At 44.3% G+C, this 247,050-nt stretch overlaps 3 protein-coding genes across 12 annotated transcripts; 2 read left to right on the top strand and 1 right to left on the bottom strand.

Annotated features, from left to right (window-relative positions):
• Positions 1–16,646: 16,646 nt before the first annotated feature.
• Positions 16,647–81,791, top strand: MTMR2 (myotubularin related protein 2). 6 transcript variants are annotated; one of them, XM_075081704.1, is made up of 16 exons: positions 16,674–16,882; positions 20,202–20,330; positions 37,942–38,047; positions 54,976–55,051; positions 58,234–58,328; positions 58,507–58,617; positions 60,653–60,754; positions 61,448–61,531; positions 69,008–69,157; positions 69,964–70,152; positions 72,482–72,667; positions 73,522–73,728; positions 75,289–75,381; positions 76,995–77,108; positions 78,628–78,804; positions 79,755–81,791. In XM_075081704.1, the coding sequence occupies exons 4-16, from the start codon at positions 55,006–55,008 to the stop codon at positions 79,914–79,916; spliced, it is 1,716 nt and encodes a 571-aa protein (XP_074937805.1). In that variant the 5' UTR covers positions 16,674–16,882; positions 20,202–20,330; positions 37,942–38,047; positions 54,976–55,005; the 3' UTR covers positions 79,917–81,791. The 6 variants fall into 6 exon arrangements, with proteins under 6 accessions (XP_074937815.1, XP_074937805.1, XP_074937767.1 ...); XM_075081714.1 differs by lacking the exon at positions 20,202–20,330 and having other exon boundaries at positions 16,647–16,882; positions 76,995–77,129; XM_075081666.1 differs by lacking the exon at positions 20,202–20,330 and having other exon boundaries at positions 16,688–16,882.
• Positions 81,792–82,825: 1,034 nt separating this feature from the next.
• Positions 82,826–105,290, bottom strand: CEP57 (centrosomal protein 57). Its single transcript, XM_075081726.1, has 11 exons — positions 105,057–105,290; positions 98,900–99,056; positions 95,585–95,764; positions 95,146–95,267; positions 94,216–94,332; positions 88,511–88,588; positions 87,597–87,701; positions 87,358–87,438; positions 86,757–87,001; positions 85,925–86,069; positions 82,826–84,082 (listed from the first exon to the last, which is right to left on the bottom strand). Exons 1-11 carry the CDS (start codon positions 105,087–105,089, stop codon positions 83,846–83,848), a joined length of 1,500 nt encoding a protein of 499 aa, XP_074937827.1. The 5' UTR covers positions 105,090–105,290; the 3' UTR covers positions 82,826–83,845.
• Positions 105,291–105,788: 498 nt separating this feature from the next.
• Positions 105,789–119,630, top strand: FAM76B (family with sequence similarity 76 member B). 5 transcript variants are annotated; one of them, XM_075081617.1, is made up of 10 exons: positions 105,789–106,053; positions 106,274–106,338; positions 106,639–106,693; positions 108,198–108,353; positions 109,265–109,464; positions 112,261–112,308; positions 112,503–112,583; positions 113,253–113,388; positions 116,300–116,401; positions 117,065–119,630. In XM_075081617.1, exons 1-10 carry the CDS (start codon positions 105,949–105,951, stop codon positions 117,152–117,154), a joined length of 1,038 nt encoding a protein of 345 aa, XP_074937718.1. In that variant the 5' UTR covers positions 105,789–105,948; the 3' UTR covers positions 117,155–119,630. The 5 variants fall into 5 exon arrangements, with proteins under 5 accessions (XP_074937718.1, XP_074937683.1, XP_074937691.1 ...); XM_075081582.1 differs by having other exon boundaries at positions 105,832–106,053; positions 113,256–113,388; XM_075081590.1 differs by lacking the exon at positions 112,261–112,308 and having other exon boundaries at positions 105,832–106,053.
• The last annotated feature ends 127,420 nt before the right edge of the window (positions 119,631–247,050 follow it).

Here is a 247,050-nt window from a genome sequence, read left to right as displayed (position 1 = left end):
GCAAGCAAGAGTGTGCAATAAAGAAAAATCTCCCAATGGCCACCAACACCGCAACACGGTGCAGCTGTGCATTTGGATGGCAGATTAGCTCCAGAAATGCTACTTTATATTAAACTATCTAAGCTTCTATCAGAGAATGCTTACACCAGGCTTTTACAGCCTTTGATAAAAGGCAAGATTTTCAAAAAGGAGCCCAAAGTCTGGCTCCCATGACCACACTGATCAAAACAGTGATGACTGGCCCTCAGATTTAGCCCCACAGTAGCTTGCAGAATAGGGACATCTTGGTAATATGAGGGACTCCAGGAAGGAACAAGCAATGCAAATGACCAGAAATCTAGGAAATATATAGAAAAGAGCTAAGGTTGTTCAGCCTAAAGAAGAAGTTTGAATAGCAATAGGACAGAGTCTTTGAATGGATAAATCATTGCTGCCAGGGGAAAAGATTATATATTTCCATATTGATTTGTACAGGCCAAGAAATCACAGGTTCAGAATAGATGCCAGGGGGAAGTTTTTAACAGGAAGGTTAATATGAGAATGGACTGTCTGAGGAGGGAATGGGGTCTGAAGGTCCTCGGGACCTTGTTAGGCACCTGTCAGAAATTATACTGGTATGGTTTATCTGCCTTTAGGCAGTGGATAGACTAAATATATTCATGGGTCCTCACGGAAAGACAGAAGAATTATAGAAAACAAGCAGAAAGTGTTCATGTTGAGGAAGAAAAGGAAAAAAAATTGGTAAAGAGTTTTGCCGGGCTTAAATCAATGAACACTCACTAATTCATATGAACATCACCCACCCCCACCCACCCATCTTGTAATGCAGCTACTTGAATCGTTCTCTGCACCCACACAATAAAAACACAGCAGGAGGCTTGAGAGTTGAGTTTGTCCCAACTGGCCTGCCTGCCCCTCAAGTCTTTTTCCTGGGGGATGAAGTTAAGGAAATCTTCCATCTGAGCCCCCTTTCCTGAAGAAGTAGGTTTTGATTTTATGCTGGCTCTTTTGTGTAAAAGTTACCAAGGCAGGCTGGCTAATCGCTAGAATGATCAGAAGGTCCCAGAAATACCCAAACCCAGCCCGGAGCATGTCTAAGTTGATGTCTTTGTTCACCTCACAATACCAAACAGGAGTAGCTTGTGTGAGGATTAGATATCTGCAATTCAATCCAGATGATTGCTTTATTGTGGAAAAACATCCCTCTCTGTACCACCCAGACAGACAGCCACCACGGGATGAAGTATCGCAGGCTCCTGTTCTGCCCCAGTGGAAGCTGCAGGCTCTGAAGGCAGAGTTAGAAGATGACATGCAGCTGCTACAGGAGACGGGCTTAAAAGCGTGTGAACACCATGTGCTTGTAAGGATATTTAAAGGATTAGAGGAGAATTAAATGTTTGTCTGTCTTTGTTGTTCAGCACAGCTTTAAAGCTGGAAGATGATACTGAAGAAGATATTTCCCTTTTTAAATACCGGAAGGGCACTCCTAAAACAATAGCTGGAAAATGCAGGCATGACCTAAAAGCCTTATACACAAAGATGCTGGATGATTCTTATCAGATGGGTGAAGAACATGGTATTCTGCAGTATAAAAAGGTGATATGAAGTTCCCAGTTTAAAACACTAGTGAATAACTCCCAGCATGGACAAAAAAGCCAGCTCAAAACTCCTCTCTGGGAAACAGAAGGCAGCATCCTGGCTGGTGGTTTCAATTTATCCTGCTCCGCTGGGTTGTGGGTTAATTGGCCAGCAGCAGAGCGACACTTCCCCTGGCCTCTCCCAGGAGCAGTTCTCTTGGGGAGGATGGGGTGGGCAGCCGGGGGTGGTCACCAGTTCTGCTGCTGCTGTGAAATCTGCCTCGTGCCTAGGATCAGAGCTGTTAAGTTCCCAAACAAGGAACTTTCTCCCTAACGTTTTAGGAAAAAGCAAATCTGAGACAGAAACACTGCTGGTGAGATTCTCAGGTCAGCGGGTGTTTTCTGGGGGGGAAGCTTAGTTATGGATTTAAGTAAATTCAGTGCCTTAGCTTGCAAGGGGAGGAATGGAGAGTCTCTAAAGGAAAAGAGACATCTTTCTCAGAGAGGTTATGACATTAAATCAGATTTTTACTGAACTGAGAAACGTGCAGCTCCGGGAATAGGGTTAAAGTGGCCTTAAGATACCTTGGCATGTTCTTCATCCCAAACTATTCTGCATAGGTGACTTTGGGGATATTGGCACACACCCCACAGCGACTGCCCTCTGGACATCAGAGCATTGCCTGGGGCAACCGCTCTGTGCTGTGGCTGCGCTCTTGCTCAGGGCCTTTCTGTCTCCAGCATCATCTTCTCAAAATACCAGGTTCAGTCCTGAAAGCATCCTTAGAAGGCAGACCGATGGCTTCCTTCGGCATGAGGGAACATCTCTTCTAGCTGCATTTGGGGCTTTTACGGATTCTTCTTCACTGCTCTTCTTCTTTTATTCATTATAGAAGAGGCAGAGCAAAGGTGAAAACCTTGCTCATTATATCTTTCCCCTCTCCTGCTCTACCCTATCTTTCTGGAAGATGTTAGAATCATAGAATCATAGAATAATTAAAGTTGGAAAGGACCTCTAGGATCATCAAGTCCAACCGTCAACCCAACACTACCATGTCTCCTAAACCATGCCCTGAAGTGCCACATCTACACATCTTTTTAACACCTCCAGGGATGGTGACTCCACCATCTCTCTGGGCAGCCTGTTCCAATGCCTGACCGCTCCTTCAGTAAAGAAATTTTGCCTAATATCCAATCTAAACCTCCCCTGATGCAGCTTGAAGCTGTTTCCTCTCATTCTATCGCTAGTGACCTGGGAGAAGAGACCAACACTCACTTCACTACAACCTCCTTTCAGGTAGTTGTAGAGAGCGATAAGGTCTCCCCATCAGCCTCCTCTTCTCCAGGCTAAACACTCCCAGGTCCCTCAGCCACTTCTCATAAGACCTGCTCTCCAGACCCTTCATCATCTTCATTGCCCTTCTCTGGACACGCTCCAGCACCTCAATGTCCTTCTTGTTCTGAGGGCCCCAAAAGTGAACACAGTACTCGAGGTGCGGCCTCACCAGTGCCGAGCACAGGGGCACAATCACTTCCCTGCTCCTGCTGGCCACACTATTCCTGAAACAAGCCAGGATGCTGTTGGCCTTCTTGGCCACCTGGTCACACTGCTGGCTCATGTTCAGCTGCCTGTCAGCCAGCACCCCCAGGGTCCTTCTCTGCCAGGCAGCTCTCCAGCCACTCTTCCCCAAGCCTGTATCATTGCATGGGGTTGTTGTGACCAAAGTGCAGGACCCAGCACTTGGCCTTGTTAAATCTCATACAACTGGCTTCGGCCCATCGATCCAGCCTGTCCAGGTCCCTCTGCAGAGCCTTCCTACCCTCAAGCAGATCGACACTCCTGCCCAACTTGGTGTTGTCTGCAAACTTACTGAGGGTGCACTCGATCCCCTCATCCAGATCATTGACAAAGGTATTAAACATGACTGGCCCCAACACTGAGCCCTGGGGAACCCTGCTCATGACCTGCTGCCAACTGGATTTAGCTCTGTTCACCACAACTCTCTGGGCTCGGCCATCCAGCCAGTTTTTTACCCAGCGAAGAGCACACCCATCCAAGCCATGAGCCACCAGCTTCTCTAGGAGGATACTGTGGGAGACAGTGTCAAAGGCTTTGCTAAAGTCCAGGCAGACATCATCCACAGCCTTTCCCTCATCTACTACGTGGGTCACCCTGTCATAGGAGGGGATCAGGTTGGTCGGGCAGGACCTGCCTTTCATGAAGCCATGCTGGCTGGGCCTGATCCCCTGGTTGTCCTGCACTTGCCTAGTGAGCTCACTCAAGATGAACCACTCCATAACCTTCCCCGGTACCAAGGTCAAGCTTACAGGCCTGTAGTTCCCAGATCCTCTTTCTGGCCCTTCTTGTAGATGGGGGTCACATCGGCAAGCCTCCAGTCATCTGGGACCTCCCCTGTTAACCAGGACTGCTGATAAATGATGGAGAGTGCCTTGGTGAGCTCCTCCGCCAGCTCCCTCAGTACCCTTGGGTGGATCCCATCTGGCCCCAGAGACTTGTGAGTGTCCACATGAAGCAGCAGGTTGTAAACTGCTTCCTCCTGGGTTATGGGGGGTTTATTCTGTGATCCATCCCTGCCTTCCAGCTCAGGGGGCTGAATACTCTCTGGATAACTGGTCTGATGGTTAAAGACTGAGGCAAAGGGGCATTTAGTAACTCAGTGTTTTCCTCATCCTCAGCTGCAATGTTCCCCTCCACGTCCAATAGAGGATGGAGATTCTCTTTTTGTTGTGGATGTATTTGTAAAAACATTTTTTGTTATCCCTTACAGCAGTGGCCAGGTTGAGTTCTAGCTGGGCTTTTGCTTGCCTAATTTTCTCCCTGCAAGACCTAACGAGGTCTCTGTACTCTTCTTTTGTTACCTGCCCCTTCTTCCAAAAGCAGTACATTCATGTTATCACTGAAACAGTTAATTTGGACTAGCAGACATTGATATAATCCTTAGAGAATAAAGGAAAATTCTTTGTAACAGCAAATACTCATTCTGAGCAAACACAGGCCTGATTTCCTAAGCCGCCCATCACCTAATGGAGCTGCAATACTTGTGACTTCATAGGCCCCACAGTGAACAAAACAACTTTGTTCATCTTCACTGTTACCATAGTATAAATTTGAAATGCATTCAGATTTGTGTTAGGTTTAATCAGAGTGAGAATGTGCTCTACAGAATATTATCCAACCATTTTTGCAATGGGCACTGGGCTAGCAGATACTCAGGTTATTGAACAACATATACAGCCAAAGGCCTTAAATCTTGTTTATGAAGAAATGCTGAAGCAGAACAAGGACGTTTCTCTCCTTTCCTTCTTTTCCTTTCTAAAAGTGAATTACTATCTCTTACTGGGGATGGTGGTCCTTCCTACAGTTACTTAACCCTTGCCTTTACAAAGGGATCTTGTGACCCTTCTCTGGCAAGGCATCACACCTCCACTTTTTGGAAGCAGGAATTTGTACTCAGCACAGGGAATGCCTCAGGGTAAAGAAATATCTTTGCCCTGGGAAATTCCACTTTGCTTTGGTTGAGACATTTAATGTTAAACCTCTGTTATTTCACTTCTCAGTTTCCTTAGGCTGGAAAGCATGTTGGCAATGCTCCAGCACAACTGAGGGAGCTGAGGCACATGCTGATGGTTCAAGCCAGGGCTCATTCTGAATTCCTGCTGGCTTCAGGCACTGCCAACCCCACAAGCACCTCTGCTCTCTGCAGTTGCTTTTGTAGCAGAGCTGGCCAAAGCAAACGTGTCACAGCCAAAGCATCAGCCTCCAACCTGTCTCCACTCATGAACCACCCGAGCTCGTCTATCAGCATGCTGAGGATGGGCTGAACCTATTGGCAGAGCAGCGGCAGACATTGCCTGGAGTCACTGCTGAGCTGCCAGAGCAGCTGCAGCTAGGAGACGGTGGAGGACTGTGCTCCATGTCACAGCCCCGTCACACCACTCTGGGGGCCCCATGATGGACAGAGGGGAGCTATCCCCGGGCAGGAAAAAACGAAAAAATGTTGCCTTAGGCTTCTTTCTTCTCCCTCCACAGTAGTGCCAACAGATCTGTCACTAGAACTTACTTCTTATTCCTCCCCTTCCTTGTCAGGGGCCAAAATTTTCCAGCTGAGAAATAAGGGCCATCATTTTCCTTTATAAACTCGCAACAATAGCCTACGTCTCTCTCAATCTCTCAAACAAATTGCAGGGGCGTGAGGCCCTTGCCTTTCAAGGGCAGGAAAGAGACTACTGGATTGTACTCCTCCTCCTTATCTTTTGAGCCAAACACGAGACAGGCATCGTTTTCAAACATCCCAGGCCCAAACCACACAGACATGCACAGAGGAATGAGGGTATCAGGACCATCAAAGTCTCAGAGTTACAGTACTGAAGGCTCAGGGATCACCCACTGCAGATGACAGTAAGGTAACTTATTACACCTGCACAGGATAATTAATGCTTAATTTTAGCCTTCACAAATGGCAGGAGTTTGTACATCAGCCCCAGATCAGAGCCTTGCTGTGCAGGGTAGAAGCAGTTGACATCCAAATGCTGGAATATGGGCAGAAATGACATCTTTGTTGTTGCTTGTGAAACCGGAATTCAGCCACACTTATGTGCAGGCATTAAACTGATTTTTAATTGCACAGTGCGATTATGCTTTTTTCCCTGAAACTTCACTGCATCCAGCACAGAGGTAGGATGTCTGAGCGCGATCCATTCAGGTTATAGGGGGAAATTTAAACAAGGCATTTCCAAACATTTGGTACACATGACATTGCAGCCTAAATATTTCTTTCATGCATTAAATTAATGAATACAACATAGATTTGACTACAAAATGAGATAGGCACAAGCTGGCTGCTACTTCCGTGATCGAAAACTAGCTTCAAGAAGCGGGAGGTGGTGTTCATGTCTACAAGAATGTCCTGGTTTTGGCTGGGATAGTTAATTTTCTTCATACTAGCTGGTATAGAGCTGTGTTTTGGATTTGGTATGAGAATAATGTTGATAACACACTGATGTTTCAGTGTGATGTAGTTGCTAAGTAGTGCTTACACTAGTCAAGGACTTTTCCAGCTTCCCATGCTCTGCCGGGTGCACAAGAAACTGGGAGGGGAGGGGGCACAGCCAGGACAGCTGATCCAAACCAGCCAAAGGGACATCCCATACCACACAGACTAGGGTTGTTTCCATACCAGGCTGGGGTTGTTTAGTGTGGAGAAGAGGCTGTTGGGGAGACCTTATCGCTCTCTACAACTACCTGAAAGGAGGTTGTAGTGAAGTGAGTGTTGGTCTCTTCTCCCAGGTCACTAGCGATAGAATGAGAGGAAACAGCTTCAAGCTGCATCAGGGGAGGTTTAGATTGGATATTAGGCAAAATTTCTTTACTGAAAGAGTGGTCAGGCATTGGAAGAGGCTGCCCAGAGAGGTGGTGGAGTCACCATCCCTGGAGGTGTTAAAAAGATGTGTAGATGTGGCACTTCAGGGCATGGTTTAGGAGACATGGTAGTGTTGGGTTGACGGTTGGACTTGATGATCCTAGAGGTCCTTTCCAACTTTAATTATTCTATGATTCTATGATATGACGTCATGCCCAGTATATAAACTGGGGGGAGTTGGCCGGGAGGCAGTGATCACTGCTCGGGGACTGGCTGGGCATCAGTCTGAGAGTGGTGAGCAGCTGCATGACTTGTTTTCCCTGGGTTTTGTTTCTCTCTCTCTCCTCGTTTTCCTTTTCATCACAATTTTATTTATTATTATTATTATTAAATTATTAAACTGTTTTTATCTCAACCCATGAGTTTTCTTACTTTTGCTCTTCAGATTCTCTCCCCCATTCCACCGGGCAGGGGGACGGTGAGCGAGAGGCTGTGTGGGACTTAGTTACTGACTACGGCTAAACCACAACGGGTAACAGTAACCAGTCCTTTCAGTTCATGCCAAAATTTTAGAGTCTGAGACCACTTGTAGGACACTCACACTCCTGCAATTGTGCACTTCCCTGACCAGCCACTTACTACCACCTTCTTGGGAGAAGTTCACTCTCCCCTTTCCAGCTGTCTGGTACTCCTGGAAGCATTCACCAACGTACCCATATTGGGTGGGGAATGGCCTTGGAGGCAATAAGAAACAAGTCCCTGGGTAGGTCCACACTGCTAAATAAAAAGTGGTCAGGGAGAGATGCTGGCTGTGAAGCCAGGTGGTGCAAATTGGCTTCTGCTCACACTAGAACCAGTTCCTTCCAGAGCAGTCTGGCCACATCCATGCTATACTATGCCTGGTTCTCCTCTGGCCCCAATAAGGCTCTAAGGTGTCATTTTTACTTTGGAGGCTATTTCAAATCAGCATGTCTGCTACAAAAGGAGATCCACCAGGCAGGTATTTTCCTGGCATGAAAGGACGAGTGTGCCTTGCCATCTGGAGGTGCCGCAGGAGAGCACAGGGCTGTTTCAGAAGGCACAGCTTGTGGTCACTGTGCCAGAGGCTGCATAGGGTGCCAGGAGCCCCACCTGGCGCAGTCCCATCCCACACCACCTTTTGAGAGGCATTACTGGGGCAAGCTCCATCTTGAAGATTGTTTACCCAGTGGTAAATCTGAAAAGGCAATGTGAGTGCCTTGAAGGCAGCAGATCGAAGCAGCCTCCCCACCCCAGACGGTAAGCTAACAATTAAGTAGTGCGATTAATCAAGGCTTCAGCACTTAAATTTGCTCCTTGTGCCTCTTCTTTGGCATTATTGACAACCCTGTGATCTGCCATCTCCAAACCATTGGAACTGGCAGTAAGCTTCATTGTACCCGGGGGCTTAACATGTCTTCAGAAGCTTCCTGAACGTTTTCCACAGCTCATCCACTGAAGATAGGTAACTTACACAGAGAAGATAATCAAACACCTTTTCATGGTTTAACCCCAGCCAGCACTAAGCCCCGCACTCCTGCTCATTCATGCCCCCCTGGTGGGATGGGAGAGAAAACTGTAAGGGTAAAGTGAGAAAACTTGTGGGTTGAGATAACGACAGTTTAACAGATAAAGCAAAAGCCACACAAGCAAGCAAAGCAAAAGATGGAATTCATTGACTACTTCCCATGGGCAGGCAGGTGTTCAGCCGTCTCCAGGAAAGCAGGGCTCCATCATGTGTAACAGTTACTTGGGAAGACAAACGCCATCACTCCAAATGTCCCCCCTTCCTTCTTCTTCCTCCAGCTTTATATGCTAAGCATGACGTCATATGTTGTGGAATATCTCTTTGGTCAGTTGGGGTCAGCTGTCCTGTCTGCGTCCCCTCCCAACACCTTGTGCACCCCCAGCCTACACTTTGGTGGGGTGGGGTGAGAGGCAGAAAAGGCCTTGACTCTGTGTAAGCCCTGCTCAGCAGTAACTAAAACATCCCTGTGTTATCAACACTGTTCCCAGCACAAATCCAAAACACAGCCCCATACTAGCTCCTATGAAGAAAGCTAACTCTATCCCAGCCAAAACCAGCGCACACCTCTCAAATACTTAGTTTTTATGGCACTCACTGTAAAGCCTGCAACTCTCAGCCCATCCATCACTAGAGCTGAACACCCTATTGCTTCTAAAAGAAAGTCAGCCAACTGAGTCAGCCAGCCCCTACAAATCAATGGGCCCTGACAACATCCACCCGAGGGTGTTGAGAGAGCTGGCTGACATCATCACAAGGCCACTCTCCATAATCTTCGAGAAGTCATGGAGAATGGGGGATGTCCCAGAGGACTGGAGGAAGGCAAATGTTACCCCTGTCTACAAGAAGGCCCCGAGGGAAGATCCAGGTAACTATAGGCCCATCAGCCTTACTTCAGTCCCTGGGAAAGTTATGGAACAAATCCTCCTGGGGGCCATCACAAGTCAAATGAAGCATGTGACTGGGAAAAGCCAACATGGCTTCACTAAGGGCAGATCGTGCTTGACAAACCTGGTGGCCTTCTATGACAAAGTGACTTGCCTGGTTGACATGGGGCGGGTGGTGGGCATTGTGTACCTCGACTTCTCCAAGGCCTTTGATACGGTCCCACACAGCCTCCTCCTGGAGAAATTAATGCATTATGGCCCAGACAAGTGGTCTGTGCAGCGGGTGGGGAACTGGCTGCCAGGCCGCACCCAAAGGGTGGTGGTAAATAGCTCTTTCTCAAAGTGGCAACCTGTCACTAGTGGAGTCCCCCAGGGATCGATATCGGGCCCAATGTTATTCAACATCTTTATAAGTGATCTGGATACCGGCATCAAGTGTAGCCTGATGAAGGCTGCTGATGACACCAAGTTGAGTGGGGAAGTAGACACTCCAGAAGGGAGAGCTGCTCTGCAGGGAGATCTGGATATGCTGGAAGAGTGGGCCAGCAAGTACCTTATGAAGTTCAACAAGGACAAGTGTAAGGTCATGCACCTGGGAAAACATAATCCAGGAGTGCAGCACAGGCTGGGATCCACCTGGCTGGAGAGCAGCTCTGTGGAAAGGGACCTGGGGGTGCTGGTGGACAGGAAGCTCAACGTGAGCGAACAGTGTGCTGCTGCGGCCAAGAAGGCCAACAGGATGCTGGGTTGCATCAAAAAGGGCATCGCCAGCAGAGAGAAAGAAGTCATCATCCCACTCTACTCAGGGCTTGTCAGGCCACACCTGGAGTACTGTGTACAGTTCTGGTCCCCTCTATACAAAAAGGATGTGGACAGGCTGGAAGGGGTCCACAGAAGGGCCACCAAAATGATCAGAGGACTAGGAAGCTGCCATATGAGGATAGGCTGGGAGAACTGGGTTTGTTCAGCCTTGAGAAAAGGAGGCTCAGAGGGGATCTCATCACCATGTACCAGTCCTTAAGGGGTAGTTACAAAGAAGATGGAGGCTCCCTTTTTACACGGAGTCACATGGAAAGGACAAGGGGGAATGGACACAAGTTGCTGTTGGGGAGATTCCGATTGGACACCAGAGGGAAATTTTTCACAGTGAGGACAGTCACCTGTTGGAATAATCTCCCCAGGGAAGTGGTTGACTCGGCCATATTGGACACCTTCAAGACCTGGCTGGACAGGGTGCCGGGCCATCTTGTCTAGACTGTGCTCTTCCCGGAAAGGTTGGACTAGATGGTCCCTGAGGTCCCTTCCAGCCTGTGATTCTGTGTGATTCTGTGAACTGTATAAACCTTCTGTATGGAAATTTGAGCCATCGGCGTAAATAAAAGGGAAAACAAGTGGAATTAATTCATACTGTATTTTATATTCTAGATGTGTCCTTCTCAGTTTTTAGTATCATCTCCAGATCTTACCATCACCATTTTATTGTGTTTTATTAGCACACTACCACAAATGCACATCTTCTTAATAGGAAAAGAAGCATAAATTAGATAAAGTATTCTTAAACATTTCCCTAATTGTAGCTGTTAAATACACCAGCTGTAGATTAAGATCTCACTTTGAGAAGTCTATGCACACTTACACAATACAGACAGATAAAGACAATACTATTCCTGACAATTTAGACATAAAAGTACCTGTATTTAAAATTACTGTTTGCTTGAAAATTGGTGTGTACATCAGGATTGTAAAATAAGGATTTGAGATCCAAGGGGTACAGAGACTCTTACCCTGCATATGAACACCTATCCCTGGTTGATCTTAACAAGACAAGCACTTAACAAGTGCTGGGATCTCAGAAAAATCCCCCTCCTAATGGCTAGCGATATCAAAACCAATTCTTGTCCCAGTGTCCTTCCTTCCAGCCTGATCACCCTATAGTTCTGGAAATACATTTATTTCCAGCAGTGGTGGTTTAACAAGCACCAGAACTTTCAAATTTAACTCCTGTGAGTAATTCTTACTTCATGTTTGCCAGATTGGAGACCATTACACAGATGGCAAGGAGCTGCCGAAGTGTTGCAGTCCAAACCTGCAGACAGCCAGACAGCTACTGTGACGTATTTAGTCCTTCAGGAGGAAAGATACTATACTACTTTATTTGAAGTGACACTAAAAATTGATTTTCTAAATCTACAATATGTTTTGCAGCATGTAATGGAAGTCCTGCCCCTAGAGCCATAGGAATGGAACACACAGCAGGAGAGGCAGCCACGCACTCTCCAGAACAGGGTGCCTGCACCTTCAGGCTTCACTGCCTGCTATAGCACTAATGTACTTACTTTGTCAGCCTTGGACTGCATGGGTATCGTTGCTTAGCTATAAGCAAGTGCATGCTACAGCACACTGCAATAAATCAGTATCTGCAGAGCCCATTAAAAATTAAAAGCATAAGGCAATTAAAAGCCAGGTGAAACGCCTGACTCCAGGCAGTGGTCTGCACACACTGAGCACACACTGGGATGGATCCTGACATACTCAGTAGCCTGTCTGATATTTAATGCCCCACTTTTCTGTGAGCAGCCATGAGCTGGTGGTTGGAATGAGGACAAGGAAGCACTACAGAGAGGCAGAGCAGCAAGCAGAATAAATCTTCTGTCCATCAGAAGTGCTCTGTAAACAGGTAGCAAGCTATAGCATGCATGATCAGGTCCAGGTTGAGTCCAGAGCTCCACATCTGTAATACCCTGCCCCAACATGTGCATGACTGTATAAAAAAAAGCAATCAAGTGACAAAAAAGAAAAAGCGTCAGAGGCCCAACTGGCCATTAGCTTCTGCTTCTATCAGACACGTGGGGGTGTGAGGCAAAAGCACGATGTCACGGTGCCATCACAGCAAGTAAAGAACCACATCATGGGTGAGCTAAGGTGACCACTCTGATCAGGTGAACCTCAAGTACAGTAATCTTGGAGACACTGTGACAATTTAAATGTAGCTGTAAGTCCCTCTCCTGGTTTTTACTAATTTCCAGCTTCGACAGCAAAGGCATCATGCATCAGCAGGACTGAATCCATGCGTGTGCCCCATGACCATCTTGTAACAGATGTTCCTGCAACCACAAGCAGCTCTAGCTCCAAATCACAGCCACAGCACGTTGTTCTTCATCAGCCTCTCTGCGTGTGCCAAAGCTCTCGCTGTTTCTGACCTCATACTTTATCAGCTGATGTAGCTTGACAAAAGGAACACATGCCACCACCTCCAGTGTGATTTGATGATCATACATCATAGTGGGATCTCACCAGTGACAATCCACCCTTCCCAAGGCACTGAGAATCTTTTATCGGCTGCCCACTGCCCTTAAGCTGTACATCAAGGAGACAAGAAAATGTAATAAATCTGACAACCATTTTAGTGAATCAAAGGGAGAGATGAGGGTGTCTCTGGCTGTGTGGTTTTCAGAACAATTATGGGACTGAGTCATGCTGCAAATTTGTTGGACTTTCTGATGTGGACTACTAGAGAGGAAGGCACAGTGTGGGAAGCTGCCATTGCCATGAATTATTTAATGCATTGGCTAGCAGGGCATAGGCAGGGATACAGGAACGTATGAGTATAGTGGGGAAAATATGGAAGATCCACAGAAGTCCAGCAAGGAGAGCTAGTTGTAGGATGCATATGATTTTAATGTTGAGGCTGGAGTGAAGGGGCAAGATGACCATTTTCAGAAGGGATTAGGGCTCTTGCTCCCTTGTTATCTATAGGCCTTTCAAACAACTGTGTTGGGTGCATAAAGGGGAGTGGGGGGAGGGAGGGGAATGGCTGATGAGCTGTACCCTGTAAGGGCAGGTTATGGCAAAGACTGCATCAGGGGAGCATGGTTTCTTAGACAGAAACATCTGAGCGCATGGTCCTGCTTCACGGTCCACCCTTTGACCACTGTAGAAACATGATTCCTCCTCTGCTCAGACATCTGATGCTCCAGGTACATTTAAGCAAGGAATCACAGACCACGACCAAACACCCCCACAAAATGCCTGTGAGCAGGTTGTGCCAGGATGCCTGGGACATGTGACTGTCCCTAGCTCTGGGGAGCACTGCACTCACAATGTGAGACATGACAGGCCTGTCTTTGGCTGTGCAGCAGCAAAGCCAGGGAGTTCCAGCAATGGGAACATATGGATTTGGAACATCCGGCACATTCATCTCTCATATACCAGACATATGGACTACACATACACACAGAGCTAGGATGCCCATTACTCACCAGATGCGTAGTTTAAATACAATGGACACAAACCCTCTCTCCCTTTCACACAGAGTGAGGCAGAAGTTTTACTTCCCCTCAGTTAATCATGTTTTACATGGTACATAAAATTATCCTTTTTGTGCTGTATTTGCCACAGCTTTGACAACCTCTAAACACCCGAGAAAGCCAGACTATGTATCTTACACTTCTTATGTGCTATAAACAAAAGTTATAACCACATAAAATTTCAGAAAGTATTGGGGAATGTCTGCCTGCTTGTCCTTTACTTGAAAATAATCATTCAAACCTTTGATTCAAGAAACTTCCTTGCCGTTCCCTCTTTCAGGATATCATTTACCTCAGCTGTATCAGCCACGCAGCATTAAAGATGAACACAGATACCTTTATTACTTATCCATGACGTTAATTTTCTTTTACTGCCTCCTGTGTTAAAATCACAAAAAGGCAGAACATTCCCTCATTAAAAAAGCCAATTTATGATACTTGTAAGATAATGGGAAGGGATGTGGCAAGCAAAAGTAGGTTAACAGACTGAACTATGCTTATTTTGCATCAGTTATAAAACAGTTTTGTGAATTGTCCTTAATTGGTTTTGGTTATGTCAGGGCCTTTATTTAATTCTCCATCACTTCTAAGAGCCCTGAGGTAACTCACTTCACAGAGAGAAAATTCTGACTGACTTTGAAAATGTGGTATTGTTGAGCAAAAAGACTCAGTGAGCAGACTGTTAGTTTCTTTAAGCAGCAGGAGAGATCCAGGAGGTGATTAGCTTTGTTCTCATTTACAAAGCACTAGTGGGAATTTCTAAAGGGTTTCACAGGCCCTGGGGATAAGGCCAAGAACAAAACAGGGCAGTGAAAAGCAAATAGAGCTCTTCATCAATAAACTACTCAGAGATGCCACATCAATAGCAAATTAGGAAGAAAGGAAGGCATTCTAATACTTTCACACAGCAAAGGAGGTTTATATATTGCTTTTATTCCTACCTGACTTCTTTTAAACAATTGCACCGGTATCAAACTAGCTTTAGGAGAGGGAACAGAGGCAATCCCAACTCACCACAAGGCCATTAGTCTGATAAGATTTGAAAGGGAGACATGCACTGCTCGGTGCTAGTTCTTCAATGCTGACCTCTCCCAAGGGTTACCACTCTCAGGAGCTCGGTCCTCGGAAAGGCTAGGAAAAGAGCACACCAGTGGGAGAAGGCTACAAGGCACTGCGTGACTGCTACCCAAAGATGGAAAATACTGCTGCTGCAGCACCCCCTGCCCGCTTCTCTCCGAGAGGATGCAGTGTGCTCGCCCACACAGAGGTGGGGATGGAAAGCTAAAGAGAAGCATGATGGGGGGGAAACAGTATCTCATTAGTATTTCGATTTCCATTAATAAACGGTACTTCTGAAAGGCTTCTTGCCAGTAACTATAGATAAAAAAAATTTTTTTACTTTCTACATTTAAAAATACTTTACAGCTGGAACAAAATCAGTACAGGTTTACCAATCTTTTCGTTTTAATAATGTTGAAGCATTTTGTTTGGATTTTAACACTGCAATAAAACACTAGCAATTAGCTTTTTTTTTTTTAAGAAAAAAACCCTCTCACTTTTCACCAGAAAACAGAGTTTTCACTTTAGAAAAGCTCCACAAACTTAATTTTCTAGGCTGAACCCCCCTAAGAAAAACTCATTTGCCAATTTTTTGTTCAGAAGATGAAAGTAAAAAATACCGAAAAAAAACCTGCTTCAACAAAGCTGTATTTTCAAGTTTAAACCAGCTTCAAAACCATCCCACACTAAACTTGCTCAACAGCAGCTGATAGACACTAAAGGAAAACCTGGCGGAGGCAATTTCATCAGGCAGTCTCAGGCGGGGCTATTGCAACCCTGCTTCAGCATCCTTCTCATGTTCACGGGCTTCTGCATGATATAAACTGCTCTAGAGTTACACTCCGATGACAGGAGCAAAATGGGAAACAACAGAAAGAGATACATCAACTAATTTACTCTTTGGAGCACAAAGAAGGGTGATTTTAGTAACAATTTTACAGCGTATCAGATGTTTAGAAGAATACCATGTTTATGCTGTTTTGAGGTAGTGTTTCAAATGGGGATGTCCATTTGGACTGATGCTCCTGACATCAGGTGCTCTCTTTACCAACAAGCAGGCCTCACTGGAAACCCAGCCTACTAACATGTCGCCAACGTTTCAGCTGCTTTGCCTCGTGGGATTTTTGCCAAAACAGCTGTGCAATTGGAAGACACTTTTGTACTGGGTATGGGAGGCTTAAGATGCAATTCTGCAGTCTTAATAAGCAATGCCAAGAGCTTTTCTCTCGCTCACTGAATTGTTCCAAAGAACTGAACGTACCCTGCCTTTTCCTGCAGAACATTCAATACCGAGCTGTGACTGCAAAGCTTCCCCGGCACAAAATCATCACGTACGCACACGAGCTGCCCGTCAGATAGCTTCTCTCCCTCTGGGCACAGAGGGCCCGTGCCAGCACCCCACAGATTCACGTGATTTTGACCTGCCATGTTCCACAGCTCCTGCCCCATCCAGTTGTGGGATAAACTCAAAGCAGATCTGCTTGAATTTGCTTGAGATTGCAAACTTGAACAGATACAGGCAATTAAAGATTTCAGGAGCATAACTGTCTTCTGTCACGGGTACACAACCCAGCACAAGATGGGGTCTCAGCAGAGCCTCTAGCAGGCTAGCCTAACACAAATAAGACGACTTCAAGGGGGATCCTTGCGACAGACCGTTTCCTTGCTCTTAGGAACGACCACCGTGACCCGGGGAAGGAATCCGGGAGCTGCCGCCTTCCCTTGTTCTTCATGAGGCCGAGAGATCCTGGACAAACACCTCCCCCCGCCGGCGGGCTCCCCCCGCGTCTCGCCCCAGAAGGGTGAGGAGCCCAGCAACACACGCCGCCGCGCCCCTCTCCCCGCTGCCGGGGCTGAGGGGAGGGAGCCCAGGGCGGCACCGCCGCTGCCGCCCTCCCGCCGCCCCGCCTCAGCCCGCCCTCCCCGCACGGCACGCCGGGCCAACATGGCCGCTTCCCGCCCCGCCGGGCGCCAGCCGCTCGGCTGACAGAGAGACGGCCGCCCGGCCGCCAGTCCGTCCCGGGGCCGCCACGCCGCCCGGCATGGAGGAGAGCTCCAGCTGCGAGAGCCTCGGCGCCGGGCGGGCGGCGGCGGCGGCGCGGCCGCCCAGCGGCGACTCCCTCTCCAGGTAACGGCCTCCGTGCCATCGCCCCCCGCCGCCGCCGCCCTCCGGGGGCCGGGCCGGGCTGCCGCTGTGCCGCGGGGTCGGCGGTTTGAGGGGCCCCCCGTCAGTCAGGAGCCTTGGCGGGGCGTGGGTTGGGAGGAAGGGGCCGAAGAGGGGTCGGCAAGGAAAAGGAAACGGAGGGGATGGAGCTGGTGCCGTTTTTTCCCTCCGTGGGCAGGAGGCTCTGGCGTCTCCCCGTCGGCGGGGTGTCCCGCCCTTGGGGTGTCCCTGCGGGGTGGCAGCGTGTGCTGGCGTGCGTGGGCACCGCTCTGCTGCAGCCAAGCCGGTTTCTTTGACAGGAGTTTAGTCAGAGCAGGAGGTGCCACCCCCACCAGCCTTTTGATAAAAGCTCTCTAAATAATCTAAGCTGTGCTCCCTGCCTTTGGTACGTGCAGTGAATGGGTTTAAGAAATCAATAGTACAGGTGAGCTCTTGCTGGAAGGGCAGGGAGGACACCGGGGGCATTGGTCGCCTGCCTGGATGCTGCTCTTCCCAAGCTAGGCCTTATCCTCTGCCTTTTCAGTAGTGAATGTCCTGGGCTGTGTTGAGTGTGGTTTTGTCCCTATGGCTTTTTCTGAGAGCTTGACTTCATGTTCTGAATTATTTTTAATGCCATGTAGGTAATTTCTGAAAGGGGGCTTTCCTGTTTTTCCCACCCTCTGTAGGCTGTTGGTGAAGCCTGAATTTTGTGACTCGAAAGCGTGTCTCACTTGGGATGCGAGTTTGACACAGGAGATTGTGGTAGGGTAGCAAGGGGGGATGTTGGCTGATGGACAGGGTGGTGGCACGTGAGGCCTGGGTTTCACGGTGGGGCATGGGAGGCAGGGTGATCTCTTGAATGTTGTTATGTCCTGTTATGGTTGCCCTTTCTGTGCCCAGGTCGTAGGACCACAGGGCAGCTCAGGCTGAAGGGATCTCGGCATCCTTCAGTCCAGGCTCCTGCTCACAGCAGGGACAGCTCTGAGATCAGATCAGGCTACTCATGGCTTTTACCCAGTCTGGTCTTGAAAACCTACAAAGATGGAGACTGCACAACCTTTCTGCGTAGCCCATGTCCACATAGTCACTGGAGCTGCTTTTCAGGTCCCCTGAAGCAGTCTCTACTCCAGGCTCCCCCAGCCACTCCTCACAGGCCCACCATCCTGGTGGTGCTTCCCTGAAATCCCTCTAGGTCATCAGTGCCTTTTCCACACTGGGGGGTGAAAAATTGGATGCAATATTCCAGAAGCACTCTAATGAGTGCTGAGTAGAGGGGGATGCTTCCCCAGATCTCCTGGCTCTGCCTCTGTTCTTACAGCCCAGGGTGCTTGTGGCCTCTTTGCTGCTAGTGTCTCTGTACTGCCATTCTTGTTTTCCCCCAGCAGGACCCCCAAGGCTTTTCCCGCAGAGCTGCTCCCCAGACAGGCAGTGCCCAGTTCGCACTCAGGTTTCTCCCTCCTTGAGTCCTTCATACTGTCTCATCCTCATTTAACACTGCTTCATCAAATTGTTCTGCTCTCTGCTCTCTGTTTTGGTTTCCTTATGCAGCTTACCTGTACCCTGCTAGATGCCTATAGGCCTCTTTCCACCTTACCTCACTCACTCAATATACTCTTCTATTTCCCTCTGCATCATCTCGGGCAACTTGGACCCATCTGGAGGTCAGTCACTGTAAGAGACAGAGGCCTATGGACACAAAAGAGAGTTTAACTCAGAAGAGCCAATAACTACAAGCAAACTCCTGTTCAGCCACTCGGCAGCATGCCCTGCACAGATGGAACCCTTGGGACATTGAGATGATAAATCTGTGTCTGTTGAGCATGTGCAAGGCTGTGTCCTCCAAGCCCTGAAAAGGCCCAGACTTGAACAGATTTCTTGGGATATAAAAAAGGTTATCCAAAAGCTTTCAGAGCTTCAAGTCTCTGCTCCAACATCTAGAACTCGTAGAATAAAGCTAGCCAATTTTTTTTCATGTATTCCAAACAAAATATATTTTTCTCTAGCTGGGTGTTGGAAATAGATAAATGTGTTTTATCTACAGTAATTTATTTTAAAAAGCCCTCATCTTGAGATGGTGTATGTTGTGAAACTTTTTAGTTAAAATGGTTAAGATTAGGGCAAAATTTTAAGAAAGTAAAGTAAGGTTCTTGTAATAAGAAATGCCTGGGGATCTTCAGAATGTTTATCACCAGCTTCCCCTGCAAATCTAGTGATACTTATGCACAAATAAATAATTTGCCTATGAATTCAACTGTATATCCATTTTCAGGTTTTTTTTATTGAAGCTGCACTGCATTCTGATTTTATGCATCAGAACAGTCCCTCTGAAGCTAATGGGACTATTTGTATGCATTGAAACATACTTTCATCTCTGTGATTGCTGTCTAATAGCTAGACCAACTTTGAATTGTTAACCTATGGCTATAGAGATGTGAGATTTTCACGAAGTGATTTTGTTTAAAAAAAATTAGCTTTGGGGATGATGTGAGGAGCACAATGAATCACGAGGGTACTGTCATCAGTTTTTATAATCTGTTTTATTTAAAAGGGACAACAAAAAATGAGTAGAAGGTTACTCATCCTGGATTCACAGTTACCTAGCGATGTGAAGCCTTACTGAGTTGTAGTCGACTGCTTTGTTTTATCCAAGATTTAGAAGATTTGGAAAGGTGGTAGTATCAAATATATACAGCAGTGCATTATTTGGGTTCTCTCAGCTCCAGCTCAGAAGTTAAGCGCTGTATTTCTAGAGATATTTAAGATCTAACTTGTCAAGAAGACATGCTTGATGGAGTTTACTTTATATATAATGTTGCTCACGTAAATAAGTGCCTTAAAGAGCATATATACATTTATTTGTCTTCTAATAATGCACATGAGATATGGCAATAATGGCATTCAACAGCGAAAGTTGCTTTGATGTTTTAATGGACCCTAGTAATGTGCAGTACTTGTGGTCCCTGAGTAAAATATGGCAATAACTGAACAAATGCTTCCTACTTTCTGTCCCACCTAGAAAAACATTTGAAAAACTCTTTACGAGACTCACGGTATAGCTGTTTGTACAGGGTAAAAAATCCCCAGCTCAATGTAGAAATACTGAGTTAGCTTCAGCTGAGCAGGTCACAGCTAATTAGCTCAGCTGCCCTCATAGTTGTGCTGATACAGCCCTTCTGCTTTGCAAGTCTAAGCTGTCTCACCCAGTGCTAGATTTGGGTGGCACAGCGCTGGGTTCTGCAGCTCTCTGTGCTTTCCAAAGGTCAATATTTAGGATGGACTTTCCCCTTGCATCCTGTTCTTGCAGAAGACAGGTGACCATGAGCCAACTACTCATAAAGAGCTGCGGTGGTATTTAACTAGCAGCTTGCAAGGAGCGCTTGTGTGTCTGCAGTATCAGGCGAGGAACAACCTGTGGGACGGAAAAAGGAGTGAGGTAAAACACTGATTCTAATGTTTGATGAACTATAGTATGGCTATGTTACGGATTGCTTTTATGTCTATAAAATGGCCTGGGGATCCTGGGTGAGTGAGTGATAAACACATTTCAGCTGTGCTATTTAATCAGACTTCTTCAAAGACCACTCTTAAAATGGATTTGTAGGTAGAGTTGTGGGTGGGTTTTTTGTTTTTTAAATTTGAAGTTGCACGTGGACCCTCTGGCCTTTGGAACTCAAAGTAATGGCCAACAAAATTCTACTGCAGTCTTTCCTTTTGTGAAAGGAAAGTCAGATAGAGCCATGTATGACTTCAGCAGAACACATGACTTTAGGAAAAAGGTGATGTCAAACTTCAGGTATTTACTTTTCATTAAAAGTGATTAGGCATTTTGTTCACACAGTTTGTGTGATTATGTGCTGTAGTTTCTGAATGAACTTTTATCTCTTGGTGTTCCTCTGAAATGTTATCTGAAAAAGCATATTACAGTCCAGACTGAACAACAGTCCAAAAAGGTATCTGAGAGGCTTTCTGTTAGATCTGCTGAAGGTAAATTTGTTTTGCTTGTGCAAAAGTGTGGAGGTGATTGTACTGTAAAGAATCTGCTGTAGGAGATTTCAGTGATATCTCTTTCACTCATTTCATACTGAGGTTGAAATAAGGCAGTGGGCAGATGTTTCCTGCCAGCACAACTGTAGCAATATTTGATGTTACCACTTATTGGTTGCTTGTTACCACCTTTCTGCTGGTGGTTATCATCCACAGACACAGTGGATCCTATGCATTGCACTTTTACTAAAGCATATGAGAATAATCTTCCTCCTTGTCTTTAAGTTTGCAGGGATAACTCTGAAAACATAAGCTCTGTGTAAATCAGTGCAGCAAGGTCTGTTGAAGCAATAGCTCCATGAGGTATGAACTCCCCCCTTCATCTCAAATAAGGTCCTGTCAATACCTGGTCTGATTTAAGGCTATGTTGAAGGAATTCTTTCCACACGGGTGAGAGTGATGCTGGAAGGAGTTGGGTCTGTACGCTGTTGGCTGAGGAGGGCTCGCTAGCACCACATTGCTACCAGATGTAGCTTTGCTGATTGAGTTGTTTTGTGATGAGTCATTGAAGTTAGAGTTTGAAAGGGAAGATTTTTGCCAGTTCTGGTGTTCAGTGAAATGCAAGTAGCTGTCATCTTCCTCATGGGCTTTGAGAGCACTTCTTGCATTTGATTTCTTATATGTGTGGGGCAGGGTTTCTCAAGAGTTGTTACCATTAAAGACAAGTACATTGCTGGCTGAGTGTTGATAATGAACTGGGTTTTGCATCTGCAAAACTTAACACTGTGTCTAGAACCAATTAGCAACTCCAGACGGGCTCATTATCACAAATTTTCATATGTGAGTGATAATTTGTAACACTTATTTGCAACTGAAGTCCATTCTAAGATGTTTTTTTCATGTACTGTATATTGTGAAGATAAAGAGCGGTTGTGACTGCATATATATTTGCAAAGTGAGGAGAATCTTTTATTAGTCTGAGGATTTGGGGCAGAAAATAATGAAAATAACATTCAGTCTAAAAGACTGTAGAGCTTTTAATTTACACAGTGCACTCACGAAGAGAAACCATTACCTCTGAAGAACCTGGGAGTTGTTTTTAGTAGCAGTCTCTGGCATGCATGTTTCTGTTCTTGCATTCAGCAGAAACCATTCCTACTTCTCTTGGAGTGAGACCTTCAGTCTTAGAAGTTTTCCTCTGTCAGGCACACGCACATCTCTTTGTCCAGCCTGTGACCATTCAATAACAGTGTATGTGTTTGTTTTTTAAGTATATTTTCCATTTGAGAATATAAAATGCAATTGACACTCACCTGTTTCTTGTATTGTAATTGATGTTATATTGCTGTTCAAAGGTGTCAGAGGAATTTGGGGTACCATGGTTCTAGCTGCTATAAAGGTACAGAAGGTGGTGATTTCTGCATTGAAGAGCCAGGGGCCAACTATTTAAATGTGTCTAAGCCAGGACTACATTATTTTTGCTAATGCCTGGCGGGTAATTTTACTAAGCTCTTGGATATGTAGTCAAGCACCGAGACTCCTTGCTGAGAGATTGGGCAAAAAGCGAGAAAGTGCAAGGATGAGATGAAAAACTGCTGTGGAGAGATGAGGCAAGATGTGACAGCTGGGGAGGAGCAAAGCTAGGCTCAGAACATGACTCTCTTGGGTCCTGTCAAGCACTGCTTTTTCTGAGGAGAGATGGTAATGTTACGTTGACTAACAGACTATTTGCTAGACAGTTCTGGGTTGTACACATAGTTCCTAACTACAAGCTATTTACAACAGAGGCGTAATTACAGAACCTGAATGTTAAGATTGGGGATGACCTAATGATGTCAAATTACACACTTCCTGTCTGTTTCCTGATTGTGCTCCTGCTATGACTTCAGTATAGGTTAACACCTGTCTCAGACGTGTTTTGTTATCTATTTCTGATGTTTTATCGTCTCCCTTCCTTTGCTAATTCTTTTGCAGCTCATGTACAAAGGCAAGAACTGCATTTGGAAAGGTCGTAACACCTCTTCAATGGCTCAGCAGAATCAATAGTCCACCATGTCTTTTTCATGAATCTTTTCCTGATGACCTGCTTTACTGTTACTGGTTTTTTCAGTGCTGAGGGTATCAGGTAGTGTAAAGAGAGACCTGATCCATACACTGTAGGGCTTTTGTTACCAGAAAGTTTGGCTGAGGAAGAAACCAGCAAGCATACGTTAGAAATGCATCAGAAACCTTCCAGAGGTCACTCTGATAAGGTGTTATATACAAGGTGTAGTTGTAAAACAGCACATGAAAAAAGTGGTCTTATTTGTCCACGGGAAGCCCATTCCACTATGAAGAAGAGGGTGGTAGGAAGGTAATGAAGTGCTTGGTTTGTAGAGGTGTTTGGGATAACCCAGGGAAGTCAGAATACAGAAGAGACATTATCACAGTAATTAAGCCTGTCTTCATTTTTAACTAAAAAACATCTGGTTCTTTTATAGCCTGAGAAACTGGGAGCTAATTGAAGAAAAAAATCAGTGAAAGGCAACAACAAAAAATCAATGGAACTTTTCAAGTATTTGTTTTTATTTTTCCTACCATGTGTAGTTTCTTTTGCCAGACAATGTTCTCACTCAGTAATTTTCCAGTGATTTCAAGGTAGCTCTTTTCCTTGCTTCTCTCTTGCCTCTCTGCTCCACAAATTCTTTTTTATTGCTTTTTAAACCCTGATATATTTGATGATGAGAAAGTGTTAGCAGTTTTCTAGTCCATCACCTCTTCCAGGTGATGTTCTAGTTATTTTGTTACCTCTTACAAATGCTCCCACTTTACAGATCTGGCTGTTCTATAGTCTTCTGTCCATGGCTCCAGAGTCATTAATGTTAGGTCACCCAGTGGTTCAAATTTGATCTGGATCAGATGTAGGTATGTGATCATATCTCTGCTGAACTAGTTAGGAAAACATGAGTTTGTTGGGTTTTTTTGTCTTTGTTCTGGGAAGATGGGCAACACCTGCATAGAATAAAGCAACGTTTTTATCTGGATTTATTTACTGTGATCTAAAGAGACTACATGCCTGTACAAAGTGTTATACTCAAAATCTTGTTCATGGGCAAAAAAGCAGCACATCTTTATATAACAATGGATTTATTGTTAGCATAACTGAAATTTTGAAAGTCTCATCATTATTAGTCCAGATGCAATTATTGCAGGAAAAGAATAATAATGCAGTTAAAACCGTAATACATACAGTTTTTAGTTTTTACCCTTCTTCATGGTGTTATGCTCACCCCTCCCCTGCTCCCCTGGGTCCCAAGATTGCTGGTTTTATTCTGGTGGTGGTGGGTGTTACAGCGAGTTATCAGCATCTGGAGGCCTTTGCTGGGAGAAGTATGAGGTTCATGTTGATGGTTTCTTCCTCCCTTACTCTAGGATCCACCTGGGATCATTTTAGTGTGTTTGGTAAAACTACTTTACACCTATCTCTATCTTCGTTGGTCTGCAATTCCACATTACATCTGCTTTTTGCTATATACGGTTGCTTTTATGGGTACTAGATACTATTTCTTTGTTCTCTTTGTTACCTCTAAAACCAGTTTTGTCTAGCTCCAGGTCTGCATTTCTTTAACTGACCATTGGTGAGTTGTTTATAGCCATTGTTTCCAGTGCCAAACTTGTGCCCCATCTCCTCTATGCCACATCCTGTGTCTCTACTTATCCAGGGTCCTGCTATCATACCAGGCTGTTATATTTCTCTACACAAAGTCAGTACATTAGTGGTAAATACCTCATTCTATATAGAATAACTGCTTGTTACTGCTATCTGTGCAAAACTGTGGTTGTACCACACACAAACAAAAAGAAAAGAAAGTAGATATAGACACCTGGCCATTTACAGAAATTGCGATCACAACTAAACCAAGTAAACCAAAGCTGCTGGCAGGCCAAGAAGAGTTCAGGCAAAGCAAGGGTAGCAAACCTCGGTCCTGAGGCCTTGAAAATTCACTGCAAAGCTTATGGCCTATGAAGAGCAATGGCAGTACTGAATGACAGGGCTAAAGGTTAACCCAACTATATTTTTCAGAACAAAATTTAACTGGTGGAGTGAGTATACATCTGGTCATTGCTTCGTATTTTGTGAGCAAAGTGGTTTTTTTTTTTCTTTCCCTCCCCTGGCACAAAAAGCACTAATACCCAAATCACTGAGCTCATGAACCACAGCCTCATTCATACCTCCTGCCTTTAGCGAAAATAAAGCATTTGTGCTATTTTTATTGCTGCATTAATAAATCCTGTTGTTGATTTCAGTTAACATCATGCTATAAGATGGTGGTCTCAAAGAGAAAAATTGCACTAATAGGTTGTAGGACTGCCCTCATCAACTGTTTCAGCTAAATCTGCCCCTGAAAGAGCTGGAGCCTGTGTACGAGATGGTGACATATGGAAGATTATAGGGGCTGTCTGGCTGCTGTGGAGAGCAGATGCTGAAGGTACGGGCAGGTCGCTGAAACCTGCGGAGCCAGAGATGAGCTGCTGAAGGACGACTGTCAACATCAGTCATCAGAGTAGAGGTTGGTTTAACCAATGGATGGGATACCTTTAACAAATCAAAACTGATCAGCGTCTCATTTGTAAGTAGAACACTTTCGATAAAGACACGAAAAATGTAGGATCTTCTGCTTGCGTTTTACCCAAGCTGACTTTTCAAGTAGGCTGTTCCTGAAAATTCAGGCTGTGCCCCCCATCTATGAATGGATATCCCACTTCTCCACTGAAAGTGTGTCCCCACACCTCATGAGAACAGTGCGTTTTCCTCAAATGCAAGGAAGCATGCTACCAGAATGGTCATTAAACGCCAGGGTGTGAGAAGAAGAATGTGGTGGGACTGTTTGTGGATGTGCTCAGGGCTTGCTCCAGCAGAGCGGTCTTGGCCCTTCACTTGTTACCATCTGCTGGGTACAGCTTCTGCTGACCACTGCTGCCTCCAGCACCACAGAGGGACATCTTTCATCTTACTTTGCTAAAACATATTCTGATTCTAGATTCCACCTTCTTCCACTTTCTGCTTCCATCTTGCATAAAGAAAAATACAGGCACCCTGGATGAGATTTGTCTCATCTCACTGGGCTTAACCCAGAAACTTAGCAGAGATCTTTGTTTCTTTTTGTAGACAACAGGGAAGAGTGAGTCATCTCAGTTTCTCCCTGGTGATTGTAAGGAGAGTCTACAATGAGTAATTCAGATGTGACCACCTACACAGAACTCTGTCCCCATCGTTATGGTAAGGGAAAGAAGTGCATTGAGTTTGGGTGGTTCTCTGCTCCAAAAAAGGAAGGAGCTATTTCTTAACTCATGTAATTCCCCTTACATATTAACTAAATCTGTTCACAAGTAAGGAGAGAGCAGAGATTTGTAGTCTGGTTTCCTAAGCCCCATTTCTTCTTGTATGTGGGTATATCTGTCTAGTTTGTCCACTGAGAGTTTTTGTAACATTTGGACAGCTTTAACTATGTTTGACAGAGGAGTGAAAGTAATAACTTATGACAAGTTTTGCATTTAAACAAAGCTGGAGATGGGAAGGGAGACCATGTCAGTTTTTCCATTACAGAAAAAGCTTATTCCTTTTTCAACATAAGGGAATACCTAGATGAGAAAGAAGTAACGAATATGTGCAGATTCTCTTGGACAAGGCTTCTCTCAAGTTGGAAGAATACATTCCCTCATTTTTGCATTTCCTTCTTTCCCTGTGCATTCTCTGGTGTCTGCAAAAGGCTGTTCAGTTGAAAACAAAAAGCAAATACGAACTTCTCTGCCAAAAAACACTGATCTTCTGGAAACCAGGGCAGGATCTAGTTCAGATTGCCGTATCTCAATGTGAAGTAGGTATCTAAAATTTCCCTACCTTCAGGAGAGTCAATACGCTCCACAAATAATTCAGCTGAACAAAGATAAGCATCTACTCTGAGAGCGCTGAATTGTTGTCTAGACTCCATTGCCTGGGTTTCCGTTGACTAAGTGGGAGCGTAGGCACCTGTGGTATCTACCATCGGGAACTGAACCATCTAGACCTTGGTGATCCTACTTCTCTTTGAGTTACTTTGGTTTTTGCATACGCTGATTTCTGCTTGAGGAAGCAGAATTGGCAGGAGGCAGTGGCTGTGGGTGATCTGAGAAATTTATCCCTCATTTTGGATGCATGAGAACTGATGTCCAGAAAATCTTGAGATGAGCTTGCAAACTTTCTGTGCCTTATTTTGTTGTAAGGTGGAAGAATTTGGAAGACCTTTGTTTTCAAAATGGACCCTACAACTGGCCAGTGGGGTGAATGAGTGTGCAGAGCTCTTAAGCAAATCTGGGCCATATAGGCTGCTGAGCACTTTGAAAACTGGGCTTTGTCTTTAGAGAACAAACGGGATAAGTTTGTGAGGAAACCTGGTCCCAGGTATGAGTGTTGAACCTGTGGACTTTGATGGAGTGCAGTCTTCAAAGATGCTGGGCTCTCTGGAAGTTGTGACAAGATACAGGTGCTTAACGTTTCTGAAAACATCCTGTATTGTTTTAGCTTGAATTTCTGGAAATAAAGCCCCCAGGTTTTTGAACACTTGACTGACTTTAGCTTTGAGGCTCTGCTAGGGACCAGTTTCATGCAGGGGCTGGGCTGCCAACAGAATATAGTTGTTCCCAGTCCTCTTTTTGAGCCAAGATTGGCAGAGCACGCAGCTGCATAGTGTCTGTGAAAGCTTATCAAGGTGTTACCCCACGTCAGTTTTGCTAGGTGATACAAGACTCTGCAGATTGGCTATATTTATATATTCTTTCCTCCTTCTTTTGATTTTTCCCAGGATGGAACACGTAATGTCATTGATGAGTAAATTGCTGGTGTTTTTAATTCCTGTGGCTGTTCGGTTTATTGAGGTGAGGGGGTTGTGTGGTGTGTGTTTGAAAGAAAATCAGAACATTTAACAATACGTGTTGCATTCTAACTAAGGTGTTTTTTGAATAGGCGAATAGGTAGGAATCTAAAGAAAAAATTGAGACAGCACATGAACAGTGGGAAGTATACATATATTTGGTTGAACTATACATGACTGGTTCTTAGTATGTAACTAGAAATTAAGGCACTGCCAGAACACAAATAGTAAAAGAGAAGTTATATCTGTCTTTTTATTCAGTTCTCCTTTCTGTCCTAAGGTGAGTACTTACTAATGTAGGTATTATTTCTGTTTCTTGTGGGACTGTCTGAATTTGCATAAAAATCCTGATAATTCTTACTTGCATGTTTTTCCCTGGCTTAATATATTTTAAAGGAAGGGGTGCAAGTTTATATGGTAAATATAAGTATTGGTAAACTGCAAGAGTAGTTTTGAGATGTATGTAGGATTTCTATCATGACTTTTGTCTGCGTTCAAAGTATTTGTGGAGACAGATGTTGCCAGCGCTCTTTTTCCTGTGGGGTGCAGTGGAAAATCTGAGGTTGCTCTGATGTAGGAAATAGCAGCACCACCCAGTTCTCTTCTCTGCCACGAAATGTCCTGAGCCCTGGAATCAGCTTCTTCCGCAGGCAGGGCTGAGAGACACGGGTGGTCTTGTAGCACCAGGATTTGGATTCTTGAGTTGCCTTTTTGCTAGAGGCAGTCATGCTGCATGGAGAGCCCTGTGGCTGTGGTGTGCCCGGGTTGCTGCCTGGGCTGCTTGGGGGAGAAAGCTGCAGGTCAGGACATGTGTCAGATCACTTGCCAGATGTCCCGTAAATCAGTGATATCCCATACCGCTTTCTCTCTGCCACTGTGCAGCACTACTTCAACCATCTGAAGCCTCAGGTGCTGGAACTTCTCTCCCTCAGCTGTGTTTTTTTTTGCCCTGGAAATACTGCTTTCTCTGTGGGGGTGGTGGGATCTTCTAGTTCAGTCCTGCCCTCCACAGCATCTTATGTTTGAAAACAAGGGCTCTAGGTCCTGAACAACCCCAAATGATCCTAAAAAGCATAACAATAACCTGATGTTTAGGAAGGCTCAGAGATGAGCAGGTGGGAGCACTGTTCTAGCAGGCAACCTTGCTTGTGTTGGTGGTAAGTGGGGTTGTGTGTTGAACCCCTCTTCACCTTACAGTCTTTATTTTCAATGCTGAGGGCCTGTCCTGGAAATAGGAAACCCCAAAGCTTTGGAGCACAGACCCAGATGTGCACACCATCTCCACGAAGTCTGTCAAACCTTTCTCTCAAGCACTGGGGAGAGCTAGAATGACTGGGCTGCCTTTCCATCGTGTCTCACCTGGAGGAGGTGTGTTACTTGCCTTGCCCACCACTCACTACCCGAATTCCTAATGTTGCAAGCGAGGCTGCTTGTGCTAGTGGTGGATTTTGCAAGCCAAACATTTTAATTGGGAACTGGAATCAGACCAAGGTACTAGACTATCAACCTGCTTTCAGGAGGTAGTAACTAATTTTGGACTCTGTAGATATGGACTGAAATTTAGTTGGTGAAACAGAGGTAAAATGTCAGTTCCCTGCAGAAGTCTAACAATGTCTGGAAAATTTTTTTCTTCTTCTTCTGTTTTCTTTTTTGTAGCTGAGCACCATCCCATACCAGCCTGGAGCTTATTAGAAACCTAACTCCCCTTTTGTTCCTCTCATGATACAGATAATTTTGTAGTTATCTTCCATGTGCTGATCAGAGGATATCAGTTCAGGTGCTGATAGCTGCTGCTTTTCCTGTTTTTTACCTTCTGGATTGTTTGACTCATGAAAGCATGATACTGTGGGCTGCTCGCTGTTATTAATTATGTGCTGCATATTGGTTTGTCTTTGGGTGTTGGCCTTCTATTCTCGGAATCTTGCAAATATTTTAAACAATCAGCCTATTGTTTAGCAAGTGCTCTACACACACTGTAGGCCTTTTGTGAACTTCTGTTTAAAAAAAATAATAAAAGAATGACTAATGGAGCACGAACGGTGCTTGTGACACTGTAGTCCATTGTGTAACTATTGAGAGCAAAATTTGCATTCCTAGAAAAGCTTGTTCACGGTCAAAATATAGGACATTCTCTTTATGGCTCATGGGAAAACATGTACTATATATTCAGCTCAGGATGCTACTTAGAAGGATCAACTTTTAAAAAATGACATTTTCCTCCCTTGGAACATTGAAGTTGGACTGAGACCCGGCTTTGCTTGGCAACAGAAGTGAATCTTTTTCATCCAGGCAAGTGGCGTGGGGGGCTATTTTAGGTCTGTCACACACATGCACAATGATTTGTTTGCTGAAATGGCTTCTTTTTAAGATGTTAAGCTCAGACATTGCCGGCCCCTTTGACTGGAGAGGGTACATTATTATCTTATATAACTGTCTGCCTGCTCTGAATGCCAGAGGAAGCCTGGCAGTTGGTGCTTTTCTTCCCTTCAAAAGCATATCTGTTTGTGGCTTCCCCTTTCCCTGAGATTGTTACAGGTCAAGCAGAAGTTAAAGCGGGATCTTTAAATGTTTAGAAAAATTGTGAGTTCCAGGTACCTCTGAAATGTAGCGATTGTCCTGCGTGTGCCTAAAAAGAGGATAGTGGGTGTTTGGAGGAAGTAAGGATGCATCTTATGTATGCTATAGGTGGCTTCCTTTGGTACTTGTCTAGGTAGAATAAGCCTGTTTTGAATTTCTATTTTGCTGTGAAGAATTAAGATTGAGTCACTGCTCACTGGAGATACTGCTCCTTTGTCTGTCCATGTAAGCTCGTTGGGAGAGGGGTTGCCTGTTGTTATGGGCATGCGCAGTGTGGGGTACTGTGGGATTCCTGCCCTGGGAGAGATGGAGTTAAGACGCTAAAACTTGATTTACAGCAGCAGAGCCTGTTACAGCCAGGTGACGGAGTGGAAGCCAGTGCAGAGTGCCCGGCTCCTCGGCTCCTGCTGTGAGGCCCCAGTTCGGTCAGATGCCAGCCATGCTTTCAAGTGCTTGTCCGAAGAGGGGCATACGAGGGACTTCTGAGTACACTTAAGTGTATATATATACACAGATAAGGACTATGGGGACCACTTAGCCTTAGCACAGATCCACAGAGAGCTGCTGTAAATGGCAGAGCCTGATGTGGGCAGCAGCAGGATTTCCCGGGCCAGTTCAGCCACCGCTAGCTAGGACAAGGTCATATTCATGGGGAACAAGCACAGGTTTGTCTCCCTCTGCTCTGATGTGACTCAGAAGGGTTTTCTGTATTTCGTTTTCCTTCCCTGAAAGAAACAGGAGTGTTGAAAGTATTGAGGAGGGAGGGTTGTCGGCTTAAATTTGAGGAGTGTGCGGGGAGTGCTCAATACCTCTGCGTCGTTATACTTTTAAGAGAAGTGCCCAAGTGCTGCAGGTGCTCCTATTCATGTCCTGGCTGTAACTTTGAACCAATTGGATCCTGCTCTCTTGGTAGCTGAAGCTTCCAAATTAAATTGTATTTGCCACTAGTCGTCATTAATTTGCAGTTTTCACCGTGATTAAGTTTTAGGAATGTACATAATGAGAAACTTAAAAAAAAAAACAGGAAGAGGGGAAATAGAAATTTGCCCTCTGCAGTGTTTTTCTCATTTATGACCTCAGCATCTGAAACTGTATTGCTCAGTGGTGCATTTTATCACCTGTTTTCCGTGTTAGTTCAGTGACTATTGAAACAACATTCAGTTTGATGCAGAAAAAATGGTGTAAGCAGCTCATGCCAATTAGTGTCTGACTAACTGGCACACCTTTGCAAGCAATGAAGCGGCTACTTGTTGTACTGGCAGGGAAGGAATATTCATAACGAAGGTGCGGGAGAGGTGACTTTATCATCACTGACTGTATTTCAGTTGTGTTATATTTAGGAGTGAGCCAGGTTAGTATTTTAAGACATAGGTACATAAAAATAGGTGTCCTCGAACCCTATGCATATGCTGTAAATAAAAATGGCATATTTTCCAGAGGTGTGTTTCCCTCCTGTCCCGTCAATTTTTGCAGAGCTCTGGGTGTTAAACTCAGACGTAGGTCCCCACTCATGGGTTTAGGAGGGGAACTTTAGGAATCGGAACTTGATTTTTTTTTTTTTCTTTCTGTTGTCTCTGGGTTTTGGTGGGGTTTATTTTGTTTGAGAGTTTGGTTTTTTTGATTTTTTTCTTTTTTTTTTTTGAGCCAGTATCTTATTCTGAGTCAAGACAAAGGTCTCTTCCTTAGTTTTCAAAGTCTGAACAAGTGTCTTCAAAAATTAACAGTAATTTCTCACAGAGGTGCTACCCATGGTATCACGGAACAGTTTAGGTTGGAAGGGACCTTCAAAGGTCATCTAGTCCAACCACCCTGCCATGTGCAGGGACACCTTCCACTAGACCAGGTTGCTCAAAGCCCCATCTAACCTGGCCTTGAAAACTTCCAGAGATGTGGCATCCACAGCTTCTCTGGGCAATCTGTTCCAGTGCCTTACCACCCTCATTGTACCCAGTCCCTTTCTGCATAGGATTGTTTCTTATCTTTGGGAAGGTGTATATGTATAGATTTGTTATGTCCATGCTGAACAGAAGTATAGTAGAAGGATTATATGTATGTATTTTTTTAATGTCCTTGCTGAACAGAAAGAGACATGCCTCTGAGAGCTTGCTCGGAAGGAACCGTTCTCAGCAATTACGAGCTGGGATGGTTTAGCCAGGTCACCCCTTATATTAATGTCATGACCTTTGTCTCAAGTTTTATGTGATGCATGAAATTGGTTGTCGTGACTTTCTTCTTGGGTCACACCGCCTAAGAGGAAAGGTTGTATAGCGTGGTCATCCGTAGGCCTGATGTTTATAGAAAGCTCTTCGTAGCGGTCTCCTCCTAGGAGTTTTTCTTTCCTCTGGAGGGTGGAGACAGGGAAGTAAAATATCCTGGGTTTGGAGTACAAAGAATGTTGTATTAAATTCCCTACAACAGGGGTAAGGATACAGGGAGGAGAACTCAGTCCTGCATAAATGGTGCATTTGCCTGCATTAGGTCACAGTTTGATTCTGGCACTTGCCTTGCATCTTTGTGGTTATCTTCTACCTGACCCGAGTTCACTGGCACGTTCAGACCCTCATGAGGTCTAATCGCCCTCTTCAGAAGCTGTACTTGTGCTTTCTTCTTCAGGGGAAAACTGTTGCTTCTCTGCACTAGGAAGGCAACAGTTTTATAGTCAAACTCATTTTATAATATATCAAATTTTTCTATAATCTTTCTATAATATTTCTTGGCAAAACAAATGGCAACTACAAGTTTTTATTTCTTTTCCTTGGCTTTCTTATACATCACATTCTTTATATTGCGAGGGTCTTTGCATCTGATTGCCTCGATGACTCTGGCAGATGACATTTAATAATACTTTCTGAAGCGGCTTAAATATCACTGCTTTCCCCAAAAATATTTCCCCAGCACCTTCATAGTTTAACAGAATAAGTTTGCGTGCCTCAGACACTTCTGTTTGCAGCTTCTTTACATCTTTGTTGACAGTTTAAGCTAAGCACGCTGGCATACCTTCAATTCTGCTACGGATGCAGTAATAACTTTCAATTGCCTGAACAAGAATCACTGGAGGGCATCTGTCTGAGTCTGAATTATGTTTGAAAGCCATCTGGCATGTTGTGGGATAGCCCTAATAATAACAATGAACACTTTATCAGGAGTTGAGTCATTGTGCTTGGTTTCCATTGTTAATTCTCTTACTAGTTGCATATAAGTAGCCCACATAGCCAAGGGGTTAGTACTGCGTGCAGATACTGTAGAAGACCATAGTGCCGACAGCTCTCATTTGGATTCATTTACTATTCAAGATCTGGTCATACGAAATACATTTAAATAATAAAAATAATTACTAAGATGAAAGACACACATTAGTGTTAATTGCATCCTAAACCTGTTTCCCACTTCTGCATGGGGAGGGAGGAAGGAGGAGGAGTAAACAGAGATGGCAGTCACAGAAGTAAGGTGCTTTCCCTGGAGATCCTTTTGAACTGTTGTGGGGGTCTCTTTTGGCACTTAACACAGACATCCATCAGCAAGAGCGGTGCGGACCTGCCTGGGCCGGAAGCATGGGAGGAGAAATGCTCCAGGATGTCCTTGGTCTTTCACAGGTTCCTCACGGGAACGTCTGCATTTGCTTTCTTTCCTGTAGGAAGAGCTCAAAGTATTTTTTGAACCTGAGTATATCTTGTTTTCTAGAACCTTAATGAGATTCAGAGATAATATCATTATTTTGCACATTTATTAAGTTGTACTGAACCAGATCTTCAGCTAGCAGTGATTGGCACAGCTCCAGTGATTTTCAACCCTTGCTGAAATCTGGCCAAACCTTACCTGTGTTCTCAAGTGTTTGTCAGGTGACCCAGAACCCAGCAGTTATGTCCAACCATCATGCCTTTGCCATCACTCGGGGTTGCTCTGTGTTTTCATACTGGTGGAACAGAGATATTGGGGGTATGCCCCTGTGAGAACAGAGCATCCTCAATGGGGTCCTCAGCATTTTGTGCTGCTACCAGAAGTACCCCATCATGCTGCCAGAAGTATTGTACGAGACATCTTTAGTTTTACATTTGCAAAAGCTGGGATAATGTGCAGAAGCCATGACAGAAGCAGGAGTGTATGATTCGCCCAAGATGATGCAGAAGGTCTGGTGGCAAAGCATGGAGGGAGCTCTGCTCTCTTTGCTCTGAGTTTGCGTATCGGCCCCAGGACGCTGTCCCTCTTTTCCCCACCCAAAGGCATATGACACTGCATGATTTGAGGATCTTTCCTTTTGCAATGGCAGCAGAGGAGAGCTCGAGATTGACTAAACCACTGAAGCTAATAAACTTCTCATGTGCATGCAGGGACACCAGTTTAATTAGTCTGCAAAGCGGCAGAGCTGGAGCCACGCAACTGCCTGACGATGATAAGAGGAGGGAGCCACAAACCAGCGGCGTTTCGGTTGTCTGCTCCTTCGTTCCATCTGAGCTCCCTATAAATGATGGATGAGGAGAACAGAGGCAGCGAGCCAAACATATGCAACCTATGCACGCTGTGCAGAGCCGCATAATCCAAGTGGTATTGTTGTATGGGCAGGCGGTGCTTCCCAAAAGCTTGCGCTGCTGTTGCTAGGGAGGCTTCACCGGTGGTTTCTGTGGGAGCAGAGGGACGCTGGTGCGGGGAGCTTTTGAAAATCCACTTCTAAAGTGTAAATGCTTTCCTTCATTAAAACCCACTTGAAGCCAAGCATGATCAACAAACAGAAAACACTTTCGCAGCTCAGATGTGCTGTGGATTATGGTTCTCTTTTTTTTTTTTCTCTCCCTTAGTTTGCCCCTCAGCCTGACGAGTGAAATTAATTAACAATTTCATAAAAATCTCTGTCAACAATGATTAGATAATCTCTGCTTCTGTATTAGGTAGACACTGACAATGTATGAGGGCAGACAGGTTGTGTAAGCAGAAAAACTGGTGAAATTTTGATCCTTTTGTTAGCACTCTCCCTCCCTGGGAGCTGTGAAGGGCAGATTAGACAGACAGGTCTTGGGAGTTGTTTGCACGTAGCTTGTCCTAACTTGGGGGCAGAGAGACTAGCACACTCTACTGAACCTTTCCAGCTCCCTTTTATGTGACCAAAGGATGTGAATTTCTTGACGCAAATGCTTTTATTAATAGGTTACTGTGCTCAGTGGTTTAGTGATGATTGCTCAGTGAGTAAGCTGTCCTGCGTGGTGCACACGGGCCGGGTTACCTGCTGGTGTGCCCCTTGCTTATTTATTTACACCCATGCTAAATGACTTGTAAACTCAGCAGAGTTGCTGACCTCTAAAGTGCATTTAAATACACAAAATTCTGGGCCCTGAAAGGGGAGGGAGCTAGAAAGCATGGCTTCTGGAGGCTTACTCTGAGCCTCTGGCTCCCCCAGCTGGAGCCGGTGCGGGAGAAGGCACAGCGGGGACCCAGGGACAGGAGTCTGAGTTTTTACCCAGTGATAAAGGCATCTACAGTATCTGTTTGCTCTTCGTTGGTAACTTTAGTTACTGCCTCCTTTACAGGTTGCTGTGCAGTAAACTGGTGCTGCTTGTGGAATGATTAAATTAGGTGTGATTCTTTTTTTAAACGCGCTTTTAAAAATCAAATTAATTAAATGGTTGTAGACACAAGGGGGAATGCTTGGAAGATGAAGGCTGACCATGCAGAAACCAGGCTGAAAGGAGTTTCAAGGGAACACATCCAGGGGTCTGAGCTTGTTTAAGTAATGTAAAAATGTGGTTTAGTGCTAAGCCTTATTTAGCATGCCTGCAGGCTGCTCTGTGTGGAAGTGCTCTCAGCCTTCCTCATCATCTCCAGATACAGATTCCCTCCCTCTCTGTGCGCTGCATCTGATGATTTATACAGCCATGTAATGAATCCAGTCAGCTCTATTATCCAACAGAAGACTCTCTTCATGTTTATTAATAGTTTACTGCTCTGGCAGATCAGCAAATTGAACTATGCGTCCCATGATGCTTGTCCAGCACAACGGAGATGGCAGTGGTGTGCAGCCCAGGTTGAAGAGAGGAGGAAGAGAGAAGAATGTTAGCAGCCTGTTCAGCAGCAACGTACACTTTATATCAATTTTGTTGTAATATGAAACTGTGCACAAATTCAGCGTATGTGTGAGGCCTTTTGATCCATCAGAACAGGAGGCTTTGCAGCTTCAGTTCTTGTTATTTTAGCGTACGATTATTGTCTGCCTGGGTTGGAGACTGGGGCTGTTGCAGTGCGAGCAGCATTGTGTGCACAAGTGCCGCTGTCCATCCAAAGTGATGTGAGTTTACCCAGCAACACCGCAAGAGTTGAGCAAGTTGGTTCAACAGCTGATCACTCAGCTTTCCGTGTACAACACATGCATTTGGTGGAATTGTGCTATTCAATTGGCACACTGGTATCATTTATTTTAAATAATTTTTTACTGTTCTCAAAGGTTCCATTTCTAAGTTTCTACTTCATAGGATGAAAGAGTTGCCAATACTTTCTAATCCTTGGAGAGAAAGGACTGACTCCCAGCAAGAGCCCAGTGTTGCTGTAGTCCTTCATGTTTTTAACACTGCATGTGCAATACTTTGCCAAACTCCAAAGAATAGAAATAAAAATGGAACATTTTGGCCTTTTGGTGGCTGTTAACCAGCAGCAAAATAATTTTCAGACAATTAACAGATCTCCAGGCCCTTTGGAAGCTCAGATATAGCTGTTTCTAGGTTGTCGTGTCTAATTAACACAAGTAGTAGCGGTAATACTCCTGCTGCTGTTCTGCTTCAGCCAAGGCTAGGCTTGCAAGCCTGATAGCTGATCATTAAGAGTGTCTTTACACCCAGGTGAAACCTTTCTGGGATCAGTAAGAGTGTGGGAGTTGGTGCAGGTAGCGTTCGCTGCTGTACTGTGGCTTCATGTTATACCATGGAGGAACTTTCAGTCATCTGGTGTTTTAAGAGCATTAGTATCAAATGCTAATTTTAAGCAATTATGGTTGTAGGAGAGGGCGCAGCATAAAAATGGTATAAAATAAGCTTATTTTAATTGCTTACAGCTGTACTAGAAAAACTGTATAGAAAAAGAAAATAACTGTTTTCCTTTGCTATTTAGCAAATCGCACTTTGTATCACCAGAAAGGTATGCTGAGAGAGTCTTTCTAATTCTCCTGAGGGTCATACTTATACCTGAAGGAGGAAAGTTATGTGTGATGGAAAGAGTTTTTATTCTGAGTTTCTTCCACTGTTGTAAAGCTGCGGTTGGAGTTGTGCTGGCGTGCGTTCAGGAGTCTGTCTGTTTTCATCCCCTTGCAGCACACTAATATCTCCCATCTGAAAGCCTGAAATGGAGGCCATTAGTTTCTGTGATTTAGGATTTGATCAAGTGTGTGATCATGATAACATTGGCTTGGTCTGAGCTTGGTGTGCGCTTTGGTAATCCGTGGCAACAGCAAGTAAAACAGGTTCTCTTAAACGGCTGCAGAGGGCTGAATAACTGAGAATGGGAAGGATGGAAATAGTGAAAAATGCCCAATATGACTAAACGAGTGGCTGTACTTGTCAGCTTTTGAGCATTCCTGAGCATGGTTTTGATACACTGTGGTGTTTCTCTTTATAGCGCTTCCACTTCTCACTCGGACCATTCTCCTCACACCAAATCTGCTTCTGCTATATCATCTGACTCGGTCTCCACCTCAGCAGACAACTTTTCTCCAGATTTAAGGGTATGTATGTTTTGCCTTAAAAAAAGAAGGACATTTCTTGCTCTTGTGAGGTTGGATATGGTAAAATGATATCAGCTTTCAGGTTAATGCCAAATTTTGTGTAACCAAAGCATGAAAGGACCCAGAGTCAAACAGGTGAAATTGAAGTTTAATCTCTACCATATTATTTCCTTTTTTATAAAGTTGTTTAATCTTCAAAAAGCTGACTCTGCAACCCACAATTGGAGATGAATTTTCAAAGGAACTCCATTTGCTTTTAAGTACTTTAAGTAAGTGAAATCCTCAACCTGCTAGTTGTATATCCTTTTTTTCCTGGTGTGTGTATATATATGAGATGTTCTCTCTTGAGAACTCCTGCTTGTTTGTAAACACTGAGTCCTTGGAAGTATCTTCTTTCAAAGAAAGATTGTAATCTCCAAGCTGATAAAAACAATCTACTGTTACAATAAATTGCTCTGAAATAAAAAGGTCCAAACAAGGCTCTTTTGAGTCTGTTATTAGATTACCTAATTATAAATTCAAAGGTCTAGTTCAGTGTTGAAAGGTATCTGTATGTTCCTCTAATGAAACCAAGGGGTTTGCTGATATACCTTTGCTTTAAAAACATCCCTGTGTATAAAACTGTTGGCATTGGTACATTCTAGTAACAAATTCTAGCGTTTCTCAGCTGTGATTGAGCATCTTTGTAAAATCTAAACACAGTAAAAGTGCATAAAAACCTCTAAATGCAAAACTAATTCCTTTGACAACCGTGATAATTTTTTTTGTCATGAGTGTTGTCTCAGTAATCTATAAATAGTAACAGAAAGTCCACCTGTTCATAAGTGGCCAGAACATGAATGTTTCTTTCTAAAGGCAGATTATTAGCCAATATTAAGCTCAGATTTGAAAATGAATCATTAGTTTAGTTTATGTATAATATAATGATAGTTTACATGTTTTACCTATGGACACAAAAAAAATCTTCAGAACGCGTTTAGGTAAAGTATGTAATAGGCCTAAAGTTTCTCCCCTGTGAAGCTGGTGTGTTAAGCTAATCCACCATACAGAAAACACAGTTTTTAGGCTGAGGCCATGATTCATTGATATGATTAGACATAAGATTGCAAATACTGCTACAACTGTAGCTGTGTGTATATGACAAAAAATTAATTTTACACAAACATTTTATTTCCTTATTTAATTTTCTTACCGAAGTTTCCATGAGTCAGTTTCTTTTTCCAGTTCTGAGGCACAACTCAACTGCCTTTTTACAATTTTTCAATACTTGAGAATTACAACTAGAGAATGAAGCAACATTTCTTTTCTAGAATCAAGGTTTTCTTTCCTTCGCAGTGGTTAAGTTGGCTCAACATGTTTTCCTTGTAATCCTGATTGCATCTAGTGACTCTTTCCCTCCCTTTGTCACCCTCTCTGTGTGAATTGTAAGCTGTCTGGACGGGGGTTCCTGCTTTCATGGATTTGTCTAGTTCCCCATCCATCAGGGCCTCTGTACCTCAATCAAAAATAATGTCCATAGAGTAATGTTCACTCAGCTGCATGATTTTTCAGGCAGAAGATGCATATGTGTTGTTTACTGGAGGCCATTAGAAGTCCGTACATCCTTGCTGTGCCACAGTTCCTATAATTTGCAGAGTGATTTCTTCACAGCCTGCCCTCTTCCTCTTTTATTTTTTAAATTTTTTTTTTATTTCTAAGCAAACTAAAGTTCTGCCATATTTGGAAGAAATGCTGCTTCCCTTTCATTTAGAATAGTGTTTATGCAGAGATGGTAAATCAGAGAATTACTTATTTAGAATAAAGGTACTGCAGGCCAAGCATGAGCACATGCCTCTGCTAGCAAAATGCTTCTTGCTCTTAACCTGCATCAGCTCTGTGGGGCCTGAATTCAGCATAGGCCTGCTGTGCTTCACCTAAAGTTGCTCTTACAGAGGTGGTGTGAGTGGCTGCACTGCAGCTGTGTGTAGGCATAAAGTTGGTTCTTGCCTTTACACTTGAGTAACTGCTTGTCAATGGTAAGCAGACCTAGAGAAAATACGTTCCCATGGTCCTACTTCTGTTAGGGTCCAGGTTGGCAGTTTCCACTAGTCCAGGTTGGCTTTAGCTCTCCCAGAGGAATTAATGAATTAACCATTTACCTCTCCATTCCTGGGAGCGTTTGATGCTGGAGAGCAAACCTGGGAGGTGGGATGGAGATCTGTCCTCTACCTGTGGGCAGCCTGTTGCCAAAGCAACTGCAGTCCCACAGCCTGTCCTCAAATCAGTCACTATCAGTGCTAGTGTGTTCCTGTTTGCTCCCCAGGCTTGCTCTTGGACCCTAGTTCTAGCTCCTAAATGGGAAATTTATTATGAGGGGTGATCAGCTAACACAGATTTTTTTTCAGGTCTTGAGTCAAGAACAGACATCCTCTCTCTAGGTTTATCATTCTTTGTCCAATTTTCTCTGAATCATGAGAATCACAGAATGGCAGGGGTTGAAAGGGACCTCTGGAGATCATCTTGTCCAACCCCCCCTGCTTGAGCAGGGACACCCAGAGCAGGGGGCACAGGAACACATCCAGGTGGGGTTTGAATGTCTCCGGTAAAGGAGACCCACAACCCCTCTGGGCAGCCTGTGCCACTGCTCTGGCACCCTCACAAGAAAGGAGCTTTTTCTCATATTGAGGTGGAACTTCCTGTGTTCCAACTTGTGCCCATTGCCCTGGCCCTGTCGCTGGGCACCACTGAAGAGTCTGGCCCCATCCTCTTGACACCCACCCTTTAGATACTTATAAACATTGATCAGATCCCCCCTCAGTCTTCTCTTCTCCAGGCTGAATAAACCCAGGTGCCTCAGCCTTTCCTCAGAAGGGAGATGCTCCAGTCCCCTGATCATCTTGGTAGCTCTCCGCTGGACTTGCTCAAGCAGTTCCACATCCTTCTTGAACTGGGGGGCCCAAAACTGGATACAGCACTCCAGATGTGGTCTTACTAGGGCAGAGTAGAGGTGGAGGGTAACCCCTCTTGATGTTCTGGCCACACTCCTTTTAATGCACCCCAGGACACTGTTGGCCTTCTTGGCCACAAGGGCCCAGTGCTGGCTCAGGGTCAGCCTGCTGCCCACCAGCACTCCCAGGTCCTTCTCAACAGAGCCGCTTTCCAGTAGTTCAGCCCCCAGCCTGTACTGGTGCCTGGGGTTGTTCCTCCCCAGGTGCAGGACCTTGCACTTGCTCTTGTTGAGTTTCATGAGGTTCCTCTTGGCCCAGCTCTCCAGCCTGTCCAGGTCTCGCTGCATGGCAGCACAGCCTTCTGATTAACATCCTGGTCACGTGGCAGTTCTGCAAGTTTTTAAGTCAGTCCTGTGAGATATTTTTCAAGGTCCTGGTGGTTCTTACACACCTTCTTTCATCTTTCTGAGATGTGGCCTTGCCTTTGATATTGCACATAGAGTCATACCATTAACTGGTACAGTGGCATGAGAGTATTCTCTCTTCTAGCCCTTTCCTTACATGTCTGAGTGTCTTGCATAGCTTTGATTGGCATGAGACAGCACAAACTTCCAAGTCTTAGCAGGTACTGAGATTTGAGCTAAGCACCTTATTTCTTCTGAGGACAAAAAGAAGTCCCACATCGTTCCTGGAAAAAAACGTAAGAGAATAAGCCCTGAAGTGGGAACTAGTGCATTTTGTGATACCTCTGGGGAATGGGAGACAAGTGCCTGGGCTACATGGTGTTCTGACAGGAAGGTGTTGCATCAGTTAGCTTTAAGAGGCCAAAAATAAGCTTTTCAAGATTTTGAAGTAGATCTGCCCATTATGGGATTACGCTCTTGATGTGTATTTAGATTTTCCTTCCTAGAATGAATTGCTACGTGGATCCGTCATCACTCCTACCTCTACTTGGTCTCTGCCTCTGCGTGTGCTTCAGTTCAAATTTAGGAATTAAGTTTCTGTAATGACGGAAAAACACTTTGTGATAGCTACAATTAGCACTCTCTTTTTCTGTGGGGAATTTTTAGAAGAATAGTAGGCGTCCATCGGGAGGAGGGAACCAGGGGAAGGACCCACATAATTTCTTGCAGTCTCTGCCTGCAGTTTTCTTTTTGAGTGCAATTAACACTCTGTGTGTGTGCGCGTGCATGTGTGTAATGAGCTAAATGAGACAACCACTGGGGATTCCTACTGAATAAGTGAGCAGTGTTTTTCCTAAATCTTTCTCAAAAGTATTTAATAATAACCTTTACAAGTTTTTTTTTAAATGTATATTGAGCATTTCAATATCTGGAAGTAAGATTAAATTGCTTTTCCACTACAACTTATAGAATTTTCACTTCATAAACTAAATAACTTTTGGCTGCTTCAGTTAGCTTTGTAGGGAAAAAAGGAAGGAAAAAAAAACCCCAAACGCCAACAAAAAAATGCCAAAGCACTGTTAGGTTCTCCCCTCCACCCCCTTCGTGATCTCAAATTTGCAGCTGTTTAGAATTGATTTAGGGAATGCACTTTTTGAAGGAATTTTTAGCAAATACACTGCCATATGCTTTAACACAAGTATTAGATCAGGCAAGAACAGAATTGAATAGAAGTAGCTGGAAGTGAAAATGAGCTGGAAATTCACAGATACTTTGCAATTTGGGATGAGATTTTAAAAACACCTTAGAGCCAGCATTGCCAAAGGGATTGAGGTGCATAAATGTGTCTTTCAGATCTGGGAACTTGGTGGTTAAAGTACAGTGAGGCACTTGCTTCTAAGTCCTGTAGGTGGTATTTTCTCCTGTGCCTACGGGCAGATACATCTGTGCAGTTTATAGTACTTCTCTTAAGTCATCTTGCTAATGCTCTAGCTTTTATCAGTGGGGACATTCATTTTGAGTTAGCTGTTATTTATAGGGTAACGCCTGAAGTTTACTATGTTTAAAGCTTTGGAGTCGCTGTCATAAAAGGGTTGAATCCCTTCCATCTGCAGTTGGGGAGCAGTGGATGTGGCCAGCAGAGCCTGCTGCCACTTCCCTTAAGAACAGTACCTTTGCCTGAAAATTTGTTAAGGTCCATTGTGTTTGGTTTTGGATTGTATACAGCGAAAACCTGAACTAGAGGATGGAAACTCACATGTTGGCTTTCTTATTTCTTCTTGCTTCTAGTCCATTCTGTGGACAGAGGAAACCAGTACAGCAGACCCATACGTCACCTGCTTAGTTGTGCAGCTTCAGGAAAAGTGATTCAAGTCTTTGTTCCTGGCATTGCTGCTTGTGACCACTAAACCATTCCCCCCTTTGCAGGCAACAGTAAGATCCACAATTCCTGATATTCCTCTGAGATCTAGCAAAATATTGTACAAGCATGTGTCCCATCCTCCATGATTGTTTGCTCCCTCCATAATAATTTTCTCCTTTAATACACGAGGAATCGGTGAATTTACAATGGGTTTATAAATAAGATGCAAGCATGTTATTGTAGCATGCCCAGGACTTGAAGGTTGGGAAAAGAAAGAACCAGTTGCTTGCATAACCTTAATTTGTTATCCATTGTGTGTATGGTTGGAGACTGTAGGCAAGCCCATGTGGCTTATTTTGTGAGATACATAACTCATGCATGACAAAAGGTATATGAAGGATCCTTCTCCTTCCAAGACAGTAAATGGATGCTATCACTGTCTCCTTAGGTTTTCTGGATGAAATCTGTTTGAGCAAGTCTGCATTCAAGCGAGCCAACCACAATTCCTTTATACTTGATGGAAAGAAATAGGTCATTTATGATCTGGTTTATCTTTGCTTTAAGGAAATGCCCACACTAGGTGAGAATGTCATGTAGCTGAGCTAGAGAAGTCCTTGCTGCAGGATGTTGTGAACATTATTTGAGGGGCAGGAACTGATTTCTCTGAGTTGATTCCATCCAGCTTTAGCTGTGCTCCAGCAAAGGTGTAGTTTTGTCTCATTTGAAAACCTACTGTGTTTCTCTTCTGACTATGAAGAGAGTGCAGGGTAATTTCTCCAGCTGCAGACCTCTAAAATGGAGGTAAATCCTGTCCCTCAGGTAATGTTGAGCAGGATTAACTGAAATGCCAGTCACTGACTTTGCCACCTTTTGTGTTACTTCAGTCTAGCTTTAGTCCAAAGTGGCTTAAGCTAGTTCTGTGTAGAACATGTATATTGATAGTACAAAAACATATTGAGGAAAGATGTGATTTCCCCCCTCCCTTTTGCTGTAAATCACTAAAACTAGCCTCAGTGAGCTTTTCCATTGCTATCTCCCTGCCAGCGCAGGAAGTGTGTCAGGCTTTGGTTATGTGTAACACATGTTCAACAAGAGCTGGATTTAGAGAGCGGCACAACTTTTTAAACGTTAAGCACTCATTTAAGCAATGCCTTTTACTTTTGCTTTTAAGGGATTTTTGGTTAGTGAGCGATGGTAGCTTGGAAGCACTAAATAATGAAAAAGCCTTTGCCTAAGCACCTTCAGGGTAGTAGAAGACTCTCTGCCCTGCCAATCAGCTCCATCCTTGCTTAGTGATGTATGGGGATAAGAATTCCTGTATCGAACTGGCCCTTGACTCTTCGCATGGGACTGCCTGTAAGAAGATTAGTTAATAGCAAATGCAAAGATGTCTTCTGAGATGTGAGCTTTCGTTCCCAGTGCACTGGACTGTGGCTACTATTAAATTACCGACCATATTGCACAAGCCTCCAGATGGTGAAGATAATTGACCTGTGGTCACAAAAGACTTGGCTAGATGTGAACTGGTGATACAGCAGTGAAATTAAATAAACAGTTCATCTTTTTACTGTCGCTGTGTGAAGACTTGACCGTATGTGTCATCACTTTGGGCTCAGTCATATTCTCACACGGAGGTGCACCTCACATTTTTGTGGGTCTACAGGAGTAGAAGCTGTGCAGGCAGCAGTAGTCCTTGATCTGTGCATAGCGTTTCCAGAGGTCCCTTTGCACATAGGGCTGAAATCAAGACCAAATCTAAGAATGGATGATTCTTTATGTTATCAAAAGTATCAAGTAGAGAGACTTAGAGAGCAGCAGAGAAGTAGTAGGAAAATCTTATGGGGGAAAATGTTTTCAGTATCTTGAAATTCTGATTTTGGCCATGCGAATTGTGTGTGTGTGTCTGTGGGAAACCGTTTTCCTTTCTTCTTTGGAGCATTAAGCTGTCGATGAACAAAGTCACAAAGGACTGGTTCTGGAGAATGAATGATGCTCTTGTCCATAAGCGTGGTCATTCCAGGACAGCCCCATGAGTAACTGGAATTTAGCCCTTGCTGTTGCCATGTTTTTCTAGGACTCCAGTTTCCAGGACTGTAAATGCTGTATATTTTGTGAGAACTACAATCTTTTTAAACTGTCCTGAGAGATGGAAAGTCTCGTTCTGTCCCTGCATCTCTCCCCAGCGCACCTCCCCCTTTCAAGGAAACAAAAACACAGAGTAGCCAACCTCTGGGTTGCAAAATATTGATTTCATGCAAATTAGATGGGGGAAAAGCCAGATGCAGTCAGTTTTCTGTCTCCTTTACAAGGAAATAATACTCCCTAAGCACTCATCTAGTTACAAGAGAGCAAAGACAGCAAGCGTTGCTAATTTTTCTTATATAAAGGTACCTAAATGTTTGAATATGAAGTAATGCACAGTGAAGGAAATCTCTGGAAGCGTTTATGATTGCCATCTATTAGGAATGGAAAACTAAGGAGAAGAAACAAATGGCCTTCAGATGTTCTCAAAAATATTTTCAGCTCTTCCTAATCGACTGCCGTATTTCTCCTAGCTACAAAGTGCAAGAATTCTCCTTCTGCTGAGTAAAACTGGGTAAGAGGTGCCTTCTCCCCATAGTTTTTGTAGATTGAAGCACAAATCAGGCAGGAATGAACAAGCATGGTATTTAAAAGGAGCACATGGATTTGTGACTGCATGCAGTACCTGCCAAGATTTGATTTTCTGTGGATGTTTTTGCACTGAATGAAACATCTTTGTTCCCCTCTGTAGGATTGTTTACTCATTGTAATTACTTGTATCTTGAATCCTTACCTTACATACCACTAAACTCCGAAGTGAAATTCTTGGTAACAGAGATGCTTTTCTGTGACTTATTTTAGCTGGTAGAATTTATAATTCTCTCTTTGGACAAAGTGTTCTTCTGTTACTTAAGACTGATGATATGAACTTCACTGAACTAGTTTAATGCTCTCCTTGAAAATTTTAATCTGTTTTCCCTTATAAGTTGTTTGCTAAACAAATATGGTAAAAATAAAGAAAGGGTAGAGTCAGGCTAACATGCTGGACAAAGTTTTTGAGCGGCCAGTGGAAAATAGAGCCGTTGTCATTCGAGACATATGTGGAATCCTTGGCACTGAAGAAGGTTCTGTATTAAAAAACGCTGGACTTGTCTGAATAGATAATATCTGCAACCTTCTGTGCCAGGGAGCGTTGCTGTGTTGAGTCAATGACGACTTTCTGTTGGAGCCTAATGAGAGAATTGTCTTGAGGCACCAAGCCATGCAAACTTGAAGAGACAAGCCAGCTGTGGTTGAACGAGTGGCCCTCAACATTGTGTTCCTTTGAGCTTCTGAGCCTTACCTTGTACTGTGCAACAAGGGCCCAGGAGATTGACCAGCCCAGAGAGGCTGTTCTTTGTCACCGAACAGTTGGATCTGAGTGGAGAATTACATCGTGGAAAAAAGGCAGAAAATCCCAGGGAAACACTACATGGTGGCTACTTCCACCTCCAGAGGAGTCTCTTTTACTTCTTTTTAAAATATACTAATCTTCAGCTGCTTTGTAAAGATTTTCAAGACAGTGGTAAGTATGCAAGTCATTTCTCAAGCCTTCTCAGAATGTATACACTAGCTAGAGATCACAGTTTGTTATTTGTTGGGGTGGTTTTTTCAGTTATGTCAGTGGTTTTTCTGAGACTAGGAAAGCAGAGTTAAAAGGCACTTGCAGTGTACGTTGTATGTGAATATTTTCTTTAGAGTAGTGTAATAGATGATCTGTTGTCAGAACACTTTACTGATAACTTAAATGCTTCTTGTGTTATTTTTTAACCAAGCTAGGAAGCCTTTTTTGGCTGAGTGCTCTTTAGGAGCAAATGGGCTTGATCGGGTCTTTGGATGGTATATCTGATTCTCTGTGTACTATCCTGAAATGATCCATGTGTCCATGGTGTTTTGTCTTCCCCCTTTGAATTTCTAATATCCCAAAAGAATAAGCATTTCTCTGCAAGTAATATCTTGCTGGTCTGAATGTTTCTAACAGTTTTTCAGCCCATCTGGTCATAATCTTCAGAAAAGTCCCTGTGCCTCAGTCATGCAGAGATACTGGTGTTCTTTCCCATAGTCATTCTGCTCTGGTATTCTTAATGATTCAAAAATAATTAACAAAGTCCATTTACTTGCTCAATTTATATTTTTATTACATTTCCAGTAGGATACATAGCACATAAAGCTTCTCAAAGTACACTTGAAATAGCCATAAATGGCAGCTGAAAATCTCTCCAAAGTAGTACGGTGTTTGCAGTCTACAGGAGGATTTGTCAAGCAAGCACGACTACTGTTTTGTGGTCCTTCTAATTGAGCATTGAGAGGACAGAAGCATCTACACAGCAAAATGCTGGATAAAATGTGCCCTTTTTCCTGTTGTGAGAAATGTTTCATTTAGAAAAAAACCCAATGCACCTATGAAAAGTTATCCTAAATAAGCATACGGGTCTTGATACTGCACATATTTGTGTCAGTTCTGCAGCTTCTGTCAGTGTCAGCTGGACAGAATTAGACCCCTATGGATTTTCTGTTTTATTTCAGAGGTTTTTACACCGTCATTGGCGTAATGCTAAATCTTGATACATCTGCCATAGTGGCACTGTCCTTTGTTGATTGACTTTATGGCAACAGCCATGAAAGAAGAAAGGGATGGAGTGGTGGGGCAGTTCAAGGGAAGGAATAGGTGAACATGGTCTGAGAGTGCCAAAAGGCATTTGAAAGGAGAGGGCATTGGTTACATAAGTGTATATGTTTTGCTCTTGATTTACAAAGAAAATAAATACAAAAAATCAAGTATGTAAAAATAATCCTATGGCTAAGCCTTTGCAGAAAGACTGACTGCCCTCATGTGGCTCTCTGTGACAGCAGAAAGGAGCCAGCTCTGACCCAAGGAGTCATACCTGTTTTAATGAAGTTCATGCAGTGTTTGGATCTGGCCTGGCTCATCTGATGCCCCTCTGCACAAAGTTTGGACCTCTCTGCAAAGCACAGGTTGTGACTACTCAGTTGTATTGGGGTGTGTAGGAGATGAGGCACTGCTGCACTGGATGCGGTGAAGCACCAGAGATGGGATTCATCCTGCCAGATCTGCATTGGAGTTACTTACCCTAGTTCTCAGCCTTCAGTGGGAAGAAAGGCACTTATCCTAAAGGTGAATCTCCTAGTTCTCCTGCTTTCCACTGAGTGAACAGAGTGCTGAGGGTGACTAGCTCCGATTTGGATCTACCATTTTAGATGAAATGGATATTCCTGCACTTTACTGACTACCCTGCCTGCACAGTGGCAAGAGTGCTGATTCAGGAGGGCATTTAATCTTGTGCCAGTCCTTGAGAGAAAGACATTTTAAAAAAAAAAAAAAGGGTGGCAGGGAGAGGAAAGTTTAGGTGTGTTAACTGCAAGGAGAATATTCCCTGGTAATCCATTAAAATGTGAAGTATCAGACAAATATTTTCCGGTAGGAGATAAAACCTTTCACTTGGCTGTTGAGTTTCAAATCCATACTTCACCCATAATTTGAAAAGCTCTGCATGTTTTTAAAATCCCCTAATTCTTTGTGTATATTCTTGCACACACGCGTGTACAACACACACATGTACATCCCACCTATTGCTGCTGACCAGTGCATGCTCATGAGGTAGATGTGCGAAACCTGTGAGTTCAGGGGCAGCAGATGCAAAGTGAATTTGTGTGTGTGTAATGTTTGTCTGTACAGACAGGTTATAGACATTTATGTTAAGGGAACAGTTAAGAGACAGGCTTCCTGCTGTAGGAAACACAGAATAGGACTGTGTAGCAGGACCAAAAGCAGCTGCGAGCTTGGAGAGCTTGCCTTTTCAATAGATGGGGAAGATGTGGGTTTGTGGAAAGGAATAACGCGAGCAAGGTGGTTGCGGTGTCAGGCTAGACATGTCGCATCAGCGCTGTGGCTTTATCCATGCCAAATTTCTTCAAATGTGCAAGGTGATTTGGAGTGCTGTCCTGGGTTTGGCTGGGATAGAGTTAATTTTCTTCCTAGTAGCTGGTGTGGTGCTGTGTTTTGGATTTAGTGTGAGAATAAAGCTGATAACACACCGATGTTTTAGTTGTTGCTAAGTAGTGCTTACATTAGTAAGCTTTTCAGCTCCCCATGCTCTGCCAGGGGCACAAGAAGCTGGGAGGGGACACAGCCGAGACAACTGATCCAAACTGGACAAAGGGATATTCCATGCTGTGTGGTGTCATGCTCAGTATATAAACTGGGGGGAGCTGACGGGGGCCGGGGGCGGGGGGGGCGGCAGCAGTCACTGCTTGGGGACTGGCTCGTCGGTCGGCGGGTGGTGAGCAATTGCATCATGCAGCACTTCCTTTTGTATATTATTATTATTATTATTATTACTATTTTATTTTATTCCAATTATTACACTGTTCTTAACCCATGAGTTTTCTTACTTCTACTCTTCTGATTCTGCCCCCCATCCCACCGGGGGGGGAGTGAGCGAGCAGCTGGGTGGTGCTTGGTTACTGGCTGGGGTTAAACTACAAGTGTGTAGGAGGTTACCAAGGAGAGCTTACTTTGGGGGGCGGGGGGAATCACAAAAAGGGTAGACTTTAATTTTGTCTAAACCAAAAAAAGATTCTTTTTGTTCATTCTGATTGTGATTCAGGATAGATGAATCTGTGTAGACTTGGGAAAACTGTTGCACAGCAATTTGATAAAGCAAACCTATAGGTCTCCTCTTAAGTTGCATGAAGAAAAAAAAAAAAAAAAAAAGCCCTAACTTTTGTCTGTGGGTTTCAGACTTCAGATATTCAGGAGAAAGGAAATAGCTGGAAAATGGCTGGGAGGGACCTCCGGTGCTCTCTTCATACATCTTTGTTATCTGGAGGCTTGTGCTGCAGATGTCAGTGTCCAAGGACAAAGTTACGGTCCCTGGTCAGTCCAGCTGCTCTCCCTTGAGAGAGGGAGAGCCCTGGGTTTGCACCCCTTGAGTTGCTCGTGTAGTCATGCCCCAAGCCAGTCCTGGCAAAATAATCCAGGTTATGGAAGAACAACCATTAAAAAAGCCATTGAGCTAACCCAGGCTTCCTGACTGAACTAGATACGGGAACAATTATGACACCCGCAGATTGGGTAGGAGGCATCAATCCTGGCTCAGCCTCAGCCAGCGCAGGACGTGTGTTGTCATCCTGGCTGTGCAGCTCTGCTGGCAGGCAAACGCCTCTCAGGTGTTACAGGAGGAAATCATATCAGTTGTTTGGTTCACAGACAAAAGAAAACCCTTAATATAGTTTCATGAACCCTCTCAAGTCCCTCTGGAGCAGTGTTCAGTGATGCGCAGATCTCTGAGACCCTGTAGTTAGAGTTACGGCGCAATGCATCTCTATCACCCTGAGCTGGCTGTAGCCACTTGGGATGGGCTGTGTGCATGAGTCGTGCAGGGACATCAGTCAGAAGAGGGATTTTTGGAGCAGCATGGTGGCTGCTGTGTTGGGAGGCAGTGTGAACGTGTGGTTGGAGAGGCTTGGAAGAACTGCAGTATCCTGAACTGCAGTATGAAGAGGTAAGGGATGAGGCAGGGAGCAGTCTTACCTTTTTAGCAGGATCTAAACCTCTTTCCCTGACCCCAGGCATGCAAGCAACGGAGGCGATCACTTTGCTGAGATCTGGAGGTTGTGTCAACAATACAGTGCTGGGGTTTTCCTGCCTTAGGTGCTATGAGAGAGCTCTGCACCTTCAGACATGGGTAGGTGGGTTGGAGCTAACACAAGGTGGAATCCTGGAGTAAGAGAAGCAGGTGTTAAATCTAGCAAGTGTGGGTTTGTTCTGCCAAGTTGCTGCTTGAGCAGAGAACAAAGGTAGGTGGTGGTGTGAAGTCCTCACACCCGCTCTGAGCTGAGGCAGGGCTTGTTTTTAGGTGCTAAGGTACTCCCATGCCCAGCATCCCAGAGAGCTCTCTTATCTAGAGGGAGAACTGATGGGTGGAATGGGTAGATTATGTTACTCAGTAAAAGAAGACAGAGATAAAGGTTATTCTGGTGTGTAACTAAGCTCTTTAATTCCTCTGGAGACTCAGTTACCAAGCATAACATTTTTGCGGGGAAAAGATAACAAAAACCTTGTTTGGCTTAGAGGCAAGGCAGAGTAGTCTACCGATTTTTGGTGGTTGTATTTGTTTATTACAGAAACCATCTTAGCAATGTTTGTGCCATATGACCAGTGTGTGGCTCTACATCAATGTGGTCTTATTCCTAAGTAATGCTGATTCTGCCCAGCTCTGGCTGCGACCTTCATTGCAGATCTCAAAGCTCTCTTTGTTTTTGCTCCCACTGAACACTTTAAAAACCTGAGGCAAACAGAGACACTTCAGGTACAGATGTTTATGGTACCTGCCTCAATAGCGTTAACACGTGAGTAGCCAGCTGTCACTCTCTTGCAGCCGTGCTGCCACAGTCGTGTCCCTGGCTCCCCTGCCTGCTTCCTTGCTTCACTGGAGCTCTTAATTTTGTTTTGCAAGATTTGCAGAGGGCTAAAACTGGGCCCATGTGTGTTATTTTTAGTGTTGAAAATAGGCTAATGAACAAAAAAAGATTTTTCTGACAGTTTAATGAACTATTTTTGGATTTGTGGGGGAGGGGAGGATGGCAGGAAGATGGAGGGGCTGTTCATGTTATCTCCTTAGTCATATAAGGGGCAGAAGGTCCATCTACGATGTTAGCATCCTCCCAGAGCTCCACATGCATTGTGCCATCCCATTCTTCCCCCAATCTCTTTCCAAAACTCCCCTTTCCTTATCCACACGCTTTTCCTCCTTCCTGCCACCCCGTCCTTTAGCACTGCCCCAGATGTCTCCTCCTGTGCCTGCTACCTGCATTATCAGCTGCACACAGATTGTATTTCCCCAAATCAATTTTATGGAGCCATTGATGGAGGTGGATTTCAGGAAAACGCCTACTGTTCATTTCTCAGGTTCTGCCAGGATGGGTTTCAAGTGTTCATGTTCCAACTAGGAGGCTCATTCACGGTGCAAAGACCAGCACACCAGAGAAGTGTTTGTCCTGGGCTTCCTGACCATGTCTGTCTCAGCCTCTTGGGAAGGGTGGCTGTTACCAGGGCTGTTACCCAGTATCAACGCTTGCACTGACTTTGAAGTCATCATGAAGGCAGATGAAGTGTGGAGATGAGGTCAGCTGTGGGATGGTGAAAATGACAGATTAGTCTGCAGTGGGGAGAGGCCATTGGGGCAGAAGCTGTTGACCTTGAAGTGTTGTGCTTCCAGGAGGCCATCCATCCGCTGCCCTGTGTTGAAGTGAGCACAGGTTTGGATCGCTAATCCTTTCCTCTGACCCATGGGACTCCACATCTCGGAGAGTGCGAGTGAGCAGATGGATTTTATTACACTTAGAAGAGCCAGTTTTTAAACTGAAAAAGCTTTCAACCTTTGTCTTTAGCAGAATGGTGTTGGTGTGGAGGTCTTTGTCTTTCATACTGCTCTTCTCTCCTCTTCCCCACCTGCAGTACAGTGTTTAAAGCCTACCTGAGCACTCCCCACCTAGTGATCATGGCAGCTATTTGTGATGCCAAATACTTTCTATGTATGTTACCTCATATTTATTTTGGCTTAAGATACAGCCTAGTCCTCCAAATGTTTGCAGCTGGACATGTTCCCACTGGCATCTGCAGAAGAGCAGCAAGTCCAGCTGTTGACCAAAGTGATCCTAGCAGCAGCTGTTGCCCGTTTGGGGTACAGACCTTCTCAAAGAAGTTGTGCTCGTGTCCTGAATTCAGAGTGTATTTTCAGTAATGTCCTTCCAAGATAAAAGGCCACAAAGACGGCCACCACTTAAGGACTAATTATCCTCGGTCTCATTTGGAGTAATCCAGATGTTATCCTCCTAATTTCAAGGCTGTTACTCAAATGCAAAAATCTACACACAGGAGTTGAGAGTGGGTTTACATCACATCACAGGCTTTTGTCAGGGAGGCCGTGATTCAGGACTTTGATGGGATATGTGATCTTCGGCCAACACAGCTGTGCTGACAAGAAGGCCTTAGTATAGGCTTCTGCTAGCTATACCAGCAAAACGTTGCTTTTGCTGGTATTGCTGACATGGGGGAGGAGAAGCTTTCCTGCAAGTTCAGTGCTGCTAGTGTGAGCTCTGTCAATGGTGATCTCCCTTTATCCATCCTGTAGACCCCAGTCCGGCTGCTCTGGTAAGAGCTGGCCTAAGTGGGTGTGGTTGTGAGGTTCCTGTTAGGAAGCTGGCACTGTGCTTGCTTTTATTATTTTTTTTAAGTCTCTTGAATGCATTTTTAAAAATATACATCTTGTTCTCAATAAGGCTTTGATCTTGTTAATCTTTTCACCTATACATCGGTCTGTTGTGTGAAAATGCTGGAACATGGTTTTATTGTGACATGGGATTTCTTTGGGTTTTGTTTTCATTTTTATGCATAGTTTAGAGAATTTTTTTCTTCCCTGAGGCTCTCGCTCTGGCTTGATGCTACATGAAAGTTGACCACAGATGTGTCAGGTTCTAGAGTGCCACTTTAGACCATACCTTTGAATTTTCTTCGCAGGGATTTCCTGATACCAAATGTAAACAACTCTGTCCTCACATTAAGATAAAGAAAGCATTTTGGGCGAGTCTACACATTCAGTTGCAAGCAAACTTGAGCTCTCCCTGCCTGTCTCCACCAGGTGGGATGCTGCCACCTTTAAACCCAAAGCCTTGTGGTCACTACAGTGTGAGGCAGAGTACATCTGTGTTATTAGGTTGAGCAACTGGTGTGCTGCTGCGGTTGTGGTCATTTGGCCAGTTTGAGGCATGGGCAGTATGATTAAATCCATCTGCATTTGGCTACATAGACTTAGCCTTAATTTTGGTCACTTACATATGCTCTTCTCCCCTAGTTCTTACCAGAGGTTTAGACCTCAGGTTATGCTTAAATAGTTACAGCTGTGCTTTCCTAAAATGTCCATCTGCTTGTTATAGCAGCTGTTCTTGTGAAAACCCTTGTGTAAATGCAATCATATCTGTGAAAATTAATGTCCCATGGTGTAACTTTAACCCAAGGGAAAGTGGAGGAAGGGTCATTTGGCAGCCAAAAAATAAAATAAATAAATCAAAACTGTACCTCCTGTACATGCCTATCAACATATAACCTTTGTAACAAGTCACTGCTGCTGAGCCACATTGGGATCTTTGCAGTTGTCAGACCCTCACTGAAGACAGTGGTGTGACAAGGTGTCGTTTTTAACTTTCCTCAGTGTAAACTAGAAATTGTTCTACTTGATAGCATCATGGTAAGTGTTGATCACATCAACTGGGAAAGGAAGTGATCACTTTGGTTCTGTATGTAATGGTGAGTTTGACTTGTGATGATGAGCTGGGGAGGAGAAGGTTGGAGCATGAAAGGCAGCCACCTGGGAAGTGTGCTGCCAAAGCACGCAGCCTGCTTTGCACAACCTCTCCATCACAGACATCCTTGCTTTAAACAAGACTGCACGGCCCAGTGGTATGCTCGAGGACTGCACTAAGGTCTCTCACATGCTTTGTGTTGACCTTTCAGAGGCCGAAAAACTAGGTGGTACCTCAGGATCTTTGAATATTTGTTGTCCTTGATATTGTTGACATGTTGCAGGTAAGTGTAAACTTTTTGGTTTATGAAAACATAATGAATACCTTTTTCTACCTCCATCTTTCACCTAGGTCCTGAGGGAGACTAATAAATTGGCTGAAATGGAAGAGCCACCTTTGCTACCAGGAGAAACCATTAAAGACATGGGTATGTGAAGAGGAAATTCCCTGTTGTTTGCTGACTAAATAGAATATCCATAGAGCAAAATATCTTCATGGTGATTGACCAACAACAACAAATTGCTGGTGCTTTGAGAACCATGATCAGGTTGTTTCATTAATTGAGTTATTGCGTAGCACATGAGCCAAAGTAACTATATGTCTCCTCTTAGCATGTTGCAAATACAAGGCAATTCAATGTATCTTCGCACGAGTGATGAGGTAAGTTGTAGGGTTTGTAGTTGCTGCCTCCTGAGAGGACATGGAGTGGCTGTTTCAAGTTGTGCTTGCCACAGGCTAACTTCTTAGGTTACCCCTTACTACTAAGGTTGACAGAGTGACACAGCACAATTGTGTGTTGAATGTCTGTCACAGACTGCAGGAAAGGATACAGTGCTGTTGCAGAGAACTTGGGGGTTTTTCCTGTTTTTTCATCCAGACATTCTGACATACATCAGGTTTTCTGATGCACTCCAATCTGAAAGGTTGAGTAATCCTCTTGATTAATTTTCTGTGCAAAAATTTTGCATTCACTAGTTTGACATCTTGCCTTCGTAAGAATAAAAAGCCCCAAACCAAAACTGAAAATACCTCACCAAAAACCCCTACCCACCACCACCACCAAAAACAAGAACAAGCAAAAAACAAAAAAACCAAACCACACCAAAAATACCTCAATGCTCAATCCTTTTGTCTTCCCCTTTCCTAAGGACTCTGAACTCGTACTCCAGCCATGCACTGCAGACTGGCATCTAACTCGCTGCTCAGGTGCAGTTAGCTCTGACAGCAAGACTATGTTTTGAAGGGTTCCTGGGGAATGGTTTAAGAGATCAGAGTTACCAGCGTTCTGTCTGTTGGCAAATGATATGATGAGCCACGTAAGTCTGTAAGACCAGGTGGCTTTTGGAGTAGACCAGACAGCAGCTGCCTGGTCCAGCAAGAAGTTAAAGGTAGCAAAAAGGAAGTGTTTATTATTCATCAGCAATAATTATTTCCTGTTAAAAGTGTCAAGAAAGGCAAATGTAATTCTCTTTGGACTTTACAGGGAAGGTAAGACAAGTTATTTCAGCCAACCCAAGAATCTAGGGTAAGATTGGCCCTGTAAAAGAAGGAATTCCATAAGCAAGGGAATTAGTAAATCCTGGTTTCCAATGTCTTCCTCCCATATGGATTCTCTTACATCTACCAAAGACTGAGCTTATTAGACTTCCCCTTGGTAGCAGCACTAGCACTACCTCTCTGTTATACCTGGCATCTATTCTCACAAACAGTGAAGCATTTTAATGCCTTGGAGATCCCTATTTTTCACATAAAGGCTGCTGAAATCATACAGCCATGGTAGGGTTAAGGTCAGGCAAGTCATGTGTGTGGGTACATGCGTATATGTGCAGTGTAATCAAGTAAAATTGTTACTTCAGGAAACCAAGCTAATAAAATGCAAATGTGAAAGGTGATGTGGCTTACAGGCTGGCAAGGCCAGTGTTTGAGATCATGCCTAGAATTCCTTACCTGGAAAACATTCTTCTAGCACCTTTCCTTTTTACTGAGAGATCCTGTTCCTTTTCAGATGTAAATGCACACTTCTCTAATTAGTTGATTTTGGTTTTTTTAACATTTTGAATAACGGAACTCTAGGGGAAAAAACAGGCAGGCTGCCCTCGCTCTTATTATGCTTCATGAGTCTGCTTTCAAACCTCTGTCAAACTAGGTTTTGAAAAGAAGTGATTAATAATCAGCCAGTAATGAAACACTTGGTTTAATTAGAACTGGGTGGAAGCATTTTGTGTTTAACTGTCCTTTGACCAAATGCATGTAAATTAAAATAAATAAACGAAATTGCTAGTGTGTGTACATATATTTTATTTTATTTTTAACCAAAAATTCTGAGCTATCTATTTTGCTCTGAATTAGTCACTCCTGATATTTCAAGGATCCTTCTCCATATCCAGATCTTGAGAGTCAGTGAGGGCTATGCAGAAGCAGAGCTGATGTGAGGATGGTTTAGTTATATTAGTTGTCAGTGCCCTGGAGTAAGGCAGTCTCTATTCCTCCTTCCCTCCAGGCTAAATCTCATGGGATGAAGGTAGAAGAAATTCAGGTCCCCATGCTGGCACCCCAGTACCCTCATGCCTCTTGTGCGTGGTGGCTGTCACCTGGATGGGAGGCGAGCTGTCCTGACTTCACACAGCCCTTGCAAAATGGATCCCTTAGGGTTTGGAGGCTTGAGGTTAAGATGGTCCAGGGAATTCTTTCATGGATCTGGCAGCTCTGGTCAGTGGGTCTCCTTCTGAAAGGACCTCTGTGTATTTGAGGGGTGTCATTACTAGTTGGTGAGAGCGTGAACCACTGCCTTGGCACAGCCAGCCAACTGCTTCAGTGGCAGAAGATGTGATGGGTCACTGCTGGGCAGTGGGGAGTGGGGAGAGAATGACTTTAATGTTGGCATTTTTAATTGATGTAAAACAGAAGAGCAGTTAGGGGAGGTGTTTGCTGTGGAAAACCAGCAGCATCTCTTGCCTTTTTCTGGAACAAGTGAGAAACGTTTGAGGCCTTTCAAGAAGGGGACTGTTTTGAGTCACCATCACTCAGGTTCAAAAATAATTGAATTGTTGCTGACTTCAGACTTAAGATCACTACCAGCTAGGTGCTATAGAGATTTGTGGCTGCTGGAGATTCCTGTAGCTCCACTGGGTTTTAGCATGAGGGCCTTCATCCCAGGGCTGACTCTACATGCAAGGATGAGCAGAAGAACCCAAGCATCCTAAAAGCCACATGTAGAACTGCTGTCAGCTTTAAATGTATGCATCCAGGCAGGAACTGACTCTTCTTTTTGTGCATGCTGTTCTCAGCTACTGGCAATGCATTGCTCAGTAAGAGTAAACAGTCTGCAGTTGAATACTGGCTTTTTTACAGGGGTAGTATTTCTGTGCAAAGGTAGGAGGATCCTAGGTGATGATATTTGCCTGGAATTCGGTTTATACCTAAACTCTTGCCTTCTCCACAGAACTGAAACTTACGTATTGGCTCTAGACTAGAAGCCCAGATTAAGCTTGTTTTCATTTTGTGATCTGAAAAGTAGAGCCCTCAAGTATTGTTGCTGTCATAATTTTACTCCCATAAATTAACCATGAACTTAACAACTTTTTTTTTCCTTTTTTTTTTTTTTTTAAGCTAAGGATGTTACTTACATCTGCCCCTTCACTGGAGCAATCAGAGGAACCCTTACTGTTACCAATTATAGACTATATTTTAAAAGCATGGAACGGGTAAGCTTTTGAAACCATCTGCTTTTGTTGACTATTCAATCTTCAGACCTAGGTGTTCTTTGAGAGTAATTCTATGTGAATCATAGCTATATGTTTGGGAATGTAAGCATAAGGGAGCAGTCACTGGGGACTTTTTCCCCCTCCCCTTTTTAAACTCACAAATTTCAACTGTCTACAGGACCCTCCTTTTGTCCTAGATGCATCTTTAGGTGTAATCAACAGAGTGGAGAAAATTGGAGGTGCTTCCAGTCGTGGTGAGAATTCGTATGGGCTGGAGATTGTATGCAAGGTAAACTTTTATCTGTGTTTAACAACAATAGGGGAAGGGGAATATACATTTTAAAAGGTTTTCTCTGTAGTATTGTAGGAAGTTCTACAAAACATTTCAGTCAGTATGACTTCACACACTTCAAAAAACATCTGATTTTAAAAGTAATTTTCAGGATTCTCCAGCTCCACTTATATGAGACAAGACCCAGACCTTTATTCAGGCTTTGTTCTAGGTAATGTCTTTTCTCATAGTGGGAAGCCTAAGCCTGCATCCCACTAATGCAGTTCTCAGGGTTGCTCACCAGGCTATCCCAGGAAGACTCCAGTCATTGTGGAGTACAGGATGCCTTTCACTCACTTGCATTTCAAGAGCAAGAAAGGGGCACGTTTCCCCCTAAATCATTAGCTTACATCTACCTGCTGCTGTGCTTTGTGGTAGGGGACTGGCAAGTAGCCTTCAGTCGTCCTCGAGGCTGTTCTTTCATTTCTTTCAAGCCAGTAGATATTACATATGTGCCTCTCAAGAGCCCTTGGAATAGTTGGAAATGCAAACTTCACTGAAAATTAACAATTCATCTCCTAGTGTCTAAGTACTGTAGACCCACAGTGTAGATAAAGCCACCATCTCCAGTCCTAAATTCATACCTCCATTGTTCACCAGGGCACAGCCCCTCTGCTTCCCTTGCTGTCAATGTAGGAGGAGCTAGATTCTCAACCTCATGGGTCTCAGGCTGCTTTTTTCAGAGCCCCCTCAAGGCTGAAAGGATGCCACTTTCTGGATAAGGGCAGATGGGAGGAATGAAAATGAGCCCCGACAGCTCTGGTCACTGCTGTGATTTTGAGGCACCAGGAAGCTAAGCAGACTCACGAGCTGTGGGCGTGCTGAGTCAAGAGCAGTTGATGTAATCATCCAGCTGCTCCCATGTCCTATTGCAGTCATGATCCTCCCTGGCTAACGTTGAGGTGCTTGTGCTGGCAGGCCACTCTGTTCCCTGTTTTGATCTGGATTCCTAGTTCTCAGCCATTTTGCCTATATGCAAATTTGCACACATGGTCAGGTTTGGAGTGAACTGCATCATTTCCTTGGGTGGGAAACATAGGCACAAACTATATGGTAGGTATTTTGGCCCTATATAGCTTGGCCCAGGATATGCAGAGCAGTTTAGTGCTGTATCAGGTACAGATACAGCTGATGCATTCTGAAATGTTCTCTGTCTGAGACCAACTCCCTAATCTCTGTCTTGTGAGATAGTTAAGTCTTTAGCGGTTTATCTCATTCTCTGACTTGCTGTACTATCTTCATATGCTTGAACTTGATAGCTCATTTCCTGTTGGTGGCTTTTAAACTGTTTACTACAGGTGTTTGAGTTGTAGGCTTGGCTGGAAAATCTTTTATCTTAGAGATGCTTTATTTAGTTTCTGAACTTGATTTTGTAGATGAGTATAGAAAAGAGGTCTTGGGTTACCACTCCATGGAAAGTGTGCTGCTGTGCAAAGTGGAGGAGTTGAAACTTTCTGAAAAACTAGAAAACTATTCTCTAGTGCTCTCAGAGATGGAAGCTTTAAAGGGATATGGCATTAGTTGCTTTGCACCAAACTGGCGGGGCTTGGGCACCCTATGTGCAGTAGCTCTACGGAGGTACTTTGTGAGGCAGTCCCTGCCAGTCTTCTGGCACAGCCCAGCCTCAGAGCCTGGTAAGAGCTAGGAGGTCTGTCTCTCAAAGTCCTGCCGGTCAGGGATAGCTTGGTCCCTGAGCGGAGCTCTCCTCTAGACTTTCAGCAGGTAGAAAGCTTCATGGAGAAGCAAGATGCCACTGATCAGGCATGCCTGTGCACTCCCTCTGCTCTCTGCAGGTGTGGCAGGGTTTGGAGGCTGCAGACGACCACTGAACCAAGCCTGGAGTTGCAGTACAACGATGTTCAAAGTATGGTACTAAATCAGTACTAGAAAGAGCATTGTGATGTGACCCTGTTTTGAATGCTGGCTTTTGGTGTTTCTTTGGATGTTGAAGTGGTTCAGAAATCTGCAATTTGATTTCCCTCTTTTTTCCTAGGATATTCGAAACTTGAGATTTGCTCATAAGCCTGAAGGGAGAACTAGACGATCCATATTTGAGAACCTAATGAAATATGCTTTCCCGGTTTCAAATAATCTGGTAAGTATTTTCTTTTCAGTTGTTACCAAAAGACACAGTGTGGCATTAAGCTTTTTTTGTTTAGTCCCATCTACCTGGATATTCACATGGGGTACATTTTATTGAAGGAAGAGAAATGCTGTTCTTTTAAATATGTCTTAGAATTAATTCTGCAGGAATTTAGATTTTGCAAAAACAGGACAAGTCTACTACTGTGGGGCTGGATTCCTTCATGCATGGAAAATAAGTTATTGATACTCACATCCTCATAAAAGAGGGAAAATATTCAAAGCACAGTGACATTCATCAGAGGTTTAGAGCAAATGGTGACTGTGCGGCTCCCAGTTCTGGACTGCAGTTGGTTCATCTGTTCTGTTGTGTTATGACACTGCAATTTTGCTTCAAATACAGGTTGAAAAGATCTAGTTCTTAATATGTAAAAGCATTCTTGCCCAGGTAGTCTATTCTTCCTCTTTAATAATAAACTCCTTTTGTCCATGAAGTACTAGGTAATAGACAAGCATGGTCAGGGATATAGAGGAAAGTGCGTTTTTGTACTAATTACCCGCTACAGTGAGCATGTTGATCTTTTTCACAAAGCCCTGAAAGAAAAGTTGTGCAGTGGGGGGAAAAAAAGGTCCAGTCATGAGTTGTTATTTGAGATATCAGACATCCTGGAACTGGGCTCTTAATCGTAAATTTTCTTTCTTTCAGCCACTTTTTGCATTTGAATACAAAGAGGTTTTTCCAGAAAATGGATGGAAGGTGTATGACCCCACGTGGGAGTACAGAAGACAGGTGGGTACTGTGCCATGTCCTTCCTCATCCGCTTTACTCTTCAGAAGCGAGGCTCTGTGCAGTAACGTTATTACAGGTTTTATGGAGTGGAGAATGATCCTGCTGACAAATGTCGTGTGGGCTGGGTTAGGACATTGTTCTCCACACTGCAGTGATTGATGACAGCAGTACAGCTTTAGAGATAGTTGCATCCACTGATGGAGATTACACAGGCTGCAGAAAGCTGACTTTAGGCTGTGGTGGAAAAAACTATTGCTCTGGCTTAGTCATCAGCCACTGCTGGCGATGCAGAACGAAGACGCGTTTTGCAGGTGCAGACATCCCATTGTTGAGTTTCACACCTCAGCTCTTGCTTGTATCAGTTTTAATTCTTTCCTGTTTTCTGTAAGATATCTCAGAGAGGAACTTAGAAGGAAAATAAATTACATGTAGAATGCCTTCTTTTTCTTGAGGAATCAGCGTAGGGATCAGCCTAGAGAGTGTTGTGGTTAACCTTAGCTTGGAACAGACAATTGCAGTGTGTCCAGAGTAGACTGGTCAAAGCTGTTAATGATCATGAAGTGGTAGGCTGTCAATTAGGAATACTGCGATAAAAACTTGAGTGGTCCTCCCTGGGGCAAAAGATGTGAGAATTTTGTTTTTTACAATGAAATCACTCTTGTCATAAAATCCTCAAGTTAAGGAGACAGCCCAATTTGGTGACAGTTTTGCCCTGGACACAGTAAACTTTTGTCTCATCCGGATCTGCCAGGATAAAACCAATTTTCCTTTGTAAAATTAGGCAATTTACAGCCCTGTAATTTAAGGATTTATTTGGGTCTTTCCCATAAAGCAAACCAAAACAAGACATCTGCCCTAGCCTAATTGTTCGTCCGATTCCTAACATCCAAAACCTAAGGAAGGGATTCATTTTCCTGGCTTTAGTCTTCTAAAAGCTGGGCATGCCTTCTAAATTGGTTATCTAGGCCTGTCATTAACAGATGGGGAGAGAGAGCTTCACTGTTGGGGGTGATTTGTTCCCTCCTAAAATAGCTGCCTAAGATGGATCGCTGGCTTCTGGGCTGCTAATTGAAAGCAAGATGTATCTTACCTCTGCTGTCTTCACTGCAAAAAAGTGTATGTTTTGCAATGAGATACCACAATCTAAAATCCTAGTAGAAACAAACTCCGGTCATTTGTAATCAATGACACACATAGTATCTAAGGTCGACTTTGACTAATAAGACCAGATAATGCAGTGATTATTGCTTTGTTTAGAATTTGCCTCTTAGTAGTTATTTTAAGGAAAGATCTGTTTATAAAGAAGGATGTGCAGCCCAAGCTCTGCGGCAAAGATGCTTCTTTACAGGACTGAGAACTTTGGAGTAAAGACTAAAGAATTCCTGTGCTATCAAAATAATCTCCATTGAAAAGCACAGCATTCAGTTAGCCAAGCTTCAGTTAAAACAGATGAAGTACAAAAGACATTCTTGCAATACCTGCAAAGAAGGAAGGGTGGCTCTTGAGAATTTCAGGGTAAATAATTCAAATTTCTTAATCCTGGCTTATCTGTTTTTAGAATACAGGCTTTTCTATCCATATTAGTTTTTATATTGTGATTGGCTGTACCTTAAATTTGGCAGGAGCTTGGTTACATATACTTACATATTGGATACATATATTTATATGCATGTGATTTGCAGCTCTCTGTGGCCTTTCTGTAAAGAAAATGGGACTCTAGGCTGTGATGTCTTTGTTTCCGATCTCACGAGGTAGCACTGTTGTGTGCAAAGCATGCCATGATTGAGACATTGCTGCAGCAGGTACTTCTTTCATTATGACCTGCTTTTGTATCATTTTTGAGTGGACAGGAAAAACTTAGCCTGACTGCTAATGTCAAGAAACCGAGCTGATGTCCGTGTGCTGAAGCCCTCAGTCATTTGCTTACATTGGTAACTGCAAAAATGAATGCAAACCAGGAATTTTTGCAGCCACGACCTATCTGAAATTTACCCATGATGGGTCACAGCCATTCCCATTCCAGATCACGCAATCCATCTGTTCTGGTAGCTTATCTCCAAAAGTGACCAATACCAGCTGCTGAAGAAGATGCAGACTGCACTGCAGTAGACATTTATGTTCTGATCTGGCCAGGAAGAGAATTTCATCCCTTTTGTTAGAGTTGATTTAGGTCCTGCAGTGTGAAGCTTTATGTCCTCTCCAAAACTTTTAGGTATTTCAGTCTGTTTATTTAATTTCAGCATTTATAACTATGGATGTTCAATTTATCTGTGTGAATGTCTTAGTCTTTTTTCTTAATCCAACCAGGTTCTGTTAAAGCAATAACAAATACTACAGTAAATCAGGATTATGTCCTGAAATGGCAGCAGGGATTCATTAACAGTGAAACAAAACTGGCATCATCAAATGAGATAATGGGATTACTTGCCTCTGACTGTATGAATTGTGATCAGAAATAGAAAAACAGGACATACGCACTATCTGCAGGACCTTTTGGAATTGGTTTAAAAACTATTAGAGAGGAGCTGGCCTAGGGCATAAGCAGCCCAGCAGTACAGCCAGGCATTAACTTGGTATATCTTAGGCCAGGTTAGTCATTTCCATGTGGGAGCAGGGACAGAGAGAGAGGGGAACAGCGCGAAAGCAGAAGCCAGCTACCAAGCATCCAGAAAAGACTTTCAGATTAGGATCCATGGTAGGATCTATGTCTACACTGGTAGACGTGGCAAGTTTGCATGTGGTATGATTAATTTATTTTATTTTTTTTCAGATTAATATAAGTATGTTGATATGATAGAGATTGTAGTAATTAGGAAAGATATTTGGTAAACCCCTACCTTCTCTGTTAGCATTCTTGGGAAAGAAGGAAATATGTAACTTATTAAAAATCTGTGATTGTGTAAAACTATGGGGAGTAATAAGCAACCTGCAGAGAACAAAAGGAACTCAGAGAGGTTTGGGATTTAGATGGTAAATGGAATCACATGTGGCAAATGAAATTTAAAACTGAAATTGCTCCCTGATTTTTATTACACGGGGGCTGGCAGAGTATAAAACAGAATTGCAAAGTGAATAAGACTCAGTTGAAACCAAAAAGCCTTGAGATCCCTTTGGAGTAACTTAAAGCTTTCATTTTCCTTAACAAGGTGGGGAGCATTTGGAAAATATTACAAGGTGTTGTGAAGCTGGAAATGTGTGATGTTTCCCTACAGAAGTCATGCTCATCTAATTCTGTCCTCTGGGCTGTGTACCAGGGTGCCACAGTATAGGGCTGTGGTTGCTGCTTTCAGAGAAATCATACAGAACTTAATAATTCAGAAGAGGAGCTGACCTGTTTGGAAGGTACAAGAAGTGCCCAGCATTACTATACAACCAAAGTGGGAAAGGTAGAGCATGAGAACAGCATCCTACAGAGGATTGGTAGGTGTAATTTAGGGGAGCAAAATGAGGCTTGAACTTGTTAGATGTCCCATGGTTTAACTGAGGTCCAGCTTATACTAGGTATGCATCTACTGTAAAACGGATCACAGCTCTCTTGTGCCAAGTGGGCACAACCTGGGCTGAGTACTTGGCAGAGGGACCAGCTTGGCTGGGGCAGCTGTACGCTGTGTTGGTGTAAGGATGCGCCTCAACTAATGTGCTCAGTCACTTTGTATCTTGTGGCTCAAACCAAGTTTGAGAGAGGCACTGCTGGTGTACCTCAGGACCCTCCCTGCCTTGCCCACTGTAGCTCAGGATGTACCTGTGTGGCTAAGCTCGGAATCAGTCTACTGGATCCCATAGAGAGATGTGACTGTGTGTAATTCCAGCAAGGAAATTATTTTTTTTCCTGTCAGTGAAAGATCCTCAAGTGCTTAAGCTTAAACGTGTGCTTTGCAAGGTGGTGGTTTCAGTGTCATGCTAGTGTGCATTCAACAGTTTTTCCCTGCAAACAGAGAAACTCCATCTTCTACAATGTGCATAGGTCAAGTGATAACTGGGCACAGGTCACTGAAGTAAGGCACGAATGAATATCTAGAGGGAAAGCAGGTCTGGTTTGTGTGTGGAGATGACACAAAGGCTGCATCTCTGTGGTTAGATGATAGTGTAGTAAGGAGCGTTCCCAAGCACTGGGGTGCCTTCATCACAAGTTCCAGGCAAAGCTTCAGTCCAAGCTGTTACTGTCCCTCTTTTGAGTATGTTTGAGTATCTTTAGCCATGCACAAAGACATTCTGCCAGCAGGGTATGTGCAGGTTGAAAGTATAAAGCAGTTATTTACTGGCTAACACACAAAACAGATAGCAAGGACTTAACGAGCTACTAGGCTGAGCATTAGCACTCATCACCTCAGAGGAGGTATCTGAAGAGACTTTCCTGGCCAGGCAGGCACTAGCGAGAGGAGAAGGATCAGCACCTGCACCTCCCTCAGTTGTGTTGTTGTTGCCATCTGGCACCAGTAATGCCAACACCACTGCACAGATGAACCAGCTGTTGGCCCTCACCCAGTGACGGCCTACTAGACTCGCAGTTTTTCTTTTTGCATTTTTTACCATTTTGTGATGTTGTTTTCCCTTGAAACTTTGAGCTCCCAGCGATCCCCATCTCAACAATTCTCTTCCCCTATCTGCAGTTTTACATTTCTTGCCTCTCTATGGATTTTCACGCAGCTCTTTCACATTGCTTTGCAGTGTCCTTGGCGCTCTGAGCTGCAGTTTGCAGCTTGGCCGTGTCAGAGCTGGGACCTGAAGAGACAGTTGAGCCCTTGTAGAGCAGAGAAGAAGGAGGGCTGCAAGGCCAGCTTGCCTGCTACCAGACCTGGGCACAGTTCAGAGGTTGGCACAAGCCAAGGATGACCAGTTCAGACAAACTGCCGTGTTTTAAGGATAAATGAGTTTAATAGTATGGATGCGAGGCATACTGTGCCAGCTGACCTCAGTGAGAACGGTCACGGGCATGTTTAATTTATGACTATAGATGCGGCCATATTGCCTTCCTCACTTTTCCCTCTGGCAGCAACCAACCACGTGAGTTCCCCTGAAATCAGGGTCTACTAGTGCTGTTAGTTTACCAGGAGAAGACAGACCTTGTGCACCAGTCAGGGCAGCATGCTCTGGTCACTAATGTGGACACCCAGCAGCCACGTTCCATGGCAGCTTCTGGACCATCGCACACGCTGTTAGCAAGGCATGCCTGGGTTCCTCCTGCAGGTGCACAGGCAGGCGGCTCCCAGAGCTGGTCCTGAGCCTGCAGAGGCTTCTTCAGTTACATCTGTAACAGCTTGGGTTGCTTTGATAGCAGGCTTTTGGGTGCTTACAACTTCCCAGGAAGCAGTGAAATGCATCTTATATGAGGAAATACCAATGTGCTTTATATCATGTTTAGCTTTTTCTATTGATTCCAGCTGGGGAAAGTGCAAATCCAAAGGAGCATGAATAAATGCCCAAGCTACACTGCATCATGGCAAACGTCCTGGGAAGATGCAAATTCAGCTCCTCTTCTAGCCTACTTTGCTTATTTCTCCTTGCTTTGAGTCCTTAGAGAAAGTCATGATCTGAATCCAAAGCCCTCTTTGGGTATGTGATTCAAGGTTCCTGTTTCAGGGGAAAGCAGACATTCCTTCTGATTCAAAGGATATTTGAATGCTGATATGCAACATCTTTTCTTTCTTTGAGGGATTGTCATGGGTTTTCCTGGTCTTGGCTATTGCAAAGGAAAGATTTCATTGATATTTGTCAGGATGGCAGCTGAAAGAGCTTTGGAGGTGTCAGTTCTGGATCAAGCAGCATGTGCTGAAGCTGTTCTGCCCAGCACTGTGCAGAGGGTGATTTACAGTGCCAGTGACTGTTCCATCCTCTCAGTGAACACTGGTAGGGTTGCAGGGTAGAACAAAAAGGAGCTTTTCTTCCATGTAACTGCTTGTCAAGTCCTATTTTCCTGGCCAAGAGTGTGCTGACAGCATAATTTTAATTCAGATTTGGGGGAGGTGAAATCTCCAAGCGTGGCTGGTGGATCCATTGCAGTGCAGTCGCATACTTAACAGGACAGGACTGAGAACGATTTAGTCATTTGCCATTAGTTCGCTTCCAGATAGTAACCAGTTTGATAACAGCTGATGGACAGCTAAGAGCAAGAGTTTTGCTATTCCCTGGTTGACAGCAGAGCTGGTGGACCCAGGAGCTCTTATCCGTGCTGTGTACAGCAGGTAGGCCTCTGAGCATGTTTTACCCACAAGTAAGCTTGGACTGTGTACACACTGTCTGAAGCCTGTTTCTGCCACTTCGTCTTCAGGCAGTGCCAAAAATAGCTTTTCTCTGGGGTTTTGGGGTACTCATGATCCTGGCAGCTTTGCTGATTCCTTGTAGTAACATTTTCTTCCCAGGGAGGGCCCCAGGATCAGGGGTGGTTCACAAGCAGGGTGTGACCAGCATTAGACAGAAGGTCCATCCTCTCCTCATGTTTCTAACCATGACCTGATTTGACAGCACAACTCACCGATCTGACAGGGAACTGGCTGCAGTCTGTATGGGTCAACCATGATTACCGCAGCTCGTCTGACTTGTGTTAGATTTGTCATTTATTTCCTGTGGGAGCCACAACAGTGGTAATCAGTGTCCCACCACCCTTCTTAGAATGAAGTACTGTTTATTAGAACAAAAGTAGGTATTGTTTTAAGAGCTGATGTTTCTCTAAATCAGACCCTCTGCTTAACAGTTTGGCCATGTTCACTGTAGTAGATCTGTCTTCCCCACAGAGATGCTTTGCGTCGATGCTCATCCCTGCTGCAGCATTCATCTGTTTAAATTTCTCCTTGCAGTCATGCAGTAGCAACAACACCATTTTGACCTGTTACTCCCAGCATCAGCCAAACTAAGTCTGCAGATTGTCAGGATCTGTCCCCATTGTGCTTTGAGTGTTACCTGGAGGTTATCATCAGGGAAGCTGTCAAGTTGCTTCCCCATCAGGGCATGCTGAGCTCAGTGATGTGTGTGCAATTCCCTGCTCTCCCAACCCAAGTCAGAGTAGTACAACCAGAGAGCTTAGTCTGAGAGGAACATGGGAGTTGCACATCACTGTCCAGATCACAGTGGAGTAGTAACTCCATTTTCTATCCCAGTTCCCACCCCACCATGTTTGAGCTAAGTGCTGAGAGAGGAGTGAGGACTGTCAGTCTCCCATTCTGTCCCGCTCCAGGCTCTCCTTTAAGCACCATGATGAGACCAGGAGGTGGGTTAAAGATGGTCTCAGGGAGATCACCTGTGTTGCCACAGTTCCTTTGCCATAGATGAGCCTGCAGTCTCCTAGTTTTCCTGTTCTTCAGTGATCTGCCTCTCTGGGAAGAGGCGTGAAATGCAAGTTACCAACATAATACAGTCCCAGGCTCCAGCCCTTAATGTTGTTCATTAACAAAAGCTGCCTTGAATTTCAGGTCTGGGGATTTGACTGTGCTGAGGTCTCAGAGCAACTAATTTGCTAACCTGCTGTTGTTTCCTCTCTAGGGAATTCCCAATGAAAGCTGGAGGTTGACCAAGATTAATGAGCGCTATGAGCTGTGTGATACATACCCTGCCATTCTAGCTGTGCCCGTAAACATTCCTGATGAAGAATTAAAGAGAGTAGCATCTTTCAGATCAAGAGGACGTATACCAGTGAGTGTGACAAAGGAAGCCACTTTGATGTGGTGTTGTTACATACCTTTGGGCCATAAATAATACCAAGATCAAGCTGAGTGGATTCCAGGGAGCAAATAAATGGTCAATGGATAATAAAAGTGACAGCATGTTTGAGGGGTTAGAAAGTAACATTATCTGCTGGAACTACTGTTGGGAAAGCGAGTAGACTAAACCAAAATGAGAAGATAACTTAGCACAACCCAGACTGAATCTCAGTTCCATTCCTGGGAAATGCAAAGCAGTCCTATCTGGTTGTTTACAATTGTCTGGCCTACTCCGACTTTCAGACTAGAGGAATACTTAGTGATACTCTTGATGAAAATGCTGATTAAATGTAATGAAGACAAACATAATTATGATGATTATTTCAGCAGCAACTGAAAATGTACTTTTTTACTTCTCAAGATTATAGAAAGTTAAATCTGTTCCTAAAGTGCTTTTTTACATTGTGTAATGTAGAGTAAGACATAGCCCAATGACTGCAGAGCAAGAAAGTGTTTTTGTGACTCATACAAACAGAGAGAAAATAGTCTGCATCATATTTAAAAGTCAGACTTAAACCTATTCAGTCACCTCTTGTTTGTTCAAACTCTGGGAATGGCACCAGAATGAATGAGTAAGGACAGAAGAGTTCTTTCTTTGAATCGTGATTTAATAGAATCCAGCCTTCTGGAACCAGCTAATAAATGGCAGGATCCCAGAGCAAGCCATTACAGGAAAAACACTTCAGTGGTTTAATGAATCCCATTTTTCCTTCATTTCTTTCTCTTTTTTTTCCAAAGGTGTTGTCATGGATTCACCCAGAAAGTCAAGCAACAATCACTCGCTGTAGCCAGCCAATGGTGGGAATGAGTGGCAAGCGAAGCAAGGAAGATGAAAAGTACCTTCAAGCCATCATGGATTCTAATGCTCAGTCCCATAAAATCTTCATATTTGATGCAAGGCCTAGTGTGAATGCTGTAGCCAATAAGGTCAGGTGCTTTTTCCTCTGTCTAAAGCTGGAAATGTAATAACTTAGAGCACGTTTCCTTCCACCATTTCAAATTATTCCTGAGGATCCCAAAGGGTTTTCCACTGTGAAGGGAATCATATGCAATGATCTGATTCTCTAGACAGACTTTTACACCTGCGCTGATATCTGTAAGATATCAGTGTGACTACAAAGGTCCATTTGGATTAATCTACAATGGAAAATGAGATTGGAAGTGGGGGGGGGGAATCAAAGTAATACTGAGGTCAACGTCTAGCATCCTGGATCTTGTGCATCTCCATTTTTCACTTCGCATGGCTGAAAGACTGCTTCCTCTAACACCATCAGAACTCTGTCCATGTTAACCCTCATGGGAGCAGAGGATACTCAGCACTGCTGAAAATCAGGCATTATGATCTTTAATTTCAAAATATAATCTGGGGATCTTTAATGTCTAGGAACGTTCTTCCTGCTGTTACAGAATCCTAGAATGGTTTGGGTTGGAAAGGACCTTTAGAGGTCATCTAGTCCAACCCCCCTGCTGTGGGTGGGGACATCTTTAACTAGACCAGGCTGCCCAGAGCCCTGTCCAACCTGACCTTGAATGTTTGTAGGGATGGGGAATCTACCGCTTCTCTGGGCAACCTGTGCCAGTGTTTCACCGCCCTCATCATTAAAAAAAAAGTCTTCCTTATATATAGTTTAAATCTACCTTCTTTTAGTTTAAAACCATTAACCCTTGTATTGCAACAGGCCCTGCTATAAAAGTCTTTCTTACAAGCCCCCTTTAAGTACTGAAAGGCCTCAGTAAGGTCTCCCTGGAACCTTCTCTTCACTGGACTGAACATCCCCAACTCTCTCAGCCTGTCCTTGCAGGAGAGGTGCTCCAGCCCTTGGATCATTTTTGTGGCCTCCTCTGGACCTGCTCCAACAGCTCCACATCCTTCTTGTGCTGAGGGCTCCAGAGCTGGATGCAGCACTGCAAGTGTGGTCTCACCAGAGTGGAGTAGAGGGGCAGAATCACCTCCCTCGACCTGCTGGCCATGCTTTTGATGCAGCCCAGGATACGGTTGGCCTTCTGGGCTGCAAGCACAGACTGTTCGCTCATGTCCAGCTTTTTGTTCACCAGTGCCCAAGTCCTTCTCTGCGGGGCTGCTCTCAATCCCGTCATCCCCCAGCCTGTATTGATACTGGGGGTTTCCCCGACCCATGTGCAGGACCCTGCACTTGGCCTTGTTGAACGTCATGAGGTTCTCACAGGCCCACCTCTCCAGCTTGTCTGGGTCTCTCTGGATGACCTCCCGCCCGTCTGGCTTGTCAACTGCACCACTCAGGTTGGTGTCACCTGCAAACTTGCTGAGGGTGCACTAGATCCCACTATGTCATTGATGAAGATATACAGTACTGGTCCTAGTACGGGCCCCTGACAGACACCACTTGTCACTGGTCTCCATCTGGACATTGAGCCGTTGACTGCTACCCTCTGGATGCGACCATCCATCCAATTCCTCATCCACCAAACACTCCACCCATCAAATCCATCTCTCTCCAGTTTAAGGAGAAGGGTGCTGTGGGGGACCTTGTCAAAGGCCTTACAGATTTCCAGATAGAGGGCATTGTAGCCCTTCCCTTGTCCACTGATGCAGTCACTCCATTCCAGAAGGCCACTAGGCTGGTCAGGCAGGGCTTGCCCTTGGTGAAGCCATGCTGGCTGTCTTGGATCACCTCCCTGTCCTCCATGTGCCTTAGCATAGCTTCTAGGAGATTCTGTTCCATGATCTTCCTGGGAACAGAGGTGAGGCTGACAGGATGGTAGTTCCCAGAATCCTCCTTTCTACCCTTTTTAAAATTATGCCTCATGCCATCACTCTTAGGCCCTGTTTTAACGGTAGAACTACCATTTTTTGTTGTACTAAAGCTGTTTTTTTTCTTTAAATCTGCCTTTGCCACTACTTAGAGAAGGCAATTAGTGTGTGGGATATATCCCTTTATAATAGTATGGTAAATTTGTAAATGACAGAATAGTGAATCTAATGAGTTAGCAGCTTGAATGGGGATAAATGATAATTACAGAGAAAGAGAAGTCTTGTAATGTGATATTCTTTGGTAAAAATTATAGCATTCATTACCTATTGCAGAAAAGAGACACAAAGTGTGTGCGTGTACAGGTTTGCTCCCAACTGTAAGATAAATCCAATGTTTTCTACCTGCTTTAGATAGCACAATCACTGCGGTATTTTGTCAGCTGATATTTGCTTAGGACAAAAGATGGGGATGAAGTATAAAATCTGTTTTTGCTTAATGATTTGTATGTGGATTTTGTTCTTCAGGCTAAAGGAGGGGGCTATGAGAGCGAGGATGCCTATCAGAATGCAGAATTAGTGTTCCTGGATATTCACAATATTCATGTTATGAGAGAATCACTGAGAAAACTGAAAGAAATAGTGTATCCCAATATCGAGGAGACTCACTGGCTGTCTAATTTAGAGTCAACTCACTGGCTAGAGCACATCAAGGTATGCATGTCTGCGTCCACTGGATGTGGCTGAGTAACCACAAGTGCATAGCAGTCTGTTCACTGCAAGGTGTATCCAGAGCTAACTCCGGTGCCAGATTTTCAATTAATGAGAAATTGAAACACTTAAAATTTGTTTTCCATTTATAAACAACTAGACCCACAGTTTCATGGAATGGGGAGTTTTGAGGAGATGGGAAGAGGGACAAGAGAGGGGCCGAAATACTGGAAGATGGAGTTTTGGAAGTGAAGTGTGGGCCCAGGTACCCTGTAACTGTTCCAGAGTTTCCAAGCTCTTGACTCAGGGATCCTTGACGTCCTGGCGTTACTGCCTGGTCCAGACAGGGAGTTGGGACTTCATGCCCTGTCAGGCTTTCAGGAATCCCAGTGGAGTCAGAATGAGTGGGGCAAAATGCTTCAGCTTCTACAGATGTTGGTTGTCAAATTAAGCTCTTTCTCGCCTAGAAACGGCCAGCTTACATTGTCGACCTGCTAATGCAGACAGGCAAATCTGCTTCTGGGGTGGTTGCAAGGCGATGGCCATTTCGTGTTCATGTTCAGACACAGAATGCTCTTGCATTTTAAATCCTGACCTGTCCAAGACCTGAGCTTAATGCAAGGGCTCTTCTAGAGCTGCACCTACGCTGTAGTTTAGATGTGTTGTCATCTTGCAGGAACAAAAAATGCGTTCACCAATTTGCTGTTCTAGTTATGAAGTAGTTGGAACTGATGTGCCACTCTCCTTGAGGCAGACAGAGCCCTTGGTTTGTCCTGTGTTGTCAGTAGCCATTTTTCATTTATAGTTTCTGTGCCAAAGACGTTTTATAACTTTTTTTTTTTTTCCCCTTGTCCTAGCTCATTCTTGCTGGAGCGCTTCGGATTGCTGACAAGGTGGAGTCAGGGAAGACATCTGTGGTTGTACACTGCAGTGATGGCTGGGACCGGACAGCCCAGCTCACCTCTCTTTCTCTGCTCATGTTAGATGGCTACTACCGAACTATCAGGGGCTTCGAAGTGCTAGTGGAGAAGGAGTGGCTGAGCTTCGGCCACAGATTTCAGCTGGTGAGTCACTAGCCCTTGGAAGGCACTGAACAGAAAGTTATTGTCCACCTTGAAGGATTTCAAAGGAGTTTAGCCTTTCCTGTGAGAAGTCTCCCAGCTGAAATCGCAAAAGAAAGGTGAATGCTACTGCTATTGTTTTCTGCCTATAATTCCAGTCATCTCTTAACCTCCTTGGAGAAAGCGTTGGTTAGATAGGAGGAACCAGGTGGTATTAAATCTCTCGGGTGCCTGACTGGTATGTCATATTCCCATGCTCAGGCTTAAACTAGCAGTGTGCTTTGGATTCAGGATAGGCATTTCTGCTGGGAATTAGCAGAGACCACAGGGGTATTTTTTGTCTTTCTTACCAGCTCAGTCTATTTTCTGAGACTGCTTGGACACCATCATCTAACAAATGCCTTGGTGCTGAACAGATGGAGGAATTTGGTTATGGCCTTGATCTCACATTTTCTTCAGGCACATCTTCTTTTTGGGGAGGCTTTTAATTGCTTAGGTAAAAGATCAGTTTGAGACTGGACCAAGAGACAGCTTGTGGACCTGTGACACAGCAGTTTGTTACAGTTTGCACTGATGGGAATCAAGAGAGCCTTTCAGTAATATCCTTTCTGTCTCTGTTCCTATTGTGTTTTGCTTGTTTGCTTGTTGGTCTCTTGTGGTCACTGAATTTTGACACCGGCCACAACAAGGTCTGTTCACAGCACGTGTGATGGTGGGTCATGTACTCAAATGCTCTGACAAAAGTGGGGAAACTGAGGCACTAAGCAACTGAGGTTCTGCTGCAGCAAAACTGTTACCTGGTGTTCAGACTATGAGTGTTTTAGCTTCCCTGTCTATACAAAGAAGATAATGATATTGATTTCCTTTGTTGAGGGGAGAACAGTATTACAGAAGAGGAAGTGATGTCTGTTATGTGCATGTTCTTATGCTGTCTTTGTACGGCACTTAGGGCTCCTGGGTAATGTGTAACCGGTAATGTACTATACTAGTTATATGGAATCAGGCCTTGTATGTCTTATCCAAGGCCACACAGCACGGTCAGGGTTGGAGGCCTACTTCTGGGGGTGCTTTCATCACTGCCCCTCTTGAGGTGGCAGGAGATGGGCTGGATCAGTGTTTGTACAGGACTTGGAAGCTGCGAGGTGTTGTGTGACGGTTATTGCCACATGCCGTGCCTGTAGGTAGTGTTTAGATCTAGCACACCGTACTGCTGAAGTAGCCAGGACGACAGCTGGAACTGAAGCAAAAAACATTCTCATTTTTTTTCCTTCTGAACTTTAGCTATTAACTGAAATCAGTGCCAGCATAGCATCTGGAGCCTCTACTCAAACAACTCTTGTTTTAATTTAGCATTAAAATATCCCTGTAAAGAAATTTCACTTCAAAGACGAAGGGAGTAGCTGTGCTTTACTCCTTTTCCCACTGATATGGACAAAGCAAAATCAGGACTCATTTGAAGCTTCTTAAAGCAGTTGGTAAAGGCTTGGGTGACTGAGAGAAGACCCCAGCAGTTTCCCCATGGAGCCCCATGTGACTCATCTTATACGTCCTGCTCTATTTCAGAGAGTTGGCCATGGAGATAAGAATCACGCAGACGCAGACCGCTCTCCTGTCTTCCTCCAGTTCATCGACTGTGTCTGGCAAATGACAAGACAGGTAAATAGTTGGGTGGCACACGTGTCCACAAAGCCACTGTACCAAGACGTGGTGCAGTGTCTGGCCACAGGAGTAATTGCCAAGCTGACCTGCACAGGCTGTCCTTCCTGGGCTTCTTTTCTTTTCTTGACTCTGGCAACAGGTTTCTTGGGAGTCTGTATAGCAAAGAGCCTTTATGCACAAGTGCACAGGAAGGCCACGACGCTGGCTTGCATCAGATCAGATAGTCAGTGGGTGCTGCTTACAAATGTGCTGCTATAATAAATGTGAGCTTGTGAGAAGCAGCTTGCCTCACCCTGAGGTAGGGGACAGCTGCCTCACGTTTATCATGGGCAGGAGCAGACACCCCGGCCATCCTCACTGGCCCGCTGTGCCTTCAGAAGCATAAGTGACCTGAGGTGCTAACGTAAGGCTCTAGCGTGATGGGTGCATGCAGATCCCTGTTGGCTCTGCTCAAGCTGATACAATAACCAAACCTGCAGGGAAGACTTGCATTTGCTCCATTTTAACTTCTGAAGGCAAACATACTGCTCCTGATTCATACTTGAGGTACAGTCAGGAGCTGAGATCCTTGCTTCAGACCAAGCATGGCAGAGGCACAGTTCAGGAGAGACACACTGTGGCTGAGAGACCTTTTCCCCCAGGTATGTAGGACCTGAAATATTTTTTCATGTCTGCTGCGACCTTTGTGCTGCATTTTAAGCAAATGTCAGCCATGGTCAGGCAGTTCTTTGAAAAAATTAGGCTCATCATGGACAAAAACAGGTGAAATGGGAAAGGATGCCACTGCATAGGAAGCTGTACCATATCCAAGCAGAGAAAGAGGGAGGCATTACCATCATCAAAAGTCACTTGCATCGTGCTGTCCTTGCATTGCCCCTAGAAGCAGGCATCCTGACCTGCTGGTGAGGTCCAGGTGTTGCAACCAGAGCAGCCTGGGAAGGGAAGGGTGGTTAGTGAGGGAGGAAGGCCTCCTGCTCTCCTCTCCATTGCTCCAGCATGTCTTTGCAGTTCACTGCATGTATTGTTACTGACCCTTTGTGGAACTTCAGTTCTCCCTGTCTTGGGTCTGATTGTTTCTGCATGGAACACCAACAGCAAACACAGCCCCTGCCCAGACCCCTGTTCCTCCCGCTGACCTGTGTTGCACGATGCCTCCCTGCTGTTCGCTCTGGGAACTGCTCTGTTGCACACACAGGTTATTTCCATTTGGCCCTGGGAGATTTCCATTTCTTTTTATGCATTATTTCATATATGCTTCAGCCTTTTATTCACAGTCTCATTTCGTAGTCTGTCATTAGGGGCAGGCACAGCAGAGCAAGCTTCAACTTGAAGCGGCACTGAGTGTGTCTAAACACAGCAGTCAAACCCTTCAGACCTCTGGCTTTTGCTCAAAATTCCTCTCTGCACATGTAAAGCAGGTTTCTAAGAGAGAAGCTATTGCTCCTGGAAGGAGCAAATATGATCCTGAATATTCTGCCAGGCAAAGAAGAGAGACAAATCCTGGTTTAGAAATAAGGAAGAGCGGCCAAACTCCTTACCAGCACCACAAAGTGGGAGAAAGTTTATTTGTGATTCCTGTTCTAAAACCTAATTTTCTGGTCTGTCTGAAGTTCCCTACAGCATTTGAGTTCAATGAGTACTTCCTGATAACCATCCTGGATCACCTGTATAGCTGTTTGTTTGGGACCTTCCTGTGCAGCAGTGAGCAGCAGAGAGTGAAGGAGGTAAAACAGCTTCTCTCCAAGGTGAAGGCATGGTACGGTGGTTGCTTTAGGTGGCCAGACAGCGCTAAAGGAGTTGTTTTACCACTCAAAGATAGCAGTAGATGCAGGTCTGGGTAATGCCAAGCCCTTCTCTTAACAGCTGGGTCACGGGGTATTTTCCTTTTTGTGCAAACTGCTGTCTGTTGGTGACTTGCATGTCAGAGCAATACCATTTCCCTCTGGACAGTCCCACGGCTGTCAGCATGGCTTTCAGCTGCTCACTGGTGGCTGAGCAGCTCCTGGTGTCTCCTGAGTAGTTGGAAATGCAATTTTTCTTTGAACTCCAGTTTAATTTAACCTCCTCTGTGGAAACTGGCACCGTTTTGCCCTCCCTTTTCCTTGCAATGGTCTCATGAGGTTGATGTTAACTACCAAGTCTGTATTGCCATTCTGCACACTACAGCAAGTAACCGGTCTCAATATGCATTCTTGCTGCGCTTGCATTTTTCTGGGAGAGGACAGAGCTGCTAGGATGAGGAAGGACATGCCTCTAGGTCCTGCCACCAGCCAGCTCTGCCCTGCAGCCCAGCCAAGGTTTGTTTGCTAGGGGAGGAGCGTAAAGATGTGTACACTCAGACCATTCACACCCTATCCTATTCACACCCAGTCTGGGACCAGAAGGAAAAGCAGTGACGCTCATTCCGTCCCACCTACCAAAAGATGAAGCGCTTTGGCACCAAAAGGTTGCAGCCTAACATCAGAGACGTATGTTGAGGACAGTGCTGTCTGAGCCTGATGTGATTATATTTAACAGCACATCAGTTAACAAATAAAAATAGTAATAAAAAAGTAAATTTCTGTAATGCAGAAGTGATAGCATTGTACTGTAGTGAAATCAATGACCCTGTTTCTCCAGACTCCACAGTGATCGAATAATTTTAATTTCCAGAGAAGAAAACCTGTGTGCTGTTTGTATGTGGGTTTGGGGGTTGGTTTTTTTGTGGGTTTTGGTTTTTTTGTTGTTGTTGTTGTTTGTTTTGGGTTTTTTTTGTTTGTTTAAGGCCTCAGTTTAGCAAAGTACTTAATCTGGAAAGCACTTCAACACTGCTTTCACTGGGACTATTCACAGGCCTGATGATTCCACTAGATCAGGGCCTAAGTCAAATGTTTATTTTTTATTTTTAATATATGTGTGCAATTAAATACTCCAGGAGCACTTTAAAGAGGTGAAGTTTAACTAAAGCTTTGAGGGTTCACCTGCCACCGTCCCCTTGCTGTGCCGATGGCGATTCCTGGTCTGTGTTGGCAGCTGGGTGGCTAAGGGAATGTTTCCGTGCCAGGGTGCATGTGCGCCTGCCTGTATCCGTGTGCCCTGATTACAACAGCCACATCAAAAGAACGAGGTTTTGTTTTCAAGCTACAAAAAGGCAACCAGCTCTGTATTAGTGAGGGGCTGTGTATATGCTGCTATATATACTTTGTATATAAATGCTGGGATTCGTATGAGAAATAAAGCCGCCTCCCCCCGCTTCCCTTACAGAGCCTTCCAAAAAAGACCGTGTCGCTTTGGTCTTACATCAACAGCCAACTGGAAGACTTCACTAACCCCTTGTACGTGAGCTACAACAACCACGTCCTGTATCCCGTGGCCAGCATGCGCCACCTCGAGCTGTGGGTCGGCTACTACATCCGCTGGAACCCCAGGATGAAACCACAGGTATGTCTCTTCCAAGGGTCCTGCTTTTATTTCCCTCTCTGCTGGAACTAATACGGTCATTTTGGAGCTCAAGACCTTTGAAGCACAAGAATTGATGTACAAACTTATGCCGCCACTGCTTAAATCTAAAAAGAAATGCCTAAATTCAAATGCAAGTAAGTGAAAAAGCAACATCTACTGCAGGAGCTCAAGATACTCATCGGTTTGGAAAATTTCTCACTTAGAATATGAGGAAAATCATCTGTTCTCTCTTCTTTACAGAAGAGCCTAAAACTCCAAAATTTCTTTGGATGTAGGATTCTAGATCTGAGCTTTGGGGCTATATTTAGATTTGCTGCTTGCTTTGGCTGTCCAGGGCACAGGGGTCTGACTGCAACCGTTACACTCCTGAGCTGTGGCAGCAGGGAAACTGGCGTGCCCAGGGCAGGCACCTGAGAGAAGGAGCCTCAACACGGCCCTAAGGGGTGGAATCGCTTTTTAATAGGAAAGGGCATGTTCCTGGATTGCCTCAACGTCCAACCGCAGTGAACAGAGCTCTGCAAATCTGGTGCATTAGATACAGGAGCCTAACAAATGCTTTCCTGACTGTTTAACAGTCAGAACTATGTGAAAATATTTGGATAAATCTGTGTTGCTTTTTTCCCCCAAAGCCCTGAAATTATATCCAGGCCAGTGTCCCCCAGAAACATGAGAGATTAGAGTTTTGTAGTGGTCATCTTTCAAAATAAACACTAAGTTTTGTTTAGCCACTATTGCACCATGCGTGTTGGGTAAAATGAGTATCCTAAAGCCAGAGCGACTACTCACCCCTGGGCTGGAGACAGTGCTGTTGCCCACGTGCCACCCCTCCTTCCCTTGTGGCTGTGTGCCGGGTCAGCGGCAGCGTTTTGTGGTTCAGGCTTCCACTTCCGTGCTTACTTGCCAGCCCTCAGCTGTGCATTTTCTTGCAGGAACCCGTCCACAATCGCTACAAGGAGCTTCTTGCCAAGCGGGCTGAGCTGCAGAAGAAAGTGGAGGAACTGCAGAGAGAAATCACCAACCGTTCCACCTCATCCTCAGAGAGAGCTGGCTCTCCCGCGCAGTCTGTCGCTCCCGTACAGACAGTTGTATAATACAAACTTTTTTTGCCGAGTACCTTCCCAGGACCACAGGGGCAGCTTTTCTGAAACCTCCTGGATTTCCAGCATGGTGTCTGGGAGATGCCAACCTATTTATTATTTCTCTCCAGGGTAATTTATTAGTACTGTAGCACTAGAGGAAGCTTAAGCTAAAACAAACAAACAAGGCCCCCTATGCAATTAACCTTCTCAGTGGCTAAGATAATACAAGCTAATTGCACTTGCCACCTAAAACAAACCTAGAGCTCGCTCTTTGTTCACTTATGTGCTAGAAATCACTTGGCTTTAAAGAGAGACTGTGTACTAGAAGTACCGTGGAGGAAAAACATCTACTCAGAAGTTTGAACAAAATCTCACCTTTGCTAAAAGGCAATACTGACTCTGTGTTGGAGCCTAGAACACAGCTGTGGAGCCAGGAGACCCTCCGCTCTGTCTGCATAGCAGTGTTAATGAGAGCCGTTGCCAGCGTACTGAGACAAGCAGTGATAGCACCTGAAACACATCCCTGGTCTTGCTTTTCCCTTCACTTTGATCTAGATCATGGGAAGCCATGTAATGATGCCTTATTTAAAGAAAGGGCAGCTTCTACCAGTAAAACACAGTGGTAGAGGAGTGACCTACATGACCGAACTTTGTAGGACAAAGTTTACTTCCACCTCTGCAACTTGGGAGTCTTGCTCATGGTTTACATTGGGTGTGCCAGGATGCAACTTCAGCACCTTTACTTCTGAGGGGGGAAGCAGAGCATGGCTCCCCGGGGCTTTCTGCAGCTCCTCTGTCCTCCAGTGCCTCGTACTCATCAGGGGAAAGGTAGTGGAATGCCAGGGGGCACGTGTGAACTGCTGGGATCAGTCATTTCATTTTGCTTGGGTAAACGTAATTAGTGACTTCAGTGCTTCTGTGCAGGATCATAGTGGCATACTTAAGGTATTTCAGTTTTCTGTTAACTAATGGAAGTAACTGACTATCAACCAAAGAAGCCTTTCTGCCTGCGTTGCAACTGCCACTTAATCACAGTAGACTAAACAGCTTAGCCCGTTTCTGAGCCCTATGTTTAGGTCTTTCTCCTCATAGCATACTTCAAGAATTAAGTTTAGTCAGGTGACATTAAGTCCACATTCAATTGTAAAACCACAAAATTTTACCAGAGAAGTGGAGACAAAAACCACAGTTGGTGGCCAAGACTGCCCCATTGCTCTTCCAAACAGGTAAGGATGGGGCTGTAGAAGATAGGGCTTACGGTGAAGGAAGTTGTCTGTGGGAGGAGCTTTACTCCAGGCTGCTTCTCTTCTCCGTGCTAAGGAAGAGGGGCACTGCTTGCCCTGGGGTTCTGTGTTGCTCTTTTATGACAGGACCCCATACTGTGGTCACTTGTTCAATGTATCCACCCGCATGCTTCTTCACTCCACCTCGCTTCCACCGTAGAGCAGTATTTCTGAGAGGGTACAAGAGTGGGCCAATTTACGCGTAAGAAACTGCCTTTCAAAAGCCACATTCCTTCTGAGGCAGTAACAATCATTTCCCCCCCGCAGCCTCCATCTCTGCTCTGCTGCAGTCAGTGTCTCAGTAATTACACAGGAATCCACAGCCACCTTTGGACTGAGAGTAACAGGCCCTACGGCATCACAGCATTTGTTACAGGGTGGCCTGAGACATTATGGCTCAGTAGTGCGAAGAATCCGTGCAAAATACCCTCTGAAGGACCTGGATTTGCTTTAAGGTTAAAGGGCAAATCTGCTCTTACACAGTGATTGTATGTAAGATGGTTCATAGCATTATTCTCTTAGCAAGTTGACTATGTGTGTATATTTTGTTTCTTGAAGGCTGTTTGGTTTCCTTAACACTAATAAAAATTCATAAATGGGTAAAGTTCCTGTGCTCTTATTTTCAACTATGTGGTTCTCCAAAGGACTTGCAGGACATGCACGCATTAAAATAGCACAGGAAATTCAGCATGTCAAATCCAAATCACTCTCATTCTTCTGCAGCTGGTCTTGCAAGATGCCACTGTTCAAACTCTGAAATTCAGAATGACAGGAAAACAAAATTCATCTTTGGACAAGTTTCTCTTAATCTATTCAGACCAGTATGAATACAGATGCAGTGCTTAGCTGCCCGATATTACAAAAATACTCTCACAATTAAAATCAAACAATTTCTGCACTTCAGAGTGTGCTAGCACAGTAACTTCTGTGTAAGAGGATTCACATTTTCCTATGTAAGTCATGCTAAGCCCAAATTCACTGGGATGATATGGGATTAACTCAATGCCTGCTCCTTGATGCTCTCACTTCTAATAGGCTTAATTCCAACTTGGGCACCTCATTCCTACAGGATGCAGTGCATATGGAGCCCAAAACACTCCTAAGTCCCCCATCGGTAAGGAGCTGCATCTCCAGCTCATCCAAGACAGCCTGCAGCAATACTGAAGTTGACCCATCTCAGAGCAAGCTGATCCCCAGAGGTCCTTCCCAAGAGAAGTTACTGAGTGTAGCTTCAGCTACTGATCGTTAGGCACCTCTGGGATGAACTGTGCTCTGCGTGGTCACTCCAGTGACCTGGAGCCCATGTCTCCAACACAAAGAAAGTTAAGGGGGATGGCTCCAGGCCTGCTTAACAGCTTCTGCCTTCTCCCCACACAGCTAAAATCTGCTGTGCCTCAGATGCAAGGAGGGTGGATCACCTACAGATAATTAAAACGCAAATCCCTTCTCCCTGTGTTGACCCTACAGTTCCCCGCCCGCTCAGCCACAGGCAAGGGCGCACCACTCTGAGCCTTGCCGTGCCTGCAGCTTGCAAGGGGCTCGCAGTCACACCCTGAGCGGGGAGACAGAGAGCAGCCTGGAGGGGGCACAGTGCTGCAAACACTGAGCTCAGTTAGAGGAAGTGCAGCTTTCCCACAATTCCATCAACAGGCAAGCTGGCTTTATTATTTTCAACTGTATAATCAGGTAATCTGGGCCTTCTATACATTCCATTAATAGGAAATTCTTTACATTATTAACATAATAAATAACATTTCCTCAGCTGTGCAAGTCAGTGCAAAATGAATTGCACCACTACCGAAGTGGATAGCTCATCAAAGCACGTATTTCAAGTTAAAAGCAAGTTGCCAGGACTGAATGGCATGATTGAGGCACTTGCAGTTTAAAACACTTGTGGTTTATCTCACTCCCTTACCACCCAAAGCTGTGGGCAAGGAGGCAGGATATCCTATATCCCTATCCTATAGCTTTTCCATACAGTAGGATTTCTTCAACCTTGAAAAGCATTCAATCACTGATCAAGCAAAATAATTCAGAAAAGTTACTTTGCTCCTTTTGCGTACTCAAACATCCACTGCCGTTAATGCTGACTAACGCAATGCAGCAGCGCAAGAAGTAGGAAAGCTTTTGGAGGAGAGCCCCACAGAACACCTTGAACAGGTTTCCCCGTTCTCCCTTAGACGCTCTCAGAGTTTGAGTAGTCGCGGCTGCAGGCAGAACAGAACTGACAGACGCCCTTAAGACTCAGGGTCACAGCATCATTTTCAACAAGCTGCATCCTGAGACGCCTCCCAAGGCACAGTTCAACAACAGCATGAAATCACACTGGCATTTCACGCAAGCCAACCCGCAAAACCATGTGGTGCTTGGTGTGCTGAAAGAAAATGGAGGGACTGCTGGAACCAAACATGGAAGGGGCTGGTGGAGACCTACGTTCGGATGCAGTGGCTGGGTACCTTAAAAACGGAATGTGTTTTAAACTAGACCATAATATACACAATCAATCCAACCCAGGGACAGAGAATTCAGGGCCCATACTTCAAAAGTGCACTTTGCATACAGTAGTCTCTTTCACACAGCAAGAAATGCAGCTATTTTATGTCCAGAATGTGAGGGATTTTGACCAGGATGGTACCAAGAACATTTCCTGCAGAACAGTCAGTAGTCCCAGCTGATGTCATCTTTCTGTAGCGAAGTCTGTATGGTCTGCATGTCTCTCAACAACTGAAGATTTTTCCGACTCTTCTCTCCAGGTTTCACTTTGATGGGACCAGCGTTCTTTCCTTTCGTGGTTACTGTAGTTGTTACTTTCACCTCACTAACAGGGAACTTGCTGTCTCTTATTTGTTTAGCAGAAGTCTTTTTGGACTTGCATTCTCTCTTAAGTCTCTCTAGCTGAAAAAGAAACCCAAAGAAAAACAAACTGAAGCAAGGTCACTGCTTCATGTTGTGCAATTCTTCCAGACAGCTCAATATCCCACTGCTTACCTCACCCAGCTAAGCAAATGGATGCTCCCAAGTCACCCTGAATAATATTTTGTTTTCCTTATACAGCATTGCTATATTCACATCTTTAGAACAGTGTGCAGCTTGTAGTCTGAACTACTAGGTTATCTCTTTAAAAACGGAGAAGTTGATTATGGGGGAATGTCTCCATCATGAACATGACAGAAAAAGTTATAAATGACAGAAAGTTGATTTGTCGCTGTCACCATCCAGAGATTAAAGAAAACCCTAAAGAGAGAAGTTTTCCCATACACATACCGTCAGAGGCAGCTTTAAAAAGAATATCGAAACTCTGCTGAGGTGAAGAGCTGGTATCCACACATCGCACTGTAAATCAGAGCCTGTAAGGCTCGGTACTCAGCAGCAAGGACTGAGCTGGCAGAAGCTGCAGTGGGAACTGGGCAGCCTAAGGTGCAGACACATCCACCGCTCTCCAACTGCAAAACAGCTGGCTTCCACGCTCCCCTCACTTCAGGTAGTGGCTCCCTCCTCCTCGCTTATAGCGCGCAGCAAGTGCCCTGAATGCTGACTCCTAAAGCTTTTGTCAACAGCTGGTCGTAAGCCTCAGTGTGTGCAGAGTCATTACTACTGGGAACTACTACACAGCTGTTTCTCTGCAACAGTTCCTCTGAAGATCATAGGAGATCAAAGGTAAGTAATGGTTCTGTTTGAAAGCATTTCACATGTCCATTTTGGATGTCAGCAGCAGTGTTCTCAGAACACATTTTGCGGATGAGGATGAACCTTCTTGGTTCACGTGAACTGAACCAGATTAAACACAGGGTTAAGCTCTTTGGAAGGATTTCACTGAAATGAATGAAGATTAAAGAAAATAGGGAATCGACAGATTTTATAGCTTTGAATGAACAGGCCACACTATTCAAAACATTTTGAAAGTTGTTTTAAACTGAAACAGATATTTCAGGTTTTATATAATGCAAATTAAAACATAAATAGGCCATTTACTCCAAGCAAAGGCGAACTGTTAAAGATTCAGCTCAACAGTGAAAGCCCCTGGGAATGTAGGTGTCTAAATACAGTTTAGGTTACTGGAAGTTCAACGTGAAGAGCAGCATTTCTTGAGGACTTTCCTCCACTACCTGTGTGCAGCTGGTTGTCACCGGGGACCTCATGCAAAGTGGTCACTCTGGTTCAGCACAGCTGTTTGACCCATGCCAGGAGTGGCTGTGACTGATAAGAAGACAGGTTTATCTCCTGACACAGCAGATACCTGACAAGAAATACCTCCCAGACAGACCACTGGAGGCCCAGGAAGCAGAGTCACACCTTTCAGCCCTATATGCTGTTTCTCAGCTTGTGTGTTGCCCAACCGGCTTATGCTGTGTTTACAGAATGCAACAACTGTGGGATCTGCTATTGTACAGTAGACTATCTTCTCCCTGTTTTGGGGATAAGAGGAGTGTAAAACGCAGTGCAAGAACAGATGCGAAAGCTCTGCCCAGGACAGGATGAGGAGTGGGCACAAGGGTTACATGGTAAGACAGAAAGGATATTCCTGCAGAAATACCAGAATAGAAAGATGGAGGCTTGCAGACTAACTTTGGGACATCAGAGCTAAAGCTAGGCACTACTGCTCTAAGATAGTTATTTCTGCTTTATTCAATTACTGATAAGTTAAGATAGAATGCAAAAAAACCCCCCCAAACCAACAAAACTCACTTAAGATAGCAACTCCACAGAAGCGTGAACATAGTTAAAAAGTAACTTCACCTGCAACCGATGCCTCCGGACTTTGCTGATCTGGTCTGCCTTTGCTTCCATCTTTCCCACCAGTGCCTCAAGTTCCCTCTCCAGATCTTCCCTCACTGCAATGGTTGGGGCTTCCTGGACAAGCTTTGACAGCTGCTGATGATCACTAGCACAGAATTCAGACAGAACAAAGCTCGCATCAGATTCCCTTGGCTTCTGGTGCTTGCACACCCAGTTCAGAAGTAACACTTCTGGGAAACCGTAGCGTCAGCAGACAGACATGTTCAACATGCCATAACGAACCCGTAAGAACAGCGTTGCTGGTTAGCAGCATTATTATCGTAGCACATCCTGGTGGCAGGCTGCTGAAACGGCAAGTCTCAATAACATAAGTAGCTTCACACAGTCAAAATGACCAAATAACCTCCTGAGGGCATGACCTCAGCACTCACTCAGTTACTATTTCGTGTATTTCTATCTACTGCAGTTATGCAGTAAGATAACAATTTACGTTCTGTTAACCAGGACAAGTGAGACAGCTAGTAAAGCTGCCCTTTAATGGCGCATCTGTCCATTGCATCAGCGGCTGTTACCGCACTGCTCCCTAACCCCACACACATTTGACACTGCTGCATATAAAACCAGGTATGCAGCCCAGATTGCTTATCAGAATTTATTTTTAACGGCAAAAATAAATTACAGCCTCCAGAGCCAGTAGAGCAGAGAGATTATATGCCAGAGACTTCCCAAAACTAAATCCTTTCTCAGGAAAAACCTTCCAACTTTAAAGCAAAAGGCAAAAATACAAAGCATCTACATTCACGGTCTGCAACAGAGAATATGCCCAACTCACAAACTCATCTGCCCAAATTCATCTTGTAAAGTCAGCAGCACTTCTGAGAGCTCTTCCTGGGATGAAGAAGATTCCTTTGGCAGAGATGACTTTCTGCTTTTGCTGGCAGGATGACCGGTGCCAATGGGTTTTGCTAGTGGAGTATCATTTACCACACGACTGTTACACAAAGCTTTCGTATGTTGTTTCATCAGGTGTAGGACATGTTGCACGTTGGCGCCAACTGAATGACTGGGACTGGTAGACTGGAAAAAGTAAAAGAAGCTGCTTTGAAGTGGCATTGTCAGCAACCTACTTGGTAATAATGGAGAACATTTAAAAACCAATAACATTTCTGAGTCACTGCCAAGAATGTACTTTCTGTTTGAATGAATATGCACTAACAAGAGCAGCTTGGCCAGCAGCACAGAGAGGACTCATTTTCTGGGAATGCCACTTCAGCAAGTTACCAATATTCAACAAGCCTTCTGACGGCAAACTGGAAGAAAACAGTCAAAGAAAATGAAATGATCTGACCACTGGGTGTCAGGAGCGCACCAAGCCAAAGCCACTTAAGGAGGTGCAGCTACGGAGCATTAAGCTTTAGAGTTAAGCAGCTCACCTTCCCAGCTACAAAGGGTACATCGCCCAGACACAGTCTGTAATGGGGCTGCGTAGTGAGATGGCTTGTAAGAGAGCATTTCTGGAAGGAAAGAAGAGATAAATGTTTTTAAAGATGACGCTACAACAAACCCATTTTCCCTTTGCTTTGTAATCAAAGAGGCAGCCTACCTTTCCAACTGCATGTACCCACCCTTATTTCACTCCTCAGTAATTGCCCTTCTCTTCCCACCATGTTACCTTCTCTGGCTGCTTAGTTTTTTTCCTGGGTTTTCTTGCTTTTGGAGAGAGCAATGGGGATGCTGCTTGAATCAGTAGTCTGTTGGTTTCCAGGCCTGTCTGGAGCTTTAATTGAGGGAATAAGGGAAATTACTGGAATTGTTTTAACAATCAGAGACAGAGTAAGCTGAGAATTGCAAAACAAGAGTTTTTAAACTACAGGCTCTCTGAAAGCAAGGGCTTCAAGTGTTTAGGATGCTTCTGCGGTCCAAAGTAAATTTAAACATTAAATAAGAATACCTCCTCTGGTAGCACTGCTCATCACTAATCTTAATAAGCTAGAGAGTCAATCTTACTGCATCACTCCCATGCAGGCAAGTGCCAAAACATCAGCTATACTTTACACTTAACAAAATGTTAGGGAAGCCACCCAACCCTGCTCAGTTGATCCTCTGGCATATAGTTAAGAGACAACTATTCACCTCCTTTTGCAATGCCTGTTGTTACAATTATGAACAAGGGAGCATGCCTGTTGGCCTTGATCTATTTAGAGAGAGATCCTCACACATCCCCAACTATGAATTTGGCTGAATTTCTACTCCTCTTTTCCAACTACCCTCTTTAATTGAGGAAATCAAGCTTCAGTGCACAGGTGCTGTTAGGAAAAGGTTTCCAAAAAGCTCAGAGACTTAAGAATATTTGGCACCTCAGACGGGGGGGGGAACCAAACCACAAAAAACAATCCCGAAACAAAAAACCACCCAACAAAACCAAACAAAAACACGAACAGAAAAAAAGCAAACCTAAAAACCTAAACAAATGTTTTCATTATTCTGTATGTGGGAGGCACTTGCAACAAGTTTAGCTGAAAAGTTGATAAAAGGAAGAGCTAATTACAGTGCATAACAGTATAACAGAAATTTCCTGTTGGTTACCTCGGCTGCTTTTTCCTGAACAAGCTTCCTTGCGTGTTCTTCCTCCTGAAGCTTCTGTTCCAGCTCCTTCATTTTTTTCTAGTCAAAGTTGAATAAAAATAATAGCATTACTGATGAAACTATCATTTTCTTCCTGAAGCCTACAATACTAAGAGCCTGAGCAAAAGTATAGCAGTTCAGCTTATGACTTAAAGCTAAGTGAAGACTTCAGCGTTAGAATGATTGCTGATGTTTTGTCTGTACAGCCAGTATACAGCAGTCAAGTGCTTATGCTTAAAACTTAATCGATTTTTCTATTTTTACTTCCACAACTGTTATCTGAATTTAACTCCCTCCTACAGGGAGGGTAATACACAAGGCTGTCTTTCTCTTCCGCTGTAAAAAAAAACAGAAAGAAGGTTGTTTTGTGGATGTTATCCTGAAAGACTCTGTACTACAAAAGGACTAACAAAGATATACCATGTATCATTTATAAGGTAAGAGAAGACTTGCTTTATTTAGACCACTAATGGTAGTTTTGCTAAACTCTAAGAGAGGAGTTTTTGAAAATCTAGCCACCTTCTTAATAAAGAAGAAGGAGGCAAGTTTGTGTGATGCCTCTGAGATTTGTTTAGGAAGAAGTGATGTGATTTCATCTTTTAATTGTTAAAAACACGTAAGAACTCCTTTGAAAGCCCATTTCAAAGAAAAGAGTTAAAGTGAAAAGCACACATTTCTTTATAAACCCTCCAATGAGATGAAAACATCGTTGAAGCAGGATACACTTACTTAAAATCCCAATGTGAAAGTTATTTGGTAGCTTTCTGCTTTTATACAGCAGAGCGAAAAAAACAATCCAGAGCTCCAGGACACAAAACAGCTTCCCTTCTCTTCCCCCACAGACTGATTATTCACAGAGCCACTAGTCAAACTTAAGGCAGAAAAGCATACATTTTAAAGTAACAGCTATATTTGGGCACTTCTGTTTCTTTATAAACCCACGACACTGAGGTAGAAAGTATTTCAATACTGCTTTACTTAAGCATTAAGTGCAAGATTAATGTAACCAGCTGTTATACAAAGGTGTTAAACGGCAAAACCCTGGATAAACATTGAGGACAAAGGCACTATGTAAAAGGAACCAGCTTTTTCTGTTGAATAAAAGAATCCTTTTGACTGTTTATTTTTCTTCATTCAAGTCAGGTATATTCCAGGTAACTTAAGATAATCTTCTGTCCTTTACAGCATGTGGCACAATTCTTGATTTCTACATGGTCAGTCTCACAAAGATTTTTGTCTACCCTGTTAAGTCAGAATTTTTAATATGAAAATACTGAAGCATATCTTCTGTTTGAACTGAAGACTGACATGAAGCTGGGCCAATGCTTTTATACTGAGTATGCACTCAGCCAGCTGCTCAGCTGCAGTGTGCAGCTCAAACTGCAGAACAGGAGTGTATCATCTTACTGTATCATCAGTGATAGATCCTGTTGGAAATTATCTGTCCAAGTTACATTCCCAAAAGAAACTCTTTTTCTTCCCTATAGAAAAACTATTACACAGATTACTGGTCCATCACTGAGAGGGAGGGGACAGAGGGCCAGCTAACAGCCAACACAGATGCTCCCCAGGTACGCTGCCTGCCATGTTAAGGTAGCATGGCACAGGAAGTGCGCCGCAGGTCAGCACTGGGCTGCCTAAAACACTCTGCTCAGTCACCAGTAGCCACTGCAAAAAGTTTCAATGAAAATATAGAAATAAAATATTTATATTTTTTGCCTGTTTTCTAAGGGAAATTAAGATTCATGCAATCACCTCACTCAGAATCACAGAATCATAGAATAGTTTGGGTTGGAAAGGACCTTTAGAGATCATCTAGTCCAACGCCCCTGCAGTGAGCAGGGACATCTTCCACTAGACCAGGCTGCCGAGAGACCCGTCCAACCTGACCTTGAATGTTTCCAGGGATGGGGCACCTACCACCCTCTGGGCAACCTGTGCCAGTGCTTCCCCACACTCATTGCATTTCTTCTTTACATCTATTCTGAATCTACCATCATTTATTTTAAAACCATTAACCCTTGTCCTATTACAACAGGCCCTGATATAAAAGTCTGTCGCCACCTTTCTTACAAGCTCCCTTTCAGTACTGGAAGGCCTCAATTAAGTCTCCCTGCAGCCTTCTCTTCTCCAGACTGAACATCCCCGCTCTTTCAGCCTGTCCTTGCAGGAGAGGTGCTCCAGCCCACGGATCATTTTTGTGGCCTCCTCTGGCCCCACTCCAACAGCTCCATGACTTTCCTGTACTGAGAGCTTCTGTCATGGTTTTAGCTGGGATAGAGTTGATTTTCTTCACTGCAGCTGGCATAGTGCTGTGCTTTGGACTTAGCATGAAAACATTGATAACACACTGATGTTTTGGTTGTTGCTGGGTAGTGCTTGTACTAGTCAAGGACTTTTCCAGCTCCCCATGCTCTGCCAGGTGCACAAGAAGCCGGGAAGGGAGGGGGCACAGCTAAGAGAGTGGATTCAAACTGACCAAAGGGATATTCCATATCATGTAATGTCATCCCCACTACGTTAACTGGGAGGAGGTGGCCAGGGGAGGAGGGAAACAATTGCGCTCCGGATTGCAGCGTCAGTCGGCAGGTGGTGAGTGGTTGTATCACTGGCGTTTGCTTTTTTCTTTTTCCATTATATTATAATTATTATTATCATAATATTATTATAATTATTTTATTGTAATTATTAAACTGTGCTTATCTCAAGCCACAAGTTCTTTTGCTCTTCTGATTCTCTCCCCCATCCCACAGGGGTGGGGGGAGTGAGCAAGCGGCTGCATGGTGTTTAGTTGCCGACTGAGGCTGGACCACGACAGCTCTAGAGCTAGATACAGCACTGCAGTGGGGTCTCACCAGAGCAGAGCAGAGGGGCAGAATCACCTCCCTTGACCTGCTGGCCATGCTTCTTTTGATGCAGCCCAGGATAGGATTGGCTCATGTCCAGCTTTTTGTTCACCAGTACCCCCAAGTCCTTCTCGGCAGGGCTGCTCTCAATCCCATCATCCCTCAACCTGTGTTCGTATTGGGGGTTGGCCCAACCCAGGCACAGGATCTTGCACTTGGCCTTGCTGAACCTCATGAGGTTCACATGGGCCCACTTCCTGAGCTTGTCCAGGTGCCTCTGGATAGAATCCGATCCCTCAAACAACTTTAACCAATGAAGACAGAAAGGTATGAAACCGTAAAGATACAGAACACCTAAATTTCATAAAAACTGGCTCTGGGATAAACATTCAAATTAGTTCCACCAGAGAGGAAATGTCTCCAGTGTGAAGACAGCTTTTATCCCTGTGCTTCACTACTTTGCAAATTAGCACCTGCTTGACAGCTAAGCAGTGAGCATGTACCCAGCTGAAACAGGGCAGGTGTTGTTTCTCAGCACCTGGCAATTAAAGGATAAAGGAAAAAACTAGAGGTGTAGGTAGCATACAGCCACAACCAAATTAAAGGATTCGTTACTTCTTTTGTTCACATAACTGTTGGGTTTTATTACATCTCATTAAGAAAAGATCAATTACTACCAACTACAGTTCTTCAAAACATGTCATCTGCACATACATTCACATCTGGCCATACTCCAGACCAAAGCCCAAACTGTGCTTTTAGGGAACGACCCCATCCTGTAACTCCATCCTCAGACATAAACACATTCAGACCCTCTCAGCCAGCTATCCAGAGACTGCACTGTAGGGTCAGAGTTGCAATAAACATACACCAGAAAATGCTTTAGCGGCAAGTACTCTAGTTAGGAGCCCTTCACATGACTAAGAGTCTCAGCATTTCCTGTTCACAGGCAATATTAACATTGGCAAATTGCTTGAATACTTATAGTGCCAGGTAGTGGCTCTGCAGAGATTAAATGCTCTCAGTAAGACCCACACACAACTTGTGCTCTGAAATCAGAGGCAGTTACATCATTGCTCACTCATGAGTGGTCACCTCACCACTTCACATCCATTTCAGCACACCATGTATAGAAATAGCCTTTCTTATGTATTTCTTGCTTCAAATAAAACTTGCAAATGCCCCTGTGGTCTTGCCACAACTAAAGCAGAGGTTGAAGAGGCAAGAGATGCAACTGTTTTGAGCACAGTGTGCAGTCACCTTTTCAGGATTCTAAGGTAACACTTAGCACATGGATGCTCATGTAGAAACACAGACTGCAAGCATGGAGGCAGATAGACCTATCAATCTGAAAACAACTAATGACCTTGAGTCAGCGTTAAATCCAGATTTCTCTCAGTTCCTAGAATGGATTCAAAATTGTGTGACTTTAACACCCAATTCCACTAAAATAGATTTAATTGTGACAGCTACTAATTCCTGAAGATATCATGAATCATAGGCCTCTAGTTTAATCTGGGAGGGGAAGGGGAGGAAACAAATTGAACTGTTATGCTGAAATTATGTTCACTAGCCAGGCACAGGAAGGCAAACAACCCAGTCCCACCAAACTCCACCTGCTACCAGTCAAAAGCTTGTTAAAAGCCCCTGAGAAAGGGACTCCTGTTGCTGAACCAGTTATTTCAACCCTGTCCCTTGAGAAAACTACTGCTACTTTCAGTGAACAAGGCCCAGGAGACACTCATGTCCCTTTCAAAGAGTCTGGCCCAGGTGAACAATGCAGGCACTTTTACTCCATAAATGCAGCTTACCAAAATGGGCTGTTAAGATCTTAAACAGCTTGTTACAGCCACCTTGCATCAGGGAGTCCCAAGAATAGCTGCAGTGTCTAAAGGTCCTGCAGCAGACCAACTAGCTGAAGATCTACTATCAAACACCTCCTTAGGTACTCCTGGAAAAACACCATCTACTTCAGCACCTGGCAAGGGCTGGTGTGCAGGGTGGCAAGCCTACAATTTTGATTGAGTAATGAGCTGTCTTCAAAGCCACAGTGTAATCAGGTACTATCTGCTCCTTTTGGATGGAGGGAGTTTGCAGGTGGAAGCCTCTCCCTTGCTAAGCCCTCTGTAGGTCCCACACTTGGGAGTCTTGTGGTCTCTCTACAGCAGCAGAAAGGGGTAGGATGTGGACTGGATTGCAGAAGCCAACACCACAGACGGTATGCAGAAGGAATATGATCAAACACAGTCATGCTGAACTTTTAAAAGCTACCAGTTCAAACCAAATCCTGAAGAGGCAGACTGGGTCAAACACACTGACAGCCAGCCAGTGCTAGAGGCCTAGCAATGCAAGGCTCCATAATTCTGCAAGCAAAATAATTAATAATAATTGCATCTCTTAAGGAAGAGCATAAGTGGCTAAAAGAAAAAACACACCAAACCCACACAAGTCAAGTCAAAACTGGGTTGGTAACAGAATGTAACTGCTAGTATTCAGTAGCATGCGAGGCAACTCAGGAGCTGGGAGCTTCCGAATGCCTGCAATCCTACATGCCTAGGAACCAGTTAACCGCAAAAGAGGAACACCAACAGATACCGTTAAGGCTAAGCAAAGTGTAGTGACCTACAGCCTACCTGGCCAGGTAGACTTCCAGCAATAACTGCAGGTTTTTACAACACTTCAGCTTTAAAAAGATGTTTAGTTGCTGCCTTTGTCTACAGCATAAAGTTTTGCTCACCTCTATTATTGACATATAGTTATAAAGTGCTGATTACAATAAACAGGGTAAGTCTGATACAGTATCCAGTGCAAATGACAGACCTCTGCTACGGACTGCATCACGGTAAGCCTGCTGTACTCTCTTTCCAGCATATCCAGCTTTTCCAATTTAGACTGAACATGCGATTGATCAAGAAGCCGATCTCTCTCCAACGAACCCTTGAAAGAGGAAGTAAAAAGCAAAACATTTACAAGCATGATAAAACAAGCCTTGTAGTAAGCTTTGTGTCTGCAGCACAAAGGAGGCCCGTCAGCAGTCCAAAGGAACTACTACCTCCTCTGTGCAATTTTAGATGGTACTAAGATTAGGGAGCAAACTGCACCACTGGTCCACCGATGTTGGGAACCTTCAACCACACTCAACCAGACTCAGATGATAGAGAATTCAGTGGTCACTCCTCCCTCTGAACCCAACATGGTAAAACCCCCTCATTACTCAGCTATCAGAGATAGCTTTCTTCATTCTTTTTTTGCTTCAGTAAATACTTAATAGACTAAAATAGGGCAGCCAGAGAGACCAGTGAACAGAGAGCTCTAGGTGATCCATACTCCTATAAAGCAAAGTTCAAGCTTATTTTAGATATAGGCCAAATCTTGCAGTCACTGATGGTAGGAGATAGAAATTTTACTATTATTTCTACAGAATCAGTATTTCAGCCCCAGTTTAGCAAAAGTAGAACTAGTAAAGAAAATCCCCAAAGATATGAAGAGTGTAAACACAAAAGGGACGTTTTTCCCCAGTGGGACATGGGCCTGATACTGTCTTAGAGGCAGGTGCACAAAGGCAGAAAATACCACGGTCCTGGTAAGACTGGGAAATTTAAGTAGGGAAACTATCCACACCGAAGTATGTAAAGGCCAGCTGAAACACACAGCCACACTTACAGATATTAAAGTTATAGTTACTATGAAAAATCATGACATAGTTAATGATTTTTATAATTTAACCCTGAGATAATCTTGAGGACACACCTGCTTTTCCAAGAGATGTGACTTCTCATTTTCTGCATGCTGGATCATTCTTCTCATGTAGTCCAGCTGTTTCTCTAAAAGGCTACAACGAGACTCAGCAGCTGCCAGCTGAGAAGCCAGTTCTGAAGAAAACAGAAGGCAGAAAAGTGAAATCACAGGCTGCTTGTTCCTGGGATTTTTTTTTTTTTTAAATGTTTTCAGGACAGTTCCAAAACAAGCAAGAAAAGGACCATCTAAAGAAACCCACTGATTAAGCCTAATGATCTTCTGTATGCATGCAAATCCCTAAACAAAGCATGCTTTTACTTCATAACTCCATGGGTCACTACAGAGTAAAGGAGGCCAAACAAAGTAAATCAAAATAGTTTTATGCATCAGTAAAACTCAAGTTTCATCCACACCGGTGTTCTGTAGTATCTATATAAAGTTTGCAAACCACCTTGATTTTTCTTTGACACTTCAGTCTTGTCATGCTCTTTGTGTTGCATTTGTTCACTCAGTACTTTTTTGTAGTCAGCTGTTTCTCTGCTGAGGTGTTTTACATTCTCCTCCGCCTGAAGCCGTTCCAACTCCAGTCGATGAATTTTTTCCTGCAGATTCTTCAGAGCAGAAAATATTGCTGTAATTGAACAAGTACCTTTTGTTAGATGCCATTAAATCTCCACTTGAAGATAACGTTGAACTTGAAACATTTTAATAAAACCATGTTGTTATGTAAGAAAGTCAGAGTGTTCCTTACCAGCATCCAAGACTCCTTCTAGGAATTAAAACCTGCTCACCTTTAAACCATAACTGATTCTAAAACCAGTTAAAACCAGTCTCAAATGAATAGATGCCCTTGGTGCACACCTTCATCTGAAACATCTGGGAAAGGTGCATCCCTTTCACAGAACAAAGCACATAAATACTCTGCAGATTAAGTGCAAGCAGTGCATCTTCTGACTCTTTATCAAAAGGAAATGAAAGGTCACAACTAGATAGTTAAACAGTGGCAGTTCTCTATATTATTATTCCTCTACAAGGGCGTGCTAGCACAACAAATACACAAAACACAACTATGGATAGTCACGGAGCAGAATAAAGGTTAGCTATGAGATGGGCTACAAACACATTTGTTTCTCTAAGTGGCAGCTCTTTTTTGATTCTTCTGGTTTTGTGCTTGTGTTCCGCTCCACCGCCGAAGATATGCATCTCCTTTGAGCCAAACAACTTTCCCTCTTTGGTTCCATTCCCTGCTTTAACAATTACTCAACAAAACCTTTGTATGTCCATCACCACAAAAAGAAAAGCAGTTGTAATACAACTCACATCACCTTGCAATTAGACCATCTGCTGGTAATCCGATGTATTATGCCTCTCAGCTGAATCGTTTAATTTTGCAAAGGGAACAATAACAATAAGCTCTTTCCCCTACACAGGCCTGTGAAAGTAAAACACAGGAACATCTGTACGGACAGCTCGTACAGCAGAGTGATCTGCAAGGTCATGTTAAACCACTCCTTTTTGCTTAAACCCACTCCAGAGAAAGCATGCACCACCTTTATTACCAAATGCACAAGCACAGAAAAGTTGGGACTGCGTCAGATTACAAAAAAAGGCAAAAATAATTATCAGTCAGAATCAGTTTTCCAGAGTAAAAGCTCATAAAGATTGAAATGCAGAATAGCATCACTTCAACAAAAACCACCTGCTTTAAGGTAACTTAAATAAATGAGAAGTGGGTGACAGCAGTCACCGTTATGGAGAAGTTATAGACAGCTGGGCCTTGTCTGCAGGATCAGAGTCACCAACTGTACCGTCTTCTCTTTATTTATGTTACTGTTACCAGGATTCAGCTGAAATAGGCACAGCTGAAACTATAAACAGCTTTGTTACTGTTATCCTTCCAGCTAAATTGAAATCTCTGTATATTTAGAATAATGACTAACAAAGTACAGGAATGAAGCAATTCAAGAAACTAATAGATAAAGGTGAAACCCAACACCATGACAAGTTATCATTCAGTCACCCTTATCAGAGTATTAAAACCAACTATGTATGCTGGGACACACACAAACACAACGCAAAAATTCAAAATAAGCAGAATTTACTATACTCAATTTCAGGATTTTTCAAAACCTTTTTTTTGTTTTTAAATTAGGGGGTGGGAGGAGCAATAAGGACCCCCAAGAACAAATGAAATCTACTATTCCATCTGAAATTAATTCCCATATCCTTAACCTTACTAAAATATACACTCCAGAACATTTTGGCATTTTTAAAACCTATGCAAAAAGAGTAAGATATTGGATCATCTGTTTGCTAGACTTCATTTGCAGGATGTACTAATATGTAAACATTTTTTGAAAATAAAGGCAGCTCATAATTTTTAAAACGGGATACAATTTTTAAAACGGGATACAATTTTTAAAACGGGATACAATTTAACAGATTGTCTCCCTCCACCTACACTTATTTCAGAGTTGGCAGATTTTCTGCTTGAAAAAAGTTGCCAAGTGAGTACTTGGAAGTCAAAAGTTTGTCACTAATGCAACATGCAACACAATCTACAAAAATACTCCTGCATCAGTAATTCATAGGGAAGCTCTCTCCTGCACATCAATTTTTTGTCTGTCAAAAGGTTCCTTCAGTTTTGCATCAACGGCACTCTCAAAACCAATGGCACTGAGCATATGAGAGCATATACCAATTTTTAAATAACACTTCAGGAAGTCAGATTTCATCTACTAGGTCATTAACATAGAAGTCTCTAGTAAATTCACACATGAATTATGCTGTTGGAACGGGGACTTGAACCTATCGTGCTGACTTTTTTTTTCTTAGTTTGGATAATATTAGGATTCATGCTAAATCTTTCTTACTTTTCTCCCGATAAGGAAAGAACATCAAGTTTTTCATATTCTTAAGTGTCCATGCAACTCCAGTCTTAAAGGGAGCATTTTTGCAATGACCCTGAGGCAAACGGCTCACATCAAGGATGGATCGGTCCTGCTCTGTCCTCCCAACTCCCCTTCCTGCCTCCTGTACTTACCCCAGGGCAGCTCTGGAGTTTGCCTCATTGCATGACAAACCCATTCACTAATACAACAAAAAACTAACCAAGAATGGTTTTGTTCATGTCAGGTCACAAAAGACAAACTTGTTTATCTGGAGATGAACACTATGACCAGAACAGGAAAGGAAGGAGAAGGAATAGCCTAGAAACAAGGAAGAATAAATGGGAGTACAACCTCCTCTGTTTTTGGTGTTGTGATCTCTCTGTTCAGCACTGTGCTGCTCCCTCTGTATGCTCTAAGCCTTCACTGATTTAATAGATGTTCCCACCACACCCTTTGCCCATGACAAGCCTTCCCATTGCAACAGCACCAAACCTCTTCAGTGCCCAAAATGGTTTGAGGCAAAGGAAGTCTCCGTACTTCAAATTCAGCTGTGAACTCGGAAGAGGAGAGACTGAGGAAGAGAAGGACTGGCAAAGGAGCAAAGAAAACATGTCAGGACAATTTCACAAAGTATTCGGCCAATTTTATGGCTCTCTACTACTGAAGAGGAGCATCTTTCTTCAGCTGTAAGGTGACTTTTTTCATTAGGTATTCTTCTGAGAGAGAAGTGCAAAGAACCTACAAAACAGGTGACCTGCACACCACTGGGAAGCAATAAAAGGATAAAAAGATCGCAACCTTTGTAGATGCAGACATACAGTGTTTCACTACATGATTCGGAAACAGCTAAGAAAACAACTTTGCTGAACTATTACCTCTGCTGTTGCTTTCAGGATATGGAATTACTGGTTTCCGAGGGGAGCGCAGCAAATCTGCATTAACAAATGGCTTGTACTTTGGATATTCTATAAATGAAGATAGAGAAAGTCCATCTGTGGCTGATGCAGAGTTATGAGTTTTGTGCAGATCATCCTGAAAAAAACAAAACAAAAGCTGTTATTCAGCATATTTGTTTCTCTGTCACAATAACAACCAAAAAAGTAGAATCCAATTAGATGGTGTGGAGAAGTATTGCTGCAGGATATTGTAATACCTCAAAAGCTATATTTCCTTCCTTATAGCCTTAGGCTGTGTCATTTTCACATCCCACTCCCCTCCACTAAAAACAGTATCAGAAAGAAAATGTCTTTTCCATAATAGTTGCTGATTTCCACTTTTGTTTTCTACTTACTTACACCACCTCTTGCTTATTGTGAGAAGGTAATACACTAGTCAGTTGGAAAACAGCTGCCTTCTTAACTACTGGTTATACTTACTGCACACGAGATACTGTACTAAGGTGGCCAAACCTGATAAAGCACACCCTGGACCACAGTTCTACATCCACTCATCTAACATAACAGCTCACTAACTGTAAATGGGGCAGAGGACATGCTCCCTCCTCACCTCACCCTCCTAGCTGCACAGTTCCAACCCCTCTTTTCCACTGGCTTCAATTCACCCTTCCTATCCTTCCATGAATAGGCTGCACCTCACCAGCAGACACACCTGGGTGACTTCATGCTACACCTCATCAGTGGTACCAGCACAAGAAAAGCAGCAGCAGATCACAGCCAGGAAGGTACCACTGCCTCTGAGCAGCAACGTGCTGTTAGGTCAGCTTGAGACTTCTCAGAGACACAGCCACAGAGACAATGGATTTCTCAGCAGCCTACACCAACTTTCCAAACATTTACTGTGTTTTGGATGTTGCAACGACCAGAAGGGACCACCTAGCTGTGAACACGCTATGCTGCCAGAACACTGTTAAACAACATGCCTTCTAACAAGATTCTTCTAAGCAAAAGGGCCACAGCACTTGTATACCATGTTTATGGTTTCAGCTCAAAAACTGGCTACCTGGCCTAAGCTTTCTGATTTGTGTATATGAATCAAATAAAATATGAATGCTTATTTTTAACATGCAAGAGTAATTCCTCTGAACTGTACCCACCACTAAATTTTTCAGTAACAGAATTTGAAGGTAACCTAAGAGAGAAGCGGGCTGCAGGCAGATGCAATGCTCCCACAGCTTTCCACAGAGCATTTACAACTGAGCAACTGCTGATCTGGGCAGGGTTTTTTTTAAGCTTTTGCAAATACCAGTTATTGGGGGCACATCGTGACCTAAACTAAAATACAGAAAGTATTTCTGTAAGTATCTCATAGCAAGTTAGACAATGGACCAAAATGCATTATGCAGAAGAAAAATAATACAGGAAAAAAACGAAGAAAATTTCTAAGTCATTTAAAGCCCATACACAGCTCATTTCCTTTTTTAAATGAAGTGATTCATTATGGACAAGAAAATTAGGGTCCTAAGTACTGTGAATGTATTAGTGTTTCTAAGCAGAGTTTTATGAATGCTCTGCAGTCTGTGTTTGTTAACATTCGCCTATACAACATAAGTGCTTTTCTTGGAATAACTGCATTTGCACAAGAACTTCTGCTACCACAGAAAGCCAATTAAAACACTAATCCCTAATTAAGAATATATTAATAAAAATATTTTGAAATGGTTTTTGTATGCATGCAGATACACACTGTTTCATGCTCAGCAGCCATACTGGTCTAACAGAACATGTGAATTTAAAACCAAACAAAAGCCCGTTAGGTGCCAACATCAAGACCTAAACTCTACTCCTGCAAAAACACCACCAGCGTTACAGGATGTTGAATTGATGAACACAGAATAAAACCAAATAATGAAGTACAAATGAACCAAGCAAAACACAGTACTTTATGCAGCAGGCAATAGAATAACAGCAGCAACATAAGCCTCAGCAACCCAAGTGACAGTAACAATTGATTCAAAGATCGACATACTATCTGCTATTGATTAAAATCAAAGGTATCCCATGAAACAGTCAAAAGAAAAGGTGAAACAGTTCGAAATCAAACTAGGACTGCCACCATTGCTATTTTTCTGCATATCTTTACATTTCACCTGTAAAATCTTGACTGTGAATTAAAAATAACTACATAAAACCCCCAAACTACAGGATGTTTTTTTGTTTGTTGTTTGTTACTGGCATAAGTAACATTTTTCTAGCCAACAGCAGACTAAGTGAAAGAAAAAGCTAGCACACTCAAACACTTGAACACCGAGTTACACAAAGCAAAACAAAAACAGGCTTTCAACTGGTTGCATGTCTTCTAAATTTCACCTGGATGTGGCGTATAGGCACTAATTTGAATAGCGCAATAGTCAGTAGACGTACCTGCTTGAAATAACTACTGAAAAAAATTGTGCTGAAATATTGTCTACTTATTGTATAGGCAATCATTCTTTGCTTCAGTCAAACTAGTCGCTTGCTACCAAGCATATTTTCCTTACTTGTTTAAGCAAGCAACTGGTTTATATTCCGTTTCACAAATAGAGACTTCTAAATAACCTCAGTAAAACATGTGAGAAAGTTTACGAAACAACATCAAGGAATTGCCCATCACAAATCTCAGACTCAAATATCACACCACTTCTCTGCTCTTCTCCTTGATTTCTCTCAAGTCATTAAATATTATCTAAGTCTGTTTGTACTCTTCGAAATTCTTACAGGGAGCATCACGCTGCAATGCTCAGGAGAATCCCGAAACATAAAAAAAGATACCTCTGAAAATCAGGGAACTCTATAGATTTGTTCGGAATCTCAGCTAGGCCACGTTTGCTAACTACATCTTCTCCCTTCCTCTGGGTACTCCCTGTAGTCTTTCCTTCCTTAAGCCACACTAAAGCCTCATAATCCTAAAGGCAGAAGCTTAGCGCTCCCCCAAGGAGCTGAGCACATGGCATTGGGTAATGGTAGCAAGCTGGGCACACTTAACCTTCACAGGTCTGAGGATGTTACCTTCCAAAACCCATTGCTGCTACCTCTGCGTACCACCTGCCCACTCAAGCGTGCAACAGGGACATTAAAACTCAGACCTGCAATACCTTAACCTACCAGGAGCACACAATGATTCCTGAAGCTCCCAAATACTGAATGTTCAGTCTTAGCTCAGCAACTTGGGGCAGAGGTACTCTTTTCAAACAAAAGAACTTGTGCATGTGGTAAAAATGACCCACTATAACATTACTTCTCTGTTGCAGAAAAGTAGGGCACACCAGGGAAAACTCTCCAGAAGGCTATTAATCTCAGTGGCATACCAAATGTTTTCAGCAAGAAAAAGGAAAAAAGCTCTATGTTCTTCTCATTATCATACAGAATTTGGCTAGATCCCTGGACAGTAAAAATAACAATGATTTATAAACAAACCATAGAGCCAGAGATGGAGAAAAATGCAGAAAATCTCTCAGGCGAAAACTGCAGCAAAAAAACCATGAAGGTACCAAGTCAGCACCTTTGCTATTAGTCCTTTGGCACTGGGGAAACGGACTAAGTTAGAGTATTGCAAGTTATTATATGGGTCCTCAGAACAGAAAAGAAATAACAGAAAAAAATATGATGCTTGGTAATGCTTTAAATGACACCCAGTAGTACTCGTTCCTGGTTAAAAAAAAACCAAACAAACCTGAAATAAGGGTAAATCATCTCAAGACTGGGGGGAAAAAAAAAAAAAACCGGAATCACCATGAACTGAGGTCACTGAGCATAAAATATCCAAGTACACAGTTACTGAAACTTTCAAAATAACTGTTTTGGAGGGACAATCTTAATCAGCAGCCTGCCCTCATCCCTCAGTACTGCACTCCTGGGAGAGCAGGGAAGGAAGAACAGCCCCTACCACCCAGAGGCCAACCTCCACACTGCCTGTGCCTGCCTGACACACAGCTGTCAGCAGCACTTTAAGCTTACATAGCATCTCTAGTTAAAAGCAGACATTAAAAAGTTAACTTAGTCAAGCCGTTACACCAAATAGGAGAAACAAAAATGTTGGCACAATACACTAATTTTTGTTCAGTGTTTGTAGTGTGCCAGATGTATTAAAAGCAGCTATTTTCAAAGTTCATAAAGTGTAAAGTTTGGGGGGTTTTCCCCTTTTTTCAATACATACAAAAAGTCTTCAGCAGACAGCTTTTTGTCCTAAAAGGTTTTACTAACTAAATTAAACAGCCTCCATGTTGTGGGTTGGATGAGTGGAGAGTGAGGTGGATTGAGAACTGGCTCAACAACAGAACTCAGAGGGTTGTGATCAACGGAGCAGAGTCTGACTGGGGGGGCCTGTCACTAGTCGTGTTCCCCAGGGGTCTGTGCTGGGTCCAGTCCTGTTTAACATATTCATCGGTGACGTGGACGATGGGATAGAGTGTAACCTCAGCAAGTCTGCTTACGACACCAAGCTGGGAGGAGTGGCTGATACACCAGCAGGCTGTGCTGCCATCCAGCGAGACCTGGACAGGCTGGAGAGCTGGGCCGAGGGGAACCTCATGACATTCAGCAAGAGCAAGTGCAAGGTCCTGCACCTGGGGAGGAACACCCCAGGCACCAGTACAGGCTGGGGGCTGAACTACTGGAAAGCGGCTCTTTTGAGAAGGACCTGGGAGTGCTGGAGGACAGCAGGCTGACCCTGAGCCAGCACTGTGCCCTTGTGGCCAAGGTGGCCAAAGATACCCTTGGGTGCATTAAAAGGAGTGTGGCCAGCAGGTTGAGGGAGGTTATCCTTCCCCTCTACTCTGCCCTAGTGAGGTCGCATTTGGAGTGCTGTGTCCAGTTCTGGGCCCCCCAGTTCAAGAAGGATGTGGAACTGCTTGAGCAAGTCCAGCTGAGAGCTACCAAGATGATGAGGGGAACTGGGGCATCTCCCTTCTGAGGAAAGGCTGAGAGACTTGCGTTTGTTTGACTGGAGAAGAGAAGACTGAGGGGGGATTTCATTAATACCTATAAATATCTAAAGGGTGGATGTCAGAATGATTGGACTGGGCTCTTTTCAGTGGTGCCCAACGACAGGACAAGGGGCAATGGGCACAAGTTGGAGCACAGGAAGTTCCAGCTAAACATGAGAAAAAACTCCTTTCCTGTGCGGGTGCCAGAGCAGGGGCACAGGCTGCCCAGGGAGGTTGTGGAGTCCCTTCCCTGGAGACATTCAAACCCCACCTGGACATGTTCCTGTGCCCCCTGCTCTGGGTGTGCCTGCTCAAGCAGGGGGGTTGGGCAAGATGATCTCCAGAGGTCCCTTCCAACCCCTACCATTCTGTGATAACTAGTTTTCTGACATCCTTCTCTGTGCGTGGTAGAAAAAACACCAGGAGCCCTCAAATCGCTCAGTCCTCACTGCTGCCGGTGCAGGTGTAAATACGGACCATGCTGCAGAGGAGGAGACACACAATAGAGGACGCCAGGCTGGGCGCTCACCAAGCGGCTGTCGAGACCCCAAACCACGAACCCTCACGGGTGAAGGACGGGGGCGCGTCCCGAAGCCACACCGAGGTTTAAGGCCACATTTTCACCTCACAAACGGGAGGAGCAGCCGCAGAACCCAGCCCCGCTCGCCAGGGGAGGCAGCGGGTCGCTGCGGCGGCGTCACGCGCCCGGACCGCGGAGGCCGGTGCTGAGCCGAGCCTCCCCCGCCCGCGGAACAGGCGCTGTCACGGGCGCTGTCACAGCCATCGCCCCGAATCGCTTCCGAAAGCAACCCGAGTCGTTCCCATTCGGTTACGAACGCGCGCCCCGGACACTGGCGCAGGGAGTAGCGGGAGATGGTTTAAATATCAGAGTATCTTTGCCCTTTTCTTTCACTTTTACAGGATACGTGTGCGCATGCAGTGGGCTTTAACACACGCATGTTGCATTTAAAAGGCCAGACAGCTTTCACGGCCCGCGCAGCCACCCCAGTCCCGCCCGGGCCCCGCCGGCCGGGCCGCCTGCCCTTCCCGCGGCCGCGGCCCCAGTGCGGCGCCGCCCGTCTGAGGAGACCCCCAAGGCCTCCCTCCCTCCCTCCGCAGGGCGGCCCCGGCCCTGCGCGGGCTCCCCCGGAGCCGCAGCCGCCCCACCTCACCGTGCGCTGACCACCGCTCGCCGCAGCCGCCATGTCCGCCGGGGGCACCTGGCTGGTGTCTGTCCCTTTAAGGCGCGGGACCCACGCTGCTGTGGCGCCTTTCGCGCCGATCAAGCCCCGCTTAACTGACGTCCCGACTTGCCAATAGAAAAAGAGGAGTGGGGGGCAAGCCCCACCATGAAGGCGTACGAGCTGTCGTCATAGACTCAGATTGGAGTGACACATGAGCTACCCAATAAAGTAAGAAAAACGCGTCTCAGCCAATCGAAGAGGGCAAGCTGACAGAGGCGGCACCGCCTCCTACGGCCAATCGCTAGAGCGGGGAGGAGCGAGCGGCCGCGGGGTTCGTGCACGGCGCCCGCCGCGCACGCGCGGAAAACGGGCGGCGGAAGGGGACGGTCTTTGCCGAAGTGAGCCCCCACCCCGATCCCCTCCAACCAATCGAGAAGCAGAAGTCGCCCGGGGCGGCCCAATTGTCGCCGCGGCCGCGAGGCCACCCAATCAGAGCCCAGTGCAGGGCGGGGAGCCGCCCGCGGCGGGATTGGTGGCGGCGGTGTCTGCGGGGGCGGCGATTGGACGGCGAGTTTTGAAGGCAGGTTTGGCGCGAGGCGGTGATTGGCTGCCGCTGGAGCCCAAGCCCGGGGCGGGGGGGGGGGGGGGGCGCGCGCGGGGTGACGCCGATGCCGACACCGAGACAAGGGGGAGGCGGGCGGGCGGCGCGGGTTGGGCGCGCGGCCTAGGGCGGCGGCGGGGGGGCGGCGCTCGCGGGGCGGTGGCGGCGGGAGGGGGCGGCTCTCGGCGGGCCCAGGCGGCCACTCCGGCCCTCGCCCCGGCACCTCCCTCTTCCCCTCCCTCGGCCCGCCCGTGTCCGCCCCGCCGGTCCGCGGCGCGGATGGCGGCTGCGGCCGCGGCGGCCGCCCCGGCTCTTTACGCCTGCACCAAGTGCAACCAGCGCTACCCCTTTGAGGAGCTCTCCCAGGGCCAGCAGCTGTGCAAGGTGCGGGGGGCTGAGGCGCGGGGCGGCGGGGCGGCGGGGGGCGGGACGGGCCCCGCTGAGGAGCAGGAGGATGGGGAGGATGAGGATGGCGGCCCGGCGCAGGGAGGCAGCCGCCAGCCCGGCGGGACGCCCCTCGGCGCGGTGCCGGCCGCGGCGGGCGGGCGGCTGTGAGGGTCTGTGTCCGTGGCGAAGGCGGGTAACGGCGCGCCTCTCTCCCCAGGAGTGCCGGATCGCCCACCCCATCGTGAAATGCACTTACTGCCGGTCGGAGTTCCAGCAGGAGAGGTACGGGGGGGCCGCGACCCGCGCGCGAAGCCCGCGGCGGGCGGGCCGCGACCCGCAGCAGGAACGGCTGTTCCGCAGGCGCGACCGTGTGCGGCGGCGGGAGCCGGCACCGGCGGCGGGTGCTGGCGAGGGCAGGGCGGCAGGACCCGCCCGGCCGGGCGGCGCTGCCCGCTCGTTGTTCGCCGCTCGCCGCCGCGGCGCGTTCGCGTTGTCCGGTAACGGCATGGGGAGGAGTGTCGGGGGGCGTGCGGGGGCGCGTGTCGCTGAATTCAACCTTGTGCAATTTTATTTTATCTTTAGCAAAACTAATACGATATGCAAGAAATGTGCCCAAAACGTGAAGCAGTTTGGAACGGTGAGTAGGCTCGTAGTGGTAAATATCAAAGTTAAGGTCATTCACGGCTTAAATTTTTAAAAAAAGTTATCTTGCTACTAAACTTCTTATTTTCTTTCGGGGAGGAAAAAGGAAAAAAGATTACCTTTCAGAAAGGCGATGAAAATCACTGGCAGCCCCTGACTTCCTCTGTGGCTTACAGTTTCTGTTTTCAAATTGAAATTCATTATGATTATAAGTAGCTTGACAGTTATGAAGAACTGCAGTATAGCTATTCATAGTAAAAACGATGATATTTCACTTTATGCATGTAAAATAATTGTTTGCATGTTCTGATAAATGCACACTTGATGGCAGAAAGCCTGTTAGCTGTCTGTCTTTTTAATGAGTGGTAAATGTAAAAATCTAACAATGCCACATCCTTTATTTTAAGTAAGTCTTAAAATTTTTAAATGCATGTTAATCATGGTAAGCTATTAAGTAGAAAAGGTGTTACGAGTGTTAGCTGTATGCATCATACTTTGCTTTTTCTCGTCTCAAACTTCAGCTTCAGTTCTGTTAGACTAATTAATATTTTTAACATACAAGTGCGCACGCTGTATCTGAGCGCCCTGCAGGTACTGGTTTATAGAAGGTATCAAGATAATCTTGTTGTGTAACAAAAGCGCGTAACTTCTGTATACCTGACGTAAACCATATTCGGTGAAATTCAGCTTATTTGAGGAACATAACAGCTGTTGGTGCATAGACAGTTAGTTTGGGAATGTAAACGTAAACTGAACAAAACATTCTTTCAAAAGCTTAAAATGTAGCAAAAAGAAGAGTAAGACAGATCCATCGTTTTTATCATTAGATCATCAAAAAAAGGAACATCACTGAAGAAAATCAGCTGTTTCTAACCTATGAAAACTGACAGCGATTTTCCAGCAGCATATTATTCTAGTAGAGTGTATGATATAAAAGTAAATAACCTGACCTGATGGTATCGGAAGGTGGTTTGGATTTGTTTTAAAGTTTCCTGCAGAATTGTAGGGATCAGGATACTAATCTTGGAGCTGTAGGGTTATCAAATCCCTGAGTAGTGCAAGGGGGAGGGATGTCTTCAGAAACTTCCACTATAAAAAATGACTTAATTACTCTTTTTACAAGGTTTTAAAAGTGAGTTCTTTAGTAACGTAGTAAAACAGAAAATGACATCATATCTTAAAAGAAAAATTTAAAAAAGAGGGAGGGGTAGAGGTGTGTTTCAGGCACCTCTAGGTTTGTGTCGCATTGTACCTATTTCTTTCATTGAATATGTGCTTGGGTTTTCATGGGAACTCCAGACTGGTTTTGACCATTGAATGAGCATCATTTTAGGGGAAAAGTTTAGTACTGAAGATAGAAATGGTGGGAAAAAGGTTCTTTAAGATAGGTTATGTGAAGCCCTACTAGTTTAGAAGCATCACTGTGTGACTTGAAATACCTGCGTTCAGTACAGAAGCTGTAAAGGTATTAACCTCAGTTCAACTTACCTGTTTTTCAGCCCAAGCCTTGTCAGTATTGTAACATTATTGCAGCATTTATTGGCACAAAATGTCAGCGTTGCACCAACTCGGAGAAGAAGTATGGCCCACCTCAGACGTGTGAACAGTGCAAACAGCAGTGTGCTTTTGATCGAAAAGAGGAGGGAAGAAGGAAGGTAGGCTTTGTTCCACAGCTGTAATGGCTTAGGCTGACAACAGACAACGTTCCTCCTTCGTAAGAGAAAGACTAACAGGAATGTATATTAAGTTTGCTAACATCAGATTAAAGTTGCTGTGCTAAAGCAATATTTGAATTAAATTTTGCACCTTGTTATGTTAGCTACTGAGCTAACTTACTTTAAATCACTCTTTAAAAGTTTAAGCATAAGCTGACAGTTGTAGCTGGGGAACAGAGGGCAAGCAGCTGAACAGTTCCTGGTGCTTTGATTTTTCCACCCCCCCAGTCTGTTGGATCTTATGTATATGCGTAACTTGAATCTGCCACTTTACCTCTTCTGATTTGCCTGCCTTGCCTTAAAGCAGAGAGGCAGACTTCTCTGAGCAGCCCTGTGTGTTCTGTTCTCTTAAATAGCTTTGGTGGGTGCCACTTTCTCATTCTAGAAGGTGCTGAGGAAATGACCTCAAAAGCCTCTTGCCTGAACCCAAGAATAATGCCGTTTTTACAGAATAATTTACTTGGTACAAGTAACATATTGGCTGGACATCTTGATTCTGCCTGGAATACGCTGGGTTAAGAGAGGGTACATGGTGCCTAAAGTAAAAATCATTTGTCCCTTTAAAAAGTTATGGTCACTTTTGTGATATAGAGAGAGTCTAACATTTGCTGAGGCCGCTTCCTAGGATAACTTTAAACGGCAGAAAGAAATGGAATGAGATTCACTTTAGTAAATGATAACGTGCATATGTTGGAGATGTGGTAGCGCTGTTTCGTACCAAAGAGATGTCTGGATTTTTCCCAAACGTAACAGATGAAGTGAAATAAATTTGTTTTGCAAATATTGAAGTACATCCTTCTAGTGCAAGTATACTTGGAAAAAAAATCCTGCTGTGAATTATTTCCCAAAAGGTTGATGGGAAGTTGTTGTGTTGGCTCTGCACGCTGTCCTACAAGAGAGTGCTACAGAAGACAAAAGAACAGAGGAAGAGCCTAGGATCTTCACATTCAAACTCCTCATCTTCATCTCTTACTGAGAAGGACCAGCATCATTCAAAACACCACCACCATCACCACCACCATCATCATCGTCACAGCGGCAGTCATCATAAGTAAGTATCTCAAAAATTAAAGTAGCTGTTGGTAGCTCTTCCTCTTCTGTGTTCTGTTAGTACTGAGATCAAATCAAAGGAAATAAGAAATGCTGTTTAAAATATGGCATCAAAAGCAGCAGTAGAATGTTGTTCTTCCATGGTCTGTAAAAATCCTTGTATTCTTCCAGTTTGAAGGGAGGTCAGCAAAAAGCAGAAATTCTCGGTGATCATCAAACTAGTTAGTGTTAAAATCGGTAGTAAGTCTGGAAAAGAAACGGGCAGAATGGCTACAGAGCAACTTACTTAGGGATAAACTTGAATTTGGCTTTCTAAGCAGTAACTGTTGTGTGATAACTGCTATTTTACATGCATTTACCATGGGTTAAAAGGTGTGTGCTAGCAGTGAGTACAGAACAGCTACTTCGGTCAGAACCCTCACCCTAGCTTACTTCATCCTGACTTGTTTGTGTGTACATACTTGCAGTTAAATAGAGAAGCAGAAGCAACAGTGTGGAATCGTTCTCAGTATAGGATCAGTTTGTATCTCTCTGCTAGTTTTTATACTGACATCCTGCTGGGATGCGCAGCTTGTGAGTGGCCGTCCTATAGACGTAGGAAAACCACGCTGTCAGTTCAGTCACTGGCAGTCCGCTAACATTTCACACAGTTTTGTCCTATCTTCTGCAGCTTCTCTCGGCATGCCATTCTCTGGCCGTGGGAGAAGTAGCATACCAACTTTAATGTATGTACTAGTTTACCTAGTTACAAATCCTGGGACTGATTTTGGTTTTTATGCTATTCCAATAGTAGTCATAATTTTTGTCAGTAGGCTTATGGCAGCGTAACTTTAGAACTACTTACGTTGCTGTTATTTTTGTGTTGGACAGTGCTGCAATGGTAAGGACCCTGACCCTGGACACACAAACAATTTCATTCTAAGCTTCACTAGTGTTTACAATTTTCCATTTTGAGTGAAACTTGCCTGACTAAGTGTGAATTAAAGATAGAAGCAAAATAAGCTGGAATGATATTGGGAATGAGGAGAATACTCCATACATACCTTCACTTAAAAAAAAAAGGTTTGGGTTTTTTTAGGAATTTGAAGAGAAAATTATTCTTGTCATGCAGAGAGTAATTTTACTGCTCCTGTTCTCTCAAATCTCTGCTGAAAATGAAGTTACTAGTTTAATGCACGTGGCAGACATACAGTAAGGATTAAATGAAAAAGGTTAGCTCTTTACTACAGAATAGAGCTTCTGATATACTCAACAGTTATAAAAGCATATCTCTACAGATCACAATGTTCCTGGTTTGGCACCTTTATTCTGTAAGCTGCCATGGGCCTGTTACTTCTGGTCCAATAAATATAACTCTTTCTCACTGTCCATCTCAGTTATTATTAAGATGAGACAAGAGAGACAATGGGGTAGAAATGAGGCAATAAAAACAATGAGGTAGCCTGGACAGACTGGAGAGCTGGGCCGAGGGGAACCTCATGACATTCAGCAAGAGCAAGTGCAAGGTCCTGCACCTGGGGAGGAGCAACCCCAGGCACCAGTACAGGCTGGGGGCTGAACTACTAGAAAGTGGCTCAGGAGTGCTGGAGGACAGCAAGGTGTCCCTGAGCCAGCACTGTGCCCTTGTGGCCAAGGTGGCCAACGATACCCTTGGGTGCATTAAAAGGAGTGTGGCCAGCAGGTTGAGGGAGGTTATCCTTCCCCTCTACTCTGCCCTAGTGAGGTCGCATCTGGAGTGCTGTGTCCAGTTCTGGGCCCCCCAGTTTAAGAAGGATCTGGAACCGCTTGAGCAAGTCCAGCGGAGAGCTACCAAGATGATGAGGGGAACTGGAGCATCTCCCTTCTGAGGAAAGGCTGAGAGACTTGCGTTTGTTTGACTGGAGAAGAGAAGACTGAGGGGGGATTTCATTAATACCTATAAATATCTAAAGGGTGGATGTCAGAATGATTGGACTGGGCTCTTTTCAGTGGTGCCCAACGACAGGACAAGGGGCAATGGGCACAAGTTGGAGCACAGGAAGTTCCAGCTAAACATGAGAAAAAACTCCTTTCCTGTGCGGGTGCCAGAGCAGGGGCACAGGCTGCCCAGGGAGGCTGTGGAGTCCCTTCCCTGGAGACATTCAAACCCCGCCTGGATGCGTTCCTGTGCCCCCTCCTCTGGGTGTGCCTGCTCAAGCAGGGGGTTGGACAAGGTGATCTGCAAAGGTCCCTTCCAACCCCTACCATTCTGTGATTCTGTGAAATACAGATTCATTGAACTGTCTCGTTCAGTGCAATCTTCTGCATGCTACCATTCCTGTATCAAGGTGTTTATTAGTTGCCTTTGAAATTATTGAAAGCAAATGTTTAGACCTCAGAAACAGTTATTTTCAGGGATGCAAAACTTAACTTTGCCCTTAGGCCGCCACACAAACACCACTTCAGGCGACATTCATGTGGCAGTATGGGAATCCCAGGAATGCTGCTTTAGACCCTCCTGCTGAGTGCAAGATTAGCAATTTAATGTTCACAAATATTGGGAGGCAAAAAGGTTTAGCCATCAGTCTTGAAGTCTTGTGTCTTACAATAGTGTAAACATTTAGCTGAGAAATATTTTTATAGTGTCCTGGCATAGTAAAGAGTGGTCACAAATATGACAGATAAGACTGTCCAGCTGAAAATTCATAACTGTTAACTCTATTTAAAAAAAACAAGAAAATGGAGGGGGTGGATTTGTCACAAGTACAGATATCATTCACATAAACTTAGAAAGAACGGCATGTTCGGTCAGTTACCAAGTACATTTCACATATTTCAGAATCAGCAGTCTGAGTCCAGAACAAGATCAGGGACTGTGGAAACAGAGGTAAATATGATATTATTTATTAATTTTTTTAATTTATCTTACGGTTTCCATTTAAAGGACTTTTTTCTTGCATTTCTGGCTAGTCTCTAGCATTCCAGCTAGGAGCATGAGTTAGTTATTTCACATATAGCAAGTGGTGATATTAGAGAGTTATATAGTATGAGGCTTTAGGTTTACATTTTGTTTGATTTCAGCCATAAATCCTCTGCAGCTATTCAGAATGAAACTCCAAAGAAAAAACCCAAACTGGAATCCAAGCCATCAAATGGAGATAGGTAAAGTTATATATTTGTAAAGCTGAGCCATTTCAACCAAATAGAGCACTGATTTGTGGCCAGTTGTTTCTTTTTTTGTTGGTGGTGGTGGTCTGAAGAATAAGGGAGGTGAAACTTGTCCAGCCAGTCAGATTATTGGGTGGCAACTGAGTGCTGTCAGTCGACTAAACGACTTCATTAGCAGAAAACTGGCACTGTTTTCCTGCTTTTAAGCTGTTTGGGGCAAAATGAAATAAAGCTTGTGTGCGAGGCAACAATTTTCAACGAAAGTATTCCCTGACATCAGTGTTCTGTCAACTAGATGCAGGGCTGAACCTGCTGCTTTAAGCTGACCTAGGATCTGGAGAAGTCTTTTGGATCTTAATGTGAGACTGAATCTTTGTTCTGTCTCTGGCCAAACAGTTAGAGTAAAAATAAAAGTGACTGCTTCAGTCAAAAGGTATTTGTCCCCCTCAAAGCTAATACTTAATTATATTTCTGCAGGTGTATGTAATGTGTGCCATTAGTAAGGTAATTTGCCAGTTGCATCCGTTTCTGTCAGGTACATACTTTTTTTGCATTAGTCCTTAAGGATGTTTGTGGAATTTTTAATTATCCAATTTGAAATTTTTAAAAAAGTACTGTTTTTTTCTGTTGATATCGTAAGTAACTATTGTTTTTTATTTTTAGTAGCTCTATAAATCAGTCAGCAGACAGTGGAGGAACTGACAACTTTGTCCTCATAAGTCAGCTGAAAGAAGAAGTAATGTCACTTAAACGTCTTCTGCAGCAAAGAGATCAAACTATTTTAGAAAAAGATAAAAAGGTAAAAGTTGCACCTGCTTAATAAAAACTTTATAATTTTGTTTTCTATTTTGTAGACTCCTGACAAAGTCAAAATGGTGAGATAAAACAAAAATCAGATACGGGTTTTTTTTTAATATCAACTAATCAGATCTTACCATTTAAAGGACAAGTTTGGGACTTTTCTATCATGAATATAGTCTGGCTCCAAGTCAAATAGGAATTCATCTCACCTCACTTCAGCTGTCTAGAAGCTAGTCATCTGTTCACTGTTACTCAGGCCATGTGCCACAGTTGATGGATAAAATTCCAGGCACTGGTTTGTATGTTTTCCATATCCTAAACTGAGTCATGGCAAAGATCCCAGATATCCAGATACTGGTAGCATGTCTGAAGTGTAGGTTATCAGGTCTTTGTTGGATGGTCAGAGACTAGAAGAAAAACTTGGATTGGATGCCTGGCACTCAACTAAAGTTAAGCGAAATAGTCGGGTCCAAATGGCTGCAGTGAAACTTATACAAGCGATTCACCCTTCAAACAACCTAATGACTAACAAGAAAAGAGAAGTAACTAGAGATATGTACCTTTTTGCCTTTATTAGAGCTTATTTCTCTGCCATCTGATGAACTGGATGCTTTTAAGACACTTTCTGTAACGGTGGCTCTAGAATGTCTGTTGAGGATTGAGTAGGTTATGGAATTGTATTAAAAATAAATTTACTATATTTTCAAATAAAATGTTTATTATAGATGCATGGTGGCCTATCAAAACATTGACGGTTAAGAAAGGCTTGTTGATCTTGAAAGGAAAATGCTTCCATAGTTCAGTATCTTAATGTCTACGCTTAAGTATTTTGTGTAAAGGATATTGAACCTTTTTTCATTTATATCACTGTTATACCTAGTGTTTGGGAGTACTTGCTGTTTCAAGCCTTTAAGTGTGAAAGAGCCGAACAGTCTGTCATGGATTCTCTTTAGGTATTTTCTTCAAAGGACAAGCATTAAGGCCCTGATCTCTCTTAGAAAGCCAGTAGAAAATCATGAGTCAGTAGGAAATTCACTTATCTTTTTTATATTTGATCTACTGGGCAAAGCTAACAAAAGGGTTAGGTAAGGAAATGTCACCTACTTCTGCGTAACCGCTGCAGTAACTTGTTTTGTGCTTTTTTCATAGGGAGAGCATCTAGTAATTTTAATACCCCCACTGCTAAAACTATTTATTTGACCTCAGAGTTCTTTGAACTTAAGGACTCCTTCAGGCATGAATTACTCACTTTCAGAATGTAATTTACTTCCTTCAGCTGCTGGGGAGGGGCGGGGGGGCAAGAAAAGCTGAACACATCACACAATGTTTGCATAGGTAAAAAATTTGCAACAAATGAATGTACTGCACTTTTTTTGACTGTGAGATAGTAAATGTAAAGACAAAAGCCTGAGCCAGACCTGTGGGAAATTCCTGTATGATCTTGTCCCAAGATTTGTGTAGGGCCAGCATTTGAACAGTTCAGAGCGCTCCAAAAGAAAAACATCAAAAATATGTAACGTCTGGCAAGAAAAACAACTCAAAGCACCAGCTTTACAGACAATCCTCATTCTTCATTTTCTGTTATGCATCAAGATCTCAGCTGTGTCATTACCAGTGCTTATTTTTTGCAATATTAGCCTTGTTTCGCTTTCTGGACGAAATGTTAGCGAGACAGAGAGACATTACCATGGGGCCCTGGGACTTGATCGTTGGGAAGGGACCACAATTTGCTGAATGCTCACAGGTAGCGCATTTGCTCATCTAGTTACATATGTTACTTTCGTGCAATACCACCGCTAGGCTTTTTTGATATTTAGTTTGTGGTATGTGGTTTTGTACTGGATCCCTTGGAATTTACCACAGCCGTAAGTACTTACCTCGAGCAGCAGGCTGTGTACAGTGAGGTATACATCCTTGTACCAAGATACCTGCGCTTTCTTTAGGACCATTTGATTGACATTTCTTCTGAAGACCTTGTTTTGCTACATGTGATTTGACACGTGCTAAGGTTGCTAATAGCAGTCTTGGTAGTCATTTTAGGAATGTATGCTCTGGTTTGGTATAGCGGGCTTCTTTGCTAGCAGAGAGGCTTCATTTCCGGATAAATCCAAATTGACCAGAGAGGTTTGAAATAGCCCGGTGAATCTGGGATGCTTTGAGGAACTAAACTTTTTAAAGAAGTGGTCCCTAAAACTTCTGGGTCCGTATACAACAGTGAGTAGTTCACCCAGCTGCACATGCTTCCAGAAGAAGAATTCAGCTGCTTGGATAGAAGCGTATGTCACAATTTAGAAACACCTGCCTTAGTGTATGTCATCTGGATCTCTGCCTGTCTCAGGAGAGACCCAGTGGCGGCAATACTACACCACACACTCCAAATTAAATGTTAAGTCATTTTAATTATACATTTCTAATAACAGTTTAATTCACTGTTGTGGTAGATTGAGAAGCAGTGAAACTCTGGAAGGCATAATTCTGTTTAGGACAAATTGTAGCATAAAAGGACACAAAGGAATCCTTTCTGTGTCTTCAGAAGATTTTTCCATGTATTACCATACCATAGCTGAAGAAACATAACTGAAGATTGTGATAAGTATCTCACAGCTGAAAGAACAGCGAAGATTATAAATCATTAGTCTTGCATTTGATTTTATTTTTGATGAGGATTAACCTTCTTTATACCAAATCCTGACCAAACAATATGGTTATATAAGTACAGTTGTTTTCTTCCTATAAAATAGGCATACTCATTTTCAGTTTACTTCTCAAGTGCTGAGCTGTCAATACAATAGTAGATGAATATAGTGTTCCCTGACATTCCTGAGAGGCTTCCATAAAGATTTCACAGATTGATTAGAAGAAGTATGCTGTAGCAGTCCAAGGAATCTTCATAAAATTTGTGTTTTCAGTTGACAGAACTGAAGGCAGACTTCCAGTACCAGGAGTCTAACTTGAGGACGAAGATGAACAGTATGGAGAAAGCTCACAAGGAGACTGTGGAACAGTTGCAGGTGAGCAATTGCTTATCAGTACTTGAGAGGTACTTCAGATGGCGTTAGGTATTCAGGCTGTTCCCTCACAGCAATGAAATAGTGCCGAGTTCTTGAATGGTCATTACCACATTTAACTTTGGATGCATTGAACAGCAGTTCCACAGTCAACAACAGTCTGCATATTAATTAAACTCACTATAAGAATTGCTTTCTAACCTAAAAGAGTAAGTTAGAAGTAAGAAAGAGGCTCACTTCATGTGCTTTCTCAAAGCTTATGTTATTTTTTTTGTCTGTTCTCTGCTATTGAATCAGTTCTCAGTGTGCCATTGATCTGATTTAAGGGCTCAGCGTTAACACAATTGACAGTTAAATGTTTCCTATTAAAGCATACTTTATCCAGAAGAAAGCCTGAATCAGTTGCCTTATAAATCGCAGGCTGAACAGATACTGTGTACAATACTTCAGACGCTAAATTTTGTGATACATTTTCTGCTAAAGGAGGAATATGCATATCGAAAAGCATATACAAATGCTTGAAAAGTGATTGTTCTCTTCTTTGAATATTCTTAGCATGTGTATTTTGAGAATTTGTTTCATAAATGCAATGGGAAATTAGCGCATGGCGCTACTATCCGAGATGTTTCGGTAATTCATAAAACTTTTTTTTAATCTGTTTTGCAGGCCAAAAACAGAGAACTGCTCAAACAGGTTGCAGCACTGTCAAAGGGTAAAAAGTTTGATAAAAGCGGCAGTATACTAACATCTCCTTGAGGAACTGGTTATTCATGGGGTTTGCTACTCAATGTAAATTTGAGTAATTCTGTGAAGCCCTTAAAATCCTGTGTAGTAGAAAATATTTTTGCACACCAGATTAGTTGGCATGTTTCCTACACATTTTTATAATTAATATGCAGCTTTTTTTAGTTACTGTTCAGATGAAATACTTCAACTGGCTTGAAGAATGTTTTTATTTTTTTGATATTGGAAACTTTTTGCCAGCAATAGTATTAAAACAATTGCATAGAGAACATATCAGTGCTCTCTCTAAAAGGACAACATGCAATAACAAACTAGGTGTACTTTTTACAAAGCAGCAACTGAGTCTTTTAAACTACACTAATGTCAGCCAAAAGTTTATGAACCTGCAGTGATGCTGAACGCTGGTTTGTGGCAACTGTTCCTTTACTTTGTATCAAAATATAAATTTAGAATGGGAATCATGGTGCTCTCAAGTGAAACTTAAAAAAGGCATATATGTATGTGTAAATACAACTGTAACGGTTATATTCTTAGTTATAACAAGTAGTGTTTTACATTCTTGTGATAGGGATTTACCGAAAGATTATCTATTGTACAGTAACAGAGGCAGTGTGTTTTTTGTAAGATTTACTGTAGATTTTTCTTGCAAGTGCCTTTCTCCAACTGTTTATTTATAGGAATGTTGGTATTTTGTACATACGGTTTTTATGTTTTAAAATCATGTTTAATAAATGTTTTATGTAAATATAAATGTGTATACAGAGGAATCTGAAACAAAGATCAAAGTCGCTAGTGCAGTGCTTGAAGCAGCATCAAGAGCTAGCTAATTGACGGACAGTGAGTATTGGCTTTAGATAAGTTTTGTAGCTTGTGTCTGTGAGGTGTAGGATTCTGTTAGTGCTGCTCATGCCAAACACTTCCTGAACAAAAAAACGAAATGTTTTTTGCCACACTGGAGTTTAGTGATTTGTTTATATTTTTTTTCCCATTTGGCACAGCGCTAATTTTAATTCCATAGCAGATGTTGTACTCCCAATGTTACATCCTTAATTAGTGATAGACTCTCAAAGTTTTTTAAAAAATATTCCCGGTTGTCTGATTTGATGTACTTAGTTGTAACTTATGGTGATTCTTCTTAATGAACTGCAATATTCTCATCCCCCAGTAAAGATACACAGTGAGAAAGGAGTAGCCAAAACTGGTGGTCTTGAAATTAAGGGAGTGGATGTGGTGGCAAAGGGTGGTTGTTTTAATGTTTTGGGTAGATTTTGATTCTAAATTACATCAGTTTAAGTTTAGCTCTGCTCCTGACGGACGTTAGTCATATTCAGAAATTTCTGTTAAACATAATTGAGTATACCCCAAGGTCCCTGTTCAGGAAAGTGAGTTACGAATCAGCATAAAGTGAAGTAGGCTTACGTAAGTAAAGGGTTAGTTCAGCTCTGGGTACTCACGGGTGACAGGGTAACTGCTTATATTTCAGTAAGCTTAACTGTGTAGTATAAGCTACACACCTTTTAATTAAAGAACTAAAATCTCAAGATACTTGGCTGTCCACCCGTGTACTGAACTATGAACATCTTTTCAGTAGGGCAAGCAAGTTCCAGCAGTGACAGACTACTGAGTAACTTGAAAAAATCAAGCTATCTTGTTTCGTACGGTGTAAGTCTATTTTTATACCCTAAAATCAACTTTGTATGTTTATAAATGCTCTTCTTTAAACTTGTTAAACTAGGGTAGAGAAGCTGCTATCCGTTGGGGATGTTACTATCATTTTTTTTAATATACAAATTTATGACTTTCATCAATTCAGAGTTAGTATTTTGATAATGTTTTTTTTCCAGTTGAATGGCGACCCATGTTTGGTGAAATTGGTTTTAAAACACGGAAGTGTCTAGCAAATTGAAATGTTTGAATTAAGATCACTTAGTGATACCTGTTCAAGCTGCAGTAAGGCCATTTTAAAGGAACAAACCAAAGTTCTATATTAGAATTAATTGACTCTATAAATCCCAGTCCGACAAAGTTTTTAGGGGCTTCACAGTGTTTGGTTCCAATTAGATACCTGTGGGTTTCCTTCCATAATCTCATTTTTAACATTAATTTTTTCAAGTTGTAAACTAGCCAACTGAATCCCAGTCCTGAAAACAGTGTCCTGGAGCTGTAGATTGTTGACATAATGAACTGATGTTCTTTAAATGTGGATCTGCGAGGAGATTGTTGTACTGTATTGTGCTTTTTAGCCTGTTTCCAGATGTTGATTAGCATTGACCAGTAACAGCCACTTTGGCTCAAGTTATTTATGTATTTTAAGCCTGTGAATATTGCGGCCCCCTGTTAGATAGGATGTCTAAATACACGTTCTGCAGTGAAGCTATTCAGCTGTCCACATGTATAGACTGTTGAAATACTGTACTGGCACACATCTGACTGTTGACATTTTGTACCTTTTCTAAATCCAATGTTTCACAATAAAATCTTGTCAAAACATTAATCTGTCCTTTTAAAATTCTTCAGAAGTTAATATTTCATGTTAATCCTTCGCGCTATGTCACTCACTAGAAGTCTGTGGCCAAAAAAAGGGCAGAATTTAATACTTGCATTTAGGATTTAGATTTCAGGGAAGATTAGACACATTGGGCTGTCTACTAATTGTAGCAAATTAGAGCTTCAGATTAATTTATCTCAAGAAAACATTTTGGTTTTCTACAACAGGATTGTAATACATAGAAATATTTTTTTGTAGAGAAGAAAAAAACCCTTAAGTTTTAACTGAAATCTAGTGATATTTAATAAAGCCTTCAACGGGCTTTTTACATTCTGGTTAACATCAGCCCTCGTGTTTAAAAGTGCCTCAATTTCAGCCTTAGACTGTTATCCATAAGGTGGTTCTTCCTTTACATACATCGTGAACAAATTAGACAATTCTGAGATTCGAGGTGACTTTGGTAATTTCTGTGTCTGTTCCCTTTCATGTGTCAGGAGGAGTGAGGAGCCCACACCAACGTGCTGTCGGTCACGGTGGCCCCTAGTGTTTAGAGCACTTGCGCTGCAATTTGTAGACCTCAATTTATGTTTCTGTCAGCAATCAAGCTTCATCTTTCCACAATACAGCAGAATACTTCTCATTTAAGATTTAGAGAGGAAAACACCAAAAAAAAAAACCAAAACAAACTAAAAAACAACCCAGCGCATGAACCAACAAGAGAGATTCTGTACTTTTCTATTCAAGGCAATTATCTAGAAGGAAATAATCTTTGAGTTTCAGAGCCCTGTTCTTAGAATGGTGTATGTTTTATATTAGGTATTTATTTAATTGTTCTTGGCCTCATTTTAATGCAAATTTGCAATGGCTTTGTTGAGGCCATTTATTTTTAAAGCTGGGGGCAAGTCAAAACCATGTGTGGTACCTTGTTTAGATACGTCTTCAGTGTGAGCACGTGCAAAACTCGTGTAACTGGCCATGTAACAGCTGGACTCCCTAAAAGAGAATTGCAACATTTGAAGCAAATTTCCTCAGAGAAGATTTAAATGGATGTAACCTGTGAATAGGCATTTAAGCCGTTCTTAATAGTCTTTGGAAGCTCTGAATCCACACTGATTTTTTTTAAAACACTGAAGTTTGATCACAAACTGTAATTTAACTAACTTTTTAAAATGGAGTAGAAGCTGTTCATGTCATTTTTGTTCCTTCAAATGAGTTACTAAAACAATGGTTGGGTTGAAAATACCGCAATAGAAGATACATTTGCTCACGTGCAATTCCTGTAGCTTTCCTCATGGAAAAAGTATTGGTACATAAAATCACTTCTGTTGAATCCCACAGAAGTAGTAGGGGGAATCAGGCAAGGGAATTACTGAGGTGGAAAGAGGAGGTGTTTGAGGTGCTCCTGGGGAAAGAAGGAGGGTAACGGAGGTGTAGGGGCTAATGGGGAGAGAAGCCTCTGAGATACCATGTTACTCATTTAAGTGATATACTGAATCATACGGCTGGGTGGTTTTTAAGACACGTACTCTCTGTGTCTGTTCAAAAATGGCAGCTCTAAGGTAAAATCCAACATTGCTTAAAGGAGGTGGTTTTGGGTTTGTTGTTTGTTTTGTTTTTTTTTTAATTATACTACCAAATTTGAGAAATTAACAGAACAAATAGCTTGATTAAATTGAAATATAAACAAGTTCAATGTAAAATCCATCTTATAAGCAGTTAGTCATGCTGTTTAGGCCTAGAAAAAAACAGGTAAAACTGTAAGAGTACTGCGTACAATTGCCACAGCTGGGTAATGGTGCAAGTTTCAACGTGTGACTTGAACTTTCTGTCTGTCCTTACACAGGAGACAGAAATTGTCTGTGCAGATATGTCACTCAGCAGCACACAAATCATTGACATCTTCTCTTGCTTTAACCCAAACAGAAAACAAGCCTGGATTTGCCTGTTTACCTTTAAAAATGCTCATTACAGTGTGCGGGCACTTTTCTAACTGACCTTCTTGCTCCTGGCAATTTCTCTCCAGAATCTCTCCTGGTAGGTGAAGGCAATTTTGCATTTTGACTGAAGGGGGTTGAAGTACCATGACGCCAATGTGCTAAACAAGCCAGATGAAAGTAGAGATTTGTTTGTAGAATGTAGATTTTACCTCTGCTAAGGCTCTCTGACTCTTGGAGTACTCAGATCATTTATTTTTAATTGTCAGTTGGAAAATAGATATTCCAGCTTCTGGAGAATACTAAAGGCTGAAGACAAACCTGCATCGTCTTTGCATACAAAAGGTCAGTTTTAGAGGCATAAGCAGAAGACTGCTTTTATAGTGACTTTTGATTGCAGGAGGGTTGTGGACAAACAAAAATATATTGGACCAACAAACAGGTCAGAGTTGCTTTGGACCACGATGACCTTATTACAGGTTGGGTCACAGGAGTGTGATGTATTCCTGCTATGGCTTCTGCAGGTTTGCAGCCTAAGCTGATTTTTACCTCCAGTTGTAACCCCTCCTTTTTTAAGTAACTTACAGCGATTTATTTTGAACTGAATGCTGAAAACCTGAAAATGTTTTCCCTTATTTGAATCAACTGATAAATGTGGTTTACCTTATTTAGTAAAAGATGTACCGCATTCACAATTTATCCTTCATCAAGTACATCAACTCACGTCTTTTCATTTTATGGAAATCTTGAAGGTCAGTTGTATTTATAGCTGTTCCTTGGGAAAGTTTTTAAACTTTCTTAGACAACTCTTTGTATAATGGTTTACTTTTTGCAGAATCACATGTGTTATTTTTCCCCTTACATTTGTGTGTTCAAAATTCCACTGCAGCATAAATGATAGAATTATGTCCTGGAATGTTTTTGCCCAGCCATGGTCTGCTCTTGAACATATTTTGTGACTATACTGATTAGAATTCAACTTATAAAAATTTATGATTAACTAATAAAAATGTATCGAACCAGTTTACTAACAGAATAATGTCTTTTTCAGATAGAGATTATTCTTTTAGTTGGATGTGAATGTAAAATGAGGCATTTTCCTTCATTTAAGGAGGAGAAGAGTACCACTTAAATTAGTATATTTACAGGTATGATGTGTTAGAACATAAAAAACCTTCCAAAAAGGGGAAGACTTGTAAGGCTATATTTGCTAGAGTAACTTAAATCACGGCTGAAAGGCTAGTCCATTAACCTAGCTGGCTGCACTGAAGCAGCCTCTTAGTGCCCAGCCTGTTGCAGGCTCTAGTTGCTCAGAGTGTTACCAAATGCAGTTGGGGACAGTAATTTTCAACCATTCCTTCAGGATCTACAAGAATTGGTTTGCTGGTCACTTACCTGCCTCAGGGTGCAGCATTCGTTAGAGTTATCGTAGTGCAAGGTACCTCCACAAAAGTGGAGTGAGCACTCGATTATTCCTCTTGTGTAAAAAACCAAAATTGCCTTGCAAGGTGCAGTAGGAACTTAATTCCTGCATTCCTTGGTGGGAGATACTTCAGTCTTTCTCCTGTAATAAATCTGTTCCAGTTGTTAGGGCATGATTAATAGTCCATAGCGCTTTTTCCTCTCATTTTGCATTAAAGGTAATGATACGTAAAGACTTTTTGTTAAAGCAAACACACCTTTGGATCTTCTTTACCAAAAGTGGTGGGCTGAACCTCTTCCCTTACTTCCTAAATGCTAAATGTAGTAAGAGAAAATAGAGAGGAATTGCAATGGCTGCCTACATAAGTTTAGCCACTAGATGCTGCTTAAACCACACCGTTTCTCAGGATTGTATGGTTGTGCGTGCTTTCTGCGCACCTTCTGGCATGCACAGTGGATAGCTGTTCCTGTTCAAATACAACACTGATGCTAAAATGAGAATATCCTAAACACTGAAATAGTTGTACTTTGGAATATATTTTAGAAAATTCAAAGTATATTTTTGAAAATTAAGCATAGTGATATTAAGCATGTTTAATATAGTTAAATATTTAAAACAGTATTTGGACCTATGTTGTGTTTTCTCTGATTGCTTTACCTTAAGAAAGAAAAATCCCCATTTTATAGGTCAGGAGGCTGATCCATGGAATCATGCAGCTTGACTGCTGTCACACAAAAGGCATTGTTAGAATTTAAAGTAGACTCCAGGACTCCCCAAGTAGTGTGGAGATTCAGTATCTCTTTCCTTTGAAGGAGCTGCTACAGATGATTTGAAGTCTTATTTAGTCACCGTAGATGTGTAATAAATCGGTAGCATTAGTGAGCTGACTTAGCATCTGAACCTTAGAAACCGTTATTAAATGTAACTGATTTATTGATACTGTGGGTAGCAATACAAAGGTAAGACAAACATACTTCTGACTTGGAACAATAAGGTTTAAGACTTACTGTTTTCCTCTTTCTTTGAGCCTGCTGCACTTCTGATACAGCTTTTTACCACCCTGATTCTGTTAGTAGATGTGTTTGAAATCTCATAACTTCCTACTGAGAGAGTTCTCATCACCATTTAAAAAATCAAGCTGTTTTTAACAAGTATTGGATTCACAAAGATGCAACTGTAGTAGAGGGGAAAACTGTTTTCATTTGTATACTCTGTCACCATTTTTTGTATTGTATGTATATATTCTGTGAGCAATCTTAAGGAAGAAGATGCAGGGAACTACTGACTGCTCAGCTCCTCAGCACGAGAGATACAGGGACATGATGAAGAGTCCAGTGGAATGCCGTAAGGGTGATGAAAGGGACCGGAGCATCCCTTCTGTGAGGAAAGGCTGAGAGAGCAGGAACAGCTCATCCAGAAGAGAAGGCCCAAGGGGATGTCACCCATGTACATCAATACCTGCAGGGGGGGTGCCAAGAGGACGGAGCCAGGCTCTTCCCAGTGGTGCCCAGTGCCAGGACCAGAGGCTATGGGAACACACTGGGACACAGGAGGGTCCCTCTGAGCATCAGGAAACACTTTTTTTACAGGGAGGGTCACTGAGCGCTGGCACAGGTTGCCCAGGGAGGTGGTGGAGTCTCCATCCTTGGAGTTACTCAAAAGCCGCCTGGATGTGATCCTGGCCAGTTGGCTCTGGACAGCCCTGCTCGAGCAGGGGGTTGGACCAGACGACCTCCAGACATCCCCTCCTACCTCAGCTGTCCTGTGGCTCTGAAACCTGAAGAGGGCAAACATCTTTTCCTTCATCTATTAAAGTACAGTATTTTGTTATGACAAAATATGTAAGCAATGTTTTGGTATTTTCAGTTTTTCCCTCGCTGTGTTCTGTTCATTTGAATAGAACAGGAAAAAACCCAACAGTTTTTCTAACAGCGGTTCACCTGTTAGGCCGAGTGCTGCATTAGTGAGACATTTTAAATTAAGTGGATGATTGTTACATACCCATCAAGATAGTTTGCTGAGCTTGTAAAATGAATACTTTTGCTTGAAGAAGCATTTCTATAAGCTATTTGTGGTAGCAAATTTCAAGTAAACAGAGCAGGGAGCAGTAACTTCCCATCTATTTCTTTCCTGTTATTCTGTTGCCAGCATGATATAATTCTTATACTATGCACAATCAGAAAAAGTCTGTTTGAAAATAGTAAAGTTCCCAAGAGGCTTATCTTGCTGTCCAAATCATTAAAGCCCCTTTGCATTAATTTTTTATGTTTAGTAGCAGCATTCTAAATGAGTTTGGTGTGAAGTGTGTGGGACATCAAGAACATGTATAGTTTTGTGGTGTTTTCCCTTTATCCCTAGCCATATGTCTTACCTTTTACTAAATGTGTATGGTTGAAGTGGAGTTGTATATCACATTCAGTATGGATCCTCTGTTTTCAGTAAAGCCTCAGGCCTGTACTTTTAAAACAATTTCTGTCCTCTTAAAAGAGGTTTTGGATCAGGCCTTGCATATTAACTTAAACTTATTTTGCATGTGCATAAAAATCATAAGTCATATGAGTCAGAAACACAGTGTTTTGGAACTGTTGGTGTTTATTATGTATTTATACACAGTATTTATGATGTATTTTTCTTCTACGCATTCAGTTAAAAAAGCAAACTCAAAGTACGGAGTAGTTCCTCACTTCTTCCTTGTGTCGGGAGAACAGAGTCCTGCAGCTGAATGAGGAATATAATTTTCCCTATATTTTGTTGCTGTGACATGAACAGATGCAAAGTATCTCTGGAACAACTCACAGAACATTATTCCTGAGTGAAAATACAGGCAAACAGAAATCATAGCAAAACTCAGATAGCATCTTAATCCATTTATAATGCTGTCATACTTAATATTTTGAGTTGAGTAAACTAGGTGATAGTGGAAAAAAAGAATTAATATAGATCATTTTGAAAAGCAGTAAATAGGAATTTTATGGTGATTCAGAGCATACTCATAAACTTGGTTCTACTGTCAAGATTGCTATCAGGCTGATAAACACATTTTATCTCATAAAACCAAAAAATGAGTATGTTTTACAAAATGGCAAAACAACATGTTTTTCATTCTTGGACTATAGTTAGGAACACAGATATTGATATATTATTTACCAGAATGATATTGGAGCTGATAAAACCAGTAATTTATCTACTCTAAAAATATCTCTGCTACTTCAGTAGAATGTGAAAGAATTTTTTGGTAGGTGATACAAAACAACATCTTGACAGATTAGTTTTCTTTTTAACCCCATTGGAAGATTTTCTGCAGCCTAATTTCTGTATCTTAAATCTTACTAACACTGTGATCTCAGTTGCATCTTCTGGCAAAAAGTTACATAAATTAATCAATTTTATCATGATTTCTGTAATGGTTCTTTCTTAGTTAATATATTTATTGGCTTAGAATTTAAAGGCTGTAGCTCTGCCCTCAAGGATCAGAATATTCAGAGATTCTCCTAGCACTTTTGTTCAATTAAACTACTTTGTTGCTAATTAGCACCATTGACTTTTCCTCTTTGCAGTAAGATTTATTCATCCAGGAGTCAATAAGTGAGTCACTGCCTATGAAAAAAAAAAAAAGGACCATCAGCTCCTTGATGTAAAATACACTTCCATCTTCCTGATTATTGTACTAGTGCTATTTTTTACCAGCAATAAAAAAGCCCAGTTTTGGGTGCTGGAGCATAGTGAAATTGCTGTTCTGGCCCGCTGTGGAGTGACTGCGGTTCCTCATCCCACTCGCTGGGCTGGCTGAGGTCCAGCCTGTGTGTGTTAACCCATGGTGGTTCTCCAAGAGGTTGGTGGAGGTTGTGCACATCAAGGCACCGCATGTTACTGCATGGTGAGCATGAGAGAGGGAGGGTGAATCGGGGGCTGGCTGTAATGAAGGAGGGCTGAATGGGTCGGTGTCCCCATGCTTACTTGGTGGTGAGAAGATGCTCTACAGCAGTGCCCCGTGAGGGAAGGTCTAGAGCCCCGCGGTCATAATGAAGTAGTTTGGAGCTACTCTGCAAAAGTATGGTGTCTTTGCCATGTTATGCGTTTGTCAGTGAGCGTACAGTAGTGGAGCATACAATATCTTCAAGACTGACAGCACTGCACAATCCAGAAAATTTGAAAGTACTGCTTCAGAAAGAGCTCTGTTTTCTTATGCAAGGGGCATGCTGAGCACTCATCCTGGTGAGGATTTTTCTCTCCCCCTCCCTTGTTCCCTTGAAAGGGTGTTAACAGGTATGCTGTCAATCTAACAATCATTTACTGATGGACAGTCAGAAGATGGAACCTTTGAGGGACCAAATATATGAGTCTCCTTGGAGAAGAAAGAGGCAATGCAGATGCTAGACTCCTGAGGGGGAGAGGAGACTTTGTTCAGGTTATATCTTCATTAGCTAGTTTAAGATCAAATTGAGATGTTTTCAGTGACCAGTTCTACCAAAATAGCTGCCATATCTCTAGCACGTTCCTAAGGCCATTAATACTGCCCAGATTAGGAGGACAGTCAGGCTAGGCTTCCTATCAAATTACCAGATTCTTCTAGTGAGCAATTTAGAGTAAACAGACAAACGAAAGAGGATTCTCACATTTATCCTCTGAAGGAGCCTATTTTGCATCATTGTATATGGGTCTTAATTTCCTAACAGAGGAAATGTGAATGCTCTTAAAGTAACTTTTCCAAAAGAGGCCTCACTTCGACTTACTTCTTAGAGTTTTGCTGCCCATGTAAATTCTTGCCAGAGTATGCTAATGTCTGTTACCTCCTGTATTCCTCTACAAAAACCTAGTTTCTTTTCATTTTTCCAGTCTTTCAAGATGCAGTTTCACTCACTGATGCAATTTCCAGGCTTAAAGGCAGAATTCTGTGCTCTGCTGACCCTCCAATAAGGCTGTTGAGCAGACCTGGGGGAGGTGACGGGGGAAGAAAAGAAAAAAAAAAGAAAAAAGTAATTGAGTAACTCTAATTTATATATATATATTTAATAGATATTTAAGAAGAAATGTCTAGTTACCTGTCTTTTCTCTCACCCTATGCAAAGCTGTTGGGATCAGTAGCATGGGTCCTAGTCATGCATTCTTTCCTTTACAGACTCATTTCCTCCTAAAATCGGGGTGGATTTCTCCATTCAGCTCACCTCTGGTCAGTTTGTAGATACCAGCAGGATTATTCTTTGGTTTGAAACCTAAATGGGTGGAAGAGGGAGTAGAGAGTGGTTTGGTTTTGAAGTTGGGTTTTTCATATTTTCCAAATGCAAACCAGTCATCCAGGTCTCTGTTCTTCCCCACAGGTGGGGAGGGACTGGGACCTGTTTATTTCCTTGGCCCTCTCCAACAAACCTCTCATTAATGGCAGTTCCCACTCAACACTTCCAAAACAATCTCCTTGATAAGCCTCCACGAGCACAGCTCCCCAGTTCAGATGCAAATTCCTAAGTGCTGTGAGGGCTGATCTCTCAATGCACAGTCAACTGCCTAGGTGAAAGTGAAAAACACACGTATACATCTAAGAGAATTGATGCACCTCAAATTAATATTTTATGATCAGCAGGAGTATTTATTGTGCCCAAACCAATCTGAGAACTCTAGTATAGCAAAAATAGATAAGGCAACCCCAAATGGAGTAGAGAGGACTGGCGAGCCACTCTGGCAAATGTCATTAAGAGATTTCATTTCCTATACGCTCCAAGCATGCTGTCTCACAGTTAAGTCATACCTTTGTTTTTAATAGAGCTGTTACGGGATGTGACTTAGAGAACTGTTTTCCACATGGTACATTCCTCTTATCTCTGGAAATTCTCCATGATCATATTAACTTTTTTCAATTATAAAAAAAAAAAAGTGAGCAACCTCTTGTTTCTGATCTGCAGCTGCTGAGTGTGATGCTGTGGTCCTAAATAACACAAATTCAGCATCACTGTATCAGCTAGTAGCTGAGCTTGTGTACTTCAGAGCACTTCTGCTTTCTGCTCTGGGATACAAAACATCATAAGTGTTTTGCAGTAGTAGCATATTTGCAGCCATCTGTAATTGCCTCCTACTTGCATATGCTTAGTCACTGCATACAAACATACACCTTCTGCTGAACTTTAGAATTATGCTCCCCTCTCGTAAAGCTCATTATGTTTTTAGCCATATGGTATTCTGCAAAGCCTCTTTTGACAACATTAGAGCCCAGTAATCCAGATTTACCTCCAGGGAGGCCAGAGGAGATAATTTAACCAAACCATTATTTAAGTACTTACTTTCTCATGTGATATAATGACATTTTGATAGAAGTTTTGTTGTTGTCAGTTTTGCCAAGTAAATGAAAACATGCTAGTATGAAAAAAAGTAATGAATTTATTATTGGTAGAGCCAAAATAACATCACAGGAGTACTCTAAAACAACACAATTTAATAACTCTTTTACTTCCCCTATATTTTTAATATAGGTCTTATATGATCCTTCATGCTATTGCTAGGTTAATGCTTCTCAAATCCATGGAATACTCAAAGGTGTGCTTACCCACCCCCTTCAGTCACCAGCTGGAATCCAAACTGATTGTTATCTTGTCTATGAGCCTGTTTTTTCCAAAGAGGATGTTTGGGGGGAGGGTTTGCCAACCTCTGAAGGCATAAGGCTCATGACTACCCAGATTTCTGCTGGTGGTGTTGTTTCAAGTTTATCAACAAGTCTACTGGTAAAAGAAGTCTGCCTCTGCCTACCCTGACATTTGATCCTTCAGCTAGAACATAGCTCTCTCTGGCAAGCACTGTTAAAGAGAGGTGGGTTGGGGCAGTGATCTCCTGAGCCTTGAGGCTGAGGAAACATGCTCCCCTGGTCTACTTCTCCAAATATCAGCCTTCAGGACATGGATGGAGTTAAATGGGATGGAGTTAAATGCCAGGTTGATTCACTTTAGGAAGCAGCTTCATCCTGAAACAGGGATGAAATGGGGATGATGTTAGCCTTCTAACGAAAATTAGTTGTATTTGGGGAGGCAGAACATATCTTGGAAACTTGACTCACTTCTAGCCGTGACAGGATCCCAGCAGAGAAACCAGATACTGATAGCCATGGTACCCTTTCCATGATGGCAGCCATTTGGAAATCTCAGAGTAGTGAATATCAGGCTGCAGATTTAAGGATCTTTTCTCCCTCACAGTTTGATAGCATGCAGCCTTTTAAAAGACTTTCCTTTCCCCCTAAATTACTTCTTTATCCCTTCCATATTCTTCCAATCTATGCCATTTTATAGTGGTCTAAGAAAAGCCTTTGGAAGTGTGTGTAGTCAGAATACTATTGATATTTTGGTCTATGCTGCTGCATAAACTCTTCCAGCCCTGTTCCTGTAGGGCTGAGCTTCCAGAGGACAGACGTGCCAGCTACACAGGCAGAACTGCAGTCCTGGGGTGTCCTGAGAGAACTCCGTGAAATCCCTGCTGTGTAATCTTACCCTTCTTTCCCACTTCTGGCAAAAGGAAAAGAAATGGCAAAGTCCACAACTGGTTATGTCAAATAGTGCAAAAAGGTTTAGTAGCTTGATTAAGGATTTATAGTACTTATTCATGACAAAGAGGAAGTCTATTGCTGCTTGCTGCTCTGTTTGATCCACATCCTGGCTTTGTAAGAAAGGTTCAGCTTCTTGCCAATATCCAAAAAGGGTTGGCAGGCTTGCTCAGGAGCACCCTGCGGACTTCTACAGGAGGAACATTACTGCGTGCTGCATCCTGCAGGTTGAATTAAATTCTATGGAAAAAATTACTCCCTATCAAATTACAACTGCTTCATAAGAGAGTATTTTAGAAGCTGTTTTATGAAACAAAAGGTTTTATCAGGCAGAAGTATGTGGTCCTGATGCCCAGAGACAATGTAGCTGTGTAATTCCATGGCTGGTGAGCCCGGCTGACTGCACCACTGTGTCAGAGCTCGTGCCTGCACAAGGGAACCTGACAGCATGCACGGCTGGGCATGTGGGGAGACAAGCTCAGCCTCTCCATGAGTAGTGCAAATCTGGATCTGTTTATGCTTTTGATGAAGCCGTACTCCAAACTCTCCATCCTTGCTTCAGCTCTCTATCCAGGCAAATAGCCCTGCCCTATGAAAATACATTAAGTAATGTGAGACAGTCAAACACAAAAGTAATGAGGAACACAGAAGTACTTGAATGGCTAAATAGAGAATGTTGAAGTTAAGAGCCAGATTTTATATTGATATTTATGTAAAACACTGTAATTATGTTGTGCCTTAAAATACAAGCCTTTCAGAAAGAAAAAGAGCAAAGTATCTTGTCTCTACACTGAGGCTGTAGAAATAATTCTTAAGATGACAAAGAATAAATGCATTTATAAAGCAACATATAATCAGCTGGCTAAAATAATGAGCTATTTTTAGAAATTATCAATGGACAAAACAATCCTAAGGGAATAAGAGGCATTAAGGGAGGAATGAATGCCGTGCAAGACAACACCAGAGGGTGTTTCTGGTTATCCTTCTCTAGGTTTGTATTCATGAACTGCACCACAGTTTGTGTGTGGATGCTCATTTTGTTTTTACCTTTGCATATTAGAAAGTAAGACTACTAAGTAAGTCTTACTAAAGTAAGTCATAGTAGACTAGAAAAGCACATGGATGAGGTAGAGGGAAGAGAAGATATTGGAAAAAAATCAGTAAATACAGCTATTAGTAAAATACAGGTCCTCAGGCTTGAGATTCATGGACTGAGAAGCACAGGAAGGAAAAGAAATAGATCTTGGTAAATAGCTGACATTACTCTCTTTTCATTTCAGTGGGGGAAAATCTACAACTTTGACATTTAACACCTGCAGTACTGCAAAAGGATTTTCAAAGCTCAGCTTAAATCAGATGAGTGTAGTGATTAGCCTTAATTGCTGCTGATAAAGGTAGGAAAGTAGAGGGGCTTTCAGACATTTTTGTTACCTTAAAACCTAGCTGAACTACCTGCTGAATGCTAGATAATAGACACATACTTATTTTTTGCTGTATCAAATCTAAAGTAATGGAAGGAAGATTTGAGGTTGATACTGCAATAGTTTTAAAAGAGCTGGATTGCTTTTCTGGTTCCTCTGCCAACCTTCTCTGGACTTCACCTCTCCTTTTAGTTTCCCTTCTACAGATGGAATTCAGATTACTTTCTCCCATGCTCCCTTTGTCTTCCTTGCCTGTTTAGAGATGCTTGCACATTTTTCCATGTTCTCCTTTCCTTCTGGTTTTGTCCTGTTCATTGTGGAGACTAAGAGGAGGATGTCCATCCCCTCCTCACCCAGGAGGATGTGGGAGGAGGTGTTTCCAAGAAGAGTCTGAGAGCAGGGTAGTAGGTGTAGGTTGAAGGGTCCTATGGAGGTGGGATCATGGCTGGGGAAGGCATTGGATGGTTACAAAGGGACTGGGGAGAAAGATGACATGAAGCAGAAGGAATCTTGTGCTTTCCAGCATGTGTCATCAATTTCACAGGAGTGAGGGGTATTGAAGCTCCCCAATTCTCTCTTTCTGCACACGTATTTCTCGGTGCACCTCTGTCCTACAGCCTCACTCCTGCCCTTCCCACTGCCTCCCACCCTGGCTCCAGTTGACCTGGATGGTTGAGAGATTGGGTCCATGGTTCTCTTTCCTTGTTTGATTTTCTTAAATGCATAGTCAGCCCACCTTTGTCTGCCTGTCTAATTAGATTTCTGAGCCATGAGAGTTTCCTACAGAGATGACTAACATCATACCATGGAGCCTGTTACACAGAGGTAAGATTTGCAGGTGCAGAAGATCCTTCCTGTTATTATCCGTGCATGTGTAAATGTTGGTATTACTTGAAATTTGTCACCCTCTGGTGGTGATGTAAGTAAGAGTAGTTCAAGAATCTCGTTCATGTCCCAGTGGAGAAGAGTATTCTAGCTTCATTTCAAATCAGATATACTTTCTTTGCACCAGTCAGTCCTTTGTGATCTTCTTGAATTAGCTGGTATGTAACCTTTATTTGCTTATTATTATTGCATGACTGATCTGCTATCATCCTTGATTTCCTGATTCCAAAGCGCTGACATGATTTAAGTTAACATAGCTATATATTGCAAGGGCTAAGCCATGCTTTTGTGGCTTACAATGGTATGTTGCTAGAAGCCTCTCAACAAGGTCAGAAGAAAATGGAGGCACCAACAGGTTCATCTCACAACTTCTCTTTCCTTTAAAGACGTTATCATTTGCTTTTCTCCTTTTCACCATTTTTACCATTCTTTGCAAAGCAGTTACTTGACATTTCCTTGCACATACAAGTGTGCAGAGTTCATTTTTCTTGGGTATCAATGTTTTGAGCCGGTGCTATCAGTTTGCATTTTCTATATCTACTCCAACACCACTAAGGGCTCATAGTTTCCAGCATTTCAGTGACTACTCTCAGGACTCTCTTTTTTCCCAGGTAAGCCAAGGATTTGTGTGTTTCTATGACTCCTGGGCACTTGAAGCTCTTATGTACAGTCCAGAAAACTGAAGATTATTTTCATTCCAGAGACTGAGATAAAAGACAAGGAAAATAATTTGAAACCTACCAAAATGTGCATGAAACATCTGGCCCAGAAGCTTATTTGAAAAATCGTAACAACCCTTGATTATCTCAGCCCTGTTTTTCTTGCCCCAAATGTTCTCTTTCTCCTTCTATTAGGGTAAGTATGGTAGGCTAAATTCAGTCCATCAAGAGGAGCCATCATATGGCTTTTGCATTATTTATGTCCCACTTGAGTCTTCAAAACTAGTTTTTTCTAGAGTTGAATTTTACCCGGTGAGAGCTAGTGTTTTGTTTCGCTGTGTAACCATCAGACTCTCACACAGCAAGGTCCCTGTAACAATATTTATAAGCTCTTTCACATCTAACATAGTTCACTCTCCAGGTTCTCCCAGGTTGTTGTTCCCCCTGCTCCATTAGCTGTATGCTGCTGAATAAGTTGCCTTAGACATTTCAGTGCCTTGGATGCTTTGTACAGCTGGCAGTTACAGTGGTTGGCCTCTGAAGATGGTGGCCTCCTAAGCCTTGTCCAGATGTTACTGTCTTGCCTGGTAAGTGTTACCGCTTTGGCTTCTCAGTCATTTGCCGTTCACTTTTGGCAAAGCAAGGTTCATGCTTCTTTGTCCTTTCCTTTTCATTTTCAATGGTTCTCTGAACGTTTCTAATCTGCATTCAATACAGAGCTCAACTTTTCCCACATAACTTGTAATTGTTTTTAATCATATTAATGTGTATGAAAGCTTACAGCAGTTTCTATTGCAGGCCTTTGAGTCATGCGTTTTCCAGTATTTAGTTTATTGTTCTTTTTTGTTTCCTGCTTTTCTTGAACTTGAAATCTGATCTTAAATCTTCCAAAATCTTTTCATCTCCAAGATAATGGATTTTGCAATTAGCCACTAAATTACTAGCATAAAGCACTTACTGGAACTGTCTGGAAATTGTTTTGCTATTTGAGTATTTTCCTTGTAGGCATCTGAAAGGTTATCATATGCTGATCTCATTTATACCTGTTTAAGTCCAGAAAGATTATGCTGAAGGCAGAGGAGACACCCTCTTGTAAACTTCATGTGTAGGATGAAAATCTGGGCCCATCTTCTTTTAACTTTAGTCTCCATTTCTTGGAGTGGAAGAACTCACTTCCCTGTACAGTGATGATTAATAACTCATGCATCCCAAAACAGAAAACACGTTTGAACAGAAGCAGTCCTCACTGTTGCTATTATGTTTTTAGAGGTGATAATTTGTCTCAAATTTATTTCTTTCTCATAACACATCTCTGTCAGGGGAGCCATAATAGCAGGAACTTTGTTACTGTAAAATAGCATGATTAGATGCTGGTATTTACTGAGCACTTTGTTTGCATGTTAATAAATCGTTGACTTCCACTACAAACCTGCACACCCTGAACTTTGTGTGGAAGACAATGTTCATTTCCTTGGAAAAGTACATTGACATTAAAAGCTAATTTACAGCTAATTACTTTCTTTGTGAAACACTCTATCAGAAGGTGCAGACAACTCTTCCAATCAGTTCCTTATCTCCCTGTTAGCTTGATACTTCAGGTTTCATGAAACTGCAGTCCTTAAAGTGGTTTGATGTCTGTGCCTATCTTCTATTTGGAAAACACTTCAAAAACTGTTGTAATAATAGCATTTCAGGCTAGGCTGGTAGGCTAAAGAATCAGTTTTGAACAATGGATAGAACAGAATTTAAAAATATATGTACATATGGGAATGGAGCAAAATGCCTATACATAGATGTTCACAATGTAGAGAGGATTAGGTTGAGGAGATGACCTGAGGAATGGTCTGGAGACAGTTTTCTTTCATTCACTGCTAGTATGACAGCATATTTATGTCAAGCCATGCTTACAGCAGGTCAAATCAGAAGTGTTGCATGTGATTAATTGTTCTTTTCTTAGCTCTTTACTATTTCATTCTGTGTCACTTAAAGCTTGTCCTTCTTCCAGTTCATCCATGTTCTTCCACTTCATCCATGCCTCTCATCTTCTTACTGCAACCATCGTCTATGTTTTGCCCATGGCATCAGCTTTATTGATGTGTCATTTGTCCACATCTCCCAAAAATCATTTTTGGCCTTCCCTACACTCTATCCACATGGCCTCTGCCTATTTTTCATGGATGTCCTTCCATGTTTATGGGCTGATGATGACAAGGCTGTGAATAAGTCACGTCTGGTAAAATAATTTTAGTTTTTATTTAAATTCACACTTCATTATGTCACAAAGACTGTGTATTATCTGGAGCAGAAGGAGTTGTCATATAATTTCAAGTTTGCTTTGCCTTTTGTCAACCCTACACTTCCTTGTCTGTCTGTCTGCACTTTTTAGTGGACCAGATCTCTGGAGGCAGCCACTGTGTAACATACAGGTCCCATTTAACAAAGTACGTGAACATATGACTAATTTAGATCATCTATTTAAGACATATGCTTATGTGCTTTGATGAATGCTTTGCCAACCAATTTCTGTGTCTTGCTGGGAAAAAATACAACAATAATATGCCAAGAATTTGATTATGAGACAGTCATTAATTAATACACCGACATGGAATATTTTCTTTTCCAAATAGCTTTTGCTACGCCTTCTTTTTAGTGCATGGAATTTCATAGCAAGGACATTTAAGTGATGAATGGCTATGCAGCTTAGTTATGCTAGCTAGTAATCATGTGAAAGATCGCTTCATTACTGCAAAGGGATAAACTGGAGAGAAAAAGAATCAAGTATGGAGCAATAATATAGCAAGCGAGATGACTTTTCCTCTTTGATGGATGTCATTCCAGTACAGCCAGTGCCAAACCAGTGTAACTGAGGAGAATCCAACTAATGTTATTTAGAAGTTTGCAGTGCAAACTGAATTGAGGTGCAGATTTTGTTCCAGCAAAGATTTTTAGAATGTCAGTAGTTTGATCAGAAGAGACCCTGTGAGACTGCAGAGAGAGAAATGACATTTATCTGCTCACTTACAGAGGAGAAGAAAGTGAGATAAGATTTCCCTTTTTTCCTTTGCATGAGTTACCTATGGGGCTGAGCTGATGGGATTGTTGTGCTGTGAATGAGAAGCTGGATCCCAACTTGGGCCCTGCTCCTGCTAAATTTGTTTCCGCATGAGCAGCCTTGGCAATGCTTCCTCCCTTGCTCCTGTGAATCAGTCCACAGAACAAAGCTATGATAATGAATGGGTTTGTAATTGCTTTCAGTCCAGACTGGCTGCTACTTGCTACTGCCGTGGGACAGGGGAAAAGCAAGAATTAATTGTGGACCTGTGAAGAACCTTGTGCCACAGCTATTCCCAGGACCATTCCTGTAGCTCAGACTACATGTTTCAGTGCCCTGCAGAGGAACATGGTTGTTTTTGTCCATCATTGATCTTTGCTCCAACAACCAATGCTCTAAATGAATGGCATATGCAAAATGCTCATCCTAAGATTATGTTCTTCCCGGTGCATGGGCAAGAAATCAATAGAAGGAAAGTAGTGCCGTGTCACTGAGAATATTAATTTCCCCCAGAATAAGAGACTGAAGCCGGAATCCCCTGGGCATACAAACTAAGGCAAGCAAACGCAATTCTTAAAAGCAGGAGGAAAAAAGAAGAAACTATGACATCATGACACAGTCTCCAAATCCCAGCAGGTACTTTTGCAGTGAGAATTTTCCATGGTGGCAGTTACCTAGAGGAATACATAGAGGTGTGATAGGAGTGGTGGCAGTACTCGGTAACCAACTTATGAAAGGCAATGCTATGAATCGTTTGGTATTATGAGTGCTTGCAGACCCTAAAGAGAATCTGTGGGCAAACCATAAACCCCATAATTTCTATATTCTGTTACCTAGAAAGCATCGCTTTCCCCTAAAGTTCTTTACAATTACATTTTTGTAGGAAATATGAGGAAATTAGGTGCAAGAGTTCTTGCAACAGTGGTAACTAAGCAGCTTACGGTCTCAGAGATTGTGAAAAGGATGTGCAAAGTAGCGTTAAATGCTAAAATTGAGCAAAGGAACAGGATTTAGCATTAAATCTAGGAAAATGAGATTTTTTTTAAATTAAGACAAAAGCAGTAATTCTGTGAGGTCCTCTGAGGTTACATTCAGCCTCCTCCATGCTGTTCAGATTTAGGACTGCTGGGGAGGCCTGTATCAGAGATTGGTGCGGTGATTCACTGAGATTGGAAAAGTGCATACTTTTCATTAGGAGGCACAGATGACCCTAGTGCTATGGTATCTCTCCAAAACATTGACCCAACACAAATCCTTCCCAAGACATGATGTAGTTCAGTCTCCCAGGTTGGATCAGAAGAAATCTGAGAGGTCTGAAAAACAAAGTCTGATAATGAGTTGGGGCCAAGGCAAGCTCAACAATTTGCACCCCTAATTAACCTGGTTTGACTCTGGGCATATGTAAGGCTCCATCGCAGTTGTTGCTACTTATGGTGAAGATTGGCCCTCATTTAGAGCAAACCCTTCAGAGAACATCTTTTCTCTTCCTAGTGATCAATATGGCTCTTACCTCTTTCTGAAAGGCCTGTTCAAGGCACCTGCTAATGTAAAGGGCAATAGAAGACCCAGTGAATGCTAGAAGATGTTTCTCACTGAAGAGTGGAAAGCATGAAAACCCTCTAAGTGAGGTGTTCAAGACTTGGAGGCACTTGGCTGTACTGCAAGGATCTGGCATAATCCAGGCTCTCTGGGATATCATGTTTCTTGCAGGTGGTCTACAAGTCTTGAATCGAAGATGTGAACCTAGGTTTCTCAGCAGTTCACTCAATAAATGAGATAGAAATCTGAGTGGCAGGATGAATGCTGGCAGAAAGAAGACTGGGCTGCATGACAAGAAGCATGGCCAGCAGGTCGAGGGAGGTGATTCTGCACCTCTACTCTGCTCTGGTGAGACCCCACTGCAGTGCTGCGTCCAGCTCTGGAGCCCTCAGCACAGGAAGGACATGGAGCTGTTGGAGCAGGGCCAGAGGAGGCCACAAAAATGACCTGAGGGCTGGAGCACCTCTCCTGTGAGGACAGGCTGAGAGAGCTGCGGTTGTTCAGCCTGGAGAAAAGAAGGCTCCAGGGAGACCTTATTGAGGCCTTTCAGTACTTAAAGGGGACTTGTAAGAAAGACGGAGACAGACTTTTTTAGCAGAGTCTGTTGCAACAGGACAAGGGTTAATGGTTTTAAAATAAAAGGTGGTAGATTCAGACTAGATCTAAGGAAGAAACTTTTTGCAGTGAGGGTGGTAAAACACTGGCACAGGTTGCCCAGAGGGGTGGTTGATACCCCATCCCTGGAACCATTCAAAGGTCAGGTTGGACGGGGCTCTGAGCAACCTGATCTAGTTGAAGATGTCCTTGCTCACTGCAGGACTAGATGACCTTTGAAGGTCCCTTCCAACCCAAAGCATTCTACAGTTCTATGATTCTGCTGTACTTCCCCAAGGTGGAACCCTTATCATGAGAAACACATGAGTTTTCTTCCAAAAAAAGTGTCTTGGGAGAAAAAATGTCTGTGCTCATGAGCATAGCTTTGTGGTGGCAGGAAGCATAAGGTCAAGAGATTAAAAAAGCCCACTGAAGATGATAGAAATCTGACTTTCATGGCCCAATTGCTCAAACCTTGAGAAAAACTTTATTGACATTAAGTGCCCATTAGCACCGAGTGAAGAAAGTAAGTGTTGTCTTCACAGGCATGTCCACTCTTTGTCCAACCTTTGATTTGATCAGCAGTGTATTCTCAAGTCCCAACAATTCATATACACCCTCTGCTTTATCATTTGCAGGATCAAGGAGAATATGTTCACTCCCCTATAACAAAATTTGACTGCAGGAAGAGTAGGGAGCGGGGTTTTCCTCCCCTGGAGATGGGTGATGGTTTGGTGCAGAGTTTCAGTGCAGGTATTTTGCTGTATCTCAGATGCATGGCTTTGCTCATTTAGGTAATTTTCCAATATTATGATTTGGGATCAGGGATTTTGTCTTGCCTCAGATTGGCAATGACTAGGTGGAGAAGAGTTGCCTTCCTCTATATCATGGGGCATGGCTCACTTTGTAGGCCTGGCCTGATTATTATGTCACAAACCCCTGCTTTTGGATGGACATAGCATATTGATCACACCATTCATTTCTCCTGCTGCCTCCCTATGGCCATTATAGTGGAAGCTTTTGATCTGCTAGGACTGAAGTTCGTTAGAAGTGTCCTACAGTTTGCAGTGGGGGAGCACACAGCATACGTGATCAATGGGGCTGTCAGGTCTGAGTGTGATTACATTGATGCAAGGGGTGTCACACAGGGCTGAGCTCAGTAACCAGCTGTGTGGCTTATTCATTCACAGGCTACGAAAGAAACTCAGGCTGTTGCCACTTATTCCTGAACTCCTCAGTGTCTTCTGCTTGCCCAGGAAGACAGCATCCTTCCATGCCTTGCACAATCTCTGCAGTACAATATTCACATGGAAAAGCTGGGTGATCAAAAAAAAAGGTTTCCTAGGGAAGAGATTTCTCTGGAAGATTTTTGAAGGAGAAAGTTGAAGGTAAAGCCCTGGAGTCATGCCTTTACCAAAAGCCAGTCTTGACTGCTGATAGTAACTGTGTAAATCTACTTGAATGAGAGAATGGTGAAGCATCTTTAGTTTTCTCTCTTTCATAACGTAACACTAAGGCATGAAAACCCACAATTTCCAGGTGAGTCACTGGAAAAGAGTAAATTTCAAAGGAACCACCATGAAGCTTGCAGCAGGTGAAAGCAGCCAAAAAATGAGATAAGGGTGAGGCATTTCTTGTTCATAACCCAGTCAGCAGCTTCAGTCCAGTCAGCTCATGCACATATTGCATTCATGTGGAAGACCATAAAATACGGTGGGGTTTTATGGAATGAAAAAACCAGGAGCCTTTAGAACTACACATGGCCTCTAAGTCTCTCAGCTCATCATTTAATCTTTCCTTCAAACATATTTCTTCTTAAAAGCACATGGTTATTAACTGGCTTTGTCGAAACATACATTACTAGTCTGCACAAATTCAAGCAAAAATGTATTGCAATTTTTTTTAGTATGGGTCACTAACGGAATATGAAGAAGTATGGCAGATTCCTCAGCCTTGTAGTTTTGCATCAGAATTATATATCTCCTTAAAAGAAATTATCTAATTACTCCAATGAAGATTCATACGACAACATATATAGATAAAGCCCTTTGCCATGTGTTACCCTGCAGCTCAGACTCGGTAGCTTTACCTTGCCTTTTAAATCCCCTGTTCTCTATAAGATTCCTCAGCATTCTTTAAATTGTCAAGTTGTGTGAGACAAGATCCAAATCTCACTGAAATCACCACAAGCAATTTCAATAACTTCAGTATGCTGGGGGAGAGGTCTTAAAGCATACATTGCTCAGGGTTTTTCATCTTCTGTGTCTTCATAGAGATAAGGGCATGATTAGTAACACGGAATCTTACTCAACCTAGTGGTGGCAGCAGCTATGTGAGTGCTTTGAGAAAGTCACAGTCTCAGTGCCTACCTGTCAGAAAGAGCAAAGGCTCAGGGAAGTGCTGCAGAGCCCTCTAATGAAAGCCCTTCACAGCATTGTCCTCCTCTTGATTGCTACTGAAAGCTTAAGTGTACCCTTATGATAGTTAGGCTGATTGCTGGTTTTTGGAGCATTTTATGTGAGCAGAGTTAAAGAAGCCCTTTGAACTCTCCAAACCATCATGAGCTGAGACAACTGCTCCAATAATACATCTTATGGTCACCAGAAAGGGCAGCCTGGCTCTCCATTTCTTCTTCTCCCTTGCTTCTGGCACCTATGGCACTGAGTGTGACCCTCCAAGGGTCCAAATAACCTTGTTGACTCACCCCAAAAAATCCACTGGTTTTTGCTGTTTAATCCTCTACTAGTTTACCAAGTTGGATTATCTTATAGAGGACTTGTACAAATGCTCACAAGAAAGAGATGGGACTGTGTGGTTGCATGCATGAACTTGTGGAGCATATCAGTTTACCTTCAGAGATGCAAGACAGGACTCATGCTTGAAAGGCTTCTTTTTCCAGCTGTATCGATTAGTCTAATACAAGCTGAAACCTCTCCCTACAAACTCCTCTGCTTTATCCTTAGACCATCACAGCCTCAATGTTACGACTCAATAATGCATACAATGATCCTTTTACTCATTAAAGGAAATCCCCAGGAGTCAGCCTGGACTGAATAACCTCTGTGAAGACCTTTGCAAAGGCTAGTTATGACATGGAGTGGGCAATAAAGGGAAATGAGGTTTACATTTGCTTATCCAAAAGGCCAGAGAGAGTTCATAGATTATTCTTTGCACAGATAAGATAGACCTAATGTAAACACTCCTCACTGGAAAGTATCTGCTGTTTGTTTTCCTAACTTTAACCATGTGGCTAGCAAAAGCAGAATAAATGAAATAAGAGAAAGGCATTTTAATAATAAAAAACCCGGTGTCTTTGAAAACTCATGTTATTGGCCCCTGAAAAAAAAAAGTTAAAATTATTTGTTCTACTGCATGAAACACATGCTGATGTGGCTGCAAAGCTTTCTTGTAAATGAAAACTGGTAAGATTTCAAGCCCATCCCATCAAATATTCATTACATTAGATCAGAGCAGTCTGCTCATTTTAGCTAAACCACTGCTCCTAAGCCCTTTCTTTGGGCAATACTGATGTTATATCAGGTTTTCAATGAAATTAATAGATATTTGTCCAAGGGAGAGCGGGATGATTGGAGGGGAAGGTTCTAATGCTTTCCAATTCTGCTATAGAAAATTCCAAACAAAATCCTTGGTGAATATAAATTAGCATAGCATGGCTCTTACAAATCTCACCCACTACCCATCTGTATCTTTAGGTTCATAAATATTTGAGGGGAAAAAAACTCTATCCCCTCTACCAAAACTGTTTACAGATTACTTCAAACCAACCTGTGATTAATTTTTTTGCTCCCCACTGTCTTTTTCAAATGTGATTGAACAATTTATATCACCCAAGTCTCAACTCTCCATAGTAAGTTGTCTAACTGTGCCTGGAGCTATTTCAGAGTTAACAAAAACGTGTATCAATACTCTTTGATAAAACTTCCCACTCACGAGAATAAAACTTCAATTTATTTTTTTTTTCATCAAAAAATTGCAGAGTGTTGCAGAAGAGTTGGAAACATGGGGCTGGGTGAGGGAAAGGAGTACGAGCCCCAGAATGAAAACACAAGACCTGGCTGTTGGAGCTGGTCTGATGCCATGACATCTCCTTGTGATGTTTGTGATAGATGTTTGTGATGTTTGTGATAGCTGCCATTTCTATGGCATTGTGACAGCATGATTACTGCAATAATAGAGAAAGCAAATGCAAAGCTTTTGTTTAACTTCAGTGCCATGAGCTATTTGTTGATATTGGGAAGGAGGTAGGGAGTTGTTCTTTGGCTTCTAGTTAAGCCCATTGCTAACTTGTCTTAAGTATAAAGAGAAGCCAATAAAGAGGATCATGGTGCTCAGATCTCCCTTCTGTCCTCACGGAGCTTGCACACTTGCACAGACATTGTGCTCAACTTCCCTGCTGGCCTTTGTGGTTGAGATCTGGTCCTCTGTACTGAAGGTTTGGGATAAAGGAGCAAAAAATTATGTTTGCTACCTTCCCTTGCAAGATCTACAAGGGAAAAATAGAGGCAGGTAATTCTTCCAGGTTTGGAAGATCATGGAATCATAGAATAGTTTGGGTTGGAAGGGACCTCCAAAGGTCATCTAGTCCAACCCCCTAATCATTAAGACTGACTGTAATGAAAACTGGAGATAACACAGGGAGAAAAGGATAGGAGTGGGGACAGTGTGGGGCTCCATGTTTACCTTTATTGTTGAACCACGCAACATCACAGCACTGAATTGAAGGCTGGTGTCAGACATGAGAATCAACTTTTGTTTAATGTGGGGTAGGTGACTGCATTAGGTGATTGGATACTGGGGCTGGGCAGCTTGACTGCCATCACTGCATTTCATGTGAGTTTTCCCTTTCTGCCTATGCCTTGCTGATGTGCCAAGCCATCAATATGAAGGAGTGGGATCAGCCAGGGTAACCCCAACGGGGAACTGAAGTCCCGGTATGATACTGGCTCTGCCACTGGCTGCCCGTGTGAGTGACTCTGTAGGGGCTGCTCAGCACCAAAACTGGGCCATGAGAGATTGTCTAGTTTCCGGCAGTGCATCCTCATCTGAAACTTACACCTTGCTTGTTTTATGATGCTCTGGGAAAGTAAGATAATCCTGAGCTCTTCTTGCCATGGCCATGTCTGGTTTGAGTGCCAGGAGTGGGAAGGTCCTGGTCGAGGCAGTGGCTACCTCTAGTCCTTCAGCATTTTACATTAATCCCTTGCTGTTTGCTGCTAAGCACTGTCACAGTCAGGAAGCTCAACTAGCTAAGCTCCCATCTACTCCACTAGGACCCTTCAGGATTATCTCTATATTAGTATATCAAGCACAGTCTGATGCCAGCCAGCACCGAGCAGCTTGGGTCCCTACCATCAGGCTACCTGATCTTCCTGAACAGGGTGGCCCCATGCCATCATCCTGATCCTTGTCCATCCTAGGGACAGCTCCTGAAAGCTGCCATGCAGGTGCACACATTTAAATGGAGGTACTGCTGCTCTGAAGCGGTGTTAGTAAGATCCAAGTCAGCCTTTACTGTCCCTTGTAAAATATATCTGATGTCATGAGATTTTTTTTTCTGTGTAAATAACACCATATTGAACATCAACAATAAATAGCATTGTTGAAATGACACAAAGCTTTGGGGATACTTACAGGGAAGAACTTACGTGTTTACCTTCCTTACACCTTGCAGTTATTGAAGGGTGCTTGTTTATTCTTTATTTAATCTGCACCAGATCTTATTCTGTAAGACCCTTTTGTGGTGTGTGCTGCTGGAGTGCATTTGTAAAACAAAATCAGCAAAGAGGACACAGATGTTGCTCTGCATTCTCTTTTTAGCCATACAAATTATAAACAATGTCTCTTTATATTAAGATACACTTTTCTGTCTCATTGGTTTTAGAGATGATTCTTTCAGTATGTTTTCTGTTTAGAGCAGACTGTTCTTGTTTAAGTATCCCCACTACTGTACTTCATGTGAAAATAATATTGCTTTCACATTCAGTGCACATATCTCAAATCCATATGTATATTACTGAACTGATGCAAGGCCAGAAGAATTAATAATATCATAGAGAGCCACAAAAATGAACAGCACATTTCTGACTGAAGTCCACACTGACAGAGCCAACAGGTGTACTTTGGCTTGTGTATAACGAGGTAACAGGTAGCAGAGCAAAAGTGCCTTCACTGCTGCTACCTTACTGAGCATGATAATAGAGAGTCCAAGAGCTGATGGTGGTGGAGGCTGAGTTGCCTTCACTAAAACCTTATTGAAAAGAATTGTCTCCTACTGGAATACATGGCATTCAAAAGCTCTAATGCAGATTTCATAGCATAGAAATTTTAATTTTTTTCTGTCCAAGATCAAAAGAAATTATCCATATTTCTGGTATTGTTTTCTTTTATAACCCTGATGTGAAGTCATTCTGACTTCTGTCAAATTTTGATTTGGTTGACCAGGGTTGATCTGCTCATAAGAAGACAGAATAGAATAGAATAGAATAGAATACAATAGAATAGAATCATTAAGGTTGGAAAAGACCTCTAAGATTTTTTTCTCCCCCCCCCCAAATCAATAACTAGGTCAATTGTTTTTAGTTCGATACATGCTCCCACCAAAGATATATTTTCAAGACGAGCTGTGTTAAGATCACTACTTTCAGCTTCTGAGTAGACAGCATCAGGTAACAACATGACAACAGTGTGTGTGCATGGGGAGAAGGGGTGCTATTATTGCCCCAAACTGGAAGAAGTTTCTAACAAAACTGTGAACAGCTGTTGTTAAGACTCGTTCTGAGCAGAAGAATGCACCTCCTGATGTTTCTGTTCACTGGAGACATTTCTGTGCCACATGGTGTCCATCACGTTGAATGCTTTCCCTATGGGCTGAGTGGCTAATAAGACAGAGCAAGCTTTATGCTGAACAGTGAGACATCTTGAGTCAGCATGTCATATGCAATAAAAACCTATGGACCTGAGTGGTGAAAATGAATTTAGGATACTACAGATTTGCTGATAAAATTTTCGCCAGCAGTGAGCACCATACAAAAAAAAAGAAATCATCCTGCTTGATAATTTTTTTTGTTGTTTTAATTTTGGGAACAGGATATTATTCGGAGCTTTGACACATTCTACAGTAGGACTTGAACTGGATTTTTAAGATTTTTCAGGGATTGAATTGCAGTTTGGGTTTTTAGTGGGGCTTTTGGATTTATCTGGATGTTAGAATTGAGAATGTTGCTGTAACTGCTGGAGTCCTCTGGAGCTTTATTAAACTAGAAACTTCCAGGAGGTAGGATATCAGTCTGTAACAGATCTTAAAACCGGGAGTCCAGTATCATGTTTGGGAAGCCAAAGAGACTGACTGAAAATAGGCCTATCTGAAGCAAAGAATAATCTTCTTGATGGACTATGATGGATTTATCTGTATCACCCCACCACTTAGCTTCAATGTTGGAGCTAATGCAACCAAAAAATCCACAACAATGAATCATTTTGGAGAAAGCTTTAATTTTACGTTTCCACTTCTAAGTAGCATACCTGGGTTATAAAGTTTCAGAAAACACATTTTAAAGAAGATCATAACCTGAGAGTACTTTCTACTTTATTATCCAAAGTATGAGACTATTTTCCCTGCACACCCTTCTATTTCTAATTTTGGCAAGATGAAGCATTTCCAGACCCAAAGCAGCCGTTTTGCAACCAACAGCTGCCTCTCCCTAGTCCAGCTGGCAAGCACCTTCACCTCTGCTTTTCTCTTTTTTTACTGCTGACATGTTTTGTCTTATGATATCTCCTGAAAACAATTATACAGCCATCAAATGTCAGTCCTTTCAGACTGTGTTGGGGCTGAACTCTGGTGAAAGGTCAAACTGTTTCCAATCATCCTCTTTCACATACAGCCTTCCTTTAAAGCAGCCCTTAAAAATAATCCAAACACAGGCAAGAAATTTGCAGCTGGTTTATATGAAGGAGCATTCGTTAAGTGTGTGCAAGATAGTTTATATAACTCTTTTCATGAATAAAGAACAGGAGCTAAAAGAGGTCCGGTTGGTGCCTTGTGCATTTTGTCATGGCTACTCGAGTCCTTCCTCTTCCTCCTCATCCTGTCCCTCCTTTACTTCTCTTTCATTTCAAAGTGTCACATCTATGTTCTTCTTCCTGCTTGTTGTTGTGCTATCACTTCACTTTAGCTGTCAACCTTAGGGTGAGATATACTGTGCCTCAGCAGTGCCTATCACTCTGCATCAACTCTCAAGGAAGCTGAAACGACTGACTCCTGTGCAAGCATCTATCTGGAGACAGGAGAGACATGGCACCAGCCTCAGGGCTCTGAAAGTAATGGTTTCATAGAAAAGGGTATAGAAAGCAGTGGAACAGCACAGGGCTTGCAAACATTTCATCACAGCACAGCATGAGGTGCTATTTTGCTTCATAAAGACTAGGCGTTTGTCATGTGCTTAGAACAGTTTATCAAAGAACCAGCAACTGAGATTTTTTCATTTCACTGCTCAGCCCCATATTACCGCCAGTCTTTTTTTGCCCCATATTTTTTTTAGCACTGGGAATTAACAACTAAAAGGTACTCAGGGGTTTAAGGTGCAAATGTGGGACCTGAGAAACGTGTTCAGTGTCTGCCTCTGTGCAAATTTCCTTCAAGCTTTTTGCAGGAGGTATGTTTAAAGATCTTTACGTTTTTGTAATGTTTTGTTTAAGCAACTGGGATAAAACCTGCAGTCTTACTGAGGCTTCATCACTGACTTCAGCATAGATAAGATTTCACTTTCTATGTGTCTAAACCACAGACGATCATCTGGAAAACAGCGAACCTTTCATTCCTATTTTGCCTCTTTAGATCATCAACTGTTTCTTAAAAACTAATATAACAAAAGCCTGCACTCAGCTCAGACCAGGCAGCAGATTATTATTAGTGTTACTTCTGACAGCCTGGCAAAGAGAACCCTTAATGTTTAATGTAATGAAGAGGTGAGAACAGGTAGGTATTTTGACTTGCTGGTTGCTTTGTATATCCAGGCTAAAATTTTCAAGAAGTACAGTATTGTTCCCTAAATACTCATTTTGTTCATCAAGTGTGTTGGAAGGATAAAAGCAAAATTTACTCTGTGTGCGTGGCCATACAGGCATACAGGCACACACGGACACGGACACGCATGCCTTGAAAGGTGTTTGCAATACCATAATGAAGCAACCTCCTGGAGCTGAGCTCTAGGTCCTCAGGGGAAATACTGACTCTGCTCTTTTCAGTTGCTGAGAAGAAACATTTCATTTTTGAGTCTGACTCAGTGAAAAGCTGATAGCAGCCGTACTGAAAAGCCTGGCTTTTGAATAAACACTGACTTGCTTATCCAAAAGGCAGTAAAATCACCTTTGGTTTGATGGATTCAGCTGCAGAGTTGAGTAATGAGTTGGAAAATAACATTGCACAGACCTGTCAAGGCACCTCTGCATGATCAGACTCAGCATTACACAAGCTGACAAAAGTCTATGGTGGGAAGTTACCCACTGACAAACTTTTTCAAACCAAGTCAGCTCTTCACTCATATAATACAAGTCACAATTGTCTCCCTGAGTCCTCGCTGTGAATGGCTTATCTGTCAACCAGAAGTGCTTTTGGAGCCTTTTCAGCTTTGATCTCCACATGATGACAACCATGGCCTACAGAGGACAAGATGTGACCAGCACAGCCCCTCCATCCCAGCCGGGAGATGCTGGTTGGAGCTGCTGTGTGGGGTGTTGGGGAGGGTGCTCAGCTCCCCGCTGCAATAACACCCAGTTTGGGCTAAGACCACTCTAACCGCACCACATGCACAGTTAGTTCAAGCAACACTTCACACTTATTTTTTACTTGCCCATTCTCTCAAGGGTGGTAAATGCCCACCTCTCTCTGCTGCCAAAAAATGGCAAGCCCAGAATTGGAACAGCATTTGCAAGGTCCGCTGCAGACCATGTCTTCTCATACACCTAAGTGAAATGCTGCTGTTAGTGTGTTGTAACTCACATATACAGATGAACCACTTACTGCTGCCATGTTGCAGAATAACATTATCACAAGGCCCTTTTCCTGGGCTCTGGACTGTGCTGGATCCTGCCGGCATGTGCTGAGCCTGCAGAGCTTGTGCAGGTCCAGTCCAGGAGGGGCCAATGCTCTCAGGGCTGCTGGGGCACCAGGAACAGGAGTCATGGTCATATTTCCAGTAGCAGCATGCAGCTGGGGGCACACATTGCTGGGCTGTGATGGACCCCAGTCACCATCCCTGTCCCTGCTCTGCTCTTCTGGCTGGGAGCTGCAGGAGGGTACCATGTTGGGGAGGGCACTGCCCTGTCCCTCGCCATCACCCTCGGCTCCCAGCTTGTCTGCCTGCCTGTCGAGGTGAAGTTTGGTGGGCACATTCTGCTACAGCCTTTTTTAAAACACAGAGACAGTTCCTTGTGAGACTGCTGAGCCGGTGTGGATGAAAAGCAATGCTGCGCCACATCACGCTCGGACATGACTGCAGCATGCACCTGGGCACCTGGCAGCACCTGTCCTGCCCCAGAGGAGCAGTGCAGACAGGGACATGGAGAAAGGCTCGTGTGCCTGCAAACTAATCCACTCTTCCAACTACAGAAAAGGTTGTAAAGACCAGGAAGTTGACCCAATAAAAAATATTGCTTCTACCTATAGAATATGTCTTGTCTAAGTCCTTAAACTATCAAGGCTACAACAACAATGTCAATAAATGCACCTGTATTTCATTGCATAGCTATTTTATAAAAACCTATTTTTCTTTATGTGAGAGCCTCCCTACAGTACAAGAAAGGTAATTCAAAACAGACTCAGGAATAATGGGATACAGTCTCTGCAGAGAAGTCAAGGTGACTTTATATATAATCTTTAAAACTTAAAAAAAATTAGACGCTTTTTTTGCCTCATGAGGACTGAAGCCTTGGAAATCTGATTTCTAATATGGATGAAACAATGAGAAGTGTGAACATGACTTAAGTTGATCATGGCACTCCAAGTTAGGCTGTGCTTTAACAGTTTGCCGGTATGCTTTATATTAAGGCTTTGTGCACAGGTAGTTTATAGAGCCTTATCAGATGATTAATGTCTGTTATAAACATGTATGGATATGTTAAATGTGTTACATATATTATAGATAGTATTACAGATAGATGCAAGCCATTACTGTAGGTAACCTATTGATCTGTTAGTCTTTGTTAAAAAAAGAAAAGCCTGTAACAGCTCATTAAAAGTGAACGTAACATGAAGGGTGACCCAGCTTGCCCTAGGATGGGCATGCTCTCATCACAGATGTCTCAGATAAGTTCTCTATATCTGTCAGCATGTTTCATCACTTGCTCAACAGTTGTCCTATTAGCGCCCACATAAACCTTTTCTGCTTACCCACTTGGTTTTGATGGGTAGGATAAGTTTCACTTGGTTTTATTTACTGTAATGTCCTGAAAATATCCTCACTATCTACACACAGTCTACCATGTTCCAGAGATACCACGCAGAGCTAGTCTGCAGGGCTGTGTGTATGTAGCAGAAAGCAGCAAGGGGCAGAAACCCCCAGCCACCTCTGGGCAAGGTGAAGTGTGTGCCAGGAGCGCTGCACGGTGTCAGGAGGAGCTGCTTGCTTGTCCCCAGCAGCAGAGCTCTCTGCAGGCAGCGTTCTCCTCCGTCCAGCTCCCAGGCAGTGCTTACGCACAGGCTCTTTAATACCAAGAAGCAGTTCCTGGGCTCTCCTCTCCTGAGAAATCCTACCTCTCTCCAGTCCATGGTTCATCTGCAGTCTTCGGTTCCCTCTTATTTAATTCCTCTCTGGCCCCAGAACCCTGGGTTGTCTCTCTCCAGCAGTCAGAGTGTGCCATATGATGTGGGAGCTGTGGGTTCAAAGCCTCCAGGCAGCCTAGAGTTCATGTCTCCTGATTCCTGGGCATGATTCGTAACCTGTGCTGTGAAAGGTGCCTGTCTCCGTGCCCTCACAGGGCTGTAGGAAATGAAAAGGCTCAGCTCCACCAACAAACCTGAACCCAGGAGAAAGGGGAGATTTCGGAGACACCCCACTTCTCAGCAGTGCTGCTTGCCTGAATCCCTGTTCAACGTGTCAACTCTTATTTGGAGATGCTCAGCATTAACATGTCCCTCCCATATACAGGGAAGAGACACAAATGTACGTCCATATGCTGGGGTGCCTATATCAGCTCTGGATCACTTGGATGCTTAAAGTTTTAGTGCTGCCACAGGCATTTATCTTAAATTACTTATACATGAAGTATGAACAGAGACCTATCCCCAGTCCCAGCTCCCTCCCCGTTCGCCTGTCTCCTCACTGGCCAGAGAACTCAGTACAATATTTTGTTTGCCCTGGGTTCCTCTTAAACATTGGCAGTCTCTTCCTTGGGGTTCACCTAAAGCATCTCAGTGGCTGCCATGGGAGCACAGTACAGTCCAGACTCTCAAGCTAGCCCTGTTTCAGGGAGGACATGGGGCCAGGGGTCCCTTCCAACCTACATTTTTTCCTCTGATCAATGAAGAAACACCTATAGGCTGATTTAGTTGCAGAAACGATGCTGGGGCCAGACTGCGACCTGCACTGTAATGTCAAAGCAAAGCCCAGAGAAAAGTTCATCTGTGGTTCTGAGATTAGGATCCAACTTCTTTTTTTAAGTCCCGTATAATACCTTATTGTTACAAAACCCATAAGAGCACTGTCAGACAAATCCTGCTATGTAGGAGGATATCAGTATTATCATGGATAATAAAGATAAAAAGGCATGACTGATAAGGAAATGCCCAACTTCAACTCAAGTATTAATTACCATGGACTTATTCTGGATATGCCAGTATATTTGGAATTACTCAACTGGGTTTCTCGCTACCTGACATAAAATAAAAACCCCGCCATTTTCTTTTCCTTATTTTTTAGCAATTTGTAATCAAAACCTGCAGAAAAAGAAATAGCCATCGCAACAGTTAGGGAACCTGGCACATGCAGAAGCTTGAAAAAGAAGCATGCTTTACAAAGTGCCCCATACATACCAGAAGTGGACTGTTTGAGAGAAGGGATAGCATCAGCACCAAACTTAACTTGCCCTGGCTCTTCCCTGGGAAACATCTGCCAGGGACTCACATGTGTCTGTAGTAAGGTAGTGCTTGCTCACGTACCCTTGTTTGTCAAAGTTGCAGCAGGACAGCATGGGGAGATGCCATCTCTCCAGCCATTTCAAGATTTATAGATTAACAACCACACCTTGAAATACCATCTTCTCATGGGCTGGGCAGCCAGTCAAGAGCCTGGCGCATGCATTCATGTGCGGTCAGTATGCACTCTGAGCGAGTGCTGCATTTTGTACTGATTACAAGTGCCTCTCTGTTTTTGACAGCAAGATCTCATTGCTCTTTAAGTGAAATATGACTGTTACATTATACTGCTGGTAATCAGGAAAACTATGGTAGAATATGAAGCGATAGAGAGCCAGGAGTTATTCTCCACTGCAAAACCCTCTCCGGCAGGCTCTCGGGGCACTACTGTCTACCAGAGGTGCACTTCCAACATTGTATGGAGCAAGGAGCCAGTACTACGGTCCCTACAGGCCGCAATGGGCAAAGCAAACAGGCAGCCTGGCAGCGTTCCTTGAATGAGTGCAAGGAGGCAGGTTGTAGAGTTGTTTTTGTACAAAGAGATAGTGAGAGTTCTAAAACAGGAAAGCCAAGTTTTGCAAACCAGTACGGTGTGTCCTAAAAAGCAGTAAACACCATTAAAATGATTAAATTATTTTTATTTATGTACATGCTGCCTTCCTTCCGGCCAGACTGTAACTGCATGGCTCTCAGGTTCCTACGTGCAACTGGGTGCTACTTTGCATCCATCCTTCTCATACTTCTTTCTCTTCAGTTTCTATCCAGTGTGTACCTTCTTCCCCCTGCCTCCAAAGAAGTCTTCATAAGAGCTTTCTGGCTCTACAGCAACAAGCATAGAAGTAAGAGATGGTCTCAGAGTAGAGAAATGAGCTTTCATAGACTGCTCCAGCTCGTGACTTTAGCAAAGCTATAAACAGGTAGCCTGCTAAAGATGTTCTCAGAGATTTGCTCAGCATGATAACACAAGGCTGGGAGCTAAGGGTGAGGTAATATAGTAATTGCTTTACTAACACAATAGCTGAGACAAAAGCGGAATGCAGTGCAAAACACTTAACATTTAAAGTGTTTGTTGAACTTCAGAGTGCTCTGATCAGGCTGTGAAGGTGTGTCTGCCCATTGTCTCACTGTACCTCCACCACAGTGATGCCCTTCTCATCAGAGAGGTAGGTTTACTAAAGGCCCAGGAGAGCTACCTCAACGTCAGGAAGGGGAAGGAGAAGGTGGTTCAGCACCCTCCCCTGTGTAAGTGTAAGCCTTTGGGTACTAAGCACTGAAAGCCTCAGAAGTGCAGGAAAATAGTACCTGGATTGTCTTAGCACTGATAGTGCTGTGCCTTTGCAGGGTATGTTTTGATTTTCCTTGTCCTAGTATTTCTTCAGGTGTGTTGGAGAGAGTCACCGCTTTGTAGTGGGTTTGGCTGGACTGTTCAAGGAGCAGGAGGATTGCCCCATACTCTTACATACAGAGTTCATGTCCGTGTGAGGTGAAGACGGCCATCCTCTGCTCATATAACATGAAGTAAATAGATTGTGCCAAGTGAGAGCAACTACAGATCTTAACCAAAGCTTACAACCAACCTTTGTGTTTGGAAAAATATGGCCCAGATGGACTCTGAGTCTTGTTTTGGATTTCTAATCCTTCTCCAGAAGATAATGTCAAACCTGGTGTGTAGTCTGTATCCTTAAATATTCTAGGATGAAAGGCCAGATCAAAAGAGAAAATATAATTGAACTCATGCACCTGCACAAGGCTTTTGTTCAAATGTAGGATACGCCTCAGTAGGACATCAAGGTATTAATGACCTCATTAAGACCATCAAATTAGACATTCCTTACCTGAGTTCTCTGCAAAACCTGAACATCTAGATGCGCTCCAGGCACACACCCCCTTCCCTGTTGGTCCTTGCAGCTCCTCTCCTGGGCCATTCCTTCCAGAAGGATCAGGGTGGATGGGCTGGACCCCATCTCTGTTTTTGGTCTGGGGTTGGACCCCATCTCTGTGTTGATTTGCCTGGGGGTGGACCCTATCTCTCTGCTGCTGGACTGGGGATCCATTGACCCCAGAGGTGGGAAGCACAGGTTGGAGGCTTCAGATTTTCACCCACACCCTGGTGTGCCCAGGCTGTCCACTGACAGATGAGGGGAAGCTCCAGTCTCCTCTGGAAGCTGTGCCCTGCGAGGTTTTGGGACCGACCAAATGGGTGAGGGGACCGCAGTGATGGTGCTTTGGGAACTGGGGCCCACCTGGAGCCCGGGGCAGTGTTGGGTCCCAACACCACACCTCCATCTGCCTCCATGAGATTTTCCTTCATTCATCCAGGCTGGCTTTAAATGTTGGGAGTGACAGGGGCTTCCCCCCATCCCCAGGAGCCATAGGCACTGCCTGACGCCTTCCTCTGTCAGGCTGTTCCTCCCCATATCCCAGACTTTGTCTGTCATGATGCTATTTCTCAAATTAGAAATGACACCCTCTTCCATGAGCTGTTCTGTGCAACATTTTCTCCGAGTCCCTTAGCAAAGGAAAGAGAAACAAGAGCAGCCTCAGGTGGCACCAAGTGGCTGGAGGATGGACATTCACACCATTTCTGTATGTGTCCTGAGTGTTTCTGTATTTTTCTTTGCCTCTTTTGGAAGAGGATAGTTATATCTTCTTGCTGCTCCCTCTGATCCCATATCAAGCAGCTCATCTTTCAAGGCTCTGTAGAATAGACTGGCTTTGCTTAGGGCATCATCACTCAAAATCCTCAGTTGTCAATATGACATTTCCAGGTATAACATTACAATGCTGCTGTTCAGGTTTTAGCACTCAAACCTTCAGCAATGTGGGAGGGGGAAAAAAAACCAACTGAACATATTTCTCTCTTTGCTTTAAAGATGTTTTCACAAATGGGGTGTGGGAGTTATTTTGCTCAGAATGAGGGGACGCCTGAAAATGGCACCAACAGTTGAATTTTGAAAGACATCTGAAAAAGACCAAAAGGGCCATTGGGCAAGCCAGAAAGGAAGAGCCAGCAGCTGTGAAAGCATGAACTGGAGAGAGCCTGGCTGGGTTTTGGCTGTGCTGGCTGAAAACAATGAAGAAGTCTGGATGTGCTATGGAGGAAAGCACAATCAGGATGTGATGTGACTGGAGCACAAGAAAGGGAAGATTTAACCAAGTCAGGATTCAGGGGCAAAGGGGGACAGGAGGTGTCTCGAGAGGGAAGGTGCTGCTTGCCTTTTCTCTACACAGTGTCAATTCTTTATGCTTTACACCTATCCTACATGTCAGTTATGGGTTGGGTATTTGAAGGTGTCCATAGCAGTCTGGTTGCCAACTCCCACCAAGCTTTGAGGCAACGTGGATGCTCAACTGTCACAAAGTGACCTTGAAAAATCTCATCCAATGTGTATTAAAAAACAACCCTCTTAGACTTCAGCTTCAATGAATGTGTAATGCTCGCTGGCACCAGGCTGGGACACGAGATGAAAGCTGACTCAGAAAGGAGATTACCACCTACTGCATGACTTCACTGCTTTCAGGAGCAACCAGATGTTTCTTGAGAGACTTCTATCCACCCTGACCAAGGTCACCCACTGCAGTGGTGGAGGGTGGTGGGAAGAGAGAACAGGGAAGATCACTGGGCAAATTATGTAATTGCAGGAATTGATCAATATGACACACTGCAGGTAGAAACATCTCTGAAACATGCTCTTCTCAGACGAATCAGAGGAAAACTCAGAATAAAACAACATAGCAGAGGCAAGGCTGGGATTATTATTTTTTAACATTGTTTATACAGCAGCAATGTCCAATGGTGCTAGGGGCCTCATCTAGGCATTGAGCAGAAGTGCATACAGTTACCCCATAGTTTATAATCTGCAAGGCAGACATGCAAGGAGATGAAGAGTGGGATTTGCAAATGCACATACAAGTTACAGCAGCAGAGCTTCCCCCATTTCAGTGGGACACATGTCCTTGGGTTGCACAAGTGTGTTTGAGAATCCTGCCCTAAGGGCTTTCTATAGAAAGAAGCAAAAGTTACATGAGGACTTGGGTTTAGCCTTCCCCTTCTCTTCTCATTCCCATTACAGTCTAGACAAGTCTTGCCCACACAGTGTCAGTCACAGCCTTCCTGAAGGTCACCAAAAAGCCTGTAGAGATTTGCAGAACATCAGAAAAAGCATAAGAATAATTCAAGCTTACAAAATTCTCCCAAGGCCTCAGGCTATCTAGGGGCTCAAACCAAGACAGCTGTGCCAAAGAGGTGTCTTTTGTTTTAAAAACATTGAAGAAGCCCTGGTGGAATTCCATTCCATGCAAATGTTTTGTGGGGAGGATTGCACTTGGAAAATGGCACAGGAGGGATGTAACTGTCCAGTTAGACCTTGCTGGGGAGCTGTGCCACATCACTGCCGCATTTCATCAGGCTTGATGTAGGGGCAGGGCTTCTTCGCCATGGCCTCCACCCTTCACCTGGGAAATAGCCCTTCCCCAAGCACCAGTGAGGTCGTGAAACGGGGCTGCACTGAAAGCATGGTGCATTCGCATGATTTGCCACCTGCCTCTCAGTCAGGTGACAGGCACGTGGGAAGGGATCATATGCGCAGGCTGGAAAGATAGTAAGTCAAGAAAGTGGGTGGGGCCTTGCTGGGATAGACAGAGGCGAACAGTCCACGTCCTCTATCAGCACCGAGGGCTGCGGAGGCAGGGATGAGACCGTTCCTACAGAGCGGTCCTGGTGTGCACCCTGAGCCCTGTGCTAATGCGCAGCCCCTCCATGCAGAGGCAAGTTCAGCATTTCACCCTTCTCACCATTCCTCATAAGCAGTTGCCTTGTTTCGGAGGCTGATGGCCCATTCTGGTAGCACAGATATAGACTGTCCTGTGCCATCTGGCCCGAGTGTCCAGATGTTTTCCTGGCCTGCCTAATGAATATAGTGGTATATGGAGATACACTCTGGCTCCAGAGAGAAGACTCTCACTCCTTTCTAAGTCGGTTAAGGTTCTTCTCCTGGTATAAGAGGATCTGCATATAGGGATAATCTGCACAGAGACAAGCCTTCCCCACCAGGAGGGGAAATCAGTTCTTTAACACAGAAGTAGTCCCCAATGAACTGCAATGTGTATGACCAGAACCAAAACTGACAGTTATTCTTGCTGATGTTTACAGTTTGAAAGGAAGTGCAGCCTTGCACAGATGAACCCTCTGTCCTCAAGATGTCTTGTAGAATTTCATCAGAGTGGCAGGAACAAACAGGCTGGTTTTCGGCACCAAGCACTGACCCCTTTTGAGAAGCTTGAGTTTGTGAGAGGGGATTTCAGAGGGTGCCCAGCTATTCAAGCATCGGCACAGAGGGAAGTTCATAACATCCTTTCCTCAAAATTTCAGTACTTCCTTCATCTGTGCTGGTGCCTCATTCCTCCAGGGAGGGTTACACAAAGGGCACAGTCAAGTTTTCACTTCAGGACTGTCTAAAGGGGAAGGCTAGAGCCAAGATCAAGCGCCTGCTGCAAATTTTGGATTTGCAATTAGCACAACTTGCCATGCATCCAGCGTCCTGAAGAGATTTTGCAGACACATGCAAGGAAATTAAAGGAGAAGGATTAAAGCTTATAGTGTGAATAAACAGGATTCAGAGTCTGAGAACTCTTAAGCACTCAGAAGCTGCAAGAAGAAATCTTCTTTATGCTGTTTTGCTCCTCCTTGCCTTCTGATCATGTTCATTTGGGGTTGGTTCAGTAAATGAAAGCCACGAAGCATCAGTCCAGTGTTGCATGAGGTGTCTGCAACTCCCTGTCACACTGATATTTAACAGCCATCTCTGGTTGTAGTCTCACCTCTCTCAAATCAGCACAGATTTCAGAAAATCACCATTAACCTGCCTCTGGCCCTTCCCTTTCCTGGTCCCACGCCTTCTTCTCCACAAGGCTGTCAGGAACAAGTCAGTACAGGGGTGGGTGGTGGGGAAGCAGTAACTAAATAAAGGTAGGAAAACACTGTTGTATAGGATTTAAATTTTTTTTATTTTCTCTTTAATTGGAAGCCTAAATGAAGCTGATTTTTGCTTTGGGAAGTAGTTAAAATATCCATAGCTTAGAGTAAACATGATGCTCCGCTGGAAGTTCTTCTAAGCAAGGAAGATCCAGTGTCAGTATTTGTTGAAATATCAGTAGGGACTAAAGACATCTTCTTTACAATACATTAAACAAGCCAGTGTTTGTGCTATGCTGATCTTTCAGCATTAGAAGACAGAAATGGAAAAGTGTCATTGAATCTGGCAGAGTTGAGAACTGACTGAGCTTTGGGGTCCAGGAAGTTTAGCATTCAATGTCTCTGGCTATGAGGGCCGGCACTGCGAGGTCTCGCTCTGGTCACATTGTGTGGGGAGCTGCTATCTAACACAATCTGAGGAGTTTACTTTATATGTTGTGTGTCTTGAGCTGCCGCTCTGACATTAAAGCTCCAGACGTGAAGACTGCGAGGGACCTGCTGGTTCAGCAAGCCTGGATGCTTTCTACAGCCAAAACGTTAAACCCTGCCTACCTTACCCTAATGAGCATCAGGTTTTAAGCAACTACATTGTCCTGCTCCTGCTGAAAGACTCCTCCTGTATTGGCGAACTCACTGTTGGTTTATATCCACTTGTTGTTGGGCTAATTATCTCTAGCTTAAACAGTTTTATTCCTTCTCAGGGTTTTGTTCTGGTGACCTCGTAGACAGCAATCCTATACATCAGGCTTCATTTACCAGGTCAAAAACCTCCAGCTCTTTTCACGTCTCAGGAGCACCCCAGCAACTACTGGCAAGGGCTAAGCTGCATTTTCCTGGGGCTAGGCTGAAAATATCACTGGGGGCTTGCAGCGGTGGCCTGTCAGCATGGCTCCTTGCTCCATGCACATGGCAGAAGCAAAGCCTTGCACCCCCTTTGCTCCTCTCTGAGTGGTTGGAGGCCAGGCCCTGGTACCCTGGGCTTCACTGAGGCCTTGCAGCTGCCTGCTGAGGGCAGGCAGGCAGAGAGATGCTGCTTCTGAGAGTATCGCCGAGCAGCTCGTCCCGCGGGGTGGCATGGGGAGGCATCTGATTCTGGAGGCAGGGGAACACACCAGATGGCTCCAGCAAGGGTGGCGAGAGTGGGGCTGTGTCCCTGCTCCTCCTGCCCTCCTAGCTGCAGCCTGCTCTGAGCCTCCCTGCAGCCACTTGCTGGGGTGAGTAGTTTGTCTCCGGCTTTGCACACTTCATCTGTGACCTCCCAAGGAGCTGGCAGTCCGGCATCGGTAAGGCCCTACAGATGGAAAAGTGTTTCAGGAAGTCTCTTGGTATGCAATGAATTGCCTATGGATCTCCCTTGTGAAGACTTAACATTTTTGCTTCCTGGCTTTGCTGTCAAAACTGCAAAGATGGAGTATCATTTCCATTTTTTATCCCCCTTACATCTTTGTGTATAATACCCAGTTATGTTGAATCTGGCCCCAAAGCGCATTTGCTGGCCAAGCAGGCATGGAAGAAGCTGTGTGGTGTGAAAACAGCAAGTTAATGAGGGGTGTGCAGTGACAGGATCTGTAAGGGGAGCAAACACAAAATGAGCCTGAATGAAGATACAAGATCATGCACACATGGGCCAGTAGGGACGTCTGGCACAGCCCCAAAAGGCTGGCAGATGTAGCACAGGAGCTAAGGGACACCTGTGCCCCTTTGGAGCAGCAGCTAGAGGTTAGGTGGGGCGTGCCCTAGGGCATCTCAAATGGGTTTAGAAGCCTATGTTTAGGCAAAGGAATCCCTGACCTCCAGCAACTAGAATGGGAGCCTCGATATCCAGATTGCAAATAAACAGCCATACGGTAGAGTCTTGAGGTGCCTGAAAGTAAAGCTGAAACCCACCCTAAATGTCATAAACATGCTTAGGACCTTATCCGTAATCTGCCTCTGACATTTGTACAGGCACCCACTGCTGCACGCTGGAAGTGCTTTCTGCCAAACAAGACTGGAATATTCTCTGGTGTAAAAGAAGTTGTGTAATTGGTGTAGAAGAAATTCAAAGTGTTTGAATTTGGCATACTTCTGGTATATTGATGTAACTACATATATTTGGCATGCAGTTGCATCTTAAGGAAGTGAAACAAATACGTGCCCGTCTACCACAGCCTCTATGTTTACCCAGTGCTGAATCCACCAGTGCAGCCAGACAGTCACTCTCCTGCAATATTTCCTTTCCGAGCGGATGGCAAAGGAAGGCCATGTTTAAGCTGCTCTGCAACGTGAGCTGTGACACGTGCTGGCGTCCTGGTCTGCAGGGTCTGAGCCTGACCACAGTGTGTTTCTCGACCATAGCCTGAAAACGCAGGTTTCCTTTGGTGAAAATAAGCAGGGGGGGAAGGAGGATTCTCACCTTGTTATGATTTCAGAACAAAACCGGGGCAGGGACCCAGATCCAGGAGTTTAAAAGCATTCCCATCCTCATATTTAGTTTCAATTACTGTAGAAAAGTGCACCTGCACAGATTCTTTAAGACAGGCACCTGCACTGCGCCTGCACCATGGGGCGACCGTATTCCCATCTGCCAGCTATGGGCGCTGCCTGGCTGCAAAATGGGCTGGTACTCATTCCGCTCTTCTCACCTGCAGGAGGAGCTGTGCTGTCTAATGGCTCAGGAAATCTGATTTTTTCCTTTCTGTCATAACTCCGGGCCCACTCTATGACCTGTGGTGAGCTATATAGGCACTCCAGCACTCATTCCCCGACTTCAAAAAACAAGATAACAATAGCTAACTTCTACATGGGGAGAGGGCTGTAGAGCTGGAGCTTCTGTTGGAACACAGACTCGTGTTCAGTATATTGCTTGATACATTTGTAAATAGGACTTTAGGACACATTTCTTTCTATAAGCGAGAAACTCAAATCAGCACATCCAGTTCTGTCAGCCCCAGTCCTGACTATGAAAATTGTGAATCTTTATCTTGCAAAAAAAGAATACAGCCAAAGGGAAGAGCTGTTTGATTAAACAGCCCCTGTCGTAAGCGCCAAATATATCACACGTGCAAACAGACCCTAAGTCCAGACCTTGGGAGCCAGTTGCCCAGATGCCTTTGAGGATCTGGGCCTAAGGGCTCATTCCAACCAGCTGAAGTCAATGGGACTATCCCTATATTTAAGTTTTTGCTGGATGACAGCCAAAGGCTCAGCATCTTGCAGAACTGGCTCTCATGATGCTGCATTCTTTAATAGCTGGGAAACAGAGCAAAGCAATGTATAGCAGAAAGTGTCCATCCATATTAGTGGGTATTAGTAACCACTTTTAAAGGCCTAATCTATGTAAAAATGTTTCCCTCTACCATCATCAACTTCCCAGCAAAGGCAGGAATTTCCCACGGTTGACATGCCCAGAGCAAACAGAGGAGCTGAAACAAAGAGCTGGATAATTAGCTCGGAGGGGAGGCGTTCCTGCGCTGCACAGGGTAACCGCCTCACACAGCTGTGGTGGGGCTCGAAGGAGTGACCTGGAAAATAGACCCGACTTTAAAAGTGCAGAGGGTGAGGGTTTTAGTTGTGCCTTTTTAATTTTAAACAGTGCTGCCTGTGGCTTTACAGCTTCATGCAAAGGCAGGCAGACAAACTGAAGTATGAAAGGAGCCTTATTAAAACACACCATACATTATGTATGAACTTGAACTCTTCCTGACCTCTGTAGTCCTGGATCTGCCCCAATCCATAAACAGCTTGGGCCAAATTTTGAGCTGCTGCAGTAAGTAATTTGAATAAAATCACAAGCTGTTATTTTCAAGACGGTATCCCCAGTTAAGAAAACTCAGGGTGCCATTTATTACAAAGATGCCTATCTCAGAAACGTACCTGAATAATGTAGCTAGATGTAAACAGTTGTCTGTAGCTACAACTCCACTGTAAACCAAAGCACAGACCCCTTCCAAGCAAGCTGTTAGCATTTCTTCATTGGCACTCACTAGAAAAAGTATATTTAGAATGGCAAATGTATAATTGCAGTTAGATCTGGTTGAAATATTCAGCATGAATACATGATCTGGTACATCAAGCTGTTTCTTGGACCACAGATTCTTTAAGCTGATCTTGATTATTGCAAAAGGCTCATATTTAGCATTGGATAGTATTTTCTTTTTTTTTTCTTCTTTTTTTTTTTTTTTCTGAAGTATGCACAAACAAACTGAGCCACAAGGTTGTTCACAGGCTTTTCAGCTCAGGTCTTTGTTTCTCCCGGCATATGACAGGTCACCCAGCTTACAAGTTTTTGCTTCTCTTCACTGATACTCAGCCTCACATATTTCATAAGTCTGAAATGTTATATTAAATATTCTGTTTTCTATGAAAAGTATCTTCATTAATATGCAAATAGAAATTTGATGCAAGGCAGGTAATTGTCTTCTCTTCAGAGCTGCTCAGAGCCCTCCAAAGCCTCTGGTCCCCAATTCCTCCCCCACCTGGCATCTGTGGTCCCAATTCTATGGACTAGGAATGTGCAAAGTGAGCATTTTCTGCCCACTTTGCTGAGGTGAGATCAAACCCGAACCCTTCTCACAGCCTCATACCCCTGGCCCAGAGCTAGCCCACAGAGGAGGACCCAGCCTTCTAACGTGGATGGAGAGGCAGCTCCATCTGAAGAGGTGTCAACATGGCTGGGCTGGACATCTCTTCTGCAAGCAAGTGAGCATCTGTCAGCGCACTAAAATGATGATTTGCCTTTTCTCCACCAGCACTGGATTGTGGACTCTTTGATGAACCCCTTCAGCTACAAATACTTCTCTGAAGGGCACATGTTTGCTGGATAGGGGCCTCAGAAAGTTAAAGAGGAGGCTGGGTGGACTAGGATGGATTTCACAGGTGGTTTATGCAAAACCTTCCCAGTGAGTCATAAGCTGGTCAGCAAAGTCATATCATCAGCGCAGGAAGAGTTTCTGCCCCAGACCTTGTCCTCCAAAAGACAGGCAGTGGCTACAGAAGTGAAAGAGGACTACTGACTTGTGTTATCCAGAGACGACGAGAGGAAGCCTCTAAAATGCTTCTGAAAAGTCAATTAAATTGGAGGCACTTTTCAAGTAGAAATATTTTTAATGTAAATTAAGGATATTTGGCAAGTTCTAAGCTTCTGAGATATTGATTGATTCTTTAATTCTTTTGAGTGAATTAAAAACATTTCAGTGGTGAAGCATAAATGGTAATTTGCAAGTTTTATGTTATGAAGTGCAGCCTGGGAAAACAAAATATAAAGTGTCTCTGGAAATAACGATCACAACTGTGATAATTGCTGGCAGTAGCTGTAATTCCCCATAGCTGTCTGTATGCAGCTTTACATGGAATTGATTTGACTTTGCATTTACTTTTCGATCAAGGCTCAGGTGATTTGAATCCAGGCTCAAATTAAGTACAGTTTCCCTTGTTAAGACGAAGCAATGTAACTAATGCCTAAGGGAAAAGAGCAGAAGGGAGTTGGAAAGTGCTTTGTTCAAACTTTTAATTATTTTACCTCCTTCACAGTCTGAGTGGCACAATGATATGTTTTTATTTGATCACATCAAACTTTCAGTACACTATTTTTTTCTCTAGCTATCACACCACTTACGCAGCACAGAGCTTTTTTTCCCACGATGTTCACAGATGTGAGCTCTGCTCCCCACACTTTGGAGCTAGAAGCTAAAACTGAAAAAATAGCCAAGTGGTCATTTCTTTGCCTGCAGATCCAGGTCCTGAAGCACCATGGCAGCTGTCAGCTTCTACACCAACATCACTGTGGACTTGCTTAAAAGTGCTTGCACAGTAGAAAACAATTTTCCCTGGATTCCCCAGCTACCAAGCTTTTCCTGAGATAAAACACCTAAGTTTTGCTTACACATTTCCAGGGAATAATTCAGCTCTGTGTAACATCCAGAAACATATCAGGTTTCTCTTTTGGAAGGTTTCCTCCCAACGCTGATGGCCCTGCTGAGCAACCTGCAGTTCTCGTTGGCCTTGAAGCCTCATGGAGTGTCCTTTGGAGGACTCCAAGGGCAGAAGGTAAGGGCTGTTCTCAACCTGCCTGTGGCTTTGTGGGGGAGCTCAATGGCAGGACATGGCTTGTCCTCATCTTTTTGTCAAGCTGAAGTTGTCCTGAGAACGGCCTTCCTTTAGCACAGCTTGGGAAACTGCCTTTAGGAGGTAAAACACCCACAAGGATGCACGGGTCAGCTCTGAGCAGGTGAGATCCAGACACCACCCCAAAGAGTGAGCACCTTGCATCCATCCCCACTCCCTTAGCAAAAGAGTCAGGCAAGCAGCTCCTCCAGTGTCTGCTCCCTGTGAGGAAAGCAATGCTGGAGAGGAGCAAGCACCTGGGTCTTATGGAAGGGCACAGACAACCCCCTGCCTAGACAACCCCCCCATCCCTCTCCATCTGGCAGCAAAGACAAGGAAGGGGCCATATTCGGACACTGCCCATGTTGGAGGAACCTTTGAATGTGGCTCTTTCCTTCCCGCTGGTACAATTTCCCATTGACTTTGCTGCAGTATCCATCTTTGGAACAGGGAAGAGGGGTCTTTCACTCTGGCTAAGCTGGACCTCAGCCCCAGCCTCCCTGCACTGTGCCCATCCTTTCATGAAGCAGGAGTGAAGTTAGAGCTCAGTAGAAGATAATACACCCAGGCCCTCCAAGGGCAGGAAGAGTCCTAATCATCAGAACTATTTTTGGAGGGATCTTTTAGCTTTATCCCCCTTCACTGCTCTGAAGCCAGAAAACAGAGCCAAACACCCAGAGGGAAAAAAGAGGATAAAAGGATTTTTATTCCTAAGGGGAGGAGGGACCATTATCAGAGTCACGGAGAGAAGATCAAAAAGAACTACACAAAGCAGAGGGGCAGGCTCTTTCAGTCGGAGGAATGAATTGTGAGCCAGCAGAGTACCTTAATAACACATTTCAAAGCCCCTCACATCTGTTAATTGCATCCCACCAAACTAATATTGCATCAGCATGTCTTGTTAATGCATTAGAAATCAGAGCTGCACCTTCAGATTTTGGGGTTCTGTGATAAACCTGGTGAGGGAAAACCGAGCATATATGCAAGGGGGACTCAGCAGGTGTGCCAGATGTGGCAGCAAAACAATCCAAGCGAGGGACTGAGCCACCAGTGCCACCTTCCCTCACCCAGGAAAGCATTGGTGAGAAGCTGCATGCAAAATCTGCTCAGTTCTGCTGCCCCAAAACAGCTAATATCTGCATGATTTCTGTGTGCATATGCAGCTAGCCCACAAGGATGTCAGCCTCGCAATCAGTATGGTTTTCATCAACAGGAACAAAGACATGTGAACAGCTACTGGCAAGCAGCCAAAACTTTCCCCCATCACATTTTTCACAGTCATTTTGAATATGACCTCAAGAAGACCTGTTTGTTTTGCCATAAAAGGCAAAAGGTCTAATCCCAGGCAGTTTTGTGCTGATGCTTCGAGTTTTTCAGGCATAAAAGCTTCTGCCTGAAGGCATTAGTAGAGAAAAGGGAGTCAAGATTGGTTATGTCCTGGTTCTTCACAGGATGAGAGAAGGAAAAAATTACACATAGACCCAAGAAGGAGGTGTGGTACTTAACACATCAGCACTTGCTAATAAATGCTACCCAGGCTTAGATATTAGAAATGTGTGTGTTTGTGAGCATGACTGGTGACAAGAGAAATGCAGTATAATTTATTAGTGGTGACTGGGGCACAGCCGACTGCTCTTTGCCACTGGAGAAAGTGAGAAATGTCTCCAGACACAGTTCTTGCCACTTGACACATGGAACATGCTTGGGAACTCCCTCCCAGTCGAGAGGTATGCATTGTTCCTGAAACAATGACTCTTAATAGCTAACACGAAGTTCAGGACCAGTTAAGTTCAGTAGACTAGGTCTACAGTCCTTGTTGTGCAGTCAAGAGGGACTGGTCCTCAAAGGATCCCCTCTTAGCTCACAAGTGAGGATTGATGACATGCATTTTTGATCGCTCCATCCCTCACATGCTGGATGTCCTGAAGAAATCTGCTTCACCTGGGTCTGTGGGGTTTTTCCCTTTCCCTCTTTTTTCCTGTTCCCTTCAAAGGGAGAAACTGCAAGTGGGGGGGACCAGTATGCAATGGCTGGTGTTGGAAAGGAAGCACACGGCAGTCCAATATACTGGATTCATTGTCCAGGTATTTCCTCCTTCCAGTGCCAAGACCAAGGAAAGCTGGAGGTACTGGTTGCAGAAGTTCCAGTTGTATAAGGTAGACCTTGATGGAGGCTTCTTTAAACTGGCATGCTCCTTTTTTGGAAAGATGTTTCCCCTATTTGCTTTCATGGATTGCTATTTCATTGCACTAGTCCTGTCTGTCCATCACAGGTACTTGCTCTTCGTCCTTTGAATGACCCATGCAACTATTTCTTCAATTTCTCTAAGGGTACTTATTTTGCATCTGGACTGAATGACTACACACACAAACTGTCATAAAAGATATTTAAATAGGTGAAAAGATAATACACTGACAAAACTGGAAATGCTGTTGCTAAGCTGAAAAGCTAATGCACATTCTTTTAGCAACCTTCTAGAAATGCATTTATTTAGATAATAACAAGCAGAAAATTAACTCACCCAGAATTATACTGGACAAATAATATTCTGCTGCTTTATTTTCTATTATAGTATATGCAATTTTAATTCTTTTGAGGTCTTTGGAGTTATAAAGTTCCTGAAACACTCAATTTATATTTATTTAGTTCTGAAAGGGGCAAATGGAATGACCTGGTGAAGACTGAGTCAGCTGCCCTGACTTTGAAGGGAAATACAGGACTACAGTTATAAGACTTTACTATGAGGAATTAAAGAAATTTAATACAAATTATGTCAATCAATTGTTTATGAAAAATAGGACTGCGGTACCCAGTGTGATAATTTTAAGAATTTACAGATGTGAGTGATAAGGGTAACTGCAAAAATATAGTATATACTTCCACTTCCATAAAATACTTGATTTACCATACACTTCCTAATGAACAGGCTACAGTGATAGAGAACCTTTAAGATACATACTGAAAGGAAAAAAAAATACAGTGAAGTGTTACATCTCTAAAATATAATGGAAGATAGAGACTCATTGTTGAATGGGTGCTTTCCTAATGAAGTCTTGCAAAGGTCTTCCACTTCTCCAATCCTCAGGGACATTTTCGTCACTGTTCTAGAAGAAATCAGATGATTGCTGATAACATTTCCAGGTGACACAAAAACAGTGGGAGTGTTGAGAAATGGAGGGCAGAACAATCTGGATAAAGATGATCCATAGTGACCCAAGCTGTACATAAGCTGGGCATAAACAAATGGTACACCCAAGACAGCAGAAGGTAAGGTCATGTCTGTAGGTGGCCACCAATTCATTCACACTTAGGGTATGAGGTTGCCTTTCTGAGAAATCAAGACATGCGCAAAACTGGGGGAAGTCATGGTAGGGGTGACTGGCTGATATCTTTCTTCCAGGAGAGGACCAGCCAGCCCTCATTAAAGCTTGGCTAAAGAAACTAAGGGGTCTCAGCCTAAGATTAGGGAGGTTATGTTCCTTCTGTATCTGCAGACGTCTGATTATTCCTGGAATAACATGTCAGGTCTGGGGTCCTTCTTTCATCCTTTAACATTAAAAGTTGGAGAGAACTCAAAGAACCACAAGAATGATCAAAGGTCTGGAAAGCATATCTTACAGTAGGATTCAAAGATGTTGATCTATTTACCTTGGGTTCAAGGAGAGACTTTTGTCACTCTTCATAAGACTTTTCATAAGGAACAGTAATTTGAAAACAAAGAGGTTTTATGCCATCATAGACATAGGCATAACCAAATCCAATGACTGGAAGTTGCAGCTGGGGAAATCTGTATTTGAAATAAGTCATGATAAGTCAATGTTGAGAGATATTAGCCACTAAAATTGCTTATTGAGGCTTCTGATGGAAAATCCATTAGCTACTTGTCGTCTTAAAACCAACACTAATATTTCAGAACAGGATATCCTCTAGGTTAAGCACAGATTCTGGATCTGGAGCAGATGTTCTCTGAGAAGCAAGTGCTAAGCAGGTGATCTAAGCCATGGAAGCAGTCTCTTCTGACCTCAAAATGTAATGACCATTACATGTAGAAATTCTGTACTCCAGAGATGCACTCACCACCATACTGGTGTACATGGCTCATCTGCATCCTGCTCCTCCATCTCCTCCCCCTAAACTGTTTCATAACAGCTATTTTACTTGCAGAAATCTTCTTTGCCCTTGCCCTTGGTCTTCCCTCTTCTTCATCATACTTTTGGTCAAACTCCAGAAGCATTTGACATATATAATCCTAACTTTTTAACTCTTTCTTTGTGGCAAAGATTGGCATGTTAACAGGTAATTTGTGTAGGAATTGCTGAGAGAAAAAAATCTGACTGATACAATTTTTTTGAAGAGAAACCCACACTTTCAGGGTGACAGCCGTCTGCCCTACGTCAGTGTCGTGGCTTAGCTGGCAACTCAGCCCCACCCAGCTGCTCACTCACTCCCCCACCGGCAGGATGGGGGAGAGAATCAGAAGGGTAACGCTCGGGGGTTGAGATAAGAACAGTTTAATAATTAAAATAAAACAATAACAACAGCAACAATAATGCAATGAAAAGGAAAATGATGAGAGAGGTGCAAAACCCGGAAGGGGGAAGGGAGGGAATGAACAACCAAAACCAACAGCACGTGACGCAGCCACTCACCCACCACTGACCCGACACCACCAGTCCCCGAGCCGCAACCACCCCCCCACGCACTAACTGCCCCCATTAATGTACTGGTCATGGCATCACATGGTGTGGAATGACCATCCCACTGGCCAGTCGGGGTCAGCTGTCTTGGCTGTGGCCCCGCCTCTCCCAGCCTTTTGCCCACATGGAAGGGCACAGGAATCTGGAAAGGCCCCTGACTACTACAGGCACTACAGTGATGAGAATTAACCCTTTCTGAGCCAAAACCAGCACATTCTCCACCCCTTATTCCATACCATTTACGCCATGCCCAGGTCCCATACCATCCAATACAACCTTGCCAACCACCACCCCTCCCCTTCCCATCCTTTGACATAATACACAGACATCATTCCCTTAGTTTATGGACCTTCCCTGTAAAATGTCCATTAAAATGTCCATTCAGTTCACCCAGTCCATGACTCCAGGCTTCATCTGTCGTATCAGTTTTTCAGGGCAGGAGAGATGGTGTGTGTGGTGTTGGGTTGCTGCATATCAAGTCAGTCTTCGTTCCATCAGTGCTGCACTTTGCTTGTTTCATCAAAGTTCATCTTCCATGGATTGGGAGGCTTGTACTATGATATAATTGATATGGCATATAGCAACCACAGAAGAGATGACACAATATTATATAGCAGGTTGCATTGTGCCATTCAGTTCATTGGCTGTTTTCACCCAAGATCAAATCCCCTTGAGGCACACATCGGATTTCTCCATCCTCCTGCATCACCCACCAAGGGCACCCAGGTCCTCAAGCAAAAGCGATCCCATGAATGGGTTTGCCTTTGCCCAAGGCAGGAATAACCCAGACTGTTTTGCCCAGCATATTTTTTACGTGCACTACAGGGACTCTATCCCCTTCCACAGTATGTAGGATTTCTGACTGGGCAGGGCCAGCTCAATTGGCAGATCCCCTCGTGTTGACTGACCACGTGGCTTTTGCTAAATCTGTATCCCAGTGCTTGAATGTTCCACCCCCCATTGCTCTTAGCATAGCTTTTAACAGTCCATTGTACCGTTCAGTTTTCCCAGAGGCTGGTGCGTGGTAGGGGGTGTGATACACCCACTCAATGCCGTGCTCTTTGGCCCAGGTGTCTGTGAGGCTATTTTGGAAGTGAGTCCCATTGTCTGACTCAATTCTCTCTGAGGTGCCATGTCGCCACAGGACTTGTTTTTCGAGACCCAGGAGAGCGTTCTGGGCAGTGGCGTGGGGGATGGGATATGTTTCTAGCCAGCCGGTCAATGCTTCCACCATTGTAAGCACATGGCGCTTGCCTTGGCGGGTCTGTGGGAGTGTGATATAGTCAATTTGCCAGGCCTCCCCATATTTATACTTCAGCCATCGTCCCCCATACCACAGAGGCTTTACCCGCTTCGCTTGCTTGATTGCAGCACATGTTTCATATTCGTGGATAACCTGCGCAATAGCGTCCATGGTCAAGTCCACCCCTCGATCACAAGCCCATTTGCATGTTGCATCTCTCCCTTGACGGCCTGAGGTGTCATGGGACCATCGAGCTAGAAATAGTTCACCCTTATGTTGCCAGTCCAGATCCACCTCAGCCACTTCAATCTTTGCAGCCTGATCCACCTGCTGGTTGTTCTGATGTTCTTCAGTGGCCCAAATTCTGGGGACACGAGCATCCACATGACATACCTTTATAACCAGGTTCTCTACCCGGGCAGCAATATCTTGCCACAATGTGGCAGCCCAGATGGGTTTGCCTCTGCGCTGCCAGTTGCTTTGCTTCCACTGCTGCAGCCAGCCCCACAGGGCATTTGCCACCATCCAGGAGTCAGTATAGAGACAGAGCACTGGCCACTTTTCCCGTTCAGCGATGTCTAAGGCCAGCTGGATGGTCTTTACCTCTGCAAACTGGCTCAATTCACCTTCTCCTTCAGCAGTTTCTGCTACTTGTTGTGTAGGACTCCATACAGCAGCCTTCCATCTCCGGTGCTTTCCCACAAGGCGACAGGACCCATCAGTGAACAGGGCATATTGCTTCTCATCTTCTGGCAGTTTGTTATACAGTGGGGCTTCTTCAGCACGTGTCACCTCCTCCTCTGGTGATATTCCAAAATCTTTGCCTTCTGGCCAGTCCATATCACTTCCAAGATTCCTGGGCGACTGGGGTTTCCTACTCGAGCCTGCTGGGTGATCAGCGCAACCCATTTACTCCACGTAGCATCAGTTGCATGGTGCGTAGAGGGGACGTTTCCTTCAAACATCCAGCCCAGCACTGGCAGTCGGGGTGCCAGGGAGTAGCTGTGCTTCAGTACCAACCACTTCTGAAGCAGCTCGAACCCCTTCATATGCTGCCAATATCTCTTTTTCAGTTGGAGTATAGCGGGCTTCGGACCCTCTGTATCCCCGACTCCAAAACCCTAGGGGTTGACCTCGGGTCTCACCATGTTCTTTCTGCCAGAGGCTCCAGGTAGGGCCATTCTCCCCGGCTGCAGTGTAGAGCACATTCTTTACATCTTGTCCTGCCCGGACTGGCCCAAGAGCTACTGCATGAACTATCTCCTGTTTAATCTGTTCAAAGGCTTGTTGTTGCTCAGGGCCCTGTTTGAAATCATTCTTCCTCCAGGTCACTTGATAGAGAGGGCTCACGATCAGACTGTAATTTGGAATATGCATTCTCCAAAAACCCACAACACCTAAAAAAGCTTGTGTTTCCTTTTTGCTAGTTGGTGGAGACATGGCTGCTATTTTGTTGATCACATCCATTGGGATCTGACGACGTCCATCTTGACATTTGATTCCTAAGAACTGGATCTCCTGTGCGGGTCCCTTCACCTTACTTTGTTTTATGGCAAAACCAGCTTTCAGAAGGATTTGGACTATTTTCTTCCCTTTCTCAAAAACAACTTCTGCAGTGTTGCCCCACACGATGATGTCATCAATGTAGTGAAGGTGTTCTGGAGCTTCTCCCTGTTCCAGTACAGTCTGAATCAGTCCATGGCAAATGGTAGGGCTGTGTTTCCACCCCTGGGGCAGTCGATTCCAGGTGTACTGGACACCCCTCCAAGTGAAAGCAAACTGTGGCCTGCACTCTGCTCCAAGGGGATGGATTAAAATGCATTAGCGATATCAGTTGTGGCATACCACTTGGCTGCCTTTGACTCCAGTTCGTATTGAAGTTCTAGCATGTCTGGCACAGCAGCACTCAATGGTGGAGTGACTTCATTCAGGCCGTGATAGTCTACTGTTAGTCTCCACTGTCCATTAGACTTCTGCACTGGCCATATGGGACTGTTAAAGGGTGAGCAGGTCTTACTGATCACTCCTTGGTTCTCCAGTAGGTGAACCAGCACAGTCAGATGCAAGGATGAGATTATTTACATACCAGAAGCGCCTGTTTATCAGCTCTGAGTCTCTGAGGCTCCTGGAGGGACCAGTGACCAGACCCACCAATGTACCCACATACACCTGTGGAGCATCATGCTCAGCCAGCTGGTGCACCCTCCAGACGCTCATTGGTGTTGCTGGGTCCTCATGTGTAAGACAAGCTAAAGAGCTTCTCTGAATGGTGGGCTCGAAGGAGCTTTAGGGTCTTTCCCTAGTGCTGTCATCAACACACTCGGGGCCCTGTGGGACACTGCTATAATCTCTCTGTGTTTTGTTTTCCCAAACATCAATAGGCACTTTCAGCCCCTGGTATGCAAGTTTCTATATGACTGCAAACCACACTATTATGGAACGAAATTGGTCCACGGATCTCCTTGTTCATAGGAACTGCTGTCTTGCGGAAGATATTTACAGCTCCATGGCCCTCTTACTGGGCTTTCTTTTTTTCCATCCTTTATTCCACCCATCTCTCAGCTAGTTTGCTTGCAGGTACTATACTGTGAATTCTGCTGCACAAGTCAGAGCTCAGAGCTGGTGAAGATGTAGATATCGAGGTTCACACTGGGGTTTTTTTGTGTGTGTGGATGAGGTTTCCAGCTCCATGCCATACACACTTAGGCGCAGATTACCACACTCAAGGAACTGCACACGGTGACATAACTGACCAAAAATTACCCTCCAAAAAACTTCTCCTGGAAAGAGAAGACCTGCTATGATTTTTGTAGCTGTACTCAGGGCAAAGATGCATCAAAATAAAGGCTGCTTTCTGTCTTTCCTCAACCTCTCCATTGCCTCATCTCCTTGCCCTCTGTGTTGGAGTGAAACTAGTCCTGACCCTCACAGGTCTGGAGTCTGGGGCTGGCCCGGCCGGTTGCTGTAACTGCTGCGGAAGGCAGCATCTTGGCCAACACAGAGAAACCCCGTGGGAATTTCAGCAGTGCTCCAGCACATCTCTCCTTTGCACGTGCAAGCTGCAATTTGAATGACACATTTTGGCCAACATGCAGAACAGAAAGTTCAAACAGTTAAACTTGGGCCATTGTATAAATAACTGAAAACAGGGATATGTAAGGCAATCATCATAATAACGATGCCCAGAACAGCCAGATAATAGACAGGAACACAGTAACTTCTGAAATGCCAGAACAACCCTGCAGCTTGCTACAGCTGCACTGGTTTATAGACCGCAGTTATTCTAACCAATGAGGGCATTTTATTATATTACATTATATTTTATTATATTATATTAATTCTATTAGGGATTGTTTGACTGTTTAAAGGAAGAACAAAGTCTCACGAGAGCCTTGGTCCCTTGCAGAGAGAGCCATATGAAAATCTCCTGATAAATAACAGTTGCTGAGAGCAATTGCTAAACCCACATGCTGCCTTGTACAGAAATGATCATCCACAGAGAGATTTTAAGAAACCAGGAAAGCACCTCAGAAAAAGCAGCAGGAGGGATGGAGGAGTGGGGGAAATGGTGTATGGAGGCTGGAAACTTCTGCCAAGCATTGCTGTGCAACTGCTCGCCTGAGTCAAGTGTTTTTCCTTTAAATATTTGCAGCGTTAGGCCCTCAGTTGGTAACTTGAATATTAACGTAGTACATCAGCACCTTCTAAATGGGTGCCTAAAAGCTCCCAGGGCTCTTCCTGCCGTGCTCCTTCTCCTTCCCTCTCCCCACCATCTCTGCTCTGTGCAGTTGTACCAGGTCATTTTAAGGGGGAGGGGGAGGCTCATCTGGAAAACTGCTGCATATTTATAATAAGACCATCTATTACACCAGTGCAGAATGGAATTGAAAACATATGGTGCCCTGGGAGCAGCTGTTTCTTTTTTTAGGCCTCTTATGCCCTTCAGAAATGTCAAGATAGAGGAATGAAAATGTCAGGAAACTGCAATATGCTTATTCTAAAGGCCTCCAGTTGGTGACGTATTTATGAAGCTGTTGGAAATTTGATTCACACCGAGCACAAGGGACCAGGTTTTAAAGACCCACATTAACAGAGCAGTCTGCTAAAGCCAGTACTCCTGATCTGCACCTTGGTGGGACCTTCTGTTGCTTGGGCACAGGTCCCCAGAAACCTCAGGAGAAAGTCCCCAGACCTGTAGTGGTGGCTTGAAGCCACTTGCTTGTAGGGGTCTAGAGGAATGTCCCCACGCCTTTACTGCTGTGGATGAAGAGCCGGGCATCACTGTGGTGGTGAGATGTTGCAGTGGATGGTGGTGGAGCAACTGGATGGTACAGTCCAGTGGGATTCATATGCAGTTCTTGATGTTTAAAATCCAACAAATGTGATCAAAAAAACCACCTACCTGGTAGTCTCTGCCCATCCTGTGCAAGCACTAGGACAGTGCTCTGGGACTGCTTCAGTTCACTAGTGAACATGCAGCCATATGGACCAGTTACTGGTGTCTCAAAAGTCCTCCTAACATTTTGTGTTTAGAGGTTTAGCCAGAGCTTCCTTAGGGCTGGTCGCTTTTTAAAGGCCCAAATGTCAGCATCAGTGTGGTACAGTAAAGGCACAGTAGGTCCCGCAGACTACACGAGGCCAAGCAGGAGAGAAGCAGCCAAGCAGGAGAGAAGCAACCAAGCCCTGTTCCTTCCCACGACTATAAAACCCACTTACCTGCAGAACCTGTCAAGAGACTGATCTTACAGAGCACACACCAACAGCAGGGGCAGCTTTCATCAGCCCACAGGAGCTGCCAGGGAGCTGAACTGTCTCTGGTACAAGGCAGACTAAAGCTACAGAGCTGCATTTGAAACTGATTGCAAATACGACCTGCTGCTGTCTCAGATGCAAAGCCCTGACTGTGCTCCAGTGGCAGTGACTTGGCCACCATGCTGGACCTGAGCTGCATCAGAGGTTACCTCTGGGGATCTCTTCCCAGTTCCCTTCCAGCTTCACAGAGATCAGATCAGAGGCCTCAAGACATCAGTTGGTGGTTTTAAAATACCCAGGCAAGCCCCAGTGGGAAAAATATGGGGCTTAGGATCACGGTGTTCTCCCAGCTTAAAGAGAACAGGAACAGGCACCTGGGTGGCTGTGCTGGACTGCCTGCACCACAGGGCAGCAGTATCATCTCTTTTCCTTGCTTATGGTCAACAACACAGTCCAACAGAGAGAAGAGAAAAAGGCTTCCAGAAGGAGGCTGGAAGACATGGTGGAAATATTTCAGTCAAGCTTCTCAGGGTTTTAAATAAATTAGACTTATCAAACATAGTGGTTTGGTTGGGGTTTCTTTTTTCATTTTTGGCAAAAATTTCTGGCAAGGAGCACAGAGCTGTGACCATATTGCAATTCTTGCTATGGGCTGTATTAAAGGAAAAGGATGTGGGAGGTCTTGGAATAGAGAAGGGATGGGGAAATAGATATGCCCTGTTTCTGAGCCCAGAGTCTGGGATGTGAGGTGGAAAAGTGGTAAAGTGTGGACAGATTATAGAGGGCCAAAGCACTGGACCATTTCCAGAATAGGGCTGAGAGAGAAGAGAAAGGATGAGTCAAGGAGCTTAGCCCTTGAGCAAGGAGCTCAGCACCTCTGACATGCCAGCAGGATGGGCTCAGCAGGTTACCTCCTGTCTGCAGCTCACACACATTTGAGATAACTTAATTCTACTTCAGTTCGTCATGCTGGGGATAACAGCCCTGAGACAGGCACTTTCCCCAGAGTAAATGGATTTGGGTAACTCATTTGCAGGTGAGTCCCAAGGCTGTGCCTCCAGCAGAAACAGGGCCACTCCGGACCCTCTTGTAGAGAAAGAGGCAGAAAAACCTCATTTTGGAGCACAGTGTATGAGATACTGGGCAAAATGTGAGCAGCCCCATGAGAGAGGACAATAGCTCAGGATGGTTTTGGTCCTGCCTCTAAACCCTGGTGTGCAGCTCATGTTGCTCCTAGCTGCTCTCTTCCCTTCTGCGTGCCCCTGCTAGCGGGGGAAAAACCATGCAGTAAGTCATATGGCAGAAGACAGTATTAAAATAAACACCAGTGTAGGCAGGACAGGCAAGCAGAAAAGGGAGCAGAGAACAAAAAATGCATAGAAACATGATATTGAAGAGAAAATAGGAAGGACTGCAGGAGCAAAATCAGATATCACAAACTCCTGGAGAAGATTAACATGTGAGCAACGGTACACAAAACTTCAAACAACCCACACTTCTGCTTGCAGGAACAGTCTCTGCTGGTCTTTCACATATTTGTGTCTCTTCTTCCACTCCAGAACCAATGCACGCATTTCCAAATGCAGAAATCCCTTCTGCTGGCTGTAGGTGAGGGGTAATATGCTTATTTCCAGCACCTTGGGCTCAACGCCATACTCTGAGAGGAGGGGAGAAGGAGATCATAGAGACAGATAGATGGTAGTGGTGGGACTGAAGAGAGTCACACTGGAAATGAGAAATGACAATGAAAGAGAAGGGCATGGAGAAAGGAATTGTCTGAAATCCAGTCAGCTCTTGGGGCATTCTCAGACCTATATGAGCCTCTGTGAGTGCTGGGTCATATATAAATTTGGACATGAGAAATACCAGTGAGAAATGCAGTGACCAATCTCCCTTATTCCTGTGGCCCAGGCAAGGGATGAAGCGTCTCTTGTGCCTATAAAGCAGTTTGATCTAGACCTGCTGTGTTCATGTTCCCACCCAATCGCCTCAGACAGGTAAGGCAGTAGTGCTTTTTCCCATTGTAACTTAAGGCTCCATCAGTGATCCCAGTCAGCTGTCATGAGGCACTGTCATTTGGCCCGTGACTTGGGATAGCATCATTCAGAGTGGGGATGAGGAGGTGGTGGGTTTTACTCTTGGCTTTGCTGTTGGGTTGTAGCGAGATGGCCATTTCCCCTCTTAGAAACCCTCTCCCTTTCACTGAAGCCTCATATGGATAGGTTGAACTGGCAGGGAAAACAGAGTAAATAATTCTGGGGTGAAATTTTGAAAACCACTACAGAGAAGTGGGATTTTGCATTCATCTTCAAAAGAGGTTTCTGTTGTTGCAGTGTGACATCATCCCAGACACCCTCCACCCTTAATTCTCAGAGGCTGGGGTAGTTCAGCTGCTGGCATGGGGACCAGGTCTGTTGCACAGAGAAATTCTGGGGGAGATGCAACCAACAGCTATGGATCTGCAGGCTGGGAGCACTCTCCCAGAGCAAGGGGGTTGCTGTCAGCTGGCCCAGGGCACTGCCAAGGCAGCTCTGCACCCAAGCACTTCCCTTGGCATTGAGCAGCCCAGACAGGAACAGAGAGAAAAAAGTCTTGCATGTAAATCTGGAGCGAATTATCCTCAGGCAGCTCCTGCCAGCATGGCAGTTACTACGAGAGGGATTTGCTCAGGTCTTCTTCAGGTGGGGCTAGACATGCTCCTCCTGAAACAGGCTTATATTGATGTAGGACTTCATCACACTTTCACAGCGGGTGTTAAATTAGGGGAGTTCACCTCAATGGAGATAAAACCACCTGTGTGTCTGAAGCCCTTGGGAAAATATGACCTTTGGCCTGTCTCTCTTAATTTCCCCTCTCTGCACGCTGGAGATAAGCATGCTTATCTGCCTTTGTGGAACTAGTTGAGATTTGCAGAAAAGAAGCACTGGGTATGTGACTAACATCGGCATCATCCTCATCATCCCTTTGCTGAACACCATCAGGCTCAGGTAGCTGAGAGTCAACTTTGCACCAATTTAACTACCTACGCAGGGAAGAGTTGCAGTCATTGCGGTCTCCCTAAGCTGCGGAGGTGCCACTAAAAAACCTTATTCAGGAGATTCAAGCCCTCCAGTGAGGTTTTCAAAGAAAAGTCCAAGTTACCAGCAAAGTGGGTACGAACCAAGCACAGAAGAGAGGACAGGGAGAAGTTAATATTTCACAGGCATGATCTACAGCCATGAAATGTGATCACGGCTGGGAAATGTGGGTTTGTATTTTTTTGTAAATTAAAATAAAAATAAGGCCAGAGCTTCAGCAAAATATAGAACTGGGGAGTTCTGTTTTAGCTTTGCAGCAAAGTTCAAGTTTGCCTTTAATACTAATTAAATCTTTTGCTGTTGTACGAGAAAAAGTATCAGCTAAGAGACTGTCTCTGCCTTCAGAGCTTTTGATGTGGTTAATTTCTGGAAAGGAGAATTTGGGACTCAGATTTTGCAGTGTTTCACTTCACTATCCTGGCCTGAAATAAATACAAAAGCTCATGCCAAGAAGTAACAAAAAGAAAAATATTTTTTGTGGGTTTTTGCCACAATGCTGAGATGGGGATAGACAGACTGATTTGAGGCAGGTGATGAGTCTCCAGGGTGCAGGACCGGCGCAGGGCACAGCCATGACAGAGGATAGGGAAGTGAGCATTGCCCTCATTACCTTACAGCAGATGCCATCCAGAAAGAGGTACAAAGGTGCTGGTGCTGACAGAGTGCTTTTGCAATATGCCCATTTAAATAAAAGCACTTGCTGGATGCAGTTCTCAGCTTACTTTAAGATGGAGACTTCAGAAAGAGAAGGAGTTAATGCTTTTAAAGGACTAAAACCTGCACCACTGGGATAAAAGCAGACTTAGTCAGTGACTTCATTGCAACTCAGCAGTAAATCCAGAGTCACTATTTTCTGTGGAGTGCAGATGTCTGAATACCATGCCTGGATGGGAATAAAAGGAAATGCTGTTTACTGTGAACAAAATGCATTATGAACAAACTCCGACACACCCTAAACCAACTTTCTTTTGAAAGCAAGAGAGGGTTTCATTAAAAGCAAAATTTGTGAAAAGAGATTTACAGGATATGTGGGAACTTGCTTGAATGATTAAAAATTAATTATAGCAAGGGGGAGGATGTAGAAGCACATTATGTTAGGATGCCACTGCATGGCCCAGACAAATCTGTTTCTGAGGCTGTAAATTCAGCCCGTTTTCTCCCCTTCCACCCTTATATCTGATTCTCCACTGGGCTTGCTGGACACTGGAGCAGATGCACTTGCACGTTTGAAAAGTAAAGGTGATTCAGTGGTGGAATGCTCCTGGTTAAAGCCATATCTCCTTGTCTCCCAACTCATTCACACTGTCACAGAGTGAAATGCTGAGCTTGCTGCACGTAAGAGAAGGAAGAAAGGTCCCATTGATTTCTTGAAGCTTCTCAAGTTAGAAAAGACCTTAACACTTGCCAGGTCTTCAGCCTCACAGATGTCAAGCAAAGCCACCAGGATGATGGTGGAAGCATCGCACAAACAGGCTACTGGTGTCAGAGCCCCAGCCAGGCCATCAACCCCACCCTGCCCTGACCTGTGTGCCCCATGCTTCTGCCTGCAAGTGGTCTTTGTCTGGATGCCTGTTTCCCACCTGCTGCAGAGGTGGAGGGCGCCAGGGGCAGCCCTGTCCATCCCTCTCTGCAAGACTGTGAGGTGCCACGAGACCCATCCCTGCCACAGTGGCTTAAGGAGTGTCCCTGAGGGGAGAGAACCAACCATCAGCTGTTTATGTCTCCTCTTGGGCTTCCCTTTAATTTTGTTTTGCTGGTGTTTTGGTTTTCTCTTCTTGGGGGAAGCTGTATAAAACTGTGGAGCAAAGAGGAAGCACAGTTGCTGATATATTTGGGAAGTGAGGGAAACGGGGCTTGCTTTTCTTGTATTTGCTTTGCATGCAGTCTCTGAGGAGCATAAACCCAGCTTCTTCAGGGACTGCTGTGGCTGTGCTGAGTTGCCCCATCTTGGGTGTCTGGTACACAGCACCCAGTACAAGCCTGGCTGGGTCCAGGCTTGGTGGCTTGCATGAGAAGTGTCCTTCAACAGTCTCCCCACCATCCAAACAGTGAGCCGCAGAAGGGAAGCAATTTAACAATAAGAGCAGCAGCAGCACACACTGGAGAATGGTGTCCAGGCTGTGCTGTAGCTGCTGACACTGTCCTTGCTCTTTTAGCTCCCCAGAAGTGACTGGTGAAAATGCACGGTGAAAATGCACGGTGAAAATGCCCGATGCCTGCTGATGCTGGTGGCTGTGGCAGACACGCAACACTTCACAAACGAGACCAGAAGGCAGTAGTGACTGGCAGCTAAGAGCAGCTCCCTTGTCCCCACCATCCTTTCTGGTTTTTCCATTAAGTTGTTTCACTTTGGTTTTTTCCCTTGGTCATATACAAACCAATTTTTGTCCCATACAAGTCCAGGACACCTTCCTTGACCTTACCATTTGCAGAGAGAAAGAATAAAAGACACTGAAAGCTAAATATTGGTTTGATTGAAGCCCCTGACCTCCAGTTGCCTCAGAACAAGGAACTGCTTTGTTGCTTGTGTATGTTTCAGTGGTCTTACACCATTTTATCCTGCTCAGAGAGCTACTTAGACGTAAACCAGTGATGGAGAACTTGATCTTTGGCTCATCCTTCTTTGACAGTCCCTTAGCTCTGTTAAAACACCATTTTCAAACAAGCTACATATTTTCTCCTCTATCCTATTCTATCTTATCTGGACTTTATCGTCTGCAATAACATTATTACCAGCCAGAGTGTTTGCAGCGGTCACTGCAGTACATGTCCGAGACTTAGCAGATGTACAGTAGAACTGCAAGACTTTTCTCCTGCAATTCCTTTCCTATTAATTTCCAACTATTTCACTTTCACCAGCCCCAGAGCTGTTTATCCTTGCTGTGAGTTCCTCAGCAGCCTGATTCACCCCTTGGGTTGCACCAGCTCGTGTGAGGGAGCCTGGTGCTTGCCAGCTGGCAGCCCCTCCAGAAGCAGATGAGTTGGCCTGGAGACAGACTGAGGTCAGGCTGGCTGGAAGAGCTGTTCAGTTACCATTCATTTCTCCAGGGTTTTCTCCAGTCATGGGGATGGGCGAGAACTTGGAGTGAATTTAAAGCACCTCTGCAAGAAATCCAAGAAAGGATGGATAGTTTGATGGGGAAAGTGCTAACTTTGGATTTGGGAGAGCAAAATTCAGTTTATTCCAGCGCCATTTAGCCCCTCTGTGCTTCATTTCTTGCTCCTCATAGGAATTAAAGATGGTTCTCAACTTGGCATAGGGGCTGTGTAGGTCACTAAAGACAGTTTAGCACTGGGCAAAGCCATGATCTGTTGTATGTTGGAAACGTCTGTCAAATGCAAGTTTCCTGCTGACTCCAGTTGCAAGATTCCTGCTGACCTAGGGAAGAGGCAGAAAAGGGCCCATTTCTTTTTCCTCTGCACTCCTTCCAGGCCTTCTTCCTGCCTTGTGTTCACACTCCACTCCAGTTTTATGGTGGTAGGTGGTAGGGAAGAAGTCAGGATCAAACACATCTTTTCAGACAGATTTTCTTATTATTTTTATTTCCTTTTGGGAATCAGAAACCTTGCCTGGAAGGAAGTATAGGAGGTCAGTGAAAATCCCATTACGCAACATGTAGCATACCCAGCTGTTACACAAGACAGAAAAGAATTCATTCAGTGTATTTTGCCTCTGCCAAGGCATGGCAGTGTGAATCCCTGAAGAAGTGGGTGAGGATGTGATGACCCTGTGGAGGAGATGCCCTCACCCTGCCCATGCAGCGGAGTTCGCCCTGCAGAGTTCTGTTAGCTGCTGTGAGCTCTCTCAAAGCCTTTTCCCTCTTTTCTGCATGCTTTCTCTCTTAGAAGCACCTTCTGTCTCATAACTTACCTTCTACACCTCTTGTTGCCTTTTCCACTCACAATGTTCCTCATCTAAGTAGCACCCACCCAATGTCCTTTTGCAAAATACAGTCTCTTCTGCACTGGAGTAAAGCCATCCTGCGGAGGGGACAGCAGAGATCACCTCTAAGATCTCAGCTTTCATATGACAGCTCAATGCAAGAGAGCCAGAGGCTGTATGAGGACTTGGAGAGAGGCAGCTTGTTTTCCTCCTCCAGCATATGTCTGTGTGGGAAGGAGGGTGCTGATCCACAAACAGTCTGCTCGCAGTTTTGTCCGCTCCAGGCAGGATTTGCAGGCTGCAACGGGGACTTCTGGCCCAAACTGCGTCCCTGACGAGGCTGACACGGACGCTGTGGCAGACTCTGCCATTGTTTCATTCCCAGTGCCTGTGGGACAGCGGCCAACCCATCCTCTGATCCTGCTGGGGACTCCCACCCTTCTCTGAATATGCAGACTGGCACAGCATCCCAAATCCTGCTCCTCCCAAGGCCAGTGCATTTGGCAGACCAAGCCTGGAGCCCCTGGGCTGCCGGAGGGGTGGAGCTGGGAGGGGTCCCCCAGGGTGCAGTAAGTGCAATGGGTCCTTTCCCTCCTGGTGTCAGGGCATCAGTGCTGGGAACAGAAACGTGTGAGCCTTAAGGTGCACTTGGGTCAGGGCTGGCAGGACCACCTCCCAGGGGCTTACAGCCTGGGTCAATGCCAACAGTCCGTAGCCATGGAAAACACCCACCAGAGTAAAGGGAAGCTCACTGACTCACTGAGTGGAGCTGCTGCCAGGCCAATATCATAACTGAGACCCATGTCTGTGCACCCATAGCCAAGTTATCTCAATTTTCTTCTTTATACAATGTCTACTTCACTTTTAGACAGGGGCTCAGTGAAGTTTCCTGCACTGTGCGACTGGGAGCTGTATAATCCCTTGTCCAGTAAGAAAAAAAATTATCTGCTTCACTTTCTTTCGACTGGTCTTTCCTTATTTTCTTCTTATTTGAGGTCCTCAATCCTATCTCAAAAGCACCCCGCCAGACAGCTCTTACTGCTGCTAATACTAAAATCCATGTTGTAAAGACCTCCCTCTTCCCCTCAACAACGTTACATTTACTGTTTTTCCTCTAGTTCTTGCCATGACAAGTATATGCCCAGGCTGACTATCAGGACACACCTTTGCTGATAATATTTAGTATGTCATTTGTGGATGTCTCATCACTGCAAGGCTTCAAGGCCAGGTTGGACGGGGCTTTGAGCAACCCAGTCTAGTGGAAGATGTCCCTGCTCATGGCAGGGGCGTTGGACTAGGTGATCCTTAAAGGTCTCTTGCAACCCAAACCATTTTGTGATTCTGTGATTACATGGTTTCAGCATTGTTCTCGAGGGATAGGATATCCCTGTTGGATTTGATTGTACCTTAGCTTCACAGCTCCCTCAAAAAAGGTAACAAATAACTGCTTTTATTCTGAAGATCCCATCACATGCATTCCTATTGCGCAGAATATACATGCACAGATAACAATCAAAGGATTAAAAGTTCCTGGATGCAGCATTTCTTCTGAGTGGCCGAAAAAGGTAGGTTTTTTTTCCTCTACATGATAATTTTTTTTTTCTTCTAGAAGAGCTTGTTGAAAGTATTACTCTGGGCTTCCTTATCCTCAGTCTGAGCTATATCTCTGCATGAGAGTGTCCCTCAAGACCACTCCAAAAATGCTACCTCTGAGTTTATTTAGTCTACAGGAGAGAAATCTGGAGGGATCGCAGCCTCACACTGCAGCAGGGGTTGTACCAAAGTCTTTACCACACCTGCAGAGGACAAGACATACGGTGATAAGAGGAAACTGTAGAGAAGTTTTAGTTTACACATTAAGGGAAAAAAAAAACCAACTTTCTAATGGTAAAGATAAGCCTGGCAATAGATTGCCTGGGGAGGCTGAGAAACTTCCATCCTTAGAGGCTTTGCAAACAGGTTGGGTAAACCCCTATCAGGGATGGCTTGGGAGACAATCCTGCCTGCAGGCAAGGCAATACAGTAGCCAAACTCCCAAGGTCTGTACCAGCCCTGCTTTTTATTATTTTATTGTACAGCCTGACTGGAGAGCTCTCAGGGCATGCTGGAAGGTCTGTGGATGTCTGAAAGGCTTTTTCTTTTGGCTCAGGTCTCTCCAGCAGTGTGCTGAATGGTGTATTTTTCAATATGCACTTTTAAATGAGTTGAGTATACAAGCCAGACTCCCAGGGTACAAATTTTTAAAATCTGAAATCCCTAATGAGATGAACTGTTATTTCTAGACTTAGGTAATAGACTGGTAGCACAACAGAAAGTTGCCAGGGACTGCAAAAACACTGGTGACTGGCATAAATCATTCATAACTGCTTTGTACTTGTTGAATTCAGTCCCAGTGACTGGGTACAGTGTGGAATTTTCTATTAATTCTTCACTTTTTTGTTTTTCCATGTAGCTGAAGTGATGTTCTGCAGGTTGCTCACGGTCACTATAGTACTGTCCTTCGGACGCAACCAACAGGATGCTAAGCATGTGTGGACCAGGGCTGCTTCTCATCACAGACAACTTCACCTGAAGGAACAGTCCACGGGCAGTCTGGTGGGAGGGGGCAAGTCCAGGTGCCCATGCTCACTCTGGGCAGCTATTTCTGCAGCGTGCACGCTGTTGCTTCAGTTCCTTTGCTGGGTGGTGATGCAAGCTTTCCAACGCTGAGTAATACAAGAATACATCTTATCTAGGGGGCTAGTTGTGGTTAGAGATAATTTTCCTCAGGTATTTGCACACACTCTGCTGTACAGCTGGGATGTTTGGAGAGGGTAAAAAGAAAAGCTCACAAACATGGCTGAGTCAACATTTGTTTTCTGAATGTTAATGAACGTCTGTGGGGTGATGCTCTTCCTTTGTGCTCTGCAGCTCCTGCTCTGCTGAAAGAGTTCTCCTTTCCCCGTTTGCTATCTTGAGCAGCACCTCCAGGACACCAGCTTGCCCTGAGGGCCACCACCAAGGGCACTGAACTTCCCTGATGGCATAGAGAAAACACAGGGAAAATTGATTGCTGTAGGAATTTGGTACCTAACCAGCTTTGGGGACCAGGCTGAGTGAAGTCAATGGTTCAGTTTAGTGAAGGCAGCACTGGGCTGGTGCTGTTAGTTTTGAAGCACTACATTGGCAATCCCTGGAAAAGCATTAGCATTCTTTCTGTGAGTGAAATATTTCAAAAATATATATGATCAGCTGAAAGCTCTGGACATAAAAATACATGAACTTAATATGGAAAATGTCATTCCTGTATTTGTTCTTGGGACTCTGAGATTTTACAGTACAGGACATTTTGGAGCTTTCCTTGACAAGTTGGAAACTACAGGGTTTGGTTAAGCAAAACCTGAGATCCTCATACACACACTTGGCTCTTAGAGCTGTACCCTTGAGATCAGCGTCTGCTACTGTGAGCCTTGCCATGAAACCTGTAGCTGTGGCATGTAGGCAATAAGGTGTCCTCAGCCCAAGCATCTCCAGGCTGACAAGCTACAGATTGCTGCAGCCAGGCCTGGCTCATGCAATGGCCTGTATGCAGCATCTCCCTGAGCTGCTTGGACTGCAGGGATGTGCCAGCTTTCAAACCAGCTCACAACGCAAATGTTGCAGATGCTGATGGCTGTAGGTAGAATGCAATCAAACCCTTCAATTAGACCTCGGTGATTTAATCAGCTCCCTGCTAAAAGCTGGCTGGGTGTCCTGTGGCACTACACAAATACAGTAATTACCGCTGTGTGCCATTTTGCAATAAAATATAATTTACCTGGATTAGAAAACACTATTCTGCTGTCAGTGGTCGGCAGCCCCCCTTGATAGGCACCCGCGTGGGTGAGGTGTCTCTTTGAGATTGCCAGCACTGCATTCAAACAACACAGTTTCTGTTCTGGAGTATTAAGTCATTTCATTCTTGTTTATGAGATTAGGAAGTGTTGGGAGCAGCTTTCTGGATAAAGCTCTGGCTGAACCGAGCCCTTATACACCAGAGGATCTGATTTGAAGGGGGAAAAAAGGAACCATACAAATAGCCAACGCACAAAACCAAAAACAAGAGCTGACTAAGGCGGTTTTCACTGCACACAGCCCTGCAAACACAGATGTGTTTCAATGAGCACTATTTGAGGGGGGATGAACTCATCTGGAAGCCTTGTTTGTTCCTTTCTTCTCCTCCACCCACCAGCCACCCCCAGGAAAACAGTGGCTGCTGCTGCTCCAGCCTCGCGAGCACTCATTCCTAAACGATCCCTCTCCTTTCTTCGTGCCCAGGGGCTGTCTACAAGGACACAAGCCTTTTGGTTTCTGCCTGCGCCTCCAAGGCTGGTGGGATGGGAATGCTGAGGCGCCACAACCCCAGCCCACTCGAGTCACCCCTCAGCAACCAGGAGGTAACTAAAGTTGGTCCTTGCTGCAGATCTTGTGTGGTTGATGTTGGCTGGAGAAAGAGGTAGAGCCAGGTCCAAGATCAAGGTCTTCTCCCACCCTTCTCCACCTGCATCCACAGCTGAGTCGTCCTTTGATGGGGAAGCAGGAAGAGATGGCAAAGGGCACTGCATTCTCCTCAAGTGGCTCAGGGACTTCATCTGCTCAAATGTAGAATCATAGAATCATTGAATGCTTTGGGTCGGAAAAGAGCTCTAGAGGTCCTCTAGTTCAATTTGCCTGCAGTGAGCAGGGACTAGAGCAGGTTATTCAGGGTCCCATCCAACCTGACCTTGAATGTTTCCAGGGATGGGCCTCCACTACCTCTCTGGGCAACCTGTGCCAGTGCTTCACCACCCTCATTGTAAAAATTTTCTTCCTTGTGTCCAGTCTAAATCTACCCTCCTTCAGTTTAAAACCATCACCCCTTGTCCTGTCACAGCAGGCCTTGCTAAATAGATTGCCCCCATCTTTCCTATAGTCCCACTTTAAGTACCGAAAGGCCACAATAAGGTGTACCAACAGCCTTCTCTTCTCCAGGCTGAACATCCCCACTCTCTCAGCCTATCTTTGCAGGAGAGGTGCTCCAGCCCTCGGATCATTTTTGTGGCCTCCTCTGGACCCACTCCAACAGGTCCATGACTTTCCTGTGCTGAGGGCTCCAGAGCTGGACGCAGCACTGCAGGTGGGTCACACCAGAGCAGAGCAGATGGGCAGAACCACCTCCCTCAACCTGTTGCCCACGCTTCTTTTGATGCAGCCCAGGATACGGTTGGCCTTCTGGGCTGTGAGCACACACTGTTGGCTCATGTCCAGCTTTTCGTTCACCTGTACCCCCAAGTCCTTCTCAGCAGGGCTGCTCTCAATTCCTTCATCCCCCAGCCTGTGCTGGTATTGGGGGTTGCCCCGACCCAGGTGCAGGACCCTGCACTTGGCCTTGCTGAACCTCATGAGTTTCACACAGGCCCACCTCTCCAGCTTGTCTGGGTCTCTTTGAATGGCATCCCATCCTTCTGCTGTGTCAACTGCACTGTTCAGCTTGGTGTCGTCAAATATCTTGGAAAACTTCCCTCCGCCATCAGATGTAGTTAGGGTGGACCAATATTCTGGGGTTTTTTGGTGCTAAGGGAGGAATAGGACATAGAAGGAGCCACAGGCGGCACAAAGGCTTGTGCATCACTTCCTTAGGAAACCAGGCTAAAAATACAAAATGGAGTAAACATGAAGTAACACTGGGGAAGTAAGGACAGAATAGGAGAAGTACCTAAAATAAAAACAATCTGGAAATAATAAGGACACAAGTGATGAGATTCAGCACAGAAAGAAGTGTATTTTCTTTAAGCAGATGGAAATCTCGCACTGCACTAGGAAGGTACCCACTGCTGCGGCCGAAGTAGGTATTGCAGACATAGCACACCAGCACTGTGAACCCAGGAGACCTTGGATCATCTTGGGCTTTCTGTGAGGATGGAGGGCCATATAGCTTCTCCTCTCACCTTACAGCTTGTCTGTGAAATTAGGAGCTGCTCCATAAAAATTTTCCCACTGCCAGTGTGGGGATACCCAGGCCACCCTGTGGAAGGATGGCAGGCAGGGTTTGGTTTTACCACCGAAAGCATTTAATGCACGCTGGCACTAAACAGAATATATTTTTACTTCCTTTTACTGGGAATAGGCAAGATTCATTATTTGCCTGACCTGGAGAGTGGTTCGTTCACTGTCCTTGGGCTACCTTCCTGCAGAGTCAACAGCCCTCTTGGCACAGCCAGACATGTGAGGACCAAGTGGATCAGAAAAAGGGGAAAACCATCTAAATTCTCCTAGGGATTTATTTGTGACAATGGATCTCATTATTACATTATCTCCTGACTCCCCACTCCCCTCCTCCACAAAGCGGGCAATCGCATCTCAGATCTTGGCAATAATCACTCTGCCACACTGACAAACACGGCAAAGAAATGGAGTCTGTTGAGAGCTAAGGAAGCTTTGCAAATATTGCTGGTTAGCCAGATCTCCCAGCTTGCGAATGGAGGGCCAGTTCAACTGGAGGTGATGCTGAAATATCCCAGAAAAAAAAGAAACAAAATAAGATTAGGCATTGTAATATGCTTTTTGTTGTTGTGCTGTTGTTTGAGACAGTGTCTCTGCTTGCCTTGGTGGAGTTCACCAAGTATAATCCTCACATTTGCACATTTACTTCTTTGAAGCAGGAAGTGGTGCAGATGTGCCTGGGCGTGATGGATCCTCAGCGCTGGGTTTCGAGGGCAGACCTCTTGCCAGCACAAGGCACACACTTTTCCTGGGCAGGCAGCACCTCCCACAATTCCAGCTGTCTTTATGTCCTCATGGAGCAGAATATGCTACCACCACCACACCGGTGCTTTTACAAAATTAACCCTAACACTGTCGGTGGCCATGTGCGTGCAGGTCTGGTGCAGCTGTGCCACTGGCACTCCGTCCCACAGCGGTGCCTGGGGCCAGGCTCCCCGGGGAGGCACCGGGGTACCACGGCACCAGCCCTCGCTCCACCAAAGAGCTTACATCTAAGGAGCTTACACTGCCATGTGACGCTGCACCAGGAGCAAGGGTTTAGGTTAAAAAAGCAGGCACTGTGCAGGGCCTGAAGACTTCTTGAGCTTCAGTGGGGTCATTTTGTTGCCTCTCTCCACTTAGCAGCTGTTATTTCCCCATCCCATCCCTTGCACCCTGACTTTTTCACACCCTACTGCATCCCTCTGACTTCTTCCTCAGTACCCCCTATCACCTCACCTCCAGTGCCTGGAACTTCCTGAGGTACCATGCTCTGTGCTGCAAAAATAGCTAAAACCAGTAAATGTGGGCAGAGACCTCATCCACAGCTCAGTGGCTTACTGTGCTGCGGGGCTTCCCACCCTGACAGCTGATGGCTGTGGGGGAATTTAACTTCTTGTGTAAGTGACACACTGCCCTTGGGCACATGTCAGCCCCTCCTGTCTCCTCCTGCTGTCCCATGCCACCTCCTCCGGGCAGCCCTCCCTGCCAGCACAGCAGGCTTGCTTGTGCCCCACGCAGCACCTCCCCTTGGGTGCTTCACTAAGCAACAGGACAAAAATGAGGGAATCACCAAGCTTATGGTGCTGGGGCACTTTATGATGTTGGACATTTCACAAAACCCTTCACAGGGCTATGGGGGAGAGTCTGTTTCTTTGTGAGTGGGTTATCTGCTGTTGTGGGTACCTGCTCAAACCACAGATCTATCCTAAAGTGTGTTCCACCCTAGGACAGCAGTATAATTGAAGGGGGAAAGGGTTGATTTCCAGATGACCTAATGCCTATCCTTTCAGAAGTAATGAAGAAAAGGTAGAATTTTTCACTGATGGACCAAGTCAGTAAAACTTGCTTGCTCAGGAGGCATGCGGTGGAATAAGGGTTTATGAAGAGTTGTTACTCCTCTTTTTAATTAAATGTACTGTCCAAAGAAAATTCAGGTTTTTAGGTAAACTGAACCTTTCACAGAAAGTCCCTGCTTAAAAACATCTTTTTCCTTGAAAACCCAGGGTCTGAGAAACAAAATACTATGATAAGAAGCCTGATGATTTCAATTTGGAAATGATGACTCAATACATTAGGTTTGTTTCAGTTCGGTTGCCAAATGGCCCTTGGATTTCTCTATAGCCTGAGCTCCCAAGAAGCACTTTTAGTTCATGTTGTGGTGCAGTGATAGGAAGAACTCTGATGCCACACAGGTGACATAGCCCAAGGGATGCAGCTGAGAAGATAATAAGATCCTGAGGCATCTGATTTCCCAGTAATCTAAAAACTTACATTTTTGATCCACAAATTTCACTCATCATATAGTTTTTTAATTTCCTCCCTATTTTCCACTCCTTAAGATTTCCAGGGACCTAAATCATTTAGTGGAAATGAACCTAAGTCAGTAACACCCAGGATATGTTTCTCTTCAGTTGTTTGGAAGTGCAAGTGGAACAAAATGTTAGTCCTATTTTCTTGCACCATCGACAGGTAACACAAGAATAGCTCTGCTAGTTTAGACCACACATTTAATCGCTCGGTCTCCAGCCACTTTCCAGTGCTTCACTGCAGAATCCATCTTTTTAGAACACAGAATAGCACTGGCTTACTCTGGCTACTGGATGTTGCCTCTTCTTCACCAGTACTTCGAAGACAAACCTGACTTGCTTGCCCTGTTCCAATTTCCTCCCTCAAGCTGTCACTATTAGTGGTTATCAGAGGCAGGACAGGAGGAGGGCTGGATCTCCCCCCTGCCCTGGCAATGCCATTACTACACTCTTGCTCTCCACTCCTCGTCTGGCGCACCGGCCTATGTTCCATGGGGAGCTCCATCCCAGCAAACGATGTCATGGTCTTGTGTCCTCAGCCGCTGACAGCGACTGGTGACAGTTTTCAGTGGCCTCATTCATTCTCCCACAGAACAACAGCTTCCCAGAGTACTGTCAGATAACTGAATGATAAAAAGAGGAAAGTTGCTGAACATGTATGCTATCACCTTCCCAAATTATTTCCAAGCAGGGTGTGCTGTCCAGAGGGAGTAGAAGGGAAGTGGGTAATGTGCCTGGGGAAGCAGCCCTTGAGTTTCTCTCTCTAGGCCTCCATTGAACATATTAATTTCTGGGGCTCCCAGGGAAGGTGCAGCTCCAGCACTGAGAGCTGGCGGGACTAAGCTGGCTCTCCTCGAGAGGTTCATTCTCAACCCCTTCAATTCAAAGCACACTTGCATGTCTGCTGGAGCGCATGTGCATGCAGAGAGTGACAATCCCACATGGCTGAGGGGTTCATAAGAGCATTTTCAAGGGAGAAATACCCTACTAGCCAGATACTTCCCTGTTGTACAGACTAGAAGCTGAAGCAGGGAGATACAGGAGCAATCCCACTCCTTCTCAAGTAGTTGTGATGGTCAAAATAGCCCCTTCTGCCATGAAGAAGTTTGAATCTTTAAACTAAGACAGTGGGGAGGAGACTGAGGGGACAGCAGCCGTGCTGCTACAGAGCACATCCATGGATCGGGGCAGCAGGCAGATGAGGAGGACAGCAGATGGAGGACAGGTTTGTTTTCCAGCTCATGTCAATGTGCCAGCCTGCTCTGTTTCAGGGGTCTGCCTGGCAAAAGGGCTGATCACCTGCAAGGGACTGTGGCCGTTGGTGACATCCCAGCTTCCCAAAGGAGGGTGGGTGCCAGGCTGGGAGCCTCAGTGGCAAAGTGATGAAGGAGTCCTAGGACCTGAGCATACTTGTGAGTTATTGGTGTGACCCCAAATCTCTCTGTCAGGCCCAGGATTGTCATGAAACCACCCCGTCCCAAAACACTAAATTAATCTGGGAGAAAATGTTAAAAAAAGAGCCAGTTTTCTCTGATGCATTGAAGGTTTTGATGGTGCCATGGCTGCTGCTACTCAGCTGAGCAGAACTGTCACCTTTTCTGTGCTTCCCTGCATGCCTCTGTCCTCCACTGAGTATTGGCACATGCACTGACCCTCTGAGAATGGGCACACACTCATTTTCCATACAGTGCCCAACAGAAAAGGATCCATGCCCACGATCAAATGCTCTGGAAAAAATACCTATCACTGTGCTGCAGAATGAAGCTAACAAGAATTTTATTTCAGGTCTTTAAATATAATGTTGCCTGCAACATTAAGAACGCAGAAGACTATGAATTTATCTTCTACTCCTTCTAAAAACGTCCTTCTACACATTGTATTCTCCCTTGAAATAAACCGTCAGCAGCAATAAGGTTTTTTACTGAAGCAGCAAAACTCCACACAAGGTCAGAACAATATCTGTGTTATTTACTCCAGCATGAGTTATGATCTGCCTACTGCATACAACTATTTCTGTGTTTCCCATTGATGCAAATCAAAAGCCTTTATTGTCTTTTTGCTGATTTTGTGGTTCAGTCACTCCTTACACTAGGATTCATTTATTCTTTTTTATATATGTGTATATCTCATTGTCACAAAAGAACCCATTTTAGAGTGAAAGATCTGACACTGTTTGTAGATGAGGGCCCTGGTCTGTGCAGTCCTGCTCTTGTACTGTGCAGTAAACATATTTCAGTGGAAAATAAGTGACTCCATCACACCCATGAAATGGAAGTAGCAGGTCTGGGAGGGTTATTACTCCATAGGCTTTTAAAAACATCTAATCCCTGCCCATAGACTGAAAGCTGGGGATAGGGAGGAGCAGGACCTCAGCAAGCACTGGGAGGAATGGTGGGAACAAAAGAGGCTGAAGAAAAGCCCCATCTGAGACATAGGACATGGTATGTCTGAGCCCATGCAGTTGTGATCACTGTGCTGCAGCTGATGCAGATGCCATCACACACAAGATCTTTAGGCATCCTTCCCACATAGCCTCACCCTCTTTTAATGCTTGCAAAGCTCAAAGCTCCCTTGCACAGAGCAGGATGCCATTCAGCAGCCCCATTGACGCACTACAACCATGTCCCTAACATTAGTTTTGGCTCCAGATTCCTCCTTAGGTACACAGATTCCCCATTGGTTTTAAGCTCTTTTCTCTGCTTTGTATTTCTGTCTCCACCCAGGAGCTCCTGGGCAGCCTAAGGGAGGAGCAGGGAGGCAGTGGGACCTCATGAGGAGACGGCACCCGATGCAGGGACAGGGTGGGAGGCACAGTGCTGCATTCAGCAGCCTCTGCCTGGGTACAGGCAATTGGGAAAATACCTCTTGGTCTTGGAAATCCGTGCTGACAAGGTGGTACAACACACAGACCACTGTTGCTTCTGCCAGCAAAGCCTTAAAGGGGAAATTTCCCCAGGTACCGCCGTGATGAGGCTGCCTAACTCCCACTAGAAGTAAACTGACCCTTTAGGCACTGGGATGTCTGCAGCAGTTTCTTAAGAGAGTTTTTCAGCTTGGGGGTTTAATTTCCTAATTATGTAATTTTCTATTACATTATTTCAGCAAGATTCTGGACATGTACTCAAACGGAAGGCAGGCTCACACTCAGTAGGATGAGTTGATGTAAATCTGTGTTTTGGTTCCATATGCCTCAGCCTGCTTCAAACCTCTTAAACAAGTTGAATGACAGAGCATTTTATGTGCAGCATGACTCAGTACTGCAGATCTGTCTCAGAAAAACCTCACTGGAGCAGTCCAGAGCACCTATAATGCTAAAGAGCAGAAGAAGCAGTGGTTTTGAGAAGGACCTGGGCGTGCTGGAGGACAGCAAGTTGACCCTGAGCCAGCACTGTGCCTTTGTGGCCAAGGTGGCCAACGATACCCTTGGGTGCATTAAAAGGAGTGTGGCCAGCAGGTCGAGGGAGGTTATCCTCCCCCTCTACTCTGCCCTAGTGAGACCACATCTGGAGCACTGTGTCCAGTTTTGGGCCCCCCAGTTCAAGAAGGATGTGGAACTGCTTGAGCAAGTCCAGCAGAGAGCTACCAAGATGATCAGGGGACTGAAGCATCTCCCTTCTGAGAAAAGGCTGAGAGACTTGGGTTTGCTTAGCCTGGAGAAGAGAAGACTGAGGGGGGATCTGATCAATGTTTATAAATATCTAAAGGGTGGGTGTGGGATGACGGGACTAGACTCTTTTCAATAGTGCCCAGTGACAGGACAAGGGGCAACGGGCACAAGTTGGAACACAGGAAGTTCCACCTCGATATGAGAAAAATCTTCTTTCCTGTGCAGGTGCCAGAGCAGGGGCACAGGCTGCCCAGGGAGGTTGTGGGGTCTCCTTCCCTGGAGACATTCACACCCTGCCTGGACGCGTTCCTGTGCCCCCTGCTCTGGGTGTGCCTGCTCAAGCAGGGAGTTGGACAAGATGATCTCCAGATGACCCTTCCAACCCCTGCCATTCTGTGATTCTGTGATTCTGTTTTACATCATAAAAGTGCTAAGGAACATCATCTGTAGGTGCTTACCAGTCTAACCTACCCTGCAGACAGTCCTTTTAATTTACCATCCTCTCATGCCCAAGCACAGACCTTCTGACTTTCTCCTCCAGCCTCTATCTTGACAATACAGACTGCACCACATAAGTAATACTGCTTTTTGCCCATTATTCTTTTCAAATGACCTAGAAATCCATCAAATGGCCTAAGCGTCTATCCGCATTTTCACCAGAACACAAAAAGTATTTCCCACTGGTAACATTAATCAGTTTCCAATTGTCTGGTAACAGTATAGTTACAGACAGAGATTTTTGGAAACTATTAGAGAGATAAATACTACCAGGCTAGGTAGTTTTATGTGAAATTTTCACTTCTTGCATGCAAATTGAAGAACAAATGCTACCAGTAGTAGTGGCATCTAGGTATTCCTGGTACTGAGAGCCAGCAGGACTGTTTTAATGACATTATGATTGACTCAACCAAAGGCGATGCTACTTTAGCCTTTTTCTTGCTAAATGATCACAGACATCATAGTCCATAAATTCATCCTTGGGTAGAGTAAAAACAAATAGGTCTGTTTGAACTACATGTGAAAATAAATAAAAATAAAGGTAACAAAAAATTTGCAATTTCAAAAGGGCAAATTAATTTCAAAGGGAACTAATGAAGTTAGCTCAAGGACTTGAACATCAATGAAGCCTGAAATTTCTTTATATAAAAGGTGCAAAACGATTCACTGGAGCACAGAAAACAGGTGTTACAGATAGAAAGGATAAAAGGGAAATTACAAGAAATAAAGTTGATACAGATCTTGCAGAGGTCATTAAAATAAATAGGCAAGTTCTTAAAATGAAAAGATAATTGAAATGGACCTGTGTGAAAGGAATATTAAAGATAATACGGATGCAGAATGAAGTGAATACTTTGCTGTAGTTTTCAAAAAGGATAGCGTTGAATATAGGAGGAAAAGAAAGGAAACATGAGTGTGAGAACAGAAATAATCACATCTGATCTAGAAAAAAGCTTTAAAAACCTAGTATGTGCTCAAAATCTATGGTGCATTCTCTATATCTAAAAGCAGGAAGAGCCAGCGCATGAAACTGCAGGTACAGAAAAAACAAGCCTTGTAAATTAGTCAAGCTTGGAATAAAAGCAAGGACAGTGCCTACACTCAGGATGGAAAAGCAAAGTAATAAAGGCAACTGCAATCTGATTGCTTCACACATATAGTATACTAGGCAGGAGAAAAAACTGTATGGAAAGAATCATTAAAAAGAGGGACATAGATGGAAAATGGACTAAAGAGCATTAAAAATTGTAAAAGTCATGCCAGATAAACTTGGTATCTTTCTCTGATGCAACTATTTTCTACACAGGGATCTGCAGTAGGTCTACTATTTGGTATGATGGCACAAGAGAATTCATTATTTGAAATAAGAAAAATGGGAATTAGGCAAAGAATGATAAAGTGGGGAGGGGGCTGATGAAAGAAGAGATGGCAGAGAGTGGTCCTGTAAGAAGCAACATCTCAGGGAGGAAAGTCATTAAGAGGGTTCCTCATAGAGGAGCCTTTGAACTGTTCTTACTGAATATTTCATTAATAATCTCAAAAAAAGTGAAGGAAAGTGTTGATGAAATATCCCAATGTCACAATGTCAGAGGGGAGTGTTGGCCAATAGGAGGATTTGATATCATTCAGGAAGATTAAAATCACCATGAGAACAGGAGCAACAGAGGTAGAAATGTGATTATACGGATTTCAAGGTCCTACACTGGGAGAAAGGTAGGATCTTTGCAGACTCCTACAAATACCTCTGAAACAGCTGAAAATCACGTACTAGGAGAAAAACATGGGTGTACTCATCAACTGAAATAGGTCATAAACATAACAAGGCTATGAGCAATAGAAATAAGACTAGAATGCTACTGCTAAGGTACTTCCAGTGGAAAAGGAGAAGTTTTAATACCATCTGGGAAACTGTAAACTTCTGGCAAATCATGTTCAAGAAAATGATTTCAAATATCTGGAGGTGTAGAGGAAGGCTGCTGGGAGGCAGAAGAAGGACACCATTTTTTATGAGATGAGATCCAAAATGTAACCTAATTCAGCCCAAGTATCAGTACAAAAGCTCTATAGATTCACTTGAGGTAAACATGGGATGGGGGCAAGAAGGCCTACTGAATTTAAAGGAGAACATTGGCATAAGAACAAATGGGAATAAACTAACCACAGAGCTGGAAAAGAGGTTTCCCCTCAGAGGCATGAAGTTTTGGAACACCCTTCGAGGAGGAGGACTGAGTTCAAAAGCACAACTGCTTTCAAGATGGGGTTGGTTCAGTGTCTGAGAGGGGTTATATGACGTGGCAGCTCCTGACAGCAGGGGAAGGTGGGGGGTTACATTTGGTGAGCCAGAGACCCTATGCTGCTGCTGCAGAACTTGTTGGCAATGCAACAGTTACAGCAATAACAGCTCTGTTTCAGCAAAGCATAGCTGTGCCCCCATAGCAATGCGGGGCACAGGTAAAGAGCTTTCCTGAGTGTGCGCATCAACACTGTCAATGTGCTCCTCTGTGTTTGTCTGTCATCTCTGATCATGAGCAGCAGGGTGATTTTAACTTCAGATTTCTTGCAAAAACCTTGCAAAAATACATTCCACGCAACTGCCAGAAAGTGTAGCAAAGAGCATTGTCAAGAGCTGGATGAACAGTTCTTCCTCAAAATTCGAGTGGCCAGAAATGTCATTGTAAAGGTGAGACAAAAGAAGTGTAATTAGCCGTAAGAAGGATAGTAAGTATTACTGATACAGGTTTAGCTGGGCAGGTAATGGACAAACATAGTCATTTTACAACTGGAAAAGTTAATGCTGTTGGGCTGGGGGACCTTGTTCAGAGAAGCAGTGATGGGACTTTATAAATAGGGGTTCTTGGCATGGCACTCCTTTCCGCACGACCCCATTAAAAGAATCACCACTGAGAGGAGTTCAGACAAGAAACAGATCAGCTTGTTCAGCTCAACTCACCTTGAAAATGTAATTTAAAGCACCGACCATGTGTAACAGCAATATTTAATTCAGAATAGAGACATGTAAGCGAAACTCAAGTTAACGCCTACATCTTGTCAGCTGAGCTGTTCTCCAGACTCCACTGACTTCGCCAGTTCAGCTGCCTCTTCATTTGGGGCTCTCTTTGCTGCCTACATGCTGGTGGCAAGTACCAGCTGAGATACCCTAGCATATCCGAGGCACCACACAGTGCCGGCAAACATGGACAAGTAGAGATCTAATGGAAAAGTGTTGCCTTCTGGAGTAGCTTGTAGTGGTTGGATGGGACATGGGATGCAAAGCACATCAGTTGTCTATGTGTAGGCCACTGACTCGTCTCCACTGACTACAACAGGAGCCTGGAGACCCACCTTGTATATAGGTAACTTCAGTTAGAAGGGGTCTAACTGTCTTCACCTAAATCGAGTTGTCCAATAATTCATAACATTCAGAGGTGGATTGAACCCAAGGATTAGAAAGGTTTAAATGCAAACTGAAGTCAAAATGGTGATATTCCTACCAATCATTTTTTACCATACTTAACACAGTGGTCCCACCTCTTGCAATTTTATCATGATTATCCCTGAATTCAAGTTCCACAAGTCCAGCTCCCTGAGTCTTGGGGAATCAGCTCCTGAGAGTTTCAGCTTCTGTTTTTAAGAGTTACGGGGGAAAAGCTTGAAAGTGTGATTTAAGCGTATGCCAAAGATTTAGAAACAAAAAGTAAATAAAATGAATGCCAAATTTTAATGCTTGTTTTTATAAAAAACCTAAAACACTCTCTATTTTAAAGCTAATCTCATGACTTTTGAGGCCTGGCTCATTATTCCTGAAAGCCTGATATTGGCAACACTGTTAACTCAGACACTCTTTCAAGAGGATTTGCGGAAATAGACTGAAAGAGCAGCAGTGCTGTTGAATAATGGGTCCCTGAGGAAAACCCAAGGAATGCTTATGCTCCGTAGAAAAGCTGGTAAATGGATAATGCTTGATCTTCCTTCCTTCCAGATTAAAATAACAGAGGAGGGACAACAAATGCTGTCAGGAAGCAGATGTGCCTGGACATGTGAGGTGCAGAGCGCAAGTAAACAGGACAGCTGTCTTTGGCACCCTTCAGCATACAGATACCATGCAAGCAGAGGCAGCACTGATGGTCACTGGTCTCCCAAGGGAGTGGGCATTGGCGAGGAGGTGTGTGGAGCTGGGATGCAGGCAGGAATCCTTGGGCAATGGAGCACCCTTCCTTGTTTTGCCTGCAAACCTGGGGTTGACATGTTCAGAGGTGAGGCAGAAACCACCAGATGTATAGAAAGTTGCGTTCAGTGTCCACTTTCTCTTTCTTTGCCAAGCAGCTCTGTGGATCTCAAGGTGCTTACAAAGACCATATACCTTCAGAAGGGATTTCTGTCTTGAGTGTGTTATCACAAGTACTCCACAGAGAATGCACAAATCTCTGAGGCAAATTCTTTTCCAGTGCAAAGGATAGCGCTAGGACTTGTCATGGGTTGAGGGATATATTCAGCCTGTTGGGTCATATGGAGGCACAGCACTTGGCTGAGGAACGGCCCCTCTCAGGACCCCTTTTAAGCCAATGCCCCTTGAGGTAGCTTGTCTCTGCCAACCACTTTCTTCTGCTCTGAAAGCCCACATACCAGATACCATTTGTCATCTGCCAACCAGCTGTGGAGCATATGGAGCCGCAGAGCAAGGGAGAGGCTCCAGCCCTGTGCTGCCAATGCAAGAGACAGCCCCTGTAAGAGAGGTGGTGTGGAGGTAGGTAACAGCGCGAGTCTCACACTGAGTGCATGAGATTGCATGGGTCTAGTCATCGAAGGGTAGGAAGGTAGATGTTTGCTCCAGACCTGGAGCTGACTACTACCACAGTAAATGGGGAGAAGCTCAGCAGCCCATCTCCAACCCACACAAGCATCCTGGGTTGCTTAATGCAGATCAGATGGGGAAAAGGGCTCGGATTTGTTGCTTGGAGCAGTCAAGCCACAGCACATAGCAATAAGCCTTCTCAACATGTCTGTGCGGAGGACGAACCTGACACTTCTGAGTTTGTAGCTGAGCACTAAATGGAAAACAGAGACTGGGGAAGATTTTTTTTCCACCTTTGGTTTTGTGGGGGAGAAAACTGTAAAATTTTGCTCAAAAGCAGTTTTGTGCCTGCAAACAGGATTTATTTTTATGAGATTTATTTTTAATTCCATCCAGATGTTTATTTATAAAATCATTTAGGACTCCTATCCAAACAGACATCAAAGAAACCTTCTGGGAGTAGCACTGTCAGTAGCAAAGGGTTTTAATGATCCACGAGGCGAGTGAATGGGTTTGAGGAGTGTCAGAGTGCCTTGGGGGAGCACATGCATGGATCCAATTAGGAACCCGTTCCGAGGTCACACAGACACGGCAGGAAAGATGCCTCCTTTGGGAGCAGGATATCAGCTCTTACGCACAGTGTGATGCAGGGTATTGCAGAGCACATATACTTTCCCAAAATCAGTACCAGGACAACATCTGTCTTAAAGAGGGCCACGTAAGCTACCCACCATGGCAATTACTCTGGGTCATTCCCACCCCTTGCAGGAGGTGTACATCCCGGGCAGGGCACACAGGGCACAGCTGCTGCCCCATGAGAGAGAAGTACCCATTCTGGTTTCCTGGACCTGGGGAGTGTGCTGCTGCCAGAGCTCCCGTGCCAACACAGAGCCAGGGCTGTGTCCTGCTGGGGGAGCTGGAAGGAGACAGATACTCCCAAGTCTTTCCCATTATGTCCTTAATTCCTTTTCATGCAAACTGTAAATCCTACCTCTCCTCATAGGAGGTGATGTCTGCTGCTGTCCCCAGCCTGAAGATAGATGAACAAATTCTATTTTTCCTGGGCAAATTTAATGGGACAAGTACTGATATGTCACTTTAGGATCTATTTACTTCACCACCACACAAAAATGTGCAATGGTTTGCTTGGTGGGTTTTTTTCTTTTTTAATGCTTAGTTACACTGTTTAAACTTTGTGTCTTTCTAAAATCGGTTTCTATCAAGCAGTAGTACACAGGTCTTTGCATCCTCAGTATGTTCTGGTAAGTCAATGTAAACTAAGTATTTGTTGCACAAGGTGTCTACTCCCATTTAACAACATACAATTAAAAAGATCTTTTATCAAATTTGTGCAAATTTTCTTGTGTTTCTCTTATTTACATCAGATCGACTGAGTAAAAAGGTACACTCTGGTGTTCGAGACAGAGGCTCCCATTCAGATTTCTGCATCTACAATTAAGACTGCAATTTTTGCTGCAAAATCACAGCACAGCATTAAGGATCTTCTCTGTCCTCCAGCGCTGAGCCCCATGGTATGGAGTAGGCGAGTTACAGAAATGGACCAGATTCACCTCGGATGGGATCCCCTTTTCTGTGGGAGGGATGCAGGAAGAGGAGGCATTGTTTGAAAGAGAAATAAGGGACACCCCAAGCTGGACCAGAACACCTTGGCAGCGTTGGGTTTTCCTGTGAACCTGTTTACTTCAGGGCAATGCCAAGCAGCACGGGACGGCATGGCCAAATGTGACAGCTTCCAGGATGGGCTGCCTGCTGCCAGAGGATGAGGACCTCCCCTGCACCGCATCCCCACGGACATGGCCAAGGAGCTGGCTCCTGCTGGCTTGTCTTGGATGCACAGTGCTGCAGGAGGGTGGCCAAACTGTCTGGGTCTTCACAGATAACCCTCCTCCTGCCTGTCTGAGCCTGAACCCGAGAGGGAAAACCACATCTTGGGATAACTTATCACTTTTGAAATGGGGAGGCTGGCAGGCCTGTGTGTTGCAGTGCTGAGAGCAGCAGCAGGAAGTGTGGTTGCATGTGAAAACAAGCAGATTTGAAACAGTGTTCACTCCAAGGGATTACACAAATAATACCCCAGTGACAATGGAGCTATTTACTCAGTTGACACTATGAAGAAAGCATCTCCTTTTATCTGCTTATGGTGGTTAGCGGGTTTGCCTCTCTACAGCCTCTCTTGCTACTTGCTGCTTCTCTTGATGCTTCTCTCTGGTACTTTTGTTCCAGCTTTCTTTTAAAAGCTGTTTATTTGAGGAGGGTGTAGGCTTCATGCCAGAGAAGGGCAGCTGCAAAGTCACACAATGAGCAGCCTCACAGATGCCCAAGCCTGTGCATATTGGCTGCCAATGACCTATTGGCCAATGAAGGGGCTCTCCTCCAGCCCACCCTGCACAGAGGTGAACACACCACTGAGGTTTTGTAATATGCGAAGAGCTGGTGGTACCTTCCCAGTGAGAGTTGTCTGCCTCTTGTTCTGGTGTCTGGGATGTCCATGCCAGCTATGATGCTTACTCAGAAGGCTTCTGAAATAGCTGCTTCTTCAGTGAAGGAAACAGCAGCAGGCAAGGCCATGCAAAGGGGAATGTATTCCTGTCCTCAGCATATGGAACACAGGCAGGAGTGTCTGGGCATATTGTAGGGATGGGACTGAGGTGCAAGTTTGCAGCTGAGCAGCATGCTTGCAGCACCTTGGGTTCCTGAAGCAACACTTCCCTTGGCTAGAAAGCAGACCCACAATCTCCCCCTGCTCTGCCAGACCCAGGCAGCTGCAGGTCACCTGAGCTGGCTGCCTGGGTGCAGGACCCTGCACTAGGACAGATGCGCGGCTGGCTGAAGGAGGGATGATGACCCCGTGAGCCTCCTGTTCAGCATCCTGTAAGACGTGAGAGCAAAACCGAGGGTGGATCTTCCTCGAAGGGCTGAAGCGTATAGGGCACAGGATTCTCCACATCTTCAGAAGGAGATATTTTTGTTTGTTTTGTTTGCACACGTATATACTTGTCCCTTCCCCATAGGTCTCACATATTGCCCATGGCACTTCACCAAGGCAGGCCATGTAATGGCATAAAGAACTCATGGCAGTGGTTTAGGCTTCAAAATTCATACTTGGGGGACTGCTGCACAGTTCATAGCTCTGCCACAAGCACCTTGTGAGTGCGTTTATGGAGGGTTTCTCAAACTGTTCATGGCATCCGAGCTGCAGGTAACGTTTACAAAAGCTACCAGACTTTTTTTCAGGGGTGCTACAGGGCAGTCAGAGGTGGCAGCTCTTAGAGTAGGAGATGTAAATTAATCCATCATCTTCCCAGATTTTAAACACCACTGAACTGTACAGACACCATGGTGGTGTCTGCCCAACCTCAGAGGTCCACACCAGGTAACTAACCCCGACCACTGACCAGTTGGTGTGCCCCAGTTTGCATCTATACTCCCTGGACCAAACCCTCCTATCTGTAGAGAAAGAGCTAGTTCACTGTCCATGCAGCTTCACCAGGACCAGCAACAAAGAATTACTTTTATGACATGATCCACTGCAATACTTGCCAATTCAAAGCCATCAAAACAGCTGTAAGGCAGCAGAAATCTTTGGTCACTACAGGTCTGGGCAATATGAATAGGATTCATTACACTAAATTTAAGCTATCTAAAAACTAGAGATCAAGGCTAGACTAGTAATTTTGGGTTCCTCTATAGACAATTTGTTGTTACCTTCAGTGACTAGCGTAGGCAGGCTCTGAGACATCTAGGCTGAATTGTCCTTTCAAGGTGCCTTTCTCCATTGCCTAGAGTGGGAACCTATATGTCTTACAAATCTTAGGCCAGACTGCTAATTTTTAAATAGCCAGAGGTAGATAAAATTAGTTCCAGTGAGTTTCAATAGTGTCTGGTAGAGCCAAATGAAAGGTAAAAAGTTCAACTGTCCACTCACTGAACCACATACTCTCACTTGTGCAGTTAATTTTGTCTGCCTTAAGTTAAAGACGACCTCTTTGCAGTTGGCTTTCTTGTTGGAATCATCTCCCATTGTCTTAAACGTTCTACTTCTGAGAGAATTTATATGCTTTATTGTTGTTTTTAATTTAATTTAAGGAAAAAAGAAATGGTTAGCAAGCACCAAAATGAAAAAGGAAGGACATTACGGTTGTTTCACTAAACTTATATAAAGTCAAGGTAGATTTTGCTAAAGTGTCTTCTGGTCCTGCACTGATGAAAGGATTCACTGAGTGCTCTATGATAAGTAGTGACCTCCCTTCACCTACTTGCTGGGTTAGGGTCCTGGAGCCAGTTATAGGTTGTGTTAGGGAGCTGTAAACACAAAGAAGTCCTGCTCTTTCAGCTACTAGAGACAAAAAAAAAAAAAAGGATCTTATGATTTCCTGCCAATAGAAAGGCACATGTGTTTTCTATCTGCTGATAAAGAACCCAGTGATACCAAGCTTTGCTGGAGGAACGTCTGTGTTTCTTAAAGGACACATAAAACCTTTCCCTCATGAACCGAGATTCATTTCACATCCAATATGTAATTCCACCAGTCTGCAGAGAGTTCTTCTGTGGCTGACTAGCTATTTCTGATGTATTTTTCAATTCCAAAAGACAGATCAAGAACTGAAAAAACTCTGCTCCCCAACCACTCCTCAGCTAACCGCCAGCAGTTAGGGGAGCGGTGGGTATGGAGGAGGAAAGAAGCAAGCTCCTGTGCAGCATGGAAACATGGAGCAGCAAATGGAGAAACCCCATAAAGCTGAGCTGAAAAAGAATGGATAAAAAGGAATGAAGGAGTGGGACCCTGGCTGAACAGAGAGAGAAGAAATTCTCCGTCCATAATGATGGAGTGATTTGAGGAGAAAAGGAGCTGAGACCCACCCTGTTCTGGCACACATCCAGACTCACCCTGCTAAAGACAACTGGAGATGGTTCATGGAGAGGAGGAATAGACATGTATGTTTGGCAGTCATTTAAGTTGGAGCCATTGCTGGGGTAGAGTCATTACAAACTGGGATAAGAGATGGAGACAGATATGAGAAATCCATTCTCCAAATGGGACTGACTGACCAGAAGTAGTGATATGATGAGGAAATGACTAATAATGTGAGATGCGTCCAAACCACAGACCTCTAGGCCTGGATTCAGAGCTGGACCTCTCTAAGTGCAGTGGTAGCAAGAGCCAGCCCTTACAAGGCCAGGACTGAACAAATGAGGTCTTCAAGAGTTTTGACCCAGAGATTTGGGTTTGGCTTCTGTTTACTGAAAATTACATTTTATTAAAATTAATGATGGCTGAATCTCCAAAAGCTTGACACTGGAGTCTGTTCCTGCTGTCTGTATGTTTAACCTGAACAAAGTTGAATACCTGAATTTGAAGCACAGCTGTATTGGGTTTGCATGGCTAGGTTTTAGTAGCTGGGGGGGCTACATGGATGGCTTCTGTGAGAGGCTGCTAGAAGTTTCTGCTATGTCTGATAGAGCCAATGCTAGCCAGCTCCAAGATGCACCCATTGTTGGCCAAGGTCGAGCCCATCAGCAACGGTGGTAGTGCCCCTGGGGTAACATATTTAAGAAAGGGGAGAAAAAACTATGCAACAGCAGCCAGGAGAGAGGAGTGAGAATATGTGACAGGAACAACTCTGCGGACACCAAGGTCAGTGAAGAAGGAGGGGGAGGAGGTGCTCCAGGCGCCAGAACATAGATTCCCCTGCAGCCTGTGGTGAAGACCATGGTGAGGCCAGGCTGTGCCCCTGCAGTCCATGGAGGTTAGCGGTGGAGCAGATATCCACCTGCAGCCCATGGAGGACCCCATGACAGAGCAGGTGGACATGCCCTGAAGGAAGCTGTGATTCCACGGGAAGCCCATGCTGGAGCAGGCTCCTAGCAGGTACCTGTGGACCCATGGAGAAAGGACCCCATGCTGGAGCAGGTTTGCTGGCAGGACTTGGGTTTGTTCAGCCTGGAGAAGAGAAGACTGAGGGGGGATCTCATCAATACCTATAAATATCTAAAGGGTGAGTGTCAGGATGATGGGACTGGACTCTACAGTGGTGCCCAATGACAGTACAAGGGGCAATGGGCAATATGGGCAATGGGCAATGTTGGAACACAGGAAATTCCACCTCAATATCAGAGGAAACTCCTTTCCTGTGCGGGTGCCAGAGCAGTGGCACAGGCTGCCCAGGGAGGCTGCGGAGTCTCCTTCCCTGGAGACATTCAGACCCACTTGGATGTGGTCCTGTGCCCCCTGCTCTAGGTGTGCACGCTCAAGCAGCGGGGTTGGACAAGATGATCTCCAGAAGTCCCTTCCAACCCCTACCAGTCTGTGATTCTGTGATTCTGTGACTTGTGACCCCACGGGGGACCCAGGCTGGAGCAGTCTGTTCCTGAAAGACTGCACCCTGTGGAAAGGACCCACACTGGAGCAGTTCCTGGAGGATTGTCATCCGTGGGAGGCACCCCACACTGGAGAAGGGAAGAGTGTGAGCATGGAAGAACCCTCCCCCTGAAGAGGAAAGAGCGGCAGAGACAACATGTGATGAATGGAGCCCAACCATTCCCTGTCCCCCTGTGCCGCTGTGCAGGGAGGAGGTAGAGAAAATTGGGAGTAAAGTTAAGCCTGAAAAGAAGGGAGGAGTGGGGGGGAAGGTGTCTTAAGATTTAGTTTTTATTTCTCTTTATGCTAGTCTGATTTGTTTGGCAATAAATTAAGCCGATTTCCCCAAGTCAAGTCTGTTTTGCCCATGACAGTGATTGGCGAGTGATCTCCCTGTCCTTATCTTGACCCACAGCCTTTTGTTATATTTTCTCAACCCTGTCCAGCTGAGGAGGGGAGTGATAGAGCCGCTGTGGTGGGCACCTGGCATCCAGCCAGGATCAACCCACCACAACAGCTCAAGAAATCCCACAGGAAAAGAAAACTTAGTAAGAACCAGAAATATGCAGGAAGCACAGCTTCTTTGACAGAAATGGGCTCTTTCATCATGAATCCTATCCAAAATGCATCCCATCCCAATATGCAAAGACAAGTGGATTTGGGCAGAGACTACTCTAAATGAAGTTCATCTCAGGGTCAGTACTTAAAATGGTGGAAGGATAGAGGAAGAGGCCCTCCATTTTAGCTAAGGGTTTTATCCTTTAATACCTACCTTACATTATATATTTTCAGAGTCAGATAAGGGAAGAACATCCCCTATGGCTGCTTACATATATTGAGTTACAGCTCATTATGTGGAGGAGAGGAGCTGCTAGCCTTCAGCAGTTTCAGACTATTCATACTGTAGCTGTGAATGAATTAGGTGGTCTCTTCCTGTGACTCACTAACCCTTAGAGGCATATTGTCATGAAGAAACAGGAGAGACTATTTAGTAAAAGACTGGATACAGTTTTAATTAAAGAGATGTCCATACCGAGGCATCCCAATCAAGATCTGACCCTCCTTGAAGCTCAAAGAAATTGGATAAGCTGGAATTTCACTTTGAAAGCAACCCCCTACATTTCATTGAGTATCTATAAAGAACGGCTGCCTTCTGCATAACCAGGCAGAGATTGATTCATCTCATCACTCATTACTGTTATTGCTAACTTCATAGCTTTTGACTGCACGATGCAAAAGTGATAACAATGCTGCAGGGCAGCAGAATGACTCATCAGGCATTACTGCTAGCTGTTAGCAGTCTTTTCTATTTACCTAGGTGCTTATGAGGCCTTTATCTCCATGGTGTTTGAGTGCTTCCCAAACAAATAAAATTCTGTCTCTGCCCCTGCTCCCTCTGCAGAACCAGCTGGGGTGTTAGGCTGCCTTGCAGCATCACGGGGAGCCATGGGATGAGCTGGGACCCTCTGCTATGTCCCAAGGCGCTGAGACTTGTACAGCATAAGGCATGTCCTTTCCCCTGTCCCCCCAGAACCTTGCCAGCTGTGAGGTGCAGACTGGGAACATCATTCCCCACCAGATTCATAAACAGGGAATTCATATGGTGCCTGTTGGTGGCACTCACAAACACAAATAACTCATCTCCTTACATTTTCTTTAAGCCTAATAAAACTTGATGTGCTCAAAAAATTCTTCCCTTGGCACAAATTTTGCAAGGGGGAATGGAGCCCAACTTAGTCCCTGACTTACTGGACATGAGGATTGCCTTGCACCTTATCCCAGGGCAACAGTGGAGAAAGCAGTGAATTTTCATCTTTGTTCTGCGTGGAGATGTTCCCAGGAGCATGGGTCTGAAGGGGAAAATGAGGGCAGCAGCAAACGCCATTACCTCCATGTTGGTCTTTAGGAAGAGGCAGGAAGCGGCAGGAAGCAGCTGCCTGCTGAGTACTGACAATGGGGACAAGTCCTCTCTGGACAACCTCTCACAAAGTGCATATTGACCACCACCCCCTTGGGATGCTGGAGGCCAGTAACACCACTGATCTGCAGTCACAGGAGAGGACAGATCCTCTTGAACCGAGGTCCATGTGAACATTGACAGCTGAAGGTAAAAGCAGGTCCTGAATGCTTATCCCTTGGTCCTTAGTTTACAAAATCAACATGAAACCTCAACTGTAATTTTCAAATGGTTTTGGGCAGCAGATTTAAATCCCCACTGCAGTCATATTCAAGCATGCACAATTGTATCTGGACTTGGACCAGGGAATAGTTGCACAGAGGCTGATCTGTCATTTTGCAGGTAAGGCAGGCCAGTGCTGAGGACTGATTCAACCTTGAACTTTCCTACAGCCCCAGAAGTATTTGGTCCAGGGCTGAGCTCAGGCACTGCAGGGACCATCCTAAATCTGCAATACCAGCTTCCCCAATGGCCAGATGAGGGTCTGGAGCTCCAGATCACACCCACCCCTGATGAAATGATGGTCCAAAACTCCTGTTCAGAGGAGAGAACTACATGTGCCACCAGGGCTGGCTCAGACAGCACCTGCTCCCTCTCCTCACCCTCCTGCAGATCTTCTGCATGCAGAGACCATGACTGCTCCAGGACGTGGCCCATGGCAGTTCTGGAGTGGGATCAGAGACACCACGCTTCCCAGAGAGCACCCCACACCAGGGATGTCAGAGGGGCAGGGACAAGTATTAGTTTAACACGTTTAACTCAAGCTTGTACTATTTTAAGACGAAAAATTTCCCAGAGGGCCCGTCTGCAGCAGAAAAGTGTCCACCTTGCTATTTTAGTTTATTTTTTAAATAAAAGGCAGATTTTATGCTTCATTTAAAATAGGTGGTGTCTCTGTATTGGCAAGATCTTCATATCTATGTGGCAAGGATTAATATGGGTTTCTAAACAAATTTTATACCTTCCAAGTATCTGTCCTGCCATTGCACAGGGCCAGAATCCTGTCTGGCCACATCATATCTGGCTCTGTGATGTACTGGAGCCATCTCACGATGGTCTCAGCATGGGGTCCCATTTGAGTCCTTGCAGAGGAGAGTAGGCAACAAAAGTCAGCTGTGTAGGATCCCATAGACCTGCGGAAGGACTGATGTCAGCTGATACTGCTGCTGCTCCTGAGCCATGGGCAGTTTCCTTCCTACCCCAGACATCAAAGGAAAATGTAGCTTCTCAATTTGCAGAAAGAAGATGATATTGAGATGTCCATGTCCTCTGCAGAGAGGCAGTAGGCTACCCTAAATTATAAAGCACAGGGAACAACTGTTTTGGTTCGTTTTTATGAGAAAATAGAGTTTGAGGTTATGGAAATTCTGTAAGGGACAATGTCTCACAGTAGTAAAAGATTATAAAACTGAACTACAGTTCAAACCAGTAAGTGTTACATTATGCACAGAGGCACGTAGACTGTAAATCTTAACAATACACCAAAGCTGCCAACACTAGAGCAAGGCAAAGGGCCTCCTTTTAAAATCCAGTTTAATAGTGTCTGACACAGACTGAGTAACAATGTTAGGCAACACAGAATGGACTATAAAATGCTGCTATATGCAATAGCTATTATCCTATGTACTAATCTGTATATCACATTATTTCCTCAAATAATCATAATATTGTGCCAACAGCCCCTTCATTCTAGCTCATTATTTCTTGAGCTTGCCTCCTTCACGAGGAATAGGGCTCACACTAACAATGCCCTCAGGGTCCACAAGCAAAGCCACACTCTCCCGTGTGCTCAGAACAGAGGAATTCTTTTTCTTGGTCCGTTTCTTCAGTTGTCTATGTTTTTTCCTTCATGAAATTACACAGTAGTAGGACAGATTTTTGCGGAACAACATAAAGACGTCCCTTTTCTTCACAAGCCTTTCAGGCACTCACCGCTCCTCTGTTTTGTCCGCCAGTTACATGTTTTTCCTCCTTGTTCTCACTTATCATCAGTCAGGCTCTTATGTTTGCGTCTCTCTTGGTGCAGTCTCTGCTCTAACATTGTACAGCATGTTCCTGCTGAGAACTATCAGCTTTGACTTTCTACAAATAAAAAAAAAACCTTAATGTCATTATTTTGTCACACTTTCAGCTTCTACTAAATAGCTAATTCACAACAATAAACCTCCTGGTTGCCATTAGCGGCAGGATGCCAAACAGTTTAGATGCAATCCTGTGTTATGTTGTTTTTATAAAGGTTTCCCAAAACCCAGTGTGAATAGACTTGGGTTTTGTAACTTAAAGTAAAACATTTGCTTAATTTTATATTCAAAATGTTACTACCCAGAGCTGGAAATGAAAATGTAATGATTTGGGGCTCCTATGCCAGCACAAACAAACTTCTCATGCAGCTCATACACAAACCCAAATCTTTTTGTCTATGTGGAATAAGTTCAAATTAGTAAGATCACCTCATTCTTTGTTTGCGTCTCCCTATCTACCTATGCGTGTCCCTTACTGTCTGGCCTTACATTTCAATTCCTGGCACTGGGTCTGGGGGTTTTTTGGGTGATGTTTACAGCACCTAGCACAATAGGAGAGGAACGTAAACAATAGCGAAGTTGCCATTTGAGATCACAACGGGCATGTGCGTCTTCCCTGTGGCCTGTGTCAGGGCTAATGCATCGTTCCTGCTGCACAGAAAATAAGGCCCTGGGTGCTGATCAGATGCAAGGACCAGGAGTAATGCTGCTAAGGCAAAGGGAGGAGCAGGGCCCAGGGCAGGATCTGAGCCCCCTGACATCCCTGACCAGGCTGAAGGAACTAAAATGGTTTTGAGCAATGTCAGCAGCAGAGTGCAAACTGTGTTTTGGAAAACTTTGTTTCAGTGGTCTCAGAGGGTACAAAACCATCCCTTACATTTTCCTATGCTCTTGTTTATGACTTTCATCACAACACTGTCCCACCGACCAAGAAAGAACGGCTTTAGCAAGACTTTTCTTCCAGTTATGTATTAACCAATTCATTGACTCACGTATGCCTGTTCCATCCATTTAATGGCACAACTACATGGGTCTTTACAGATTTCATGCAGTAAATGTGGCAGCCATTAACTTTCCCTCTTGTCGGGCACTTGAGAAGATAAAAATCCCTTCTTTCTTCTTTAAATTTCTGCTATAAATCCACAGATGCAATTGCACACAATCTAATTTCTGGCTCCTGGGCCCACATTCATCCTTGTCCAACTATTCCTCTTGACTGAGCTGATTAGATTATAGACAAGGGCAGGCTCTCTAAATGCAAGGTCATGTAGCTTAAATTAAATCTAAAGGAGGTACAGTAATATATATAATAGAACTTCGACATCTTTACTATTAAAGAGGTGGGGAAAAGTTGCTCAGCTGACTCCACCTTGGCGTCATCTGGCCTTGAGAAGAGTAAAGTGGTTTGGTCTTCCTTTGGAAACCCTCAGGGGCCTGGTTCTCAGAAATGTTCATACCCTTATTGCTCCCAGAAGCCAAGTTTCTGGAGACATTTGATGTTCCTGCAGGTACTGTGTAGCCTGTGGGTGACACGCTGTCCCCACCATTGCCTTTGAACAGCTGAGTGGGAGGAACTGGGATGGACACTGGGGTGAGCAATGATCCTGACTCCCGTAAGTCACATTGCAACTCACTGTACACCATGTCTGGGCTGCAGCATACAGCATAGTGTAGGGTATCACCCTGGATGCAGAACAGATAAGCTTGGACCAAAATCCAGTGTTTCTTTCATATACAGAAGTCCTTGCCTACTACAAAACAGGTTTAAAACCTGTGATATTTTAAAAGGCTTGTTAGCCTAGTGTACCATACAGTTATTTTATCCTACAAACAAATCAGCTTGCAATTTCCTGGCTATTGTCTTCTTTTTTTTTCCTTTTAGAACAAATGGATGATGGAGTTACACAATATGTGACACATGCTGCTTATTTACCAGGAGCATAAAAGGCCCCTATTTCCCAACACACAGTGTGAACTGAACAAGCTTCTGTGCTCAGAGTTCCCAGCCTTGGTCTGGCCAGCCATCAGCCCAAAAGCGCTTCCTTACGAGTGCTTCTCTGGGTCCTCCTTGCTGCCTAGTTTGCCCTCCTCACTGGTGTTTCTGTTGCTTCTCACTCCCCTGCATCCAGCTTTATCCAATAAAGCATTTTCACTTGGACCTCATCAATATTGTCCCTGCTAACAAGCACTAGAAATGAAAAACTGAGATTTCATTCATGGGAATTAGGATGACAATAAAGTAATTTGGCAGAACTAGAACAGAGCTTCACCTGAAAGGTCAACCCACCAAAGCAACGAGAACAGGACAAGAGTGGTATGGAAAGGGTAGCTAAGCTGCACTTTTCAAAGATGATCTAGCCAAAGAGCCAGGAGAAGCAGCTCACTGAGCAGAACGAACGCTGAATGCTCATGCATTTCTGAAATGTACTGTCATCAGCCTACAGCTCAAAACCAGAATGGTTCCAGGTATTTAACTAGAAGCAACTAGAATTCTAGAACTGGATGTGAAATTCTGCTTTCAGGTAAGAACTCAGGCAGAACTAGAGCTGCCTTGCTGCACAAGGAGCAGAATAAGAGCTGTAACTGCTACATTGCTAAAACAAACTGCATTAGCACTGGACACCCAGCAGCCTTGCCAGGCACCCTGTCTCAACCCCCACCACTGTGCTGTGCATCGCCTGTTTTGGACAACCGTTGCCACTATTTAACTGCACATAGTGACTCCACTCATAGTTGGGGGGGTGATCCAGCAGATCAAACAGTGCAACCTGAGAGTTAAGTCCTGGGAACAAGCCAGGACCTTGTCTCTCTGAATGCAGCTCTTCCTCCAAGACCCTGAGCATGGAGAGAGCTGCATGGCCTCTAACAGTTTGGGAAAGGTGAGCAGTAGCAGAGAGGATGGAGTTAAAAGCTGAGGCTCCTCTCTCAAGTATTTGAGCTGAAGAAGAAACCATTTAAGCATGTGTTACCAGATGGGAGACAGGATGCTTTAGCAGGGCCCCACAGAGGTCAGGGACACTGGTTTCCCATGGTGGCACCCCTAGGAGACTCAGGTCTCACTGGAGATCCTTGTGGGGAGGCAGAGATGTACTGGGCAGCAATGCAGTGTCCTGCTGTTTCACCAGCCACCTGGGCCTGTGCAAGTCCAGCAGGTACAAATGCACCGATGCTGGAGTGATGCTCTCCAAAGCAGAAAGGGGGAGGGCAAACAGGGAATAAGAGAGGGGGAGGAAAACATCAAACACAGGGAAAGAGCAAAATGAAAAAAGATAAGATTGGGGGAAGACTGGAAAAGAGCTGACACACACAGAAACAAGGGAAACATGACATGAAAACTAACAAAAGAGACAGGGAAAACCTGCCTTACAGGTGCCTTTTCTTCCCTTTCACCTGCATGTGTCTTTTGACACCTGTTGTGGGTCAAGCTTAAGATCATAAAGTCACAAAACTTGCAGAGGAACATGCCTCATTTTTCCTTCAAACTCTGATTGGTCACACGGACAAAAATTCTGAGCAAAAGTCATCACTTCATTTCCTCCAGGTGTAAAGGTCAGCCTGAATGAAATCCCAGGTCAAGCCAAGGACACAGCACAACACATGCTGCTAAAAGGAGCAACAGATTCAACCCAAGTGGTTCATGCACAAGGTGACTTTTTATTATTATTATTTATACCCTTTATGGGGTAAGATGAAGATGCACATCTTGAGAACAGCTGGTGGCTGCTGATGCATTGTTTAATGCCACATCTCCACTACCACATCTTGCCAGCTCCAACCCAGCCAGCTCAACTCCCACCACATAGATGCAACTTAAAACAGCATCAAAGCTTTTCCCCAGAGAAGCTCCATGTTCTTGTGCAGATAGCCCCTGAATGGTCCCATTTTGGGAACGCTGAATGTTCATCCAAAATATGCCATTTGTCACACACCAAACCCATCCATGTTACCACTGGGAGCGTCTGTTTGCAGGAATTTGACTGCTGACATCCATGTGAATGCAGTACGGCAGAGATGCCCCTGCTTGGGACACCCTGGCTGATCTTTATGTCTACATAACACACTGATGACGGCTCTGTCCATGAAGCTAACCTTCATGGGAATGCCAGGGAAGGGAGGGGTGAGTGCAGGGACCAGCAGAAACTCTGTGGAGCTGGACTGGACCAGGTCCTGGAGACCTTGTGAGGAGGCACAGCTGAGACACAGTGCAGCCTCAGGCAAGAAGGCTGGGAGCTAAGGGAGAGTTTGGGACCCCCAGGACATCTGTGGGCACCAGCCCCCAGAGCAGATGCTGCTGGGGTTGGGGTTGGCTGAGGTTCCCAGCTGCACGGACCTGGTGGCCACAGGGAGGGTGACTCTCAGTCTCCAGGAAGGGGTGATGGTTTGGATATGAAGAACAAGAGCAGAGATTGTCTTTTATAGCAAACAAAAAAACTAGCTTTGAAAGGAGGGAATACAGCTGTAAATGCTCTGCCCTATGACAAAAGCATGGGGAGAGTCAAAACAACCTGGTGGGAAGGGGCTGAGGTCCCAGTCCCATGCAGCAGGTATGGTTAGGGACTGCACACCTGCTGTGATGTGAAAAGAAAACATGGCAACTCCAGGGGAAAGGCAGGGAAACCAACCTGTAATAGCCCAGAAAAAAACCTCAGTGTGTTTGTGGCATAGGCAATATCTTGAAGTGTGACCACCTAAACCAAGGAAAACAAGACGGACCCGACAGAGGGACACAAAAAGGTTTGTTGCCGCTTATTTAATTCCTGCAAGGAGCTCAGACGTGCTTCCTCCCCCCTGCACACCAGGGGGTTCAGGCACCCAAGGACTGAGCTCCCCATGCTCTCCGCATACCCTGCAGGCTGTGTGTGCCCAGGTGGGTCTGCGCAAACCCCGGCCGCAATCTGGCAGCGCCAGCCACTGGTCTGGTGGAGGCACCCAGCACACACAGCGCCTACGATTTGAAGAAATGCAGTTCAACTCCTCTGGGCCCTTCCCTGCTGGGATTGGCCTGATGGAAACAGTATCAGAAATATTCCCATTTGCAGCCCCAAATCTTTGATCAGCTGCAAAACAAATAGTTTGCTCTCTGTCGCACCAAACTGTCCCCCTTGTGTTGCAGCTCCTTCCCAGCACCCACCCATCTTGATTCAGGTTAAGGCTGGTGGGAAATGACAAATCCTTTCCACATAAATCTTAACACTGGCTTGAGTATGTTGAGAAACAGTGGTGATTTATGGGGGATTAGCAGATCAGAGTTGAGGAATGTAAAGAGGTTTAGGCTAACTAAGTGGAACGCTTAAACCTGGGTCATGGAGAATTTGATGCAGGCTCAGGACTCTTAAATTGAGTGCAATAAAAAGTAGAAGAGGGAAGCATGCTTTTCAAATATCCCTTGCAGCATGGAAGGTTGTTTTCCTGCATTACAATCTGCAGGAAAAACTTAAGCAGTCTTCTGTGTGATGCTGGTTCCTGGTTCCTAAAGGCTAGCATAAACACAACACAAGATGCACCTATTTTTGGTGTATTTTATTGTTTGTAATTATACATTTCCTGCAAATGAAGGGATGGTATGATAGGAAAGGTAGTAAAGTCAGAAGGCAGTGAGACTCCATGCAGTAAATAAACAGTTAACATGTCATTTCTATGGGAGAAGAAACTGAGCCAAAAAAAAGAACAAATAGGAAAAGTGTCTTTTTTCATTCAGGATGGGAATAATCACGTTGTGCCTCACTTTGATTTTTTTCTCATTTGCTTTGTGGTTCTTGTGATTTTTATGGTGAACTGCATAGTAAGTAAGCACATGACACTTCCTGAAGCTTAGAGGTTAATTTCTAATCCCCAGGCTCATAAACCAGCAGCTCCTCACTGGGCTTGTCAACAGATGCCTCTGCTTTTGGCTTGGCCCAAAACTTCCAGGCACTCCAACGGCCCCGCGCATCACCCACACATCACACCCCACACAGAAGCACAGCCACGTCCTGACCTACCCTTGCACATGATGGCAGAGAACAAGTAGGGAATATCAGTCAGGCAATCAAATGCTGAGGTTCAGCAGGCCAGGTGAATAACAACAATTAGGCCAGCTTGAGTAAAATTATTTGGAATGACGCAAGTTAGTGCAAAATAAAATTCATGCCAGAAGCCCTGACAGAACCAGTGGTCTCGCTGCAGTTACTCATATGAATTACATTATGCAGAACTAGACCCTACTCATTGCATAGCATTTATATATTTTGCTGCTCTGTAGTAGAATAACCTATTTATCCAACTACTGATGAACATTTCTTGTGTTTTGCAATAAAACTTCAGAGCACTGCCAGACAGTTCTCTTCCTGAATTACCCTCTTTATTTTTTTTGTTAGGCCAAAATTTCCTTTAATTTCACCAACTGCAAGACAAGAAGAAGAGCAATTAAGTTCAACTGTATAAACGTTTTTATGTGGTTTTAGGGGATTCTTTAATGTTTGTATGTTAGCAGATAAGCCATGCATCCACCCATCCACTTAATTACAGGCCTAGCACCTCCAGTCACTCTGTTTTTTAATTTAATTTGCTGCCCAGTTCAAATCTGAAGAAACCTTTGCCGTAACATGCCTACCATCTGCAACCTCTACCATCTCAACTATAAACTTCCAAAATGAGCAGCTCTTTACCACTGTGAGACACTGTGATCAGGTTTATTTTACAGTACTTCATCCTTCGTGCTTATCTAGAGGACAAGAAATAGCATCTGTGTGTCCTGAACTCTGAGCAGAGATAGATACACAGAGGGCCTGCCACCCCCATTAAATGCAATCAGTATTTCCAAAAGTGACCAGCGATTCTCACTTGACTTTGCTTCCAGGTGCACAGCCCAAGAGGTGCACAATCCAGGAGGATCTGTTTCTCAAGGCTGGGGTGTGACTGAGGAGCTCTGGACACCTCAACCCGGGAACCTTGCTCCTGATTCACACTCAGCTGAAAACAGGGAGCAAACCCAAGGCAGGCATGGAAGAACTAAGCAGAGAAACCCACCTCCCTGGAGGAGGCCCCCCATGCCCACCCAGGCAGGGCAGCACTTCTCTTTCCATCCCCTCTGATCATTAATTGCAAGTAGTTCAGGCAAACTTTATTGGCCAGGGATCTTTCAAGCCACCCTTCAGTGACAGAGCAACGTGCATTTGCACAATAATCTTCAAATCACCATGGACTTTGACGGAGCAAGGTTTCATAAGTGGATGTTAGCAAAAGCTTGGGGTTGGTGTAATGGGGTGAGACATTCATCACTGAGATGTGAAGCTGCAGCACAGCTATTTGTGTTAAATGAAAGAAAACAACCATCAGGAGGTTATTAAAAAAGAACCAGATATAATGAACATGTGGCTCCTGTGTTCACTTATTGGGTCACTGCAGGAATTGTCAGGGATCACTCCTCTGACCCCAAGGGTGGCAGACACAGATTGTTAAAATGTATGCCACTTTACCAAAAAGAATATTAATACTAAGGTAAGTCATTAAAGAGCTATGGGTCTGGAACGTGGTGTCTTAAAGAAGTTGATGGCCTCTCAGCAATGACACCCCCTACAGAAAACTGCCTTTCCACCAGCACGAGGGGAATTTCTGCCATTTGACATGAGCGTCAGCAGAGTCACAGCAAAGATGAGAAATTGGTCTCTGGCTATTTGGCTGCCAAAGACCAGTGCTGCGAAGCGGTTGCTAAGGGTTTTTGTTCCTCTCTGCATCAGCAGCTCCCAGGGCACAAATGCAAAACTGGCTTAATGAAACACAAAACCCATATGGGAAAATTCATACAGCTTAGTGCCTCAGACCTCGAGTCTGCACTGCCAGTGACACCTGTATAAACCTCGAAGCGGGCGTCACTGAAGCTTGTACTTGGCCTGTTTGGACGGGGAGCAGTGCAGAAAGGATTAAGCACGGAACTCGATCCAGCAAGCAGTAACGTAAATCTCATTTTGGCTGTAGAATGGGTGGGGTGGGAAGTGCTGCAAGCGGTATGACATGTCTTTGTAACAAACCACAGCTGGTGTCACTGCCGGAACATGCAGAACGGCTTGGAGGAGGGATACCCTGGTGGAGCCATGCTCCAGCCAGAAACCACCTCCCTCCTGGGGTCTGGGGTGTGAGAGGAGAAAGTCCCTTCCACGGTTTGGGCATGGCCCTGGGGGCACTGTAGCCCAGACTGAGCAAAGAGGTGCTTTGCATTAAAAAAGGTGCATGATAATAATAATAATCCAAGCACAGGCAGGGCAGCCTTAACCCCAGCTCTGCTGCTGACTCTGGCAAATCATGTCACCTCATGGGGTGTGTTTCCACCAAAGAGCTCATTCAGATGAGTGGCATCAGGACCCAACCGGCAGGAGCCAAAGATGTTTGTGTGACTGGCACCCTGATGCATGGGTCAGTTTCCATTTGCCAGAAACACCTTCACTTTCAGGTTTTTCCTACCATTAAGCACATCAGGTCTTTTCACCCTTTCATGCTGTGAAAGGAGCAGGGTTAACACCCCCTACAGCGATGATAGTGAGGCACACCTAAGCCAAGACCCATATTTCATGGGTATTCAGAAGCCCAACACCTACTGAAGACTTATGCAATGTCCCATAGGAAATACATAGGGAGACACAGACAGGGACCTTGAGCAGTACCAGCCAAGCCCTAGGTCAGTGTTGTACTGACCAGCCAAAATATGCTCTATATGCTGACTTTCTGCTAACAGATACAACTCTTGCAAGGTTTAATTAATCAACATCTCTAAAGACCCTTTGACTGAAGTTTCTCTAGATATAGATAGTCCCAAACTGATCCCACACTTGCTCATCAGGGCAAGGACTATGGTAAGACAAGTGTGTTTGCACTGCACTTAATGACTAGAGCCTTGGCTCTGACTTGGGATCAGGGTCCTACTGCAATGTAAATACAGAAGAGTAATGATTACCAGGAGAGGGGTTCTTGAAAGGCTCCATCCCTCACAGCAGAGATGTTTGACAGTCAGTGACTCAATGTTCTGTCTTTCATAACCATAATGACTCACAGCCCCAGGATGGAGAATGAGTGCAAGACAGCGAGTGCTATTGTTCAGAGCCCATCAAAATAAGCAAGGTCATTTTCAGCATTAAAAAAGAAAATGACAACCCATTGGATTAATTGGGGGGGGGGGGGGGAACACAGTAAAAAATAAAAAAGAGGGATGAGTGAATCTTCAGAGATTAAAGTTCACAAGGAGATGCAAATTTGAATTTTATAACCACAAGCAAGACAGAGCAGGGTCTCGACTTTGATACCATTTGCTCAGCTATAAATCATGATTAACCCCATGTGGATTTATAATGGGTTAAGTCTGGCATAAAACAAGAGAAGTATCAGGCTTTGAGCACTAAGTGCATCTGGGTACCTTCTGCATTGCCTGACACTATGGGGATCAGAGAAACTGTTCCTCACCGCTCTGCGGCCTTACAACATAGAGACACATCTTAGGATAAGTAAATTATCTCTGAACATGTAGCAAGAATGGTTTAAACACAGGAGGTAACTAGCATCAGCTGTAACATTCCCTGGAGTATGTCCTGAATGATCTGCAGCTACTCGAATCAGATGTCAAGGTTACAGTTTGAGACAGCTGACGTGATGCAGTCTGGAATTTGTATTTTAAAACAATGTAATGTTTTTAAATGTAATGACGTATCAGCTCTGGGTAAGAAGCTGGAGATAGATATTTCACTGTCATCAACTAATGTAAAGCCACAGATTTTCCATTTACCCTAGCTGAGGGTGCAGACACTGGCCTCCACCAGACCACAGCCAACTCAAGGCCTTAACTGTTATAAGATCAATAAACTGGAGTGCTATGCTGATGTGTGATCAAGGTGGACTGTGATTTTAAATGTGTTCCTAAAATGGAAACCAACTTGGCTAAGTAGCCTGATTTCTCAGAAGTGCTGAGTATCTACCAGGAGGTCACTGGGTACTTGGTGCACCTGAAAACCAGACCATTCAAATGATGACATGAGAGAGAAGAGCCTCTTTAGTGGGACCGTGTCTGAAGTTCTCGTCTGATAGGCATGATTCCTGAAGGTCAGTGGCAGCTCTCATAAAAAGAGTTTTACTCATGGATGCTACACACAAATGAGTCTCATCCCTCTCTTTTGCAGTGTTTCTGCACACCATTTGGTTTCTGTCTTTCACAGGGTAAGTTACACCAGAAGGGGTAAATAATCCATCTTGGCTGATTGACAACTGTACAATGTTTATATCCTTCCTAAGAGGACAAGTGATACTCTCTCCCTGATGGAGAAGCATTTTGGCCAGTGGCATCACCAGATCAGTTTCCTAGATCACAGGAAAGCTGTTTTTTCATGTTGGTGTCATGTGGCTTGATCCTGCTAGCCTTGCTGAGGCAAAATGCCACTGATGGATACTCCACGGTGTTGGGGCTCATCAGAGGAAAGGGAATTCTTTGGAGCGAGGTGACAAGTGCTGAGGGGTGTATGCTGGGTATAGCTTTCCAGCCTGGCTGGCAGAGCAAGCACAGCCCAGCATGCCCCAGAGGAGTTTGTAATTCTGTGAGAGGCAGCTCCCACCCTGACCCCAGCCACCAGAGAAGGCTCGCTCAACCTTCTGCTTACAGAGGGGGCAGAGACAAGGCCAGAAAAAATTGTGAAATGTAGCTTGTATGGTCATTGATTAAGCATGATACCTTTTAGTGTCCCCTGGTGCTGCACGTAGGACAACGAGCTCTGTGCACCACCCTTGGGAAGAGGAAATAGCACCTACAAACTTTAAACAGGGAGAAGAATAGGGGGCAAGTTCGACATTTGATTCCTGGTGGTAGGTACTACCTAGGCAAATATTTGTAAAAGATAGCTCTGGCTCTTTGAACAAGGAAGGGAAGCGGAGGGGCAGGGACCTGCCCAAGGTCAGCCAGACAATCTGCAGCAGATCCAGAGACCTTTGTGTCCCAACCCAGCCCCCCCGCTCTAGGCAGCACTGCGTCTCAGCAAGAACCAACAGCTTCATGCCTTCCTTTGCCTGTGTTACGTTTTCTTTGTTCTCTGTGTTTGGGCCTTGCTCTGAAATCCTGGATGTTCTCCCAATTTCCTGAATCGGGCTTCTATTTTCCTTTTATTGTAGTGAGCAGTGCTTTTGGGTGCAGTTGCTTGCGTCACTTTGTCCAGAGCATCTGAGATCTAGGAATAATGTCAACCTTCAAAACATTTAATCAGCAAGTCTTCCCTCCCGCCAATTGAAAATGCCATAACACTGATATGGTCCTTTGCTACAGACAGCCTGAAGTTCTTGATTACCACCAAGGCCTGGCATACAAAGAAGCATTTCATGAAGGCCACAAGTTACTTCTCCATAACACAGGGAATAGGTAACTGGGATTTCTGAGACATAGTGCTGTACCTGATGTATAAGGAGTGGGACACATTAATACGTGGTTTATTGTTGACTTAAGTTTCCATACATTAGAAGAGAGAATGAAGCTAACTAATGTTTGGATGAAGAAGAAAGCAAGCCATACTTTTCCCATGGATATGTTCTGGTTACAGGTCTAATACGACTTGACACAATGTTTGCTGAAAGCTGCGTGATTTTCTATTGATTTCTCTGGGCTTTGGACACACATATAGTTTGGAAGGACCAAAATGGCACCAGCCTAATATAGACGTTTCACAACCCCACTGGGAAGGTTTTACTTCTGTTTTTTTACAGTGTTTCCTTAGTGGGAACCAGGTGCTCCAGTAACAGTACAGAAACCTCATAAAATCCCACATCAAGGCTTGCTTATCTAAATATGAAAACCAGCTCCTGCTCTGTGATACTTTCTGATCTACATTTTACCTGAAGCTTGCAGATAATGTGCAAAGATGCACTCGGCTCTGTACACCGGCCACCCACTCTCACCTGCCCACCCCCTGGCACACAGGAGCAATGATCAGCAGAGGGAGAGAGGAAGGGCAGCTCTGTTCTGCAGAAAGGAGCTCCCAGAAACCACTCTTTTACTGTGAAAATAATTGCTGTTTAGCACAATCCTCCTTGTCCCAGATATTCCTTAGAGTCCTCTTTTTTTTCTGATCTGGCATGCAGAACATCAGCCAAGTTGAGGCAGCTGATAATTGTACCCACATTGCTCGTACATAGCCTCACATCATTGTTGGGGGTCTACTGTAAGTCTGGTGCATTCACTTTGCCTCCTGCTTAACCTAGGAGGGTCCTTGAGGCACAGAGCATCTTCAGCTGCTTGCTGGGTTCCCTCCCTGCCCACCAGCAAGGGAGGGCTGAGCTAAGGTGTCTGCGTACCGTGTTTCTGTGCTCCAGAGCCCAGCCAAGCAGCCAGCCATGGCTCCTGCACCCATGCTGATGCTACCAGGGGCTGTCAGGTGGTTTCCCACACGCGGTGCACAAGCCTCCTGCATGCTCTGCTACTACAAACACAAAAGCAGTAACAAATGGCAGTGACAAGTGCATTTCTTCCCAAAACTTAGGTTAGATTTGGTCTCTTCATATTTAGAGCTTTAAGCTGTGGCCAGCTGTGCCTTTTCAATTGTCTTTCACTTGAAATCAATAAAAACAATCAACACACTTAATGTTTACACCCAATGTTTTCAATATTTCAGGAGTGAAAATTCAACACAGGGCAGGGTTTTGGTTTTTTTGGAGAGATGGTCCAGAGTTGGGATGGAAACGCCTCATGGAGGTGTAAATCTTTGCAGCCCTTCCCAAAGGGTATCAGCCTCTGAATTAATTTGGAGGTTCATTAGTGAGACTGCTCTGCTCGTAGCCTCAATGGCCGTGCCAGTGCCACACTGAGCCCTGTCTCGGCACACAGCAGCAGCCTGCCTTATACAGGTCTGCCAGTGGCTAACTGGCACCACTCAGAAAGCAGAGTGGATATTTCGCTGGTGGCCTGCTAGGGCCATCAGCCATCTGGAATGAACCGTAAAGCCATCACTGATGAGGTATGTGGGTGGTCCAGTACAGGCAGAATAGTAAATAATGAGACCATTATAAAAAGCAGTCAGGATCCATTCAAACAAAATATGCTTTAATAAAGCTTGATTTGTATCTGCCTGTACATGGAGCAAAGCTCAGATGATATAGGGGCAGAGCTGAGAGGCATGTCTCCAAAGCACGTAGTGAGAGGGGTTAAATGACCTTTGGATATTTAAACAAAAGAAAGATGATTACATGGAAGGTGATTTTACCTCTTCATATGGATTTGATGAGATCAGTACCATAAAACTCTATTCAAGTTAAATGTCAGCATTTTTAAAGGGCTTTTGAAAAAATTGTAGAGGTCGCAGAAAATACTCACACAAACGATGTGAGGGTAAGGAGGAATTCTTGCAACAAGAATTATTTGAGTCTTGCTCTCTTCAGATGAGCAGGAAGAAAACTGAGAGGCATCTTTGACTGGAGTGGGTAAGGACCCTTGCCAAGAGAAATGGGGGGTCTCAGCTGGCTATTGTGCTCAGCAGGAAAAGACCTGAAAAGCTGGAAACCTCTGCTCAGATGAATGAAAAGGGAACGAAAACACATGAGGGGTGCTTTATCCAGAAGTAAGTAACTGGCCTCAAAACAGAGGTAGTGAGGTGACTGCCCAGTGGCCTGGGACATGTGACAGACCAGACTATTTTAAAAAATGCTAGACAAGCTTTAAGCCCAATTAGCTGACCTTCACCTCCAAACCCAACGACGGGGATTGCTCCATGCAGCGAGAGACACTGCTGCAGTCTGCAGGAGGCGAGGAGAAGGTGCACAGCGGCATCCGGACGGGCCTGCAGAAGAGCAGGCCCATATCTGAGACCCACAGCGTCAGTCCTCCTGGTCTTGCAAATATGAACAGCAAAGCCTGGGAAGCAATTAGCATTGGGGTTTTTTTCTGTGTCCTTGCAAAACAAAAACAAATAAATTTCATATCAAATAACTTAAGGTGTTTCTTACCTGGCAAGGAGCTGCATTTTTCATGCTGTGGTAGAAAGGGTCCTCAGTAGTGGGAGCAGAAGAGGGGATTTCTTCTGCCTGCAATGGCAAGTGCAGGATCCCAGCTTCTCTGGTACACCCTGCACAGCTTTTCTGAATCACTACCAGCATCGCCTCACATTAATGAACCTTGGAAGCAACTGTTGGGCAGAAATAAACACATAAGTGTAGAGCAGGCTGTCACTGTGACCTAAGTGGTACAAAGAGGAGCTTAGGGACACTTCACTGGAGAAAAACTAGATACCTAAGGTGATTATGAGCTGGCACCCTGCATCTCAGATGGGAGTTATAACCCAAGGGCAAAAGCAGCACCGACAATAGCCTGGGGAGGTTTTGCACCAATTAAGCAAAGATTTTTGCTGTGTGCTCCTGTGTATAACTTCATACAATCAATGTGGGAGATGCCCAAGCTCTCAAACAAGAATTGTTTCCCGTGTTTGCTGTGCAGTACGTGTTGATGAAAAACACAGCGCAGGCCAGTAAAATATCTGAAGCAGCTAAATTTATGCCGATTCTTTCTGCCAGTACAATCAAGCAAGTAAATCCCTGTTTGCCTGAAGCTGATGGCAATAGGCAGATTATGTTTTGCTGTGAGGGTTTTGGAGGACAGCAGTTAAAGAAGTATCTAAAGGCTGACAGGACTTAGAATTCACAAATTCAGAACAGTGCAAATAACATGCTCTTCCCTTCCCACAAGCTTGGGGGATGTCAGTAAGGACATCAACTGCCCTCCTCTCTTATACATAGCAATTTTGGGGTTCCAGCTCCAAGCTGCCAGCACATAAGTTAGTGACCAGGTCCTCTTGCTCCAGCTGGTGATGTCTTTTCCCACACCCTACTTCATCTGAGGTGCTCCAGAGCTGGGCAGAACTCAGCACTGACTCTCCACCACACTTGGTTGAATTTCCTCTTTAAAAGTGGGATAGTTCGGAGCTAAGAAGATGTTGGGGTCAGCTGCCCAGCCCTCACTGCTAACACCACGCCATTGAGCCTGCACCTCTCCAGGAATGAGGTAAATGCTTGAAGGCTACACAAGTTAGTTGTACTTCCCACAAGAAAATAAATTATTCCTTCAAACATCATCATGTGTTCATGCCAGTTAGGTCAAGAAGTGGTAACACTCATCAGAACTAATGCAACCAGCTTGGACGAGAAGATTGCATGGCCGTCCTGCACCCTACCAAAATCCCTGTATGTCCTACGGGGCAGAATCTAGCTGTCCTCACCTCTGCCTCCCTGCCTCAGCTCTGTCATGCAGAGCTGGGTCTACTCTAGTTAAATTGGCTGGTAAAATCAGACATTTCCTTCGTGCTCCTTAAAAACCTATGCCCAGCACATGTTGATCCCCACTGTGGCTGCTGCCCCTTTCCCAGGCATTAAATGACCATATTTACCTTGGTATGTGGTTCCCTTTTCCTCTACTGTCAGCCTTCAACTCCTTGTCTGCTTCAGAGTAGGAATTGCTGCTGGATCTCCTCCTTCCCCATGAACCCAGAACCAGCTGGTATTCAGGGGGAAGAACAAAAATTGCTGTTGTAACTCACAGGAAACTCAATTCAGAGAGGGCCACAGTCAATATTAACCACAAGCAATATCACACACCAGGATTCATACACATTTTCTTTCTGTGAGACATCTGCAGACAGAAATGGACTTCTCTCACTCTCTAAGCCCTGGAAGGGAGCATATGGCTCAATGACCACAAAGTAGGGCTCCAGATTCAATTTTTTCTGTCAGTCTAGAGGGATTTTTATCTGGGTTTAGCTGGGGTCATCTGCACTGAGACCATGCCTAAGCTGGATGATATTGACATTGATAGTTTCTACATGGTCTGTTCCTCGAGACCCTGTTGTAATTTCCAGAGGCACAAAACAGGGACAGATTTAGTGGGTGGGCTTAAAAGACTTCAGCTTCCTTAACTGATCACATCAATGGCATGGTCCTATTTGTATCTCCCCTGCTTGCCTCCAGTTCCTCAACACCATCTGTTAGACTTCAGAAGAAAGATGGGAGCTGTGGTGAGCTACCAGGGAAGCAGGAGATGGAAGACCACAAGGTGGTCTTGCACCTTTCCCTGGCCCAAGTCCCACTCTGCAGACCCTTCCTCACCAAGTGACTCAGTGTGGAGAGGTGTCCTGTCACCCCATGGGTATGGAAACTCACCTCCTTTCTTCTCACTAGGGCTCTCTCCAGGCTGACCTATGCAGTTCACTGATGTCTAGGTCTTAGTGAAACAAGGCCCTTCCAGCCTTCACCCTGTGTCTTCAGCAAACAAAAACTGGGGACAAAATGGGCTATAGGTGGGTGTTTGAAAGAGGCAACTGGCAATAGCATGGTGATCACTGAAATGAAAGCTCTTGGCTCTTTCTTGTTTCATATTCATCACTAAGCACCAGCATCTACCAAAGCAGAACTGGTAAAATGAATGCTCTTTCCAGTGCTGTCCTTGGCGCAGCTGCCTCTGTAGCCACTGTTTACAGCAAATAGATACGCACCACTCTGGCTGGAGTGGAGACAAGGTCTATTGTGTGAGGAAAGGCGTAAGAGCCTGCTTGCATGGTGCCTTCTTTACCAGAGGGATTTGAGGTTTGGAGGAGCACTGGGAGAAGTGCCTTCTGCTCAGGACAGTGGACCAGCAGGAGGCAGTCAGTGTAATCCATACACTTTCATGGGTGTATGGCTCCTGCCCTCGACCCAGGGGTGCGAGCTTGGCCCTTCGTCTTGGTTTGTGCTGATGGTCACTGCAGGAAGTTGCACCACAGAGCCTGGACTGGACATTCAAAGTGGCTGGGCAGCATGGTAACCACTCTTCTCCTGAGGTGCCAGCATGTCTCCACCACATTAGCTCATTAGCCTGCTAGGTTTGGGATATCCCTTTGACCAATCAGGCAGTTGGTATAAACAAACTACTGTCTGAGAAGTTTAGAAATAAACTTTGCTCACAGTAGATTCTTCCTAACAGGGCTTCTTACACCTTCTTCTGAAGTAGCTTAAATTGGTCCTTGCTGGTGTTCCCTCATCTGTGCCAAAATCACAAAGTGGGAGACTAAGTATTCATGCGGAAGATAAGAGTGACTATCCAAAATGGGTGATGCTAATGACCTTCAGCCCTTTCTCACCTTAGTAACTGCTTGGGCTACATTTAGCAAACTGCCATGTCAGCAAATGCTGCCTCTTGACTACTGTCATCCTACCTCTGCCCTGAGGGATTAGCAGAGAGCAGAGGGGGAGTGGAGGACCCAAGGGCACCACAGCCATCCGAGTCTGTAGGATGAGGTACCCGCCCAGGCACCCTCAGAAGAGCAAATTAGGGATTCCCCAAACACCTCATGTTTACTGTGCTTCCCCCCACATCTGCTGGACCACTCTGCATTTATCCTGCAGGGTGGAAGAACACACTGACCCCAAAACATATTCCAAGCATCCCACCACTTCAATAGTTTTAAAAGCAATAGTAACAGCTAAGCACCAAGCACCAGATCCTTTGTGATAATTTAACTGAAGGAATACCAGACATGTAACAGGATCTCGAACTGCAGTCTGCAAAAACATTGGCAGTATATGCCAAGATCTTCAGTTTATGTTCTCAGGTTGCCACAATGTAATACATTCCTTTTTTTCAGTAGCATAGAGATAAACTGTGTTTGTGGGAGTTGTTATTCTTATTTAGCTTTGCACACTGGTGATGCAGCCAGGCGGGAATGCATAGGGCTGCAGGCAGTCTTAATTTCTTGAGCCAAACCTGAACTCTATAAAATCAGACTTGGACCAGCAGTGTTTATATAGGATAGCATGTGGTCCTTCTGCTCTGGTATGTGAGGTAAGCATCAAGACTTCTCAGCTCTGTAGAGAGGAAATAGGAAATACTTTAAATGTATGTATCTTTACTTTCATTTCCTTTATTTTTTGGATTATTATGTGTAGCCACAAATTTTTACATTTGTTATAGCCTGCTACAGTAGAGTCCCAGGTTTTCAATGTTCTCCAAAAGTTTCTTGAAGTATTTTGGATTTCTAATGGTTTTCTCTTCCTGTGGGTGAAATTTCAGCACATATCTGCAATGGCTTCACATGGCCTCAGAACTGCATCTTACCTTCTGTCCATATCTCATTCAACCCCACAACTGTAATGCTGGGATAAATACCTTGAGGTCAACACAGTTAATTACTTTTGGTGGAACTGGGATCAATATCTGTCCTTCATATGCATTTTCCACTCTCTGTTGAATAATTCTTTATGGGCTGCCAGGGTCTCTTCGATGGTGGGCTGGCTTTAAAATATTTCTCTTCTTGGTAGTAAACCACCTTTTCCAAGGTTTCCTCTGGTAATATCTAGATTTTGTAGGCCACATTCATAGGTGGTCTAATTTAGGCCAGGTGCACACACTTGTTAACGTGTCCGTGATGATATATAAAAGCTCTACATTTAGAAATGCCTAATAGGGTATTTCAATAGTAAAAATTAAAAAGAAAAAAAAGTAAAATAAAGCTCTGTTCTATAAGTGCATGCAACATCAGTAAAAGATTAACTCTGAAAAAGGTGGCCGCTGAAACCAGCATCAGGTCTTAGGTGCAGCAAGCTCATGGGAAGTCACCCTGATAGGAAATAGCCTCAAACACAGATGCCCAGTTCAGTGCTGTACAAGCTCAGAGAAGCTTTAAGATCCAGGCTCAACAAATCATTCCAGGTTTGGTTGTTGTATTCATTGGGATAACACCTCAGGAAATCTAGGGAAACAGCGATGCATTTCTGTCCATGCCATCTGAGGCATTGCAGTTGTAATCTTAAAACTCCTCTTCCAACAAGCCACTGCTGACCACAAGAAAATACTTACTGCAGATGCTGAAAATATGCTGCAGTCTTGCTGAGTCTGGGCCTTTTGAAATGATGCACCAAATCTGGCCTCATCCTCAGTAAGGAGAGAGTTTGTGAATGCTGGCTGGTAAGCTCAACTGTTGAGCTTAGCTACCTAAACAGACCGCTTCAGTCCAAGTGATAGTAAGTACGAGATTGAATCGACTGCAAATTACAGCAAGGCTTTGTTCTCAGCTGTATTGGTGTAGATCTGGTCTATCTCTACAATTCCTTTGGTCCAATCCAGACTGACTGCTATGAATGGGATTAGATTCTGTAACGTTTGAATGGTCATGGTTTGCTCCAGACAAAATGGAAATCATTGAAAACATCTGTAAATGCTTATCTGCTTTCTCAAAATGTTCCCACCATGTATTAAGCAGTGAAATGCTTCTTTTGTAGTATTTGCAGGGCACAGGAACTCAGGAGGGCTCTACATCCTTTCATGCTAATTTGTGACATTTGGTTTTCCTCCTTGGAGATGTTTCCCACTCACTTGATTTAGCAGACTGGACTTATTTGCTGTGCTGTGCCACATGATCTGTCCCCACTCCTTACCCATCAGATGTAGCAGCTGTCCTCTGGCAACGGTTAACAAAGAAACACTCAGATAAGAGAGCTGAACATGCTGCATAGCAGTCTCCTGATCTGTACACTCTCATCAGATGTGATGGAGAACCACTGCAGCAGACTTTCAGAGATATCCAGCTGGTTCCCGAAGGACCACTCTGGATGGCAGAACTATTCCACCTGGTGCACAACTTCTGCGAAAGTGTCCTCATGGTGGCACAGAAGGTGAGCCAAACAGCTGCTCATGAAATGCATGAAATTCATTAAGTAGCAATACTTCCCAAGCTGTAACCACCTAAGCTCCCAACACACATATGTGGGAGGTGAAGGCTGACACCCTGTGATACCAGAACTCAGACATTCCCCAAAACTGCCTTAATGTCTTGGAAAACTTGAGCTTCCCTTCATAACATGAAGGTTATGGTGAATGTACTTGATAGAAGCCAGAAGGGCAGAACATTGGGTGCCAGCCCACTTTAACATTTTAATGATCTTCACTTAAAGGACGTAGAGACTGAAAAACAAAATCTAGGTAAGAATATCCCAGGGTTCCCAATACTTGAAATTCCTGAAAAACTTGCCAATTAATTATTTCCTTCTAAAGTCAGAAAATAAATCACCAGCCTTAAACTCAACCTTTCTTACCCTACCTCACCTCAAATGGGGTAGTCTAAACATATCTCGAATAAAGCAAGTAACTGCTTTACAAGCAGACCTTTTTTTCTTGCCACTGCTATGTCAGTACTTCTGGGGAGCTAGAAACAAAACCAGAATAAAACCATTAACTTAACTCAGGTTCCTCAGCTAAACAGAACAAAAGGATGAAAACATCACCTGGCTGGCTACTGAACAGGGACCCTTGAGCTAACCTCCAGGAGCTCTTAGCTTATTCTTTTTCCTTAAAGCAGTCTTCAGCTGCCATATGTTGGTGTAGCACTATCCTAATGTAGCCCAGATAGAGATCCCTCCTTTTTCCCACCTTTCTCTCTTCCCATCACCACAAATTTTGACCAAGGCCAGACTCTTAGAGCCTCTGGCACCATTGCTGTAAGCCTGCAGAATTTACAATATTCAGAAGCTGTGGTAAACAGAGTCTGAAGATAGTGATGCTCGCTGCTGATCCAGTGAGGATTTGCAATATAGCAGGAGCCTTATGACAAAACCATGTGAGCAGAAGCAGCTGACTGTAACAGCACTGCATCACTATACTATTTTCTCACATTCGGGCTATGATTTGTAAAAACCCTTGTTGTCCAGATGGATCCCAGAACTAAAAATACTCAAAAATACGATTTCAGGATTTTAAAACTATGGATTTTCTACATTACTTTGACCTTTTTTTGTTCCTTGTTTATGCAATTATACTTAATTGCACTAATAATATATATATATTATTTTTCCCTTCCTCCTCCCATGTCCTTTTAGTAATTTACTGTACATATGGTAAACATTAGGTTTTTTTACCAATGCTCTTTGCCAAATTAAGCTTGATATCACTCCCTCAACTTCAGTGATTTTGCTGTGTGCACAACGGTGTACGGAGGTAGTAGAATAATGTCAATATTTTGTACTCTTTCAGTCCCTTCACTTCCTTAATCCTACATATTTTTCAGACTACAGTACCAAAGTGCTACTATGCCTTGTGTCCTAAAGACTGAGCATATACCTGAAATCCAATCTCTTTTATGATGGTCCTTTTCACATGTTTTAGCACAGAGCTGTAAATTTAAGCAAGGCCTGGCCTAACACTGATTTAATAATGATTACACTTCATGCTCTTACAATGCTTTGCATTTCCAAAGGACTGTTTAAGCAATAAATAACTCATCATGGCATCAGAGTAAAGCAGGTAGGTCAGTGTTTGCTCTGGCTACCTGAAAGAAGGGGAAAGCACAGCTGTGAGGCTGATGAGCTGTGGTGGCACTCCTTGCTCCCGCTCCCATGTGCAGGATCTGGTCCCACTGCGCCCCTGAGCTAAGCCATGCTTCAGCAGCACTCCTGAGAAGCAAGCAGGGCAAGCAGACACAGCAAAGCTCTGCGAGGTTGCAACTCTCCACTCCTACCCAAAGCAACGGGTGCATGAGATAGCGTTGGGCTACTTGTGTCTTCTGTGTGTCCATCCTCCAGAACACAGGGAAGGAGACTGTCCTCACTGAAAAGGAAAAGAAAAGCCATCAGACAGGGAAGGGATTCCTTCTTTCAGGATACTGGTATATAAAATATGACAAGATATAACTTGCTATCTTTTACTGATGAAATTACAAGTTGGGTTGATAAAGGCCATAGTGCTCATCTAAGAGATTCCCAGAAAGCATCAGAATCGCTTATGTGTGGCACTTTGACTCAGAGGCTCAGAGAATGGGAAAAACAGCACTGCACACGGTTGAGCATCGGTCAAACACTAGCAATGACAAGTTTCAAATGTAAGGGTAGCTGGGGAAACATCAGACACAGTCCCATGAGACTGTTTCTTAGCCTTCTGTTATTTAACATTTTTAACTACGACATGGAAAGAAAAAATATTTAATAAAGTTGATGATAGCATAACTATAGGTGTAATAGCAACTAATGAGACAGCACGCCACTGACAGAGTTAATATCTCACAACAAAGATGATTGGTTTTATATACAAGCCAGGAGATGCTATGGAAAACAATGGCTAAGGCCACGCATGGATAAACAAAAAGTTGTAGCCAAAAGCAAATGAAGTCAAAGCGATTGAATGAACACGGAAACGCTGAGTAGGAGTCCAGAGGTTATAGTGTCTCTGGCATGACTGTCCAGCTTTGCTAACAATGTTTCAAGAGACATTTCAGAAAATTGGATAGGGTTCAGAGAAAAGCTCTGGGAACAACCAAAGGACTAGAAACATGGTGGAAGACTCAATGTTTTTGGCTGTAGAAAAAGAGATTAAATGGTGCCTTGATGATACCTTCTATGTTCCTCCCATGCAGGAACTGAAGCAACCAAGGGTTCACTACTCTCATGGACAAACCTACAACATGAACCAATGCCTATAAGCTGACATTTGACACATTCTGGTGATTAATCACCAGCACAGCTCACTAATTGCTATGGAGAATTCCCTATCAAAGGAAAATCTAAAATCAGGGCTTATGTTTTTCTGTAAAAGTCACACACTAGTTCTGGTTTATTCATGGGAGTCACAGCTTTATAGATTCTGCCTTCCGAGAGTGACCAGAACTTGTAACACAGCCTCTGTTATAGAGGAGATCAGACACTGGATATAATTTCTAAGCTTTACAGTCTCTCAACTGAGAAACCCAACAGATGGCTATTCTCCAAATATGTGAGCACTGGGGTTTGTAGGTGTATCCTAAATGGTAGCTATCTCCCAAGGTAAAACTTGGCTGATAAGTAGCAACCACCTTCCTTCTCAAAGCACTTAAAAGCATGAAAAGTTAGAAATTCAGTAGATTCAGTGAACTAACTTGGGCTTTTTAGGGTAAAAAACCATTTAAAAAGTGTGATAAATTTCACCATCAAAAAGTTAGCAGTGGGATTCAGTTGTGGACTGATAAACTTTACGAGGGAATCTGCCACATAGGGTGCACATGTGAGTTGGGTGTCTAAGCTCCTCCATAGCACTGAAATCTAGAGTCTTGATTAACATGGGCAGGTATTTGAGAAGTCCCAGGGTATATTGCCTATCCTCCAGTTGCTGCTCCAGAAGGTCTCAGACCTGCTGCTTACCTACCCGCCCTGCATAGATATCTTCATATTGTAAATCATGTCAAATGGCACTATATGCCTTGTGTAGGCAACCAAATCTTACCTCAGCCAGCGGAGCCTAGACACTAATTCAGGTTACCTTAAAGTTGATATCTGTATGTGCCTACCTGAATCTCTCTCCAGGCTCCATTGATTGCACCGATTAGATCTCCCCTGCTTACAGTAAGATTTCAGACGCACAACTCACATGTAGTCTTCACATCTAGAAGTACCTGCCTGAATCTGCAGCTGCACCCCACCCTCAAGGTTTGGATTGGTTTGGTTTGGTTTGATTGCCCATCATAAACATGTTGTGCCATGTGATGTGTCCTTGACTGTCCTGACTGCTTTCCAGCCATCACTCAGCAGGGCACTCGTGTCCACCAGCCCCATGCAGGTGTCTCACATGCCCTCAAGAGTCTCAAATGACAGAAAATGTTGTTTTGAGGCAACTGAATCACAACTTAGTACTCAATGTAAAGTATTTGCCCAGGATCTCTAGACCACTGATGAAAAACAAGAAGTACATTCAGAAGGCGATCAATCCCATCTGTTTTAGGCAGTTCTCTTAGGATCACTTGTCTTTCAGCACACCGGCCTCACAATGTGCTATTGGTTCAATCTAATCTTTAACATTACAAGCAAAACCTCTGGTACAACTGTATTTTGCTCACTTCCTATCTGTGTATTCTTACCCAAGAACCTGCCTCACATTGACAGACAATTTCCTGTCATCCAGCAATTGGCCAAATTAGTCAAATCTGAGTTGACATTTGCAACTTTCTTTTTTTCCCCTTCAGCAGGGTGGGAAAAAAAACTGCTGAGTGCATGAAAATGGCTTCATGCATGCTATGAAGGAGGTATGAAAAAGGGAAACTATTCAACAAAAGGCAAGCATTTGGGGAAATACCCATTTCTGTGGTTAAGCCAAAGCCCACACTCAAAAGCAACAAGGTACAACAAATAATCCTGCAGCAAACCAAAATGGAGCAAGGAACCCTTTGGTGGGATCCTTTGTCTCACGACAGGCCTTCATACAGACTGCCCAGTGCTCCAGCTGCAGCCAAGTCATGCCCAGCATCAGTTTGACACGGGGAAAGGGTAGGATACAGCCATGGCAATGCCATGCCAGCCCAGGAGCCATCCAGCCCATTAGGCCAGCTAGTCCTGGTCCAAAACCCCCCAGCCGAGTCTGAGCTGAGTGTGATGAGCAGACTTGCTGCCAAAGCCTTCGCTAGATCATTTCAGAGCGCAGACATGCCCTGTGCATTCAGCCCTGGCCCTAGCAGACGGAAATAACACTCAGAGTAGTTCCATGGCCCTCAGCCAAGAGTTATATCATTCAATTCTTTTTAATAGGAAATGTATGTCTTTCTTCATTTGCTTGCTGGCGTCCAAGCTTTTAGAACTCCTTACTTCATTTGCAAGCTTTCTCTTCAACTTTAAGAATTAGACATTCCCTTAAGAGACAATCCCTGATAACAATGCAAAATCACTTGGCTCCAGAAGTCAGACCTTTAAGATGGCAGGTACTACAAGATTAACCTGCAAAGTATTGAGCTATGTCTGCCAGGCACCCACTGGTGTCAATGTGGAGAAATGGGACCACAGTCCTAAACCCAGACACGGGCTTATGTGCAAACTGCAAATCTGTCCTCTTTTACCTCCTGAGCTAATGATATGTTGAACCTGTTTTGACTTTAGACATTTCTAAAGATCTTGCATGCTGGCAGCCTCCCATTAGAAATGGCAACATTTGCACCAGTTATTTTCTAAACCATTACATGCATGTCTAAGTACCTGAAACACATACACATATTTATGAAAGAGAAAGAGAGAAATGAAATTTCCCTCCTGCCCAGTTGGTTGAGACTAGTTTTTCATGATTAGCAAAACAAGGTCTTGATAAACTACAAAATGCAGAGATCAGGATTCTGATAATCTGCATGCTGACAGTGGCACACAAAGCTATAAATACAGAACGGGAAAAACCAGTGATCTCAGCAAGGCAACTGCCAGTAGGTGAACTAATGAAGCAGACACAATATTAACGTCAATTCTGCAGTCCCGCCTGAGTACTGATAGAAATAGGAAAGGCTATTATCAGATTGACAAAATCTCAGTCCTTGCAAGTATGCTTCTAGGGGAAAACAAGCCAGAAGGGTCTGAAGAGCTTAATGGCTTTTTGTTCAGCAGTCTTCTCAGTGTTTAGTGAAACTGCTTTCTAAATTACAGAGGTTAAAAGTGGGTGATTGTGCTAATACAGCTCTGAGGAGCCACACACACATAGGCATAGGCTGCACTTGCCATGCACTCAACTGGCAGTGCAAGGCACAGAATAGAGATTTTATTGGCACAAATACTTGATGCCACATACCATAAATGGCAGAGCAATGTTTGGATCCAAAGACTCTTGAAGTGTGTGGAAACTCTTGGTTAAGACACTAACCAAATTCTGCAAGGCACCCTAAAAGGGACCAATAGTACCATATGCCCCTCAGCTCTGACATGCATTTTGTGCAACTTCTGTCCAAAAAGAAAATCTCTCCAGCTGCTCAGTTGGAGAGGGTAATATTAACATCAAGCATTCCTTACACACCCTTTTGTGTTAAGCTAAATCTTTGTTTCCATAAGTTCAACGGCACAAGACAAAAACCAAGAAAAAATATACAGTTGTTGAATTTTCAACACCTCTAAAAATCATGTAAAGTAAGTTTTCCAGTGCTAAAAATATCATGACTTTAAGGTCTGCTACATCTCAACTTGTCAGTCAAAGAAGATGCCAGTGGTTCCTGAAGAAGGCTCAGAATTTATCTTTTCCAGTTGTATATAATTCCCTTGTTCAATCCTGCGTGGTCACACAACAATCAGGCCTCAACCTCATTTTGGTCCAGGACTGAATATTCTCTAGCCTGCATTTCTATGGGTAATTATATGGGGTGGGTGGGAAAAGCATTTCCCAACAGGGGGAAGAAGGGAAGCAGTTTTGTGGCAGGTTGATCTCACTTCAAGGACTGGTGGCTGCTGGCAGCCTCAGGGAGGTTTTGGAGTGACAGAAGTGCCCTTAGGAGATGGATTAGTGCGGCCAAGTGCAGCGGAGGTGGTCAAAGGTGCACAATCAATTTATCAGGATCACTGCCACGGATTTTGTGTGTATGTACGTGTGTATTTATGTGTACATTCACATTGTTGGTTAAAAGGATCGTTGCCATCTAGCCAAATATTTCATAATTTTTTATGGTCTGCTTAGCCTTGGATCGGCTGATACATTGAAATGTACCAGTAAGTGCTGTCTAATAGATTGCAGACCTCTGTGAAAAACCACTATCAGTGTTTCAGCAAAGCACTGTACATGTGTCAGAGAAGTGCACTGTCAGCAGGATAGCGGCTGGGCGTCTATCCACATTTTCCTTACTTTTAAAAGAGCTGGTGACCTTCCAGAGGCCTTGATCAAAATGGGATGAATAAAAAGTAGGTTAGGCATTGTAGTTCTTGGTGCGGCTTCTTTCATTGTGCATAAAATGGTCTGTATGTCCACTTGCAGGCACTGAGACTGAGTTTGAGCACTTCTTGGGCACTTAGCGTGAATTCATCCCCACACAGTCTGGTACCGTGCTGCCAAGAGCAAACTGCACCTCGTGTGACAAGCTTCCAGAGAAGGAGCTGGAAAGCTACAAAACAATCAAGTAAAATAAAAATACACCTCCAAAGCACAAAACTAAGCCCACATATCCAGACTGCTTTTTTTGTTTGGTTCCTGCTCTCTCCGCTCTCCCGCAGCCTCACTGTGCGAAGGTGCAGAATGAGCCTGCTGCTACACTTTGGGTGTGTTTAGAGCCAACAGGCTTACACAAGATATGAAAAGCACTGGGTGCAGGTGGGAAGAGGCAGGAAAAAGCAGAACAATTAGGAGGCTGAGGAGATGCAAAGTAAGCTTAGAAGGACTCTAGACACCTGGCGTTGGAATCTTCTTCCCAGAAATGGGAATTTTGTCAGTCAACAGCTGCCAAAACCATACTATCAGTGTTACAGAGGGACAAGGCATGCCATCGCGGGATGGAAAAGGGACCATGAAACGTTCCTTTTGGGTCTGAAGTCCCCCAGAATCAATGGAAATCCTTTTACTGATTTCACTGACCTTTGGATTGTGACTTCCATCCACTGAGGAGCACCAGCAGACTTGAAGTTGGAACAAAGGCTGCAAGATTGTTAATTAAGCTCAGTTTGATACGCTGCTGTGCCAGAATGAACCACCCAGCTCTACCAGGACTAGCTGAGCTTCTCAGTGGCCCATGGATTTGCCTAACTGGTAGTGGCTCAGGGATCACTAGGAACAAGAAAGGCTGGTTGCCATTAAAAATCCTGCACCCTGGCTGGTCACTGCAACTGGTTCTAGCTACACTTGGTGAGTTAGGAGGTATCAGACCTTAAATCTCTTGCTTCTTACTCCCATATCTTGCATCTGGGTTCTGTCTTGTATTTATTCTTACTGGGCCAGCAGCTCTGCTTGTATTGCCTGGGAAGGAGGCACAACCACCCCACCCTGCTATGGTAACTTGGTCTCTGACCTGCTGCTGAGCCTGTCAAATGCCTAGACGGTGACCCAGCAGTGCAAATCCAAACAACAGACCTGACTGCTTCCCCCATTGCTCTTCCTTGCTGTTTCTGGTGTCTTCCCTTCTGCCCAGTGACACATGCCAGGCATGGACTAGATGTGCTACCTATCTGCTCTCTCAGCATGGGAGCCAGGGACAAGCTGGGAGCATGTCACTTTGCAAGGCATCACATGCAGTCACCAAATCACAGAATCCCAGGTTGGAAGGGACCTCAGGGATCATCTAGTCCAACCTTTCTAGGAAAAGCGCAGCCTTGACAAGACAGCCCAGCGCCCTGTCCAGACTACTCTTAAAGGTGTCCAACGTGGCCGAGTCAACCGCCTCCCTGGGGAGATTATTCCAATGGTGACTGTCCTCACTGTGAAAAATTTCCCTCTGGTGTCCAATCGGAATCTCCCCAAGAGCAACTTGTGTCCATTCCCCCTTGTCCTTTCCATGTGACTCCTTGGAAAAAGGGATTCTCCATTTTCTTTGTAGCTACCCCTTAAGTACTGGTACATGGTGATGAGATCCCCTCCCTCCCAGTCCCAGCACTGTGGCCTTCCCTTGATGCCTGGTTTGGAGCAGCAATCCACACAGGGACCAGCATCAGGGTCCAGGTGAAGTGCACAGAGCACTTCATACCCCATCAACAGCTTCTGACGTGTATGGACTCCTTGGTGGCTGCATGGAGGAACAGAAGCAGAGGGAAGGGTCTGCAAATGTCTCAAAGTAATGTACTGCAGTCAAAACTGAAGAGATTTCTAGACTTTTTAAGGAGGCAGGCCATGCTCAAAGAGCGCCTGGGATAAGGGGTCCCTGGCTTTGGAGGAGCTCAGCATATTATTGAAATACAGATGATAAATGCAGTCTTCAGAGCTTGCTATCAAACTTAGAAGCACAGGGGCAAGCAGAGTCCTTAGCACACTGCGGGGCTTATGTTGCACTTTCAGCAGTAGGTCTCAAGGCCCTTCAGGATGATTATCCACACTCACAGATGGGGAAACTGAGACAGGGACAGTGGCAGCTCACAGCCACCCAGCAGGCTGGCGAGCACAAGGAGGGGAAGCAGCGGGCTGCCACACTCAAGCCTTCTGCTAGGAGATATGGTAGCAAAAATAGGCAAGTCTAATCTGTCACATTCTAGAACAAAAAGCACCCCCTTAGGCTTTACTGCTGTGTCTAGCACTACAGATTAAAACAGATCTTCCTTGTTCACTGCATCCCAGCAGAGAAAGGAAATAGTCCTTTTGTAAAGATGTTAGCTCCAGAGTCTGCATCAATAAATGTAACAGAGTTGCTGGCTGGAACAGCGTGAGCTGCCCAGGCATCAGGACTACCTGCAACCACCCAGGGAAAAGCTCAAGGTGCTAACAAAATGAAATCACCCAGTGAGGGTACAGTGCCAGTCACACACACAGCTGCAAGGAAGGGTTATTTAGAAACCATGAGTCAGGCCGCAGGTATTGTATCCGTCAGTTTTGTTCAGTGATCTTTAGAGAACTCTTTATAAGGATCTCACAGGATCACAGAATGTCAGGGGTTGGAAGGGACCTCTGGAGATCATCTTGTCCAACCCCCCTGCTTGAGCAGGCACACCCAGAGCAGGGGGCACAGGAACACATCCAGGTGGGGTTTGAATGTCTCCAGGGAAGGAGACCCACAGCCTCCCTGGGCAGCCTGTGCCCCTGCTCTGGCACCCGCACAGGAAAGGAGTTTTTTCTCATGTCTAGGTGGAACTTCCTGTGTTCCAACTTGTGCCCATTAAAAAATTATTTCAGGATATACCTTGGCAAATGAACTCCAAAAATGATCCCCAAACTCAGCTTAGACCCAAATATTTAAGATGCTTGAAGTACAATTCCTCTCTTTAGCTTGAGTTGAGTTCAACCAATATCTGTTTACATAAGAGCTAGCTCTTTAGACCCCATTAATATCTCTAGAGCTAGGCCCCTCCAAAGAGCAATGTATCCAACCTGCCTGGATGAGCTGCATTCTCCCACTGTCTGTTTCTCCTCACTGATGTGAAAGGGGCTCCACTACCTGTCCATATGCAGATGTCACATTTGTGGTTGTCCGAAGTCTTCTGTCCCTGTTCTGGTACACAGTTGTTAGCTACGGTTTGTCAACCACCAGCTGAAGACCTTGAAAGCCAAACAATGTATTTCAAATCAAGACCTCATTTGAAATTGAAAATCCAGCCTTCTTATTCCAAACATACCTCAATAACCATTTGAAAATGTCCCATTCCAGCCTCACTGGAGGCTGTTACCACCCAACTTCTGCCCCTGTCTCACTCCTTGGCTCTTCCACCCTTCTCCAGGTGTCTTCTTGCTTCCCCATCCTTGGGCTCCCAAAATGCCCCCGACCCCAGCCTTACTTTGGCACATGCTCCATATTCTGCCCCTCTTGGGTGTTACCACCTCCTGCTCCCTGGCCTGGTGCTTGAACTCAGCTAGCACTAGCCTCTCCCAGTGGTGGGGTACTGGGCACACTGGGAAGCCTCTCTAACCCACTGGGAGTGCATGCCTTTCCTTGCACAGGCACTGGGCCCTGCTACCCATCCCTAACAGCGGGGACAAATACAATACTGGAGGGCAAACCAGGACATTAGAAAGTGAAAGCCACAAAGGAGAAACCAAGAGGTATTTTTGCCACTGCCTTCCATGGGGCAGGGCTAGGCATGTCAATTTTGGGCTGGTTTAACTTGTTTTCTTGGAATACCGTTTTTCAGTCAATCCTATATTTTGGTTGTAAACCTATCACAACAGATTTGGAGAGATGACTGGGGTGTGTGCTCCAGAGCACAGTGATGCCAGGAATCCCTCCATCTTGCGTTTTTTTTTCTTTTCCATCTGATGAGTGCCACTTGCTCTTTTTGAGTGAAAGGCACTCAGAGGTAAGCTAGCCTTTCCTGACAGCGGGCTTGCCTTCCTCCCCCATGCTCCCCCTCACCCCGCCAAACTGGACAAACTGGATACCTTCCTAAGATACACCCCAACTTTTAAAGCACCATACTGCTGACATGGTCTAATTCACGTCTCCGTTCGGCTCTTCCACGTACAATGACACAAACTCTCACTGCCTCCCGGGAGGACGGACACCATGCAGCAGAGCTGGAGGCAGCGCTGCCCTAGCTGCAGGCTTGTGTGGTCCCTGCGGGAAGCCCATTCAGTCTGTCAGTCATGTTCAGCTATACTCATCATTTCCACCGGCATCACAAGTGGTTTAGGACATGCTGTCAGAAGAAGCTGGGGTCTGGAAATTACTGTAGTAGCAGGGGTGGCCCACATACATTCAGGATGGGGTTAGTGTCCTTGACTGGGAGAAGGTGGTTGGTCTCTATTCATATAGGAACCAACTGACTCAAACTTAAATAGGGAGATCATGGGGAGCAAAGACAAGCTGCTCCACAGCATCTGCCTCTTCTCTCACCAGGGACTGATGACAGCCCTGCTTCGTCCTTGTTTGTGGAGACCCTTGTCCACTGCACCCAAACCTCTCCAAGGACAGGACTGCAGCAGCTGGATTGATGAGGCCCTGGACACTCAAATATACAAGGGAAATTTTTAGTCTCACAGCCTCAGTGTTAATTTACTCAACTGAAGTGAAAAGAAATTGGGTCATATTTTGAGGACAACAGGATGTGTGTGTAAATAATAGCTCTCAAAATTCCATTTATTTTTTTAGCTTTCACTATATTTGATCTGTGATAGTCCAGCACCCAGACTGACCTTTAAAACAAACAAGTAGGTGTACTTCATCACCCAACACATAATTAAATTGTGGAACTCAGTGGCTTGAAATGTTGTGGAGGCCAATAGTTTAGAAAAGCTCATACAGATCTACCAAGAGCTACTAAAAGTAATATTCTGGATTTAACTTCCAGGCCAGGAAGATCTCAGACTGCCAGCTGTGAGATTTATTTCTCTCCTTGAACTTCTGTTACTGATCAGATTGAGCCCGCACTGAGCCGAGTGGACTTTTGCTCTGGATGCAAAAGGCGGTTCCTCCCTCTGTGCATGGCCTCTGTGCCGTGAACATAAAGTTCTTTTTCTCCAGCATACCTTATTCTGTAGAGCCACACTTTAAGGTCAGATATTTGCTTGTTCTGGAGGGGCATTTGTTTGCTTGGGTTTTGGTTGGTTTTGTTTTGAAGAGTGATGCGGTTAAATAAAAAGAGGCACAGGCTGGACTCTTGCATTATTCATCAAAGTTAGGCAATCCCACAAACAAAAGCCAGGTTGGCATTAGTGGGAGTTTCATGTGTTACTCGTTCCTCAAGGAGATCTGCTCCAACAGCACTAATTGGTGGCCTCAACACCAGGAGTCCATGTCTCTGTCTGTCTCTGACTTTCACAGGGTATGACAACACGGGAGTCACTCACGGCTGCTGCAGCCACCATCGAGCCTGCATCCACCTCCCCTGTGGGCTCAAAGGGGGATACAGGAATGGTGAGGGAGCTAACCCACGCACGGCATGAAAGCCTGTGCCAGGTTGAAAGAAAAAGGAGAGGAAGGTGAGATGGATGAGTGAAATCTGAAGAGGAAATAGGATACATTAGGCTGGATTTTCTCTTCACATACAATGGTACGCAGCAAGACTTGCCGGGACATAGAGCAGGCGGAGACAACCCAGTAGAGAGCCAGTGGAAAGGTGCTCAGCTATTCCTGCTGGCGCGACGATGTGCGATGCACCCTGGGCTGACTCATCCTCATGCTACTTTGGTGGATCCTCTTTGTTGTCAGGGCAGCAGCATCAGCACAAAACAAGGAATCACACAGCAGCGATTTCGGGAGCTGGGGAGCGCCTTTTCCACTTTCCACTAGAATCGGCTTCTGTTTGCCATGGTCTTTGCTGTGAAGAACAAATAAGGCTACGGCATGAATTGAACTTTTAAACCCAGGCCATTCAAGTGGGTTTGAAATTAGGACCTTCTTTACTTAATTAAAAATGAAGGGCTCTTTACAGCATTAAGCTACCCTTTGATACAGTTAAAATTCTAAGAAGGGAGACAAACCAGAACCTTAGCTTGGGTTTGGAGATGTAGTTGTTTCACCTCAGTGGAGCACAAGTTGTTTACAAAATTGATGTTTACAATAGGAACAAAGCGCCCTCAGATGAAGCAAGAAAACCCCATTTACCTGTGGGGAGAACTGGTAACAGGATGCCTGAGTTAAAATCCTTAGTTCAGCAGGGCATACCAAAATGAGTTATTTTGTGCTGCATTCTGTTGATTTAAAATGAGATGACACAGAGACAGATTAGCTAAAACCACAGACATTATAAATTGCAATTTGGTCTCAAAAGCTGAAATGCTTTGATCTGTGACTCAGTTGGGGCCAAACTGAAAAGCATTTAAACAGGGGGAAGCACATACAAGGGAAAAAGAGCTTGGACATAAACAACATTTTCTCAAATTACAGTAGCTGACCTGAACAAGTCTTTACCATTATTTTCACCATAGTTCAATCATGTCCACCAAGAAAGGTGCACAGCAGCATCCACACATGGAGTTTCTCTCTAAGACAAAACACGGCAGTCTCTAGTATGTTCATTAACCACAAGCCTAGAAAGCATTTCTTCTTTGCTGCCCATTTTGGGGCTCATATTAGGTCTGGCCTTTCTGTGAGAAGTGTGGTAAGGGATTTTGGATCTGATACTTAAGCAATTGGTTGATTTTTTTTTTAAATAGAATCAGAAAATCTGAGACTTGGCAGCTTTGAAAGTCCTTAAGGGTTAAGAATATGCTTAAAGTTATGTATGTGAGTCAGTGTGTGCTGAAGCAGTAGCAAAATTGTCCTGATCTTTAGGGAAAAAGATCACCTCCCTCCCTCCCTTCCTTTGGAAAGGTTTCTGCTCCAGGCAGCCCTCCCCACTGTACCCTGCAGGTCATGGGGCAAAAAACATTGCTCATTTTCTCAGCAATGTGAGCTCCTCTCACGGCTCTTTATGCAGTCTGGGAGTCTTTTGCAGTCTCTTGCAACATTTATCTTTTGAAATAATGTTTTATTTTCACTTTGTGAACAGACCTCCTCTGTGCTCCCAATCACCTGGACACTTGTTTCACAATTCCTGCTTTTGCTGACGCGAAAGGGCTTGTCACAGGGGGGAAGGTTTCCAGCTAGGGACTCAGCCTGGCCACCCACACGAGCTGGGCTGAAGCATGGAGGTGGCCCCTGAACAGCCTCCCCAGGCAGCAGCTCAGTCACTGGAGCAGGGGCCAGGCTGGAGGACAACCTGCATCGTTCCCCTACATCTGTGCAAGCTGGCTCAAAGCCTTGCTATATCCCAACACCGGAGGGCATCCTCCGGAGCCTCACTGGAGCATGGCAGAGAAGAAAGATCAGATTTGTTTTGCCTGGAGTTTGGCACAGGTATTTTAAAGCCAGAGGATTTTCCTACTTCCCAGAGTGTAAGCAAAACACACCTCTTGGTCTCATTACCGCGGAGCAAGCATTAGCACAGCTGTGTGAAGAACCCCTCCAGCTCCACCAATGCTCCTTTTCCCTTTTTCAGAGGTACAGTCATACTTCTATTTGTTTGTACTGCTTTTCAGAGGCTTACCAGCACAGTGTTGTAAACACTACCTTTCATCCCAAGACTGTCCCTCCAGATGAGAAGGGAGCCCTGGACTTGCTGGAATTATCCTAGACTGGAGGCAGGAACCTTTCGGCTGACATCTCTGGTGGTGGCATTTGGTGATCCAGCAGTCTAGTCCTATGTCTGCTGGGCACTGACTGATTCACCACACACCGTAACTCACTTGGTTGTTCTGCCTCAGTTTCCCTTCAGCAAAAAATCAGCAGGATAACTGTACTGTTTCATGAGATAGCAGCCTTTGTCTTGCCCTTCTTTAACTGGTCTTACTGAAGACAGACCGTCTCCAGAGTAGAATGAGCAGGATTTAATGCAGTATTTGTACAGACCTCTGGTATGAAACACTGCTAGGAAAGTGTTTGGGTGGGAGAGTAAAGATTACTTAGTTTTAAAAAGGCTTAATTTGGAGAGGTCGCCAATTTAAATTTAGATACTGATTCAACATACTGCTGTACGAAACGCCACTCTTCTGTGTGCAGTTCTACCCTTACCACTCATGTGCTTAAAATTAAGCATATGCTTAAATACTTTGCCAGATGAGGCTTTCAGAGCTCCATTAGCACTGTATGATTTTGCTCTAAATTCACTGTAATTGTTTCTCAGTGAATAGATGCTCACTGAGTAAGATATAAAAAGAGCATGGGAACAAAGGGGCCCTCAATCTGAGACTTTGATCCACATATTATTCAAATACATAATGAATGCTTTGATTTATGGATTTATAATTCTATTGAGGCATTCCAGAGATTACCCAAAACATTCCAGCTCCAATCGATGCTGGAGGGTGTTACCAGAGCCCCTGCCTGGAATTAGAGGGCTAAAATTTAGTTGCCTGTTTGCTGCTAAGATTACATCACAGATTGCAGGATAAGAGCAAGCTGCATGGCAATGCACTCACTTATATTTGGTGCTAATTTCAAAGGTTTTTTTTTTCCCTGTCACCTAAGAAGAGCATCTGAAAGTACAGACCCTCTTCTACCCGCGGTATATAGTCTTGGCAGTATAACAAGACAGCAGACTACATAGTGGGTGTGTTGAAAGAAGGAGCAGATGGCAGATTGCTAGCACCAGGATTTAGCAATGCATTTAGAAAACAGATTATTTTGGAAGATGAGAAATTATGAAGTATGATTAGCCCCCTCCCCTCTATTCCCACTCCCTTCCCCAAACATATCCCCGCAAAATGTTTGTTTGGCCATGCACCATAGGAGGTGACTCAGTAAGACTTTTGCAAGAATTCAAACCAGTGACAGATGTGAAGAAAAAAATGCCCTGCTTTTCATTTGCATGAATACCAGTTTGGATTTTTAAATTCATTTCACCTCACACAGCAGGCCCACCCCATTTGCTAACAGAGAGGATTACCAGTAAAGGGACCTGGCCAGCAAGAGGGACTCTTCCCAGATGGTGGGGACTCATCACCAGCTCAGGACCTGCTCTTGCTGTTGTCTGCTCCCTACCTACCACCACTCTTGTGGGTAGCAGTGATTCTCAGTCTGTGGGAACTGAGATCTAGGATAAGGACTTACCTTCATACCTCCATGGCTGTAAAATTTCCTTTCTTCCATTCATTACATATTGGACACACTGAGAGATTTAGGTATGGGATAGAGTGTGATGGTTCTGCTGTGTGAACAAGCAGAAAGAATAAGATTTCAGTAAGTGCTGAATCTCTTAATGTGATCCATATAGTCTGGCTTCTGGGAGAGAAAGAGCAACATCAGAAATGGGGGCAACCTGTATCCGTAGACCCTAGGGTACCTTCCAGTTACATAAGGAGTCCTCTCTTTCTTTAAAGGTGGTCTTATGGTGAGAGGATAGATGAAAGGCTTTGTACTGCAAATGGGTGAAACCCCTGGCAATGTGAGAAGAAACAGTTTGGGGTTTCTCCCCACTGCTGGGTCTCTGGAAGTGGGACTTAGGAGTTAGCCAGAGACCAGCATGGGGAGTGACTGTGTTAATGCTTCCCTCCACTTGGCCATTGTAACAAAGGGGATTTAAGAGAGACGTAAGAGGGACTGTAGAATAGTATCTGGAAAGCCCTTCAGTATGAGACAAGGAGCAGGAGCTGGGCAGGAAATACAAGTGCTTTCCAGAAAAGCTAGGAGGACACCCTTGTTACCAACTTCTTTGCTTGATAGCTGCTGTCATCAGTGCAATAACAGGGACCCAATACAGCATATACAAGTTGCATGTTACAAACAATACACATCAGCAGGGGAGTCTAGTGTCCTCAATCCCTGTGGCACCTTGAAATTAGGTAAATGGCAAACCACAGAGACAATGCAGATCCTGGACAAAATGTTTAATTTTGGTCCTTTCCAATTTATCCTCTCAGGATCTCAAAGTCTTGGGACACAAGGGTGACATTCACCTGGAGATCTAGATCACTTTGGATGTTTCAATTCATGCCATTCTGAATAAGAGGTCTAAAATAGGTCAGGTGTGTTGCATTCTGAAGGTGCCTGTTTCTTCCAACACCTATATAAAGAGGCCAGAGTATTCAGCTCAAATATAGATTATTACTGTGTAGACATTTAAGGGGGGTGAGATAAACACCACCCAAAGATCCTGGGTAACTACAAGAAATGTTCTCTTGGTAGGAAAATCAGCCGCCTGAAACCCAAAAAACAAATGTAGTATCTTACCTACATGTGAAAACAGTATTGAACACAGCTGTCATTCAGCTGTACACTATGACTTAAAGCCATTAGGGAGGAGGCTGTACTCATCACTGAGAGGAGGTTCTCTTTGGAGATGAAAATATCTACGTCAGCATTAAATGACACTGAGTTTAGTATGTCGTTTCCCCAGGAGGACCTTCAGCTTAGTTCATATCTCTTCACAACTTAAATTAATTCTTCAGTGCAGTGACATTGAACGTGGTCACTCCTGGCAGTGTCCACCCTGGAGATGATGAAACTGAGAAGGCAGCCAGGAATTTTCTGGTCATCAAAGCAGCTATGTCTCAGCGATTACTAGCAGCTTAGTGTTTGGATCTCATTTTTGAGTTGGGAGTGGAGTATAGGAAACTAGATCTTACACCATGCATCAACCACTACCTCAGCATTTCAGAGTGGAGGCACATCCCTCCAGAAACCACCTGTTTTCCATTCACGCTAAGGCTGTGTCCTTTTCACTATCCAGAATTCCAGCAGAGGTTTCTTCTGGTTTTAGACTGGTAAGTCTGGATGGTCTTGATCTCACACCAAAGCCAGGTGCCTATAATCAGGAAGGAATTGCTTTTTTGTGGATAGGACTGATCTGGTGGTGGAACAAACTCACAAGGTAACACAGTCATCTTCTCTTGTGGAGTGTAGACTATTGGTACTCCTAAGATATTGTAGATGTTGGAAGAACAGAATTTATCTTCCATCCGTGGTGGGTGAAATCTGGTGGAGAGCAGTCAGGTCCTTGACTTAGAGATGGCCAGTGCTGCTTTTGAAGAAGATGGGCTGATTTTGCATTGAAGGAGCTGACAAAGTGGTTTTGCTCAAGTCATTGCTGAATATCAGTAATACTGGTCACCCTCAGCTGCAGCATTTTCTTTTGGAATCAGATAGTGAAGAGGCAGCTCTCAAAGGAGCCAAGTGCCTTTGCTCTCCCTTACCCTCCTCAGTCACACTATAGCCGTGTCTAAAATGCAGAGTTGGCTTAGAA

The sequence above is a fragment of the Phalacrocorax aristotelis genome, chromosome 1 (assembly GCF_949628215.1).
Source record: "Phalacrocorax aristotelis chromosome 1, bGulAri2.1, whole genome shotgun sequence".
In the NCBI taxonomy this organism is placed as follows: domain Eukaryota; kingdom Metazoa; phylum Chordata; class Aves; order Suliformes; family Phalacrocoracidae; genus Phalacrocorax; species Phalacrocorax aristotelis.
Note: the sequence above shows the minus strand (reverse complement) of the source record. Positions and strands in the feature narration are given on the sequence as shown.

Excerpts from the sequence above, each read along its gene's own strand:
- FAM76B (XM_075081617.1), top strand. The coding sequence starts at position 105,949 with ATGGCGGCTGCGGCCGCGGCGGCCGCCCCGGCTCTTTACGCCTGCACC. Across the intron at positions 106,694-108,197 it reads ACGTGAAGCAGTTTGGAACG|CCCAAGCCTTGTCAGTATTG; the intron begins GTGAGTAGGCTC and ends CCTGTTTTTCAG. Across the intron at positions 108,354-109,264 it reads AAGAGGAGGGAAGAAGGAAG|GTTGATGGGAAGTTGTTGTG; the intron begins GTAGGCTTTGTT and ends ATTTCCCAAAAG.
- CEP57 (XM_075081726.1), bottom strand. The coding sequence starts at position 105,089 with ATGGCGGCTGCGGCGAGCGGTGGTCAGCGCACG. Across the intron at positions 94,333-95,145 it reads CACATCTCTTGGAAAAGCAG|GGTTCGTTGGAGAGAGATCG; the intron begins GTGTGTCCTCAA and ends TCCTCTTTCAAG. Across the intron at positions 88,589-94,215 it reads TGATGCAGTCCGTAGCAGAG|AAAAAAATGAAGGAGCTGGA; the intron begins GTCTGTCATTTG and ends AACTTTGACTAG.
- MTMR2 (XM_075081714.1), top strand. The coding sequence starts at position 16,797 with ATGGAGGAGAGCTCCAGCTGCGAGAGCCTCGGCGCCGGGCGGGCGGCG. Across the intron at positions 60,755-61,447 it reads TCCCGGTTTCAAATAATCTG|CCACTTTTTGCATTTGAATA; the intron begins GTAAGTATTTTC and ends TCTTTCTTTCAG. Across the intron at positions 61,532-69,007 it reads CGTGGGAGTACAGAAGACAG|GGAATTCCCAATGAAAGCTG; the intron begins GTGGGTACTGTG and ends TTTCCTCTCTAG.